This window comes from Nelumbo nucifera, chromosome 7 (assembly GCF_055504915.1).
Source record: "Nelumbo nucifera cultivar China Antique chromosome 7, China Antique-T2T, whole genome shotgun sequence".
Taxonomy (NCBI): domain Eukaryota; kingdom Viridiplantae; phylum Streptophyta; class Magnoliopsida; order Proteales; family Nelumbonaceae; genus Nelumbo; species Nelumbo nucifera.
Window position 1 is genome coordinate 20,205,005 of NC_142655.1, and position 288,358 is coordinate 20,493,362.

Sequence of the window (288,358 nt, forward strand, 5' to 3'; positions counted from 1 at the left end):
TACTTTTTCTTTTTTTTTTTCCTCTAATAGAAAAAGAAGATATCCCTTAATGTTGCAGAAAAACCCAAGAAAACAAATTTGAAATGGCACTCAAATGAAAATAAAATAAAGATAAAGAGAAAGCAAACACAGAGAACACAGATTTACGTGATTCGGCTTATAGCTTACGTCCACGAGCGAAAGAGGAATAGAAATCCACTATGTAGTAAATAATGAAGAAGAAATACAGAGTTATGCTCTCATAGAAAACCCTAAGCCCCAAAATACACCCAATGTCTCACGCTCTCTCATAAGGCTCCAACTTCTGTATACAAGAGGGAAAACCCTCAAAAATACATGACTCTTCGTATTCGGTTCGGACCTATAAGATGAATATGGGTCGGGTCTATACCACCGCAAAACCACTATGGAATTTTACCTTCAGGTTTTTCTCAAATTAATTCGGAGCGGATTCATGAAACGGATCGCCACAAAGAATTGAAAGCACAAACATAACACTTAATATTTTCATTGATAATTAATGAAATAGAAAATTGATCATTTCATTGATTCTCAGTTTCATAAATCCAACTTCAGCATATTATTATATAAAAGGCCAGGTAAGTGTACCTGATACAAATAAAATACATCAAGTGATGAAAACAAATATATAATTGATGGAAAGGAGGCGCCATAAAAATATAATGGAAAGGAGGGCAGTTTACCACTCACAGTGATCCATTCCTATGTAGTTAGTAGAGAGGAGGGCAGTTTGCCACTCACTATGTTCCATAATCCATTCCTACACTGAGTATCTACACTATGGCAATTTGACCAATAATGTATACATAATGTACACCATTACTACACAAATCTCCTACACTTGCTATCTTTTATCTCTTTCCACAAACTTTTCTCAGAATTGGCATGAAGTTCCTAACCTTTTTTTCAATCCCATGTTCTTCCTACCTTCAAAAGCCTCAGGAAGAAGCTTCCCAAATTTATCCAGAAACAACTCCCACTCCTCTTCAGTCATGCCTCTAAATGAAAAGCCAGCAGGTTCATTGTTGTGTTGTGGTACTGAGAAGCTTACACTTTTTGTCAATCCCACAACTTTGTCACCATCATCATTATCATCATCATTGCCATCATCATCATCATCATCATCATCATCATCCTCATTATCATTATCATCATCAACATTATCATCATCATCATTATCATTATCATCGCCGTCGTCATTATTTTCATTGCTTTCAATAACACCATTATTGACATTGTTTTCTTCGCCACTGGTGCTTCCATTGTCATCGTCTTCCTCATGTAATGGAGACAAAACCATGTGGGAGAGCTGCCTGCCTACTGATCGTGCTGACCGGAACTTCTTTGGAGGTCTTGGTGGCTTACCCATTCCAGGACAGCTTTGCAAAAGCCGGGGGAGATCCAACACATCTGCAGTGTTTTCTTCACAATCTATATCCAATTGGAACATGCCAATTTGTTCTTCTTTATCTTCTGTAACAGGTTCAATCTCAAACAGATAGTGCATGTTAGCCTTGGCTTTGGCACATAGAGTCTCTAACACACTTGGGCCTTCCTCTCCTCCACAAAATTCCCGAGTCATCATGTCTCCAATGTCGGCAAGACAAAGGCCAGCACTGGCAGCACGCTTCAAGAATATGGTGCAGAGAATAAGAACTCTAATGGAGGATTCTCTCAATGAAGGCAGCTCCTTTCGCAGGAGCTCTGCGTCCTTAAATGGATCAAGCTGAGATATGTACTCAGCTTCCAACTCTGAAAAGGGCACAGCGGCTTGTGGCCAATGCAGCCATTCAAAGTATGGATCGTCAAGCATCTCGGGTAGGCAAAGCCCATGATCTATGGGCACAAGTTCAGTTGCCCCAACAGAGTAGCTGTCATTGACATAGCCTCCATATTTCTTTACCAATATATTCCCTGCATGCCTGTCAAGGTTTAGGAGTCTCACATCAAGAATGCCTATGCGATGAATGGAAGAGACTGAGAAACCAGATGGCCCAAGCTCTCCTGCATCCAAGTCATGATCAATAAAACGCTGAAGTGATGCCACTTTAGGAAGCTCCACTGTTTCTGCTGCTGTTGATCGATTGACATGGAATGTGACATGCGAGATCTTGACGAGCGTTGTGGGGGGAACTCCAGCAAAGCCACCGTGGTCAAGGAGGTAAGCTGCCACTTCACGGATACCAGTTTCGCCGACTCGAACTGAGCGTTTCAAGCCAGGCTGACCAAGTATCCTGCCTGCAAAGCCTTTTGGATTGTTTACTGCAAATGGCTCCTCGTCGATGGGCTTTGCCACAGCGATGTTGTCACCATTGCGATTGCGTAAGAAGTAAGCCCCTCCAAGCCCACCTGTGACTGGCACGGGGTCCACACCAGAGGCCATTGCTATGGCAGATTCAACTACAAGGGCACGCACTCCTGGGGCACCTCGCCCTGCAACAATCTCAACCCTGGGACCATTATCGGCATCCTCCTCCACCTTGGGGGTGAGGGGCAGGCAGGGTGTGGAGAAGCTTTTGTGGAAGTTAGTGGGTGCCAACGATTGCTTTAATGAGCAAGCAAGTTTGGCCTGGTCGAGTGCTTGGTCGAGTTCGAGCAAGTTGAAGTCCAGTTGTGTGAAGGAGTGGAGTCTGCATCTCGGGGACCGGGAAAATGGCTTGAATCCATGGTGGTGATTGATGGCTATAGCCATCTGAGAGATACTCGTTCAGTTGGGAATGGCAAAAATGGGTGGTGCAACTTATGTCAGAGGAACCCATTTGGGTGAGTTTTCCTGGGGTAATTCCCCATCACAAGTCTGCAAGTAAGATCAAAGTTAAAGAAAGAGAAAAAAGACTTGATCAAAGTCACAATACAATCATTAACAGTAATTAGTGAACTAAGTCATTTGCTTGCTTCAATTGTGCTTAAACCTTTTGCCTCAGGAAAAGAGATGAACATGCACCAGGTCTGTTGTAGCACTATCTGCCAAGAGTAAAGGGAAGAGAACCCAGTTACAGAGACAGAAAGTGAATGCTCTTTGCAATTTAGCTATGCCCCAACTTCAAGCATATGAGATGGCTGAGAGTTCTTGCTCAAGCAATCTTGTTTGTGCAAGTGCTTTTTGCATATATTGGTAGAGGGTCTACCGTCCTACAACCAACTAAATTCAACTCAGCTTGCCCTTAAATTCTTGCTAATACGAACCCGGTCTCACTCTCTATTTTGTATCAAAGTGTAAGTCCTTGAATCTTTCCCACCATTTCAGCCCCACTTTCTTTGCCATGGGGGTTCCCCCAACCTTGGAAATTTGGTGGTTCCCAAGGAAATCAACACCAAAAATTTCCATTTTTTTGTCACATTTCTTAAAAGGACCTGAGTTTTTGACCCACTATTATAATTCTTTTTATAATTAAACTCTCCAAATCATTTCCTTCAAAAATAACCAGAAATCTAAAGAAGCAAATTAATTTGGATGTCAAAAGAACAAATCATGATTAAAATGGACATCATTTATTACCAACAAATGTACAATGTGTTCCCTCGCACCTCCGCTCCAAGATCACCACGACTTACTGCAAAGAAAGAAACAGTTATCAGAGATGAAAATCAGACGGAGAAGTAAGTGAAAAGAATGAGAGGGGGGGGGAGAATGTATGAAACTGGTAACGATACCATTTGACGACGACGAGACCCTGAACACTGGTGAGGCATCCAGGGAAACGAGGGAGCGCGAGAGAAAGATTACAATCAATCCCCTGGAGAACCCCCATGGGTGGGCTCCTCTCCTCCCCTTTTGAAGAGATCCCATGCCCCGATTTCTCCGGACTCTAGTAACCATTTTCTCTCCCTTTTTAAGAAAGCAATTGAAAGAAATCCACCCCCAGCTTTCTTGGGTCGGGGTTTTAGGAGAGCGACCAGGGTCACAGGAAATGCGAACTCGGCTGACTCTATGGATGACCATGTGGGCTTAGCAATAGCCTAGGCCCAGGTCCAGACCCTACCTGGGCCTCAAATGTAAGTCGGACACCAAGTCAGGCTTTGGCCCTATTTCACAAATATAAAATATAATATTTTGTATTATTACATATAATATACCTATAAAACATATGATACAATTTGTATAATATGAAATATTATTACTATATATAAGTGTATTTTTTATTGCAGGCCGGGGTTGAGCCCGGGCCAGGTTGGCTGTGTTGGAAATGATCACCCCTAAAGTCTAAATGCTCCACGAAATTGATATATATATATATATATATATATATATATATATATATATTGATAGCTGAGGCTAAGAAACTTGGACATCCAAAGTTTTCTGTCTACATTCGATAGTCTATGTTGTCCCTATCTAAAGGACTCTCCCTACAGGGCATGATAGTCAATATGATGAGCTTTGTGAAATGGTAATAATGTTGAAGGCATGGCTGTATGGAAAAGTGTTGTGTGGAAACAGCCCAAGTAGCATAGGCCAATAAATGTAGATAATCAAAGTTACAGGGCATATTTAGTTGTAAATGGGCATCTGTATTGTATGTGATAATTCCAAATCAATAATAATTCAAAGATTGGAAAACTGTTAGTAAAAGGGCATGTGTATTGTATGTGATAATCCCAAATAAATAATAATTCAAAGATTGAAAAACTGTTAGAATGTATGATTATGAGATTTAGTATTGGGTATCAATTTGATGCAACATATTCATTTATTTGAGTTTGAATAAAGAAAATGTAAAGATTCAAATTATATTAAATGCATTTAAAAAAAAGGAGGATCAAAGAGTCTTGACAAAAGATCAAAAAATCAAGATGGAAAAACTATTTTCAAAAGTTATTAAATGAATAATATGCAGGGGGTGTGTGTGGAGGGGTTAGTAACTCTATCAGTAATGAACATAACACATACTTTCATAAAATTAAAGTTACCAAAGTGAAATATGCTCTACACAAAACAAAGAAGGAAAAGGCATCAGAATCGGATGGTATCCCAATAAAAGTGTGAAAGGTATATGAAGATAGGCTTATTATGGTTAATTAAACTATTTATAAGATAAAGAAAGCAAATAAGATATTGTATTAGTGGAGAAAGAGCCCTATGATGTCCATATTTAAAAACAAAGGCAATACGCAATGATGTAATAATTATCAAGAAATTAAACTCTTTAACCACACTATGAAACTTTGAGAGAATAATTGAGAAAAGGTTATGACATGTGATAAGTATATCAGAATACCAATTTGGGTTTATGCTAAGGAGTATAGGTGTAGCTTCAGCAGGCCTGGGTTGTGGTTTTGTCAAAATTTGAATAAAATCTAACTTGGGCCAATCCAACTTGCACCCATACTAGGGAGATGAACTATAAATTCTATATTTCTAATAAGAGGTTTGACTTATAAGTTTAGAGAGGAGAAGATAAATCTTTATATAGTTTTCATTGATTTAGGAAAAAAATATGAGTCACTAAAGAGGTCTTATGGTGGATATTGGAAAAGAAAGGAGTCCTAAAGAGTTATGTGGTAGGGTGAGCCAAAAAAAAAAAAAAAAAAAAACTGAAAAACCAAATTGACTGAAACTGAACCAAAAAATCAGTTAACCGAACCGATTGGTTCAGTTTCAGTTCAGTGTTTTTAAAAAAATCAAAGGTACCGGTTCAATTTCGGTTAACCAATATAGAAAATTGACGAATAACCAAACCAATCGGTATATATTTATTTCTATATATTTTAAATATATTTATGTATATTATATATATATAATAAATTAATAAATATGCATTATATATATTTATAATATATGATATATTTTTTATTATTTTATATAAATTTAAAAATTTTTATTATATATTTGTATACATTTTTATAATATATATTATAAAAATTAAAAAACTAAAAAACCGATAAATAGAACTAATGGTTAATCAATTGGCTTCGGTTCGGTTTTGATCCGATTTTCCAAAAATCCAGTGGTACTGATTCGATTACAAAAAGGCCCATGGTTTGGTTATGAGCACCCCTAGTATGTGGAGCTTGTGAACGTCAGAAATATCCGGCAGTGGAGTCGCCACCCATCAGAATGTGTAACTGGGAGTGATAGGCCTCCTGTATTTAAATTTTGTAAATCCTTTATGATTACAATGATTCTATACTAGGGGTTAGGCACCCCTCTCTCTTATCAGTGTCAATGCTGATTTCCATACTTCCTTTGAATTGGATGTGAGAAGCCGGGGTTCTTAGTAATTCAAGAGGATTCGGGAACTTCTCTCCTTCATCCAGACCAATCCCCTTTTGGATGCAGGGGTCTGAGCAAAAGGATGAATTCTCACCCTTTTTCTATCAGACCCACACCTTTGGACTCAGCCGATTGGTCTGAAGAGAACAGAGAAATGCTCCAACCTCTGTAAAGAAAACCCCGATTCTCACCTCCAAACTTAACCTCAACGCGCAAAAACTAACTGAGAAAAAGAACTATAAAAACAGAAAGCCAATAAAGATCAAGAGGATGACGTAAAACATTTTAACTCTTATGGCCAGAAACAATTGACGCTTGCTGATTTAGGAACTTTGACTGGCTCGGACGGTCACTGAATAAGTACTAACGATGACCTGAGAAATTTGATGATGCAATGGGCAGCCACGATAGGCAGGATAGCGTCTCCGGCAACTTAACGACTTTCGATTCTTAGAGCTTTCTCTCTCGACCTCCCATTCGACAACCTTCAGTTTTTTACAAGAGAACGGCGAGAGTAAACAGACCCCCTTTCCCAGCTTCTCCTTCGACTTTTCTCTCTGTCACGGACCCCCTCTTTCAGAAATCTCCCTCTTTCTCTCTAAATTTTCTGTCAAAGTCCGACCCCTTTCTCCTTCGAAACTCTCAACTCTCTTTCTCTCTCTCGAAGCTCTCTCTCCCCCTCTAATTTTCTTCTCTCACTCGAGCTCTCTCTCAGATTTCTCTCACTTGAGCTCTCTCTCAGATTTCTCCCACTCGAGCTCTCTCTTCTCAACTCCTCAGTTCCACCTCCCTCTTTCGAACATTCATCTAAGCAGCTTCTTCGTTTCAGCATCGTTTCAAACCTCCTTTCTTAGCTCGACCGCTCTCCCCTTTTGTTCTCTTACGACCTCCTATTTATAATAGGAGGGAGGGGAAGGTTGTGCTAACTCTCAAGATGGAGAGGGGAGTTTCAGTAAGTTAGAGTTTAAAGGGGGTTTCGGGGTCCAAAGGGTAATTTCATATTTTTTAGGATAAATCGGTAATTTGGTGTGAGGGGGTATTTTGGTAATTTTGGTCAAAAAGGTAGTTTAGGTAATTTTGGTGATTTTGGAAGGAGGGTATTTTGGCAATTTTGGCAAGAAGGGTATTTTGGTAATTTTGGTAGGAGGGGTATTAAGTGAGAGGGTATATTGGGATAAGGTTAAAGGGGTAATTTGGGTAATTATGGTCAAGGGGATTTTGGTGGTTTTGGAGGGGCACTTTGGTAATTTAGGCAAAGGGGGTAATTTGGGTAATTTTGGTTAAGGGCATTTGGTAATTTCTTGGGAATTAGGTCAGAGGTAATTTGGGAATTGATCAAAAGGGGTAGTTTAGGTAATTTTGGTCGAGGGTATTTTGGGAATTTAGGAAGGAGGGGCATTTTTGGGAATCAGGTTAAAGGTAACTTGGGAATTGGTCAAAGGAGTAGTTTAGGTAATTTTGGTTGAGGGTAATTTGGTAATTTCTTGGGAATTAGGTCGGAGGTAATTTGGGTAATATGGCAAAGAGTATTCGGGGCAGGTTTAGAGAGCTATTTGGATAATTTGGGGAATGAGGGGCATTTTGGTAATTTTGGTAGGGTAATTTGGGAATTAGGTCGGGGGTAATTTGGTGGGAGGGTACTTTTGTAATTTTGGGAAAGTTGGTGAAACTGTATTTTGTCATGCCAGGTTTCGAGTTCAATGGCAGGGATTTTTGGGTTGGAAAATGGAGGGTTGAGATGGGTCTGACTATAGAGGGGTTTTGTGTCTATGGGCTATAAGATTGGCCGAAATGAAATCCTTTTAGATGGAAGGGTAAATATGGGTACTTTTGGCTAAAATTTGGAACAGTGGGGTTTTCGGGGATTCTGGGTTGATTAGTGAGGTCAGATTGGCCCAACTGGACCCAGATCAGGCAGATCTAGGAAGGGCTTGATTCGGCTAATATAGGACCTCGGAATGGAATCTATGTTCGGTAAAGGGGAAAATGAATGAAATTTCATAGGGTAGGGTTTTTGGGTAGTTTGATGTGATTGGCAAGATTAAATTGGGCCAACTGGGCCCAAATCGGGTGGATTTGGAATCCAATCAATCTAGAGTTTTAAAATGGAATCTTGGTATGATTGAGGGTAAATTGGGGGAAACTAGGGTTGAAAATTCATGGGAAGGTGTTCTAGTATGTCTGGAGTCTAATGGTGAGGTTTGATCAAATGGTTGAGGTGTAAGTGAGGGTCGATCAAGGGCCATCGGATAGGTATCGGGCAGGTTTAACAGTGGATCTGAGGGCTCTTAGGGTGAAATTTGGGTTTTTTTTGGTGTTTTGGAGGGGTCGGAAGGGTCTAATCGGGTGTTTGGGGTATCTTCAAGGTTTAAGCAGTAGATCAAGCAAAAATCGGGTGCTGACAGTTGCCCCTCTCTGTTGTGAGGTAAGAGACTATGGAACAACAAAGACTTAAAAGAAGCACGTAGAGATTTTTGTGAAGAGCAAGCTTTGAAGAGGGGTAAACCGAGGATGGTAAGAAAAAGGTGAAAAAGAAGAGTTCTTCTGCAGCATCATTTCATCGTGTTTAGGCCGGTTTTTTTCTTGGCAAAGCGACCTTTCCTAGGTATCAAGAACCTTCAGAATCAAGGTACATTTGCCTTGAAAGAAAATAAATAAAACTATTGACAATATGAAAACTTTATGGAGAAAAGACCCTTCCTTACGGACCGTCTTTGAAAATTAGATCTGGGTGCATCTATGAAAATTGGATTAAAGTAAATATGCGAACACTAGATCTGGAAAGAAAATTGCGAAAATTGAATTAAGGTAAATCTGCAAAAAAACTAGATTAAAGTAAATCTACGGAATCTGGATCTGGGATAATCTACGAAGACTGAATTAAAGTAAATCTGGATCTGGGATAAAACTATGAAAATTGGACTAAAAGTACATCTGTAAAACTGGATCTGGGAGAATCTACGAAAAACTGGATTAAAGTAAATCTGGATCTGGGAAAAATTGTGAAAAACTAGATTAAAGTAAATCTAGGAAATCTGTGAAAAACTAGATAAAGTAAATCTAAAAAATCTAGATCTAGGAAAAACTGAATTAAAGTACATCTGTGAAATCTGGATCTGGGATAAAACTATGAAAACTGAACTAAAAATAAAAAATCTAGATCTGGGAAAATCTGCAAAAAACTAGATTACAATAAATATGGGAAATCTGGATCTGGATTAAAGTACATTTGGATCTGTGAAAACTTAATTAAAGTACATCTACGAAATCTGGATCTACGAAAATCTACAAAAAGATGGATTAAAGTAAATATGGGAAAAATTGGACTAAAATAAATCTATGAAACTGTATCTGGGAAAATCTATGAAAATCATATCTGGGAAAATCTAGGAAAAACTAGATTAAAGTAAATCTGGGTGATCTAGATCTGGGATAAAACTATAAAAACTGGATTAAAAAAAATCTAGGAAATCTGGATTTGGGAAAAATCTATGAAAAACTGGATTAAAGTAAATATGAAAAATCTGGATCTGGGAAAAACTAGATTAAAGTACATCTGTGAAATCTGGACTTGGGATAAAATTGTGAAAACTAAACTAAAAGTAAATCTAAGAAATCTAGGTTTGGGAAATCTACAAAAAAATAGATTAAAGTAAATCTGGATCTAGGAAAATATGCAAAAAATTGGAATAAAGTAAATCTTTGAAATTTGGATCTGGGCAATCTGCGGAAAACTGGATTAATGTAAATCTAGGAAAAAGTTGGATTAGAGTAAATCTAGTAAATCTGGATTAAGATATATCTGTGAAATCTAGATCTGGGAAAAACTGGATTAAAGTAAATCTGGGAAATCTGGACATGAGAAAATTTAGATTAAAGTACATCTGTGAAATCTGGATCTAGGATAAAATTATAAAATGTTGTATAAAGTACATCTACGAAATCTGGATTGAAATCTAGGAAATCTGGATCTGGGATAATTTGCGAAAAACTAGATTAAAGTAAATATGGGGAAATCTGGATTAAAGTAAATATGTGAAATCTTGATCTGGGATAAAACTGTGAAAAAACTAGATAAAGTAAATCTACGAAATCTGGATATGGGAAATTTACACAAAGCAGGATTAAAGTAAATTTGGGAAAATCTATGAAAAACTGAATTAAAGTAAATATGGGAATTATAGATCTAGGAAAAAACTACAAAAAACAATATTAAATTAAATCTGGGAATTATGGATTTGGGAAAATCTGTAAAAAACTAGATTAAAGTAAATTTGCAAAAAACTGGAATAAAAGTTGATAGGAAGGCTCAAAGGGTCAACTAGGGGATTTTACTACATATTAATAGGATTGAATGCAAGGTCAAATAAATGGCCAAGGGTGGCCTCCCTTCATTGCATATTGAAGAATCATATGTCGAGCATAGTATATGTCGAGCAAAGCCCCCTCCCCCCTTTTTTGATGATCCCTGAAGTGCATTTTGTGGGTTTGGCTAGTGTGCCGGAAAAAAGGTCTAATGTATAAGCTCAACTGGTTAAATAGCGACTTTTGAGAATTCAAGGGATCAATGAGGAAAGAGGAATGGCCAATGATGGCCTCTCGTCCTTTCTTTGATTAATCGACAGGTACTGGGTTTAGGATGGTGCCTTTGTTCGGTGTCGGCTCAGGTGTTATTCAAGGGGAACAGACCATGCTTTGGCAGCCACAATTCTGCCCCAATTTGGACAAAGAAGATGGCTTTATTACGGGCTGGGAGGTTATCAGGAAGTTCAACAGAAAATCTCTTGACCAACAATTGACTTTTCTTCAGGCAACTTTTGAGGCTCTGAGAGGAGGCAGATTCTGCCTTCTGTGGATAGACAACCTTGAATGGATTAATCACTCTCTTATGAGCAAGCATCTTAGGCAAGGGAAAGAGAAATGGGGAAAAACAATATTTTATTTATGGAAGTGGTCGAATCCATGAGGTGGGCTGCTCTGCATACGCTTTGAAAGGGATTAGGCCGGGCGCAATTCAAAAATGGAACTATGACCGACACCCTATGTTTCATTAAGGAGGAAACAGTCAGATTCGCTAGTTGAGAAGTGATCAATTTTTCTTCTTCCTTTTTTAGATTTTGGACTTTTTTTGTTATGGTATTTTGGATTTTGCTTTTTTGTTTTTTTTTTTTTGCATCAGAATAAGTGGGAATCTCGTAAACCACTCGATCAATGTATATCTCTATGAGACCATGCAAGCTCATTCTCTCCAAATCACTCCATTTGGTCAAGAAGCCCCTTTGGAATTTCCTTATTAGGATCCTCTTGTCGAATGCTCATGGAGGCGAAGCCTAACTCAATATCGGAAACATATGGTTTGAATGCGAATTCTTGGGAACAAAAAATGTAGAGCAACAAGTAATGAGGGGAAATATTAAAAACTCACGATAAGGACTGGGCCCGTGATATGGGCTGCACTACATACCCTTGCGAAAGGGATCAGGCCCGACGTAGTTCCGCTGGTGTCATAGAATGACATAAAACGTTATTGTACTTTGACTATTTACATCAGAAGCTCTGGATAGCGAACTTCAATGTTATGCAATGATCTGTGGTGTGGTCAAGCACCTGGTGGAATTCACAATGTGCGTTTTCGTCATAATGCTTGGGTTTGGGCTCTTGAGGCGGCTTCCATTTCAATAGTTTCAAGTACCCCTCTTGAACCAAAGTGGGCAACAACTGAGAGTGTGGGTAGGAATTTGAGTAAGTTCTCTCACTTCCCTGCGGGGGCGAGGAGGGAAAGTTGGTGGATAGGCAATGGGAGGCACATTGTTATATCTGGAAGGAGGAAATTGGGAGTTTACTGGTGGTTCTAGTCAGTAGGGCATCACCATGTTAGGTGGTTGTGGTCGAGGTGGAGGGCCCATTACCAAAGGTGGTCTAACAGGCAGGGAATAAGGCTAAACAATGGGTACAAAGCCAGCTTGCGAAAGGGGATAGGTGGAGATTGCATGGATCTCAGCTTCAGTCTTCAGTCTAGGTGGGGGTCTCCTTGGTCCAGGAGTAGAACTAGTCGGGCTTCCTGCGCCCATGACGCATAGACTCTTGTATCCTCACAACACCCTTAACAACATCGCTGAAGTCCTTCAATGGTTGGGCCACTAACAGTGTATGGTTGGGATCATTCAATGTCCTGATGAAGGTCCTAACCATTTCCTCTTTAGGTAGGGGATGGCGGAGCTTGGCTGCCACTTCACGCCAACGATAAGCATAGTCTAAAAATGATTCCCCTGACTTCTGACTCATCAGTTCCAGATCGGCTCGGTTAGGTACCAATTCTATATTGTAAGAAAAAATGGTCAAGGAATGCTTCCGAGACTTTCTTCCATGATTTCTTCTTGTCTTCCTCCAGATTAGCGAACCATGCTCTCGCGCTGCCAGTCAAAATCTTTTGGAACATCTGGATCAATAACTTCTCATCGGACCTGTATTGGAACATATCCCCACAGAAGATTTTCAAGTGAGTTTGAGGGTAGCTCTTCCCATCATATATTTCAAAATCCGACATCTTGAACTTCCCCGATAGCTTAGCATCGGGGTAAAAACACAACTCTTTAAAATCTGTGATCCCTAAATGGTGCACCCCTTTCACTTGCCTGATTTCTTCCTTTAGTCTTTTCACATCATCCTTGAAGGGGGCCTGGAACAGGGGAGGTGGTGTAGTAAATTTGGGATCATCCTCTCCAAAAAAGTTGGAGAGGGTTGGGAATAGGCCTGTTTGGGGAAGCCGAAGGTTGGCTGACGCAGGGGTTGGCAGTAGGATTGTTCAACAAAGGTGAATGTTGGTTGAGGTGGAGGCTAGCGGTAGGGGTGTTCCGCAAAGTTGAAAGTTGGTTTGGGTGGGGGTTGGTGTGATGATGCAGTGAACGTGAAAGGAGGAGATGTAAAAGTAACATTAGGTATGTCAGATGCATGGAATGAGGTAGATGTAAAGGGTGGGAATGTGGGTGATATGCTGGGAGGTTCTTCACATTGGCGGTTCGACACTTGGATTGGTGGAAGGGGGAGGAATCGGTGTTGACTAGTGTATGGGACTAAGGCCGGTATCCTTGAATCTGACAAGGCAAATGAACCCGTGGAAGAAGGGGGAATAGCGCTTTCATTATGATGTGACTCTTGCGCCATTGCTCGCGTAACTGATCTGGTGATTATACGCCGAGTCGTGAACATAGGATTCGCAATGGTGTTCTTTCCTAGCCATCGAAACTTAATTAGTAATTTTCTCTTTATCATCATTTTTTTGTATTATTTTTCTTTTCTTTTCTCTTTTTTCTCTCTCTCTTTTTTTTTTCCTTTTGTATCTTGGATTTTTTTATTCTCTCTTCTTTTTTTTACCTCCCTTTGATTTTTTTTCTTTTTTATTTTTGGTTTGGATTTTCCTTTCCTTCTCCTTTTTCTTTTTTTTTTTGTTTTTTTGCTTCTTTTTTTCTTTTTGAATTTTCTAATCCTTTGGAATTTTCATCCATTTTTATCTCAAACTTTCCATTTTTTGTGTTTTTTTTTTGTATTTTGTATTTTCTTTCCTTTTTCTTTTTTTATTGATTTTGGATTTTCTCTCTTTTTTTATTGATCTTGAAGTTTTCTCTTTTTTATTTGATTTTTTCTCCTTTTTTGTATTTTGGATTTATTTTTGTTTCCTTTTTTTTGGTTTTTTCTTTTTTTTTTTACAGATTGGATTTTTATCCGTCTTTTTTTTTGAATTTTGGTTTCTCTTTTTTTCTTTATTTTGGATTTTTCTTCCTTTTCTTTTTTTTTGATTTTGTGTTTTCCCATTTGTTACTTTATGTATTGCCATTTTTGCATTTACCCGTTTTTGTACTTTTTTATTGATTTTGGAATTTACTCTTTTTTATTTGATTTTCTTTTTGTTTTGGTATTTTGTTTTTTCTCTTCGTCTTTGTATTTTGGATTTTCCCTTTTTTGATTTTTTTTTTAATTTCCTCTTTTTGTATTTTTTTTAACATTGGATTTTTTATCTTTTTCTTTCTTGGTTTTTTCTCATTTTTTTCAATTTTTGTAGTTCTCTCGTTTTTTTTGGATTTTCTCCTTTTTTGTATTTTGTATTCTTTCTTCTTTTTGAATTTTGGATTTTTATATTTTTATTATTTTTTATATATTTTTATATACATTTTTTAATTTTTTCTTGATAGGGCCCTCTAAAATTAAAAATGCAAAGGTATCTCACGACTGATGCGCATAGGTTCGGGGTGTGATATCTAAATCATGGTTAATGGCCACCAGTCTTCAAACCTCCACCCATAGGGGTTTCTCAGGTTGGTGACTGGCTGAAAGCTTTCCACCGGTCTCACCGGGTTCCTAGTCCCTATGGCCCAAGTGTACCAGACTCTCTCCTAATAGGACAATGGGGTTCCTAGATACCTAGAGATGGTATGAAATACGCAAATGCTCATGCTTCAATAGATGATAAAAACGAAATAAGCAATCACACGACAAGCTTCAATACATACATGATAGTGATAATCTGATCTCAAATCAACTAAGAAATATAAAAGCCAATCTAGATATAATGCATGTACTAATCAAAACAGAAATTTTAAGCTTTTTCCCTCTAACTTCAGCGAGAGCCTACTTATTCTTAAACAAGGACCCTAGTTAACTACTACTTTTCTTCATTTTTATATTCTTTCATTTCTTCAATATGAGACTATTCCAAACCTGTGGATTCAGAATATGAATTCATTACCCAACACGAGATCCATGCTCCAGGGTCTTATGTAAGTAACCCAGAAATGACACACTAGCAATGATGTGCAGCAATACAACAATCTAGGTCTAAATGCAACCCCGTACATCAGACCTAAAAGAACCAATTCATTCCCCAAGTAAGCCAGTTTATTTACATCTGTAAAATACAGATAAGAATTATTCCTTTGGCTGATAGCGCCATGGATCATAGCCTATAGAAACCCAAATCATGCCAAGGGTGTGGTTCTGCTTCCTCTATTCTAGCCACACTAAAAGATGCTTGTGAGAAGTTTCAAACCCGATAAAGGCCATACTTTCAGATCAATGGTCAAGTCAAAATTGATTCCAGCCATTCACCCAATTGCAATCGAATCTACCCATTGTTTACGCAAGGTTTAAGATCCTTGAGAGCAACCTTTGGTCACCCTCCTCTTGAGATGCAGGTGAGAAATTATCATTCAACAATTTCAGGAAATAAATCCAATGCAATTCTAGCTCTTTAAAGACACTCCATCCATGACTTCATTTACACTAACAGGGGAAAAGATAAGACAAGGCTGGAATCTGGAAATCATGTAGCAAACCAGTCTCATCCTTTCTCTGTTTTATTTTATTTTATTTATTGGTTTTTTAAAGGCAAGGCCAAGGCTTAAAAATAAACATATAGTTCCAAAGAAAACACCTGTCAAATCTTCCCAAGGAAAAGGACACGAAGATATTCTTGCATTCAGTTCAATCAACAGATTCAGAGCATGATCTGGGTCCTTGTCTGCACTATCACATATTTGGACAAAGGGAGAAAATTCTGGCATGGGTGGCAGGGCCGAATCTACATCATCTTACCATTCACCTTGAATGCTGAAACTTCAATATTGGGAAGCAACCCTTAAGTCCTAGACCAAATTTTAAGCAACCTTAACATGAAGGGCAGCACTAAAAAGTTTTGAAGGACTCAAATCCTACAATACTTATTTATACGGTACAACAAAATCTGGGCAGTTAACAGAGTCAAGGGAATCCAACAATAAGCAGGCTAGTGCTACCACATCAGGGGAAGATTGTCAAACTCAGCCAGGCTAGTCCTATTCAATGCTCACATGTTCAAATCAAACTGCACAAAAGGCCACTGAAGTTTACTTTTTAATGATATCTAAAACAAACTTATGCCGAAATCCAGGATGGGATGGCTTTCCCAAGAACAGATTATTTAACCAAAACCCACGTCCTAAATGTGACAACACAAAATATTAAGAAATCCAAATCAAACTCTTCTTCTGTACCACTTGAAAACCAAGATAAGTTAGGGTTTAAAGGGGGTTTGGGGTCGAAAGGGTAATTTCATAATTTTTTTAGGATAAATCGGTAATTTGGTGTGAGGGCATATTTTGGGAATTCGGTAATTTTGGTCAAAAGGGTAGTTCAGGTAATTTTGGTGATTTTGGAAGGAGGGTATTTTGGTAATTTTGGTAGGAGGGGGTATTAAGTCAGAGGGTATTTTGGGGATAAGATTAAAGGGGTAATTTGGGTAATTATGGTCAAGGGGATTATGGTGGTTTTGGAGGGGTACTTTGGTAATTTTAGTCAATGGGGTAATTTTGGTTAAGGGCACTTTGGTAATTTCTTGGGAATTAGGTCGGAGGTAATTTGAGAATTGGTCAAAAGGGGTAGTTTAGGTAATTTTGGTTGAGGGTATTTTGAGAATTTAGGGGAATTTTGGAAGGAAGGGCATTTTTGGGAATCAAGTCAAGGGTAACTTGGGAATTAGTCAAAGGGGTAGTTTAGGTAATTTTGGTCAAGGATATTTTGGTAATTTATTGGGAATTAGACCGGGGGTAATTTGGGTAATATAGCAAAGAGTATTTGGGGCATGTTTAGAGAGGTATTTGGGTAATTTGGGGAATGAGGGGCATTTTGGTAATTTTGGTGAGGGTAATTTGGGAATTAGGTTGAGGGTAATTTGGTGGGAGGTGTGTTTTTGTAAATTTGGGAAAATTGGACAATCTAGGTTTTGTCAAGCCAAGTTTCTAGTTCAATGGTGAGGATTTTGGGTTGAGTTGAGATGGGTCTGACTATAAAGGGGTTTTGTGTCCATGGGTTAACAAGATTGGCCAAAATGGAATCTTTTTAGATAGAAAGGTAAATATAGGTACTTTTGGCTAAAATTTGGCACGGTGGGGTTTTAGGGATTTTGGGTTGATTAGTGAGGTCAAATTGGCCCAACTAGGCCTAATTCAGGTAGATCTGGAAAGGGCTTGATTCGACTAATCTAAGATCTCAGAATGGGATCTATGTTCGGTAAAGGGGAAAACAAAGGTAATTTCGGGTGAAATTCCATAGGGTAGGGTTTTTGAGTAATTTGATGTGATTGGTAAGGTTAAATTGGGCCAACTAGGCCCAAATAAGGCAGATTTGGAATCCAACCAATCTGGAGCTTTAAAATAAAATCTTGGTATGATTGAGGGGAAATTGGGGTTGAAAATTCATTGTTTTAGTATGTCTGGAGTCTAATGGTGGGGTTTGATCTAATGGTTGAGGTGTAAGTGAGGGTCGATTGGGGGCCATCAGATAGGTATCGGGCGGGTTTAACAGTAGATCTAAGGGCTCTTAGGGTGAAATTTGGGTTTTTTTGGATTTTTGGGTGTTTCACAAGGATCGGAAGGGTTTGATCAGGTGTTTAGGGTACCTTGGAGGTTTAAGCGGCAGACCAAGAAAAAATCGGATGCTGACAGAGCTAAGGATGTGTATGAAAGTGCAAAAACCAACATTATAACATCTATGGGAGACATTAGATCTTGCTATTACCATGGATCTTAAACAAGGGTTAGTACTTGATTCATATTTGTTTGATGTTTGCCAATGGCATGATATTAATTGATAAAACTAACAAAGGATTAAATGTGAACTTAGGTTTATGGACAAATACATTACATACAAGAGGTTATGAAATAAGTGCATCTAGAACATAATATGTGTAATGTAAAGCTAATAATAATAGGAGTGCAAACCAGGATACACCTACAATTATAATTCAGTGCTACCTCTTCTATTACCTTGGCTCAACAATTCATAACAAATGGGAGATTGAGGAGAATGTAGCTCATAGAATTAGAGCAAGATGCATGAGCAAAAGGAAGAGGTGCATCCAGAGTCTTATGTGATATGCAAATACCACTTTTGCTAGAAGGAAAGGAAAATTTTACAAAATAGTTATTATGTCAACTATGTCATGTGGAATAGTGTTACATAGTTAAAAAAAAAAAACATTTCCATATATGAGCATGATAGAAATGCAAATGCTTAGATGGATGAATGGAAAGACTAGAAAGGATGAGTCAGAAATGAATTCATACAAAGGAATCTAAGAGTAACTTCCGGTAGGTGATAAAATGAAGAAAGTAAACCTAGGTGGTTTGGTCATATTTTTGGAAGACCATCTAGAACATCCATATTCATTAGAAGAAGTGATCTATTATAAGTTGAAGGGGCTAGAAGAATTAAGGCTATGTTTCTACCTTTCCCTACCTTTTCCTTCAAACCAAACACACCAGAAGGGGAAATTGAAAAGGATTTGGGTGGAAGTAGTAAGAAAGGATTCGAGTGCCCTTAATTTGAGCATGGATATGACATTCAACAGATCATGATGATGTTGAGATTGGACAAATGTAACTTTTTGAAGAATGACATTTTATTTGTTATAAAAGTACATTTTAAATTAACAAAATTGAATAATTTTCAGCCAAAATGAAAACATAACTACCAGAGATCTATCATGGAAGACAGACAACTTCCTTCAATGCTACCTAAGCCAATTAATACAATGCTAAAGATCACCAAATAAGGTTCACAAAAACAAACAGAAATGTCAAGCGATACTTTTTGATATTGATTTTAGTTATAATACACAATAAATACACTATCCAAAACTCCTTAGGCTGAGTTTGGAAGGAGTACAAATGCAAATATGTAGAGTGCAAAACCTTATATTTTGTATTATTTGGTATGTATTTACGCTGTATATATATTTGCATTTGTACTCTTTCCAAACTGAGCCTTAAGATTTTTCCCTCCTAATAAAATGGGGGCAAATTAACAAATAGGGGCATATTTTGATAAAAAAAGTTTTAGAGTTCAATGGCACACATTCAAACTTTTTGAAGAAGTACAAAAGAATTTGGATCCGTAAAGAGCATCTTTGAGTTTAAGGTGTACTAGAAAGAGACTCTTTTGATGAACGGATTGGTGCTTCAAGATAACCATATTCTGTAAGGAGTGATTAGACCTAGTTTTCTGATAACAAAAAGGAAACTGAATCAATTGCTAATGACTTTAAAAAACCCACAAAGTAAAGAGCATCTTTGAGTTTAAGGTGTACTAGAAAGAGACTCTTTTGATGAACGGATTGGTGTTTCAAGATAACCATATTCTGTAAGGAGTGATTAGACCTAGTTTTCTGATAACAAAAAGGAAACTGAATCAATTGCTAATGACTTTAAAAAACCCACAAAGTTTAGAGTTAAGAAGACTTTAGGGGACAAGCTAACAAAAACACATCAAGTTACTCATCTGATAACATCATAATTAATAAAAATGGACAAATATGGCCCCTGCAAAACAGAGTAACCATTTACTGAAGAAGTATGAAAAGCATTGCTGTGAAAGATTAACTATAGTATAGATTAATAGATATATAATAGTAATACCTCAATCTACAAAGCAGGGGTGAAAAAGAAAACCAAGCACCATGGATCATATTTGATCACATCGAAACAGTTAAATCAATGAGATCTGATCTATTGACTCATCATCCGTTCATTTACTTGCCCATCAGGATCGTTCTTAATCTTGTAACTCTTAGGTAAAATAATTACATCTAACATCTGGGGAGATGGTTAGGTCCTTTCTTTTAGTTTCTGCTATTTCCAATGCATTCTAATCCTTCCAAATGGACCACAAGCAAAGAGCCTTGCCTCCAATATGATCCTGTTGGCATCTGAAGACAAATTAGTATCAACAAACATACTTTTACAAAATAAAAAGAAATTATTTCAATCCTTCGAATTGAATCTGTAAGGATGAGTCTGTGATACATTTAAAGTTTAAACCACTAATATAAACATCTCTCCCTAGAGGTGATCTTTTATCTCAAGATACTGAATTTGATAGCATATTTTTCTTTCTTTATCATATCCTGAATCTAATTGAGAAGCATTTATGATTTATGACACAACACTCTGAAGTCTTCTTCCTTGAATTCCATATAACTATAGGCAAGCTGCTATTTCTTTAGATTCACAGCTGCTTCATTGTTCTTCCCTTGAATGTCATCTCCCTCCAGAGGAGGGCACGATCTCCCGCTACCATGCACAAGATTCCTAATGGTAAGTTTAATATCCTTATCTTCCAGCAAGTGTTCCAATGTCACGTGAATACCTAAATAAGTAAACACAAAAAGAGAAATGAATCTCTTGGTCTAAATTCAAAACAGGAATCCAGGAAACAATATCTTTTGACATGTAAAGGGTTGGATAAAGTATAAACAAGACAAACACAAACCCCAAAACCATGCATTAACTGATAGCTTGTATAATATAAGTTTTCTTTCTTCCTTGAATTCTTGTTCATTTCAAACATAAATACTCCATTACAACTTCCAAGTTTTGAGTATCATACTTCACCCCTGTAGTTCAGTAGAATATGAGTAATTATAAGTATCTGGATTTAGACCCTAGAATCCTAATATTCATCATTAATTTCCCTCAGACAAGGCTTGACTACCTTTAGAGATGATAAAAGCAGCAAAATCCTAGTAAATGAGTGATACTAACCATTAGCCTTTACAGTATTAGACTAAGGCTGTGTTGAGATTAATCTTTGAATTGAATTTGATCATATTATATTTGAACATATGATGAGTTTATGGGTGTCAAGGCCTATTATTTACTAGCAGCTTGGAACTTGACCTTTTTAGTAGCTATTGCTTTTGACCTTGGAATTATTCATAAATTTTCAGCTTCCATATGCCATGTTTTAAGATATTTTGGGATCAATAATGATGTTAAAATCCATTATGATAAATCAGGACTTAATGATAAATACATTATTTACAGCTTTAGTTAATTAACTATTTCCATTGTTTCTGAGGTGATAACAGATTATTTCACTTCTAGTTTAATGATTTAGAACCACACATTTTTTAAATAAAAAATTCAATCTGATTTATCTACACCCAGACAAACTTAATTTCTGTTCTCGTCTCTGGCAAGCATGCTAATAAATTTCCGTTTGGCCATAAATTACAGTAGAAATCACTAATTGCAGATTTAGTCGAGTTTCTTGTGAAAGGAAAGAGGGGGAAGATGAAGATTTCAGCAGTAGAGAAGAAAGGAGAAGAATAAAAGAGTAGGAAGTCAACCAGGATTGTAAAATTAACCCTAGCCGCCTACCTCTCATTATATTTATACTTAACTTAAAGGATGAGATATTACAAGGATGCCCTTAGTAGGGCGGCTACTAATATAGCTGAACAGTCACAACTTAAAAAAACATAAACTAATGGGCCTAAAGCCCAACAACTTCCTAACTAAATAAAAAACAACTCGGACCAACTCAACAATTACAAATGAAGATGGTCAACTATTTAAAAGAAAAAAACATGCCTTGGTGCATTTTTATATTTGTGCTGATGAAAATTTCAAAGGGGCCTTGCTTGGTGCACCTAGGCACATGCCTGGGCTTAGGTGAAAGGCAACCCAATGCGCCTTTTATACTTTTATTCTTTAGCCACTTTTATACTGTTTACATATTTTATACATTTTTTAATGGCCTAATAACTTTCAAAAAGACCTTTTTTTATCAGTAACGATTTTCAAAAGACCTTTTATTCTTCCTTGTTGCTGGTTTTAGTGCATTAACCTCTCTTCCCTTTTCTTGCACTTGTACACACAATGGCTCTACACCTTTGTAATCTGCTCTATTTGAACTGCTGAAATTACTAAGCTGTTGAATATGCTTGATAATTTATGTCTTCTATGGATTTGAAGTCTTCTATAGAGTATAGATTTGGATTTTGGCTTGTTATAGATAGAGTCACCCATGTTTTTTATGAAATATGGTTATGGATTATCATGTAGAGTTCTTTTTTTTACCCCAAATATCCCCGGTGGAGGGGCAGCCACCATTAAATTTTGTAGAGGTTTATATATGCTTTTATTTGATATATAATCCAGATTTTTTTATAGTAAATAGCCTAAAGGTGAACCAAACTTCTAAAAGATTCTGTGATAAAATAGCTTAGACATCCTACAAAGGGATTGCACATAGAAAACTTTAGGAAATAGTTACAAACTTTTACATGCCCATGTATGTAGAAAAATGCTAACATCAGCCAAACCAAGTCTTGTACATACGATATCTCCAGTAATGCTTTGGATTGGTGGGGTCATTTATTGTCTCCTCCCTTGCAGGTCGTGTTGTATACTCTTCTTTCAATGTTAATAAGTCCTGCTCATGTAACAAAATCCATGGTTTATATGCACATAAGGTATAGTTTGGTCCACCACAAGCTACATAGGCTTGTTCATTAATGTTATTCTGGTAAAATGTAATCAAAAGCCTAATCTTGACATTTGTCACTCTACCTGGAAGGGGAAAATTGCCCACATTGATGGAGCTTCAACATGCTGCTGTAAGATGAAATATGCAATATCTGGAACACATTGATCGGGTGGCACATCACTAGATCCCACCACTGTTCTAAAAAATTGATATCTTCTTTCCTCATCTTCTTCCCACCAAGCACGCATTGTGGAGCAATCGTGACATGATGGAGCACAAACCTAATAAGATCAAGGACACAATCTAAACTTTATTATCTCCCGATGAAGTAATTTCTACAATTACAGAATATTGCAATCAGGCTTTCTACAATCAAAAACAAGTAGATAAGTTAGTAAAATAATTTTTTGATAATAAAAAGAAATTTATTAAAAGAAAAAGAGAATACAAAAGACAAGGTGACAAGCTATCACCGACAAGAGAGAAGGAATACACCTCAAAAACAACAAAAGAAAAGAAATCTGACAAAACAAACTAACAAAGACCTCCCTCAATCACCAACTATCAACAGGACAAAACAAAGATAACAAACTGCACGAGCCACCTCTATTCCTCCCGCTCAAGCATTTTCTCCTGTCCAACATCAGCTTCATTCCACACCTCTCCACCTTCCCCCACTATAACTATTTTCAAACTCTCTCCCCTCCTCTCTAACTCCTTGAAGGCCCTTCTAGTGGAAGCCTCACCACACAAAAATAAAACCAAGATTTTTGTCAATCTCAACATTTTTTAATGTTGAGTTGGGCCTAGTTGTTTTTATTCTTATTTTAAGCTATTTAGTTAGGAAGTTGTCGGGCTTTAGGCCCATTAGTTTATGTTTTTAAGTTGTGACTGTTCAGCCACATTAGTAGCCACCCTACTAAGGGCATCCTTGTAATATCTCATCCTTTAAGTTAAGAATAAATATAATGAGGGGTTGGCAGCTAGGGTTAATTCAAGAATCCTGGTTGATTTCCTACTCTTTTCTCCCTCTCTTTTCTTCTCTACTACTGAAATCTTTATCTTCCTCCCCTTTCCTTTCACAAGAAATTCAACTAAATCTACAATCAGTGATTTCTACTTGGTATCAGAGCAGACCGAAGGTTCCTTGAGTTGTTTCTTCATACAGCCCTAGATTGGCCGACTACATGGTGATTTAAGAGGCTGATTGAAGTTCTCAGGTAAGCCCAATTTTTGGATTTTTTGGTGGATCTGTGTCCCTTGTAGCTGGTCTAGGGTTTCTCATCAAAATCAAGAAAAAACTAGAGAAAGGGGAATAGTCTTGTTTCTTTTGGACTCTTCAATTTTGACCTAAGTGAAGGGATGGGATATCCATCACATGGACGCCCAAGTCTTGCGGAATGGACTGGGCGAATTTCAAAAAAAAATTTCTCCCATCTTTGCAGGGAATCAAATTCCCTATTTTAGAAAACAAATTTTCAAGGATCAATCTTGAACCATGAACCAAATCAGATCTGAACCAAGAGGAGTAGGAGGGAGGATGTATCTGATACGGAGAAACAATATCTCCCAATGGAGGTGCTCACGCCCAAGGAATGATCCAAAATCTGCTCCCACTAAAGATGGCGCAGTGCAGGATGGAGCAGAATCAGCAATGTTCTTCCAAAAGAACTTGACCCTTCGCAAGAATCAACTATATGGCTGGTGAGTACAGCTCCAACCAATCTTTTCCCAAAAGATTGGAATCAAGATCAGATCTTGATTTCTCCCAAGAACTGGAGATCGAATTGAAGGTGATGGCGGCGGCAGGAAGGAGGTGGCAAGAGAGAATTCGCAAGGTGCAGAAATCTCTCTTCTTGTGATCTTCGGCTCTGAAGAGAATTGAACATCAATCACTAACTGTATCGCCCCTTTCTTTCTTTCATAATCTTAAAGGGATCAGCTCCTAATCCCATTAGGAGTTGCTAATCCAAATCATATTTGGATTAGAAGTCCCTTTAAGTGATAAGGGATAACCCTTATCTTATTTGCAGATCAGATCAGCCATCTCCTAATCTAATTAGGAGGCTTTCAGATCTAAATCTCATTTAGATCTTAGACTCTCTAAGTGGATAGGGTCTAGGCCCAATCCTATCAGCTGATCCATATTAGAATTCACCCCTTTTAATTGACTGATCGAATCAGCCCAGTTCGAAATGGGCTTAAGGCCCATTAAAGGTTATGTACTCACTTAGCCTTCCAAACTGCTGCCCAGTTGGGCTTCCTTGTATGGCGTGGGACCCAAACATTGATCTACACATCAGCCACATGGATTCAGCCCAGCCTTTGTTACAAGGCCTGGCCGAATACATTGTTATGGACAGTGCACCCCCTGAAACCCATTTTATGGGCTCTATGGGCCCAACACTTACCCTAAGTGGTCCCTGGGCCAAGCCACCTTGTAACACCTAGGGACTATGGGCAGATGCAAGATTAGCCCATCAGGTATTATCCTCAATGGTCTTACACTTAACCTCTTAGCCCATAATGATCAAACACTGCCCGACAAGGGAGGACCTCTCCCTCGACTGCAAGGAACAGTGTTGCACTCTCCGCTTACATGGATCCCGGGAATTAAAACCTTTTGCAAATCATTTCGAAACCATAAGATATATATATCTTTATATATAAATATATTTTGCAAAACAAAATCTCAACAATTGAAATCGGCTGCCGGCAGTCTTGGTTTCCATCAGAGAGAGTGCATCCCCGATCATTACCTTTGTTTGACAAAGGGGCTGATCCTGTCACTATGATCACCCACTCAGATGAATTCTCGGACTGTCCCAACATACCCAGGTTTTGACCCCCGCTAAGGATCTCACTGATTGGTACATCAAAGACAGTCCAATCCAACACCTAGTGCAGTATCATAATCGAGTCTAGGGGTCAGGTGTAACTTTCCAGTTTTGCCCATCTATCTCCAAGGTCCAGGGCAATACTGGAAATCTGGTCCGGTTCAAAGGTTCTATTAATCCTACACTGCATGTGCTTCGGGTCTCACCCTGGTAGCTGAGACAAGCCACCCCAACAGTTGGCCGCACATCAGTGTCAGCCTTGGCAGGATAAATCTCCCCAGACTTACCCAATGGCTGTGAACATTCTAAACTAACACAAGTCTCATTAAGTGTCCAGTTTAAGGGTATTACACAGAAACACACCACAAGAACATGAATCAAATGAGTACTTTATTCATTTACAATAAATTCATAATGTACATAATTCTGATTGAAGCTAAGGGCATACAACTGTCTAACACTAAGAAGTGGCGCCATAATTTTTTAGGGTTCTTTTGAGTTTTCTGTAAGGGGCAATTCAAGTCCTGCCTGATTTGGAGGCTTCTAGAGAGAGCGGCTGCCTCTTCTCTCTCTTCTCCCGTCCCACAGAAAATGAATCTTTTGTGTGAAGACAGTCTATGACACCAAAAAGGTGTTGTGGGTTCCAGAAGTGTTTCGTTTGATCTTGTTACATATTTTAGTTATTTTCTTTACATTTTTTGAGAAGCATGGAGGGTCACGGAGTTGAAAATAAGCCCGGGAATGAAACGAGACTAGTGGGAGGAGGTGTTGGAGACCTTTTCGGGACTGGGGCCATTACTACAGTTAGGTTGGATGGTGCAAATTACTTAGAATGGTCGCAATCTGCAAAGATGGCCATTGGTGCTCGTGGGAAATTAGGGTATATCACTGGTGAGGAAGTGAAACCCGAAACTAGCAACTCCCGGTGGGTACAGGAGAATTATATGGTGATGACTTGGTTGTGTAATTCCATGTTACCCTATATAAGTAAAATTTTTTAATGGGCAAATACAACTAAAGAAATATGGGATGGGGTTGCAGAAACCTATTCACAGAGAGAGAATGTTGCTAGCGCTTATCAGTTGAGAAATCAGATTATTTTTACAAGGCAGGGAGAGAGACCTGTTGTAGCCTATTTTTCAGCCCTTAAAACCCTGTGACAGGAGATTGACCATTTAGAGACATTTGCTTGGGAAACCACTAAGGATGCAACTACCTATTAGAAACATCTAGAGAAGTATAGGGTGTTTGAATTTCTTGCTGGCCTTAATCCTGAGTATGATATTCCAAGACAACATCTTCTTTCCAGGGACAGTGTTACCCTCTCCCAAGCAAATGCCATTGTGTCAGCCTATTAGGGGAGGAGAGCAGGAGAGATGTGATGATGAAAAATCCTGTTTCTGATCAGTCTGCCATGGTGAGTATTGTGAAACCTAAACAAAGTAGAGATCGGGGTGGCAGTGAAATCAAGAAGGAAGATAAAAGAGATTTGATCTGTGACTACTGTAAGAAGCCTAAACACACAAGAGATACTTGTTGGAAGCTCCGCCCACATCTTGTGCCGATTAGAATGAAAAATAAGAAGGGAAATGCATACATGGCAGTTACTGGTGACATTCCGGCCCCTCCTACTACAACTGCTCTGGAATCTGTTGCAGCTATTGCAGTAAGGGCCGAACTTGAGAGGTATGGGCAACTTTTGAACCAGCGGGATACAGCCAGTTCCAGTTCAGCAGCAAGCGGACAACAAGGTACAAGTGGCACTGGTGGAGTCCACTCTACTGCCTTTGCTCACACAGGTAGTTCACACGTCACTACAAATTACGTTTCTATTTCAGGTAAGGAGGGACCTCCTTGGATTATAGATTCTGGAACCTCAGAGCACATGATGGATCCCATGTTCCTATTGCTGGGAAGGGATCTGTCAAGATTAGTGATTCTATTTCTCTACCCTCAGTCCTTCATATTCCTAGATTGAGCATTAAGAACCTGAACTGCTTAGTAATTTTTTCTCCTGGTCATTGTATTTTGCAGGATCTAGATTCAAAGAGGACGATTGGGAGTGGTCGTGAAGTGAATGGGATCTACCTGCTAGATGTTCTTCCTCATCAGAGTCATCATGTTAGCAGGGATAGTGAGTCAGGGTCTGTGGGTCAAATTATGCTTTGGCATAATCGTTTGGGCCATTTACCTTTTTCTTCTTTGAGCCTTTTGTTTCCAAAACTTTTTGAGTCTGTTAGTTTTTCAAGTTTGGAGTGTGAAGGTTGTCAACTTGGAAAGCATTGTAGACATTCATTTAAACCTAATAATAAAAGGTGTTCTTCTACTTCTGATGTTATTAATTCCGATGTGTGGGAACCTTACCATGTTCCTTCTATGGGAGGCTATTGATATTTTCTCTTATTTGTGGATGATTTCTCACAATACTCTTGGATTTACCTGATGAGATCCCGCAATGAAGTACCATCCTTCGTGAGGCAATTTCATCCAATGGTGCTAACACAATTTGGAGCAAGAACAAAGGTGTTCAGATCAGACAATGCTAGGGAATATTTTGAAAAACACCTTGCCTCATATCTGTTAGAATATAGTGTTGTCCATCAGAGCAATTGTCCCTACAATCCACAGCAGAATGGTGTTGCAAAAAGGAAGAACATACACATTGTTGAGATTGCAAGAAGCATGATGAGCACATCTACAGTTGCAGTTCGGTTTTGGGGTGATGCAGTTCTCACAGCAGTATATCTGATAAAAAGGGTGCCCTCTCGTATACTTGGATTCAACACCCCATTCAGTCTCCTTTTTCCTGAGGGGGAGATGTTTTATATTCCTCCCAAGGTGTTTGGGTGTGTCTGCTTTGCACATATCCTTGGTCATCACCGCTCGAAGCTTGATCCCAAGGCAAAGAAGTGTGTCTTCCTTGGATATGCAGAAAATCAGAAAGGGTACTTCTGCTATGATCCAGTCTCTGGGAGCCAGTATGTTACCATGGATGTCACTTTTTTTGAATCCACATGCTTCTTTTCAAAGAATCATTCTCAGGGGGAGTGTTTTGGTGAAGTGAGTCAACAGTCTATTCCTCTCCCAGTTCCGGTCCCTATGTCTAATCATGTGCTTGACCATCCTACGTCACCTACCTTACCACCTCCTTTGCGTACTACTTCTTAGCATTACTTACAACCAAGACTTCACAAGGAAGTTGATTCCACTGCAGCAAAACTCACATCACTTCCTGTCAATTCCTTGGAGACTCCAGATTCGGCTGACATGGATTCAGGTATTCCTCTTGGTCCCGCTACTGTTTCAGTTCCCATTGATTCTACTAACCTTGTTACAAATAACCTTAATCTCCCTATTACTCTCAGAAAAGGGAAGAGAAAGTGTACTACTTACTGTATTTCACAGTACTTATCCTACAGTGAACTTTCTCCTTCCTACCGTGTTTTTCTTTCCTCCCTTGACTCAGTGTCTATACCCAAGGGTGTTAGTGAGGCTCTCTCCAAACCTGAGTGGAAAACAGCTATGCAGGAAGAGATGGCAGCTTTGATTAAGAATCAGACATGGGACATTGTGGATCTACCAGAAGGCAAGGAGACGGTTGGATGCAGATGGGTTTACACAATAAAATATAAGGCAAATGGAAGTATAGAAAGGTACAAGGCAATACTTGTTGCAAAAGGGTACACACAGACCTATGGTATTGATTACTTAGAGACCTTTGCACCAGTTGCAAAGATGACCTCTGTTCGGATACTTCTTTCTCTTACTTCTCTTGTTGCCACATACTCTTGGCCCTTGTTTCAACTTGATGCGAAGAATGCTTTCCTAAATGGGGATCTGCAAGAGGAAGTGTATATGAATCTCCCTACTGGCTTTTACAGTGATACTGAAAAGGGAAAGGTATGCAGGCTCAAGAAGTCAATTTATGTCTTGAAACAATCTCCCAGAGCATGGTTTGACAGATTCAAAAGGCCTTGATTGCTTTTGGATACACTCAGACTCAATCCGGTCACACCTTGTTTGTGAAGCGAAGGAGATCTTTGGTGTCAGTCCTAATTGTTTATGTGGATGATATTGTTGTCACGGGGAATGACCAAAGTGAGATTGATTGTCTGAAAATGAATCTATATAAAGAATTTGAAATTAAGGATATTGGAGAACTGAGATACTTCCTAGGCATTGAAGTTGCAAGATCAAAACATGGAATTTTTATCTCTCAAAGGAAGTATGTCTTGGATCTTCTTCAAGAGACAGGGAAGCTTGGAACGAAGGCAATCAGTACCCCTATTGATCAGAACCATAGAATCAATGCATCAAAAGGTGAACTAGTAAGGGACATTGGGAGATATCAGAGACTTGTGGGTTGGCTGCTATACTTGTGTATGACAAGACCAGACATTTCCTATGCAATAAGTGTGGTAAGTCAATACATGCATGCTCCACGAGTCCAGCATTGGGAGACAATTGACAAGATTCTTGCTTATCTGAAGGGACACCCGGGCAGAGGCATATTGTTTGATCATGAATAGTTGAAACTAGAGGTTTATACAGATGCAGATTGGGCAGGATGCCTTGATGACAGGAGATCAACTTCAGGAGTGTGTACCCTTGTTGGGGATAACCTTATCTCGTGGAAGAGTAAGAAACAAACAGTGGTGGCAAGATCAAGTGCCGAAGCTTAATACAGGGCCATGGCACATGGAGTTTCAGAACTTCTCTGCATCCATTACCTATTAAAAGAAATTGGTGTACAAGCAGGAGAACCTATGATGTTATACTGTGATAACCAGGCAGCAATTAACATTGCCCATAACCTAGTCCAGCATGACTAAACTAAGCACATTGAAGTAGATAGACATTTTATCAGAGAAAGAGTAACTTCTGGAGAAGTTTGTCTTCCATACATTGCTTCTAATCTGCAGCTCGCGGATGTTCTCACAAAAGGTGTTGCAAAGAACAAGCTGGAGCATGATCTACGCAAGTTGAGAATGTGTGACATTTACTCCCAACTTGAGGGGGAGTGTTGAGTTGGGCCTAGTTGTTTTTTGTTCTTATTTTAAGCTATTTAGTTAGAAAGTTGTTGGGTTTTAGGCCCATTAGTTTATGTTTTTAAGTTGTGACTGTTCAACCACATTAGTAGTCGCCCTACTAAGGGCATCCTTGTAATATCTCATCCTTTAAGTTAAGTATAAACATAATGAGGGGTTGGCGGCTAGGGTTAATTCAAGAATCCTGGTTGACTTCCTACTCTTTTCTCCCTCTCTTTTCTTCTCTACTACTGAAATCTTTATCTTCCTCCCCTTTCCCTTTCACAAGAAATTCAACTAAATCTACAATCATGATTTCTACTTTTTCAATAGCCAAACATCCTTCCTTCTCTACCTTTTCTACTGAGATCCAATCAACCATTCTCAACTCATCTTCAACGCCACCCACATTCTTCCTCCTTTTCTGATGGAAATTATCCAAATGCACATTCGATTTGATAGAAGCAGAAGACTCTCCCATACCAACGCAATCTGACAATGAAAACCTTTGTCTTTACGCCTTTTCTCTTATAAACTTTCTTAAAATTTTTTGTGGGACCTGCCCCAATCAATCCAAGCTTCAACAGCGAAAGGACTTAGTAAAATAAACCCTGGTAATAAAAAAATTATTTTATCAATAACAAAGACCAAAGTAGCTTTCTTCATATAGAAGACCCTGGTAATAAAGAAACCTATAATAGAAAACCCCTGCTCCAATTAAAGAAGTCTAATAACAGAGAACCATAGCAGCAGTACAATAATGACAAAGAACAAGATGATGCCATTATTCCATTATGGTGTAAGAAAGCTTGGAAGCCAAAAATGTGATTCAACTCTGGAAGTAGATCACTTTGGTAATTAGGGTACTCTGGTAGTCGGATGTCATACTGGAGTTGAATTTTTTCGTGAGCTTAGTACTAGAAGGTTCTCCATACCCCATGGAAGACAAGCTGTTTAACTTGGTCGGGTGAGGACATTTCCAAAGATATGCAGAAGAAATCTCTTTTATTTTTGCTAGATATATACATATACAAATTAGAGTTGGCGAAAGGACATTTCTGTCCATCTACACTATGTTGGCAGGCTGGCTATACTGTTTTATTTATTGGGCCTTTTTATGTTTCCCATTCCTATTTTGTTAGTGGGCTTTTATTATGTTATTTGTCTTTATTTCTATTTCCTAATTGCTGCTTCCCTATTAAGGGTATGGATGTAATTTCATCTCATATTATACTTAAATATAAAATATATCGGGGACTCTTATAATCCCTACAATCTGGTGTGTTACTCTCCACTCTCTCCTTCTTCTTCTTCCTTGCTGCTGCTCTCTCCTCCTTTTACTTTTGTTGGATTAATTCTGCTGAAATCAGTCTATCGGGTACCAAAGCCAAGTTTTCGTTATTCCCATCAATTAAAACCCATGAACGCTTATGATCAACCATGTACATGGGGCTTAGAAGGTGCTGTTCAATCCTATTACTGCTGGCTGGTCTTTATAAGTGTTTTTGGAGAAGTTTGGAGCTCTTCTACAGCCCTAGAAAGTTATTGGAAGTGTGCTACTCAAAAATCTAGATAGGTCAGAGATTTCTATCTGAAGATAGGTAAGGTGCATAGGGTTGGTTTGGGACCGGTTCTTGGGTTGTATTGGGTCCCTTTCACATCCTTGTTGAGATGAGTTGCTACTGGGAAGGATTCTAGGGAAGATTCAACAACCAATGTTAAAACAACTGTGGGGGAGACATTAGATTTTATAGTTACAATGGATCTTCACCAAGAATCACAACTTAGCTCTTATTTATTTGCACTGATCATAGATGAATTGACTAAACATATTCAGGAGGAGGTCCCATGGTGCATGTTGTTTGCTGATGACTGTAGAGAGACTGGGCCGAATGGGCCCTAGCCCATTTGTGTCTTTCTCATTAGTTATTTTCTTGTTATGTTTTCTTATTGGGCCTTCAGCTCTTATTTATGCTTTCTAAGTATAGTGCTGATGTGGATGCCTACTTAAGGGCAATCTTGTAAATTATGTAACTTAAGTAAGTTTATTAAAAGATTAGTGGGGGAAAAGAGGAGATTATCGACTCCTCCTTTCCTTCTTTCTTCTCCAATCTTCCTTCTTCTTCTTGTTGTCTTCTTCTTCTTCCTTACTTTCTTTTGCTTTAATCTAAAATATTCTGCTTTGAATCACATCTTGGTATCAGAGCGGGTCTCCCTTCCGCTTTTCCCATCTTTTCCTTTTTTCCCATACACTTTTTTTCTAATCGAAAGGTGTATGGAGAGATAAATTGCTGATTATTTAGAGATCTTGTTTGCCTAGTTGGTAGAGGGTTTGGAGAGTTAGAATCTTGCCAAAGATTGCCAAGAAAGTGGGACTGCAGATTTTTTTCCCAAAACCCTAGCCGACTAGAGAATTTCCAGTTATGAGTTGAAGAGGTTGTTTGGATGTGGCCCTCAAGGATTGGAGAGTTCCTTTTTATCTCCAAAAGTGGGCGGCTACAATTGGAAGTGGTTTGGATAGCTCTGGTTTGAGTAGCTACCTCTTCTCTCTTTCTCCCTGGAGGCCAGGTACAGTGAAACCCTAGTTTTAGGACTTTTGAGTGCTTGACTGACCTTAGTTAGGTCTATAAAGGTTGAAAACATTGTTTTTTTATTTTCGTTTGATTGATGGAGCAATTTGGAAGTGAGGTGAAGCAGATCCCGATGTCGGGGGTTGGTCCCGTAGATTCCATTCTGATAGGAGTGACTACAATTAAACTTGACGAAACAAATTACTTGCTTAGGCACAATCTATTAAGATCCATGTCTGTAGTAGATGTAAACTAGGGTTTCTCACGGGTAGTAAGGTGATGTCGAATGAGACTGATCCTACATATGAGAAATTGATGCAGGATAACTACACGATTATTGGGTGGTTGGTAAATTCTATGCAACCCCACATAAGTCAACACTATTTGTGGATGACTTTAGCCAAAGAGATAGATGTTATGGAAGCATTTGTATGGGAAAGCACCAAAGATGTAGAAACTTTCAAGAAATTTGTGGAAAGAAACAGGGTATTTGAGTTCCTTATAGGACTCAATCCTGAATTTGATATAACAAAGCGGAATATCCTAGCCAAGGATGAAGTGTCACTTGCTCAAGCATACTCTATGGTGAGCAGTGAAGAGAGTAGGCGACAGGTACAGCTACAAACCCCACCTCCTCCAGAACATTCTGCACATGCTGGAATAAAACCAAAGGGGCTAAGTGAAAAAAATGAGGTGATATGTGAATACTGCAAGAAGCCCCAACATACTAAGGATTCTTGTTGGAAGCTTCATCAGATCTTCCTGAGAGGTTTCAGAACAACAACAACTTTAAGAAGGGTGGTCAGTCTAGAAATCCCAAGAATGCAAATGTTGCTACAGTATCTAAATGTGAAGAAAAATCTGTTGTGGAACAGCTGGCAACAGTGAAGGTAGAATTTGAGAGATATGGGAAATTGATAAACCACTTGGAGTCTACAGTTGCATCTTCCTCCTCAAGCACCCCCTCTACACCCACTTTTGCCCATTCAGGTATTCGTGCTTCTACAAACCATGCTACAGCCTCAGGTAATTGTAGAATTCCTTGGATCATAGATTTTGGTGCATTAGACCATATGACTAGCATACCCAACCTTTTTTGTTCATACCAGCTCCTCTCGGGTAGAGAGAAAATTTCTCTTGCCGATGGGTCTCTTTCTCCCATCTCTGGCAAGGGGAATATTAAAGCCTCTTGCTCACTTGTATTATCCTTTGTCCTTCATGTTCCCAAACTTAGCACTAACCTTTTATCTGTTAGTAGTTTAACAAAATCAATGATTGCAGCATAACATTCTTTCCTACTTATTGTGTTTTTCAGGACCTAAAGTCTCAGAGGACGATTGAGAATGGCCATGAGGCGAATGGGATATACTTGCTAGATGTCTCTGATCAAAGTCCAGGATTGCCTAGTGGAGTAGCTTTGGAGTCTTTTTTATCAGAGTTAGTTAATAGAGTCATGATATGTCATTTCAGATTTGGTCAATTATCTTTTTCAACTTTGAATCATTTGTTTCCAGAAATGTTTAAGGGAATATCCTTATCAAGTCTTCATTGTGATTCATGTGAACTTGCAAAACATTGTAGACAATCTTTTTCAATGAGTAATAAAAGATTTGATTCTCCTTTCCATATTGTGCACTCTGATGTGTGGGGGCCATATCATTTACCTGCTATAGGGGGTTACAAATATTTCATTCTTTTCATTGATGATTTCTCTTGTTACACCTGGATTTACCTTATGAAATCCCGAGATAAAGTACCAAATATTGTACAAAAATTTCATGAGCTTATATTTACCCAGTTTAACACTCGGATCAAAATATTCTGATCTGATAATGCAAAGGAATATTTTGGGAAGAGCCTTTCCTCCTACTTTGATACCTTTGGAGTTATTCATCAGAGTTCCTGCTCCTACACTCCTCAACAAAATGGAGTAGCGAAAAGGAAGAATAGACGTGGTTAAGGTTGCGAGGAGCCTTCTTTTTGCTTCCCATGTTCCTATTAAGTTTTGGGGTGATGCTGTCTTTACAGCTACATACTTGATAAACCGAATGCCTTCTCAGGTTTTGGGGTTTAAAACTCCCTTTAGCTTGCTTTTCCCAAATGAGGATCTTTTCTCTCTTCCTTTCAGGGTGTTTGGATGCACTTGCTATGTTCATGTTCACAGTCATCAAAGACATTAAGTTTGAGCCTAAAGCACACAAGTGTGTCTTTTTGGGATATGCCTCCACACAGAAGGGTACTGTTGTTTTGATTCGGTTTGTGGCACTCGCTTTATTTCTAGAGATGTCACATTTGCAGTCTGTTCCTTTCTTTGGTACTTCTCTTGAGGGGGAGCATTCAGAGGAGTTGTTTTCATTGTCACCATTTGTCCCGCTTCCAATCCCCATTGAATCTTCTATAGCATCTCCTCCAGTTGAGTCATCTATTCTTGCTCCCCCTCCTCCTCTTGCTCGGCCCCTACTTTTCCTTCCCATCCTATTATCCAAAGGTGGTACCAAAGACAAAGACTCAGAGATGTCACATTTGTGCCTCTTGCTCCCATCACTACTGAGGTAACAGGTCAGCCCTCTTCTACCACTTCGAATACCTTCCCTGACCTTGATCTCCCTTTTGTCCTTTGCAAAGGCAAACAAAAATGTACAACTCATTGCATTTCCAAACACCTGTCCTATAACCTTCTTTCCCCTTCCTACTATTCCTTCATTGCCTTTATTTCCACACATGTGACTCCCAGATCTGTCCTAGATGCCTTGTCCAAACCAGAATGGAGGGATGCTATGATGACTGAACGAGATGCTTTGCATAAGAACAATACTTGGAAAATTGTGGATTTGCCTGAGGGAAAGGAACCGGTTGGCTGTAAGTGGGTGTTCACTATTAAGTATCATTCTGATGGTACTGTTGAGAGATATAAGGCTCATTTGGTTGCTAAAGGATATACTCGGATGTATGGTATTGACTACTTGGAAACTTTTGCCCCAGTAGCCAAGATGACTTCAGTTTGAGTTTTGCTATATTTAGCTATTTCTTTTGATTGGCATCTTCATCAGTTTGATGTAAAGAATACTTTTTTGAATGGGGACCTACATGAAGAGGTCTATATGTCTTTGCCTCCAGGGGTGTATGGGAAGGAGATGCAAGGAAATGTCTATAAACTGAAGAAGTCTCTTAATGGCCTTAAGCAATCTCCTAGAGCCTAGTTTGGTAGATTTCGGGCTGCTCTTGTTGCTTTTGGGTACACACGGACTCAGTCAAATCATACTTTGTTTGTTAAGAGGAGAGATTCCTTAGTTACCCTTCTGATTGTCTATGTTGATGATATTGTGGTTACTGGTAATGATACTCAAGAAGTTGTTCATCTCAAAAGTTTTCTCAACACCGAGTTTGAAATTAAAGACTTGGGAGAACTTATATATTTCTTGGGAATTGAAGTTGTCAGATCTAAGGATGGTATCTTCATTTCTCAATATAAGTATGTTCTTGATATCCTTGTAGAGACTGGCAAACTGGGTGCTTGACTTGCTTCTACTCCTATAGACCTAAATCATAAGTTGTCAGCTACTGAAGGTGAACTGTTGCCTGATAAGGGAATGTTCTAGAGACTGGTCGGGAAGTTATTATACCTTTGCATGACTCGGCCAAATATTTCTTATGCAGTTAGTGTAATCAGCCAGTTTATGCATTCTCCTAGAGATACACATTTAGCAGCTGTTGAGAGAGTTTTGTGCTATCTAAAAGAGACTCCAAGGAAAGGTATCTTGTTTGCTAAGCATGGACACATGAAGCTGGAAACATACACTGATGCTGACTGGGCCAGATGTATTGATGATAGGAGGTCCACTTCAGGTTATTGTGCTATGGTAGCAGGGAATATTGTACCATGGAGGAGTAAAAAGCAGTCTGTAGTGGCAAGATCCTCAACTGAAGCAGAGTACAGGGAATTGCACATGGAGTTTCTAAACTTTTGTAGCACTATTAGATGAATTGGGTATAGACTGTGAGAAGCCAATGATGTTATATTGTGACAACCAGGCTGCTATCAAAATTGCACATAATCCTGTTCAACATGACAGAACTAAGCACATTGAAGTTGACAGGCATTTTATACGAAAAAATTGCCTCAGGAGAAGTCTGTCTACCATTTGTTGCTTCTGAAGAACAGTTGGTTGATGTTTTGACAAAAGATGTTCCTAACGGAAAGCTGGTTTACTATATAAGCAATCTGAGCATGATGGATATCTATGCTCAGCTTGAGGGGGAGTGTAGAGAGACTGAGCCGAATGGACGCTAGCCCATTAGTGTCTTTCTTATAAGTTCTTTCTTGTTATTTTTTCTTATTGGGCCTTTTCTTTATGGGCCTTAAGCTCTTGTTTATGCTTTCTCAGTATAGTGCTGATGTGGATGCCTACTTAAGGGCCATCTTGTAAATTATGTAACTTAAGTTTATTAAAAGATTAGTGGGGGAAAAGAGTAGATTATCGAACTCCTCTTTTCTTTCTCCTTTCTTCTCCAATCTTCCTTCTTGTCGTCTTCGTCTTCTTCTTCTTCCCTACTTTCTTTTGCTTTAATCTAAAATATGTTGCTAATTTTATTGGTTTGACTTACATCTATGACATTGTTTTAATTGATGAAATTAATAAAGGATTAAATGTGAATTAAGCTTATGGACAAGTACCTTACAAACAAGAGGTTCTAAAATAAGTAGGACTAAAACAGAATATATGATATGTAAATTTAATAATAATAGGAGTGCAAATCAGAGTGCACTAAGTATTTAAGACCAAGAGATAACTCAATGTGACCTTTTTTAGTACCTTAGTTCAATAATTCATAATAAGGGAGTGATTGAGGAGGATGTCGCGCATAAAATTAGGGTAGGATGGGCAAAATGGAAGGATGCAACCAGAGTTTTATGTGATAGGAAAATACCACATAGATTAAAGGGAAAATTCTATAAAACAGTTGTATGGACAGCTATGTTTTATGGTGCAGAATGTTGGGAAATCAAGAAACATGTCCAAAAAATAAGTATGGGCTTTTATTATGTCATTTTTCAGCCCATGGGCTTCTTTATTTTTGATTTCTTAATTGATGCATCCTATTAAGGGTATACATGTAATTTCATCCCATATTATACTTGAATATAAAAGATAGTGGGGACTGTAATCCCTACGAATTGGTGTTTTATTCCCCGCTAGCTGAGTGGCATGTGCTTTGCATGTGCAATATAGTTCACGTAATAAATGAATAAATAAGCAAATAAGTATGTAACATATACCATAATAAATAAACATAAAATATCTCTAAAACAATGAGGTGATCATGGGCAAGGACAGGCTTGACTTGAATTGGGCTTAATACCTATGATAAGGACTATAGCCTGGGGTTCTGGTCACTTTTCTCCATTGTCCAGAAGATTTATGGGTTTTTTCTTCTCTGTCAACAGCTAGACCTGGGAAAACTCAGGTCTCTCTAGCAGTCTGTAGACTGCTGGTCTGCTCCTTTTTGCCTTACCCTAGTAGGGCATAACCTACATTGCAAAGGGTCTCCTTGGCCTCTTACCCAAAGCAGAACCCTAGAAAGAAGAGAAAATCCTCTCTAGTAGACAACAGCCAGAATAGGGTTTCAACCAGTCAGTGGTAGAAGAGGTTGAGATTTGAGAAGAGGGAAAAAAGTGTAAGGGGGAGAAAAGAGCTTCAGCTGAACCTTAGAGAGCCTTCTTTTTCTCTGATACCAAAAAGGTTTTGAGCAAGAGGAAGAAGAAAACAAGAAGAGAAGAGTTCAGAGAATGGTGCAACAGCTTATCTTCTATCAAGCCATAATTGTATTTAAAAGTGTTTAAAAAGATATAAAAGTACAAACATTCCCTTCATTAGGTGGGCAGAACATAAAAGGTTTAAAACATAAAGCCCAGGCCCATCCAGACCAATAAGGAGCATAATAAAACAGTACAAGAAACAGCCCAGCCCAATGGTAAATAACAAGTCTTACAACAGAGTTGTTGACTCTTGTTCAGGAGTGACCAAACCACAAACTACAAAACATAAGGATCCAAGGAAATTTTCATTCCAGGGTGACAGGTACCCTTTGGAAATATAGGTATCAATAAAACATCGCAAAATTTCAGACATTTCAAATTTTAAAAAAGAATTTAGGAAAAATATTAGTAACCTTTGGTATATTGGAGAAATATTGTCAGTAATTCTATATTTTACTAATATTTGGCCAAACTGTGTGTGTGTTGCAATCTCCAATAAGTCAAGAATATACATACATCTAGGATGAAACTACTCATCCTAAAAAATGGTGCTTTCAGTCTAAGAAAATGAAGACAAACAGCTTTAAACCATAACCTATTTTGTTGATGCAAAGTATAGTTGAACTGTCATCCATCATTATTTACAGTGATCATTGAAGTATGAAACTCTACTAAAGAGACAGACAAAAAGAAAAAAAGTAAATGCACAATAAACAGGAGAAATCTCATTAAGGCATACTGTCATATAGCTGTACTGAGAAGGAATGCCGAACACCAGACCAGGTTCACTTGGCATTCGTTGGATGCGTAGACCTATCAGCCCTAACTCTTGCATAACCTGAAAAATTCCCCAAATCATAATTCACAAACTTTTTGGAAGTTCATACAAGCATAAACTGATAATAATGGAAAATAAAGGAAAAAAGAAAAGAAAGACTTGACCAACGTACAGGATGAACACAGGAAGGAATTAACCCTAGATCTTCTCCACAGGCCAACATGTCTGATGAGTTTAGTAGGACAGGCAGAGTTTTCAGTGAATTTTGGCGCCAAAGAGTTTCTTGTCGATGGAAATAGTAATCATGATATAATCTTTTCAGTACATTTTTACTGCATAAAGAAACAGCCAGTGAGAAACATCATATAGGTAGGAGATCATGGGGCATGTGCCTCATCTCAATATAAATAATGAAAATGTGAAATATGAAGTCAAAATGCAGTCACCAGTACTCTGAATAGGAACAAAATCTACTATCTTTTGAATACCTGTGATCATCTAAATTTTTGAAACTTGATGTATCCTCAAGATTAAAACGAGGATAAAATTTTCGTGCATCTTCTGGATCTCTGATAAGAACAATATTCTGCAATGAAACATTGAAAAATTTTGTTCTCTTTCAATATATAATAACATGTAAGGTCCTCCTGTCTTCTGGACAATACTTTCAAGAGATAACCGGAACAAACAAGGTTAACTAAAAATGCCATCAGGAAGGGAATTAAATACAACAAAGAAAAAAATGTTTCTTGGCATTACATCCTACCTGCAGAAGATCAAAGAGTCCACGCTGTATTTTATCTTCATTCTCCAACCATATGGCTCTTTCAGCACATGATTTAAGTTTTGAAGCAATTTTCTTTTCTGTGTTGCAATCCTCCTTGAACTATAATAAAATTCCAAAATATTACTAACTGTTTAAACTTCAACAAAAAATCGTTTGCAAAATCTTTAACAGGAAATACTAAAACTAATGTAAGATTTAAGAACTACCTACCACTAGGTCTAAATTAAAAGCATACAAGTTGGCAAATGATACTGAAGAAAAAATAGAATCACTATTGGCAACATGGAGGATTTCATTGGCATATCATACTTTTGCTTGCTTAGAAATCTTGCAAATTACCTTTACTTTTGAAGTCACAGTAGAAGATAAGGGAATTTTTATATGTGCGATCTAATATATACTCAAGATCAATTAAAATCAATGATAGAATGTATTGATCAGAGAGAAACTAGTAATCCTTCTAGTGTTTTTATGCTATTTTCTGTTATCATTCATTGCTATGTTTTATCATTGGAGGCCAGGTGAATTGTTGTAAATTTTATTTTTGGAGATTTATATAAATAGTAAAGAAAGGGAATTTTGCTATTGTTTTACATTGCTAGGGCATGAAAATTTGGGGTCAGCAGACTGTATGTGGGCTTGGATTGAAGGGATGAGAGATTCATCATATGGACTGCCGAACCTTGCAGGAAGGTTGGGCGAAATTTCAACAATTTCTCTCTCTCCCATGTGGGAATCACATTCCCTATTTTAGAAAACTGCATTTTCAATGATCAATCTTGAACCCAAACCGGACCAGATCTGAAACCAAAAAGGAGTGGAGGGATATACCTGATACGAAGTAGTAATAATCTCCAATGAAGGTGTTCATGCCCAAGGAAGAATCCAAAGACTACTTCCACCGAAGATGACACGGAGCAGGATGAAGCAGAATCAACAGGATGGCTCTTCAACAAGAACCTGATTCTTCAGCAAGAATCTGATGGAGGGCAAGTGAGCAAGACTTCAGATTGCCTTTTCTGCCAAAAGGTAATATCAAGAACCCTTCTTGATCGCTCCCACAGGTGGAGATCGAACTGGTATGGCGGCAAAAGCAGGAGAGAAGGAGACAGTGTAGTCAAATTGTGTTGTCTCTCTCTGGAAATCAGTAGTCAGCCAGATGATTTCTGATATATCCTGAGGGTTCACCCTGCTCTCCTATTTATATCCTTAAAGAGAGGTTCTCCTAATCCCATTAAAAGTTTCCTAATCCAAATCTTGTATTTGGATCTGGACTCTCTTTAAGAGATAAGGATAATCCCTTATCTTATCTACAAATAAATATCAGCCCTCATAATCTAATTAGGAGTTTCCTGATCCAAATCTTTATTTGGATCTGGACTCTCTGAGTGGATAGGGACAATCCCTTATCCTATCTGCTGATCTAAATCCCAGAACCGCCCCCTTTTAATTAATCTTATCAAGCTAGTTCAATTTGGGCTTTAGGCCCATTAAGTCTATCTACTCACTTACCTCCTAACTGCTGCCCAGTTGGATATCCTTGTATGGCGTGGGACCCAAACATTGATCTACACATCAGCCACATGGGTTCAGTTCAGCCTCTGTTACAAGACCTAGCCGAATTCACTGTAGGAAATAGTAAACCCCTGAGTCCATCACCATGGGCTCTTAATGGGCCCAACATTTACATTAAATGGTCCTTGGGTCAAGCCACCTTATAAAAACCCAAGGACTGTGGGCAGATGCAAGATTAGCCCATCAGGCATTACCCTCAATGGTCTTACACTTAACCTCTCAGCCCATAATGATCAATCACTGCCCGACAAGAGAGGACCTCTCCCTTGGTTGCAAGGTGCAGTGCTGCACTATCTATTCACATGGATCCTGGGAATTAAAATCTTTTGCAAACATTTTGAAACCATAATATATATGTGTATCTCTATATAAATATCTTTTGCAAAACAAATTTCAACGGTTGAAATCGACTGCCGGCAGTTTTGGTTTCCATCAAAGAGAGTGCATCCCCGATCATTCACTTTGTCTGACAAAGGGGTTGATCCTGTCACTATGATCACCCACTCAGATGAATTCCCGGACTATCCCAACATACCCAGGTTTTGACCCCCTCTAAGGATCTCACTGATTGGCATATCAAAGATAGCCCAATCTGACACCTAGTGCAGTATCATAATCGAGTCTAGGGGTCAGGTGTAACATTCCAGTTTTTCCCATCTATCTCCAAGGTCTAGGGCAATACTGGAATTCTGGTCCGGTTCAGGGTTTCAAGAAAATCCACACTGCATGTACCTCAGGTCTCACCCTGGCAGTTGAGACAAGCCACCCCAACCAACTTGGCGACACATCAGTGTCAGCCTTGGCAAGATAAATCTCCCAAGATCTATCCAACGGCTGTGAAGATTCTAAACTAACACGAGACTCATAAGTGTCCAGTTTAAGGGTATTATACAGAAACACACCATAATAACATGAATCAAATATGTACTTTATTCATTTACATTAAATGTCATAATGTACATCATTCTTATTGGAGCTAAGGGCATACACTGTCTAACATCAATGATAGAATGTATTGATCAGAGAGAACTAGTAATCCTTCTAGTGTTTTTATGCTATTTTCTGTTCTCATTCATTGCTATGTTTTATCATTGGAGGCCAGGTGTATTGTTGTAAATTTTATTTTTGGAGATTTATATAAATAGTAAAGAAAGGGAATTTTGCTATTGTTTTACATTGCTAGGGCATGAAAATCTGGGGTCAGCAGACTGTATGTGGGCTTAGATAAGCTAATTGTTTTACATTGATCGCTTGACTCTCAGGGAATTTTGGGAGATATGTTTGTGTTGTTTCTGGTGCCTAGGATTGTTCTCAGAGATTTTGTCCAAAAATCAAGGAAAAATCAGAGTTCTAGTTGTTCCAAGTTGTTAAAACCCTAGAAGGTGGTTTTCAAGTGGCACTTAGGAAAAAAACAATTCTTTTGAAATTCTATAATGGGCACTTTTAGTTCATGGAGTTATGAAGCTTCCAGAGAGAGTGCCCCTCTTTCTCCAGTTCAATCTTTGGCACAGGGTTATTTTTTTATAGTAAATAAAAAGAAAATTTTGAATTAAAATAAAAAAAGATATTATGAGAGCTCAAGGTGATGAGGCATCACCTGATACACAAGAAAGGAAAAAGTAATACAAACATCTTAACAACCAAAACTTCCATTTCCCAACTCTAAGGTGGACCAAAAACCCAACCTATTTAGTATCTCCCATAAATTCTGGTAAAATCAAAATTCATTCCAAGGTAAGTTTTCATCCTATAGAACTTATGAATCATGATTTTTTTAAATAATTAACTGTAAAATTTTATTAATCAAATATCAACAACAAGAGAATACAAACAATCTAATTATCCCAAACAGAGGCATGAGCTGCAACCTCTCACAAGGGGTTAGTGGATCCTAAGATTGGGCTAACAGCTTAGCAGATCAACTAGAAAAACAGGGGGTCCAGGGTCCATAGGGAAATCTGTTTGTGGGCTCAGTTAAAGGGATTACAAGCTTTGTACAGGGGTAACCGAGGCTACTCTTGTTGTTGTAACTGTTTACTCTTATATTATTTAATAAATCTTTCTGTTACTGATAAAAAAAAAATACCCCTCACTGTCGCATCTTCCTTTTCTTCCTCCAGAGCATCCTTTATCATAATCCACTTTTCACCTCATTCTCTCCACCTTAATTTCTTCTTCCTCATCTTAGGTGTTTCGGCTTCAATCCTTTTCTTATTTCCCCCCTCCCAAACTGTCTCTTTTTTTTCTGGCTCTTCTTCCTATTCTTCCTTGTTGATTTTTTGGACCAGCAATTTCCCTTTCCACCTCCTTCCTTTCTCGTTTTGTATGGAATTGGAGTATCACCCTCCTCATCCTTATTAAGGTTATTACCTAATTCCACCTCTACTAGAAGTTTAAAGGTTTGTATTATTAAACCCCAAATCCTTTCCTCTTCCTTCTCAGATCCTTTCAAGACCTCCAAGTCTCCCAAAACTTCTATTACTTCTACTGATTCATTTGGAATGACAGCTTCTGGATGAGAGATGTTAGCACCTGCAAGTTGGAAAACAGAAACTGGGGAAGGGGAATTGTTAGTGCAAATAAATTTAGAAAGAACAGGGACTTGACATACCAAACTAAAAGCAATAGGACCTGACTAATCTCTAGAAACTCCTAGGTTGCAAAGGAGAGGGCGTCAGCTGGGAACATTCTCCTCCAAATAAACCTGCATTGCACTATTTAGTGGAATGGGTTATCTGTAGCTTTGCTATCAGAGAGGGGAGAAGATCTACTCATACTACAGACACCTTGGCCTTGTTCTAAAATCAGTATAGGTTCTCCTCTTCCTTTAGTCAAAGTGTTCACCTTGCCCTGGGGCTCACCTTCCAATCCCAAGCTTTCCAAGGTTCCAAAGATTTCTCAGTTTGGATCGGTGACTCATCTCCAAACAATAAATGTGCTCCAAATTCTTCTACCGCTAGGAAGCTCTTCTTCAAAATGCTCTCTACACTACTAATGCTAGACTCTGCATAATAAGCTTCTTCTTTTATTCTTCACAGTTTACCAAATCTGAATCATAAACATCTTCTGCTTTCCTTTCAGTCGTATTTGGGATTTGTATGATCTGGAGTTGTGGAACAAGAGACTAACCTTGGTCTCTAGGCAATTTTCTCCACTGCAAGTTCCTTTGACCAGGCCAATTTCGAATATGGTTTCATTTGGGAAGATGATAGACCTGAGAAATAGTCATCTCTCTCACCCTACCCCTATTCACATGTTCACTTAAATGGTCATGTGTTCTCTCAACTTCAATCGGTCCACCCTATTTCAAATTGTGCCGGCCTTAGTTTCTACAGATTTGGGCCCATTGGCAGGCCCATTCGATAATGCCTTCAAGACCAGTGGATCTTCTGTCCCACGTCCATCTAGCATACCCAGTTCTGACCCATTCAGCTTAGCATTAGGCCCAGGATTGTTTAAGGTTTTCAATCCATCACATGGCTGCTGAACAGCTGGCCATGTAATAACTCCACCTGCCAGAGATTAGGCATAGGTTCTGCACCAACCTACTTCTTTGTCTTTTCTTGCACGCCCAAGTGTTTCCCCTGTAAGTATTTCTTTTTAATTCTTCTATACTATACCTTTTCTATGTAAATTTCAGCCAATTTGAAATCAGCTAATCCTTGGTTTCAACACAAGTATTCTTCCTCCATCTTATCTTCCTCAGTCCTTCTAGAATCCCTCCACAAGGTAGCTTCAATTGGAGGTCAAGAGCCAAGCTGAATAGAAAACAATTATCAACATAGATTTCAACCTTCCTTGGTATTTCTCCATGTTTACTCCATTCAAACTTATGGCTGCTAACCAGAGGTCTAAAGGAAAACACCTGCATGTTGAGCTTTGCATATAGAAGCAATAGACTCAAAGACCTCTCTCCACAGGTGGAATGGCAGCTCAGCAATTCGAACCGTAACTCCATCCAGCACTTTGAAATCCTTCGAATTTGAGACATTGGACCATCTCATAACTGTAGGATAGCTAAGCAATTGGGCTTCAACAACTAGAGGTGGAAGGGGACTCAAAAGTAATCATTTCTTGGGCAAGATATAATAAAAATATTCATTGGATCCTCAAGAATGTTTATAGGGAAGTAGAAAGGATTACACGAGATCTGGGTGCTGAATTCAAATGGGTTAGCCAACTTCCTTGCTAAACAAGGGGTAGCAAGGGAGAAGTTCTTCTGGGCGTCTTTGTAACATAGTGTTGATTGTGGGGATGATATCATGATCATTAAATCAAAAATGTACTTTCTTTTTCTCATTCAATTAATATAATCAAAGTTTTACTAATAAAAAAAAAAGCTCCATTTTCTAACTGAAAGTTTATTACATTAACTTCCAACTCAAGCTCCAACAAGTCAATCACAGCTTTTCAATCTCAAACGGCATGATTAAAACTGAGCTCTTCAGTTTCAAAATTTTAATTAAATTTGCTGTTATCTCTTGCCAGTCCTCTGGTTTCTTCTTCACTATTGCCACTAGTTTCTTTCTCTAATCTTCCTTCCCGTTTCTGTGGTAGATTTTACCGACGCTCAAACCATTCACCAGAAGACTTCCCCAAATCCTTCTCCTTAACTAATCCCTCCATCTCCTCATCCATCTTTTTTAGATCTTTTCCTCCCTTTGTCTGATTCAAAATCTCCTGCAAAATATCTTTGATCTCCAACCAGCTTGAACCATTCCTCCCTTCAGGCAAATACACCAGTTGTTTCCTCCTTTCTCCAAGAAACTCAAACACAGATAAGAAATTACCCTTGTTGTTCCTTCTCTCTGTCACTTCTTTCAAGCTTTTCCAATCTACCTCTGTTGTTTTGAAGTGCACCTTCTATGAAGAGTTTGAACCATTCAATATACCTCTGTTGCTTTCAAGCCTTCTCATCTCTCTGATCTTCAGAGTAAGTTTTCCTTTCACTTTAACCCTGTAAAAAATCAGGTCCTTTGCTTCAGCTTTCAAAAATCTTCTCCTAGTTGTTTGCTGCACGAACTCCATCTTATACGGTTCCCCACTTTAAACGGACATCCTTTGATAAATAACTTATGGATTTTGATGGTTGTAATGGGAAATACTCACCATACATAGCATAAGTTGTAATTGGAAATACTCACTATACATCACATTTTTTTTTCACTTTACACATGCACATGCATATGCGTTTATATAGACACCATTGGGGTGGCCAATCCTACTAGAACTAGGAAAAACTGAAATGACAGAATTTCTACTATCATAAAAATTTTTTGGTAATAAATAAAAAAGAAATTTTATTAAGAAAAAGAAAAAGGTACAAAGAGGCAATAAGCTATCACCCACTAAGAAAAACAAAAGTACCCAAGAGAAGCACAAGCTCCCAAACCCGAAAAGAGAGACAACTTTTAACTTTTTTTTTATCAGCAAAAAGAGAATTTTATTTGAAATTAGGTTAAAATAAGGTTTTACAGCTTTGTGTGTGGGATTAAATCTCCCAAACTATTGTAAATTTCTGTCCCACTTCACATTGCAGCCCAAAACAATTGTTGCCTTAAAGCCCCTTGTTTAGCAAGATAATCAGCTAGCCCATTTGCACTCCTAACCCATTTGAATTCAGCCTCTACCTCCCTTGCAACCTTTTCCACTTCCCTTATCACTTGTTTGAAGGTCTCCATGGAATACTTCTATTGTTTTTAGCCCAAGAAATGATCACCTTGGAGTCCCTTTCAACCTCAATATGCCTCATTCCAAGTTGCTTAGCTATCTTCAGTCCTTGTAGCAATGCCATTAACTCAGCTTTTAGAGAGTTGCCCATGCCAATCAATCCAGAGAACAAAGCTAATATTCTCCTTTCAGAATTTCTGATTACTCCCCCAATACTTGATAGTCCCGGATTCCCAAATGAGCTTCCATCAAAATTAAGTTTAAAACTGTTACCATCTGGAGGTTTCCATTCCATCCTTACTTTATCTTTCACCCTTGAGGATTGTGCTACTTCTGTCCAAGATATTATAATGTCTATGACTGAGAAATCTTGAAAGATATGCATAGATCTTACCCAGTGAGCTACTTTAACTCTAATGGTGTTGATTACCTCCTTCATTGTTCTACTCCTGTCCAAGAATATTCAGTTGTTCCTTTCTTCCCAAATCACCCAACGGATAGCTGCCTTTGTAGTTTTCCACATAACCTTCTCTCTTTTCTTTGGATAACTCAAAAAATCCCGGTTGAAGAGCCCTACCACATCTTAAGGGGAAACCCACCTGCAACCAAAGAGAGTATGAAAAAATTCCCAAATGTTATGCACAAAGGAGCAAGATAATAATAGGTGTGCCAAGGTCCCACCACTTTCCATACAAAGGGAGCACATGTGAGGAGAAAGGCATACAAAAGGCCTTCTTCTCTACAGCATATCACAAGTATTAACCTTGCCATGGAAGATTTCCCAACAGAAAGCTTGAATTTTTGGGGGAATAGGCTTACTCCAGATTTCCTTCGTAGGGAAATCCCCCACTGGGATACTAGGTGAAGCAAGAACACTAAAGAAGGACAAACAAGAGAAGAGGCCACCTGAGGAGCCTTTCCATATTCTGAAATCTTCCAAGGATGGGTCCCAATGAACTTGTCCTATTAGGTCCAGCAATTGAATTAAAGAGTCACATTCATTTTCCCTGAGGCCCCTTCTGAAAACCAGATTCCAATTAACCCCATTTGGACTAGGATTTCCCAATTTTCTTACTGTTTCCCCATTGAAATTTGACAAAGTGTAGAGGTCAGGAAAAAGGTCCTTAAGTGGACTATCTCCCACCCAAAGGTCTTCCCAAAAACGAATTTTATTACCCTGGCCCACATCAAATCGAATGGAATTAAGGAATGTCGGGTAAATTTCATAAATTGCTTTCCAAGGAGAAGCTGAAGAAACATGGGGGGCGGGGGGAGGGGCGACTTTTGCATCCCATACAACTTTTAACTTTTAACCCTTAGACACTAACCCGCAACTTGCTTCCAAAGCCTGCATCCCTCACCAATCCAAAAACAATAGTGCTCAACCAATGAAACATATCCCTAAACAAAAATCTCAAGCTATCACCAATCTGAGATAGGACTTTCAGCATTCATCAGGAACTCTAGTTCTAATTCCCAAAACAATCTTCTAGTGTAGTCTTCCCCTCCTAGAACCAAAAAACCCAACTTCTTGCCAATTTGGACTCCAGTTCCCACTAGTTCTTCCTCTTCAACTTCTTCTAAATCATCCTCTTCCTCCCAACAACACCCCTTCTTTTGCCAAAGTTTCTTCAATAATATTTGCCAACTTATCTCTCTTGTCACCACAAACTGGAAAAAGGGTTGGAAGATTCAAAACAATAGTATCTCTAACCAAGCAAGTTGTCTTTCAATTTTTCCCTTCTGTACACTCTCTTGAATTTGCTACTTAAACCTGCATTTATGAGCCCATCTTTCAACCTAGAGAAAACTTTGGTAAATGTGAATTAGATGCCCATTGTTGGTGCTCCTTGTCTTTTTAGACTTCACTGAGGATTTCCTATTCCCTACTTCTTCCTACCAAGATCTTTTCCCAATTTCCCCACTATTACTTCTAAGAAAATTACCTCTTTCCCCTCAGAACTCTTACCAACTCGATCACTTGCATTATCCCTCTCAAAGGTATTTGACCTCAACACTGGCATCAAATGAAACATCTGAAAGAGAAACCTCACTAAGCTCCCACAAACTAACTTCATCCCTAATAACTTGATCTTCCATCACTGTCTCTACCTCACCCGTAGATAGGGGAAAAGAAGACATTACCTCTCCACTGCAATCAACCTGAATATGCTCTTGCTCCACCCCTTCCAAAGCTGTAACAATCTCCAGACTTTTTTCTTGCCAAAGCTAACACCAAAACACTCCGAACCAGAAGAAAAGACAAACTTTCCATCACTTTGTCCTCTTGAGGAGGTCCAAGATTCAAAACAATCGACCTATTTTCTTGAGGGAACTTCGTTACCACCCATTCCCAAATACCATCAACTTTCCCATTTTTTGTGTGATTGCTTTTGAAACTCCTCTTTAGGGATCAATTGTTTGTGCCTAACTAGATTACTGAAACTCAGCTACAACATCGATTTACCTTTCCTGATATGAAGCTTCTCCTTGTTGGAAGGGTTTAGAATCCAACATATGGATGGCCGAACCATACTAGATGGCTGGGCGAAATTTCAAAAATTTTTCTAACCCTTGCGGGAACCAATTTCCCTGTGAATTTGAAAACTGAATTTTCTAAGTCGATCTTACACTAAACCAGACCAGATTTGAAACCAAATCAAGAGGAGAGAATTATACCTGATACGGATACCACAAACACAAATCCCAAAGTAGAAGTTCACGCACAAACCAGTCCTAAAAACCAGCCTCCACTGAAGATGGCGCAATGTATAGGTGAATCCAGTTCAGCGACATTGTTTTCAGCAAAGCTATGATCCAACTTTCTTGAATCGAATGAGGAGAGTGAACTTGAAATTTTTCTGAGTTTTTCTAGCAAAAACAAGGAAGAAAACTTATCTAAATCATTTCTTGAAAGCTTAAGTCGTCATAGGGTTTCTTGAAAGACAAAAAAGAACAAGAGAGAACAAAAGAGAGTGGTGTTCTAGTCTGGTTCGCCCTCTTCTTATTTTATCTCCTTATGGAGCACTTTCCTAATCAAATTAGGAGATTATCCAAATCTAATTTGGATCTGGACTCTATTAAGAGATAAGCCTTATCCTCTTAAGAGGATGGGTGCTCCATACCCATTTTCAAATCCAGATTCGACCCAGAGCACATGACAACTTGACAACTTAAGTTGTCATGTGACAAATCTTATTATTCATGGGCCTTAGGCCCATTTACTTCAAAGGCTCCCAACCCAAGATGTTGCATGGCCACTTTAGGCCTAATATTGTATGGCATGGGACCCCACAATGATTTCACATAAGCCCACATGGGTACGGCCCAACCTCTGAAAGAGGCTATGCCGAATTCATTGCTCAGGGCAATGAACCCCTAACGCAATCAACATTGGTCCAGTTTGGGCCCAACATTTACACCTAAATGATCTATGGATTCAGCCACCCTATGAAGACCCAAGGATAATGGACTCATGTAAGACAAAGCCCATCAGATAATCAGCCCTGTAATGGTCTCTTACATCAACCTCTCAGCTCATAATGATCAAACACTGCCCGACAGGGAAGGACCTTTCCCCTGGATGTAAGGTGTAGTGCCACACTCTCTACTAAGATGGATCCCACGATTAAAACCTTTTACAAAACTTTTTCATAAAATAGTAGTATATATAACATATAAATACTTTTGCAAAACCAAATTTCAAACACAAGTGAAATCCACTGTCAGCAGTTTAGGTTTCCATCAGAGAGAGTGTAAACCCTGATATTCACTTTGTCTAGGGGTGAATTCGAGCCGAGCCGAGCTGAATAGTACGAGGCTCGAGCTCGACTCGAGACTATTCTACAAGGCTCGAGCTCGGTTCGAACCAGAACCTTGAGCTTGAGCCCAGCTCGAGTCAAACAATTATAAGCTCGAGCTCAATTTTAAGAAAAAATGTCTTATAAAAATATTTTTTCTTTGATATTTAAAAAATTAAGAATTATAATATTTTTATTACATATATATTATTTTCTATAATTTTATTATATATATTCAAGTCGGCTCACGAGCCTCATGAGTCGAGCTCTAGTAGGCTCGATCTCGGCTCATTTCATAATCGAGCCAGTGAATTGGGCTCGAGCTTGGCTCGAAGCTCGGTTGAAATCGAGCCAAGCTCAAATAGCTCATGAAAAGCTCGGCTCGTTGCCACCCCTAACTTTGTCCGACAAAGGGGCCAGTCTTATCACTATGATCACCCACTTAGGTGAATTCTTAGACTGCACCAACACACTCAGGTATTTGACCCTTAATGGATCTCATTGGTTGGCATATCAAAGACAGTCTAGTCCAACACCTAGTGTAGTACTATAATCAAGTCTGGGGTTATGTGTAACTTTCCAATTTTGCCCATCTATCTCCAAGGTCCAGGACATAACGGGAAATTGGTTCGAGTTCAATGCTTATAATAAACACCCACTGGTTATTCTAACCCTAACAACTAAGACAAGCTACTCCAACTCCTTGGCAGCATAGTCAGTCTTGTCAGGATAAACTCCCCAAATCTATCCAATAGTTGAGAACATTCTAAACACAAGTCTCTTAAGTGTCCAGTTTAAGGGGTAATACATAGAAAAGTACCAATATCAACATGAAACAACAATGTACTTTATTCATTTACATAATATACATTTAAAAAACAGGAAAGCTAAGCCAAGTTTTGATAGTAGGACCATTGAAGATCAAATTCAGAGCCCATGTTTTGAGCCTCATAACTAATATACATTTAAAAAACAGAAAAATAACTAAAACTTATAACTATCTATATTTTATCTAATACATTATATATAAATCATGTATATATAGTGTCTAAGCAAGCAAAACTTAAAACAAATTGCGTTTACGAATCATGGTCAGGGTCATTTAGTCAAAGGAGTCAAACTCAAGCTAAGACCCTATGAGCCTTAATGTCATCCACAGCTTCATTTAATGCTCCCTCATTTATGCATCTGCCTCACCAACTTATTCTCCTTACCCATGTCATATACATTATACAGTAATTATCTTTGCTCCAAAATGAAGTTTCTTTCCTTTTGACCTTCAGATTGGTGGTAACAAAACAAAATAGAGCCACTTTATAGGTAATCTGGACATGAAAATGTGACTTGCAGTTGATACACAACACATAAATTGAGTTTTATTCAACTGGTCTCCACTTCATCCACTCTTCTGAACATCTATGGATATATCCTTAAGAATGGCTACTTATTGCTTTGTGAACCAGGTGCCAGAAAGGCATAATTTTGCATGCATATATCTATCTCCTTGACATTGCTCTAGCCTGGTCATTCAAGGCATCCTCTTCTTTAATCCAGAGTGAATCCCTTGTTCCCTTATATTCCTAGATCAGCCAATTTAATAGCTGTCAACCTTGTGATAAAGGAAGTATTAAGGAGTAAGATCTTACAAGATCATGTCAAATTGAGGTTTATTTTTACATAAAGGAACTGATTGACAGACCAGACAGACCAGGATACAAATTCCTAATAGAGATTTGATGCTTTGTATTTACACCTCTCATACTTATTCAATAAATTTACATTTATCAATAATCTGTTTGAAAGTGCAGAATTAACAACAAAAAGCTTAGACTACAAAAAAAGAGGAACCAACTAGAGTCTTAACTCCAAACAACTTTGAAGTTTTTCCAATGATTTAACTTGCTTTAACTTAAAATGAGTTTAAGAACTTACTCGAACTTCTCCTTACAAACCCTTAAGAGAGTATTTAAAGATAAATACACTGAACACTATAAAAATTGAAGAAAAATCTTTAGGAACTACAAGTTTCACCTCATAGCAGTTCTTCTGGTATTCGTTCAGAAAGGTTAAAGCAATGGCAGACCAAGAAGATCCAAATTTATCCTGAAACACCAAAAGAAAATAATAATAATAATAATAATAATAATAATGTATTGCAAATCACAGAATTTAGGGGGTGAAAGAATAGGAGATGAGACAATGACAACAAATAAAGAATTATCTGACATGAATGAACCTGCAAGATTTCTTGCTGAATATATGGACGGCTTAGACGATCAAAGTCCCATATACCCTCCCTCTCGAGTTCTTCCTACAAAGGAGTCAACACTATGACCATAAATTATTCAGAAGAAAACAAAAATAGTTGAACTCTGAGATATCCATTTCTGTCAAACTGTATTGAACCTATCATATATTTTTACCTAGCCTATTAATTAATTCATGTTTTTGAACCAAGAAAGCATCAATATACCTGACTTAGAGGGATAGAAGGTCGAAATTTTCCAACTAAACCAGTGATAGCAGGCTCAGGAAGCTCCCAGATTCTAAAGAAACCCAAAATATGATCTATTCTGTATGCTGTGAAATACTTTGCCATCTGTGGTTACAAAAGATAAGTGTCAATTGATGAAAAAATAATTCTGATTGGGTAGCAGAAATTTCAATCAAATCCACACTGTAAACAGGATAAATGGGAACAAAATACACAAGATACCTGTGATAAACGAGCACGCCACCAACCATAATTGTCTTTTGACATTTCCTCCCAATTATAAGTGGGAAAACCCCAATTCTGTCCATTTTTATCAAAATAGTCTGGAGGTGCTCCAGTAGATGTGTTCATGCGAAACAAATTTGGGTACACCCAGGTATCAACGCTGTTCCTGTCCACACCAATGGGAAGATCTCCTTTCAAGATCACTCTTTTCTCTCTTGCATATGCTGCTGCTTCTGACAACTGCATTCATAAATTTAAGCATTAAAACACAAATTCTGGATTTCAAGCATGGCAACCGATGATAAACATACATAAAGGATTAAGATTGTCTTACTTGTAGATGTAAATGGAACTGAATATAATAATGGAAGCAAATGATGTCATAGTGCACACTATCCTTTGAAACAATCTTCTCAAGCTGAAACCACAAGAAAAATGCTATTAGAGTTTTCAAGCTTACAGAGAGAGGAGCCATGTACAAGAGTCATTAAACAATACCAGAATTACTAGACAAGGATTTCTAGCATCCTGAAAAAAAAAAATCCAACAGTATGCAATTCAGAACTCATTTAAAAGGAGAAACAGGATCAACCTTCTCTTTTGAATAATGGGAGAAGCGGCCCCATTGGCTGAAGTCTGATGTTTCAAAAAAGTCACGCAAGAAACAAAATGCTGCATAGGGTTTTAACCAATCCTGTTGCAAAGAGGACATGACTAAAAAAGCTATAGTTGAATCATAATGAAAATGAAGTGAATAAATTTGTAGAATCCAATATTATGAAACAGAAGCTAAAAATAATTGAGAGGTCTAAACTGAACAAATGGGTTACAAACAAAAGAATCTGATAATGAAATAACCATAGAAATACCTCGTTCTCAGAGAAAAATTTCTGAAAGGAACTGGAATTAAGTATAGAATCTTTCTCTAGGTAGAAAATTCTTTTGGAAATTGAGAGCTTAGTGGACATAGTGGTCTCGTAATCAACATCCTGTAAAACTCAAACTATAAAATACTGAAAGCATGTAGTATATCATGGATTCACAGAGTATAACAGTTTTTACCAAACATGGTAATTATGCGCATTTAGAAAACCAACCCAATTACCAAATTATTCGAATCAAGAAAATAGCCAATAAAAGTGCAGATTCCAAATTATTAGGATCATAAAACGTCTCTTTATACATGGGTCCAAACTTAGGACCCTCACATGGACTTGTTTGGGCTGCCTCACGGGGCCTTTACAGAGGCAAAGGACTAATCTCATAGAATTAGGAATGCAAGATATTTAACATTACATTAGCTACCTGAAGTAATGCAACTGGGAGAAAAATAAACAGATTGAAAGCTTCATATGCTTGAATTGTTGAGTGCTTGAATGTGTTTTATATGTTATCTTCGCGTTTATTTTTACATTTTCACATTGAATATATTCTATATGTTATTTTCATGTATTTTACTTTGAGCCAATAGGCTTTTTTATCAACAAATAAGACTTTTATTAAGATCAGAGAAATATTGAATTACAAGAGTTAGGTTTCAGCACTGCACTGACCCAAGCTACAAACGCATACAAACACATACAAACAATTATAGTTCTGCCCAGAACAAGGTAATCTATTTGCCCCCTGTTTTGCTAGGGTATCCGCCAAACCATTTGCAATCCTTTAAACCCAGCCAAACTGAGAGTTGAACCTCCTTGCAAGTATGTCGGTTTCCCTATAGATAAATTTGAGTTTCCAAGGTGCTGATGTGATTTGTTTAGCCCAAAAAATGACCAGTAGTGAGACTCCTTCAATTTCTAAATCTGTTGCTCCAATCTGCTCAGCCAGCTTTAATCCTTGTAGGAGAGCCAGAGTATCATCCTAAATTCAGTCACCAATACCTATTGGTCCTGAGAAAAGTGCCACAACTTCTCCTTGATGATTTCTAAGCACACTCCCTACACCTGCCCTTCCCGGGTTGCCAAAGGAACTCTCATCAAAGTTTAGTTTTAGTTTATTTAGTGCAGGTGGCTTCCACTCCACTCTCACAATTTCTTTGGGTACATCTGTTTGTGCCACTTCAGTCCAGTTCCTTGGAATGTCATTCATGGAGAAGTTTTTGAATAGTTCCATGGTCATCACCCAATGTGCAGTTCTGATTTTTATGGCTTCAATGACTTCTCCTTTGATTTGCTTTTTTCAAAGAAAATTCTTTGATTTCTTTCCTCCCATATAGTCCATACCACAGCAGCTCGTGCTGCCTTCCATAAACACTTTCTTCTTTTCTTCTGTTGCCTCAGGAAAGAGGGGGCTGAAGAGATTTACTACATCCTGTGGGGGAGCCCATCTTCATCCAAAGAGAGAACAAACAATTTCCCAAATACAAGAAACAAAAGAGAAGGATAAGAGTAAATGGGGTAGGGTTTCACCAGAAGCCTTACAAAGGACACACACATGAGGAGAGAGGCATTTGTTTAGCCTTGTTTTCCATAGCACATCACAAGTGTTTACCTTCCCTAGGAACACTTCCCAACAGAAGGCTTGTACTTTAGAAGGGATCAGTTTGCACCAGACTTCTCTGGGAAGTTTACCCCAAAATTTCAGAATGATTGAGCAGACTAAAGAAAGAGGCACAAGAGAATAAGCCATCAAAGGTTGGGGACCAGATTCTACTAACAACTGTATTTTGGTATAAGTGGACCTTCTCTAAGGTTTGAGATCAAGAGCAATAAGGAAGCACATTAATTATCCCTCAGATCCCTTTTGAAGCCAAAGTCCCAAGACAGACCCAAGTTTGAAAGCACACCAACCCTAGCAACAGGTTCATTTTTGAGGTTTGACAAGGAGTAGAGGTCAGGGAATTTAACACTAAAGGGCAAATCCCCTACCCATAGGTCTTCCTAGAATAACACTTTATTGCCACACCCAACACCAAAGTGGATTAAGAAAGGTTGGTAGTACCTCAAAGATTGCCCTTCAGGGGGAGTTTGGAGCTGTGTTGGAGGCTAGTTTTGCATCCCAGCCGTTTTCTGCTTCACCATGAATGTTTTTAATGAGCTTGTGCCACAACCTATCTTCTTCACAAGGGAATTCTCCATAGCCATTTCCCTAGGAGGGTCATATTCTTCTTTAAAATGTTCCCTATACCTAGGCCACCTTACTCCTTAGGTTTGCAGACTTGTTCCCACTTCACTAAGTGATCCCTCCTTTCATCACCGGGTTCCCACAAAAATTCCCTCATTATCTTTCTAACTTCCTAGCTATTCTTATCGGGATCCTAAAGGTGGAGAGGAAATAAGTGGGCAGATTTGCTAGGGTGGATTTTTTTTTTTTTTGATCAATAACACTTTCATTAATTCATCAGTAGAAAATTTACAGGTGGAAGACAAACACACTTATCTTCCAAGAGTCACAAAGAACTTCAAGAAATGAAAAAAGAAAAAACAAAGATACAAATACACTAACGTTACAGCTTAGCCCAAAACAAAGAATCCCTTTCTGCCCCTTGTTTTGCTAAACCGTCAGCTAGGGAATTAGTTGATCTTCTAATCCAACATGTCTTAACTTCCATCTCCCACACCAGCCATTTGAATTTCCTCTTCTCATTATTATACTTCCATAAATCATTTTGATCTTTAGTCAGCCACCCTATCACCACCTCTGAATCCCCTTCAATTATAAGTTTCTTGATGTTCAATTCCTTGGCTTTTCGGGCTCCTTCCATAACTGCACAAATCTCAGCTCTAAGGGAGTCACCCACTCCAATTGGGCCTGAGAACATAGCAGAGACGACCCCATTTTCATCTCTAAAAACACCCCCGATCCCCGATTGTCCCGGGTTTCCCCTACTGCATCCATCAAAGTTTAATTTCAAGAATCCACTAGGTGGGGGGGGGGGTCCAAGCCACACTCGTTACTGACTTGGTCTGCGTGCAGTTTGCAATTTCACCCCACTTCCTCAACATGTCATCCACAGTGTAATCTGTGAATATTTCCAAAGATTTCAGCCACTGTACCACCCTAAAATGTATGATAGCCGCCAGATTTGCTGTTCCTCTCTGAGTATCTGAGAATATCCTGGAGTTTCTTTCTTCCCACAGTGTCCAACATACTGCAGCCCTTAGTCCTCTCCACATTGTCCTTCCCCTTTTTAACCGCCACCTGAAAAAGGAGGGTGAGAAAAGGCCCTGCATGTCTGATGGGGGATTCCAGCTGCACCCAAATAAGGAGAAAGCCCAATCCCACAATGACCTCGCGAAGTGGCAAGACACCATTAGGTGAAAACCAGTCTCCCCATCTGCTTTACACAGAACGCACCACTGAGGTGACAAGCAAGTATTGGGTCTCTTCTTTTGGAGTAGATCACCAGTGTTGATTCTTTCCAGATAGGCTTCCCAACAAAAACTACCAATCCTAGGAGGTATAACTCTGCACCAAACCCCACCAACAGGGAAAGGGGACAAGGTAGGACTGGTGGACTGACTTAAGACTTTGAAGAACGAAGCACAAGAGAAAATGCCATTGGGGGTAGGTGTCCAAATTCTAGAATCCGCCCTAGTGGAGTCTAAGACAACGTTATCAAGAAGTGCAAGAAGGCTCGAAATACAGTCGAAGTCTGAGTCCCTCAAATCCCTTCTTAGACCCAAGTTCCACCCAATCCCAGAAGTGGAAGAGGACGGGGTGGTGAAAGACGAGATCGGCTCATTTTTCAAATCAGAAAGAGCATACAAAGACGGAAACTGATCCTTTAGAGGGGCGCTCCCCACCCAGGTTTGTTCCCAAAATTTTATGGAGTTACCGGAATTCAAGTCATACCTGATATTAGGAATGAAAACTGGTAGTAGGTCATGAATGGCTTTCCAAGGAGAATTGCTTGTGATCCTAGCTCTGATTCCAGCGTCCCATCCATTGTGCTCCAGCCCATGAATACTTGCCACTATTCTCGCCCATAGCTTCTCCTTCTCCATAGGAAACCTCCACAACCACTTCCCCAGCAGAGTCATATTCCTTCTCCTAATACTCCCAAGCCCCAAACCACCACACAACTTACTCCTACACACTATCTCCCAGCTAACTCTATGATCCCTCTTCTCTTCTCCCAGCTCCCACAGGAAATCTCTCATTAACTTCTCTAATCTGTTAGCAATATTCACTGGGATTTTAAACACCGACATGAAAAAGATGGGTAAGTTAGCAAGCGTGGCCTTAATTAATGTAATTCTCCCAATGTTCTTCCCAATCCAAAGAGAACAGGAATCTATCCAGCTTAGAGAAAATGGGTCTAGATTGGAGATTTGACCATGTAAATGCCTTATGTGCTAGGGGAATCTCTTTAAGTTCAAAGGCATCCACAAAACTGTTAAACTTCCTCATGCTTTTTGTCACCCTCTGGTTAACCTTGTTGGACTCTTCCGAGAATCTAGTCACATTGAAATCCCCACCCATGCACCAAGGCCCATCCCACAACCCTCTAACATCAGCCAGTTCCTCCCACAGCTCCTTTCTCTCTCTGTAGTCATTCAGTCCATAAACTTTTGTGAGCACCCACATATAATCATCCTCTTGCTGCTTAAACTTCATGGAAACCAAGTACTTTCCGATCAACTCCTCCATACCTTCAACCACATCCCTCTTCCACATTGTTACAATCCCCCCGGAAGCGCCCCACGATGGAGCCGCCACCCAGTTAATCCCCCTGGCTTTCCATACACTCCTTGCCCATTTGTCATTAAACTCCATTCTCTTAGACTCTTGCAACAGCACAATGTCTGGGTCATACCGTCTTATTACCTCTTTTATTGTTGCTCTCTTCTTCGCACTCCCAATTCCCCTCACATTCCAACTAAGAATCTTCATTCCGCTTCTTTTTACACACCCCTTGCCACCTACCCACTACTTTCCCCCTTTCCTTCTATCTCCTTTTACCTCGAGCTTCTTGTCTCCTTCTACACCTCTCTTTAATCTCTCTACTTCACTCAACCTCCTCTTCTTTGTTATGATCTGCATCTTCCTCTTCTGTAAACTTTCTTTCAACTCGTTCAAATCTTCCAGCCTACAACCCAACTTCCCTACAAATTCTGCTATCGTGTCTTCTCTCCCTCCACCACCCCTACCCTTCCTACAGAATCCCCTTCATCTCTGTCCACCTGCCTTTCCTTCCTCTCCTCTAGTCCCACCTCAATTCTTTCCTCGCCAACCTTCCTCCCCTTAATGTTACCTCCCTCCTTCCCTGCTTTCTCCCTGTAATCCTCTCCATCTCTACCCTCATTCCTTTCCCTCCTCTCCACTAACCCCTCCTCTCTTCCTCCCCTTCCCTCCTCCAAATCAGCTTCCCTTCCACATCCTTAAACACTCTTTCAATGATTTCCCACACTTTTCCACTCCTATACCTTTCTTCCCACAATCCTTCCTTCCCCTCTCCCCCTCCTCAGAGAGCACGCCTACTAGCTCGGCTGCATATTCAAGGGCTACAGAACATGGTACAGGAACAGAATCTGGAACCAAAGACACAGGAGACACATTAGTAGCACAAACCGAAATCACATGGTTACCTGGGACTGATGGACAAGCTAGAATAGGACTGCTCCCGGCCTCCTTCTCTAGTTCCGGAGGTTGGTAAACAATTATCTTCCTGAGTTGGTTGGGAAGTACTTCTGTCCTTTGGTCAACCTGGTGATCTTTCCACTCTACCCCTGGGTCACCCCTAAATGGCGTATTCCTGCTCTGCTTCCGGTTCTCCCGGTTTTCCCCTTCTGATAAACCATGCGCACTCTGTGGTCTTGGGAGTGAGAAAAGCCGATTGCAGTCTTCACCCTGGAATAATCTTGCAATATTCCACCCTTCCAAATCACCTCCAGCACAGTTGCCTTCATCATTTACACTGCCCACGCTAGAGCCATCAACAGAAAGGTCTTCCGATTCATCATCGCCTTCACCGCACTGCACCCAACCTTCAAACTTCTCTTTCTTCTCTTTAGTTCTTCCCCTAGTGAAACTTGGCTTCGGCCTCTCTGAGAAGCCTCGCACGGGGCTAAGCTCCTTCAAACTTCGTCGGGAGACCCACTGTAACGCCCTTTTCTTTTTTGGTTTCCGGCGCTGTGTGCATTCCCCCTTTTGGCTCGCAGCTGGGGACGATGATAGACCGTAACCGATGTCTATCATAGTCGAAACCCCAGTCACGTGTTTCACTAAAGGCTCACGCGCCTTTTTAACGAGCTGGGTCGGGCCCGCTGACCTGTTTGGGCCTTTACAAATACCATTAGCAGCCCACATGGGCTTTTGCTTTGGCCCATTCTTAACCACCCACGAGCTCACGTGACTTTTAAGAAGGTCACGCACGTCCAACCCCGGCCCCGGTTTGGATTTAACAGGTCTAAGTTTGGTTCTTCCTTGGACCAACCCCTTTTCCTTGTTCAAAACAATCTTGGCGCCGATTACAACCTGTGCAAAGGACCTGCCACCCTCCAAACAGTTCACTGCTTCCACATGCGAAAATCCCACCCCCTGCCTACTACCCTTTTGTTTCACTAGCAAAAGTTTTTCCATTTTAGTGAGTGCTTTTCTTGTTTGAATCCTCCAACCCTTTCTTGCCACGCAGCTCTTCATCTTCAACCTTCTCATCTCCCTCCCTACGAGCCTCTTTCCAGAGCATCGATTCAATGGATGAAGCCAGCCACACAGAGTAGCAATTACCTTCGACTAACACCTCTAACTTCCGAGGAATCTCCTCAGGTTTTACTCCATTCAATAAAATGGAAGCTGAACGAAGGTCTCCCCAAAAGGCACCTCCTAGTGATCCTCCACACATCAAAGCAATGGCTTCAGCAGTTTCTTGCTTCCACAAGTGAAAGGGAAGACCTAAAAGATGCACCAACACTCCATCTTCAACAAAGAAATCTTTGGAGTTTGATCCCGGACACCATCTTGATACTGTGAAATTTCCAAGTTTAGCTTGGATATTTAAAGCCTCAACTTCTACTCTGTTCTCAAGCAGATCCAGCAAAGCCTTGTCCTTCTCAAAAGGTGTTAAAATAAATGTGCTCTTCAACTTTAAACTTGCTGTTAACAGATCTGCAACTTTCCTCCAGTCAAGAATAGGAGCTGAAGCTTTAACTATCAGTTTACTTTCCCAATCACCTCTCTGTATGTTTACTCCCATTCTGTATTTACCTACCCCAGCTAACACTAAAAGAGTCTCTTGCTTAACATTGTTCACCATACTGCTAGAACTGCTTATCTTCCTTTTTACTATTGCTTCTCTTTTAACACTCGGGCGTTTCAGCAGTTCACATAAGGCACCATGATCTGCCTTCCAGCCCTGACTCTTCCTTCCTTCTGGAAAGCAGATCATCTGCTTTCTACCCTTGCCAAAAAATTCTGTCAAGGAGAAAAAATAACCTTTAAGGTTTCTCTTACACTCTACAACAAACCTTCTTCCAGTTTCTGAGAGAAGCTCTTTCCAACTATTTTGCTTGCCTTTGTTACTTGCACCTTCCACAAACTCCTTGAGCCCTTCAATTACCCCCACCCCTTCTAACAGCACCATCCCTCTCTTTGCTTCCCTGATTTTCAAGCTCAGCTGACCATTTAATCTCAGTTCCTCAAAAAAGAGCTCCTTAGATTCAATCTTCAAAGCTTTTTTCCAACGGCCTACCTCCACAAAATCTCCCATCTCAGTTTCTCACCCTCTCACCCTCTCAGCAACCCTCTCTTTGCTTCACCCTCTCACTCTCTCACCCTCTCACCAACTCAAGAACTTCTTTTACCGTGATTTTTCTATAGTTAACAACTTCTCAACTTCAATCCAATGATTTAATGCTAGTAATTCAGACCCCATTGAGTCTCATTGGCCAATAGGTCCAGGGTATAATACTATAATGCCATAATCAGTCTATTACGATCCCTGAAGGCTTGCTAGGGTGGATTCTATCAAGGTTATTCTTCCCCCCAAGGAAATATAGCTTCTCTTCTACCTTGCCAATTTCTTAGTGAATCTCTCCAAAACTGGTTTCCAGAAGCTTTTAGCTTTCAGATTCCCCCCCCCCACCCAAGGGCATACCTAGGTATCCTAGAGGCCAGCTTTTCACTTCACGGCCTAGTAAATTTGCCATGGCTTGGATGTCACCCTCTTCTAAGTTTATTCCAACTACACAAGTTTTTATCCAATTCACTTTTAGTTTTGAGGCCTGCTAAAACTTATCCACCAAAATTTTAAGATTCCTCAAACTAGGTTCATCACAACTCTCACAGAAAATGATAGTATCATCTGCAAATTGCAAGTGAGACACCACTACCTCTGATCTACCAATTCTCCAACCTTTAAACCGATTTTCTTGGTCAGCCTTGATGATTTGTCTACTCAAAACCTCAGCAACAAAGGTAAACAAGAAGGGCGATAAGGGGTCACCTTGTCTCTCCTCTTTTAGCCGAGAAGAAGTTCTTTGCTACCCCATTTAAAAGAAGAGAAAAATGTGTCGATCTAATACATCCTTTTATCCAGTCTCCACTTTTCACCTAGACCCATCTTTTCCATGAGATTCAACAATAAAAACCAATCCACCATATCGTAGGCTTTCTCTAGGTCCAATTTACAAATCAAGCCTTTGCCACTTTGTTTTTTCTTCGCTACCTCATTTGCCACTAAGATTTGATCCAATATTTGTCTCCCTTCCACAAGAGCTCCTTGGTTCTGAGAAATGACAAAGGACAAGACAACCTTTAGCCAGCCAGCCATAACTTTTGCAATGATCTTATACATACTACCCACAAGACTTATATGTATGTAGTCCTTAGGGGTTTTGGCCTCTTTCTTTTTAGGCACTAGAGCAAGAAAAGTTGCATTTGCTCCTAGATATATTTCCCCTTTTTGATGGAACTCAACAAAGACATCCATTAAATCATTTTTTAAGATTTCCCAACAATCTTGATAGAAAGCCATTAAGAAACCATATGGCCCCGGAGCTTTAGATCTATCCATCGAGAAAATTGCTTCATGGACCTCCTCTACACTAAAAACTATTTCTAAGAGTGCAGCTTTGGATTCCGGCACTCTATCCCAATGTAATTCTAGCAATTCCAAATTGCTTTCAACTAAGGAGGCAAGGATTGACTTGAAATGATTCACAAAGCACCTTTTAATTTCCTCCTTTGAATTTATTACTCTTCCCTCCACCTCAATGCTAGAGATTTGCTTTTTTTTCCTTCTTCTCCCATTTTCTAGTGAGTTGAAAATTTTGGTGTTTCTGTCCCCCTCCAAAAGCCATTTACACCTTGATTTTTGTCTCCAAGAAATTTCTTCCTTCCTCAAGATCTCCTCCAGTTGCACTTTTAAGTTCCATCTTTCTAATCTATCCTCTGGCCCGCACTCTTTACAGGCTTCCTTTTGGTCCAATTCCTCTATTTTCCTGGCTAATTCCTCCTTTATGACCTCGAGTTTTCCAAAAGCCTCCTTTGGGAATTATATTATATTTTTCCAATAGGCTTTCTGCATGCATTTTCTGATTTTTTTTTCTTTTGCTCTTTTTTTTTTTTAATTTGCACCTTGAACTTTGGGTGCAAAAAGCCTCCTTGGGGAATTAGATTGCCCCAAATCCCCTAAATATTAGGAAAAAACACAACAGAAATAATATGGAAATAAAGTTAGAGGATTCACGTATCTTACTATAATAAATATAGAAATATACCTTTTTAATGCCAAGTAAGGCCTACTCCTTTCCATATTCTTTTCTTTTCTTTTCTAAAATTTAAATAGAAATTAGGAAACTTGACCATTAATCCTTCAAACACTTCCTGAAACTAGCTTAATTGTTAATAAAAGGAAAAGAGAATAAAGTGCAACGCCTATGAGAGAACTACCAAAGTACCAAGTACCAATGCTCCTCATGTTGCTATTCAATTGGATGCGAGGTTCAAAATTTCGATACGATACACCCCGTCGGGCATATCTTATTGTATCTTTAGGGGTCTGATACACCTATTTACAGGTGTTTCAGGACTCCACTCTTTTTTAATAAAAAATATGCTTAAATATCTTCTCAAAAACCAAATTTTGAAAAAGAAACTAAAACAAAAAAGTATTTCCGCGTGTATCTAAGTACCAATTTGCCTTTGCCAATATACAGAGGCATATCGATACTTTGAACCATGAATGCATGGTGGACTTCCATATTAATAAAGTTACAATTACCAACAAAAAAAAAAGCATAGTGGAATGAAAACACTGGCTACAAGCTCCATTGTATGGAAAATAGATTTTAGAAACCTGAAAGAAAAGTTAACTTTGAAAACTAGAGAAAATCAAGGTTGACAACTACAACATTAGAGGCTACTAGCGAGTAAACCCATGCAATTGCATGGGTTGAATAGAAAGTTCATAACAGGCTTTTGTAGATTTGCCGAGCAGTCAATCGGTAGGTCACAGTTCAAACTAGAAAAATAAATAAAAATAGTGAGAAGAAGAAAAAGGGAAGAGTAATAGAAATGAAAAGAGAAGAGAAAAGGGTTTTCAGGTAAGAGATTCAAATCATTTCTCACTAGTTGCTGACCTAACTTCTATTTTCCTTCTTAACTAAAGAGAATATTGTAATTATGCCCCTATTTAAGTGACACTTGCAAGAAAGAGTGAGGTGCAAGATATTGAAGAAGAAAAAGACTATTCTACCCTTACATAATAAACTTTAACACTCCCCCTAAAGGGTTCCAGGCTTCCAGCTTGTTACAAATGTAATCCATCTTGGTACGGCTTAAGATTTTAGTGAACATGTCAGCCAGTTGGTCTACTGATTTTAGATAAAGAGTAAAAAAATCACCTCTTGTCATTTTTTCTCTCACGAAGTGACAATCAACTTCCTTAATTGATGATATTGATGGTTACAGGCAATGATACAAAGGAAGTTCAGGCACTCAAGAACTTCCTTAATTCAGAATTTGAAATTAAGGATTTGGGGGAGTTGAGATATTTCTTGGGAATTGAAGTTGTAAGGTCTAAAGATGGTATCTTCATCTCCCAACAATACTATGTGTTAGATCTTCTTACTGATACTAGAAAACTTGGTGCCAAACCTATCTCTACTCCTATTGATGCCAACCATATGCTCTCAGCTAATGATAGTGAGATCTTGGTAGACAGGGGAATGTTCCAAAGACTTTTGGAAAAGTTACTACATCTTTGTACGACACAGCTAGATATTTCATATGTTGTTTGTGTGATTAGTCAGTTTATGCATGCCCCCAAAGACACACATATGGTTGCTACATAATGGGTTTTGTGTTACTTGAAGGGAACTCTGGGAAAGGGTATTATCTTCTCTAGGCATGTACACATGAAGCTAGAGGCTTATAATATATACCAATTGGGCTAGTAGTATTGATGATAGAAGATATGCATTACTGTGCTCTGGTAAGTAGGGAACATTGTCTTTTGGAGAAGTAAGAAGTAGTTTGTAGTAGCTAGATCTTCAGTCGAGGCAAAGTATAAGTCCACGACCCATAAAGTTTCAAAGTTGTTATGGCTCAAGTCACTTCTAGAGGAGATGGGTATAGCATATGATAAGCCCTTAATGTTGTATTGTGATAACCAAGCTGCAATTAACATAGCTCACAATCAACATGATAGGGCAAAACACATTGAAATAAACCAGCATCTTATAAGAAAAAGAGTGGCTTCTAGAGAAGTTTGTCTTCCCTGCAATAGTTAGCAAATGTTTTGACCAAGGGTGTCCCTAAGGCAAAGTTACAGCACTATGTAAGCAAGTTGGGCATGATTGATATCTATGCTCAGCTTGAGGGGAGTGTAGAAATGATGGCCAAATGGGCCATAGTTTATTATTGTTTACTATTTTCTGGTTATGCTTTATATTTGTGATTAGAGGGCCTCAGTTATGGGCCTGTTTTATTTCTTTTATTATTGTTTTTAGTGCTGGCCACCCTACTAAGGGTATTCGATTGTTTCTCTTTCTTTCTTCCTTTTCTTCCATCTTCTTCTTCTCTTCTACTTTATTTCAGATTATTATAGGTGGGATTTACATCTCTAGTGAGATATCCCAACTTTCCCCAACTGTACAGATATTCATAGATTGTCACCAAGCCAAATAGTTGGTTCCATCTAGCTTTACTGGGGTCATAGCACCTCGTAGGGTGTCTACAGACCCTGCTGAACCAAGTCCAAATTCTTTGTTTTTCTTGATCTCTAATCCAGAGTCCAGATTGTTCCATCAATACAAAACTTCAATACACAATAATTTGGAAGCAAATAAAAACAACCTGAACACAAAATACGACAAGCAAGGGGAACACCAATTCTAGGGGTTTTCACAACCTTGCAATCCCAAGAGAAGGAGAGAAAAAGCAGCTGCTCCAAACAGGCTTCCTAGAAACCTCTCCTACCTGAATCGATCTCAAATAGGGTTGAAAAGAAACCCGATAAATGCCAAGCACCAAGCTCAATCAGCCTCTTTGATCCTCATCTTGACTATCTCCTCTTTACTCTAGTCAGTTTAGGGTTTGAGTAAGGAATACAAAACTACAAGAGACTTTCTTCCAATGTCAATAGCGACAAAAGGTCTCCAAAACCACCTTCCAACTAGGCGATAACAGTAGAACAATGGTCAGCACTCTATCCTTCAACGTACATAGCTAATCAAGATGTGTATAGAGTTGCTGAAGAATAAGAAAAAAGAAAAGGGATGCTCTGGTACCAAGAAATGAGTTTAAAAAATTTATGTGGTTAACAAGGAATATGAATTTGAGAATACAAAAGGTGGGGAGATCGGCTAATGCACTGGCTGATTCTTTAACCAAGCAAGGGGTGAATAAAGATCAATTGTATTGGGCTTAGTTGTAAATTATATTATCAGTAATCTGTCGTGTTTTAATCACATTATTGGGAGAGGTTGCATCCCACGTCTCTCCAAGGGCTGCTTCTATTGTTTGAATCTTTTGATATTAATAAATTCTTCATTTATCAAACAAAAAAGAAGATAGCTCTTCATCCATCTAGTGGTAGTTGTAGTAAAAAGAAAGAGTCAAACTAAAGGTGTATCTTTGGCAAGCTAGACTAGGTCACCTGTCATTAAGCTTTGCTTTTAGAGTTATTTAAGGGAAATTCCATTGATAGTCTTGCTTGTGAAGCCATCAGTTATCCAAACATTGTAGAACTGTTTATCCAAATTTAATGAATAAAATCACTGCTTCATTAGATATAGTCCACTTTCATGTGTGGGGTCCCTCCCCTATTGTTTCTGTGGATTATAATTGCTCGGTTATCAGTTTTATTGACCACTACTCAAAATGTACATGTATTTATCTTATAAAAAGATGTGATGAAGTTCCAAAGATTACTACGTTTTTTTTATAAAATGATTGAGACATAGTTTTGGAAGAAAACAAAGCAATTTCGATCTGATAATCATCATCACATATGGTGTAAAATTAACAGAACAAAACGGTGAAACAAGATTAATATAGCCACTCCCATATAGTTGGAACAAGACTTAAATATATGGTGTAAAATTAGGATCCATAAACAACTGAGCTCTTCTCATGACAACCTGGGCAAGAAGGCATTACCTTTCCATCCAGTTGTTCTTTTGCCTTTAAAATCTCTCGCTGCAGGGGAAAATTTAAAAGTAGTTTATCAAGATAGACAAAAAAGTGTATATCTTTGTTCACATTGAATTTAAATAAGAATTATGCAATAATAAGAAGAAAGGGCATAGTTATTGTTCTTCATATGATAAAACAAGAGCACCTTAATATCTTCTGGTATATTTTCTGAAAGTGCTTGGACTCGGAGATATAGTGGATGAAGTGCAAATACAGAGAGAGAGCTGCAAGACCAAGACAAAGAAAGGGGGGAGAGATAGTTATATAATGCTGTAGTTTAAATTTTCACCTGCATCAAAATGCATGTAAGATGATAACTATTATTTATGTAGACAAAAAATACTGACTTATATGGTGTAATGGTAAAAATCTCAAGCTGACAATTGTGCTAATGCAAGCTTAAGTCTGAAAGCAGCTGCTTCATACAAAAAAAAAGGCCAAAGGTTAGGTTTGTATCCAGTCCACCTCTCCCAAGACCCCAGATAGCTGGGACCAACATTGTGTAATGACCTTCTCCAAACATAAACATGAAACTAGGCTTAGATGGTTTTGATGGCTTTTTCTTTACTTTTTATTGGAGCATAATTGGTGAAGATGTGTGCAATGCTATTAGAGAGATATGCATCACCAAATCTCTCCCAAGGTATTACACTTCCACCTTTATTCTTCTAATTCCTTAAGTGGCGAATCCTACAAAATTTTACGGAGTTTCAGCTTATAAGCCTTTGCAGCTTTTTCTACAAAGTTTTTGCAAAAATTCTTACCAAGAGTCTTAAGCCTAGTCTTCTTCCCCATACCATTTCAACTGAGCAAGGAGCTCTTGTTGTGGGTCATTTCATTGGTGAAAATATCTCTATTGTTCAAGAAATGGTGATGAAATAAACAGAAAAAATTAGAGGAGGAAATGTTATTTTTAAGCACTCGTTTAAATGGCTGGTTACATGATCTTAACAAGCTAGCTCCTCAGCCTCAATACATGGATGATAATAAGAAATGGACCATTGCACATCCCATTCCTCTCAAGAATATTATACCAAAATAGTTAGATGGATCCTTGGCATTCTCCAACACAAAACTTCATAAAAAGCAACACAACAACCAAAGAAATTAAAAAAAATCCAGTCATGTGACATGTCAATATATATGTTAGCATATTAATATAATAATATTGATAGAAAATTTGAAGGAAATGTTTAAATAAAAAATAAATATATTAATATATATTTCTTGATAAAATGGGCATAAATCATAACCATACAAACTTTTTTTTTGATAAATAATAACTGTAGAGAACACTGATGTGGGCCCCACAGCTACGATCCCACTGTGTTTGTAGGGTAGAAGGTGTTCTAGTCTTCCTAGGGTTAGCTATTGGTCATTTAGTTGTTTCAGTTGTTATTTATTTCAGTCTTATTTTTGCTCTATTTGTTATGTAAAGACTAAGGGCAGATCTGTCCTTTCCATGTAATGAGTATAACCTAAAAATATTAATTAAAGTGGCGGCGGCAGAACATTAAGCTTCTGCCTTTTGTGTTCTACTGCTTCTTGTTGGAAAACGTGGGGTTACTGGTTCAGATCTGAAAATAGAATTGTATATATTCCTAGGATTGTGGAAGGATTGATTTAGAAAGTTTTTTCTTTCTATTTCTTTCTTTCTATTTTTGAACTTTCTATTTTCTCTTCTTTCTATTTTTTCTTCTTTCTATTTTCTTTTCTTTCTATTTTTCCTTCTTTCTATTTATTGCAGCAACTTACTGTATAAATATGCCCATTGCCAATAGAATGAAACATATCAGTATTCTACCATTCCAAAACATGGTATCAGAGCTCTAGGTTTGTCAACCTTGAGATTTTTTCGGCCTTCATTGCTAGTTTTTTGTGTTTTTCTCTTCTAGCCTTCAGTGCTGATCTGTAACCAGAAGTGTTCCTTTATTCACCTTTCCAGCTGGCCTTATTTTTCCTCCATTAACAATGTCTGACATGACTGCAACAAGTGGTCCCGTCCAAACTGATGAAGGAGCAACAAATTCTCATCCTCACACTGGTGATTTACAGAATATTCAGGCAACATATAGACTGAATGGCCAGAATTACTTGAAGTGGTCACAACTAGTGCGTACCTATTTGAAGGGAAAAGGAAAAATTAGTCACCTCCTTGGAACAGGACCAAGGTTGTGCGAGCCAAATTTTGATGCTTGGGACGAAGAGGACTCCATGATTATGTCATGGTTGTGGAGTTCAATGACACCCGAGATGAAGGGATGAGAGATCCATCCTATGGACGCCCAACGATTGCGGAATAAGGGGGCGAATTTCAAAAATTTTTTTTCTCTCCCTCCAATTGGGAATCGCATTCCCTATTTAGAAAATCATATTTTCAAGGATCATTCTTGAACCATAAACTGAACCAGATCTGAACCAAAAGGAGTAGGAGAGGATTGTACCTGATCCGGAGAAATAGTATCTCCCAACGAAGGTGTTCACGCCCAAAGAATGATCCAAAGATTGCTCCCACTGAAGATGGCACAGTGCAGGATGGAGCAGAATCAGCAGTATTCTTCTCCAAGAACTCTGTCCTTCGCAAGAATCAGCAGGATGGTACGTGAACACAACTTCCTTTCAATCCTTTCTCAAAGAACTGATGTCAAGATCCAATCTTGACTTCTCCCACAACTGGAGATCGAACTGGCAAACAGGGCGGCAAGAACAGGGAGGCGGCAAGAGAGTATTCGCAGGGTGCAGAATTCTCTCTTCTTGATTTCAGCACTGAAGAAAATCTGATGTGTGTCTCATAAAGGCTGCCACCCCCTTCTTCTTTTGTTAACCTAAAAAGATCAGCTCCTAATCTCATTAGGAGCTGCTTATCCAAATCATATTTGGATCAGCCATCTCTTCAGGTGATAAGGATAAACCTTTACTCATTAGGAGAAAGCTAATCTAATCTGCAGATAAGATAAAGGTTTATCCCTATCACCTAAAAGGGGTCTTATCCAAATATGATTTGGATAGGCAGCTCCTAATTGGATTAGGAGCTGATCTTTTAGGTTAACAAAAGAAGAAGGGGGCGGCAACCTTCAGAAGACACACAATCATATTTCTTCAGTGCTGAAATCACAAGAGAGAATTCTGCACCCTACGAATACTCTCTTGCTGCCTCCCTGTTCTTGCCGCCCTGTTTGCCAGTTCGATCTCCAGTTGTGGGAGAAGTCAAGATTCGATCTTGACATCAGTTCTTTGAGAAAGAATTGATAGGAAGTTGTGCTCACGTGCCATCCTGCTGATTCTTGCGAAGGACAGAGTTCTTGGAGAAGAACACTGTTGATTCTGCTCCATCCTACACTGCGCCATCTTCAGTGGCAGCAGTCTTTGGATCCTTCCTTGGGCGTGAACACCTTCGTTGGGAGATACTATTTCTCCGTATCAGGTATAATCCTCTTCTACTCCTTTTGATTCAGATCTGGTTCAGTTTATGGTTCAAGGATGATCCTTGAAAATATGATTTTCTAAAATAGGGAATGCGATTCCCAGTTGAAGGGAGAGAAAAATTTTTGAAATTCGCCCCCTTATTCCGCAATCCTTGGGCATCCATACGATGGATCTCTCATCCCTTCACTCCAATAAATAGACGGTCCACTTCTGGTTACTGTACCTTCTTAGGAGGAAACTTAGTCACTTGGAGGAGTAAGAAGCAAAATGTAGTGGCTCGGTCAAGTGCAGAGGCAGAATTCAGGGCTATGGCACAAGGAGTGTGTGAATTACTCTGGTTGAAAATAATTTTAGAAGACAAGAAGATTCCACGAGAAGAGCCTATGAAACTATATTGTGACAACAAGTCAGCCATCAATATTGCTCACAATCCTATTCAACATGACAGGACGAAGCACATCGAAATTGACCGACACTTTATAAAAGAGAAACTGGACAGCAAGTTGATTTGCACTCCCTATGTATCTACAAAAGGACAATTGGCCAATGTACTTACTAAAGGGCTCAATAGTACAGACTTTCGGAGAATTATAGCCAAGCTGGGAATGGAGGGTCTCTATTCACCAGCTTGAGGGAGAGAGTTGGAAAACGTGGGGTTACTGGTTCAGATCTGAAAATAGAATTGTATATATTTCTAGGATTGTGGAAGGATTGATTTAGAAAGTTTTTTCTTTCTATTTCTTTCTTTCTATTTTTGTACTTTCTATTTTCTCTTCTTTATATTTTTTCTTCTTTCTATTTTCTTTTCTTTCTATTTTTCTTTCTTTCTATTTATTGCAGCAACTTACTGTATAAATATGCCCATTGGCAATAGAATGAAACATATCAGTATTCTACCATTCCAAAACACTTCTCCTCCCTCTTCCTCCTCTTTTCTCTTTACCTTTCTTCTTATTTTCGAACCTGAAATCCATTAGGGTTCAAGACTGATAACAGTCTTGAACTTCTACTTGGTATCAGAGCTAGGGTTTCTCATGTGAGTCTAGTCCAGCCAACCACATGAGAACCATCTAAGGCTGAAAGCTGAGAAAGTAGAGTTCGTTGACTGGTTCTTGGAGATCTCCAGCTGTTTGAAGAATTGCCACAATTGCAGCGAGTTGGTGATCAGGAAGAATCAGAGAAGGCTAGGGTTCGGGTAACCTTGGAAGGCAGCGAACAACATCCTATTGTAAGTTTTTTATTTTCTGAGAGAAGTACTATCAGAGAAGATAGGTTGGACCTATCTAGCAAGGGCGGCCGAACCACTCTAGGGTTTATCTTTCTATTCTCTAGGGTTTTGTCTTAATCCTGCGGCAAACCCTAGTACTGGACTGAACATTGTGATATAATACTACGGTAAACCCTAATAGTTCTCTCCTCAACATTGATCAGTTTTAGGGTTTCATATTAACCCTACTACAAGCCTTATCCGTACGGTACTGTCTAGAGTGTACAGCTGAGAATTTGCTTTTAGGACTGATTAAAACCCCAATTCGGCTTCAGCATATCAGATTGTTCTTCAAACTATTTTTCAGTTTTCTTTTGGGGTTTCGAACTCTTCTAAGGGGGTGAAAACAGTTCGGACTGTTGCTGTTGTGTGTGGTTACTAATTTCAGATCAGTTTTATACCTGTTTCATGTACATCTACTGTGAGTACAGATTGGTTCTATACTGATTTTGTGATTGTGGTTGATAGTCCAAGTGCCGGTTTTGACTGTAGTAACCCTAATTTTGAGACTTCTGGTTCTTGACCGAAATGGAGTTTAAGAATCAGGCAGAAGGCAGTATTGGGAACAGCAGTTATGTGGTATGTGGGCATTATAAGAAACCCAAACACACAAAAGAAACATGTTGGAAGCTACATCCTTATTTGGTCCCGGCAAAGTTAAGAAGCAAGAAGGGTAACGTTCATGTGGCAATGCATACTAATTCAGCATCCTCATCTGGCACAAGAGGCACATTCTTAGAGACCTTAGCCGCAATTCGGGCTGCTCTTATACAGTTGGAAGGGGAAGTTGGGAACTCAGCTCAGCCACCGCAGTCACCATTAGCCCCTGCCACATTTGCTTCCGCAAATTCAGGTACTCGAGCCTCAGCCTGCCATGCCTCAGCTCCAGGTACCACTGAACCCTGTTGGGTAATAGATTCAGGTGCATCCGACCATATGACTAACTTGCCTTCATTATTTACCACTTATCATTTATCTTCTGGAAGGGATAAAGTATCTATTGCTGATGGCTCTCTTGTCCCCATTTCTGGCAAGGGTGACATCAAGCTATCGGATACCATCTCCTTATCTTCTGTCTTACATGTCCTTAAGCTTGATACTAACCTTCTTTCAGTTAATAGTATTACCAAACACATGAACTGCTCAGTAACCTTCTTCACTGACCAGTGTGTTTTTCAGGACCTGAAAACGAAGAAGGTGATTGGGACTGGCCGTGAGACGAATGGGATCAATCTGCTCGGGGAGAGTTCTCGTCGGAAAGAGTCAGGGGATAAGAAGTCACTTGTTTCCCAGAGTGTGAGTTCGGTTATGCTTTGGCATAACCGATTGGGTCATTTGTCTTTTCGGTCCTTAAGGAGTCTGTTTCCTAATTATGAGTCTGTTAAGTTGTCCCAGTTGCAATGTGAAAGTTGTGAGTTTGCTAAACATTGTAGATTATTCGTTGAGCAATAAAAGGAGCAATCGTCCTTTTGATCTTGTGCATACGGATGTTTGGGGGCCACATCACATTCCTTCCATGGGTGGGTACAGATATTTTCTGTTATTTGTTGATGACCATACCCGGTTTTCTTAGGTTTATCTTATGCGTTCACGAGATGAGGTTCCCGCCCTGACCCAAAACTTTCACCAAGTGATCCTAACCCAATTTGATGCCAAGATCAAAGTTCTTAGATCTGATAATGCAAATGAATACTTTGCTAAGCCATTGGCATCTTACCTTCTTACTCATGGGGTTATTCACCAGAGCACTTGCCCTCATACACCTCAGCAGAATGGGGTTGCAGAAAGGAAGAATAGGCACATCTTGGAGGTGGCTAGAAGCATTATGTTTACCTCCAATGTCCCTATTCGCTTTTGGGGTGATGCTATCCTCACGGCGAAATATCTTATTAATCAGGTTCCTTCCCGGGTTCTTGATATGTCATCTCCTTTTTCCCTTCTATACCCAGATGAGGAGTTGTTCACTGTTCCCCTCAAAACATTTGGTTGTACCAGTTTTGTTCAGCTTCTCGGTCCCCATCACTCCAAGTTCAAACCCAAGGCCTCCAAATGCATCTTTCTTGGTTATGCACAAACTCAAAAGGGTTATTGCTGCTATGATCCTGCCTTAAGGAAGAGGTTTGTATCCATGGATGTCACTTTCTTTGAGGAGACACCCTACTATTCTCGGGTCTTTCCTCAGGGGGAGAGTAGTGAGCGTGGAGATTTGGGTCCTTTTCTTCGGGGGGAGTGCAGTGAGGGCAGGGTTAATACTTTTGGGGTTGTTCCCTTACCTATTCCAGTGGATGATGAGGGTTGCAGTAGCAAAGGTGGTCAGGGGGATCGGGAGTTGAGAGTCTATCACAGGCGATGCAGGCAGGTTGATCCCGGTCATCAGCAGTCCCGGCCAACTCCAACCTCTTTTGCGGCTCCAAGTCTAGATATTACAGTCCCAGGGCCCACAGAGACTCCTTCCATTGTTGCTACCTCACCCCCTGCAGATGACCTTGACCTTCCCATTGCCATCCGTAAAGGAAAACGGCATTGCACCACATCTACAACCCACTGCATCTCCCAGTTTTTGTCCTATGATCGCCTATCTCCCTCCTACAGGTCCTATCTCACTTCCGTTGCTAATGTCCCTATTCCAAGAATAGTGCAAGAAGCCCTATCAGTCCCGGAGTGGAGAGGTGCAATGCAAGTTGAAATGGATGCCCTGTTGAAAAATAATACCTAGGAGCTAGTTGACTTGCCCAAAGGAAAGAAACCAGTTGGATGCAGATGGGTATTTACTGTGAAGCACAATGCGGATGGTTCCATTGAGAGGTACAAAGCTCGGCTAGTTGCAAAAAGGTTCACTCAGACTTATGGTATAGATTACTTGGAGACATTTGCCCCGGTAGCCAAGATGACCACCATTTGGGTTCTATTATCTCTTGCAGCAAGCTACACTTGGCCTTTGTACCAAATGGATGTTAAAAATGCCTTCCTGAATGGGGACCTAGAGCTTGGTTCGACAGATTCAGACTAGCCCTTGGGAAGTTCGGTTATGTACAGGCCCAGTCAGATCATACACTGTTCATCAAGAGGGTGGAGTCCTCACTGACACTATTTGCAGTATATGTTGGTGATATTGTGGTGACAGAAAATGACAGCCATGAGATTGAGTCCCTCAAACAGCTCCTTCATCAAGAGTTTGAGGTGAAAGATCTGGGTACACTACGGTATTTTTTGGGTATTGAGGTTGCTAGATCTAAACAGGGGATCTTTGTCTTTCAGAGGAAATATGTTCTAGATCTGTTGGCTGAAACTGGAAAGCTGGGTGTCAAACCTGCAGATACACTCATTGAACAGAACCACAGGATTAGTGCAGAGAGTGGGGAGCTGCTTGAAGACAAAGTTATGTTCCAGCGGTTAGTGGGAAAGCTCCTATATCTATGCCTCACTCGACCAGATATCAGTTATGCAGTTAGTGTTGTCAATCAGTACATGCATTCTCCTAGAACCACGCACCTTCTAGCAGTAGAAAGAATACTAGCATACTTGAAGGTGGAAGTCTATACGGATGCCGATTAGGCTGGGAGTGTTGATGACAGAAGGTCTACCTCTGGATATTGTGCTCTTGTGGGAGGTAACCTAGTCTCTTGGAGGAGTAAGAAACAGAGTGTTGTCTCCCGATCTAGTGTTGAAGCTGAGTACAGGTCAATGGCTAACGGAGTGGCTGAAATTCTTTGGCTGAGATCACTACTTGAGGAGTTGGGTATTGAGTATGAGAAGCCCCTGATGCTGTATTGTGATAATCAAGCGGCTATTAATATAGCACACAACCCGGTGCAGCATGACAGAACTAAACATATTGAAGTTGATCGACACTTTGTACGAGAGAGGGTCTCATCACAAGAAGTGTGTCTCCCATACATCACCTCCAACATGCAGCTGGCAGATATCCTCACCAAAGCTGTACCACGGAAGAAGCTAGAGGCGGATCTATCCAAGTTGGGAATGATAAACATTTATTCCCAACTTGAGGGGGAGTGTAGAGAACACTGATGTGGGCCCCACAGCTACGGTCCCACTGTGTTCATAGGGTAGAAGGTGTTCTAGTCTTCCTAGGGTTAGCTATTGGTCATTTAGTTGTTTCAGTTGTTATTTATTTCAGTCTTATTTTTGCTCTATTTGTTATGTAAAGACTAAGGGCAGATCTGTCATTTCCATGTAATGAGCATAACCTATAAATATTAATTAAAGTGGCGGCGGCAGAACATTAAGCTTTTGCTCCTCCTTTTCAACTCTTGTGTTCTACTGCTTTTCCTCCCTCTTCCTCCTCTTTTCTCTTTACCTTTCTTCTTATTTTCGAACCTGAAATCCATTAGGGTTCAAGACTGATAACAGTCCTGAACTTCTACTATAACCATACAAACTATTAGCAAAATGAATTTTTTTTATGGTGTCTCAGCATGACTATATCTATGGACTTATCATTTTTTTAATTACTAGAGTAGCATTCAAGCCGAACACAAATGATTCAAGTGATTTTTTTTAATTTCATATTATAAGACTTCAGGCCACATTTTGTTCTACCTTCAGGGATATGAATGTGACCAAGGTTCGAAATTTCAATACGTATCAGGCGATACGGCCCGATACGTATTATATCGGAGGCTTCCCGATACGCCCCTCCAGGGGGTGTTTCGGGGTTTCGATCGGTTCAGGGGGTGGACGGACCTTAAACCAGTCCCTCTGAACCAGATTGAAAAAAAACTAAAAAATAAGAAAAAGCTATCGATATTTTGAACCTTGAATGTGACTACATCATGCAGAGATGTACATTTGAAAGGAAAACACTGAATTATGTACTTCAGTTATTTTACTGACATAAACTTTCATGTTATAGGACTTTGAAGGTGGCATGGCTTTTATACCTGTAGGGGTATGAATCCCACCACATCATATGCACAGAAGTATCATTAACCGGTAAAAGTTGAACCAGATGGAATCCAGAACCAACTGCCCAGTCTACAAGTAACTTTAGGTCAAGGAACTCTCCAACTCCAAGGCCATCTTCTGATCTGACTGAGAACATGGGAATTGCAACACCAGCACCCCTCCATGGCATGTCCTGAAAAAGAATTAAGAAAAAAAAAAAAAAAAAAAAAACTAATAGATTAGGATTGCTTGTTGATACCTGCAAAAGAGAACAATTGCTACTCATAAAATTCTATATTACATGGACACTTCAGAATGGGCACTGTAATTTTGGTGACATGTGTGGGCACTGAAATTGACACCACATTGATAGGACCCTTCTCTTTGTTGCATCTATAAAATTTGGACATGAATGGTAAAATTTTAATACTTAATAACTTAGTATATCATATTTCAACTGATTTATGCATTTTCATTTGATCTTTTTTTCAACTATCTCATAGTTCAAATAACATAAAAAATATCATTAAAAAATGTAACTTAAGACTAAAGTACAAAAGATGAGAGTCCCCAAATCCTCTACTTTTTGGGTTTGCCAAGGTCAACACACCATATCAGTGCCAGATTCTGACATAATACCAGTGCCCATGTAACATAGATAGAATCTGGTTCACACTCTTTAATTTACTCGAAAGATGCCATCAGATAGGCAAATATATCTTGGTGGACTTTGTAATGTTGAGTCAACAGAGAGCTCCCGATTTGAACCAACTTCCACTGAGACATTTCCTGTCTTACCACTCTGACAGTACCTGTATGTGGAAATAATGTCAAGGAAAGGAGTTGCCCCTTGGTTGTGGATTGAACATAGAGAGAAATAGAACAAAGGAAATATTCAGGAAACTATTCACATCATGTGATAAAAGATCGAAAGAAGGATATTTTATTGGGAACTCATCTTTTTTCATCACACAATCTGCTTGCCAAAATGATTCACCAGCATAGTTAAGTTTAAGTCCATCCTCAACTTTCCACATTCCTAATTTGGTTGAGCTACCAATCACATATACCTGCTAATACATGCCACAGAAAGTACTGAAATGTAAATACCTGGGAATTTTACTATCTGATGCATGTTCAAAAAAATTTTAGTACGCAAAGATAAAATTGACAGGTCAAGAGAAACTTACTGATGCATCTTTTTCTATCCTTGGGCAGCTTATTTTAAAATGAACCATGACAGAATCTGTTACAAAAATCACAGTTACAATGAAAATATTATGATATTATCCACTGTAAGGAACAATGGAACCCCACATCTCAAACAAAAGAAATAAAAGGCACTCATTAAGGTACAAGCAAAAATCTTAAACTGCAGCAGATACCTTCCCGGTTAGTCTGAAAGGCTCCTAAAGGTTTTTCTGAATCCAAACACCAACTTTCCTTAAAGATGACTTTTTTGAAGGCACTTCTAAAAAAGAGAGTGTCTGCACCTGTCTGAACCCACAAAATATGGACAGAAAAATCATTAAGGTGAAGCTGTTACATACCTTCAGTTAAATAATATAAAAATTTAAAGAGCAAATACCAGAGTAGGTTCTACCTTTTGAAGCAAGGGAATGAAACAGGAGTTAATGATAAGCAGAAAGGTTATCATTATGAAATCAAGAACAGGTTGAAGTAAAACAGAAAAAGTGATTGAATATTCTAATTTCACATATTGTGAGGAAATATATCATGTTAAATTGTGAACATATGAAAATTACAATCAAATAAGCATCTTTGAATAAGAACAACCAAGACAAGGCATCTATGGAACAAGTCAAGCAACAAAATCCAGAGGTTACAACTTGTTAAGCAAGCCCATGAGAAATAAGCAATGTTTTCCTTTAACAGGTACCACATGCATACATGACATCATATTAAAGTGCTGTGAAAGTATCCCCTATGTCAAAATTTGGAAATCAATCAAAGGTTTACACCCATAGAGTAATAACAAAAAAGCATGACACTAGGGTATAATTCCAAACATACCATGTGTCTTTAGCAGAGACAAGTACCTTCAGAAATGCCTAGACCTAGGACTTGGCCAGTTGCAGGAAACTATTTTTCATGATACCCACTTTTGGCAGCAGCTACAATGCATACCTACAACCAAACTTAGCTCCTTTATTAAAAGCAACCTATGGTTGGCCTCTGAAAGCAATATTATGTATTTATGTCATTTTCCCTCTTGATGGGCAGTAAATGAGGAAAGACTTGTATCTACAATTAAGCCATCACAGAGCTTCATACCCATTAGAAGCATGCCTCAAGAGCAAGGATGGTTAATCCCAAAAATCCACTCATCTTTTTAGTTTTTACATGTTAAAACTGCACTAGATATACTGCCAAAAATAACATTTTCAAAAGATGGCGGTCCATTATAGTACATAATGAACATTTATGCTATGCAGGCTCCTCAAGATCCATCCTTCCTGCCATATTCCAACACCAATTGGGATTTATTTGTCTCTTCAACAACCTGGTTGACTGCAGAAAGCATGTACTGCCTCTAACAAAATGAACACAAAACCAGAGCTTCCCTGTAACTAGAAGTCCTAGTTATTGTGCTCATACAATGTAACATACAGAAAAATCTCCCTACAACTGAAGATACCAAGTATATCTTTCAACTTATTGATTAAAAGTTTAAAACTTGTACTTAAAAGAACTAGTTAGAACATAAATTCATTAATTTTGAACTAGCAAAATCCATGAGTATTTTTCTCTATATTACCTCTACAGTCTACAAGTGTGAGAATGCAGCTTGAGAGCAGTCATTTTATGCAAAAAGATGTCAAAGGTTAGGTCTGTATCCAGTCAACCTCTATCAAGACCCCAAATAGCTGGGACCAACAAAGGATAATGGCCCTCTTTTTAATTTTACATGCTTTAGGTTTTGAATGTCCATCCACACTTCATTCTATAGAACTAGCCTACTTGTCCACCAAGTTGCACCTTGTCCATCAACATGGTGATTGAAAAGATTTAATTCTCAGCCTAGACATAGCTGATTAGCAAATTTCATTGCATGTTTGACTACTTTGAAATAAAGTCTTATTAGCTTTGCTTAGTGGATCCCTTCTCCAGCTAAGAGGGCAGAAGCAAGCATGAGTCTCCAAATATGACCACATAACTTTCCCACTTTACAGAATATTCTATGTAGTGTAACAGAGGAATAAGGAAAAAACAGAAAAAGAATCAAAAAAGACCACGAACAAGAGCAGGACCTGCCATAGGTCATGAAGCTCCACCATGGTACCATCCTGAATCCCTTCGGGCAGTACAAATTTGCGTTTGTTTCCAGCCTCCCATCTCAGAATGTTTCTATTATCGTCCACCAAATAATAACTGTATTCACACTGGAACCCACATGGAACCTCGATTCTTCCGGACCAAATAAGTTCCTCACCTTGATGAAAAGGGCTTAAAAGGATACCCTTCTTCACATTCCACAAACCAAGCACAGGTTCTGAACCGCAGACGAGAAGGCTCTGCCCCCACTGAGTATAATACGGTAATCTGAAGACCAAATTCACCGTTTTAAAGGATTTCTTCCCAGAAGCCAACCCCAGAGTCACCATGTCTTCCAGATATCAACCAGAACCGATGAACTCAATCAAACCTAGCAAAATCCAACTCAAATATATCAAAATTTCAAGCAGTGTCTAGAAAATCAAAACAAATCGAAATGAATCAGTGTCCAGCTGAAATTAAACGTCTGCGTTCAGTCAAAATTCTCAATGAAATGTCCAGATTCAACGGGAACATTATATTAAACTAACCGATTGAAATTTATTAACACAGTTTATAATCAAAAACACTTGGCCGTTTAACAGTATACCCGGACTGAACGGACCGAACTTTTACCAGCAACAGGTAAGAATATCCACTTCCTCTAAAAATGAAGGAGACCCAGAGGCAAATTCCACAAACCCAGCTGGAATAGACTGAATTTATCGCATTTATTGAACTGAAAGATATTTTAGCTTCTGCAGAAATGGAGGTTCGTTCTAAAAGAAACAAACCATCCAAAAAACGGGAAGGCAGGTCGCTAGAGTCTGGGCCGACGAACGGTATACATTCTAATTGGGATTGAGCGGAAGAGAAAAACACAGGTTTTATCGATCAGAGAAATGGTGATCACATTCGAGAAGAAGATCTTCAGTGTCGTTTTCCGGAGATATTGAGCAGCAATATCACGAGTCACTTGGGTCTGGGACCGATTTCTTTCTTGAGTTCTTCGGCAAATCCTGACTCAATGTGGGGACCACATATAAACGATGCCCTTGTCGTTGTCCGATTGGAATCAAGTAAGCATCAACATCCAATCTTGTTGGAAAGAAAAGCAGAAAAGACAGAAAATACATCAACCGTGCTCTTTCTATTTCTACTAGAGTTCTCTCCGTTTTTGCCACCTGAAAACCGGGTATGGTCGATTCGGGTCATTTAAAATCCAGACCCGAACCGAGCGTTCAATTTTCTAATCCAAGGTAGCAGCTTGTGAGAATGGAATGGGCTCACCAAGCTCATTCGGTCAATAGTTGTCGGATCAACCGCACGATTTTGTTCCGGAGTCGACCTTTTCTCATGCTAGTTTGATCTGGCGCAAGCTTTTTAGCCTTAACGGATCGATTGGAACCGAATATTCGTAGAATGCGTAGACCCATATATGATACGTTTGTATTTGTCTATTTGAACCAATGCGTAGACCCATTTTTCTTAAATTTACCACAACTTTTTAAAATGTTTAAAATTCACTATACCACTAACTTGACGTTAAAGAGACTAATGGTTATTAATATATTACCATTTTAATCTTCATAGAAAAATATAAAATATAATACCATTTTGACCTTCATCTTTTTAATTTTCTTTTTTTTACATTTTTAGTGTTTTGTTATAATTTCTGTTTTTTACATTTTTCTATTTTCTACCATCTATAAAATTTCCTGTGTTTTGTGTTATTTATTTTCAATTTCTGTGTTTTTCTATAATTTTTTGTATTTTCTACAATTTTTATTTTCTGATTTTGTTTTTCAACTTTTATAGTTTCTATAATTTAAAAATATTTTTTTTTATTTTGTGTGCAATTTCTATAATTTTTATATTTTTATAATTTCTGTGTTTTTATATTTGAAATTTTTTCTTGATGAACTTTTCCTTTTTTTTCATATCTAAGTATTAAAATATATGTAGATATTTAATATTTTTCTATGAAGGCTAAAATGGTAATATATTAACAATCGTTAGTCTCTTTGACATCAAGTTAGTGACATGGTGAGTTTTAAACATTTTGAAAAGTTGTGGTGAGTTTAAGATAAATGCTGAAAACTCATGGTGAGTTTTTAACAATTTCCCTTTAAAACCCTATTCGGAACCGAAACCGCTTTGCACACCGATTTCTAAATGAGCAGTTTGACCATCCAATTCAAATGGATGGCCCGTTCCAGCTGTTGATCAACATGTCACTGACCAAATTAACGGTTTTTGTCAAGGAATGGGTTAAAAATGAAATGAACCCAATTGCCTAAACAGTTCCCGAGCTTATGACACTTTGATTGCGATCGAATATTGAACTATATTGGACTTAAACTAAAAATGAGCTTATGACACTTTGATTGTGATCGAATATTGAACTATATTGGACTTAAACTAAAAATAATCAACAACAGCTTGTTCCACTAAACCATAGTTTTAGAATTAGCAAAATCCTTATTTTTTGAACACCATAGAAGATAGAGTTTTTAATACAATCACATGATTCATAAAGAAGGTTGACATGGCCATGTGATTCTATCTTAGGTCATATTCCTTTATTATATAAAATGCAATATATATTTTATATATGTGATAATTAAAATATGGATAAATTTCTTAAATTACTCTTATGGTTTAGTTAATTGATTAACTCTACCCTTGTCATTTAATTATTGTCTTAAACTATCCCTACTATTTTTAATAATTGACATTGTCATTGAGTGTTAACAAAAAAAAATGAAATGTCAAATCTGTCTTCTACAATTCTTCAAAATTTCAAAATAAAGCACAATTGATAGAAACTTCCAAGAAGATGTGAATGAGATTGTTTTTCCGTCTCCATCTTTGCATGAGACACCTTTTGCGGCCTTCATTGCTAATCACTGTGTTGGCAGTGCTTTTAAGCCCGAAAAATAATGTCTTAGTTTGGAAGGAGTATAAATACAAATATGTAGAGTACAAAACCTTATATTTTGTATGCATTTACATCCTACATATTTGTATTTGCATTTTTACTCCTTCATATCTAAGTTGTAGAGCTTGGAACAAGGAGACAAAAGAACAAAAAGTGAGATGAAGTTGAGTTAGGTTCAACCAAGCATATGGTGCAGTCCCACCACACCGAATCAAAAGGCGAAGAGGAGAGAGAAAATCACATATGTTCGTGTCCCTCTTAGCCTTTGTCTCCATTGCTCGACTGTTCGAGAGTCTCTAAGAACGCCGAACTGTTGGACAGTCTCTTTCCAAGGGAGGTATAAGTAATTTACCCTAAAACCGCTTATTGGAACAACCCCCACCCTATGATGTGATATATTGCCTTCCAAACTAAATAATCTATACTATGTTTTAAAATGGAGTTGTCCACATCAAAACTCTAATACTATATACTTCCTAATCCTTCTAGAAATTTTTTTATTGTTTTTGAATTTTAAAAATAAAAACTAAATATAGGGCTATTTAAGTTTACCCACAAAGTCAATTAATTTAAGTGAATGTAACATGCCATCTTTTTTAAATCTAGCCCATATATCTAAGGCTGCAATCTTTCGTCCTAACCCAGCCCAAGAAATTAGGGTTGGATTGGGTTGACTTGAAGTTTGAGTTAGGGTTAGGGTTGAAAACTACAACCTGATTTAACTTTAGGTTGGGTTAGGGTTGAGGACTTAACCAACCCAAACCCAAATTAACTTCATATTTGCATGTATAAAAATTATATAAATATGTTTATGCTTGTAAGTACTTGTATATATGCATCTTCACTATTCTTGCATGTATGCATAAGCTGCAATGCATCCATAAATATATATACATATTTGTCTATTTATACATGTATGCATTTATGTATTTATGTATAAATTTATATATTGTATGTAAAGAATTTTTAGTTTAAAAGGCAATATTTTTCTAAAACATGATAATTATATTTTTTTTACACATAATAATGCTAATATTGAATTGACATGAACCCTTATAATCTAAGAAATAAATTTATTTTGTAAAAGAAAGTAGAGAAGTTGGACCAACACAAACCCAATCTAAAGTTTTAGAGTTAGGGTTAAGGGTTTAACAACTCATGTTGGACTTGGGTTGACCTAAACCTAACCTAACCCGGTTCAACTTGCACCCTTATATGCATAGCATAGGTCTCTTCTAGTATTGCTCTAATGAGAGGGTCCATCCAAACTTCCTAATTCTCACGTATTCTTTCCGATGAAAGTTAGCCCTAAAAAGAGACAATGACCCAAGAAACTTTAACACAAGTTGGTGCTTAGCCAATTTACCCAAATAAGTTGGCTTTTACTATGGGAGGGCTTCCAATATTCAAGCAACAGCTTCTAGCTTTGCAAAGTGGGCCTCACCGAGACAGCTTATAACCCATGTTTGGTGAAAACCCTAGATAGCCCAAAATAATTGTCTTAGCTCCTATTTGGGAGTTATTAAATAAGTACTTATTTTTAAGTGTTGGATCACATAAAAAGCCTAGAATAAGCATTTATATGTGTTTTATAAATAAGCCCATGTTGGTGTAAAATTTATAATAAATTCTCATGCAACATAATTCACTCATTCAAGTGATCGAGTTTTTATTATTTTAGGTAAGGCCCATTCGGGGAATCATATAGATTGTTCCCCTTAATTACATCTTCACAAAAATGTAGAATACTTAAAAAAAAAAGAACTTTTCATTTGCATTTCTTTTACATTAACTTTACAATAATGAGAAGAAAAAAAAAAGAGAAAATACAATCGAGAAACTCTACAACAATACATTTCTCTCTTTCTTTTATTTTTGATACAAAGAATACTTTATTAATTCTAACTCCTTCTTTCACAATAAGTTGTAGTCAATCAGATGAAATTATTATTTTAGACAATCTTAATCCTTTGGATTTTATATACAATAAGGGAATCATAGTCAATCAAGTTGAATATTTGATTGTAGACAATTTTTATCCCTTTATTCTTCATTTTCATTTGAAAGGAGTCATCATCAGCCATTAGGAATTAAATTATAGATGGTTTAATCCCTAACTTGTCTTGACAGAGGGAACATAATCAACCAAGTAAAATCACATGATCTTACATGGTTTATTTCCATCTACTCCCATTCTTAAAAGTAAAAATAAAAGATAGAAAAATGATACATAGCATAAGGCATATATAGTTCAGTAAGAGCGCTTTCCTTTTCCACTTGTGTTAGTGAAATTTCTTTTCCCTCCATGTCTTCCCTTGAGAATTCTTTTTTTTCTACCTTTCTTGGTTTTTCTTAAGAATCTCTTGAGACACAATTTTCTCTGAAAATGAGGAAAGAGCCTCTAAATTCCCCTTAAGGAGCTTAAATAGGAGTAGCAACTACCCCTCCCCCTAGGTGAAGGACACCTGTCCCTCACCCTTAAAGAGAGGGAATCCATACAGGACACCCTTTTTTTTTATTTTGATGATTAGTAGTAGATTAGCCAACCCACTTATTTGGGTTATAAATTATTTAAATATTATTTGGATTACAAAAAGCCTTCAATAGCCCATAATAAACACTTGCATGTGAAATAAGTGCTTAAAAATGAAACTAGAATTATCAAGCTATTTTCAAGTGTTTATTTCATTTTTTTGGACAAAATTGCCCCCAATGTTTTGAATTTTTTTTCAAGTATTGCCCTTATCTTCAAAAACAAAAGAAACCTTATCATTTCATCGAGTTTCTTTCCCATTCACCTGTGCACTTGCAACAACGACGATCAACCAGGGTGATTGTTCGTAATTCTAATATATGGCTATGTTAAGTGAAGGATATAATTGTCATTTTTGCTAAATAAACACTTATGGGATAAGCATCAAACCAAACACTATTTATTTTAAAAATAAACATTTTGAAAAAACACCTCCCAAACACTAATATGCACTTATTAGATAAACATTTATAATAAGAACTTATTTCTGAAATGTAGCCTTAAACAGAAAAACATGGCTTTCTACAAAAGCTTCTTTTTGTGGCTTCTCCATGCTAAGCATCTCCAAATAAATTTAACATATACGTATGGGATATATTCTTGATTTGAAGCTTCGCCGCATAAAATTCAATCCAAAAATGAAATAGAGGGAGAGAGAGATCAGGGGCATTAAATGTGAGGTGAAGATAGTTTATTTAATGGAAAGCATATATTATCTACATCATCTCGCCATATTGTTGAGAGGTCAGCTCCACCCGGTATGGCATGATAGTCCACGAGTCATGCCAGGCCCGATACGATGGTTAGTGTCGTGCTGGGTCAAGGGTTTGTAGTCCACAAACTGGCATGGCATGGCATGATTGTGCGTGTCGTGCCGCCCGTGGCACGATCCATCAGAAGTCGGTACGACATGACCCGCAAGGCTCGTAGTGGGCAGTGCTCGGCCCATCCGAAAACTAGTCGTCTAGCCTGTGGCCCCCTCCCCCCAACGGCTAGTTTCAGCTTTTTGGGGTTTTCAAATACTCCCCTAACAGCTATATAAGGGGTATTTATGTATTTTGCTTATGGAGGGAAGAAAAATGACACAAATACCTCAATTAGCTATTTAATAACTAGTTTGGGGGCTTTTTGGGTAAAGTTATAAATAATTTTACAATAACCAAAATACCCCTTCCAACAACTAAAAAATAGTTAAATTTTAGGGTATTTTGGGCAATTGAATTATTTTCAATTCCTATAAATAGCTCTATCTTCCACCACACCAATTCAACATTCAACAATTCTCTTAATCTCTTCCTCTCTTATACATTCTCTGCAATCTGAGTGAACTCTGATAGTCTGATTGGCTGATTGTTTGATTCTCCAATTCTCAAGTCTTAATTTTATTGAAGTTTCAACAAGAAAAAGGTTTGACGCCTTATTCAACCAGCTCAAGCATCTCAAGTTAGCAATTTGGGAGGCTTGGACATTAAAAGGCTTTAACCGTTGAAATTAAGTTAGGATTTTGAATCGACAATCGGGATAAGTCTAATTAAATTAATTTTATTTTTTAGAATTTAAAAAAAAGAGCCATATTCTTCCCAAAACCAATTCCCCAAGTTTAATAGCCCAATTTAGAAAATATTTAAAATAGAGGATGTTGAGGGGAAGGGGAAAAAGAGAAGTTTGCTAAAAATGTAGAAAAGACTTTAGCTATTGTAGCAAGGGTGGTACTGGTCATTTGAGCAGACACTTTCTCACACATGAGAAGGAAGAAAAAATAACCCACAATTTAAATGAATTATTGAAATAGTGGAAAATGAATTTTAAAAATATTAGAGAAGTTTTATAAATTTTCTTTTTATTTTTTTCAATTATTATAAATTTTGTTTTAATTTTATTTCATTTATTTTCTATTAATGTAATTTTCTATTTTTAATTTATAACTACGTTGTATTTTTTATATTTTATTAAGTTATTCCATTTTCATATTTCATTCATCCAAGTATGAAGTATCTAACCATTGTATGCTTTGTAATTTGTATCATTCAAATTTAAATGAGATAAAATTCCTATTTTTCTTCTAATTTGTTATTCCATCATTCTTGATTCTTATTTGGTTAAGTTTTTTTTTTTCATTTATGTGTTAGATTTCTCATTTCTTAATTTTTCAAAAAGTTCCCAAAGGCCAAAGCTCAAAGGAAAGTTAAATATTTTAGTTTTACACTTTTACTTAGAAAAGAAATCAAAATTTTCAAAAAAACAAAAAAAAAAGTCAAAAAATCAGTCTAGCTAGGTTCGACCCAAGCCCAAGGCCTGCCCTATGGCCCCGGGCCTGGGCCGTGCCGGGCCGACCCCCAAAATTTTTACTAGGCAGGGCGGCACGGCCCACTTTACACCTTTAGCTGAGATGAAGGGGTGTGAGTTCACTCTCTCCTTTTTAAAAGGGAAGAAGAAAAATGCTCCTTTTGATGGTGAATAACAAAGCCACATCATCCATATTATAGAGTGTAGTTTAAGATAACTAAGCTGAGATGAAGGGGTTTGAGTATTTCTCTCCCTTTATAAAGGAGGAAATGCTCTTTCAATGAATATATAGGAGCAACCCCTTAGCAGAAGAAATTTTTTTAGAGGGATTCATGCATCCAGCAAAAGAGCTTGAACCAGCCAAAGTGGCCAAGGTTGCACTAAAATTGTATTCTCCCAAATAACCAACTTTATTTTTAGCTGAAAGACTTGACTTGAGCAAGGTTCAAAATTTCGTAACGTATAAGTGTGCATCATACAATATGTATCGATTTTGAATCCACCGAATTGTTGTTTACATAGACTTGTGGGGCGCCTTTATGTTTGAACATAATAAATCCCTCCTAAGACCATGGTTTGAGGCTCATCCTGCACCACTAAGAGATCAGCCCAGGGCAGGCTCATCATCCAGGCTCGGATATGCTATCCACGAGCTGTTCCCACATCTCTACCCATGAGACATTACAGCTGCATATTGAGAATATCTCCCTTACCATTATTAGGAAGATATTCCCAATACACGGTGGTGGTGTTTGTGGGTAAAGATGTGGGAGCAATTCATGAATAGCAGATCCCGAGTGCCATCATCCACAGTTACCTCTCTTCTCTCGGGTGATTACTAGTCATCTTTCTTGTAATTTCTGTTTTTTACTTTAATAAATTTTTGTTTATTAAGACTATATGCAAGGAAAAAGTTAAAATTTCCAGAATAATGCTTTATTCGAGCCTCTAAGAAAACAGACAAACAATAAAGAGAGTGCAAAAGAAGAATATTGATTTTGATTTCTTAGGATGGAGACAGGACTGATGATAGCTGTTATTGTTGATGCTACCTTTTTGTCCATGCATATAGATTCGTTTTAGAGGAGAATCGTGTACATGAACCGAACTGATCAAAAACCAATTATAAGTAATAATATATATATACAAGGTTTCCTGTTTTTTTTTTTGTTATATTTTATGACTAAGAACAAAATATCATAAAAAGTACTTGTTTTATCAACATATAAATAGTTTACTTTTTTTTTTGTCTTTTGTCATGTTATCAGAAAATGAATTTCAAAGTTGATATTTTCATATGTAACTATAGATAGGTGTTAAGTACAATTTGGTCTAATTGGGTCAAACCTGATTATTCTCATTAATTGGTTCAATTTTGGGTCTATTTGTAGAATTGATTTAGTTCACCCTATCTGTAACCAGACCCAACCCATTAACAACTCTGCTTCACATATTCCAGGTCCAAACATTTAGTCTATGTTTGGTTTGAAGGAAAAGGTAGAGAAACCTATACAAGGTTTGTAAAGGTTTTCTTACCATTCCCTTCATTTCCCTACTTTTTCCTTCAAACCAAATAAAGCCTTAGGGTGTGTTCGACAACATGATTGGTTTTGTTTTTTTTAAAAAAAAAAACCTGCACATCAATAAAAATAAATACCCCCTTCATTTTTGCTAATGTGGCAATTATTTTTGTTTTCAAAAACAAAAACCAGTCGTGTTGTCGAATATATACCCCTTGGTTATAAATAACTTCCTAGTGTTTAAAATCTATACGGCTAAGTTTGGAAAGAGTATGCAGTGCAGATACAAGGTTAGGGAAGAATATAAATGCATAAGTACAGTACAAATACAAGTTTATAAATATAATATATAAGGTTTTAACTCTATACATTTGTATTTGTAATCTTTTCCAACTGAGCCAAGGAAACTACATTAAGGCTGCATTTGGCATTCCTTATTTTAAGGACTTGTCTCTTTTTTGCTGTTAAAAATCTATTGTTAATGGGGACATTTTAACTACAAAAAGAAGACAAGTCCTTAAAATAAGGAATGCCGAATGTAGCCTAATTTTTTTTATGGCTGAAGCTGAAATTGGGTTGATAACAATATCTTCTAATATGTTTTTATTCATAATTTTATCCATTAAAAACAAAGAAAGAGGCCATTTACTTAAACCATTATCAAGTGGCCCCTAAATTAACATCAAAATGAGTTATAAAAAAAGCTTATCCCGAAAAGTAAAGAAAGAAAGAAATGATCTACACAACAAACAAATCAAATCCCATCTATCTGGTCATTCAATATAGCATGTGCAGAGAAAAACAAATGCATTCTGCAGTAGAACAATCCTTGATATCTATTAGAGAAAGATGGGCTAATGGATTAATCTGGAATCTTCTCTAAATTAAGCTAGCCAGTGACTTGAACTACAAGAATGAATGATCACCTGGTCAATTATATACACCCACTTGATGGGGGGAATCTCTAAATTCATGAATCATGGATCAATTCTAAATTAAGAATGTCTTCTTCTTGGCATCATCAGTATCAATTATATATCCTTACACACACCCTTTCTAAAATGTATTACTTTTGTAAATTTCCAATAAGCTTTGTTTGTTTTAATGAAACTTTACTTTGCATCTTTTAATTTATTTCAGCCACTTGTTTTCTTCCTCAAGTAAAATCTGTATTACGTTTTTGTCTTCTTCTTCTTCATCTGGGTTGAGATTTGCATTTTTCTTCTTTCACACTTAAACTCATTGCCAAAACCCTGATAGAGGTAGAGATGCCAACAGGTCAGGTCCATCAATTAATTGGTTTTGTGGTTTGTGTCCTGATTAATAATTGGTTTGGGATTGGTTTTACTTCTCTCTGAACCAATTAAGACCCAACCCAGTAACAACAAATTTCATAGAAGATAATTTCGGTTAAAAACTTGCTTTAATAAATAACAACATATAATACTATTTACTATCATTTTTTAAGGTCATATTATCAAATATCAAGTTCCAAGTTGTTATTATCCAAATTGTTATGAATGTCAAGCCTTGGGCCAGAACCAATTATCCCGATTAATAATTGGTTTAATTGTGGGTGTATTTCATAAAACTGATTAATAAAAGATTCAGGATCCACCCTATCCTGAACCAAACCTGATCCATTGACAGCTCTAGATAGAGGAAAGATAAACATTTTATAATCTCTGTGGCTCTCACTTCTCATGTATTATTAATTTTAAACTTAATATGAAAATATTTTTTCTTGACCAAGAAATAAAATACTTATAAATAACCTAATACTGTGTTTGGTTTGAAAGAAAAGGTAGGGAAGGGAAGGGACATGTTTCCCTACCTTTCCCTACCTTTTCTTTCAAACCAAAAACAGCCTAAATGTTACGCACCACCTTGAAAGGCTTGATATAAGACTCTTCTTTAATTTAACACTATGTTTGGTTTGGTTGTAAACAAGAGAAATAGAAAGTCCAGGGAAAGTTCTTGAAAGAATTTTCCAAGCCAATATAAATATTTAATCATTTAAAATATTCATTAATATAAATATTTTTTCAAATATAATTATTTTCAAATTAGCTATATATTAAATTTATAACTAATCCCATTTCATAGCAAATTGATAAAAGTTTTAAAGTTTAATAATAATAATAATAATAATAATAATAATAATAATAATAATAATAATAATAGTAATACAAGCTTGCCTACAAAGACCTTTTAGATGCATGACACATAAGCCTAATGATTTATCATGCTTACATAACTTTTTTTAGTAAGACTCATGCTTTTTACATAGGAAGAATGTTAAAAACAATAGTTGACGGGGTAAGCCAACAATTTTTTTATGAGGTAGGCCAAAAAATAAATATACATAGATTTGAATTCGAATCCGATGAGATCATTGAATATTCGGATATGATCCAATCTGATCTGATTTAAAAAAAATAAATAAATTATTAAAAGTCAAATAAAATATAACAATTTAAATAAAGAAACACAAAAAACACAAGTATCTATTCAAATATTTTGATCATATATATACATGTATTTTATAAAAAAAATAAATAATATAAAATATTTAAAAAATGCAATATAAATAATGCATTTATAAATAAATAAATAATATATATATTATATACTTATATAAATAAATAAATAATGATCTGATTTATGATCGGATCCTATTATCCAATCTGATTGAAATATCCAAATTTGATAGAATAGGATCAGATCTCGGATTGGTACAATCCATTTACACCCCTAGGTGTAGGATACTTCTAGTTAATTAGGGTTAGGGTTGAGACAATTTCATTGACATCCCTGCCTAAGTAATTAATTTATAATTATTAATAAAATATAAAATTATAAAGAAATGTAAAAGTTACTTAGCAACAGTAATGAATTTGCTAAAATTTTCACAATAAAAAAAGAATTTTGGTGGCATCCCTACCTACCTAATTAATTGATAATTAGTAATAAAATATAACATAGTTTAACAATGTTAAAACTAATTTGTAGGAATGTAAAAAGTTCAATTGACACAATAATAAATTGCTGAGGCTGTGTTTGTTTGAGGTATAAAAACAAATTTACACTGAATGTAAAATAAGAACCGGTTTGATGAGAGTGTAAAACGGGAACCGGTTGTTGGCCCCATTCACAGTCGTCATGTTTGGAAGTAATTTAAACGTTTTACACTTTCCCTGCTACCCTGCATCTTGTCACTGCCTCCCTGCATCTCTCCTGTAACTCCTCCATTGATTTATGCACAGTTCACTGGAGCGAACATCTCTCTCCAATGCAAGGAAAAGCAAAAAACCACTGGAGCGAACACCCTCGTCGTATGACTCTTTAGATGACTTCGCTAAGATCGATACTCAACGGATGGCTCATGACAACCACAAGATGAATGAAGCTGGTGCATTGGTCCCTTCCAAGCTCAAGGTGATTCCGCCCTTTACCAGGCTCAACTTCCAGTCTTGCATCCGGTTGAGCCTCTTCGTCACCGATGACGGAACAAGCTTCAATCGGTTGTGCGAGTCGCTGAAGATTATATTGGAACCTGGAAGCAGGGTCTCAGACCCCTGCAGCATTGCAATTTAATTTGCAAGATGTCTCGTAGCCGTTAAACTTGCACTGGGGGAAGCATCGAGGCGGCAGGCTATGGCCTACGGCTATATAGCCAGCAGCCTAGCTTAGGCCGCAGTCAACCAAGAGATTGGATTTACTTTTACAGTGAGCTCCCGTCAGCTACCACCCCATAGAATTCTGCAAGAAGATTTTTGTGGTCAGGCAACCTTTATAACTCTGTCTCCGGCCTTCGGAAAGAGGAGAGAGATTCACCAACCGGCAACCTCATGACACTCTCAAGGAACGAAAAGAATGGCACAGCTCGAGAGAGAAGATTAGGCAATGGGACGAGGGTAGGCTAGCTATTTGTACTTCAGATGTAACTATCAATGATTCTCTGTAAATGACACAGCGTGGTTTCATCGGCCATTATTCAAACTAATAAACAAAACAGTGCGACTGCGAGTGTACAAGCTTTGATAGCCGCTCTAGCTACTTCATCGGCCATTCCTGGAAACCACGCTCAAATGGCTCAGGGCTCGAAATTTTCATGCCCACGTCTCCGTAAAAGTAAATGTACAAAGCTACCTATTTATAGACTAGGGTAATCCTTTCTAATATGTCTATTTATGTCCACTGAACTGTGCGTGAATCAGTGGAGGCGTTACAGGAAAGAAGGGAAGAAAAAGAACTTGATCTCTAATTCATGACGACGATAATGGTGATTTCTCATGGGTTTCTTTTGATAATCGGCGTCTTCGTCACGGCTGTGATTATCTCGTCCTCCGTCGTTGATTCCTCTGTGCTCTGAGATAGTGGAAATGCCGGTGAGAAGAGGTGCAGCTCTGATTCATTGTCGTCTGGTACGAACCTGGGTGAAGGAGGTACAGATCTGCAACACCGGTTCTTACGCCGGTAAAGAAGCTTGCGGCATGAAGGCTGAGCAGAGCACCCAGGTTGAAGACTGATCGGAGAAGGGGGAGAGTTGAAGACCGATGGTAGGTACGAACAGACGAGAGTGAAATCGGGAGGAAGAAGAAGAAGAAGGAGAGAAAAGGAGGAAAGAGAAGAAGAAAGAGATTATAGATAAATGTCATTAAAAGCACTTCACGCAATTTGGCGGCAAAAGCCCATGGTGGCGGGAAGTGCTATTTTTTGACGTTTCGCATAGATGTCAACATAAATAAAAATAAACTTAGGAAAACTGAACATTTGGCGATTGTTTCGTGACATTAACGTCACAAATACATAACTTCAAGTGACATTTTTCCTAAACGTCACGAATATAACGTCGTCAAAAGCAACTTTTATAAGCTTGCTTAGAATGTATCAAGTGGCCTTTACACCATTTCTTTCAAGTTTTTCGGTTGTGTTTCTATCAAAAAGAAATAGAAATTTGATGGAAAGTTGCAATGATTTTTGTGAAATTCTTGAAGAACTTTTCCTTCAACTTTCTATTTCTCTTATTTTTTATTAAACCGAACATAGTGGAGTTACCGTAGAACTATATTCTACCATCCAATCCAATTATGCATAGACTTGGGTTTGGTCAAAATTTTAGGCTTGCGGGCTCAGACTTGGGCCTAAAGCATCGGGCCCAATTTTTTTTGGACTGGTGATACTATATATTAAATAATAAAAATATATATATATATATTTTCTTTATTCTTCTTCTCTTTTTTCCAAGTAATAGTGAGATGCTTATGATTTTTATTTTGAAGGTTTTAATATAAATAAAATACTTTTTTATTGAATATAAAAAAAGAAAAAATTCTACCCCGGGCTTCGAGCTTTATATGAGGGTCAGGCTCGGAAACTTAGACCCGATGGTCGAGCCGGACTAGGCCTGAGTGTATTCTATTGACACACATGCAAAGCCGGGCCCGAACCCCACCCAGCCCAGCCCATTAACAGGTCTAACTGTGCATAGATGCAAGTTGATCTTGGGTATATGCTTCATGAGACAAGTTTAGGGCCCAACAATCCATTACAGAAATACAAGGGTCTCCTTGGCTTGTATACAGAATTGGAATGGAATCTCATATTTCGCTGTTTGTTTGGTTTAGATGGCAATCAAAATCGGATTCAATAAGATATGCATGACTCACAAGGAGGGTTGGCATCAAGTAAAGGGAAATAGGATTTGAAGGGTTTTTAAGTTGTTTTTTTTTTTTTTTTTTCTCTTGCTAGAAAATGAGATCCCCATTCCCAAGGTGAGGTCAAAATGGGGTGGGTGTTTTTTCACCGGGAATGAGAATTAAATTCTTATTCCACCCAACGAAACAGTTGGGTCATTCCAATTCCAAACTCCTTTACCCGCAAATGTGACTGTACTTGATTTGAATGCTCGTGATCTCTTTAGTTGAATGTGACTGTACTTGATTTAAATGCTCGTGATCTCTTTAATTGAATGAATGGGGGAGTTTAAAACAATGCTTTGGGGGAATTTAATTTTTTTGAAGGAGGCAGTCCAAGTGAGTTTGGGCTAAAATCTCATGGGCATTTTTTGGCCGTCCAGATCTAAGCAATTGAGATTGTAAATATGGGCTCCACAGTAAAGTGAATGATAAAACAAAATTGGGGTTGTTGTGATGTTGTGATTAGGGATGTATAATCGGTCATTTCGGTTCGATTTGGTTAGAATCAAAGACCTAATCAACTATTCGGTTTGACTATTAGTTATTAATCTTTAGTCCGAAGACCTAATCAATTGATCGAATTCAGTTTTATTTGGTTTAATAATTAATGAACAATTAGCTTTTAATTAATACAATACAGTCATTTAAAGAATAGTTGAATGACTAATTATTAAAGTAATTACACTTATTCTTTATAAATGATTAATGAATAATTAATCATTAGTCTAGATTTTAATACTATAGTTGTTTAGAGTCTTTAGGCTATTTAATTAACTATTATTAATTAAAGGGCAAAGCACAATGAAGAATTGTGAATTGACTATTGTCCATTGGAAAAGATAATAATTATTAATTAATGAGTATAAAGTATTGAATATAATTATATATTTAATATACTTAATTAAATACAACCATTAATTCGGTTTTAGATTCTATTCTATTGAAAATCTCAGTCAAATCAAATCGAAATCAAAAACCATTTTTTTAGAAAATAAAAATCAACTGATACCCAAATTAGCTTATTTGGTTTAATTTGGTTTGGTTTTCAATTTATCAACAGAATTTGAACACCCCTAGTTGTGATGTAGAGAGAGATAGAGGCATCTAGAATTTCTCAAGTATTCTCAAGAAAAAAAAACATTATTTATATGACTTTATATAATGACATATGAGAATGGACATATGATGGGACACTTATCATACACTTAAATGGTGTTCGGTGGTGTTCTCACGTTCTTTATTTACTTTGAAAGTTTACATAAACTCCCTACACTTTGATTTTTGTAAAAACCTCCCTTTATATTTCAAATTTCTAATGTAAACCACAAAGGATGTGTTAGAAAGGTCCTTTTCCTATCTTTTTCTTTCAAACCAAATACAACCTAATTGTCCTAACAAAAAACGCTGACATAATGCTTTGGCTTTTTTAAAATCTCATTTTTACCCATAAAAAAGCTTTATTGAGATGAAGGTTTTCCAAAATTACCCCCAAAAGGTAATTTACTCTATTTAAGTGGGTTTCATTGTTCACTTCATCGTCTGAACAAAAGAGGCTAAGTTGGGGTTGAACCAATGTTCAAAATATAGCAACAATTATATGATACGTATTAATTAGTAGTGACTCGTGTGATGCACGGGATGCTGTATTTCTATTTTTTTATGTGTAGAATAATAGAAAAAAATTATTTTCCTTTTTTAGTTATTGAGCTTTAAACTTTCCTTTTTATATAGCTTATATATTATGAGAAGCACATAAACCGAGTGATGGTGGCTTAGTTGATACCTTATCTAGTTAATTGTAATAGAGACCTAGGTTGGGGCAATGGGTTACCTCCCATTATGTACTCCTATAAAGCAAAAAAAAAAAAAATGTACCTAGTATGAGATTAATAACCAAGTTAAAAAAACAATTTCAAAATTGAACTGATGAAAATAACCAAAAACTCACATTAAGTTTTTTTTCTTACTACATTTTATTATTGAACCAAAATAATCCATTAAACAAACCTACTTTAAAATAAATTGTTATAAATAGAGTGAAAAAACCTAAAAGTCCAAGGAAATGGTCAAAGATTTGTTTAGATTGGTTCGCCCCATGTACTGGTAGGCAAATATGGGTTTTTAGACATTAATTTATGTTGACCCTTAACCTAACCCAATCCATCTAATTTACACCCTACTTTATTAGAGAGAGAGAGAGAGAGAGAGAATGAGAGAAGGGATTAAGAGATATTTAAGAGGAAAATAAGGATTTAATAGGGAGGGTAGATGTTAAAAACATTGACTATTGAGGTGTGTGTGAGAGAGAGAGAGCGCCAAAAGGGATTAAGAGATATTTAAAAGGAAAATAAGGATTTAATGGAGAGGGGAGATGTTAAAAATATTGACTATTAAGGGGTGTGTGTGTGTGTGGGGGAGAGAGAGAGAGAGAGATATTAGAAGTAAATATGGATTTTATGAGAGACAATAAAGACCCATGAGGTTTTTAATGATCGAATATAAATATAAACATGCAAATGTGTGAGAAAGAAGAGGAGTAAGTATGTGTGAACTATGTGGTGAGAGGACCCTCACCTACCCTCTTTCCTCTTTCTATTATATGTATATATAGATTGTTAGGTCACCTATAAATTGCATATTTAGAGTTAAATCAATGGCTTTAAATACTTATAATCATGTAATTAATAACTCTGAAAAATTGAAAATTATAATATCAAGAGTCAAAAGAAATATGTACCGTGTTCACCCTCCATATTTAGTAAAAGTCATGTTGATACTTTTGAACCTTGGGGTGAATTTTGTTAAAGTTCACAGGACAGAGGTATTTTGGTCTTATAGGTTTATCTATTTGAGAGTAAAAAGTCTGTTTTATTCAAGTTTAAGTTGTGTGTCCCATCACTTATAAGGGACAAAATTGTCTTTCTTGTAACTGAGTTTATTTGATATAAATACAAGTGGGTTGACTAGTGATGGTTGATTTTCCTCAACTGGCCAAACCCTTCTTTTTCTTCTTTTTCTTTGACCTAGAACTGAATAGGGTTGTTCACAAATTTAAACCTCCTCCGCTTGAATAGTAAACAGTGTTTATTGGGTACATTCATTATAAGGGCATGATCACAATTTCAATGTCTCCATTAGAAGGAATACATTTGTATACTTATTTCAAATTTCAAATACAAAGGGAGGTTCTTATAATCAAAATACAAGGAGATTAAAGCATTTACTAAAAAACACCAAAGGTTCAAGGAGTTTTCCCTACTGGGTCATCAGCATGACAACCTGATGAATTTTTTTTCTTTTACATTTTGATGATATGCCTGAATCCCCCTTTGGGACCATTTGAATATCACACCACAACCCAGCTAAGTACCAACTAAGCCGCCCCTCAGTTTAGCCTCATGTTGACAAACTGTGAGTTAACATTCCATGCAACCCCCCCCCCCCCCCCCCCCCCCCCTAGTGAAATACAAACAAACTAATTGAGGAAATAAATTCATGTTATATCTATACTATAAAAAGCTGATGCTTGCCATGAGTATATAAAAGTAAAATCCAACTGTCATATATATGATTAATATTTACTTACATATAGTCCTATTAATTCAAATTTGAATCATCAAGCTAGAAGAATTCAAAAAAAAAATCATCAGACTTGAAATTAAAATTCAAATTCAAAGGTCAAACATACATACCATTTGCATCCCTGCACATTCCTCACTCAAAGGTCTTGTAGCCAATCGGGACCATCCTTATCTATAATCTACTACAAAAGATTTAACTCGGAAGTTGAAACCCAATAGTTTGTGCAACCAGGTTTTTGGTGTTGAATAGCAAATGTAACAGTTTCACAAGATTTAAAATATTGCAACATATTGGTGTGTAAATACATGTCGATTTTCAGGGTCAACGAAACTCTAATTAAATAGAGCTAGGTGTTTTTAAATATTTTGATTATTAATAGCTAATATGACATTTTTTTGTCAATTTATTAAATCAAAAAGTAAAAACAAAAACGAAAGGATGTGGATAAGACGTGGTATGGAAAGTTGGAAACTCTCGAAACACAAATTGTATATCAAAAAATATCAATTCCTGAACTCTTTCTTTTTTTTTTTATAAGATAGGATACACACAGCAGGGGTAACCCTCTCCCAAACACCCCAACCCCAAGTGGCGGGACTCGATCCCAGGTCTCCACCATATCTAGCCGGAGAATTTACCAACTGGTTCGGTGCCTCACTATAAGTAGTTTTAATGTATTGGCTTTGAATTGTCCTTGAAGTAGCCAGTAAACCCTCTTTTCATCTAGAAACGAGAGAAAACCTGAAGCATTATAAACAGTTTATAAGGCTTAGTTTGGAAAGAGTACAAATCAAATATCTAGAGTACAAAATATTTTGTACGTATTTGTACTCTTTCCAAACTGAGCATCTAAGCCCGAGGGATGTTTTACAACATGAATGCTTTTGTTTTCATTTTTTTTCTTTGAAATTGCTACAGAAAAAAAACGCAAATACCTTTTTTCAAAAGACAAATAAAGTGGTTTTATTTTAAAGACGTGCCAAAATAGTGGTTTCTAGAACAAAAAACAAATTTTGTAGTGTAGAAATTGATGCTTAGATGAAAAAAAAAAATAATGTGCTCTTTAATCAAAAATTCAAGAAAATGTTGAAGAATACACAACCAAGAAACATGTTATATGTTTTTTTTAAGAACCAATATGTTTTCAAACCGGCTAGTTTGGTTTTGTATACTTGTATTTGAAACTGGAAACAACAAAAACAATTCACATTGGAGATGTATCATCTTATGGTCCAGAATAAAACCAGTGAATTTTCAAATGAACTGCTGGTGCTGGGATATATGATAAATCATGTATCAATTGGCTGTCTCTTACTCTCCTTTCTAAATGGGTGTTCTCACTTCAGCATGTTTATCAATCTTGTGCATATGCCATTACCTGAAGGCCAACAACTAGAATTTGAAGTTTTCTGACAAACAGGATAGGAAAGAAAGAGATCGGAACCAGAATAACCAACGTGGCATATAACAATCTTCAACTATCTAATAGGGCAGTGTGAAGATGCAGATGGCTCAGGTACATGGTTTCATCAGGAAAATGAAATACAATAGTATGACCTATTTGACCTGGCAAAAGATCATTCTTTTTTCCTTACATTTCTGAAGTCATACACAGCAACAGCATCGAGACATGTTACCAAGGGCCTGCCATCTCTGTGGCTTTGACCTGAAAACACATCCTCCCACTGAATTATAATCAATATTTACATGCAAAAAACAAAATATATCCACTCAAATGTGAGGAATACTTTTCGCACTGCTCCCACTTGAGGAGCTCCAGTTTGTTTTTCACTTGAACTGCTCAAAATCGACGAGCCTTTTCTCCTCTGGAAACTGGAGACGATTTTATCTAGAAAAGAAAAACTCAATTCTCTGTCATAGAAAATGCATCACCAATGATAGAACCAGTGCAATTGCTGATTGAACTGGAGGAAGAGCTGCAGTAGCTGAAAAAACAAAAAAATAGAGCACTGTAAGCAACGATTGCAGGTCTTGGGATTTATTCATTAGGGAAAAAACAAAAAAAAAAGGAAAAAAAAACAGGTATTTAATCTTCATAGTGTTGACAGGATGAGAATACGAGTATACAACCATTTTAAAGCAATAGAAGCTGCAAACAAAATTGATGCCTGTTATACGGCTCACTAGTGTCTTTGGTCAAGCCAAACCGTGACATGACAATTGACATTAAAATTAAGTAAAAAATGTTTTAGCACCCTAAAATTTGTTGCAAGACAACTAAGCACCATCCTCACTAGTTTCTGTGGTCAAGTAATTAGATCAAAAGAAAACATGTTAAACAATTGTTATGCAGCAAGTTTTTTAATCAGTTGATTACAAACTGCATATAAATAGAAGAAAGATATCAAAAGAAAGAAAATGAAAAACACAGTCTGGACCTCAAAGCACTTCTACCAAAAAAGACCTCAACCTCAAAGCATAAAATATAAGTGGAAGGTGCACAAAGTGGCATACAGGAACCAAATAAATGGCACTACTAGAAAGATCAAACTAGCAAACACAGCCAATATTACCAGTTCAAATGTAAAAAAGGCAACAAGTTGGGATCATGAAAAAGACTTACATGAAGGTGGCAATGGTGAAATAGATGGCATTATATCAGGTGGTGATGGCATTATATCAGGTGGTTCCACATCTACTATGCTCTTGCTCGGAGGATGAACATGAGCAAAAACCACAGCTGGTAAAGGAGCAGATCCTGGAAGCTGATGCAGGGCTGGTGCAGGTGGATCTACATGAAAAACTGGTGATGAAGAAGAATGGTGTGGAGGAACCAGTGGTGCATTAGTTGGAACCAAATGCGGCTGCCTTTTGGCCTTTATGATAGACCTATTTTGGCAACCAGATGGGGGCTTTGCCCAGTGATTATTATCAGTTGCAGGTACAGGTGCAGGTGCAGGAGCCAGATGGACATTTTGGTGGTGATTCTGAGGATAATGGTGATGGTGATGATGATGGTGGTGATGGTGGACACGAGGCAGAGGAGCGGGACTGGGTGATGAAGCCACACTGTTGCTGCCACCACTACCATTGAGGGAGTGCTCCAAAACAGAGGAAAGACGAACCTGCTTGACCCTACCAAATACAGTGTTATTGAGGCCAAGATTTTTTGCAGGAGAACCTGTGATGGTTTGTGCCAGCTGCTTCAACCTTGGCAGTGGAAGTTTCCCAATTGCTGGCAAGACAGATGCCTTGACAATAGTAGGGGGCTTAACTGTTGAGCCATTCATGTTTGTCAAACTCACATACAAATTCTGCATTTTATGAAGTGTAATAAGTCAAATTATAAGCGTAGCAATAATCAAATGTAAATTAATAAGTAGAAAAGGGTCTCCAATGCACAGTTTAAGAAATAGCCTGGAGGTCAAACCAGAAAAGGGAACATGCCAGTCTAGTTAGCAGTTGAACCAGTTGACCCACTGATAATAAGTATATCCAGTGCTTTAAAAGTAAGTATGACTTAAGAGAAAATAGTTCCTAAAGCCTGAGGCATACACAGGATGAAGTATGCTCCCAAATGAAGTGAGGACCACCTACTAAAATAATTAAGAAACTTAACAAACAATGATATGCAAATCTAAATTCTGAAAGAAATAAAATCCCATTAGCTCAACTGGTTAGAAGTTCACATTGTTAACAGAAATGCCATACTCAGAAGCAGGCTAATAGAATTTATTAATGATTACAAATGAGAAAGATGAAGGTATGAAAAGAAACCATCACAAAGAATATACTCCAAGGTTGTTGCACTACAGCCTCCCCATGCACCTAATAAGATGTGAATCAGGTAATACAGTTCCAAAATACAACTAACTTCTATCCAAACCACCTCTAGCAAAAATGTCAGTTATGCATCCTTAACCAAATGGAACAAAGTATTCCCTCCTACAGCTAGAGGTCTAGCCTCTCAGTACCAATGAGCCCAAGGGCCATTTCCCCCCTTTCTTAACTAGCTCACTACTGTCTGAAAATCCTCTTCAATCTCTAATCTTGAGTACCCAAGACTTGGGAAATCCAAAAAAAAAAAGAAACAGAAAACAAGAGATAAAGAAGAAAGACGAGAAGAAGAGGGAAGGAGAACTACTCTACTGATTGAGGAGAAATATTTAATATACCATCCAGCCATGCCTCTTTACATAGATTTCTTTGAATCATAGAATGAACATCATATAAATAAGAACAAGAGACTACTCTCAACACTTCCCCTCAATTGGAGTGTAAGAGCATAGATATTCGAATCACCAGAGATCCAGTTTAATCCATCTCGAGCCGAAGCCAAGTCAACCCAGTCCAAATGGCTGATCCAGGTCATCAAGCAGTAACTCAGAGCAAATTATAAGAATATATTAGTTGGTGACAACTGACCACCCTTGGTTGATGTGGCATGAAAGGTTATAGAGACCTTTCCACTTAACAAATAATAAAATATAAATATTAAAATTTAACTGTCAATAAGAATAAGGCCCTTCTTGGCAAATGGTGTTGGAGATTCAGCAATGAGAGAAGCAGCCTCTGGAGAAGAATCATCGTTGATGGGCTCACAAATCTGGGATGGGACTCAGGTCCTGGTCCGCTCCCAAGGGGATGTGCCGCATGGAGTAATATTGTCTCTATTCTTCCTGAGTTCTTGAAGGGGATTAGATGCAAGGTTGGCAAGGGTAATCACATCAAGTTCTAGCTTGACAAATGGTGTGGGGACCTTGCTTTGAATGAGAGGTTTCCCTCTCTCTCTTTGTTATCGTGCAGGATAAAGATGTGGTTGAAGACTGCTTTGAATCAGTGAATGGTGAGATAATTTGGGGCCCTACTTTCAGAAGAAATCTCAATGATTGGGAAATTGGTCCACTAACTGAGCTACTAAGTCACATTCATGGTTTCAAGCCCAACCCGCAGTTTGATGATGAAAGAATCTGGTCTTGGGAGACCTATGGTAAGTTTTCTTCTCAGTCCTACAACAACCTTCTGGGAGGGAACTGCACGGTCCGCAAGAGTAGTCCAAAATTTGGATGCCACGCCTCTCAAGATTAGATCGGGTGAGACATTTGTCTAAGGCCATCGTTCACACCAGAAAGTTGGATTTAGAGGGGCTTATTGGATTCCAAATCTGAATGGCAGGGAAATCTGTAGAACCTGAGCTACACATCTTGGAAGCTAATGTCTTGACAGAAAAGCAACCATCAGAATTCCAATTCCAGCACCATTCGTCTTCCAAAGTTAAGTCTATCTTCTGATTCGGTAGAGTCTCCAACAGCTCCATAATCTCTTCCAGCTCCCAGTCAAATAAATTCCTCCCAAAAGGGGGTCCAAGTAATAGAATCTCCAGAAAAGCTATAGCTCTCAGCCACTGAAGAGTCTTGGTTAGCACACTGGAATAGAAGAGGAAAAGCATCAGCCAGTGGGCCCTCCAAGCACCAAGGGTTCTTCCAGAATGTAATTTTATCCCCTTTGCCTGCCTTGAATGAAACACCTTCCAAAAAGACGGAGATTTTTCATGATGCCTTTCCAAAGGAAGCTGCCCCAGTTTGGAGGGGGATCCCTAGATCTCCAATTACCCCACTCCACCCCATATTTTGCAGCTAAAAGGTTTCTCCACCAAGCATTCCTTTCAGAAGAAAATCTCCAAATCCACTTACTGAGAAGGGCTGAATTAAAGCACTTCAGCTTCCTTATTCCCAGCCCACCTTCTTCCTTAGGGAGGCACACTTGGTCCCACTTGACTAGGTGTATTTTCTTTTCATCTTCCCAACCCCTCCAAAGAAAATTTCTCTGCAACTGCTCCAATCCTTTTGCTATTTTATTTGCGATAGGGAATAGGCAAAGGAAAAAAGTGGGGAGATTAGAAACGGTACTTTTTATCAGAGTTACCCTGCCCCCAAAAGAAAGGTATTTTGCCTTTCAGGAAACCAATTTTTTCTCCATTCTTTCAATAATTGGATCCCAGACCGAAAAAAATGACCATTTTTTATGTGTGCACAATTTACATATAAATTCTGGTGTTTATGCATGGTTTTGATGCTGATTTGTGTGAATTCTTACCCCAATTTAGCTTGATTTCAGGAAATTATCAAAGGGGACAAGTCTAGGGAAAAAAGAACATAAAACCATGCTACAAGAGGCCAAATTAGAGGTAATACAGCCCAACTGAGAGCAAGGCCCAGCTGAGAGGTCAAAGGAGGGCCATTTGGCCCATGCAGCCCATGCTGCACTCTTTGGGAGATGCCCAAAGCGAGAGCCTAGCCGCAGCCTTCCAAGAGAGCCTATTTGGCTCAGCAAGGAAGAGGCCCATTAGCAGCTCAAGAGCAGCCCAAAGTGCAGCCAAAGGAGGCTAAGGGCGGCAGCTTCTAGAGGATTCAAAAGAGGCTAACATCAGCAACTTCTAGAAGTTTCAAGAGGAGCTAAGGGCAGCAACTTCTAGAAGGTTCAAGAGAGGCTAAAGGCGCCAAACTTTCTAAAGGAGAAAAGGGGCTGAAGAGAAAGTTATAAAAGGAGAAGAGAAAGAGGGGAAAAAGGGGGTCAAAAACCTTTTGGGCTTTTGGGGAGGAGAGAAAGATAGGCGCAAGAGAGGAGAAGAAAGGAGAAGATTCAAGCAACTTCAAGAGAAGAAGAAGCTGAATTCGAAAGGAGAAGAAGCCATTGGAGATCTAGGTTGTATCTTCTTTGAATTTTGCGCATTTGGTAATTGAAATCAGCTAGGTTTCAATTTGTTTTCTCCATTAATTTTTCTTTCTTGCTGTAATTGAAGCATGATTTCTGTAAATTCATATCTGTAGTTAGCTTTCTAGGTTCATTCGAATGGATTAGATCCAATCTTGATGTTTCTTGATTAGAAATTTAATTGTTAGAACTGCTAGCCGAATTGATCGTGATTTTGTAATGTCTGAATTGCTTGAGAAAGAATTTAGGCAATCTTAATTCTGTTTGGCTGAACTGTTCTTGATTCTTGGAAGTTCTAGAGTGCTTGAGAAAGACTCTAGAATTTCGGATCTGCTAATCAAGAACTGAATTAAGTGCAAGGTTAGAGATAACTTGCACAATTCGGTTGGTGTTCATTCAAGCTGGAATGATGCCCTAGAATGTCTAGATCTTAATGTATGCATGAGGATTAGATTCTTGCTAGAAATAGAAGAACCATCACTCATGCATAGAATGAACATGCGTTTGAGAGAGACTGCTCGTTGCCTTGGGGTTTCACCAAACCAAGGCTGAATTCTGATCTAATTGAATGACCTAGAAACTAATTGTTGAATCAATTTATGTGCATATTTAGCTTGTCCTCTCAACTTGCATGCAAGGTGTTTGATCCAATTCATTAGAGATAGTTTGTTAGCTAGGATTTCAGTTCTAGGTTAGCTTTACATTTCGGTTTATCACATAATAGTAGACTGATATACTACTAGTAGTTGCTACATAAGTCCTCGTGGGAAACGATACTCTATTCATCACTCTATTACTTGTGCGGCTAATGCACTTGCTAATGTAGCAAATATGCATCAAGTTTTTGGCGCCGTCGCCGGGGACTTATTGCAGCAATATTAGGAACTATTAGCCACTGTTAATCTGATTTCTAATTCTGTGCATTGTAGTTCAGATTGGTGTGTATTAACCTCTATTGCTGATTTAGGTAGTTTTCTTTCTTATAGTCGATTGTCTCTAACATTGCTGTTCTAGTTCAATAGTTTAGCTGATTTTTAGTTTTATACATTACAGTTCAGATCTGCACACACTAATCTGATTTAGGTAATCTCTTTCTTCTTGCCGAATGCTTCTAGTTCTGTACTAGGTAATCTAATTTGTTTTTCTTCTGTATATTAGGTTCAGATCTGTAGATAGAATAACTTCCCTTGCTGATAGAAATAGTTTTCTTGCTTATTGTTAATTGCCTTTATCTTAGTTTCAGTAGTGTAGTTAGTTTCAGTAGTTTCAGATTTCTTTCTCCTTGCCGAATGCATCTAGTTTAGGTTGTTTTTATTTCTGTAGAACGTAGCTTATTGATTCTATAGGTTATTTTGTTGATTTGGTAGATTTCAGATCTGTGTTTTGTAGGAAGAACTCTATAGCTTGCTGTATAGATTTCATTTCTGATTTGATAGATTTTTGACTTGATAGATTTCTGATTTGTAGTAGGATTCAGATTTGTATATACCTTCATTACTAATATCAGTAGTTTTCTCCCCTATTGCTGATTTGCTTAGTTTTTGGTTGTTGTTCTAGTCTAGGTAGTGTAACTGAATTTTTGTTCTGTATACTCTATAAAAATAGTGTAGTTCATATCTGTACACATTAACCTTCAATGCTGAAATCAGAAATCAGATCTGTGCACACACAAAAATAGTTGTTCTTGTTGCAGTAGAGTGTAGTTTCTTGATGCTGTAGGTTATTTTTCTGATTTGCTATATTTTGTAGGAAGAATTCAATAGGTTGTTGTTATAGATTTCAGATCTGAATTTTTTTTTTTTTGTTCTGCATATACCTTCTTTGTCGATATTCAGATCTGTGTACATTGATCTTCATTGCTGAAATCAGAATTTGTCTTTCTTCTTGCCGGTTGTCTCTATCTTAGGCTGCTATTCTTGTTTCAGAAGTGTGCAATCTGCTTGAGTTGATAGGCTACTTCTCTGATTTCAAGCTTGTACATCAGATTTCATATTTGTTCATATTAGATTTCAGTAGTGTTCTTTTTTGAGGCTTTTCTTTTTAGTTTATGACAAGCAGACCTGATCCGGAGGAAGTCCCTTACGATCCAGAGATTGGAAGAACCCTCTGCATCCGCCTAAGAGCTGCTAGACAAGTTAGAGCTGAAATTGAAGAGATGGCCGAACCAAGGACTATGATGGACTATGCCAAACCAACCCTAACCGGGGCTGCTTCAAGCATTGTAAGACCAACCATTGCTGCTAATAACTTTGAGATCAAACCAACCATAATTCAGATGATCCAAAACACAATTCAGTTTTGTGGCATGGCTCATGAAGATCCAAATTCTCACATAGCCAATTTCTTGGAGATTTGTGACACTTTCAAGCATAATGGGGTGAGTGATGATGCTGTTAGGCTGAGGTTATTCCCATTTTCATTGAAAGACAAGGCCAAGGCTTGGCTGAACTCATTACCGACCGGATCTATAGCCACTTGGGATGAGATGGCTAGCCGATTCCTTTCCAAGTACTTCCCTCCATCCAAAACAGCAAAGATGAGAAATGACATCCCCACTTTCTTCCAACAAGATAGAGAATCTTTATACGAGTCATGGGAGCGTTATAAGGAGTTGTTAAGGAAGGTCCCTCACCATGGACTTCCTATATGGCTGCAAGTGCAAACCTTCTACAATGGTCTAACCGAAGCCAACAAGACCATCCTAGATGCGGCAGCCGGGGGCTCCATCAACAATAACACCCTTGAAGTAGCCCATGCACTCATAGAGGAGATGGCAGCCAATAATTACCCATGACATTCAGAGATAGCACAAGTGAGGAAGCAACATGGTCTTCACAATGTGGACACATACACAGCTCTATTTGCGCAAATAAGTGCACTCAGCAAGAAAATAGATGAGATGCAGATGGCAGCCATGCATGTGCAGTTCGTGAGTTGTGAACGGTGTGGGGGAGGCCACATCAACACTAAATGTCAAGTTGGCAACCCGTTTATACAGCCCCCAGAGCAGGTAGGCTTTGTTGGCAACTTTCCAAGGCAGCAAGGAATTCAGTACCCTTGTACCTTTAATCCCAGATGGAGAGACAACCCGAATTAGTCATGGCCAAATCAGCAGGTACCGAAGCCCTTTCCCCAAAATTTCCATCAGCCAGAAAAGAAATCTAACTTAGAGGAGCTGATGACCAAGTTCATTGCAAGTGCTGAAGCAAGATTTCAGAACCAAGAAGCATCAATAAAGAACTTGGAGACTCAAGTAGGGCAGTTGGCACAAATGATTTCAGCAAGAATACCGGGCACTCTATCAAGCAATACAAAGGTAAATCCAAGGGAACAAGTGCAGGCTATCACTTTAAGAAGTGGTAAGGAGCTGCCAGAGGTGGAAAAGGAAGCTAGGACTGAAAACAAGGCAGATGCAACCCTTAAAACCGAAAAGAAGAAGGAAGAGCAAGCTGAACCGAAGAAGGAAAGAAACCAACAGCCGCAAGTACCGTTTCCCAATAGGCTGAAGCAACACAAGTTGGAGAAGGAATTTGGTAAGTTTCTTGAAGTGTTTAAAAGTTTACATATTAATATCCCTTTTGTTGATGCTTTAGCCCAGATGCCACACTATGCAAAGTTCTTGAAGGAGATGTTGGCAAACAAAAGGAAACCGGAAGAGGTGGTTACGGTTACACTCAATGAAGAATGCTCAGCAATCCTTCTCAACAAGCTGCCCCAAGAGCTTAAGGATCCAGGGAGTTTCACTATCCCTTGTACCATAGGCAGACTAAAAATTGAAAAGGCATTGTGTGATCTAGAAGCTAGCATAAACTTGATGCCATACTCGGTTTTCAAGAAACTAGGATTGGGTGAACCCCAACCTACTAGAGTTGCACTACAACTAGCTGATAGATCCATCAAGCATCCTAGGGGGATTAAAGAATATGTGATTGTTAAAGTTCATAAATTCATTTTTCCAGTTGATTTCATAATTTTAGACATGGAAGAGGATGTTAATGTCCCACTTATCCTAAGGAGACCCTTCCTAGCTACAGGAAGGGCAACAGTTGATGTCCAAAAAGAGCAACTCAGCCTTAGGGTTCAAGATGAGGAAATAACTTTTAAAATGTTTGATGCTATGAAACATGAATCTTCTACTGATAATACATGCTATATACTTGATGTGATTGATGATGCGGATGGTGAATGCTTTCAGGTCAAAGATCAGCAAGTCAAACCCCATATAGTGGATGGAGCATTACCTCCCCTACCACCTGTGTGCTTTGATGTCCATTGAACCCACTGGAAGGTCGAGCTTCAGACCAAAAACAAGCACTTGTTGGGAGGCAACCCCATTCAGATTTCTAGTCATAAACTTTTTGTTTGTTTCCTGATTTTTCTTATTCATAAAAGTTGAGTGTGTTTTTCTTAGATTGTTAATTCAGAAGATTACAGATCTCTTTTAATTTTCATCATTTTCTCTCTCTAGTTGTGTGATTCTCAGCAAATAGAGGTTTCCCATCAAAAGAGCTCTTGCAGAATTTAGAAGGACTTTTAGGGAAGTCCTCTAAACCCCTCTCCTTACTTGATATTGCTCTTCATGCCCTTACCCTCAGCTGGATTTATTGCTCACTTCCTAACACTAGGAACATTGAGGACAATGTTCATCTTAAGTGTGGGGGAGTTAGGCTGTAGCCATGCACCTCACTCATCCCAACACATACATACACATACATGCATGGATAGGCCGAATAGACTGAATTCCCCCCCCCCTAGATTATTGTTGTTTATTAGGTGAATTCTAAGAGGGAATACATTGAGTTGAGGGAAATCAAGGTAAGTGTCTGAGTTTATTCTTGTGAATGATCCAAACTTATCACAAGTCATGAGGTTAAGGGAGCTGAATATGATTTTCAGCATGACCAGCAGTAGCTACCTCCATGTGTACAACGCACTTGATTGAATAATTGATGATCATTCGAGCTAAGTTCATATCTGAGTTGCTAATGCATGAGGTTCAACAATTCAAGCCTTTGACCAATGTGAGATGGAGCATAAAATGCACTCACACCAAAAAAAAAAAAAAAAAAGAGAGTGTGAGGAGCATAAAATGCACTCACACCAAAAGAAAAAAATAAATAAAAAAAGAAAATGCCCCGTGTGAGATGGAGCATAAAATGCACTTACACAAAAAAAAAAGGAGGAAAGAAAAAAATTTTGGTGACGACTGAGGTTCAAAGGGACAAAATGTGGTTGAACACTCAATTAGATGCAGTGACAGATTTGAAACCAACTTCAAAGTAATGGTTAATTTTAGAGGTCAAGGTGCTGATTTACATATTGAATGGAAGTGAATGTTGGAGCATGAAGAATTTCATATTCTCCCCTTCCTTGGCTCTTATGTATGTGATAAGAATGGTAGTTCATAGGAATGAATCAGAATACTTACACAAGTTTCCCGACCACTCAATGCATTCTCATCCAAAAATTCATCCTGTAAATGGTAATAATAAGGGGGGGATGATCAGTTTATGGGTGATGTCTTTGCTTGAGGACAAGCAAAAGCTTAAGTGTGGGGGTGTTTGATGTGTGCACAATTTACATATAAATTCTGGTGTTTATGCATGGTTTTGATGCTGATTTGTGTGAATTCTTACCCCAATTTAGCTTGATTTCAGGAAATTATCAAAGGGGACAAGTCTAGGGGAAAAAGAACATAAAACCATGCTACAAGAGGCCAAATTGGAGGTAATACAGCCCAGCTGAGAGCAAGGCCCAGCCGAGAGGCCAAAGGAGGGCCATTTGGCCCATGCAGCCCATGCTGCACTCTTTGGGAGATGCCCAAAGCGAGAGCCTAGCCGCAGCCTTCCAAGAGAGCCTATTCGGCTCAGCAAGGAAGAGGCCCATTAGCAGCTCAAGAGCAGCCCAAAGTGCAGCCAAAGGAGGCTAAGGGCGGCAGCTTCCAGAGGATTCAAAAGAGGCTAACATCAACAACTTCTAGAAGTTTCAAGAGGAGCTAAGGGCAGCAACTTCTAGAAGGTTCAAGAGAGGCTAAAGGCGCCAAACTTTCTAGAGGAGAAAAGGGGCTGAAGAGAAAGCTATAAAAGGAGAAGAGAAAGAGGGGAAAAGGGGGTCAAAAACCTTTTGGGGAGAAGAGAAAGATAGGCGCAATAGAGGAGAAGAAAGGAGAAGATTCAAGCAACTTCAAGAGAAGAAGAAGCTGAATTCGAAAGGAGAAGAAGCCATTAAAGATCTAGGTTGTATCTTCTTTGAATTCTGTGCATTTGGTAATTGAAATCAGCTAGGTTTCAATTTGTTTTCTCCATTAATTTTTCTTTCTTGCTGTAATTGAAGCATGATTTCTGTAAATTCATATCTGTAGTTAGCTTTCTAGGTTCATTCGAATGGATTAGATCCAATCTTGATGTTTCTTGATTAGAAATTTAATTGTTAGAACTGCTAGCCGAATTGATCTTGATTTTGTAATGTTTGAATTGCTTGAGAAAGAATTTAGGCAATCTTAATTCTGTTTGGCCGAACTGTTCTTGATTCTTGAAAGTTCTAGAGTGCTTGAGAAAGACTCTAGAATTTCGGATCTGCTAATCAAGAATTGAATTGAGTGCAAGGTTAGAGATAACTTGCACAATTCAGTTGGTGTTCATTCAAGCTGGAATGATGCCCTAGAATGTCTAGATCTTAATGCATGCATGGGGATTAGATTCTTGCTAGAAATAGAAGAACCATCACTCATGCATAGAATGAACATGCACTTGAGAGATGTTGTTCATTGCCTTGGGGTTTCACCAAACCAAGGCTGAATTCTGATCTAATCGAATGACCTAGAGAACTAATTGCTGAATCAATTTCTGTGCATATTTAGCTTGTCCTCTCAACTTGCATGCAAGGTGTTTGATCCAATTCATTAGTGATAGTTTGTTAGCTAGGATTTCAGTTCTAGGTTAGCTTACATTTCGGACTTGGGAGGTTTGTGTGCAGAAGTTTGTGTGCAGAACTTGTGTGCAAAAGTAAAGAAGAGGGGGGTTTGGGACTTGGGAGGGTAACTAGAAAGAATCAAGCTCTGTTAGGGAAATGGTTGTGGAGATGGCCTTTGGAAAGAGAGAGATTGTGGCATGAGGTGGTGGGAAGCATTCATGGGAGGTCAGAGAATGGATGGGATGCTGGTGTATCGAGGCAAGCTAACCTAGCAGCACCTTGGAAGGCTATTCACAACACCCTTCCTCAATTCCTCAATTTTATCAGGTATGAAGTTTGTTCTGGCAACTCTGTCCTTTTTTGGGAGGATATTTGGGTAGGAGACACACCGTTAAAGGATTTGTTCCCCTCACTATTTTCTATTTTTTTGTACAAAAAAGAGGTGGACTCAAAATTTGTCTCACCCTTGGGAACACCCTTAGATCCTACTTGGGATTTTGGGTTTCGTAGAGGACTTAGGGATGATGAAATTGATTCTCTTTCTATTTTGCTTGTCTTAATCAGGTTTGTTTGGATCCCTCCAAGCCAGATAAGAGGGTTTGGACTCCTAGACCCAATGGAACCTTCACTTGGGCTTCTTTCTTCAAGTCCATCTCTCAATTTTCTACTCACCAATCCTTTCCGTCAAAAGAAATTTGGTGTAGACCAGTTCCCCCAAAAATTATGGCTTTTTGTTGGGAAGTATTCCATGGGAAAGTAAACACTTTAGATAACTTACAAAAGAGAAGACCATTTCTCTATATTTCTCCTAATTGGTGTATCCTCTGCAGAGCTCACGGTGAGGATTGTTACCATCTATTAATATCTTGTCCCTTTTCTGTAGACCTTTGGGCTTGGCTACTTTCGTTGTTTGGGGGTAGTTGGAGTCTACCAGCAGAAGTTCACATGCTCTTCAACCATTCTACCTTTTCTTGGCCTACAAAAATAGGGAGAATTATGTGGAGATGTGCTCGTGTTGCCTTGATTTGGACTCTTTGGGAAGAAAGGAATCTTAGAATTTTTCAAGACAAGGAGCAGCCAGGATTTGAAAGACTATGTGTTAAACAGGGCAATACATTGGTTGAAGGCCTTGGAAATCTTTCATCAATTCTCCTTTAATGACCTTTGGAGAAATTGGTAAGCAGTAGCGAGGTGTTCATCCCTAAAGGAAAAATCAATTACAAGTTGGTCTCCTCCACCCGAAGGCTCACTAAAGTTGAACTTTGATGGAAGTAGCATGGGTAATCCAGGATTATCCGGAATGGGGGGTGCTTTGAGAAATGAGAAGGGAGAGATTTTGTTGCTCTACTCAGGTCCCTTGGGAATTGGGAACTCCATCAGGGCAGAACTTTTAGCTGTTGTACAAGGGGTGCAATTTGCAAACCAGCTGGGGGTACAACACCTAATAATCGAGGGGGATTCCAAAGTGGTGGTGGGTTGGTTGAAAAATTCTGAAGAGGCTATGTGGGGATACAAGAATGAAATGAAGAAATTTAGTTGGTTGACAAGGAATATGTTGGTCACTGTACAGTGGGTGGGGAGATCAGCAAATACTTTGTCAGATGTGTTAGCTAAGCAAGGGGTAAATAGGGAAGAATTATTTTGGGCTCAGTTGTGATTCTTGTTTTTCTTTCCTAGTTTACTTGTAAGATTCAAGGAGGGGCTGCAACTCGCGCCTCTCGCTGGGATGATGTATGAACTCACTCTAAATTTGCTTCTGAATCAATAAACTTATTATTATTCATCAAAAAAAGATATACTACTAGTAGTTGCTACATAAGTCCTCGTGGGAAACAATACTCTATTCATCACTCTATTACTTGTGCGGCTAGTGCACTTGCTAGTGTAGCAAATACACATCAAGTTTTCCCCCAGGGGCAGTCCCAAATACCTCATAAGGAGAAACCCTATCTGACAAGCCATCACCTCAGCAATCTTCTAAATTTGAAACTTGACCTACTGGAATAATCTGACTTTTGTTCAAATTAACTTTAAGCCTAGAAACCACCTCAAACCATGTTAAGATCCCAAGTACAAGTTCCAACTGAACAGGAGAGGCATCAACAAAGCATAATGTATCATCTGCAAATTGGAGAGTATTGGCCTTTTCCCTCCAAGGAGAAATTGCAAAGCCTTCCCAACAACCAGAATCTGCTGCCTTCTTGCAAGAAAGGGAAAGGATTTCCATGACACAAATAAATAGCAAGGGGGAGAGGGGGGTCACCCTGTCTAAAACCCCTTGGACTGTCAAAAAACCTCGCAGATTGTCCATTTATCAAGACTGAGAACTTAGGAGAGGTTATGCAAACTTTAATCCAATTCCTCCATTTCTGCCCAAAGTTGATCTGTTGCAACACAAAATCAAGACATCTCCAGTTGACAATGGTCATAAGCTTTTTCAATATCTAATTTACAAACCAAGCCAGGAACTCCCTCTCTTCTTCTTGAGTCAATAAGCTCATTAGCAATGAGAACTGAGTCAAGCATCTTTCTTCTTGATAAATGCCTAATTTCAGATTCACTGCTCAGAAGGGGGACACATCTTCCTACTATCTTGTGCCCTTTTTGCAATGAGGTCTCTGAATCATCTAATCATATCTTCATCCACTGCAGTAATTCTCATCAGCTTAGGAAATGGTTTGGTCTTGCTTTGGTTTTTGTTCTTGTCCGCCTGTTTCAATCCTTCAGCTTTTACAAGGGTGGAGTCGCAAGGGTTTGAATACAAGGGGCAAACTGCTTTGGAGGATTTTTCCAGCTGCTACCCTATGGGCTCTTTGGAAGGAAAGGAACAGTTGGATTTTTGACAATAAATATAATGGTGTAGCTTCAGTCAAGAACAAAGTCATAGGTTTTCTGTGTTCTTAGTTAAGTGTACAAAAGGCTTTTACTAGTGTTCGGCTTCAATATATATAGCTCCTGTCACTAACTTTGAAGTCTCTTTTTCCATTTCTCTCTCTCCCTCCCTAAGATTTTCTTTCAGATTACCAACTTATAGAGAACTACAACGACCTGATCCCTCGCTAGAAGATACACAATGCAGCCCCTCTGGGGGTCAATTGTCCTACAAATGGTCAATCTAAGGTTGATATAATGCCTTTGTACAGAAGTCTACTAATTGTCCTTCAATTCTCACAAATGGGGTATCTGCATCTCCACTCTGAGTCTTCACATAGATAAAACGACAATCAATTTCAATATGTTTAGTTCTCCCATGGAACACAAGATTTGATGCAATATGTACAACAGCATGTATGGAGAAACCACCTAGGTTTGTTGCTCAAGGGGAATATGTAGGAATGGTATGTAAATTGAATGAGGCATTATATGGGAACAATTTTGATTCTCCTACAATCAAGATCACAAGCTAAAACGTTATCGATCAAAAAAAAAAGATCACAAGCTAAAACTAGACTCAAAAACTGAAACACAAGGGAAACAAATTCGTTTTGTAGAGAGAAGAGTAAAAGTTATGGAATTTTGAGCTCAAAGAATCCCCCACCAAAGGTCCTCACAAAAGCTAGTTGCCCCTAGAAACCACCTCCCCAAATACCTCCTTATTCCATCCTTTTAGCTCCTCCTTGAGTAATTGAAACCTTTTCATTAGTCTGAACCGCCAACAACCTGTTCCCCATTTGGGAGGAAAGAAACCTGAGAATTTTTGAGGAAAAGAAAAGAAGTAAGCTGTGATAGAGGGGTTATGATAAAGGTTGCACACTGGGTTAAGACCTTAAGTCTGTTTTCAGACTTTAGTCATGATGATGTAACCAGAAAACTGGAAGATAATAGCAGCTTCATCTCATTCAAAGAGGAAACTGATAAAATCGTGGGATCCACCGGTGAATGGCTTCCTTAAACTAAATTTTGATGAAAGCAATTTGGGTAATCCAGGGCCCTCTAGAATAGGAGGGGTGATAAGAGATAGTAGTGGAGCAATTTTGGGATTATATTCCTGCCCTCTCAGCCCAGGGGTAACAGCAGAGTGAAATGCTATGGCATTTGGGATACAAAGATCTGTTAAAATAGGAGTCAATAAATTGATAGTAGAAGGAGATTCAAAAGTAATCATCAGTTGCCTGAAACAGTCCGAAAAAGCCCCATGGTGTTTTCAGAATGAGATAAAAAATGTCAGAACATTGTTAAGTAATATAAAGGTGGAATTTCAGTGGGTCCCAAGGTTGGCTAATAATATTGCAGATCAACTAGCAAGGCAAGGGGTTAACAGGGAACTGTGTTTTTGGGCTCAGTTGTAATGCTTAAGTCATACTTACTGTTGTGCTATCTTGTAATGCCTTTCTTTGTAATGGGGTAGCCGAGGCTGCCCAATCTTTTTCCTCTATTAATAAAATCTTTCTTGGTACTGATCAAAAAAAAAAATCTAACGCAATGACCGACTCTTGCGCTTCTCCACTCAGCGCCTAACCTCCCCCACATGTCTTCATTTGGACATTTTTGCCCCCACCCCTTCGAATTTTCCTTTTTGCCCATCTCTACTTGCTCTCCTTCAACTTCGATATCCCCATGACTGTTCACCAGACTTCCTCAAATGTTGAACTCTTGGACTCCTTAGCAATCCCAGCCTCCCTATTGACCTCCACTTCCTGCGCCAAAGCTTCGACCTTGCAGGAGTATAAGGCTACCCTATCCTCCACTTCCAGAAGAACCCTGAGGCTGTACCATTCCCCTGCAAACCAAAGTCTCATTGTTCTTGAAATGCAGGATACATCTTCCACTTCCACCAAGATCTTTCCCGAGTCCAACTTATCCCAAGTCTGATTCCTGTTATCAAATACACGAAATTTATCACAGCACTTGGTAATCTCTTGGAAGTAAGCACACTCCACGTGTGCAGAGGAATGCCAACCACTCCAATCCAAACTGCACTTCTTTTTCCACTGCTGATTGTCCTTTCTGCCAGATACCATCTTCCCAACCAAAGATCAAACTGTCTAGATTTAGATTTTCTCTGAAACCAGAGCCCAGTCCGCCATGTCCTTGCTCCTTATTGTGAAACATGAACAGAAGAAGCACACCCATAACCTTTTTTGTTCCCCATTCCATGATTGCCCAAGCTTCAACCTTCTATGCATCCATCTCCCTTCCTACTAGTCTTCCAACTAAGCTCACCTGGACAGCCCAAGCTTCAACCACCGCAGGCTTCATCTTGTTGGTGGGACTTTCCTTGATTCAACTTGACATTGCCTGCTTGAAGGCTTCATCATTTCGTCTATCTTTCCCATCTTCCTAACATCCTTTCCTCCATCTTAACCATAATCTAAACATTTTCCTTCAACAACCAGTTGTTGCCACCAAAACCTACAATTATCCACAAATCTGAGATGAGACAACCACATATTCTCAAAACAAAATGGAGGTCTATCACCAACTAACAACTGAGAAACCAAAAAGTGAAAATGATCAGAAATGGGCTTAGGAAGAGCTGCTGTATGGGCTGAACCCAAAATGTGATCCTCCCAGTCCACTGTCCAAGGAAATATGTATAATTTGGAGCAGGTAGGGCTGTCAAAAAGTTACACTAGGTGAAGAAGGTATTAAAAAGAAAGGGGCCCATCAGTTCACATTAAATCTCTACTTTGTCTAGGTACGCAGAGACCTACATCAATGGTGTTGTGAAAATTGCAAACCCACATGGTTGAATCAACACCACTAAATCAGAAACAGCCAGCTATAGAGATTCAAGGCATGATTGCTTTTTTTTTTCTGACGACTGTATGATCAGGCCTTTGCACTGAAATCCAGTTAATTAGAGAATAAAATAAACCTCTATTTGGGTCTTCATGGTCCACTGTTAACTGTTCAACTAAAAGTCTTCACTAGACTTCTCTTAGTTTGGCATCTGCATTTTTCTTTTGGTGCTTCTATAACTGTGGCCAGAATTCACTGAACAAGAATGGGAGATCATATTTTCCTAGCTACAAGGGAGATTGCTTTTGGTAAACAGAAAAAACATGGATTAAAACAGAAATACTCTCCCCCCACCCTCATTCAACTACCAGGGAGAGAGGGAGGCAAACATAAGCACAAATAGAATCACATGAAATTGATAAAATGGCAAACCTCATGTGAAGTAAGATGCAACCCTGACTTCAGCTGTTTCTTTAACTCAATGAAATATTCCTGTATTTGATCAATAGAGAAGTTTAAGGTGAAATTGAAAAATATCTGAACTCTCTGCAATAGAAACGCATTCTGCTGTGGGGTAACTGTAATTCCTCCTTGAAATTTTAGCACCTCAAAGGAAAATGGATCACCAAACAATGATGAATTCAAATGGAGAGGTGTTTGATCAATGACCAATTCTTCAAAAACAGATCTGAGTAAACTGAGAGCAGGTGAAGATATATTCAAATTTTCCAAGTAGGGCACCACTGCAAACACCACATCTGTTGAGTTTGACCCAGCCAAAGATTTTAAAGATATAACAACCACCTGGTTTTGGTCAACATGTTAGATCAGAGTAGGAAACATGGAAACTGGACTACGAAGGAAGAAAGTAGGAACTTGTCTACCTTAGAGTCGGCAACACCTATTTCGTCGATAATGTTATGCTCAAGCTCCAGAATATTAGCATTTAGCAGAGACACTGATTTTTCCAACTTAAACGATGCAACTACATCATGGTCTGGAAAACCAAACCTTGTCAGTCAAAGTATGATTGGATTTAGAAATTACAAAATGTTGATTGCAAATATGAAAGCATAAACATATTTGATCCCTAATAATTTTATCTCTGAATCAAAAGGTGTCAAGAATGTAGAATCAAACACAACAACAGTTAACTTTCTTCCAATAAAAATAAGATAGTTACATATAAAGCTTTTTTTTTCTCTTGATAGATAACTGACTTACATATGAAGTATTTCATAAAGCAAATGCAAGAGTTCCAATCGCATCTTAGCTTTTAGCTACACAAGAAAACACAATGGCTATTCAACCAAACAAGAGGAAAATGCAAAAGGAGGAAAACCACTAAAGCTAGTCAATAATGATCACAATGAACCACAATTACTCCCAATGTCCCTCATGGTCATTACATTTCAACATTTTACTCAAAATAGCCATCACTTTCATTTTTGGGATTGATAACAAGGTATTACATAGTTGTTTTGACCTAAAAAAAACTAGACTCTAGATTCGTTTCCTAGTTTTGTAGACCAACCAACAAGCATATAAATTGAATAGCATAATTGTTTACTAAATAACAATGAATTCCATAAAAAACATGATGAATCATCATATCCATGAAAAGAAACAATGTTTTAAATTTATTAATGTTGAGACGACTGACTGGGTCATCAATAACTCAAACACAATATTCCAATTACCCTATAATTCTTTTATTAATAAAATACTTAAGAGAGAGAGAGAGTGGGAAAAAAGAAAAAATAAGTCCTAATTTTTTATCATTTTCTTCTTCTTTTTTCTGTGTTTCTCCTCAAAGCCTAAGGATTTTGTTCTATTTCTGATACAAGAAAAACAAAGGTAACACACACAGATGGATATATATATATATAGAGAGAGAGAGAGAGAGAGAATGGACCTCATTTTCTATCTCGCATGTTTCCTTTGTTTTCCTTAGTTTCATTTACCTTTTATGGATAGCAGATCAAAAAGAAATTTGAACATTCTATTTTCTCTTGGCTTTCTTTTCCATTTTGGTTACCTCATCAACAAATCTATATAAAATTAATTATATTTTCTTTTCTTACATTCGTTTTTGTTTTTTTTTTTTTGATAATTTCTTTTCTTCCATTTCCTTTGCAACCAAACACAGTATCAAAGGATAAGAAAATTATCCATAAGAAATATATGGCTTTATTTGTTCTTTGCTTTTTCGGATTAAATCTATAGGTTTTTTCTCATTTTAAATCAATTTTCTTTTTTTTATCAAGTACAATGAATACAAAAAAGAGGAGAGATAAACTTTCTTAACTCTCCTCAAAAACTTAAGAGATTACAATTGAGCCCAAAACAGTTGACTTCTTCTCGCCCTTTGTTTTGCTAGAAAATCAGCAAAGGCATTAACAGTTCTTTTAACCCAATTAAATCTAACATCCATATCTCATGTCAGCCACTTGAATTTCTTTCTTTCACTATTGTAATTCCAGAATCCAGCTTCTTCCTATTGCAGCCATTCCACTACCAGCTTTCAATCACCTTCTATAATCATCTCATATCCTTTGCCTTTTGCACTCCCCCCATAACAACCATATTCTCAGCCCTTAAAGAGTCCCCTACACCAATTGGGCCTGAGAATAAACCAATAATTCTGCCTCCACCATTTCTAAAAACACCTCCAATTCCAGAAGGGCCTTGGATACCTGCACTACTCCCATCAAAGTTAAGCTTAATGTAGCCATTAGCTAGTGGAGACCATAAGGGCTTGTAGTAGACGTATGACAATCTGAACCAGCCACTTCCTTCCAGTTTCTCATAAAGTTACCTGTTGAGAATTCAACAAAGAGATCCAAATATTTCACCCATTGAACCACTCTGTTAAAGTGTGCCGAATAGGGGTAGTTTAGTCTTCTTATGTTTGTTAAGTAGCTTGCTTATGTGGCAGTGTTATTAGAGTCACTCTGCCCCACACTTAAGTAAGGGCTTTTCTGTCTTTGTAAAGATGATTAGAGTCTAATATAGATTAAGGGGGTCAACTGTATGGTTAGCCCATCAGATTTCGACAGACCCTTCTTCTTCTTCTTCTCTTCTTCTTCTCTTCTTCTTCTTCTTCTCTTTCTGGTTCGGACTACTATAGCACCAGTCGAAACATGGTATCAGAGCCATGCTCCTGACCTACTTCAGTTGGTAAAGCACCTCAGAAGGGTTCGTGACTCTTCTCCTTCGTTTCTGGTCAGTCAATGGAGAGAACTGGTTCGCCCTAGGTCAGAAACATCACAGCTCATCTCTCTCTGCTGCGCATAACCTTCTTCAGCAAGGAAAGTGTCTTCAGCAGTGAATGGTTGGTTGATATTCTCAAAGGAAGGTCGTATCTCCTCTTCTAGTGTTACTGATATTTCTGGGTAGAAACCCTACAAGAAGTTGTTAGAGTATTGATTGGAACCTAGAGAACTAGGTTCATTGTTGCCCTAGAAAGGGTTGTGTGTGCAGTAGCCGAATGGTGTAGAGCTGTTGTGAGTTGTTGAGTGGTGTTAGGGCTGCTGTAAGTGGCCGAGTGGTGTAAGGTGGAATGTAGTGACCTTGCCGAGCTCTTTGTGGTTGTGTAATGCCCTCTTAAGTGTGTTAAACAAGTCTGAACTGGGTGTAGCATATTTGACTGTGTTATGGTGCTTGTGATGCACAATTTTTTTTTATTGAGTGGTTGTAAGAGGGCCTACTTGTGATTAGTGAGTGGTAAATTGATGCTTACGTGGGTCGTAGGTGTGTGAAGTCAGCAGTTGTGTGAATAAGAACAAGTGTGTGTTCCCACTGTTGTGTTTAGGGGCTGCAATAGATGCTGAAGTATCAAACTGTGAACAACATCAATCGACTTGTAGCTGAGAAGTAAGGTTAGAGGCAACTGTGAAAGAGTACAATGGCAGCAATAGGAGATGGGTACAGTGATCAGAAACCTAGTGTGGTAATTTCCCCCGACTACCTAGGGGTACAAATGACCTCAATTAAGCTGAATGGGGAGAACTATGTTCCATGGGCTAAATCAGTGGAAGTTTTTCTCAAGGCAAAGAAGTAAAGCATGTAAGAGATGAGAAGCCACCGGTTGACTCTCCAGGGTTTGATGATTGGGAACAAGAAGATGCTCAAATCATGACTTGGCTGTGGAATAGTATGGAGCCCAAAATTAGTGCCAACTTCATGTTCCTTGATACAGCTAAGGATATATGGGAGCATGCTAAGAAGCTATATTCTGGACAAGATAACACAACAAGAGTATATCAGCTTTATCAGGAGTACTTTGATTTACAACAAGGAACCAAAACACTAGAAGAGTACTATGCTTGCATGAAGAATATAAGGAATGAACTCAATGTCTATCATCCCCTCACTCCAGATATTAAAGTTCAGCAACAGCAAAGGGAACAACTAGATGTTACAAGATTTTTAGTGGGGCTGAAGTCGAAATATGAACCTGTTAGAGCCCAAATATTGGGGGGCTCTACTCTTCCTACACTTGAGGAAGTATTCTCAAGGCTTCGTAGAATTTCTTTGAGACAGATTGAGAACTCCACACTGCCTGATAGATCAGCACTTGTGACAGCTAGAGGAGGTGGACATAGTACAAGAGGGGGTGGTCATGCTCCCAGAGGAGGCCGTGGCAATTCCATGATTGGTCAAGGTGGCCGTGACTCAGGGGGAGGCCGTGGCAGAGGAAAAAATAACTCTACAAGGAAGTGTACTCATTGTGGTAGGGAAGGACACACAGTGAATTTCTGTTATGACCTACATGGCCCTCCCTCTAAATGGGCTAATCATGTTGTAGCAAGCGAGGTTGATATCAATGACAGTAAACTGACAGACCGAACTCCTCCCACATCTACATCTACTTCTGGGAGGGAGATGGTGAGTGTACCACGTGATGAGTATGAACGGTTCCTTCAAACTACCCCTATTCGGCACACTTTAACAGGTATTGCTACCACTGCCACACTTGCCCAATCAGGTATTGCTTGCATGTCATCTAAAACTCCTTCCTGGATTATTGACTCTAGAGCCTCAGATCATATGACCGGGACTCCAGGTGTGTTCTCTTCTCTTTCTGAAACTTCCACATCACAAACCGTTACCCTTACCAATGGGTCCTCATCTCCCATCTGTGGTGTTGGTAATGTTGACATGGCTTCTGTCCCCTTATCATTTGTTTTATATGTACCTAAGTTTCCATTCAATCTTATGTCTGTTAGTAAAATAACCAAAGCTCTTAACTGTTCTATTACCTTCTTTCCTTCCACTTGTGTTTTTCAGGATCTCAAGATGGGGAAGAAGATTGGTGGGGGGCATGAAGCTGGTGGATTGTATTACCTTGACGGTGGTGGATCTTCAATTGCACTTCAGACTTCCCTTACTCCTCTACAATGGCATTGCCAACTGGGACATCCATCTCTCAAGGTTCTCAAGATGTTGGTTCCGTCATTGAGTCAGTTGTCAGTTTTACAATGTGAGTCATGTCAGTGTGGTGAGTCAATTCATGCAGAACCCTCATATACCTCACTGGGATGCAATCCTTAGAATTGTGAGGTATTTGAAAGGAGCTCCAGGCCGTGGGCTATTGTATAAACCAGGGGGAAAACTTAAAGTAGTTAGGTATACAGATGCAGACTGGGCAGGCTCAATGAATGACAGAAGATCTACTACAGGCTATTGCACATTTCTTGGAGGAAATCTTGTGACATGGAAGAGTAAAAAGCAGACAGTTGTGGCCAGAAGCAGTGCTGAAGCCGAATATAGGCCCATGGCTCACACTACCTGTGAATTAGTGTGGTTGAGGAATCTCCTACAGAAATTGGGTTTCACATGGATAAACCTATGAGATTGTACTGTGACAACCAAGCTGCACTCCATATCTCATCCAATCTTGTCTTTCATGAGAGAACAAAGCACATAGAGGTTGATTGCCACTTTGTGAGAGAGAAGGTTCTTGCTGGAGAGATAAATACAGAACATGTGGGCTCGAATAACCAGTGGGCAGATTTGTTTACAAAAGCTCTAAGCTCAGGGAAAGTGAACTATCTATGTAACAAGTTGGGATTATATGACATATATTCTCCAGCTTGAGGGGGAGTGTTAAAGTGTGCCGAATAGGGGTAGTTTAGTCTTCTTATGTTTGTTAAGTAGCTTGCTTATGTGGCAGTGTTATTAGAGTCACTCTGCCCCACACTTAAGTAAGGGCTTTTCTGTCTTTGTAAAGATGATTAGAGTCTAATATAGATTAAGGGGGTCGACTGTATGGTTAACCCATCAGATTTCGACAGACCCTTCTTCTTCTTCTCTTCTTCTACTTCTTCTTCTCTTTCTGGTTCGGACTACTGTAGCACCAGTCGAAACACACTCTAATCATGATGATTTCTATGATCGCCTCACTACTTCATTCCTTATCTGAAAAAATTCCTGAATTCCTTTCTTCCCATATGGTCCAGCTCAAAGCAGCTCTTAAGCATTTCCACATTACTTTGGCCGACTAAAGAAATTAGAGGCAAACAAGCTTTGCAAATTAGGTTGGGGAGGGCACCTACACCCAAACAACGAGAAAAACCATTCCCAAATATAGGTTACAAAGGGACAACAGATTAATAAGTGAAAGCAATTTTCTCCATTAGCCTTGTACAGAACACACCGATGTGGGGAAAAGCACCAATTAGGTGTTTTTTCTTTGAAGGAGATCACAAGTATTGATTCTTTCTAGGAAGAGTTCCCAACAAAAACCTCCAAACCTTGGAGGGATAGGTTTACTCCATACCTCACTTACAAGGAAAGGATGCCCCAGACTATCAAAGGGTTGAATTAAAGCCTTAAAGAATGAGGCACAGGAAGAGGTACCAGTGGAGAACAGGGTCCAAATTCGGTGTTAGTTTTGGAGGGATCCAAGAAAATCCCTTCACGGATATGAAGCAAAGCCAAAACTCAATTTAATTCTGAATCCCTTACAGGCCTTCTCAAACCCAAGTCCCAATCAAAACCATTTCTTAAACTAGATGGAACAAGGAAAGTAGAGACAGGCTCGTCTTTGTACCTTGAAAGGGCAAACAAGGAGGGAAATTTGTCTTTCAAAGGGAGGTTCCCCACCAAAACATGTTCCTAGAATTTTTTAAGGTTTCCAAAACACAGATTATATCTAACAAAAGGTAGGAAAGAAGGCAAAATAGCATGGATCATTCCAAGGGGAATCTCTTATAGCCCTAGTCATACACCATCATCCCATCCATCCACCACAAGCCCATAAATGCTTAACACTACCTTAGCCCAAAGTTTATCTTTACCCATAGGTAGTCTTTAGAGCCACTTCCCCAATAATGCCACATTCCCTTTTTGTAAATTACCTATGCCTAGACCACCAAACTCCTACTAACCAGTAACCACTTCCCATCTAACTCTATGGTCCTTTTTCTCCTCCGTTGGCTCCCACAAAAAATAACTCATCAACTTTTTCAAGTTTCTTCCCACACTCTCCGGCATCTTAAATACAAACATGTAATAAACAAGCAGATTAGCTCAAGTGGATCTTAAAGTAATCCTTCCTCCTAATGAAAAATAGCCTTTCTTACAAGGCAAGCCCGCAAGTCTTTTAGCAAACCTTTCTATGATAGGATCCCAAAAAAGCACTCCTCTTTGGATTATCCCCCAAAGGTAAACCCAAGAATTTCAATGGCCACTGAGATGCCTCATATCCCAAAATGTTTGCACACTTTGACAGCTCCTTTTCTTCCAAATTAATACCCACAATACAACTTTATCAAAATTCACTTTTAGATTTGAGATCTGTTCAAAAAGTTGTACTTCTAACTTGAGGTTCCTGACCCACCTTCTGTTTCCTCCCTCGCAGAACAAGATTGTGTCATCTGCAAGTTGCAAATGACACATGATTAGAGAAGTGAAAGTTTAAGCAACCAATATAAATTGCTCATTTAATTAGATCCCTAGATCTGCCGATAGCCTTGCAGAGACTCCTTCACAAAGGCATGAATTTGAAGAACAAATCTGGTTTGTGGGGCTCCATGTCATAGGATAGGATCATAACAAAAGTGAAATTATGCATATAAAATATAGGTTAGCTCTAAGTTGTTTCTTGTACTTTCTCATTTGTGTTTTGTAGGGAACTGGGGATGAGTTTGTCCAATAAGTAATCCCCCAAGCATATTGTTACCAAACAAAAATATCCTTTCTGAAAGCGCCTTAAGATATAGATCTTATGCATCTGAAAGTCATGGCACCTAAATTGTGACATATAGACTCTAGATGCAGATACCAATGCAGACATGGACATGCGAGACATGGGAAACAGAGATGCAACTGCATGAATATGGGTATAGAATCACAATTAATAAGATTATATCATGATTTTATATCTAGTTTTTGAAACTAGTTCTCAATATTTATTCCTTGTCAAGTTTAGTAAAACATTTAAGTGTACAGATTTTTTGAGTTTGATTTGTTAGAGCATACCATTTACATATTTCGGACTGTCAATGGATGCCAGAAGGAATATCAACAGAATCATCTCCCATCTTAACAAGAATGGAAACAAAGCCAGGGATCACTCTAAAATTAAAAGCATGACATTCCAGTTTTCTTAGGATCTCCTTACTTCTGAGATTCTAAATAGGGCTACAACCCTTTAGGCATATAATATCATCTTTCATAATAGACCCTCTGGAGAGAAAAATAACTTCTTTAACTCTAATATTACTCCTAAAAAGGTGATTAATGCAATTTTTGAGTGCAAGCTTGAGAAACCCCCAAGCATATACTTCAAAATGCATTGATGCAGGAGCAACAGGACAAGCCTGCAAAATAAGAAAAATAAGAAATTAACCTAAAAAAAATCAGCAACCCAGTAACTATTATGAATTAGCACCTATGGTTTCCTTAAGGAATTGGCAGTTTGGCACCATCAAGAAAATTTGGCATCAATGCCCAAAAGCTAAGATGAAGGCAAAACATTATTCTAATTTTTATCCTCCTTGTTTACTCACGCCAAAATGGAACTTAAAATTAACTAATTTCCCTAAACTATAACTCATAATCACTCTCCAACTCATATTTTTTGTCAACTGACATCAAAACTGACTAGTTTTCTTGGCATCAACATCAAAACAGAAAGAAAAAAAGAAAAAACCCTAAGCTAAAGGTAAAATTTTATTCCAATTCTTGTGCTCTTTTATCACAACAATATAGACCTTAAAAAGACTTATTTCTCTGGAATAATAAATCTTCATCACTCTCAAACTCAGAACTATAGATGGACTGAATTCAAGGTTGACTAGAATTCCAAAAATGCCTTCTAAAAAAATGACCTTTGATCCATTAAATTTTGACAATAAGTTATAATAAAGAAACAATTTCTGAAACAACTTTCCACCAAAATAAATCCTAAAACAACCAAAAAAATGGAAATCTCATCACAAGTTCTTTGGATGTCCAAAAGTCAACCATGACTTGCTCAATTTATATTCAAACTACATGATCTGGGGTTGGATAGATAATCAAATAAGCTTTCTAATGCCACCAAAATCAAACCAGCTTGGTAAGTTTTGACACCCCATATATTGGCTGCAACCTGCAAATAGAACGATGAGCTTTTTTTTTGGATAGTTACGTAGAGGATAACTTAGCAAGTTCTCTCTTGGCAGTTGCAACTCTCAAGCCCAATAACTCACCTACAACTTCTAAAATTTGATCTTTTCTCTCAACCTTGATCTGAAATGATTGTTGTTGTTTTGTTTGTTGTGGAACTTCAGGCTTAATCTCAACATTTTGGGATTGGTTTTTCTAATGTCAACTTTATTTGATATCTCTTTGAAAGATCCAATCTTTCTTTTACCGCGTCCTTCAATATTCTGGAGCATTACCAATTAGAGATCATCTTATTGTGCCAGCAATTTAGACAAGTACAAAGTCTTCTTGCACAACTAAGCATCTTGTTTATCCCAATATTTAACTTCTATAAGATGTATGAGATCATCTCCGTGGTCGTCTCTTCAAGATCTAGGCCTACAATCAATTGCAACCACTTTCTAAAATATAGTAATAGACCATGAACTTTGATACCAATTTTTTTATAGATAACTCCAATACCAATTTAATGCAAGATTTAGCCCTAATACTAAACTAATTCAATACAAGTTTGGAAAATAAGAAAAAATAAAGATGATAAAATAACCTAGGTTTCTGTGAACCACCAACTGGTGTTGCTATTAAAAATCAGCACCTAATAACTTCTTAAAGGAATCCACAACATCAAGAAATTTTGGCATCAACACTGAAAAACTAAGTTCAAAGCAAAATCTTATTCTAATTGTTATACTCCTTATTTTTACACAAACAATATGGACCAAACATGGAGTTATTATTTCTCTAATCTAAATATCTAAGGACTCTAAATCATTGCATATATATAACCCCCCCAATAGATATTTTCCCTGTATACTTAGCTAGCCAAAGATTCAGCCACACTGCTTGCGGCCCTATGTGTCCACAATAATACTACTCCCAAGTCCCAACTCTCCCAGCTCTAAGAAAACTTTTTTTTGATAAATAGTTATGATTTTTATCAATAACAGTAAATTTCATTAAAATTGAGCTTCAGACTCCCTCTTCCCGATGCCTTCCCTTTGCCATTCCTTTGCTGTTTTGTGCTTTGGTGTCTACTGTCTAGCTATTATTTTCCATTCCCTCAGCATATTGTTCATACTTACCCCTTTAAATTCATCACACAGTAGGGCCCAATGAGCGATTCTTACAGTAGTGAGTTCAACAAAAAGGCAAACCCCAGTTTATTTTTCTTCAAAGATTCTTGAATTCCTTTCCTCCAATAAGCCCCACAACGTCGCTACATATGTACATTGCCATAGTATCTTTTGCCTTCTTGTGTAACAAGATTGAGGGGTTCCCATGAACTCAAAAGTACAAGCTCTAAGAGAATTCCCTCACTTAATGGGCCTGAAAAAACTCAAAAGTATGTTGCCTGCATGGTTTCTAAAGAGTCCTCCCATCAGAGATGATTAAGGGTTACCTACAGAGCATCCATTAAAGTTATATTTGATTACACCATTAACCACAATGAAGATTAGAATCTCCCCACCATGAATCTTCCCAAAATCCAACTCTAATCCTAGACACCAGATTACCACAGGTGAATATTATCCCGGAAAGTTGACCAAAACAAATGTTTTGATTCACAAGGGAGGTGGGTGTTTGTTTCAAGTGAGTAAGGAGATCAGCAAATGGTTTTGCGGATGCCCTAGCAAAACAAGGGACTGTAAGGGAGAGACTTTACTGGGCAGTGCTGTAATGTTTGATGTTTATTGGATCAACCTTTTCTAATAAGGGTTGAATTCTGTATTTCAGTTTTAATTTATCTCTAATGAAAGTTATCGTTTCTGATAAAAAAAAGACCAAAACAAAGAAATGGAAACATTTCTGCAGTGGAAAGGAGTGTTCTTTTAATCAATTGTAAAACTACTTTGCAGTGAAAAGGTATATTAATCAATGTGATCTACAATGAAGATGAAGAAGATCCAAACTTGTGAATCAAAGTTATAAGGAATCGCAAATTAAGCACTTTCCTCTTCTTTTTTCCGTTGGCTACTTAACAACATATTGAACAATAGAAGAAGATCTACTCTTATGCTAAAAGAAAATCCATGTATCACTACGACATTAAATTCTTAATTCACTTGGAGAACTTTTCATTTGTCAATCCAGAAAATTCCTTGTCTCATCAGAAAACAATCCTAAATTTTCTTTACCATGATTACATCATTTACCTCATCACATGGGATGCAAGAGAAACATATTGAAGAATATAAGATATTTCTTAAGGATGACAACTATAGAATTCACACATATTTAAAGCAAAAGTGCATCTTGAAATAAAGACCCATTCCGGTAAAAGTGAAAATAAAATTAAAATATAAAATCATCCTTTGACCTAAATGCTGGGCCAAAATAAAATAGTTCCTTAGTCTTAAGATGATCATCTCTAATATTGTTCAGGCCACAAGGTTAGCAAGCTTCAGTTTCCAAATATCACGTCCAACAACGTACACCTTTAAAGTTATTTTATTTGATCAAAACAAAGGACACTAATAGTGGACCAGGTAGTTTAGTCAATGCAACCAAAGATTATTTAGGACCGCAAAGTAAGTATTTCTCAGACATGAAGATGGAAACAAAGAGTTGAAGTATAATATCTCTAAGAATGTAACCGAGATGGAAAGTTCAAGAATCCAGCCCACGCCCCAGCCTCAAATCCCCCTCAAATGTGCTTTTTTTAGGTCATCCCTTTAATATGCTTAGAGCAACATTTATGAAAAATTAAGATAAAAAAAAATATATGAGAAACAATGCGTAATCCCCAAATGGTGCTACTAAAAGATTCTACCCCGACCTATCCAACAATATGCATTCTATCAGATACATTGTATAACCCAAATAAAACTAAAAATCTGAGCCTAAACCAAGTAGCATTCCAAATTTCAAACAAAGCATTCCAAAAATAGGATCTATCAAACATTCTCAAAATGCAGGTCAATACCCCTCAAATATACAGTCAAAACCACCTAAAATTAGAAATGCACAAACAACAGCCAAACAAAATCCAGCTATCCACCAACAATAACTATCCCAGCAACCCTAATTTCCCTTTCATAAACATTTAAACCAAAATTCTAGTACGCAACACAACATATCAACCATTAACACCCACAAGCCCTAAAATCAATCAAACCAACAAAACCCCACAAAACCAACAGAAGATCCGCAGGTTCCAAACAATGCCGCTAGCCACACGAGTCCCAAACCAACCCAAAACGCGCAACCCACTAGACCAGAAGAGTAGATTCAAACTTCACCTCTAATTTGCGCGTCCAGATCCAGATCCCCATGTTTCCCGTACCGGAAAAACGGCGGCAACCAAAACACCCCCGATAACAACACTGCAATACTGAACAGCACCACGACAACACATCTTAATCCAACGTATTTCTTGATCTCGCAACGACTCCCCACATTTTCCTCCGGAATTCCCTCGACAACTGTCGAATGCAGCGCTTGCTCTTCTTCCACTTTCCCCATATGTACTCCTCTGTGTCCCTTTTAATCTCCATTTCCCTTTCTCTCCCCTAAATTTGAATCAGGTACCTCCATTGCCATCTGTTCAACACAGAACCAACGAGCCAGAGAAAAACAGACAAGAGAGAGAGAGAGACTGTGAGCTTTGTTTGTGAGGTTTTTGATTAAATTAAATTAATGAATTTGATTAATTTTATGATTAATGGGGATTTAAAAGGAGAAAGAATGAAAGACTGGAGTAAGACTGACTACTGAACTGTAACTGGTTTTCAGATCTAAAATACCGCTATCAAGTGAGAAGCCATTTCGCTTTCTTTATCCGTTTTACCTTTTATTAATTCTATTTATTTTTTAAATAAAATAAATTAAATAAAAACGAGAAAGCGATTTATGTGAGTGAGGAGGAAGGAAGGTACTGTGCTCTGTGCACACGTTTATTAAACTGCGCACCCCTGGCTCATTAAAGCATTATTAAAGTATTAACTATTGCTTGAGTGAGAATTTGTTGGCTTCGTGACGCACCGACAAATCCGAATCTTCATTCAAACCCTTGCTACATCGGGTTCGAATAAACTAATCAGGGTCTTGTAGCATAGAATTCGGGCCGGATCGGGTCAAATGACTTTGTAGGCTTTCTACCAAGTAAACCACTTTGATCCCACTGACTGTTTGACTGGTTGTTGATAGTACCACTGAAAACCGGTGATCCTAAAACATTGTATCATATCTTAGCAAATGTGACCTAAGTAATGTAGGCTTTGGGGCCTGAAAATATGCCACGTGGAGCTTATCCGATTAGAGTGTTTAGCTTTATCCACATGAAACTTGCAGACGTGGATCAACCATTCGGCCATCTGACAACTAATCTATATCTATATCTATATCTATATTTATATATATATATATATATATATATATATATATACTACTTTTAGTACTTTAAATTCCTGGAATTTTCCAATGACAAAATTTACCCTTCTATATTTAAATTTATTGATAAAATATGAGAACAAATAGGATAATTGGTTCTTAATATTAAATGAGTTAAAAAAAGGAAATTTAAAGATATTCAATTCATTAAATTATCTCTCATTAAATCCAACATTTAAGTTATTCACTTGCATTCATGTTTATTTTTATTTTTGGAAGACCTGCATTCATGTTTATTGAATCATATATTTAAGTCATTTTTGTTTCTTCTCGTCATTAAGTTCTATTTTTAATCCATACTTAATAAATTAATAATTCTAATAACATAAAAGCTTATACTTTTATACTTTTAAAATCTACCTAGCAAAAATAGTGTTTTCATCTAGGTGGTGGTAAGAAATTAACTCATTTTGGGTCAAATGGTTTAATACATGTTGCCACGATTAAACAACAATAACTATGATAAATAAGAAATGTTTTTATTAATGATGGAAATGGATGTAAAATTTAAAGCCAATTAGAAATAAAAATACTTTCCTATTCTCTGTCATTAAATTCTATATTTAAGATATATTTTTCTCATCATTAAATTCTTGTAATTAAACCTACAATATTAATTTTAATAGTATAAAAATAAATATTTTGAAAATATTGGGCACATATCTAATGTTATATATTTATAAAAAATAAAATATTGGGTATATCTCTAATATTGTGCATTCATTATATTAAAAAAAGTAAGTTTTATACATAATAAATAATTTTAGCAATGATGGAAATGTAATACAAAATTTAATGTCAACCTAGAAATCAAACATTTTTTTATTTTTAGATGATGGATTAGTGGTTTTAGTTAAACGGTACCATAAACAAACAAAAATTAAATGTGAAAAGTAAAAAATATTTTATATAATATAAATGAAATATATAATTTAAAGGAAAAATTATAGTCAAAATCGGCTGTACATTTAAAATTAGATTGTGGGTTGGTCCAGAAACCAACATAACTCTGACAACTGGCTCTACATTTCAAATTATAAAAACCTCTGCCATGCCATCAAAGGCTTATGTTGTTGTTTCCAACATGGGACTTTTAGTCCATGTTGGACACAAAAAAAAACCTATACCGAAAATAGGTTTTCAGTTTCTCTCCCACTTCTTTTGTCTCTTGATCTCCCTCCCTTCTCTCTCACTCTCACAATCATCTCTCGACCTCTTGCTCTCTCTGTCTCTCCCACTCTCTCATATTTGGTCGATAGCGAAATCAAACCTCTCTCTCTCTCTCTCTCGCTCTATTGTTCTCCCTCAATCTTTCTCATTCTTCTTCCCCACTCACCCTCTCAGCCAATATCTCTTTCTCTCTCAATCTCTATCATTCTACAGTTGACATAAATTTCATATCCAAGACTTTATTGTGGATTTTTATCAAATCGATATAATAATTTTTGAACCATACTAAGTTGGTCTCATATTCTTTTATACGATCTGATTAATACCATAAAAGTGTGTAAGAAATTAAAACAAATGAGAGAGGGAGAAAGAAAAAAATGAAGAAGAATGATAGAAATTAAGGGAGAATGAGAGATTGACTAGGAAAGAGAATGAAAGAGATTGAGGGAGAATGATAGGTAGAGATAGAGAATGAGAGAAATTGATATAAAAAATGTAAGCACAGAAACCAAAAACCATTTTTATTTATTTTCAAATCACATAGTGTTGAGTAGATAAAGATGACTGTGAGTGAGATGTTGTGTGTGTGTGTGTGTGTGTGTGTGTGTGTGAGAGAGAGAGAGAGAGAGAGAGACTAAAAACCTTTTTTTTTTTTCCAATCACCCAACATTAAAGGGCAATTTCAGTATAAGCTTTTTGTTGTGTCCAACATGGATTAAGAGTCCCATGTTGGCAACAGCCACATAAGCCTCTGGTGACATGGTGAGGGTTTTTATAATTTGAAATTTAGAGCTGGTTGTCAAAGTTATGTTGGTTTATGGACCAACTTGTAGCCTGATTTTAAATGTACAACCGGCTTTGACTATAATTTTTCCTAATTTAAAACAAAGCAATGCTATTTTCTTATCTAAATGGTGGGTCAATGATCCAACTTTTCTAAGAAACCCATGATGTCATAATTGAATAACAAATATTTAAGTTTAATTTTAATCATATTGTTACTTTTGTTAATTTTCAATTTCTATCTTAATTATGATATATCTAAAATTCAAGTAACTAATATGAAAAAATTTTTCTCACGTGCAACACATGTGCTTAATTACTAGTTACTTTAAAAAGTACCAATAACCCCTAAAAATTTCAGGAATTTTAGTTGGACAAATTTTGTCCCTTCGTAGTAATGTTTTCAGATTTGAATTTTGAGGACAAATTTGATATTTTGTTGATTGTTTTGAATGAGTTAAATAAATTGTATCTGAAATTTCATGGAGTGTTTAGTTGGATGTATTTATCTCTCTTTTAATTAATAATGAATTGTAATTAAAATTACTAGTTACTTTAATGATGTATTTATCATCCTCAAAAAGTAGAGGTGTTAACTGGACTAGATTTGGCCTAACCCGATCCAGTCCAATGTGAGTTCACTTACAAATGGATTGGACCCAAACCGGTCCAAATCCAATACAAACCAAATCCAATCCAATCCATTAAAATGTAAATGGATTGGATTGGATCCAATTCAAATCAAATTAAATATAAATCACTTTTGGAAATGAAAAAACACTTTTGAAAAAATGTTTTTCATAAAAGTGCTTTTACAAAAGCACTTTATTGAAAGTACTTCGTAAAAGTGCTTTTGTTAAAGCACTTTTAGAAAAGTACTTCCATATACTTTTATAAAAGTACTGTTGTAGAAGTGATTTGTAAAAGTGTTTTTATAAAAATACTTCCATAAAAGTACTTTCGTAAAAGTGCTTTTGTAAAAATGCTTTCGTAAAAATACTTTCATAAAAGTACTTTCGCAGAAGTGTTTTTATAAAAGTGTTCATAAAAGTACTTTTGTAAATGTGCTTTCGTAAAAGTTGTTTCATAAAGGTGCTTTTATAAAAGTGCTTTCATAAAAGTACTTTTATAAGAGTACTTCTGTAAAAGTGATTTCACAAAAGTGCTTTTGTGTAAAAGTACTTTTGTAAAAGTGGTTTTGTAAAGGTGCTTTTATAAAACTACTTATGTAAAAGTGCTTCATAAAAGTACTTTGAAAAAATGCTTTTGTAAAAGTATTTTTATAAAGTGCTCTTGTAAAAATGCTTTTCATAAAACTACTTTTATAAAAGTGCTTTTGTAAGTGTTTTTTTATAAAAGTGTTATCGTAAAAGTACTTTCATAAAAGTGATTTTATGGTGGCTTCAGTTTTGATTGAAGCCAAAATTGGATCCTAACACTTTCATAAAATTACTTTTATAAATCTCTCTCTCTCTCTCTCTCTCTCTTCAATGGGCTCAAAATTGGATCCTAACACTACTGGTTGGGCCTAAATTTACATGCCAGCCCAACTATAAGTTTGGTCAAAGCATGGCCTAGATTGGGCCTCACAACTCAAGACTACTCAAGTCATAAAGTCTAGATAGTCCTAGTCTTGAAGGTTTCGCGTTTAAGCATGTGGCTAAACTAATACTTAGCCAAATGGGTAAAAATTTTCAATTTTAAATATGGTTTGAAGATTTTACGGTGCATAGGGTAAAATACATAAACCTTCTCTGAAGTTTTCTGACAATCATAAAAACCTCCCCTATAGTTTTGCTTTAACAAATACCTCCCCTGAACTTTTGAGAAACTCGACAAAAACCTCCCTTCCATCACCTTCCTAGATAGAAAACATTAGATTGATGCATGGTTTTTTTTTTCAAATGCCCATTCTACCATTTTACAAATTATTTTACATACAAAAATACTTAAATAATCATGTTTTAATTTAACAAAAACCTCCTTTAATGGTCGTTCTCTAACGTTTTTGTTGAGTTAAAACAGGGTTATTTTAGTAATGTTATATGTAAAATAATTTATAAAAGGGTAGAATTGGTATTTGGAAAATGGTGCATTAGTCTAATGTTGTCAAGTTTCTCAAAAGTTCAAGGGAGGTATTTGTTAAAGTGAAACTATAGAGGAGGTTTTTGTATTTTACCCTAATTTTTAATAAATGATCAACTTTTTTTTATAATTAAAAATGACATTAAATTGAAGAGATTTTACAAACACAAGGTTCCAAGCAACCTAGTGGAATATTCCACTAAACTAACTTATCTCTGGAAGACTTAGGTTTACAATAGAAATCATAATTGAAATCCCTAAGAATTTGAATTAGAATGTTTTTATTCACTCACTTGTTTGGTTTAGATAGGAACCACAATTGGTTGGAATGGAATTCACATTCCCAAGGGATGATCATTCCCTCAAATGGGGTAATGTCATTCCACCAGGAATGGGTATCAGATTTCAATTCCACCCAATTAGACTAATGCACCATTTTCCAAATACCAATTCTACCCTTAGTCTTCTAAGACACAACATGAGCCCCTTTAGTAAAGTTCCAAGGCTAACAAACAACCTTTAGAGACTCAAAAGTTGAACCCAAACTTAAAATTCTATCCAACCACATTAAAAGAGAGTATCCTAGGATGATGACACCGCCAAAAAAAGGAGAATTCAAAATTCTATTTACAAGAAAAAACCCATTGACACAATCTATCCAACATTTTGATCACTAGAACTTAATCCAACATTATAAAAACTTTTAGATCACTAGAACACAATCCAACATTGAATAAAAACATGAAAAATTGTTTCGTATGCTGAAAAGAATTATTTGTAAAGGTAAAATTTCAAGACTAGCAAACCATCTTAAACCAATCCTTTCTCAAACAATTGTCTTGGTAAAAATAAAATCTTTGACCACTCATTGAAGAAACAATTTAAAATGGCGGGAGGGGGATTCTTAATTTCCAAACTTTCTTTAGGCCATTTAGCAATGATATATATAGTCAGTCATACCCTTGTCTCCATTTTAAGGCTTAGTATATTGGAAGGAGTACAAATACAAATATGTGGAATGCAAAAACCTTGTTTTGCATTATTTTGTATGTATTGCACCAAGCTACTGCAAAAGTCCTTGACCAAGAATGAGGAGCATGTCTCCAATGATCGCATCCATTGAAGAAATTCAAAAGCCATCCCTGGCATTGATGATTCATCCAATATCAATGTTGATCAGGTTTCTACTACAACCACCAAGCTAAATACATATAGGAAGATGCCATCTGAATTTTCCAAGGCAATTGCCAAATAGAATATATCATTACATAAGAGATTCGATAAGTTGGTGGGTGCAAATTTGGATTGAATAGAAAGCCAAAAAAATCATGTCTCCATGATTTATGTGCTAGAGGAGTTGATTTCTATTAAGGACTGGATCATAATGACTATATGAAACTTTATGAAATTTTTAAGAAATCAGATGTGAGATAGTGGTTCATGAACATTCATTCTAATCTTAAGAAGAATTGGGTGATGGGAATCCTTAATCATTAGATTACATGTTGATTTTTTTTGTTTAAGAGTACACCTTTTTAAGATTTATGACTTCTTAAACTAATGATTGACAGGTGTAGGATTAGTTCGCGTTAACTTTTATGGTATTGGATGATTTTGTAGAATGTTTATTATGTATTGATAGATGGTTTAATGAAATATAATGTGTAAGTACATTTAGTTCCCCATCACTATAATCATGATAAAGATGTCAAAACAAAATCATATACACATCTATAACAACACGAAGAACCATATGAAACTTGTGTTGAGCCCAAAAAGTTACCTCAAACATGTAATAAGCTTAAAGAGTTGTTCCAAGCTTGCAATGAGCATAAAAGCCATCTCAAATCTGTGATGTGTTTGAAGAACTACCTTGAACTTGTGATGAGAGCATAGTGTCGCCTAATACTCGTGACGACTATGATGAAGCTTCTCGAAAGATGATAAAATGAATAGCTACATGTGGTAGTCAAACCTAGGCCCGACTCATGACATGTGATCTCAAGAAACCTACGATGGGAAGTAGCACACACATGCTAAAAGAGAATCCTTGGACAAAAGGAAACTTTGTCCTTAAAAGATCTCATTAGACACATGGCGAAACCCTAGTAGTGCTCTCTCGGTAGCCGACATAAACATGAAGATTCTCTTTCCTAATAAGAACCAACCTTTTTTATGGATCATTTTTCTTAAGGCCTCAAGATTCGCCCTTACAAACTCGGGACATGATTATCACTCTCATTACTACCTAACTCTGTTGAGACTCCCAAACAACCAAAGGCATACCCATCTTGCAACCTTAACCAAGCTTTGATCCTTTTTCGCCCTTCAAGGAGATCACCCTACCTAGCCTCAATACCATACTTACAAAATGAGGGTGTGGTTTTCTTTTTTGTTTTCAGAATGTCATTGTACAAATTAATTATATGAATGTTATTATAGGTATAGGTAATACTCTACTTGCAAAAGGATTACATTGAACATTTCTTGTAAGGTGATGATAAAACCAAAAATCATATTTCTCTTTGGAGCAGGGTTGCATAATTGCATTGAATTTATTAAAAACAAGTTTACATTGATGAATTGAAACATGATTGCAATGAAAATATAGTTTCGGAATATTGTTTGGTTAAGAACAGCAGAATTTGAACCCATTAGTCAACTTATATTTGTGTATGATTATTGTGATAGATCATAATGGTTAATAACCCAACTAGGAGAGTAGTGTTGCAAACAGTTTTAATTGCTATTGTAGATGGTGAAAAGCAGTGAATGATGACAAATGTCCTCATTACAAAAGAATTTCAGAGGAAAGAAGAAATGTATCTTTTCAAAACACCTTATCATGATAACATTTTGATTAGGTCAACGTATTTAAAGAATGCCACGTGCAATAATGGTAAGTGATTGGATATGTTTAGAATGATCCCACAAGTTGATGCCTCCCTATCCACTTCACAAGCAAACTAGAATTGTTTTTGTTTATTATGTGTTGCATAATTTCATCAGATCGTAAAAAACACAATATGTGTTTTGAAATGATTTCCTACATGATGTTCCAATTAAAGGTGAACACATTATTTGTCACTATTTTGTGCTTGTTATGAAATGAGAAATATTAACAGGACAATTTTTTCTTCTAATCGCATGATATGTCATACTTAGGGCTATTACTGTGCAATGATGTGTTTGATCCTTTTTTTGCTAATTTTGATTATTATTTTGTTGGTTTAGAAGTGAGATAGATACTACCGGAAATAGGGTTATAATGCCATTAACATGGATTGGAGTATGCAAACTTGAATTTGGACATGCTTTCTAGTTGCATACTTATAGGAACAAGAATGCTATAATGTTAATGTATAGGCATGCCTTTGGTTTTTTAAAGAGCCAATTTTTCCACTTCTTGATCTACCATATCAAGGCCAAGATATACTATTTATACAATTATACATGTTGGTCAGGCACACATATAACGCTAATATGTACAAAAAATGGGCATGTATGTGGGGCCTACTCATAGTAAATGTATGTGAACCTATACATGGTAAATATACATTAAAAATGCATTAGTTTGCCCCACACATAACATTCCACAAAATCAACACTTATTAAGTGTAATACATATTTTCATCACATTGCTAAACAATTTCCTAGATTTTTAGTCTTTTAAAAAATCTATGATAAATGTTTCAATCAAACAGTTTTTTGTCTTTCAAGATATATTTGCAATAGCTCATCATGTCTTTTCACTCTTAGATCTACAAAAAGATCCTCTGAGGAAGACTCACCAAATACAACCTTAGTTTTCCTACCCAAGATATATCTCCTTAGACTTGCTTCACGTAGAGTTTGTCATTATGTATATTTACAAGAGAAATTCCTTCCCTTCTTGTTAGTAGTGGTTATTCATTCATATTTTAAAACCATAGCTCGAATCAAAGTATTTGATACTCTTAATAAGCAAAAATTGTGTCCTGAGAGTTTTGGTACAAGTGAATAATTCTTTCAATTAACCTTGTGACAGGCCATTTATTACATAATTAGTAACATTTAAAACAATTCAAATGTCCCAATCTTCAACTCCTAATATTAGAAAGGGAAAATTTCTTAAACTACCCCTAAGGTTTAAAAAATTGACTAACACTAAATCTTCCTTACCGTCTGTATCCATTAATAGAAAGATTAAAAAGACTATTTTGCCCATCATTCTTCTTTAGTTTTTCAAAATGAAACTTTTTACACACCTCTCTCTGGGATCTACTTTCAGAGCCCTGCATCATTGGTCTCAACTGAGAACCTCTCGACCGAGAGGTCCGCATCATTGGTCTATTCGAATCTTGCAATCACCAGTGATTGGGTCCACTTTAGTGGATTTTTTGATTTTTGGCAGAACAATCCATCATCTACTTTCCTCTTCGGTCCTTCTGCCATTTCAAAGATGAGAGTCTGCTATGCTCTTTGGTCCTTTCGCCATTTTAGAGATGAGGCAGGAGAAGAAAGAGATCCCACTTCTTTAGGCATCTCATAGTGGCGAATCGAATGGGACGTTAGCGGCAAACCACCCTATTATATCCCTCTCTTGGCCATCCATCAATTTCCCCTCCCCTGTTATCATCTCTATTGGCCACCGCCGCTACAATCTTTAACATCGGTGGTTTTCTTCTTCCCCACCACTCTCTCAGTCTCTCCGTTCTTCCCTTCCCCTGTTATCATCTCTACTAGCCACCGCTGCTACAACCTTATGGTTTTCTTCTTCCCTCTCTCTCTCTCAATTAATGAAACAATTAAGGGTACTCGTAAAAAAACTTATGCTCGATTGAATCTCCTAGCATCGGGGGCATGATTTTTGGAAGAATATACCAAACATTTGGTGGCAAGGTACCGAAACTGGAGGTCATGGAGGACAATATGGGAAGCATTGAGGAGATGGAAGGCCCAGAGGTAATGACGACCTAGGTAGAGAGCCTATGCTTGCATATAGATGTTGGCAGGTTCGGATGTAAAGAGTTCACATCTCCGCCCCAGAAGGGGCCACCCCACAATGCCCCACACAACATCCCCGTCATGTATTGGGAACATCTCCTGATGATGACATCATTGGTTCTAGTACTATCATCGGGAGATGTTCCCAATACACAGCGGGGATATGATGTAAGGCGTTGTGGGACGACCCCTTGTGGGGTCGAGATGTGAACTCAAATGTAAAGGCAACAACCTTATCCATGAAGAAGATGGCTAAGGAGTACAAATGCTTGCCAACATAGTCTCTCACCATGCCTCGAAGCTTATCCACCTCTTCCTCTCTCATTTTGGCGAGTTGAAACCGAATAATTTTACAGAAGCTACCCTGAAGATTAGAGATTGCAGGGGTAAAGAGACTTGTGGATATCAGGGGAGGTCCCAATGACAAGAATGTTTGGTTTTGGTCTCTGTTTGTGTATGGTATGGACCAAAGTTTATAGTATCGGAAATGCAAGGTGTATTAGAAAGACAATTTTAAGAGACGTATCGGGATATGCTTTGGATACGTATGGAACGAATGAAAAATCAAGATATGCATAATATGGTAAAAAATTCAAATAAATTTTAAAAAATATATTACTAACTATTTTTACAAATTTTATATGATTGTAAATAAATAATTTAAATGTAAAAAAAGCATAATTTAATGGTTTGTATAAAGTGTGATGTACCAAAACACAATTAATAACAAAAAATGATGGAATAACTAAAATTAAAAAAAAACAAAAAAACTAAAATGTGAATGTCAATTTTCAAAAACCAATATAATTGATCTTAATATTTATTAGTATATAAATTTTAATAATTAATTCTAGCATTTATTAGGCTCAGTTTGAAAGAAGTACAAATACAAATATGTAGAGTGCAAAACCTTACATTTTCTATTTGTTTGTATGTATTTGTACCCTACATATTTGCATCTGCACTCCTTCTAAATTGAGGCTTAAGTGAAAATTTACTTAAAACTATATATATCATAGTAAGCAAATATGTGTGGCTCATTGGCAAACTTGTGGTTGTGAAAACTTAAAATCAAGTGACCAAAGTTCGATTCTTGCTATAGCTAAAATTTGAAGTTGTTACACTAACAAAATGAAATTAATGATAGGTATCATCAATTAAAGGAATTAATGAGAGAATTTGAATTAGGCACTAAAATTCAAATTTCAATTTAAATTTGCCTTGGAGTAATTGACTAATTAATGAAAGAGAAATTAGACTTAAATAAACAAAATTAATGAGAGATTCTGTATTAAATATGGATTAACAAATAACGATACAAATCCAAACTATATTGGATTGTATTAGGCTTGTATCGGTCGATACGGATCCGAAACATCCCGATACGGGCTCATATCAGTTGATACATACGAAATGAAATGAAATGTATGGTTTATACACGTCCTACATATTGGATTCTTGTTGGAACAATACATTGCGATATTTTGAACCTTGGTATGGACTATGGATAGTGTTACCGGGAGTAGGGCTGTTCATAACAAGATCCATACCGACCAACTCGGTCTGATCCAACCCGAGTTGGCTAGTTTTTCTTCAGCACCGGTTGGTTTCGGGTTACAAGAAAACATAAACTGATGGTTCGGTTCGGTTTCGGTTTTCATGTGTGAAAACCAAAACCGAACCGACTTAGATATATATTATATATATAATATATTTCAGATATTATATATATATATATTTGATATATATATATATATATATATATATATATATTATATTTTAGCTTTGATTCAGAAATATACATATTATACATAAAATATCAGTTTTAATCCATCAAATCATTTTTACATTCCAAGCATCTAGCGTTTGCTTTCTTAAACTTGAATCCTTTACCGTTCACACTGAGAGAATCATTCACAAAACTGACCCAAACCAACCCAAACCGATTCAAACCGACCAGGTCGATTTTACTTAGTACTGGGTCAGTTTCGGTTTCATTTCTAAGTAAATTGACCAGGTCGGGTCGGTTGGAAAAACGCCAGTAAACCGACCCAACCCGACCCTTGAACAACCCTAACCGGGAGTGTGGTTTTGATCTCTGTCCGTGTTTGGTGTTTTCCGGTCTGTAATCTTGCAAACGAACTCCTTGCAATTTTGAGGTTAAGATGTATATGTAAGCTCAAAGCTAGAGTCCCACCCCAACCGACACTAGTAAAAGCTAGGTCGGTTCAAGCGGTGGGAGCTTTAATGGCACTGTGGTTTGAGTAGAGAAGACAATGGTGTTTGTCGAAAAAGGTATTTTGGGTATATTTTAAATTAAATCGAACATGTAAAGTCATGTGTAAATGGTCTATGACGAAGACTTAACAAGAAGTTGTGCAACAATTGTCGGAAATAGTAGGGGGAAAAAACTTTAGCTGTTGAGACAGTTTTTTGGAAATGCCACGTTACCATGAGAATGGGTAAATTAGTAATTACATCTCAATTTATTTTGACTAAATACCAAAACATGGGCATGAATAGGTGAACTGTCCAGAATGTGCCCAGCCCAGAAACTGTCTCAACAACCTATGCTGTTGGGCCCCAACAGCCAAAGTTAACCCTATTGTGCTTTAAGACAATACAAAAACAGTAAGGGTATAGTTAGTTAATTTCTTAAACCTCAAGGGTAGTTTATGAAATTTTTCCTATAAGAAATACAAATGATTTTGAAAACAGATCAACTGGTCGTGTTTATACTTACAAAATTGTGTTTAAAGTCTCAATACACACCATATAATTTATATCAAATTTTGAGCAAACAGGATTTTCTACTCACTTTTCCTTCCCACTCTCTACCCGCTGTGAATTGCCAGTCCGGATCTCCTACCCACGAGAACCCTGCCCACGTTTATCACAACGACACATAGAGAACATCTCATCCCCTGCCTAATGCAGGGGGCGATGTTCCCAAGAATGCTTTGGCACGGTCAATACATGAACCATGTTTAAAACCTATGCTGACTTTTTCTTTTCTTTCGATATGAATGCTTTCATTTTCTTAATTAATGATTCTAATTCTTTTTTCCATTTTACAAGTCTTGATGTACCCTGCATAAACATAATGTTGCAATTGAAATACGTTCTTCGTTGATTTTGTTTCTTAAAATCTAAAATAAAATATATTGCTTATTATGTCTCACTTAACCATCTATGTATGTGCTGAGAATTTAGCATTCAAAATAAGGAACCAAACATGCCATACCTTTGATAAATCGTGTTGTATTCAAGGCACAATTAAATTTTTCCAAGACTGGCCACAAGCCCACAATATGACTCCATAGCAGTTAGCACCAATGTTCTAGAATACCCTGATATGGATAAAACCAATACGCAAGAAATTCTATTGAAAACTGGTAAACACTTTCCTTTAAAAATATTTAATTGATTAATCAGTTAAATAACTTTTAGTTATGTTACATCAGAAAACTGAACAGGGAACTGTTAAATGGGATTCCCAACATTCAAGAATCAAACTCAATACAATTAATTACTTTTTTTTTCCCGAGAGAACCCTACAAATTAGAGCAGGAAAAGATAAAGGCAAGAACAGAAATTGATTTTTATATACATGACATCAAATGTTTATCTTTTGCATCAAGTCAAAACAACCTGTTCCCATTTTAACAGGCAGACCAAGGCAAATCCTGGCAGATGGGGACTCCAAATTGTCCATCTCACCATGATATGCTGCTTCAATTACGAACCTCGATGCTGTCTCATATGACATCTTGCTGAAAGGTGAAATGGTTTCTGCAATCCCAAACCTGCTCATTGGGCGGTATCCACCAGTCTGTGTCATGAAATCAGCAATAAGACTGAGATGCCGGATGTTAACAGCAATCCCATAACTCTTGAAGACCTGATTCACCTGCTCTATGATGGTTGCTCGGGCAGCTTCTACTCCATAGGTATTGAGTACAGCATGAATGTCATTGGATTTTAATCTCCTGATGTCAAGGTCATCCTGCATGTTCCAAAATGTTGGGAAGTCCACTCCAGAAGTCTGTAATTCTGGAATTTCTGGTTCGCCATCTGCTTTCTTAGGAACAACCACTGAACACAGTTCAATATTTCCAGACCTCTTAACATAAACGTTCTTGGCTGTCTTCTGGGCAATCTGCAGGCTCATTCCACCAAAAAGTGAGTTTTCTTTCAATTATATTTCTTGTAGAGTACAGAGTGAACTCAATCAGAAAGAGATTCGAGTGCCATAGAACTTTGAGCCTAATGGATTAAATCTGGCATGCGGTTAAGATATTTAAGAGACTGAAGACTGAAGACCAATCACCAGACACCAATACCCTTCAAAAAAAAGATGATATCCTATGCAAGATGTGAAAGTAGAAAGAAGCAAACCACCAAGTGCATCGAAGCTGTAATGGGAATAGCAAGATCTTTGATTCAAGTATGGCAAGATTCAGGGCACTTCTGGTGGCAAAAATACCTAAGTTTGTATTGGGTTTGATAGAAAATAAAAGAGAGAAAATTGAGGCAAAGTTAATAAGAAATTTCAAATATATCTAAAGGTCCAAATGACCTACAGGACCGGTGACAATAGTGATGGACCATTAGGAAAATGTCTACTAATCCAGTCGAGCATAAAGAAACCCAACATGGTGTCCCCTACTTTTGCCCCAAGATGATGTCATAGATCCAGACCGTCCACCAGGCAGGGGACCTTATGGATTGACCCATTTTAAACCATTGGTCCATCAAACCTAAAAGTTTTAATTTGTCAATATATACTTGCCAATGGAAGGACATTTTGAAAACATGACTAGGTTTTACGAGCTCAGTCTTGCTACAAAAATACCAAATTGAAAAAGGAACATGAGGAGTTATTTTGGGATCCCAATTTATTAGAAGGTTCTTGGGTCATCTAACGAAGCTCAGCAAATGCCACTTCCACCACCACCGCCATCATAATCAAGGGAAACTTCCCCACACGACCTATTCTATTTCTGAAATATGGGTGCATGATACATCAGAACTAAGCTGCTCATTGTGCAGATAAGCCCTTAGAATGGCCAGGTGTTCAATCCTCCAGTCTTGCTGTTTCCCCAACAAATACTAGCCACTCAAAGTAATGATTTCTTTTTACTGAAAAACTTGCCCCAAAAATAAGGACTTGCAATTGATATGTGGCAAGCGCTTCATGGCTGGAACTATCCACATGGAAGATTCCTAGGTTATCCAGTGAAGTCCCCTAAATGACCCAAAAGTGACTAGCAGGCCACTAGCACTATTAGTGGTAGTAGCAGCTAGCAGGCTACAAATTTATGCCCCATGCAGCTTAGAAATGCCCTCTACACAACAAAACATCTGGATGTTGTGTAAAAACCACCAGAAATGAAACAAATATTCCACTTGAGTAATAATGCCCACGCCAATGGTAAAGAAACTAAAATTGTATCCTATGGCATTGAAATGGAATAAAGAAAACAGGCAACAGGGTATCTACATTTAGTTTGCCAGACAAGAAAGAAAAAAATTATAACTTATGAAGTATGTGCGCAACTTATCATCATGAAATTTGAAAGCCAATTGCAGCTAAATCTAGGCAACATGGTTTCCTTTCTGGTCTTGGAGTTGACACAGCCAAATTTGAAAGCATCCAGCCTAAACAGACCGAAGATGAAAGAATATGGTGTTGGCGCTCCTCAGGAAAGTTCTCCTCTCAGTCTTTCTACATTAACTTGCTACCGTGTGAGGGTATTGACTTCCCTTGGGTCTTGATCTGGGATTCTCATTCCCCTTCCAAGGTTTCTTTTCTGATTAGGACTACAGTTTTGGGTCAATGTCTTAGCATTGACTGGCTGCTGTTCAGAAGGGGGATGCTACTATCGAACATCCTATGCCCCCCTTCCAAGGTTTCTTTTCTGATTAGGACTACAGTTTTGGGTCAATGTCTTAGCATTGACTGGCTGCTGTTCAGAAGGGGGATGCTACTATCGAACATCCTATGCCCCCTTGGCAATGAAGTTCCTGAATCCTCCAACCACCTTTTCCTCCATTGCAGCTTCTCTTCCCAGCTGTGGGTTTAGGATTTTTCCTGCTTTGGAGCCCAATCTTGCCTTCCTAAATCAGCTCTTCAGCTCTTGCAACGATGGTCTCTCAAGGGCCTGGCCACTAGGGGCAAACTGCTTTGGAGGATCTTCCCATCTGCCATCCTTTGGGCCCTCTGGAAGGAAAGGAAGAGCCAAACCTTTGACAACACTTTGTCTGATGTAGCTTCAGTAAGAAACAAGGTTATAGGTTTTTTGTGTTCTTGGTTAAGTGTACAAAGGGCATTCAGGGGTGTCCAGCTTTACTCTTTTTTGCAAGCTGGACCTTTCTTTTGTTGACACTTTTGTATATTCCCACTGTACAGGCTCTCATTGTACATTGGCTGATACTTTTACATTAACACAATTCAATACCTTGCCTGTTTCAAAAAAAAAAAAAAAATCTAGGCAACAGGGGCAATGCTTTCCATTTTAAAAGAAGTCCATATTTAGACTTCAAATTGCAAGAAACAAAATGCATAACATATGACATATTTTTCATCTGAATGGAAATGCTGTTAAAACTGAACAGAAATTAAACCAGAAAGTTGTTCATGTCAAGGTATACAGGTTCAATTGATAGTTTATCAATTCAGCCCATCTATAATGTCCAAAACGGAAACTGCACATGCCATCTGGGTCACCATTTCAACTGTCTGGTTCAGGTCTAACAATACTAGTAAAAAGCTTACTCCAACAAAATCCATGTATTACCTATGTTACTGAGATATGACAAAACACAGCTAGAAAAATTGTCTCATAGGAAATTTATACTAAAAACTGAAGTTTCAAACATGAAATGCCAACCTTATCTACCTTTCTGGGTATTATGGTACATACATATCTGTGAGTTAAATGATATATTGAAATTTACCTGAGCCAGTAAAATATGGGGTTCGTTGGTAAATCTAAAATGCACTTCAAAATCCAGTCCTTCAGCCACCATGAAGAATGCTCTGTCACTGTCCTTTTTCGTTCGCCTTGTCATTCCTCTAGCATCTGCTTCATCTTTTCCGCCGCTTGATTTTGATTTGGAGACAGTCCCATGTTGTGATGGGGTCTGAGAAGCCTCATCCTCAGCATCAAATACCTGAATTTCACCATCCATAATATTCCCGGCTTCAACCTCAGCTTGATCAATTTCGCTTTCAAATCCAGCTGAGGCTTCTATATCACTACGCCCATTTTCAGTGTTAACTATTTCATTTTCCATATCATCCTCATAATCCATCTCATCTGTAGCTTGCCTTTTTCTTTTCTGTGCATCTGCACCTAGATCATCAGGTGCTTCGTAATCATCATCATCACCAGCATCATCATTTTCTTCAGCTGCTTGAGATTTGCTGGTAGGACCATCTTCATCTGCCCCATCTCCAGAATTTGACTGTGTGCTGTGCACCACATTCGTTATGCCTCTGATTTTCGACAGCATAAGTAGATGACTTTGTATTGCATCTTCCATTTCCCCAACAAAAACAAATTTCAAGGTTGCTTGACAGTCTTTTAAAGTTATACCCGAATATGGAGGATATAGTTCAGGTGGATAGAGCTTTAGCTTTAGCTTATAAACAGTGGAAACTTGGTGTTTCTTAACAGAGAATGGCACTACACCAACCTCCATGCTCTCAATCACATCTGCTACAGTGACCTTCTGTAATTTTGCAGCTAGGCGCTTAGCATCATCCCTGCACCAATAAATATATGAGAACCTTTTGTGTAACAAATAAATATATAAAAAAATTGCAGTCTTCATATAGTGCACCCAAAGCGAAAGTGGTTTCAACCCTAAACTGACCTGAGTAAAAAAAGATGGAATACAGAACCCAACCAACCTGGCCCACATACAGTGCATCTATACTCAACCAAGGCTATCTCTAAAAATGTTTCAATGCTGCAATGTCAATTGATTGGTTTTGGTAGGGATTCACCTCAACCTCATTATGGTTGACCTGACCCTAACCCAAAAGAGTTGTGTCAATGTGGATTTGCCATTAAACCCAATCAACTGACATCCCTAGGGTTGAGTAAATAGGTAAACCCAGGGGAGGTCTTAGTATTTTGACAGAAGCCACAGGGGAGGTACAAGTAACTTACCCTTCCTTTTACAGCAGAAAAGATAAAGGAAATGAAACAATGAAAGGGATAAAGGTGAAAGGTGGTCTCTAAGGAAACAGCTGGAAGATATTTTATTGAAATAAGAGATAAGTTGGAGACAGAGATCAAGAATAACTGGCTTAAGGAGGGAGATAGAAATACCAACTTTTTCCATACTTTGTCCAATGGGAGGAGGAAAAATTGTCCCCAAGTTGGTGGTAGGAGATATCACTTTGTCTACTCATAATGAGATTGCCCAAGCCTTTGTGGATCATTTTTAAGTCAAGTATTTAGGAAACCCATGGATAGAAGAATGTGGATTGATGGCTTGGATTGGCCTAAGCTAACAAAAAATCCTAAGGCAAGGTTGGAAAGGAATTTTGAGATTGAGGAGATTAAAGAGGCTGTTTTTTCTATGGATAGATCTAAAGCCCCTGGTATGGATGGTTTTATGACGGCTTTCTACCAAGATTGCTAGGAAGTATTAAAAAATGATTTACAGAAAGTCTTTAATGAATTTTTTGGGAGAGGTTTAATCAATTCGGGGCTCAATTCCATATTTATTGCTTTAATCCCCCCCCCCCCCCCCAAAAAAAAAAAAAACAGATTCCGTGCACCCAAAGAATTACACTCCAATTAGTTAGACCAATAGTTTGTACAAAATCATTGCTAAGGTGCCCTCTCAGAAAATTAGGACTGTTGTACTTTCATTGGTATCATCAGATCAAGGGGGCTTCGTCAAGGATAGACAAATTATTGATCAGATTTTGATTGCCAATGAATGTATTGAAGAGATAAAGGGATCAGGAAGGAAGGAGCTGATTTGTAAATTGGACTTAGAAAAGGCTTATGATTTTGTTGATTAGGGTTTCTTGGTGAAAGTAATGAAAAATTTTGGGTTTAGTGAAAGATGGTGAAAGTGGATCTTAGGATGTATTAGGACATGCCATTACTCAATTTTGGTTAATGGAATTGTGGCTGATCATTTCCAAGTTATTAGGGGAATTAGGTAAGGGGACCCCCTTTCCCATTCCTGTTCACTTTCCAAGTCATTCCTGTCCTAGGGAGATTGATCACTAGGGCTGATGCTTAGAATCTAGTGAGGGGTTGGAAAATTGGTCGAGAGGAGATACCTATGACATATAATATACGTATAAAATATATGTTACAATTTATATAGTATGAAAGATTGTATATCTAATATATATATATATATATATATATATTAAAGGAAGGTCTTCAGGCTACAGCCCCCCACCATTTAGACATGTGGCCTTTTCATTTTTCTGAAAATCTAGACACGTGGCATTTAGAAAAGTGGCCTTTTCATTTTTTGGAAAGCTAGACAACGTGGAATTTCTGAGAAATTCCTGCCAAAGCCCACAACCCACTACCAAGCTACAGCCCCCGACCATTTAGACATGTGACCTTCACATTTTTCTGGAAAGCTAGACATGTGGCATTTTCTGAGAAGTTGCTGCTCTCACAACCCACTACCACCATTCAGACACGTGCCATCCTATTAATTCAAGAAATAGGATTCAAAAAGTGGATAGTTTCACTCCTAATAACTCTCAATAGACAATTATTTATTAGCTTAAAACATGTTTATCCAGAGTCTATCAAATACAAATGGTGGGACACATTAAAAGATTACCATAAACACACGTTTCTTTCTAAATGATTTTTTTTTTAAAAAGAAAATACTTTATTAATTACAAACTTGATTTAACTTTTAGGAAGCAACCTAATTTAACTTTTAAAATAAATAACTCAAAATAGGTTTATTAGATAAATAGTAAATATCAAATAAAGTGGGTTATTGCTTACCAATAAGATCTCATTTAATATCTTAAATAAAATTAAAAAAAACATAAATTAATAGTGGGTTTCAAATAAAATAGGTCATAATAGATTGTCAATTACAAAGATGTAAAACCCGTATTAGGTTTTCTAAATTAAATTTTTGATAACTGAATAGCAAACTTCAAAAACTAATTGTGCATTAAAGTTAAGTAAATTACCAGAATTTATTGTAATTCGAAAATCTATTATCACAACAATACTCAGTAAATAAATGCTGAAAAATAATAAAAATATAAGAAAATCATCATCACCATTACTAATTAAAAATAATATTAATCGTTAATTAAACAATTAAGTAAACATTACATTTTGATTAATCTTTAAATTTTTATAGTAAACATTTTAATTATAATACCGATAATAATTAATTAACTAAATATTACAATACAAATAATCTTTAAAAAATATAGAAATAATAATAAAAAGTTAGACATTTTTGGTTTAAACAAAACGAAAATTATCAAAAAATGCTAGCCCCGTACTTAGTATGGGGTCATTCTCTAGCTATATATTATAAGTATTATTTTATAATATTTTTATACATAAATAAAACAGAAAATAATATAAAACATATATAAGTATATAATTGTTATATAAATAATATATTGTGGGCCAAGGTGAAAGTGATCCATCCCTAATTCTAACTCCTAAAACAACTCTAATAACATTTTACTAAAACTACAAAAACCAATTTAATGAAGATGCCAAAATCACTAAAATTAGAAAATCGCAATTTTACTATAAATAGTAATGATGTAAAAAGCTATAAGTAATCCATCCAAAAGATAAACCATAAATAGTAATTTTAAAATAACAATAAATAATCTATGAAGAATCCATCTTCATTGATTTTTCCCTTATTTATCTGCACCAACAGATCAGAAGAATTATCATTCATCCCTCTTCAACCACCTCGACAAAATGTTGGGCATCTTCCATCACAGAGATCTTTTGGTCTAGTCAGCCAAAATGGGCAAGTGTCTAATGAGAGACAAGACAAAATTAGAAGATAATGATCTCAGTACCAGGCTGTGTCTTCTGTTCATAGGAAATTGAAGCAACAGATCACATTCCTACATTGCCAAAACTCAGTTCCAAACTTTTTGTATGCTTCTGTACCTTGATAAATTTTAATTGAAAGTGCCCAGGAACATTGGTGGAACTATTGCAAAGACGGAAAGGTGAGAGGTTTAAACAATTTTTGAATGAAATGTTCTATAGAAGAGATGGTAATTAGGACAGCACCCCCACCAGGCTTTCTATGATAAAAATGTGAATTTTTGGCACAGATATTGATGAGGCATCCACAACTGAGTTTCTACTGTTGTTTTCTTTTTTTTTTTTTTATTGCCAGTTTTGTTACTGCTCAGTGACTTGTAAATGAGAATGAGTTTATACCTGTATATGCCTGCATGATTAGGGCCAATAACATAACACTTTTCCGTTTCCCAAAAAAATTTCATACATTTACCTTCTCAAATAAAGTGTGCATCAGAAAGTCTTTGCTGCCAACAATTTTTTTTTTTCATTTTTACCCTCTACTTTATACCTTGGTAAGAATTTTCAGGGGCCATTATTTGGAATAACATAAACTCTCAAGCTGACAAGCATGGGGAGCACGGGCTCAACTCCAAGAGAAGAGACTTTGTGCAGCATATCCCAAATGTTAGGTGCGTTGAAATGACGCATAATGAAATGTTTATTTTTCTTTTTTTATACATTGGCTAAGTTGGGGAAAAGTGCAAATACATACATTTAACTTCCCAGAAATATAAGAAAAGTAGTACTCTGTAAATGTATTTGGGCGCCTAGTCATGGGCTTCTTTGTAAGTTTATTCATAATGTTTAAATGAAGTCTTCCTATGTGTGAACAGTAACACACCTAATCTTCTCGACATAACTTCTTCTTCTTCATAAAATATCTTCTAACTTGGTATAAAAGCAATGTAAGATCAAGGAAATCATCTACTGCTGGTTGTGACTCACAAACAGACCCGCTAATGTCAGCAGTCAGTACAGTTGGTGGCATCCTTATGTGTTCTTAATGCACATTGATGTGCCTTGATTTTTTTAGAGGAATTTTGATATAGGTTGAAGCTATTTGAGATTTTTGGGAATTTCTGGATAGAAATTGGCAAAAAACCCAGATCTGGAGTTTAGAGCTTGCATGCTCATACGGTGGGTTGGCTTCCATTAGAACCTGTTGTTTTTGAGTCATGGGAAATTTCTGACACTGTAGGAAGTGGTCCTCGATTTTTTGCTACCAACATCTATTTTTCCCTTGTTTTATTGTTGTAACCCAATTCAACCTTGTGGTGTTGGGATATTGTGGTGTTGGTGAGAAATTTTGTTTTGGAAGGGGTTGTGATTGATGGACTCACACAAAGAAGTACGCGTGCCTACCCATGTCCACCCAGGAGGTAATGATAATGCCAGAGATAAGCTTACAATTGGTGGAAGATAATCTGCTGTATGCAGCCACATATTATTGCAAATAATATGCTCTATGGGAGCAAGATAATGCCTGAAGGTCCAAAGTATTCCAAATGGGAGCAAGATAATCTGCTTTCTATGTCATGGCTTGTATACTCTATGCAGCCACGCATCACCCACAAATATATATTCCTTTCAACAGCCAGGGATATTTGGGACAGGTTAACTACCACTTATTCTCAAGCTAAAAGCACTGTTAGAATCTATAAGTTGCGAAGAGAAGAATGTAATGTGTCACCAGGCAACACATCCTTAGTGCTGATATCTTGTCACTCTCAACAACATATTCTCTTGTGCAGAATGAAGAGAGTAGGAGAAATGCTATGAAGCAAGTACCTTTAAGTGAGCACACTACCCCTGTGTCCACGAAGCCCTAACAAACTTCTGGTAAACCTGAAGAAGCATTTTGTGAATATTGCAAGAAGATGAAACATACCAAGGATAGATGCTGGAAATAGAATCCCCATCAGAAGCCGGAGAAGTGTAAAAGTGGAAAGAAGGGAAATGTTCACATTGCTACAGGCAGTCATGATTCTGAGACTCACATGCTTGAGGTAAATCCTCCTACTCAGGCACCTACTCATGACACCTCTAATGTGATGGAAAATTGAGAGGCATCTTACTCCAATTTGAAAAGAGTAGGTTGCCTACATCTGCTGATTCACATACACCTTCTAGTGCCTTTGCAAAATCAGGTTGCACTTGTGTGCCATGCCTATCCCCTACCTTTTGGATAATTGACATAGGAGCCGGTGATATGACTGGTATGCCTTCCTACTATACCACTTATAAATTATTTTCAAAGAAAGGTAAGGTTACCATTGTTGATAGATCTAAGGTCCCAATCTCAGGTTTGGGTGAAGTTAAACTTACCAAACACCTCTCTCTAAACTTTGAACTCCATGTTCAACAATTGCATAGAAATCTTCTTTCTATTAGTTCCCTTACCAATCTCATTCTTCTATAACCTTCTTTCCATCTCATTGTGTCTTTCAGGATTTGAGTACGGGGAAGACAATTGGTAGTGGAGATGAAGCCGATGGAGTTTATCTTCTTAATCAATCTCCAAAGTTAGGGTTAATGTGTTAATTTGAGTCCCATCATGATGAGAAACTAAATCAATTAAAATTGTGGCATCACCATCTTGGGCATGTGTCTTTTGGTTCATTAAAGTTTTTGTTTCCTAGCCTATTTGAGTCTTTGTCTAGTTCTGTTCTACAGTGTGAAGTTTGTCAACTATCAAGGCAATGTAGAACCATAATCTTTTTATTGATGACTACTCGCACTACACTTGGTTGTATTTGATGAAGAGATGGGATGAAGTACCTTCAATTGTAAAAATCTCCTTTAGTATGGTGGAGACAGAGTTTGAGAAAAAGATTAAGATTATTAGATCTAACAATGCCAAGGAATACTTCGAGAAGCACTTGAAGCTTTCCTTGAAGACAAAGGAGTAATTAACTAGAGTTCTTGTCCTCACATTCCCCAACAAAATAGGGTATCAAAAAGGAAAAAACAGACATGTGGTTGAAGTTGCAAGAGGATTGATATTCCAGATGCATGTTCCAACTCGGTTTTCGAGGGATGCTGCCCAAACAATTGTATATCTTATTAATAGACTTTTCTTGCCAACCCTTCATCTCTAGTCCCCTCATCAGCTTCTTTTTCCTGATGAGGATGCCTTCCACCTCCCTCTCAAGGTCATTGGGTGTGTCTACTTTGACCCCTGTTCCGGTAAAAGATGTGGGTTCGGCTGTCTTAAAATGTATGCTTATCTTTGTTGGGTCTTAAGTCATTAGTTGTTGGGCCTTAGTTATTGGGCCTAATCTTATTTAGTGTTTTATTTGTCTAGGTGTCCCATCACTAATCAGGGGCATTCTAGTCTATTTATGTAACATTATGTAATACACTTATTTATAATAGCCTAGGGCCGACTGAGAGATTCATTGCCGCCATTCTCAAATCCTCCTCTTCTTCTTCTTCTTCTTCTTCTTCTTCTCTTCTCCTTCGGCAACTGTATTCCAGCAAACATGGTATCAAAGCTCTAATCTTTCACTTGGTTACAACCACTGCCTCCTCTTCTAACTCTATGTCTTTTTCTTTTCTATCTTGGTTGCTGCAAAGAAACCCTAGGGTTGGTCGTAGAACACAACAGGACCTACATCTAGGGTTTCCCTTGGTTGTAGGGCCCAAGGGGAGTTAGTCCCAGAAGTTGATGCCCTAGTAGACTCAGTACAGCAGATTGTAGCCATTCGGCTAAGAGAGATATGTGTTGAACAGATCTAGGTGGGAGGACTGATTGCGGCAGTCCTAGAACTGGTTGTAGGGGAGATTACAGCCTGCGACAGCAGTGATTAGAACACAGCAGAAGTCAGCACAGTAGATTACAGTCTGCAACAGCAGTGATTAGAACACAGCAGAAGTCAGCACAACGGATTACAGCCTGCGGCAGCAGTGATTAGAGCACAGTGCAGCCGTGTGGTGCTCGTGGTTTCAGCTCTGTAAGTCTGAAACAGCTTTCTGTATATTGTGTTTACAGCTTTGATCTTTGCAAGTAGGAGAAGATGTCTTCTATATCCGGGGAAGTGTCTTCTAGAGATGTTAGGACTGGTGGGAGGTCTCCTAATCTGGAGAATCCAAATCTGCACAGCCTGCAGATCACTAATGTGTTGTTGGATGAGTACAACTTCAGAGAATGGTCTGTTTCAGCCATGCTCTTCATCACATCCCGGGAACTCATTGGTTATTTGGATGGGCTGAAGAAGGAACCTGAAGTGGGTAGTGTGGAATATGCAGTTTGGTGTAAGGAGAATGCTACTGTTATGTCCTTGCTACTTGCTTCAATGACTCCAAGGGTAGTTAGGACTGTTCAACATTTCTCCACTGCTGCCAAGATATGGGAGAGAGTGTCTAAAACTTATGGGCAGAGAAAAAATAATGCCAGAATTTATAGAGTGAATCAAGACATTGCTGTCTTGAGGCAAGGGGATATGACTGTTGCAACATATTTTGCTACCTTAAAAGGACTATGGAGCTAGATCATCACCTTATTCTTGATTGGGAGAATGCCAGAGACAAGGAAAGGCATGACAAACAAATTGAAGAGGGCAGAGCATTTAAATTTTTGGCTGGCTTAGATCCAAAATATGAGAGCATAAGGTCCCAAATTCTGGGAAGGGATGAAATGCCAGACTTACATCATGTCTATTACCTCGTGAGGAATGAAGAGGTTAGTCACAATGATGATAGCTCAAAACACTCATCCATTATTACTTCTTCTCCCATGGGACAGATTGCTAATTCCTCCGGACACGGGTCCTTGGGTTTCACTGCTGATGAGGTAGAGGTACTTAGCCGGGCACTAGCCCATCTAAGGACCAATTCTCTTACTTCCACCTCCCTTGCCAGTTCAGGTATTGTCTCTGCTTTTAGTGCAACTAGTTCTATTGATCCTGTCTCTTGGATTATTGATTCCGGTGCAACTTACCACATGACACATATGTCTTCTCTATTTTCTTCCTATCATTTATTGTCTGGCCAAGATAAGATGAGGGTTGTTGATGGTTCTCTCTCTACCATCTCTAGGAAATGGGTGGTTGACCTAAGCAAGGACCTCTCACTCAAATCTGTTCTGCATGTTCCCAATCTTTCTTCAAATCTCTTATTTGTTTCAAAGCTTACCAAGAATTTGAATTGTAGCATAACCTTTTTTCCTACTCATTGTGTCCTTCAGGACAGATTGACGAAGAGAACGATTGGGAGCAGTCATGAGTGTGGAGATCTCTACTACCTTGATGCAGACATCAGCTCGGCCTTACAAACATCTGCTACTAGTAGTCAGTCCAATGTGGAGTCAATAGCTAGGTTACATCTGTGGCATGCTAGGCTAGGTCATTTACCTTTTTCATCATTAGAAGTGTTGTTTCCAGAATTATTCAAAGGTGTTTCAAGTCAAAATTTAGTTTGTGAAGTATGTTAGCTATCAAAACAATGTAGAACTGTTTATCCAATTTTTAGTAATGAAATTCAAGCTCCTTTTGATTTAGTCCACTCTGATGTTTGGGGCCCTTCACCCCTTATTTTGGTTGATGGCTTTCGGTACTTTATCGGTTTTATTGATCACTACTCTCGATGCACATGGATCTACTTGTTAAAAGGACGCGATAAAGTGCCACGGGCAACCATAGCATTTTACAAAATGATTGAAACACAATTTGGCAAGAAAAATAAACAATTCAGGTCAGATAATGCTACTGAATATTTTGAAAGATCCTTGAACCTGTTTATGGAAGATGCTGGAATGATCCATCAGTCATCTTGTGCTAGCACCCCCCAACAGAATAGGGTTGCTGAGCGCAAGAATAGACACCAATTGGAGACTACTCAAGCCTTACTATTTCAGCACAAGGTTCCCAAACACTATTGGTCTCAAGCAGTCCTTACTGCATCATATCTGATAAATCGAATGCCATCCAAGGTATTGGGGATGAAAACTCCTTTCTGTGTCCTTTGCCCTCATCATCCAAACTTTTCTCTTCCACCGAGAGTCTTCGGTTGTGTATGTTTTATACATGTAAAGGATCCAAAGAAGACCAAACTGGATCCTAGGGCTACGAAAGGAACCTTTTTGGGATACTCTCCTACACAAAAGGGTTACAAGTGTTATGATCCAGTCACCAAGAAAAAATATGTCACAAAGGATGTGGCATTTTTTGAGTCTCAATCCTATTTTCATTCTTCCCACAATCCTCTTTAGGGGGAGACTAGCGGGATGGAAGAGGATTCTTCTGTTCCGTCCTTCTTTGTGCCTCTTTCATCCTCGGACCTTCCATCTTCTCCTCCTGATCCTCCTAGTTGTAGTATCCCGAGTGAATCTAGTGAGGCTCCCATTGTACCAGCTACTACTCGTGATGTTGCAAATGTTATACAAGACTCCAACATGCAACAAAAAGATATAAGAATCACCTACAATAGAAGAAAAAAGGGTCCTCTAACTCATGACAACAACCAATTGGACTCGGATCAACCTGTCTCAGCAACTCTAGGTAATCCTATCACACATCCCTCTGACTTGGATCTTCCTATTGCCCTTCGTAAGCCTACCCGTTCTTGTACTATCCGACACCCCATTGCTGATTTTGTGTCTTACTCACATTTGTCTCCTCGTTATTGTTCTTTAGGGTCTGCTCTTCCTTCTGTGCATGTCCCTACTAGGTATTCAGAGGCAGTGTCTGACGCAAGATGGAAAGAGGCTATGGACGAAGAAATGAAAGCAGGGACTTGGGAATTAGTGGATCTACCGGAAGGGAAAAGCACTGTTGGATGCAAGTGGGTGTTCACTGTAAAGCACAGGGAGGACGGGTTCATTGAAAGGTACAAGGCCAGACTTATACCAAAGGGTTTACTCAAAAAGAAGGGATTGACTACAAAGAAACCTTTGCTCCAATAGCAAAACTCAATACAATCCGCGTTCTATTGTCATTAGCTACAAACTTCTCATGGGAGCTATATCAGTTGGATGTGAAGAATGCTTTCCTAAATGGCAACCTACATGAAGAGGTATTCATGGATCCTCCACCAGGTTATGGGTTTGGCAGGAAGGTGTGTAGACTGAGAAAAGCATTATATGGACTTAAGCAGTCTCCTCGAGCTTGGTTTGAGAAGCTTTGTGGGGCCATGAAGAAAGGGGGTTACACTCAAAGTGGGGCAGATCATACCTTGTTCATAGGGAAGAAAAATGGCAAAATTACAACACTTATTGTCTATGTGGATGATATGGTGATTACAGGGGATGATCAGGAAGAGATTAAAAGACTAAAGGAGTTCTTGGCTGCTGAATTTGAGATCAAAGACCTAGGCCAGCTGAGATACTTCCTTGGGATTGAAGTTGCTAGGTCAAAAGAGGGCATCTATATATGTCAACGAAAATATGTCCTTGATCTTCTTCAAGAGACAGGTATGATGGAGTGTAGGCCAGCAAATACTCCACAATAGAGCAGAACCATGGTCTACAGGAATCAGTAGGAGAGGACTACCTTGATAAAGAGAGATACCAAAAGCTAGTGGGGAAGTTGATTTATCTGTCCCTTACTCGCCCTGATATTGCTTATGTTGTACATGTTGTCAGTCGTCAGTTCATGCACTCTCCTAAAATCCCTCACATGAGAGCTGTGGAAAGGATTCTCAGATATTTGAAGACTTGCTCAGGGAAAGGGATTCTGTTCAGAAAACACAATAAAATTGAAGTTGAAGCATATACTGATGCAGATTGGGCTGGTTCTGTTGGGGACAAGAAGTCCACTTCCGAGTACTGCACCTTTGTTGAAGGAAATCTAGTTACATGGAGGAGTAAAAAACAAAATGTGGTTGCTAGATCAAGTGCAGAGGCTGAATATCAAGCTATGGCTCATAGTGTTGTTGAACTTCTGTGGCTTAAGATCCTTCTTGGTGAACATGGAATAAAGATCGAGTACCCTCTCAGGCTGTACTATGACAACAAGGCTGCCATCAACATTGCAAATAACCCAATGCAACATGATAGAACAAAACATATTGAGATAGACCGCCACTTTGTTAGAGAAAGAATAGTCTCAGGAGAACTCTGCATTCCTTATACTCCCTCCGAAATGCAGATCCCAGATGTTTTAACTAAAGGGCTAGCTTCAATAAAATTCTTGGACTTACTTGGCAAGCTAAACATGATTAATGTCCATGCTTAGCTTGAGGGGGAGTGTTGGTTCGGCTGTCTTAATATGTATGCTTATCCTTGTTGGGTCTTAAGTCATTAGTTGTTGGGCCTTAGTTATTGGGCCTAATCTTATTTAGTGTTTTATTTGTCTAGGTGTCCCATCACTAATCAGGGGCATTCTAGTCTATTTATGTAACATTATGTAATACACTTATTTATAATAGAGTAAGGTCGGCTGAGAGATTCATTGCCGCCATTCTCAAATCTTCCTCTTCTTCTTCTTCTTCTCTTCTCCTTCGGCAACTATATTCCAGCAAACAAAAGATATCTATCCAAAGATGTCACCTTTTTTGAGTCTAAACCTTTCTTCTCCTCCACTTGCCCTTCTCTTTAAGGGGAGAATGTCAATGAAGATCAGATTTCTTTTTGCATGCCTATTCTTGTATCAGCTACAACTAACACTATTAATCCTTCCTCCTCTCTTCCTACTTGTGGTGGTAGTAGTGCTCTTCCTGTGCCTCCTCCTTTGCCACCTCATGTTCCTTGATCTTGGCACTAGTGGTTCATGAGACAAAAAATATGTTGACTCCAGAGATTAAATGTCCACTACAATCTGACTTCCCAAACTTAGGTAATTTGGAATGCATTATCCTCTACAATGTCCACTACCTCTTTTTTTTTTTTGATGCATGTGTTGAATCTATTACTGAACTTCCTAGACCTCCCTATTGTAGTTCATAAGGCAAAAAGGACATGTGCTAAATATCCCATCTCAAATTATGTCTCTTATGATACCTTATCACCCTCCTATTATGCCTATATCTCTTTCGTTTCTTTTGTTCTAATCCCTTGCAGTGTTACTAAGGTAGAGCAATTTGCTTAATAGAAGGATGCTATGAATCAGGAAATGGAGGCCCTTGAAAAAAAAAAACTAAACATGGGAAATTGTTTCTTTACCAAAAGGTAAAGTTCCTCTTAGATGTAAGTGGTTTACACAATGAAGCATAAAGTTGATGCTTAATTAAAAGGTATGAAGCTCGACTTGTAGCAAAAGGGTACACTCAGTCTTATCGTATCGATTACTAGGACACTTTTGCTCCGATAGCCAAGATGAAAGGTGACTATGTTTATTGGGACTATGTTTGATAGATCTAAATTAATCTTGAAAATTGGCTTCACTCAATCTCAAGCTGATTAGACCTTGTTTATTGGGAGGGTAAATGGAAAGGTGACTATGTTGATAGTATATGTATTATGTTTATTGGGACTATCTGAACTGAAGTCTTTTCTTGCTACTTAATTTGAAATTAAGGACCTTGGAAATCTCCGGTACTTCCTAGGTATCAAGGTCACAAGGTCAAAAAGGGGCATTTATATTTCTCAAAGGAAACATGCCCTTGATTTGCTTCAGGAAGTAGGAAGATTGGATTGTAAACTAGCTGAAAATGCAATTGATCCCAATCATAAGTTGGTTGGATTGAGTGTGGTCAGTCAATACATGCATAAGCCCAGATCTTCTCATATGCAAGTAGTGAATGGAATGCTTGCCTATTTGAAGGGGTGTCCAAGACAAGGAATGTTGTATTCTGATCATGGCATTTGAAGGCTAAGGCCTACTCTGATGCTGACTAAGTAAGTTCTATTGATGATAGGCACTCTACTTTTGATTATTGTATCTTGGTGGGTGGTAATGTTGTATCTCGGAGAAGCAATCAGTTGTGGCCCGTTCTAGTGCAAAGGCAGAGTATAAAGCTATGGTCCATGGGGTTTCTAAATTGCTATGAGAGTATAGATTGATACTCCAATGATGTTATATTGCGACAACCAAGCTGCCATAAATATAACCCACAATCCTATTCAACATGATCGTACAATAGAGGTTGATAGTCACTTCATTAGAGACAGTTTCTAGTGAAGAGGTTTTTTTATTACCTTTTGTGAGGTCCGAAGATCAGTTAGCTGATTGTTTTACTAAAGGTGTTCCCAAATCAAAGATTGACAACAATTTGGACAAGCTAGGCGTGAAAAATATCCTCGCTCATCTTGAGGGGGAGTGTTGAGAGTGTAAAGCATTTTTGTCCTTTTTTTGTATTTGGGAATCTAGTCAAGGGCTTCTTTGTAATTTTATTCATAATCTTTAAATGAAGTCCTTCTAGGTGTGAACAATAACACACATAATCTTCTCGACAAAACTCTTCTTCCTCTTCTTCTTCTTCTCACAAAATATCTTATAATTGTAAGATACTACCAACTCTTTTGTAAGACAACTTAGGTCTTACCATCAAGGAACAAAATAAAGTTGATTAGTTATCATCAATGCAAGATTTTCTATATAGCTGGTTATAGAAGAATTGAATTGTATAACAAACATTAGAGACCAGCTTTTATCATTTGTTTTGTTGCTTGTGCAAAATTATAAGATGTTACGCATAGTTTCCAATGCATATGGTACAATTCAGAGTCAGGAGGTAACAAAAATGCCGGTAAGAAAAGCAAATCATATAGTTCTTTTACCATGGAAGAAAAGAAACCCAAAAGGACTAAAATATCACTCACTCTGTCTTCCCCTTACGCAAGGGGCAGGTCATAACTGGAGTCTGGATTTTCTCTGAAGCCCTCATTAGAATCTCTTGTAAACGTGGGATTCCCAGTGTGACATTCATTTCTCCTCGGCCAGCATGATGGAAAGTGTTGAGTCTGAAAATTCAAGACCATTTCATCAGTGATTCAGATAGTATATTTGATTTTATAGTATATTTGTGGGATACAATCATAGTTTTCATGAGGTTTAAAATGAAAAAAAAAACTCTATTAGTAAAGTGGGTACGAATGTCGTTCTTTTACAAATCAATGGTTCGACAGTCAAAATGTTTTTTACATATTTTGTTCATGATATATAATATCAAGGTCATTATTCAGTCATTTTATTAATATCAATATAAAAATTTGGTCATTTTTAGTTTAATTTATTAATACTATTCAATATTTGATTGCACTGTGAATTCAATTCAAATCCAATATAAACCCGACCGGTAAGGTTCGATTGAGTTTTGATATAAGCAAATTAAATTTGGATTCACCTTATATCAAAATCAATCTTATTTGTTTAAAGCCCTAATGTCTCATAGAAAAAGATACAAGGAAATTGTTGGATGTGACATGACTTGCTATTAGGATAAATATATACTAGCAGTGACTCGGGCGATGCAGGCTGCTGTTTAAAAGTATACTTTTAAGGGAAAACATGAAGTAACAGTGATTCACCAAAGATTTTATATATTTCTAGTTCTTTACATATAAAATAGCAGAAAAAGTAATTTTCTTTTCCTTTAGTTATTCATCTTCAAACTTACTCCTTTTTATATAACTTATATATTATGAGAAATACATAAATTAATTGCTTGGCATGAAAATCAACTACTTAGCCAAATAGGTTCTCTAGCTAGTTGGAGTGGAGACCTGAGATCAAATCCTGTTGCCTCTAGGTTTGGGGGATTGGCTACCCCTGTTGTGTAGCCCTATAAAGCCCAAAAATGTGCTTACATGAGATCAAAAGCCAAGTAAAAAAAAAAAAAAATCAAAATTGAACTTAGGCTCATGCTAAATGCTTTCTTATTATTGAACCAAAACAATCCATGAAACAAATCTATACTAAATTAATAAAAAAAAAGAGAAAACCTGATAACCCATGGAAAGGAGCTATAACATTAGTTTGAGTCCAATCTACATCCCTAACGGGGCCCGACTTCCCAAACCTGATAGGAACGAGGATGGGAATTCCTTTGGCGGGGCAGGGATGACAATATATATATATATATATATATATATATATATATTATAACAATATTTATATTTTAAAATTTTTATTTATTTTTCAAAAAATATAGTTATCTAAAAACATTTCGGGGATTCGGGTCCCCATTGGGGAATGGTGATGGAGGACAACTTTTATCCCAGTAGGGATCGGAGACGAGGACAGGGAATATGATCCCCACCCCGAACCCGCGTTGTTGCAATTCCTAGCCCCTTATCCTACCCCAATCCATCTAATTTATACCCCTACTTAGTTAAATAGAGCCAAAAGAAATTAAGAGTGATTTAATGGGGAGGGGCCATATTTCAAACATTGACTATTAAGGTGGGGGGAGGGGAGATTTAAGAATGACTTAATTAGAGAAAGGAGAGGAAAAGGAAGTATGTGTGAGCTCTATGGTGAGAGGACCCCTCATTTCCCCTCTTTCCTCTTTTTATTATATAGACTAGTGGATCCATCATGGACTAGTAACAAGTTTTAAGGAATTTTGGAATAATTTCAAAGAAAACATTTAGGGTACAGGCTAGTTGAATCCTAACTTGAATTGTCAAGTTAGGAAGGAGTTATAGGACTTTGCAATTCAACATATGATAAGTCGCAGGGCTGATATCGCGTCTATATACACAAATCTCCATTTGGCACAAAATTGAAGCTTTAATACCTGAAGATTTAAATGGAATTTCCCCACCTGATTTTAAATGGTGTTCAGAATGAAAACCAACAGGGACACCAGATTAAAGTAGGCATTTCCCCTGTTTGGGTGGCCTGACTTACAAAGAAAGTTTTGCCCTTAGAATCAGGCCAGAATTTGAAGGAAAGAGCAAAGTAGGGCTGTTCATAAAATATTAAAAACCGACCAGACCATACCAGAGTCACCAGACCAGACCGACTCAACCTGAGATGGTCGATTCAAAAAGAAACTCAGTTGGTTTCGGTTTAAAAAAACAAGTTAAAAACCTGAGGGCTCGGTTTGGTTTCGGGTTGTGTCTTTGTAACCAGAAATAAAACCGATCCAAGCGGACGTATTGTATGCAAAAGCACCAACCTCCAAAATGCTTGTTGTTTTGTTAATTAAGTTGGAATTTCCCCACCAGAAATAAAACTGTTAGTGTGTCAGGCTATCTCCCAAAAAAAGTAAAAGGGGTAATGCAAATAAAACGACAGGTAATGACAGGTTTCATATTAACTTTCACTAGCACGTGTAGATGAGTAAATCTAAACTATAAATGGTGGGACTGATGTGTGGTGATGATCTAAATCTAAGATATAAAGTGTACAATTGAACAATTCTTTTGTTTGGGAGACTCATTGAAAGGGTAGGTTCAAGAAATTTTTAAACGGTTGGAGAGTGGGAAGAGAACAAGTGTCGATTACTCATCTCCAATTTGTTGATGATACCATCTTCTTCTGTGAGAAGGGTGAAATTGGCCAAGTGAGGAACCTTGGATTGGTGGCCAAACTCTTGAGAAAAGAGTTGGAGAAGAGTTGCTTGATGGGATTTTGGTGTAATGGCCTATGACTTGCTTGGGTTTACCATTAAGGGATAATCCAAGAAGAGATTGGCTTCATGGAAGAGAAATTATTTGTCATTAGGTGGATGAATCATGTTAATTAAAAGCATTGAGAAGTTGATGAGGGTTTTTTTTTTCTCCAGGAACCAAGGGAGCAGAAGAAGGATCACAGGGATAGTGGGGAATGGCTTGTAGAAATAAGGAATATGGAGGGTTTGGGCTAGGGAACTTTCAAGAAAGGAACATGGCTCTATTGAGGAAATTGTTGTGGAGAATGTTAATGGATAGAGATAAGTTGTGGGCAAGGGTAATAGTTAGCATTCATGGTCTTGCAGTGGATGGTTGGGATTCTGAAAATTCAGCTAGGGCTACAAGACTTTCAGCTTGGAAGTCCATCCATCATTTCCCACCTTTCTTCTTACCACATATTAGGTATAGTCCTGGATTTGGAAATCCTGTTAAATTCTAGGAGCATGTTTGGGTGCACAGCGAATCTCTAAGAATACAACGCCCATCTCTTTATACCCTACCGTAGGGAGGAACCTATACATTGCCTTTTGGCTCTACTTAATCCGAATGGTGGGTATAATTGGGATCTGGTTTTTTGAAGAGGGCTCAATGATATTGAAATAAACAATGTTATTAACCTCCGACAAAAATTGGAATGAATACTGTCATTAATGAGAAGAGGAAACCTGTAAATTGTTACGAGTAAAGGCGATTTATAATTGGATCAGAAGAGATGCAAATGGCTTTGCTGATAACTTGCTAAACAAGGGGTGGGAAGGAATAATTTATTTAATTTATTTATCAAAAAGGGAATAATTTATTTTGGTGCTACATTAATGAGAAGAGGAAAACTGTTAAATTGTTACGAAGGGTAGAAGCGACGGGTCAGAAGAGAAGCAAATGCCTTTGCTGATACACTTGCTAAAAAGGGGAGGAAGATGGATGGTGGTGCTACATTAATGAGAAGAGGAATGTTGTTAGATTGTTACAAGGGGTAGAGGCGACTTGTGATTGGGTCATGGGAGATGCAAATGCCTTTGCTGATACACTTGGTAAACAAAGGGTGGGGAGGAATAATTTATTTTGGGCTGTGCTGAAATGCTTCTGTTACGGAGGAATAAGAGTGTTTATTCCTGCCCTTTATTCTTGTACTAAAATTCCTCTTTTTTAATGAAATGGATTCTGTTACAGATAAAAAAAAGTGAACCAGATACACATGGACACACTGATAGAAAAACATTTTTAAAGATTTAAAACTTTAAAATACTTGCTTGGAGGGTCCTAATGCTGTCTATTAGTTTATGGACACCTGGACGAGAACTAATTTGCCACTCGATCATTTATTTGTTCATCGGTTGATTTTACAGGTACCAAGCTGGAAACATTTATCTATATACATGTGCTAAGAGTCAAATACAATTTCACATCAGATGGCCTCCCAAACTTACCAGATCTATATAAGTGCATCCCATTTCTTTTCTTTCTCTCATATAATTCTCTTCCTATGTAACTTTTCAACTACTATACTCCAAATCACAAAACCAAAAATACCTATGTAACTCAGTGTTCTATGTTTCTTCAAATTATTCTAATCGTTGTGTTTTTTTTTTTTGGACATGTCATAATCAACTTTTGTCTGATTACAAATATAGATCCGAAATTAATCAACCGCACTGATAGGTCTTGAACTTCTCAATCCTGCTGGAATTTCCCCTGTGGATATCATCATTCTGCCAACTGTCAGACATCTCTAACAGGCGCTTTGACAACAACAATGAAAGATTCTTTCATGATTGCAATAATGATTTGTTTGGCAGAAGTGGTGGCAGGGAAAAGGTGGTAGAGGATGGAATTTCTACTCATTGAGAGCTGTAGAGATAGTTAGTAGCTTCGAGTGTGTGTGGTTCCATACCCACACTTAGGTTCTAGTGTGTGTGGTTCCATACCCACACTTAGGTTCTAGTGTGTGTGCTTCCATACACACTAGAACCTAGTTTATCCTAGTTTATGCTTTTGTTTGAGTTTTATTCTAAATAGGATTAGAGTAACTCCTATTCTTGTAAGGAGATTAATCTATACAATAGAAATTATGGGGTGGCAGAATCAACAAAACGAACCCCTTTCTTCTCCTCTCTCTCTTCTCTTCTTCTTTCCTCTTCTCTTCGAAGAGGAGCCGTTTTCTTCTTTTTCTGAATTACAGTAGAACAGAAGTCTACTCTCTTATTCAAGTTGGTATATCCAATTGAGAAAATTGTCATTGCCATGGTCTTCTAATAATCCTGCCTTCTATAAAATACTTTAAATGCATTTTACCTTCAACAAGGTGGTTCAGGTACTGGTAGATGACAACAGAGATCCTTCAAGGATGAAGGTCCCCATGAGACTAGTGTGAGGTAAATGGGAGATCTGTTTTCAGGGTTGACACAATCAACAATCAACAACCAAAAGGCCACTACTTTCTTTTATAACAAAGCCCTAGATTGAACGGAAAGGTACCCATGAATGTGAACCATCTATGTGGAGAACGCTGCTCCCAGATGATAGAAAAGGAATAAGGGTTGCTGAATGATTAGGATGCATCTTGCTTTGAATGTGCTGTTCAAAGCATCCTTAATTCCATAAGAGGGGAACAAAGGACCAAACTAAGGTGTATCTGACATATACAACTAAAAGAAAATAATTTATTCCAGTCCACCAGCAAAATTCAGCAGCTATCACCTTAAAACCAATGACAGCACCATTCTTAAAAATGCTTTGTTAACTCTAATTCAAGTAATGTGTGATTCCTTAGCAAAATGCCTGCTGTCAAATGTATGATTTTTCACATAAGGAAAAAAGGAAAATATGAATTTTAGAGAATGGAAGAGGGACTCACGTCATCTGGGTTGATGGCTCTCCAACAGACTGAGCAGCAACCACACCCACAGGTTCTCCAGGCTGAGCAAGACTGGAAATGTACTTGCTCCTCATTAACTTCATGAAGTCCTTTCGCTTCCTTAAATTAAGTGACTTCAACTTTTTCTTTGAAAGGGTGTCTATATAATCTTTTGCTTTACCTTCAAGTGCAACTGGCAATTTCTTAATATAATCATATTTGAACAAGACTTCACTGTCAAGTTGATTGTTGAATCTTTCTTGAACAATCCTGTGATTCTGAAAGCCAGAAAATAGGTAAGCATACTAATAAGAGAGCCTAGAGAATAATTTCCCTTTGAAATATAGATTTAGAAAAAGGAGGTTAAGGTTCATACTGCAGCCAAAGCCTCAAATTCCTCAAGAAAGCTTGTCTTATGGACATCTATACCATCTTCTCCATAAATGAATTGGACAACAGAACCATCTGCATCACGAACAGTATAATCATAACAGACTTTTAAACCCTCCAGATTTTTTACAAGGCATCTCTGCAGGTATCCACTGCGGGATGTTTTGACAGCCGTATCAACCAACCTACAGATGATAAATATATCAGTTAGGATGCAATTTACAAGCTAACAACAATTAGCCATATGTTTAGATACAAACAGAGTATAACACAAAGAACATGTTTGCATTGCGAAGAACATGAAACAACTAAAAAATGTGTATAACCATGTCCTAAAAACACATAGCACTAACATGCAAAGCCAATTGCCAATGACAGCATCAGCTGAAAATGTTGAAAGTGATACTTGGAAGGACGACAAGCACACTTGGACTGTATAATGCGGGCACCATTACTTTTTTTATTAAACCTGCAAATAAGAGTCATGCAACCCATGGAAAGGCACGAGATGTGACCTTTCCTTGAAAACTAGTTACGGAATTATAAGTAGGCACCATTACCATTTACCAATTTAGATAATCCATTCAGAATTTTTCATTATACAGATGCTATATAACAAGAAAACAAAAAGTGGGTCAATGAAAACCAATTTAGGCCAGTTGCATTAAAAATCATGGAAACAAGGAAAAGCAATTCATGCAAACACCCAGCAATGTGGAAGTTACAAATATCTGTACAGCATCATATGTATAATCATATAGATAGATCTCATAAAGGAAACACATAAGCTTTAATCATGGCCATTTTAAGGAATAAAGTTCATAGTTTTTCTTCTCAAAAGAATTTTCCTCAGATAGCTGACTGAAAGAATACGATATGTGAAGCAAAATGGTATTGGGACACTTATGCTGTAAAAATTAGAACAGGAAAAAAACATTATATGTGCAGCAATAAATGAAGCTAGCAAAAGAACTTTACTTTTTAAATCCAGTGCTGTTGCAATCAATTAAAACAACTAACAAATGCAATGCCAATATTTACATATAATGACTCTTGTAAGGCATGATTTAAATTCTGGTAATCTGATCAAATTTGGGATCAGATTTGGTGTGGGAAATCCTCTTTGAAGGACTTCTTCCCCTCTTTGTTTGCTTTCTTGTGTTTCTAGAATGAGCCTAGTTCTACTTTTTTAGTCCCTTCAAACTCAATTAGGCGGTGTTTGGAATCGGTGTAAATCAAGAACGATGTAAAAGTTTACACTTGTTCGGTGTTGTTGGTGTTTGGAAGGAGTGTAAATGAAGATCGATGTAAAACTCCACTCCGGTTTAGATTTACATCGTGAATCGATGTAAAACCTCACCAAGCATAAAGCTTTACATCGATTATCAATGTAAAACTTTACACTTTTTATGACGATTTCAAAATGTAATGGTTTACACCGGATCCAAATGAATCCTTAATGCTTTTGACTCGAACCATGGCCCTAGAAAAGGAGTAAGGAATTCAGAACATGATAGTGTGCTCACATTGATTCAGACCCTTGAAGGAATTTTCATTGATCCTACTAAACCTGATGAAAGAATTTGGACACCTTCCTCTTCTGGTCTTTTCTCCTGTAATTCTTTCCTCAAAATTTTAACCCACCCCCCCCCCCCCCCCAAGTTCCCTCTAATCCTTTCCTGCCAGGAGGTGTGGTGCAATCCCATCCCACCTAGGGTTGGGACTCTTAGCTGGGAAGTTGTACAAGAAAGAATAAATACTTTTGATGGCTAGAAAGAAGAGGAAAAAGTGGTGCCTTTCCATTAATTGGTGTATTCTTTGTAAGGCTAACATTTTTGTATTTATTACCTGTCCATTTGTTGTTGGCTTTGGGCTTAGCAAGGATAACAGCATCAAAGATTTTGGCAAGGATAAGAGGAGGTCCATTTGGCATTGGGCTTACAAGATAGTATGGAAACCATAGTTGTCAAGGCGACGCCTAGGCGACAAGGTGCCCTTGGAGGCTCGCCAAGCCGTTTTGTATATTGTCTTATAAAATACTTTTATATTGTTATTTTTTGAGATCATAATTGTAAAATAGACATTATTAAACACAAATACTCATTTTTTGTGTTTATAAACTAATTTATTTTTATTATTTTATTATTTTTAGGGTTAATAAACACAAACATTGCAAACTGCTGTATTGAACCCTCAAGGACTTCAAAATCTGAACCAACAAGTAAGGGAAGAATTTAAAATTATGACTAATCAACACATTTCGTCTTCCACATCTTCTTCTTCCACCTTTTCTTTTCTTCTTTTCCTATAACAAAAATAGGGGTTCAGACCCTATATTTTTTGAATTTTCTTTTCTTTCTTCTTTTTCTTCTCATAAATATGTTGATTTTCTAGACTTAAACAGAAGTTTTATAATTTTCCTATGAAAATTATGGATAGTTATTAAGTAAAGATGGTTATGGAACCTAGGGAACTACCCTATGATATGTGGTTTAAAAACATCCATCGCCTAGTCACCCACCTAAGTGCAGGGGTGTCCATAAAAAACCGAAAAACTGAACCAAACCGAGAAAACCGAACCACAAAATGCGATTAACCAAACCGATCGGTTTGGTTCGGTTTGGGATTTTTGAAAAACCGAAGGACTGGTTCGGTTTTCGGTTAACCTACAAAATAACTGACGTTTAACCAAACCAACCGGTATATATATTTTTAAGTAAATTTTATATATATTTTTTATATATTTTCTATGTATTATATATAAATATATTCATTATATATATAAATATATGCTTATATTACATTTATTATGATGTATTTATAAATATGTTATATATTTTTCAAATATTTATAATATATTATATAAAATTATTTATTATATAATATTATACATATATTTGTATAATATATATTATAAATACAAAAAACCAAACCAGTCAAAAACCGAAACCAGCGGTACCGATTCGGTTTCGGTTTGGAGAATTGGAAAAACCGGTACCACCAGTTCGGTTTACAAAAAAGCGCCATGGTTTGGTTAACCTAACCGTGGACACCCCTACCTAGGTGACAAGGCGTCCCCTTGTCACCTAGCCTCACCTTGGCGCCTTGAAAACTAAGAAGGAAACACAAAAATTGAACCAGAAGAAGAAAATGCATTCAAAAATCAAACAAGAAGACTGATTGAATTGGAGACCACCAAGGGGCTTGGGTTTTGATTTGGGCTCTTGTTGGGTGGTGATTGTTGGAGCTTGGGGTTTGAAAGGGAGTTGTTTTGTTTGTTTTAATGACCGGGGTTTAGTTGTTTGTTTTGTATCGCTTTTGTTTAGGGTTCTTGGCATGGTCAGATTTTGTTTTATTTTAGTTGGGTTTTCTTTGGGAGTTTCATTTCCCTTGGGTGATTGCTTATCACCTTTCCTTGTACCTTCTTTTGTTTAATAAATTTTTCTTTATCTTCAAAATAATAATAATAATTTGAGCAGTGTGGGAAGAAAGAAATGCAAGAAGTTTTAGAGAAAAGGGAAGAACAAAGGAAGCCTTGATTGAACTAGTAATGATTAGAGTGGTTCACTGGCTGAAATCTTTATAAAGCTTCTAACATATCTCCATTGGTGACATTATTAGAAAATGGAAGGAGGCAGCAGACTCAAATGTCAATAAACAACCTATTATCCTTACCTGGTCTCCTCCTGAGAGAGGAGGATGGTAAAGTGCTTGCACTAAGGGCGGAAGTTATGGAAGGGGTGCAAAGAGATAGAATCATGAATATTAGAAAGCTAACTATTGAAGGGGATCCCAAACTGGTAGTGGCTTGACTACTTGATGAGGAAAGAAGGATGTGGAAATATTTCAAAAGGGAGATATTAGAGGATTTGTCTCTCACTGACTTGATTTTGTACAATTACATCTAAATTGAACGAATTTAATAGTTATTGATCAAAAAAAAATATTTATATACAATTTCAATGTAATAAATTCAAAGTATAAAAAAAATAAAACATCCAATGGAAATTTAAGAAAGTGAGAACTGAAATTTAGGTTTACCCTTCACGACCAGCCATGCAATGAAAATAATATTCTTGAGGACGAAGACCTGTAAGGAAGCGATCACTAATAAAGCCTCCAGCCCGTGACGCAGGATCCCAAGGAGGAAAGCAAGGTAAGGTTTTGCCAGAGACCATCCGAGGGACACGTTTGCCTTCCAACTCTTGTTGGCCTAATAAAGAACATATTTGTGTAGAATTAACCTGCTCAAAGCACAATAAAATTAGTGAAACCTAAATCACTACATAAAACTAAATAATTAGGCACATTCAGAAGGCAATCAATGTCACAACAATTTATTTTATTTTGGTAATAAATAAAAAAGAAAACTTTTATTTAAAAAAAAAAAGAGATATACAAACAGGTGACAACCCTTCAGCACTAGATTTTAATTAAAGAATAAAAATACCCAAAACCTTTAATAGACCAAAAAAATCAAACAAAATCCTACACCCAAAAGGGACCCCAAATCCTTTAATAGACCTCGCCCCCATAAGGTCTTTCCATAGCATATCCCTCCATAACCCTCTCCAGATCTATCTTCAATCAACAGATACCTTTCCTCCATGTTCTTGAAAAGCTTCCTAGTGGTTTCTTTCCCTTCCAACACTCAGAATCCTAAAACCTTATTTACTTGAACTGCTTTTTCAACTACCATGGACACTTCTACTTTCTTCTCTACCATTCTAACTCTGTCCAACATATCTCCCTCCTCTTCCTACTACTCAAAATTATCTTACTCTGACATCTCCTTTTCTCCAACTAACTTCTCTTCGGTTATATTGTTTTCCCCTAAACGAACTTCCTGCCCCCTTCCCTCCACCTCTCTTTGCAAGGTTTTTTTCTGATTAACAGTATTGAGTCATCTCACAATCTCTTTTTCAAACTAAGTTTTGACTTATCACAGATGCTACTTCCAGCAAAGATCATTTCGTTACTTTTAGTCTTCAAACTTTTCTCTTATATGTTCTCTTGATTTTGCTACAAGAGCCATCCTCAAAAATTCCTTTCTTCAAACCTTTCTCTACCAAGCCTCAAACCTCAGAGATTTAACATGCCCTTCTAATGAAACTTTCTTTCTTTTCCATCCTAATTCAACCCCTAATTTTCTAATAGTAACCTGTGTGACAGTGGGATGATTTGGCAACACCCTTGTCCTTGTGCTAACTTTCCATCTTATACCGTCTTTCAGTCACTAGCATGAGAGGTCACAATTGGATCTTCAGAATCAAAACCAAAATGCTTCTCTTGCTCTGTCCTATTGTTATGTGCCTCCATCAGTATCTCCCCTGAAGTATCTCAAGTGGTTTTCTGTTCAGGCTCTAGAGGTTCTAATTCACAAGCCTCCATAGCCTGCTCCTGGTTCTCCATCAAGAGAGAACCCTTCACAGCATTACCCAAACTGCTTAAACCACCACCCTTAAAGCAAGCAACGTTAACTCCTCCTTCACGCTTCATAGAAATGGTTCTGTTTAATAGTCTTCTATGCTGCAAGCTTACTCCTGTGATAGGATTAGTAGAAGAGGATGACAAACCGAAATGAAGGTTCATCAACCTGCTCACAACCCTCCCCATCATGTGTTCATTTAAAGTATCATGTGACCTTGTCAGATTCAACTTTACCAGGCCCCACAACAAGAACCCCGCCTCTTGAATCAGCCAGCCCATTCTCATTATCCACCTCTTGAATCAACCAACTGACCCACTAGATCTAACTCAAGTTAAGGTTTCCCTTACTGATTCAATATACCCTAGCTCAACAGTTCTAGAATGGGTCAGCTCCATTTCCAATCTAGGCATTAAAAGCACCTCCTCAACAGCCCTTTGAAACTTTGAATTAGACTCTTCACTGAATACTTAAGAAAAAATCAACAAAACTGCCCAAACTTTGCCCTAGCTACTCTTTATAGACTTCTTTACACCCTTATGTCTCCTACAAGAAAGTTTCCTAATCTAATTGAACACTCCTTATTAGAGTCCTAAATCTCCTCAAAAAGAAAGTCCTAATTGAAGACAAATTTGAAAATCCCTCTGTAACGCTAACTTGGTAAATACAAATTAAGACAGAAATTCCGTGGAGGTGCTAACTTGGTAAAAATGAACTAAGATGGGTTGTCGAAGCCAACTTAGTAATTGTTTACTCAGTTCGGCCGAATCCCGTACTGCATCACATAGCAACTGCTTTCATCCTTGCCAAAAAAATTCAAGCAATGCAATGAAGTTACCCCTTTCATTCCTCTGTGCTTCATATCTTCTTTTTTCCACTTCCTTGAAACTCTTCTATTCCAAGCTTTTACCCCTGCCTGAGGCAACCTCGAAGAGACCTACCCACCTACCAAAAATACCCAAGACTTTTCAACTCCCTAATCTTCAAAGAGACCAACCTGCCTACTCTGACTTATTCAAAAATGAAATTTTTTGCCTCAAAACTCACTAGCCTTCTCCACAACTAAGAATAAGTCCAAAACAATGGCAGAGAGAAGGGAAAAACCCACAAGAGAAAGTTGTGTGTCCCCCTGATATGCACCGAGCATATTATTTGTCTGAAATACAGTGTTGTAGCCATCAAAAACAACTTTGTAGACAGTGTTTGCTTGTAGCCACTTTGTTATATTGGCAAGTTGATAGGAAGGCAAAGTGTACAAAATACATTACAATACCCAACAAGATCCTGGGAGGAAATAGTATATACAAAAAGAGACTAAAGCTCCTACTTGTGTACAGTGTTTTAAAAGCACAAGGTGCAACAACCATATTGCGTCTGAGGCAAGAGGCGCGTGCCTTTAGAAGCAAGGTACAAAAATACAAAACAAATGCTAAAAAAGTCAAAAAAATGTTACAAAATTAAAAAATGCCAAAATTTTCAAAAAATAAAAAATAATAAACAGAATATTAATAAGAAATATAAACCTAAATTTTAAAATTAATGGTTTAAAAAACCTATTATCTAAAATTAAAATACATAAACATAACATGTAAAGCATATTCAAATGAAAATTTAAAAATAAAATCAAACATATAAAACATTTTCAAGCATGTAAAGCCCACAATCTCTTTTTTCCCTCAATTGCATTACTCCAAGTAGCTAATGTGATGTAAAACATATTGCATTCCTGATTCTACGAGTCACCCTTGTGCCACGCCCCTTGAGGCAAGCTCAAACATATTACTTACTTTATGTAAATTCCTTTGTGCTTACACGATATATCAAGGTGTATCTACAAATTAAAATTCTAAGTGTTGGGAGTTTTGCTTGCCTTGCTTCTAGTAGCCAACAAAGGATTCAGGACAGATAGTTCCCAAGATGAGGATGATAAATATAACAGTAGCAGTACTAAGTTCTTGTAAGCCACAACATTATAACCTCAGCCTACCTAATACTGTAACCCATACATGAAATTAATGACCAAAGTCCTACCAAATACAGAACTATATTTACATAATCTAGAGATTTCACATGTGCTTGAAACCTTGAACCATTTTAAACTTGATTCTAATTTCCCATTTACAGTTCCCACCTTTAATTTTCATGTGCCTTGTTAATAACGTTTTTTACATATTTGCCTTAAATACCAAAACAAAAAACTCTCTTTACATACTGATGATGAGTTTATTTTATGAAAGTACACTTGGTTTTGTTTTGTGTTTATCTTTGGGTAACTTACAAAAACACCCCCTATAGTTTGTGTAATACTAAAACACCCCTTATAGTTTGCAACCTATTTACTTAATCAACCTTGCTTTAGGCAGAAGTAAAAAATGAAGTAGCTTAAAAGAGCTGTTTCGTGAATATCCTTTTCTATTTAGAACTAATAAACTGATGTGGTAAATCTACATTAACATAGTTGTGAAGGCACAAAGGCGAGGCTAGGCAATAGGAAAGTACATAGTCACCCAGGCAACTAGGCAATGATCATTTATTTCGGTAAATTATAAAAACCTCCCTATAGTTTTGAAAAAAAAGTGCAAATACCTTCCTTCTGTTAGCTTTCCAAATGAACAATGTTAACATAATGCATTAAGTTTTTTAAATGTCAAACTTACCCTTCAATCAACTTGATTAGATGCACATTTACTAAAATACCCCAAAAAGGCTTTTCTTTGTTTCGTTTCAGCCTTTTCTACTGAAACAGGGCAATTATGATGATTTAATGCACCCACCAAAATTTGTCAACCGAACAATGTTGCATCAATTGGAGAAGGCAGTCAAAAACTTGAAGTAAAGTTAGCCCACAGTAGAAGCCAGCTAAAGTTCAGTTTTAACTGCCACAGCAACGGTTCTTCCCTTGCATGCCATGGATTCTACCTACTCTTTTGAAGCTATGCCTACTGTTGGGTTTGTTGACAGGAGAGGTTCTAGTAGTAAGTTTGGAATTTCTCTGCTCCAATAATAAATCATCCATTCGTTCGATCAAAAATGGAAAGGATGATAATTGTAAACAATCATAATCACATTGGGAAACTGGTTTATTGGCTTCTATCTAGATTATGAAGACACTGAAAAGTGAAGAATTTGAAATCGAAGATATCCACCCACGATGAATTTTTTCTCCTTGAACTTCCCTCCAGTTAAGTAGTTATTACGGGAAAGATCCATGAAAGAACCCATGTACCTTCCACTCTACTATCTGCAGCAGGGTAATGAAAACATGCTTAACACTTTTCACCAGATTTCCAAGTTTGGGACATTTCAGACCAGCAAACTTGGACAAATAGCCCTTTGAATGTTCCATGCCTTTGCCATTACCTTTGACTTCTTTCTCCTCTTTTCATCATTGATCTTCTTGATCCCCTCTTGACTTCCCAAAGAACAGCCTCCTTTAGCAGCATCTCGGATCTCAGCTTGCTCAGTTCTCTTCCAGATCACCTCCAAGGTAGGACTTACAATTAACCTTACGGATTTCTAGTGGTTCAATGCCTCTTCTTTACAGACTCAATCGCAATGCCCTTATTGTGCCATTTCCCATACACAGCTGTCTAAGAAAGATAGGATGCCTTAAGTCACTTGTGCAAATACCTCTTGCACTTTGAACTGGCAAAGACTAAAACCTTAGAATCTCAACGATCAAATCTGACACCCTCAACGAGATATATCTTTGGAACTGTTGAAGCAGAAGAGTTCAATCTTCAAAACCATCACTGTTACTCCTGTTTGCATTCAACATCTCCCCCCATCCCAGCAACCCTTCGTGATGTTCATGGCCCTGAGACCTGAAATTCCAAGATTTGACCATGATGGACCACAAATAATGCACCCACACCACAGTATATTATCTTGGTAATTCATAAAAATCCCAATCAACTCCTTTGTTTGAAAAGATCCCAAGTTATATCATCCAACAGTAACTATTATAAGCATTAACCTCCCGAATTGGATAGGAGAAATAGTTAGGAACGTTTAGAACAATACCAACATCTGAAGTCTGAACCAAGAAGCTACCCAGTAACCAGAGAGAAAGAAGTCTTGCAATGTTATGACTAGTGCCTCGATCTGAGCGGTGAACAACCTCCTCTGAAGCCACAACTTGGGAAAGCAAACAGCAATAGACATATGGTTTCCCTACTTTGCAAAGTAAAGCAATTACAGGTGAAGTTAAGCATTTTAAATTACAGAAAGGTTAGAGGTAGGGAGGTATTTGCACCTTTTTTAAACACTATAGGGGAGATTTTTAACAAAGTCAAAATAGAAAGGAGGCATTTGCACCTTTTTTAAATACTATAGGGGAAATTTTTACCCTCCTTATTCAACACATCTAGTTAATTTTGTAATTATTAGCCACCTTTTCTACAGGTAGCTAGTTTCCCAAGTTGAATTGCAATGGTCAAACATTAAAATGATGTAAAATGAAACAAATTAAACATTAAAAGTACAATAAAAACAGTTACAAAAGAGAATACAGAAAGAATATCTATGTGTTTGTGACTGTGCTTCATAAGAGAACAGAAAAACAAAGAAACAATGAAAGAGATGAAGACCCTGCTAAAATATAGCAAATATATAGTCCTAACTCCTAGTTACTTAGAAAGATAAGTGATTATAGAAAAAAAAAAAAAGGAACATGTGCTTCAGTGTGAAAATTACTGACGCCCTACTTAGTTTGCAAAACCGGGACAAGTAGAAGAAGAGGTTTTTCATGACAATTCCATTATGAAGGCCACTTGCTAATGACCTACCACAGTGAATACATTACTTCCCTATTTTTTTATCAATAACACATTACTTTCCTATTGGCATTGTGGTTCACCTCAAAACCATTGAATGGATTGAAAATCGATGTCTTATAAAGCTACTGCACACACATTAGCTCTTATTTATACAACATGGCACAAGAAAACGACAAATAAATGCCTCACCATTTAAGCATTGGCTTGACAAAATGGACATTACTCGTTGTATAAAAACAGACTCCAAAGAAGAAATCTCATGTCCAATCTAGGACTATAACCAGTAAATGTGTTTTATCGTGAAATTGTGCTTCCTTACAGGTGTTTTTCCTTGTAAGAATCAATAAAGAAAAAAGTTCAAAGTATATTCAGCACGGATGCCATGTCCTGGCAACACAACATACGAACTATAAGAAGCATTGCTAATCTAGACTTAATTTAAATAAAAAAAAAAACCATAAAAGACTTACTAAAATAATCTAAATTACAATGATTGAGAGAACACCATTTACTTACCATACCACCTTTAGCTCCAGTTGCAGTCATGAGAGAAAGGCAGTTCTTTGGAAAGGGTTTGCATAACCCCTCAGGAAATAAATTCTTATTAACTTCAGAGGTTAATTTATTCATAGCACCAGACATTCGTCTATCCAAGCGAGTAACTGCAGAGTCACCATTCCTACGTATAGCCTTCTCAATCTCCACCTGCAGCTTAATGGGATCTACAAAAGCAAGATAACAATACTATAAGAAAATATATACACCAAACCAACTGCATATCTAGAAATGAGCATAAATGCACCTTTACCATTAAATAATACAGATGGGGATTCTTTTTCGGTGATTTAATGAGTTCCTAATCTTCAATATAAAAAATTAGTTTAGAGTTCAAAATCAAACTGCAAAACCCATTCCACAACCTATATTCATTGAAGAAGTTCCACACAAAGACATATGTCATGTATTAGAACAAGACCATTTTATAGGTTTTATTGAAAAAGTGAAATTTTAAATGAGTTGATAGTAGATGAGCAGATTTTTGAAGGAATTGTTAGTAGACAAAGTGACTAAGATGGCAATGGCAATAAGAGGCATAATGAAAATAAGAGGTAATAAAATTGTTTCTTAACCATCAACAATGGCAATTCCTGCTCAATATGCCTTTCCCAAAAGATCCCTATCCAGGGCCGGCAACATGAACCATCTCCTACTACTTCAATCCTATTCCACCATTTCACTGTGTTGTATGTCATATCAATTGTTAATTTATGGGTATTTAAACCATTTCCTACTACTTCAATCCATGTCCTTTGACTCCTTTCTGGTATATCCCTAGCCCTTTTCAACTTGTTATAAATCACTTTTTCTCCCTAATTATATCACCTTATTGAATCTACTCATAGGTTCCACCAAATGACATCATTCTGACCCTATCCTTTCTAGTTCTTACACTCATCCATCTCAGCATATGCATATCTGCCCACTCTTTTTTCAACGTGTTGCTTTCTTGACAGTCCAACACTCTGTTTCATGCAGCATAGCTGGCACTACAACTGTTATATAGAATTTTTTCTTTTAACCCAAGTGCTATTTACCAATGACACAAGACTCCAGATGCACCCCTCCATTTTGCCCATCCTGCACTAATTATATGGGCAACATACTCTTCAATCTCTCCTTTGTTATCAATTGTCAAACCAAGGTACTGGAAGAGGTCACTTTGAGTTACCTCTTGGTCTCCAATCCTAAGTCTACCCTTATTTGCAATCCTATTATTTTTAAATCTATATAACATATACTCTGTTTTAGTCCCTTTTTTATAAAGATGTTCATCCTGATTATAAAGCTTGTTGCTTTTAAGGTATTTGTACATAAACATTATTTTGCAATTAATCCTTCATTTCTCTGATTACCCATGTACTCATAAACATTATTTTGCAACGAGTCTTCAAAAGATCCCTAATCAGACAGGAAATATGAAACAAGGTAAGAAATCATTCCCTCCTCATAACTTAAAGGACATTTTAATATGAGAACATTCGTTTAGACATTGAAAATCTAAACATTACATCGCTTATGAAAATCAAGTCAAACCTTTATCACCATCTGCACAACCAACAAACTGCCAATGCTCAAATTCACCAATTTGTTCATTCTTATCAAGTTTTTTCATCCTTTCCAAGTCATAACGGTGTACTATTAAAAGATCATCTATTCCACATGTAAACCCGTGCATCTGCAACGTAACTTATAACATGTTAACAATTACTTTTATGACAAAAAAAAAAGGTTCAATGAGAACAGTAATCAAGACTGAAGTAAACAAATTTACCTGCAAAAAAATGGTAAATAAGCGGCTTAGCACTGAAAGCAAGACGCCTGCAGCATTTGAACCATAAAGCTCTTGCACTGTATGAACTAAACCATAACCACCAAACTGTGCTTTGTCAATAACCCCATGCACAAGCTCGTTTTTGTGAATTAATAACTCATATTCACCACTTGTTTTCCCAAAGTACTCTTCCGGAGTTTTCCCAGCCTTTCTAACACTAAATGGTGTACGACCTCTGGTTATATGATTTAGCACTGCAGTAATAACCTAAAAGTTCACAAGAACAAATAAACATTAAATTCATGCAATTCACATAAACAATTTGGAAATAGCACAACAACAAACTTATACACATTATAAATTATCATGCTATAACCCACTCTAATTGGTCCTGACACCACCTAAATTTGGAAAATTAAACATTGATGGATGCAGTCCAGAAAATCAATGGACTTCAAGAATTGATGGGGAGTTTATAAAGGAAAGTATTGACATTGTTAACATCCTTAACTGACCAATTAGGAATGGGATTTCCACTCAGGAAGAATAATTGACCTCAAAAATAGGGATTGAGAATAGGACATTCTGTTGGGTACAGCAACATGGACGTAGAAGCAGATTATAGTGGCAAAAAGGGTGGCTGATAAATGTAAAGGAAAACACAATTTGAGAGATTAAGAGTAGCTGGGTGGTCAGCCCATGCACATGTGTTTATAATGTAAAAGTACCTGTACAAAGAAAAAATCCATTACAAGTTTAAGGGGCCAGAACCAGCAGGATTAGGTCAATACCATATGGCTGGAGCTGTACAAAAAAACGGTTTAAGCACTGATAGTTTAACAATAGATATGGCATTAAACAGAATGAAAGGTGAAACCCAATTCATGTAAACAACCCCATATGGCTGGAGCTGGAATAAGGCTTAGATGAAGATAATGATACCAAAATAACTCAATACTTACCCCCAAGCAGCAAATCGTTTACAGCCCAAAAAAAGGGGAAAAAGACTAGGTGCTAAATAAGGTGAAGAAATTCTTCATGAAATGCTCAAAATTATTAAATTTCAGTGAAATCAGCACAGCTCTCCAATAATCAGGTAACATGAATAGATTCAGCCTAAACCCCCAAAAATTCCCATCCAGGTAAATGAATTGTCAAACACCCAAACTGGAAATTTTCCGGGTTTTCAAAAAGAAAATTCTTGAAAAATATCTAACAGTTCCAATGAACTTGTCCCAGCATCAAAAAATCATCTAAAATCACCCTTGACCAAGATCTAGGGTTTTTTTAGGAGTCACTGCCATCTTAACAACGAGCTCACATCCTGCAACAGTAATGATGACATTATCACATCGTTGGGTGTGTGGTCACAACCGAAACTGAACAATGCATTGATACCCATTTCAGGCAAGTTTGAGATTTAGCTGTGAGGATATAACTGAGTGATTATGAGAAAAAATTGGCCTTAACCCTAATCTCTTTTCTCAAGAGTATTCGTCTGAACCCCCAATTATGAAGGAAGAACCTTTTTCTTGTTCCTCCTTTTGAAGCAATTATGCCTCCCCATCCTCTCCCAAGGGCTTTCTGGCTAAAGCAATTTGGAAGCGAAAGGTTACATAGTGTCAAGAAGTTGATCTGCTTATAGTGCTTTTGGCACTGTTTATAGGATGTTTATATGGATTTTATCTATTGCTGCGTAGGGGGTCATTTGGTCTCTTCACTTTATTAAGGACACTCCAGTCATTATTTTATACTAAACAGGAATATAATTGTAAAAATAAGTATTAGTGAATAATATTACTGACCCGCCAGTCAGAAGAGATTAACTAATTCTAATCTCAACTAAAAGCAAGACTGTTGGTTTCTCTTCTCAGCGTATGGTTATAGCTGCTTCTCTTCTCTGCTGAAACTAGGTTCCAACAGGTTTCATGGTAAAGAGCAATGACCAAACATGATTGGAGATTCTCATCATTTTTTATCCAATATTCTTCTCATCTTCTTTCTCTATCTGTTCTACTCCATCTCTTATTTTTTTTCTTTTCCAGTTCCATAAGTAGAACTAAGAATTAGATATGAGACAACTGCTTCTTAAAAAAAGATGGGTCCCATAGAATGGTTCTAACCATCACTGTGTGTGGTGACTGTTTGGTAAAGTAAGACCCTCAATTAGGGAAATCCAAGAGGGGTGACATGACTGATAGTGAAAGAGCACAGGTTGTGAAAAGTGATACATATGTCTGTAGTACATGTGAACTGAGTTACGATCAGTTTATAGCAGTATGTGCGATTGACCTGCAACTACTCTTCTGAATCAGTGAACTTTTGGAGGTTCTTTTGTTGAATTTTTGCTCCAAGGTGATAAGACCTTATGAATAGTTTCTTTTGTGCACAATCCCTGGTGTCGTTGAATATTGGTAATCAGTTTTTGATAGGATGCAGATGAAAGCTTCTCCTATGGTGTCTGCAGACTTCTTTCCAGCACAGATAACAATCACTAAATTGAATGTTACAAACTATGCCCCATGATCCAAATCTGGGGAAGTTTTCTTAATGGGAGAAGGGAAGACGAAGTGCTTATTTGTGGGAAAACCACAAGCAGATAAACCCAAATATGCCGAATTGGTGGAAAAGGATGTGTAAATCTGAAATTGGCTGTCAAATAATCTGGAGCAACCATGACCAGTGGTAGCCTAGTTTTCATGGACACAGCAAAGAGTTTTGGGTTCAAAAGGATGGATTCCAGAAGCGACACATAACCATAATTTATCAATTAATTCAGATTTGAATGGCATTTGTAAAGAGTTAAACATTTATCAGCCCATATCAATTGATTTTAGAGTGATAATAAAGCAAAGGGATGACCTTTGCAATGAGTATGAAATAGTTAGAGTTCAAATTCTTGGCAGTCTTGAGTTGCCTTCTCTTCCAAATGTCTTTTCTAGACTTCAGCCAGCTTGCACCTTTGGGATGAAAGAGAGGTTTGCATTGGCAACAATGGGATGAGTGGGACAAGGTATTGGTTGTGGTTGCAGTTGTGGTTGTGGTGGAAGAGAAAATATACATGGAGTACATGGCAATGACACATCTGGTGGATGTCATTGTGGCCAAAATGGTAGATGGCAATGACACAACACTATTAAGCTGGCACAACCAAGTATCAACTCTATATGTCTTATGTCCAGAACTGCTGCTCCTTGGATAGCTAATTCTGGAGCATTTAACCATATGACAAGTACTCTACTTATTTGTTCATTTAAATCCTTCATAAAACCTGGTCCCAAATTAGCTCTCTAATCCATAATATGTGTTCCACAGTTTCGTTTAAATTTAATGTTTGCCAGCAAGTTATCTAAATCTTTTAACTGATCAATTACCATCAACTTTTTTTTGTAATTTTCAGGATCTAATGATGAAGAGGACAATTAGAGGCACACATGAGTCTAGAGTACTATACTACTTTGACGGTGATTTGGAAAGCACAACTTTACATTTCTCAACTTCTTCACCTCTCTGGCAACACTGTTGTCTTGGTCACCATTCATTGCACAATCTCAACCATTTAGCCCTTCCATAGAGCCATTTTCAGTTTTTAGATTTTGCCGCATGCCAATTTTGTAAGAATCAGTGAAAACTTTCTTCCAACTAAAGTCAACAGTCAAGTGTCCAAGAAGTTTCAATTTGTGCAGTTAAGTTTCTGTGGGCCTATGAGGTATACTTTTTTTTAATAAGCATCAAGGAAAACTTTAATTAAAGAACAGAAACCACACTGCTAAGAACCAAAGCTGGTGGCCAAAAATTACAACAGCCTTAGAAGAAGCCAAAAGAGGCCAAAAACAGCGAATGAAATGCCTCTTAGAAATTATAGCTGGTAACTAAGGATTGAGCCAATCTCACCAACTGTCTAAATTGCCAAGGTATTAGTTAATTCCTGAGAGTGCACCCATAAAATAACTGATTGACAGTCCCCCGCCACCACTACATTTGATAGCCCTTGTTCAGCCACCAGTTTAAGGCCTTGAATCAAAGTCAATAGCTTTTCCCTTAGAGAATTTATGAATCCAGCTGGCCCTGAAAAGTTAAGAATTACATTGCCAGCTGAGTCTCTAACCACTCCTCCCACTCTTGAGCTCCGAGGGTTAGGGATGCAAACAGATCAGATTGCATTGGAATCAGAGGATATCCAAATCTGATCCGACTTGAAGATTCAATCGGATATCATATAAGTCGATTCAAATCCAAATCCATGAATGATGTTGGATATAGGAATCTGAACAAATCCGATTTAACTTCCAAAAATTTTAATAAATTATTAAAAGAAAAAAATATAAAAGTCTCCATAAAGAAAAACAAAAAACACAAATATTTTTCAACTATTTTCATCATATATATTAATATATACATGACTTTCTATAAAAAACACAAAATTGCAATATAAACATATTTTCAAATAAATAAATACCTATTAAGGTCAGATCAGATTGTATTCTTCCTAGTGGGATAGGGGTGATCTGGTCCGAAAATCCGACAGGAGGATATCCGAATCGAACAAAAATAAGCTCGGATTCAGATCTGGACCGGATCATAATCTAGTCCATTTGCACCCCTACTCAGGGTTTCCCAGACAACACCCCTACTTACAACACCTGAACTTTTTGCAGTACCATGTTATTAGAACCTGCAAATCTGGAAAAAGGTTCAACCCTCTTAATAAATCATTCAGGCTTACTCCTCTACTTCTTTGTAATTTTCTTCAAATATTCTGCTATTTCATTCACTCCATAAATCCAACAACACTGCCCTTTTTACACATTACCATAAAATTTTCGGTCTTGGTTTAGAATATCTCATAACCTGTGGTTTGAACAGATCAGCTACCTCTGAAGGAGTTTTCCACTCTTTACCCACCAAGGAGAAAATATAATGTCAAGTCTGAGATTCATAAGAGCACTACAAAAAAGATGGTTGGCACTTTCCCCGTCTTTCCAGCATAGAACACAAACCTTTGGAGTCTGCCTCCCAACAAAAAACCTTTACTTTGGGGGGAATTAGGCGGGACCAAAATTCTTTATCTGGGAAAGGAAAGCTGTCAACTTGGTTAACAAGGAATTTAAAAAAAAAAAAAAAAACAGATGAACAAATGTGGTGGCTCTTTTACAGACAGGGTCCAGAGTCTCCAGACCCTCTCAACAACACCCAAAGGATTAAGGACAAATGTCTTTTTTTATCAATAACATTTAACTTCATTAAACTTTAGGAAAATTTAAGTACAACCAGGGGGAGGTAAACTATCTTAAGTCTCCTGCAAGCAAAACAGAAATCAAGATTAGAAATGAGCCCAAAACAAAGAATCCCTATTCACCCCTTGCTTGGCAAACCCATCAGAAAATGAGTTAGCAGTTCTCTCCACCAGTTCACCCCACTGCATTTTATCTCAATGTCTTTAGCCAACCACTAGAATTTTTTCTTTATTGCTGTAGTTCCAGATTCCAGTCGTCTTCCTTTAACCATCTCACAACCACCTCTGAGTGGAGTTCGGCTTCAGTCAGGGCAAGCCCATTTGAGCAGCTTTTACTGCCTTGCATTGAGAATATCTCCCCACTTGTGTGCTTTATTTCATGGGGAAATATTCTCAATGCAAGGTTGCAAAAGGGTGTTAGAAGGGTGTGGGCACAGGTTTGCCCTTTTGGAAGCCAATCTCCTCTGAGTGACCTTCAATTGCCAGCCTCCTAATGTTCAGTTCTCTTGCTCTTTGGATTCCTTCCAAGGCCACAAAGATCTCAGCCCTGAGAGAGTCACCTTGTCCAATTGGACCTGAGAGTAAATGGCTAAGACATTTCCTTCCTCATTCCTGACAACTCCCTCAATACCAGACAGCCCTGGATTCCCTATGCTACTGCCATCAAAATTCAGTTTTATGAAGCCAGAGGAGGAGAGATATAAGGACTTCAAACCCTCTAAATCTGGGCAGAATTTGCTATCCCTTTCCAATTTCTCATCAAGTCATCCAAAGTAAAACCTGTGAATAAGTCCAAGGATTTCAGCCAGTGTGCCACCAATATGTGAATCAACTCCTTTATGTTCTCAAGGATTAAGGGCAATGTCTTGTAGTAAATTGAACAAGGGAATCAATTCATTAATTTCAAGGTCTCTTAAATTCCTACTTAAACCCAAATCTCACACCACCCCTGAATTAATCAAGGAATAACATTGTCCTATAGGTCTACTTCTGTAGACAATTATTCAAGAATGACGTTAGGAATTGAACTCCATTTTCAACTCATTTTTATGAAAATTAAGACCCAGTTCAATTCAACTGTTTGTCTATTGCAATCAAATAATGTGGTTAATTATACTTCTCATCACGGTCCAAAATATCAATACTCTCAAAATGCAAATTTATACTTTTATTTTGACAACTCCAAGATAGATATGAAACACCGGATACGGGGTCTATCGTATCGATACTTTGAACCTTGCTTCTCATGCTTTTGTTGACTTCCTTAATTCTCACAGTCTCATACACCAAATATCATGTTACGACCCTACAACAAAATGGGGTTAATAAGAGAAAAAACTGCAAAAGAACCTTAGCGGTGGAGAATGGCACCATACTGTTCTTACGGAAGGAAAGGAAAGATGGCATATTTTAAGTAAACCACGGCCTTCATAGTATACATAAAGATATATTTGCATCTACAACAGAGTAGACTTTAGCTTATAAAGTCTTCAAGTAGATGAACAAATAATACCTTCATTCCAATAGGAAATAACTGGACAGCCCTTGAGGCATACTTTATCTTTAAGTCCTTTTTTTTCTCTTTTTTGGGTCAAATCCGTGTAAAAGCATCTCACCATCTCCTTCTGAGAAGCATCTTCCTCATTTCTACTCATGACTATTATCAATGATGGAGATAAAAATTTAACAAAAAAAAAAAAGAACGAAAGAAAAGCTAACCTGTTTACCCGTCCATAAGGGTTCTGGTTTCCAAATAGCAGGCAGCACAGGTTCTAACTCCTCTTCAGAATTTATGGTAGAAATCTTTTGGCCTGGTTTTCCCACAAAATATCCTAGTGCAGTAGCTGAGACACCAGAGCTGTATAGAAGCTGACTGAACTCATCCCGGGTTAAAAATGTATCCCTCTTTGTAAGAAGTACAGCGCTTATAATATGATCCTGGCCATTGAGAACAAAGGTTTTCATTTTTATTCAAGAAAATTTATGTTAAAAGATAATTTAAACTTCTAAGCATAATTGTCAAGGCAACATCTAGGTGACAAGGCCCCCTTGCAGGCTCACCTCGACCAAAAGCCTAAATATATATGACACTGCATAATATTTTTATATTTTCTATTGTATGTTATTAATAGTATTAGAATAGATTTATTACACTATATTATTCATTCTGTGAGCTTATATTATTATTATTATAATATAGAAAGCAAGATACCTTTCAAAAGAAGGCAAGTTGAAACTAATTAAAAGTGTTCTGTGATCATTACCAATGTATTGGCTTTATTCTCAATTTCCGATTGTGCAGAAAAAACAAATGAGAAGAGGATGAGAGGGTTTTTTGTGGAAGGGATGGAAGGAAGAGTGCAAACTTCACCTAGTCAAGAAAAGCTGGTGTTTAGGAGTGACAAGATCAAGAAAATTTAATCTGGCTTGTTTCGGCAAGTGGTATTAGAGGTGGAATTAGTAGCCTAAAAGTTTGTGGAGAAAATTTAATCTGGCTTGTTTTGGTAAGATATGGATCTAGAAGTTTCAGTTGGGACCAGGGAGAACCCAACATTTCTCATGGGTGTGCAGTTTGGAAAGGCATTCAGAAATCAGCATTGGATTTTAAAAAGGAAATTAAGTTTTAAGTTGGATATGGCTCAAGGGTAAAATTCTGGAAGGACTTGTGCGAAGACCAACATGGCAACATCTAAAGTTCAGATTTCCAACACCATATGAGATAACTCAAAAGAAAAACTGCATGACCTCAGAGGTATATTCACATGACAGGAATGCAGGTGACTGGTGTCCCACTTTCAGACAAAAACTGGATAACTGGGAAATAGCCCATTGGTTGGAGATGATGCAAGAAGTCAGTTCCACCACAACAGATTTCTCTAGGTCGGATAAAAGAATTTGGTTGGGGGAAGATCAGGAGTTTTTTTCAGTTAAATCTTTTTATAATAGGCTAAACAGTAATGAGGGTTATTGTAAGCCACTCTTGGAAAACGCCTAACAGCAGATATGCTTGCAAGAAAAGGAGTGAAGGTGGAGCCAAGTAGATGTAGGATGTGTGGGGAGGTTTCAAAGGAAGAGCAACTATTCATCCATTGCAAGCTCACAAGGATGGTTTGTGTAGGAGTTTTGGGGCAGTTTGAAGTCAGTTTCTGCTTTCCAAAGCATTTGAAATCCCTGATGCTTGAAGTTAAAAGGTTTGTTCAAGAATGGAAAAGTCTTGTGGGGAGTAACTGCGGCAGCAGTGATTTGGCCAAATATGGACAGAGAGAAATAGGGACTTTTTTAAAAAAAAATTCAATACAGTAGAGAAATTATTCAAAGGCTTATGGAATAGAATATACTCCTGGGCAGCAGTACATAGACAGTTAAAGGATACACTTCACAGTTCTTTTTTTTACAGTAGGAAACTTTTTGTATCTAGACCTTCAGTATAATCACTATCAAAATGATTATCCCCTCTGGAGCAGTGAAAACAATTAAAAAGAGGATGAGAGCCTTATTGTGGAAGGGATGGGAGGGTGAATCCAAATTTCACATAGTCAAATGGAGTAAGATGTGCAGACCAAGGAAAGCTGGTGGACTAGAAGTCAAAAAGATAAGAAAATTTAATATGGCTTGTTTGGGTATGTGGTTCTGTAGGTGGAATGAGCAAACTAACAGTTTGTGGAGAGGAGTTATTTTGGCTAAGTATGGTTCTAGCAATTTCAGCTGGGATCCAGGAAAACCAATATCTTCTATGGGTGTTCAGTGTGGAAAGGCATTCAGAAATCAGCTTCAAAGTTTTAAAAGGGAATCAAGTTTGAAATTGGTGATGGCTCAAAGGTGAATTTCTTGAGGGATTGGCGGTGTGGAGAGCACCCTTTGAAGAAGAGAGTTTCCAGCTCTGTTTGAGATAGCTCAAAATAAAAAATGCTTGTTGGCAGAGGCTTTCTCTCATGATAGGTCTACGGGCAATTGGTGTCCCACCTTCAGAAGAAATCTGAACAAGTGGGAAATAACTCAATGGATGGAAATGATGCAAGCAGTTGGTTCCATCAGCCCAGACTTATGTAGGCCAGATAGAATAATTTCGAAGAGAGAAACCACAGGGGTTTTCTCTGTTAATCCCTACTATAAAAGCCTAAGCAGTCAAAGAGAAGAAATTCAGCAGCAGTAATTTGGTCTCTATGGACGGAGAGAAATAGGAGAATTTTTTAAAACAAAACACAATACATCAGATACAATATTAAAAGGCTTATGAGGCATTATCTACTCATGTGCTGCAGTTCACAAACAGCTAAAGGATTTACCTTTCAACTCTTTTTCTATCAGGGCCATGTAAATTTTAGTTTGTCTTCATTTAATACTTATTTTAGTTTGCCTTCATTTAATACTACTACTACTATTCTCTATATTTTCCATATATTCTGATCTTTATTCTTTTTCCTCTCATAAATATGCTGATTTTCTATGTTTTCGAATGAAATTTATACTTATTTCTAGAAGATAATGGTAATTATTAGTTAAAGATTACAGCTCATTAGTATGAAACCTAGGATACAAGGTGCACTCCTGTCACCTAGCATTGCCTTAGCGCCTCCAGAACTATGCTTCTAAGAAGGACAAAAACATGTATCATATAAAAATGATGTCCCTAAATGCCAAAACCTGAATCAAGCCTCTGATAGGTTGACCACTAGTTGGAACAACGTATTGCTTATTTGCATTTACAATGTTGAAAGCTTCTGCACGTGAAATTTCATCTTGTGGGAAATGAACATTCATCTCATCACCATCAAAATCAGCATTATATGTACTGCAAATAGAAGTACATCAGTTAGTTAAAAATCCACAGCCATTCTTAAATAGGAAATATTAAAATTTAACACATTTAAAAAGCTTAAAGTTGAAAAAAATGAACCTGCAATTAGCATAGTGCATGCGTATTGTTTTCTCCCCTTTCAAAACACGAACTACATGTGCCATTATACTTGGCTTGTGGAGTGTAGGCTGCAGATGCAAAAGAATAAAATTCATTTCATGGCATTCAACAATCAAATATCCAACAAAACAATATCAAAGGATTCAGCAATCTGCTACACAATTCAGGCTAACATACATTACATGCCACAGCAATGGCAATTGCAGGTTCAAGTCAGTCAACTGGTAATATGTAAACTCAAGGATAAAAGGACAATTATTTGGATTCGAAGAACTAGAGCGACAGCATGTTTCAACTCTTTTTTATGTAAATTTTGTACTTGACACTTGAGTTTCATTTGGAGAAGAAGAAGAGAATAACAGGGAAAGGATGGGGGAAAGGAAGAAAGAAAAAAGAATAAAAGCACAATTTTGAGAAAGCTAGAAAAGTTAGGCAGTCAAAGAAGGGGTATTTATGGCCTGTAATAGTAAAATAATAAAAATGCATAAGAGAGGGGTATTTATGGCCTGTAATACCATTTCCATTGTTACATCTTTGACTTTATATTTTATAGATAATGGTATGGAGTTACAATTTGTAAGAAAAGAAAAGAAATCATATAGAAGAACCACAATATTGCGTTCCAAAATAAGAATATAAATATATATGCAAAAATACATAATTGTCCATACCAATAAAAACAGAAAACAAAATACACAAAAAGGGGACTTCCCAAAGCTTCAACGAATGATTAGATGGATGCAAGGAGCCATCCAGGTCCCATATACTAAAATACATACAACACTCTCCTTCAGAGAGGTCAATCAAAAGATGGGATTTGCTAAATTACATACAACACTCTCCTTATCAAAAGAGATGTTCATTCTATAATAGTACTACTTTTGTTTGTAGAAGACATGGTGATTATTGGGAAAGACATGTTTGAAACCTCCAGATAAAGCAATATCTAGCAAAAGAATTTGAGATCATGGATCTTCATAAGCTTAGATGTTTTTTATTCAGAATAGAACTAGCAAAGTAGAAAAAAGGATGTCACTGTTTTTCAAAGAAAGCATAACCTTAATTTTTTAAAAGAAACTAGCAAATAGGCAGTTAAACTAGAAAACACTTATATATCTCCTAATAGTAAAAATTAGGGTTAATTACTTAAAGTTCCCCTGAACTATCTCGCAATTAATTAATGCACTTTTAACTCCTAAGGTTTCAGAACATACTTACAGTACCCCTGAAGTTTCAGAAATTCGATTAAGTCTTGATATTAAATTAGACAAAAAATACTCTTTTTCCCTTGACTATTCTTCAAATTTTCAAAACATGCCCTTTCTCCTTTTCTCTTCCCTCTCCCCCTCTTATTCTTCTCTTTCCTTCTCTCTTCTCCTCTTCTTCTTTCTTCTTCTCATCCCCCCTCTTCTCTCTTCTCCTCTTCTTCTTTCGTCTTCTCATCTCCCCCTCTCTTTCTTCTATTTTTCCTCTGTCGCTGCAACTTAACCTGCATACCACTGGGGGTTGATGCAATGGTCAGCCCAACTTAGACAAGAGTACTATGCAAATGCCTGCCCCAATGTCAAAACCATTGTTAGATATGTAGTCACCAAAAAATTCCAACAGACCTTTGTCACTATCCCTGCAACTCTTCATCTCTTCTTCCATGATTTTTTAAGACCACAATCTATGTCCTGTCAATGAGATATATATACCATACTTATAAGTTATAATCTCTGATGATCTCCTAAGCTCAATTTGATATATTAATTTACAGCGCTGTGATACTTCTGTTATGATTGTGTCTCTACAAACAAACCAGGCAGAGAAAGACCACCCAGACAATCAATTGCTGGCCAGAGATGGGTTTCACACCATCATCAAGGCCAAGGCAGCTGGTGGATGCCGTCCCATGTTCCAACATTAAGGTCTCCTGTTCGGAGACCTAACTTGTCTTCAGATTTCAGCTGCTTGACAAGATAATGTGTTCCTCAAAAATTGAACTCGTTTGTTGAATTGGAAAACACAGATTTCAGCTGCTTGACAAGATAATATGTGTTCCTCAAAGATTTCAGCTGCTTGACAAGGAAGCCCTGAGGGAAATTAGTGAGCAGGAAAGAGAAGAAAGGTGGAAGCTAAAAATGGAGCTTGAAGATCTCCTGCGAAAAGAAGAAATCTCTTGGAGACAGAAATCAAGATGTAAATGGCTTGAAGAAGAGGACAGAAATAGAAGGTTTTTTTCATTCTCTAGCAGATGGAAGAAGAAAGAAGAATTTCATAATGAGTATAGAGGTGAATGGAATTGCAATCAAAAAGGAAGAGGAGATAGTAAAGGTTTTTGTGGATCATTTCAAGGAAATCTTATCCAGCTCTGTGGGGAAAAGACAAAGCCACCCCATTCTGGAGTAGGCTATGGTCAATGGTGACAGATATCCAAATCAAAACTTTGGAAAGCAATTTTAGAATCAAGGAGATTGGAGAGGTTGTGTTTTCGATGGACAGATCAAAAGCCCTAAATGCAGATGGATTTACAAGGGCCTTTTATCAAGATTGTTGGAAGACTCTAATAAAGATTTGAAAGAAGTTTTTGATGAGTTCCACCAATTCAACCTTCCTTGCCTTAGTCCCTAAGAAGAAGGAAGTGAAATCCTCGAAGAATTTTAGGCTAATCAGTTTATTGGGTAGCCTCTAAAATAATTGCTAAAGTCCTCAAGCAGACTGAAGGAAACCTTACCAACAGTAATCTCACCATTTGGAGATTTGGAAAAGAATGGGAAAGCTGCTGGAGGAATTTACTAGCAGCAATGTATGGTATCAGAGCCAAACGGAGCAAATCAGACCTGCCCAGAATTCTGTTCTCTGCACACCCAGTCTAGGGTTTTCTCTTAGTTTCTTCGCCATCTGTTGGAGATAAGGGAAAGGGCTGAAAAGGAGTGGTCACCCTCTTCCCTTGGAGGTTTCTATGCCTCCAGCTGTGCTGTTTATGGTTGGTTGCTGTGGTTTCTAAGAAGCCCTCCCCTAATCGATGAAGAGAAGAGGGCTGATTAGTGTGGTGCAGTGGATGTCTCGTGTGGTCTGATTTTCTAGTGATCAGGTAAGAGATTTCTATGCAATTTCGTGCTGTAAATCAAATCATAAGTCTACTTCAGATTGTATGGTGAGATTTCAGATTGTAGTGTACTATGGTTTATGTTTTCTTTCAGCATGATTCGAAAAGGGAGTGGTCCTCAAACAGTATGCTGAGTGTTCAGGTAGTTGTGGGGTAGGGTTTGTGGTGTAAAGAGTGCAATTTTCAGCAGTACTAAGTGCTGAAACCAGTGTGTTCGTTGTGTGGTGTGGTCTAGCGTGCAGTGTGCGGAATTCAGCTATGGGAGACAGCAGTGATGGCAAGACTAATGTGATGATCCCAACTGACTACCTGAATGTCCAAATGGTCTCCATTAAACTGAATGGAGAAAATTATGTACCCTGGGCTAAATCTGTAGAAGTTTTTCTTAAGGCAAAGAAGAAGGTGAAATACACAAGAGAAGAAAAACACTCCACAGATTCTCATGAGTATGATGACTGGGAACAAGAAGATGCATAGATTATCACATGGTTATGGAACAGTATGGAACCCAATTAGTGTAAACTTCATGTTTCTTGACACTGCTAAAGAAGTGAGGGGTCATGCTAAGAAGTTCTATTTGGGTCAAGACAATACTACCAGAGTATATCAGCTGTATCAGGAATACTTTAATCTACAACAGGATAATCAGAGTCTTGAGGAGTACTATGCCAGTATGAGAAACATCCGTAATGAGTAGAATGTTTATCACCCCCTCACTTTTGATGTCAAAATTCAGCAACAGCAGAGAGATTAACTTGAAGTAACTCGATTTTTGGTGGGGCTGAAGTCTAAGTATGAATCAGTGTGGGCCCAGATACTAGGAGGATCAGCTCTCCCTTCCTTAGAAGAAGTGTTTGCTCGACTTAGGAGGATTTACATTGGATCTACCGAGAACACTAGTGTTTCCGATAGATCAGCCTTTGCAGTTTCGAGGGCCCGCGGTGTTAGAGGTGGAGCTCAATCTGGCCGTAGTGGTAGCAGTGGACCGGTATATGGCCGGAGTGGTGGTGGTGGACCTACTTATAACCATGGTAGTGGTCGTACTAGAGGTAGAGATTCAGGGGGAGCCCGTGACCGAGGACGTAGTTCATGTCCGAGGAGGTGTACACACTATGGTATGGATGGACATACCATTAATTATTGCTATGACTTGCATGGTCTACCTTCAATTTGGACCAATCATGCCATGACTAGTGACAGTAGCTTCAGACAAGAGAGTTGTTTAGCTTATCAGATGCTTCCTACATCCACAAATGTTCCCGAGAGAGAGATGATGAGTGTTCCCCGTAATGAGTATGAGAGGTTTGTTTAGGCCACATTGCAGCAGAATACGGCCACTCTTGCACACTCAGGTATAGCTTGTCTGGCATCCACACCCAATCCCTGGATTTACTCTGGAGCCTCCAATCACATGACTGGAACTCCAAATGTGTTTTCTCCCCTTTCCCATTGCTCAACATCACAATCTGTTACCCTTGCTAATGGTTCCACATCCTCCATTTGTGGTGTTGGCAGTGTTAACATGACCCCCTTATCTTTATCCTCAGTTTTCTATGTCCCTAAGTTTCCGTTTAACCTTATGGTTGTTAGTAAGTTGACCAAGTCACTTAATTGCTCTATTACTTTTTACCGTTCTTCATGTGTTTTTCAGGATCTCAAGACGGGGATGAAGATTGGTGGTGTACTTTAGAGCAACTTTGTTTTAGGATCTCAATAGTGGTGAAACAATTTCCCACATTATTATTTCTTGTTCCTTTGTGTTGTATTTTAGAGCAGCTTTGTTTTCTTTTTGGGTGCGGATGTCTCCACCTCATGATGCGATGGGCCTTTTTGATCCTAATTTCTTGAAACAGCCAATAAAAAGAGGAAGATTACTTTCGAAAGCAATAAAAGCAGCTATAGTTTGGACTATTTGGGAAGAAAGAAATGGAACAATATTCAATGATAGAATAGGAATTAAGAAGAAATCTTTGATTTAGTTAAACTAAAAGTTGCACACTAGGTGAAAACTTTGGATGACTTACAAAGACTTTTCACTGAATGATATTTTAAGAACCTGGAAAGAGGTGGCATTATCGGCTCAAGACAAGGCAAGGATAGTTATGGAGTGAAAGCCCCAAGCCCCCAAGTTCATAAAACTCAACTTTGATGGAAGCTTTATTGGCGGAGGGGATTGGTTGGGGTAGAGGGTGTTTCATGACCAAATTGGGAGTTGTAGTTGAAGGCCCCATGAAGCTGGTTTGTGACAATCAGGGTGCTATCAACACCAATAACTTAGTCCAATATGACCGCACAAAACATATAGAACATGAATACATGATTGAGTTCTTAGTGGAGAAATTTGCCTAACCAGCTAGCTGATTTGTATGACAAAGGGAATCCTTCCACCTACAATGGAAAACAATCTAGCCAAGCTAGTTATGTAAAATAGTTATGCCTAGCTTGATGGGGAGTGTTGAGAGGTGCCAGATTAAGTGCATGTATAACCATTTTTTAATTTATATGAATTGAGAATTATATTGTAAATGTACTCAGATGATTTGAAGCAGTTTCATGCCTCAAAATTAACTTATCTAAGAGTGAATTGTTGAAGACAGAGGAAGGTCTTCCTGATCCCAGTATGGCTAGTGTCTTGAGCTGTAAATCTGGAAATCTGCCCACCACCTACCTTGGTCTTCCCTTGGGAGCGAAATGCAGTTCTAACTTCTAAGAAGATCTGGGATCCAGTTACTGACAGATTTGACAGAAAATTCGCAATGTGGAAATCTAAATATTTATCAAAGGGAGGTAAGCTCACTCTAATTACGAGTGTATTGTCTTCACTCCCAATCTTTTTTTTCTTCTTGATCGGCAACATGGAAAAAAAGGATTTAATTAATTGGAATAAAACAGGATTACCACAAGAAGTTGTGAAAAAACCAGCTTTAGAAGCTGTCCCAATTCAGTATTACATTTGGTCTTCACTCCCAATCTAATTACATATCTTTATTTTAGATTCCTGCCAGTGTTGCAAAGCTTCTAGAGAAGAAAATGAGGCACTTTTTATGGGCTGTGTCGAGGAACAGTTTCAACTTTAATTTGGTAAGGTGGAAATCTGGGTGCAAATCAAGGAGAACTGGTGGCTTAGGAATCAGAAATATTAAAGTTGTTAACAAGGCTTTTGTTGGTAAAGGGTGTTGGAGATTCTGCAAAGAGAGGAACAGCCTGTGGAGAAGAATCATTGCACATAAGTATAGGCTCACAAATCTAGAGGGACTCAGGTCCTGGCCTTCTCCCAAGGGGATGTGCCTCATGGAGCAATGTTGTCTCTATCTTCCCCGATCTCCTGAAGGGAATTAAATGCAATGTCAGTGAGGGTAATCTCCTCAAGTTGTGGCATGACAAATGGTGTAGGGACACTGCTTTCCCCTCTCTCTTTGGTATTGCACAGGATAAAGATACAGTAGTGGAAAACTGTTTTGACTTGAGGAATGGTGAAGTTATATGGAGCCCTACTTTCAGAAGAAATCTTAATGATTGGAAAATAAGTCCACTAATAGATGATGAAAGAATTTGGGCTTGGGAAGCTTCTGGCACTATCTCCTCTAAGTCTTTCTACAACAACCTTGTGGCCGATGAGGAAGGAGACTTCCCTTGGAATATAATCTGGAAGTTCTATGCTCCTTCAAGAGTAGCCTTCCTGGTTTGGACTGCAGCACTTGATAAGTGCCTAACTGCAGATCGGCTGCTCAGAAGGGGAACGCAGCTTCCTACTTTCTGCCATCCTTTCTGCAATGAAGCTCTGGAATCTTCCAATCACATTTTTATTCACTGTAACTTCTCTCAGCAGCTTTGGGAAATGGCTCTATCCAGTTCTGGTGTCTCTTCTTGCCCACCTGCTTAAGTCCTTCAGCTGCTTCAGGGGTGGACCCTTGAGGATCTGAATGTAAGAGGCAAGCTGCTTTGGAAGATTTTTCCAACTGCTATCCTTTTGGACCCTTTGGAAGAAAAGGAACAGCCAGATTTTTAAGAATCTTTCCAATGACATAGTTTCAGTCAAGAACAAAGTTATAGTTTTCCATGTTCCTAGTTAGGTGTACAAAGAGCTTTCACTAGAGTTCAGCTTTAGCCATTCACTGAACCTTTCTTCATTAATCAAAAAAAAAGAACTGGACCTTTCTTTATCTGATTTTTCAGATCTGTTGTAAATTCCCAATGTACAGGTCCTCATTGTAATGGGCTGATGTTTGTTATTTCCTTTTGCAATACAATACATTACCTTCTTCAAAAAAAAATTAGTATAAATACTAATGGAAAGGATGCAGCCAACATTTTTTTTCCTCTACCCAAAACCCATTGTTCTTCAACCTAAAGATCACAAGCAAGGGCATGCTCTCTAACACCCTCAGAAAACATCTCAAAGAAGGCCGTCTGAAATGACCCCTCCTTCATCCGCTCTCACTACCTCAAGAAAATCCTTTATATCAGTTACAATGTTAGATAATAATAGCTCCAGTTATACCTCTACAAATATAAACACTCCAAAAATAAATACTGTAAATTTGAACCATGATTGCAACTGATTTTACCAGTTCTCCCCACAAAGCATCTAAATTCAGTTGTCCTCTCATTTAAGAAAAAACAGAAACTACCTGAATCAGTTGATTAGAGTGCCGATAAATGATGAGGCAAGCCCTAGAATAAACATCTATGACATGCTATGGCAATCTAAAAGGAAACATAAAAGAATGCAAAAGCACATATGCAACAACCAGAATCATGATGTCATACCTGTCGATTGACAAGCACAATATCACCATCTTGCAAATGGCGATAGACAACCTTGCCTTCAAATTCGTACTCTAAATTTTTCCCAGGCTGTGTAACAGCTCCCCTCGAGGAAGGAAGCTTTCTTGAAATAGACATACGCATTTTTCGGCTTGGTGGAAGCTTAACAGTTGCCAATTTATCTACATAGTGAGTAGCTCCAGGATGATGCTCAGCACCATTAATAATAGCATCCCTCAGTTTGTTAACATTCCAAGGAGTTACCCTCTGCAGGACATCAAAACTTAATCACAATTCTTGAAAAACAGAAATTGCAGAATAACCAACCAAACTCTATGATTAACATCTATAGTCAAATTCCCTGATAGAATGCCACAACTGACAAACTCACATGCAGCTATGCAATGCAGTTAGTAGTTTATGAAAAAAAATGCATGTATTATAAACAAGTCTATGAAATGATTTAAGAAGCAAATACTTGCACTTGTGGAAATACCAGCAAATAATCACATGAAAATTGGGTGCATGCAAGCAATGCATTCAAGAATATATTTCAGTGTCCATGCATGCAAGCATACATATGCATATTCACATGCACATGGTAAGTTATGCAAATCAAGGACAAATAGAAATGCATATTATGTTTCAGCATAAGTGATAATAAACCCTCCCTTACCTCTGGATAGGTTAACCTTAATGCAAAATAGGGAGGAATCCCTATTTCATTTACTGCTAAATAAGGATCAGGAGATATAACGGACCGACATGCATAATTAACCCTCTTTCCCATCATTTTCTGGCGAAAGATTCCCTCCTTCTTTTCCAGCAGCTGACATATTCCAGTAGCTGTATTGTCTCTTTGACCTGCCATAAAGTGCAAAACCCACCAGTCAACCACTGGAGCTGATGAATTGCTAGAGGAATATATAGATACTTTCAGTTGATAGTCAGAGACCTGGACAGTGGGGAAAATAGTATTAGAAGACCAGGAGAAAGAAAAAGCAGTGTATTCAACAAAGTATAGGGAAAAGTGAGATAACGGTTTGTTCTTCCATCATGAAGAGGAATATATTGTATAAGATAACACAATTTTTTTTATGATTTCTCTTACAATATGTGGATTTTTTTAAATACATATTATCATTCATTCATTCTTTTCTTTTATCAGCTATCATTCATTCATTCTTTGATCCACATCAAAGATGAAGGAAGGTAGAAAGGGGACATATAAATTTTAATAACTCTTTCAAATATCGGTTGCTAATATGCATATAATAGCATACTTCTTTCTTTCATTACACAAAAAACAGTTGATGTATCTGCTTATCGCAAAACAATACTTGATATTCAGCACCTCAGTACCTGACACTAATAACAACAGGGACATAAATTTGCTTGTTTCTTAGTTTTTGATAACAGCTGAACCGGTATTGGGGAAGAGTAGTCACCTTAGCAACTGTAACATTTTCAGAACTCAGGACTCAACAATAATGGCCATGTTACCGAAGAAGAATGTGTCTGAGCCTCAATCAATACCAACTTCCAAATATTTCCTCTTCCTTCATGCCAAAGCCCTCAAGGACCTAAATAGCCACAGCCCTGAACCTAATGCCTAAACAGCAATGCACTTTCTACTTCAATTGCACAACATGTTTTTCTTTTTTTGATAAAAAATTAATGAAATTGTTATTAATAGAGAAACAGTGAGCATACAAACAGCCTAAGATGAGGCACGAGATGCAACCTCCTCTTTAAGGATGAAAGAACAAAACTCCCATTAACAGAAATCAGTTTATAAAGTAACCTGGTACAAAGAAACCCTTGACACCCTTTGTGAACTACCATCATTTACTCTTTGAGGTTAAGTGATTAAACATGACCCTTTGAGAAAAGCATTTATGGCATACACTGACAGAGTAAGAGATAGTGTCAACATCATAAAAGGAAGATTCAAAATAGCATCCCCCCCAAAAAAAAAGAAATGAACTCTTCTACCTCCCACTTAAACACTGTAGCATCTCTAGCCTACACAATTCTGCCTCCACTTACATAAAAGTTTCCAACCACTCCATTGTTAATCCACCACCAAAGGTACTTTTAACCTGAAAACAGCCAAGACTCAGTGACTTCTCTGTCTTGAAATGCCACCTAAAATTATCTATACAAAATAGCCAAACCACAAATTATGCAAGTTGACCTGCATTCAACCCAGACTGCAGAATATTGAAGTCTCCCCCATACCATTCTAAACAGGACGATCCTTCCTTACAACTGGCATTGTAGGTCAAACATCCATTAGAAATTCTTATAGGCCCATGACTAAACCCAAGACCCAAATGGGCTCAGAACCATCAACTTCTCACCAATAATCTGATATCTGAGCCTCCAACAATAAACCATCTACCCTAACATTGATTTTGTTCTAGAGCCTACCTTGACACTGCACATCTCTACAAAGTCCATATTGAAGCCCCTAATCCTAACTTCCAAACAGAAAGGAAACCCAAAATGCACTAGCCATGGCATCTCCCCAAAAGACATCACACAAGATCCACTGTTGACTAATAATCACACACCTAAAAACATAAAACCATAACACTGCCAAAGAAAAAGAAAAAAAAAAAAAAACAGCTGCCACTAACTTCAGAATGCTCCACCCTGTCCTTCAAATTAACACTCTCCCTGTACTAGTCATACTGTTTCTTCCAGCTATACCTCGGGTCATGAGCCTCCTCCTTCCCAAGTTCCCATGTCACATATCTGTCCTCCACCCTAAAATAGAACCTAAAAAAATCAAGCAAAAAAGACAACCGAAAAACAATCAACAATAAAATTTAACGCACTCATTGGCTCTTAGGCGTTGATCTTCAAATGGAAACTGACAGAATTATTAAGAACATGAAGTAGATGCAGTAGTAAGTTGAATCTAGTTGGAAGAAAGAGTTGAAACTTGAAAGATAAAGTAGCTCAACAGGTATTAGCCTTGCCATGATTGTAAAGCATTTAGGTGGAACTAGGAGAAAGTTGGGCACCTAGTTGCCTAGGCATTTGAATTTTACGAAGTAAAAAAATAAATAAAACAAAATTCAAGGTAAATTCCCTGATTGTAAGAAACAACCAACATTCATATATTGAAACTATAGCAATACCCTTTATAATAACAATAATGACCATTCTAAATAATACAAATCTTTATACCTAAATGGCAATAACATTTAAATCAATTAATCTCAACATTTGAAAAACAATAAAATAAAAAGTATTTAATAGAGCAAATTGCATGTCAAAAAATATCAGCAACTAAAGAAGGCTATAAATTTACTAATAAAAAGGCAAGGAAGAGTAATGAAAGGGGGAAAACAACAAGGAAAAGCCTTTTTTCTATTTGTAGTGTCTCACTACTTTACTGATGTGTATAGTTTGAAATTTGAAATATTTTGTTATTGAATCTGCATAGACTACTTAAGACTTTAGAATTAAAGTTTGTAAATGAATCATGGTATCTCAGTTCATATCTTGGAATTTAATTTCTTTAATTGGAGATAATGTTTATTTGTAGCTTCACACTATTGGATTGATATTGTAGTTTAAATTTTCAATTATTTTGTTCTTGAATCTGTGTAGAGTCAATGCAACCTAGCAGTCTCTTATTTTAGTATATTTCAAGATGCATATTTGATTTTAACAATTGAAACAATAGAGACTAGAGAACATTAAGGTCCTCTTTTCTCTAAAAAACTTGTACACGGATAACTAAAGGAAATTTGTCCTTAAACATATCATGGCATCTATTGAATTATGAATATCGATAATGCAATGAATGTAGAGTAATTATCACTACAACTATTTACTTATGTGATGTCCATAGATTGGAAGTTAGTGCAAAGTCATTTTTTCTATTTTTTTAGAAGTTTATCTAATTTTATGGTTTTTGACAACTTTTAGAAAATTCAGAAAAAAAAAAAAACTTTACAATTTATGATATGATTCACAAATACAAATCAATTTAAACCCCTAATGTTTAGCAATACAATTACGACTTTCAAAACATTAATTCCGTTTCAATATGCAAGATAAAAATCCTTCATATCAGAAACAAAAGTATTTTGAAGAAATAACTAGAAACAAATATGAACATCAGATATAGTTTCAATATACTGAAACAAATATTTTTGAAGAGCATTTAGCCTACCTTAGGCATATGAACTTAAATAAAGTACAACAATAAATACACATACATACATACATACAAATATTGATAAATACATGCTAGGAGACAAATATGTACCCGAAGTCTTGCTATCATATAATATGTTCACAGTTTGTTGAAGATCCATCCACCTAGGAATAATCTTTGAGCGGTCTGAGCTATTGGCATGTGCATTGCCTAAAGCAATATTGGATTGTAATACCTTCCCTAATAAAACAGTTTGGGGGTGTTCCATCACCTAAGGGTAACATCATCAACAAAGTTAAACAGTTCACCACAGCATTTATAATAGTTGAACCATGAAAGAATCTAGCATACAATTAATAGCAGAAGACAAGCAAAAATAGAAGACAACTGCATCATAAAAACTATGTGAACAAACATCATAAGTATAAAAGCTTTAAGTAAAACAGGGTACAGAACAAAATACCACTGGCTTAGACCAGCAACTGCCATGGTGAATGAGAGTGTTCTGAAAAACATTCATTTGAGGAGTTTGGCTTTTTCAGCCATCAGGGTTCAGAGATGTGATTAGCTCATAAATGCCTACTGACCTTCAACTTTTCTATTAAATCACCTATTCTTTTTTATAAGATGAAATCACCTAATCATTTAACAAGGAGGCATTAAGAAAATTCCAAGGATCTTCCACCAACAACTGCCTTGAACCACCAAGACCCATCCACCAAAGGTTGTAAAGTTGTTTCAAGATGGAAGCAAAGAATATGTGCGACAGTCATGGAACAGAGAGCAATTTTGGTCCACCTAATTTTAGTGAGCCCAAGCCCAGCATGGAAAAGTTTAGGGCCTACCTTGGGCCCAGATACATGTATACATGCTAAGCCTACAAAAAAGTTTTTTTAGGTAAGGTAAGGAAGGATATCTATTAAATATGTATCTATTAAGCCTATATATAAGATTATTAAGCAGAATATCTATTAAATGAGAGGAAAACGACAACAAAACTTTCTATATATAGAAAACAACAGAGCTTCAACAATAGATTGCAATGAGGTCATCCATGAAGACAACAGAACCCCAAAACAAGTCATTGCAACTTTGGCTTTGGAGGAACAAGAAACTCGGTAGGTATGAGTCCCCCTGAAATGAGGAGGTCCTCCCAGGTTTGCTTCTTCCATTACCCCTTTTAATCGTATTATCCCCTTGGACTGCACTTCACATCTGTTCTCACCTGCTCTTGTTCTTGATCTTCTAGACTTCCCAGCAGAACTAATCCACTCATGATACATCCTTCGCATGCATATCAATTACATTTCATTTTATTAATAACCTTAGATTGAGGAATGAGATGGAAACAACTCCCCAACCAACAAAGAAATGACAGACAAAATCATATGCCTTGATCTGTATTTTTCTTAGAAGACAGATGTTTTCTTTATAGTAACAATCAAAGCCTCTTATTAATTTGTTGAAAAGAAAAGAACTCTATTGTTAGCTAGCATTCACTACTTACCTGGTTACCCCAAAAATGTCTTTTACATCAGGTCCCCCGTAGAATCAACCCAAAATCAGGTGTGCTCTATTCACTCCTTGTCTGGACTCTCTAAGGCATCAAACGTGCTGTTATACATCTTGGAGTCCATTTTAGATTTGCTGCCAGCAATCTGAATTCCCTTGACAGATATTTATATGTCCATGTTCCAGTAGCTTGTTTCTAAATAAGCTCACAACTAACATGGAGCCCCCCTCCACCATTATGTTCCTCAAGTTAAGATCCTTGCCTAGATTTAATCCTTTTTACTGAAGAGTTTGCCCAGCTTTAATCCATGTAGAACAAAGTTCAACCTTATTCAATGGGTCCTGAAAAGGATGCATAACAGTTCCAGCACGCCTTCTGAATGCTCCTTCGGCCCCTAAGTTATTGAGATTCCCAAACCTACACCCATCAAATGATATTGGGTCAAGTAGGAGACAACAAATTAGACAATTACTCTTGTCCTAGAAGTGGAGGTAGCAATGACTTGAGAATTGTCAATGATATCATCAGTGGACAAGGATGTCAAGCTGGGCAAAGTCTTTACCAAATTCACTATCCTTACCATGATAGTTTCCATCAATGCTTCTGTAGATTGGCATTTATCTTTAAATACTCTCTAATACGTTCCTGCAATACTGTCCATAATTGCATCCTTTGTGCATCTCCATAATATTGTACCCCTTTCTAGGTGGAGGAAGCCATGAACAAGAAGAATGTCAACTAACTTCTTAAAATAATCTCATCTTTTCTTTGATAAATTAAAACAATTTTACCTGTTTTGTATATTTAAGACCATTCCCATTCAAAAGAAAATGATATCTCCACCCTCCTTACTTCAATTTAGTAATTCTCAACTTATATTTCCACCCTCCGAATACTTCTTATGTCCCCATATCCATGATTCCTTTAGCTTCCTCATCATCCTCATCTCCTCAACTTCCCTACTTTCTAGAACTCTGCCTCCTCCATCAGGTACCATCAACCCATAATGAAAACCACCAAAGGACAACATTCTCCTTTCATTATGGCAGTATCAGCAAAATTCAAGCTAAAGAGAAACCAAGTTTCAAAACTTATAAGGAGAGCAAGAAGTTAAGTCACAAGGAAATTTCTTCCATCAGCAAGCCTGAAAAGATTAGTACTTAACCTGCAAAGTATAATGAATAACATTCACTCAAAGGGGCTTGCCCACAAAATACAAGGATATAGATAAAGAAGGATCACTCCCAAACAATACAGAAAAAGGGCATCCGCCATCAACCCAATATATTCTGTGCTTCAATTTTTTGTCATTTTTGCACAAAGTGGCCACTCTAAAACTTGAACCTGCACTTTAATGTTCAGCAGCCCAAAACTTCACCATTGCACCAAACTTACCTATCTCCTAACATGATGTTTAATGATCACTAAAATGGTGTTTAAAAAATCTATGGAGTGAAATTGGTGCTTAAAAATTGAGTTATTATCAATAAAAATAAAAATAAATTGTGCTTAAATGATTTAAATAGGTAAAACAAATTTAAATACTGTGGATTGTGTATAGCGAATCATTTCCTACAAATGCACTCAATTAATAATATCGTCTATTATAAATTGAAAAAGGAAAACTTGGTCAAGAAATCCAGAGAATCAGAAGGCAGGTTGCATGACATATAAAAAAGATAAATACATGAAAACTTACAGAATCACCACTCTTGGCTGGGGGGCGAAACTTGATAGGAGGAACGAGAAGAGCCTCAGTGAAGAACATCGAATGCCTTGCATTCATCCCAGACACATGTAATCTCTCATGCTGAATGTCACAAATAAGAGAGCATAGCCGAGCCTCATTTTTCCACAAAAGCCTCATAGTCTCCTTTACCTGTGGGCCATGGAAACATTAAGAGTTATATGGGCATACATTACTGTTTAGATGTTGGTTCCTGTCGATTATAGGCTGTTTTTGATTTTCGATATTGGTTCCTGTTTAGATGTTTAGTTTCTTATAGCTGCTGTTAGGGTCGATGTTATGCTTTACTTTTTAAATTCTCAGCAGGAGTAATATGGTCACTCTACAGCTTTATTTTTAACATAAATAAATGGATAGGGGCAAGGATTAAAATATTGACATGATACGGCCAATACAAGGCATATTGCAGTGGTATTAAGAAGGGGGATATGTGGCACGCTACAACTCGACATGTATACCGTCAGTCATGTGTATCGATAAAATACACCCTTGTATCGGCCCATATTGCAGTGTATCAACCAATAGACATAGATAAGGACCCATACATAGGGATACGCAGGCCAGTTTCATAAGTTGTCAGCATTCTTAGTCAGTATATGCATGCTTCAAGAAGTACACATCTTGCAACTGTTGACAATACTTGCTTATTTGAAGAGAAAGCCTGGCATAGGGATATTTTATAGTGGTCATGGTAATATGAACAAAGAAGTTTACATAGATCCAAACTGGGCTGGGTGTATTGATGACAGAAGATCAACTTCAGGATGAGGTAAGAGGGTTCACCTCCCCCCACCTTTATATTAAACCTTTTATATTAATTAATGAAAGATTTCTGTTACTGATCAAAAAGAAAGAGCACTTCACAATAACTATGCATTCATTGGTAGGAATCCTGTTTCTTGGAAGAGCAAACAACAAAATGTCATTGCTCATTCCAATGCTGTGGTAGAGTACAGATCTATGGCTCATGCTGTCTCTATGTATGGTCGAGGTCTCTTCTTGAAGAGCTGGGTGTTTATTGTGAGAAGCCATTAATACTATATTATGATAACCAAGCAATTACCAATATTGAACATAATCAAATACAACATAACCAAACTAAACAAATTGAAGTTGACCAACGTTTCACTAAAGAAAGAATTGCAACTAAAGAGGTCTGCTTGTCATATGTTGCTTCTGATATGCAGTTAGCCGATATCTTCACCAGGGGGGTTATCAAGTCCAAGCTGGAGACAGACTTACACAAGTTACTGTTAGGTTTTATTCTTTATATTAACAGCAGGGGTAGTATGGCCATTGCACAGTATTAATTCTGTACCATTTATAAAAACGAGGATGGTGACAATTTTTAGTCAAAAACCCTGATTTTACTTTCCCTTTTGACCTTTTATGATTTAAGTTTTTCCAGTAATTTATTTAACTATCATGATTCCTGAGGCCATATGCTAAGTTTTAGTCAAAAAGCCTGATTTTACTTTCCCTTTTTACCCTCTATAATTCTTGCTTTTCCAGTAACATATTTAATTAACTATCAAGATTCATGAGGCCATACGCTGTCCATCAAACTCTTTCCAACGATAAAAAATGAGAATGCAAACTGTTAACATGGTTCTATCTTGATTTTACTTTCCATCTTTACCCTCAACAATTTTTGTTTTCTAATGTTCTTTTTTGATCATTCAAGTATTTGATCTATCATAAATGGCCACATACACTCTCTGGTGCTGACCTTGTTGCTACCTACCATTTTCATTTAACTCACTGCAACCGTCCATAAATTCTCATCAATTACACACATGAAACATAAGAACTGCTAAATGGTGATTGGAGATCCCATAACCAATAATTTATCATTATTTATGTTTTTGTTGAAATCATATATCGATCAATTATTCTGTAAATTCACCCTGATATTTAGAATAAAAATTAAAAATTCATGAACCTCACTTAGGATTAACATAGTGCACGTGAAATCATCTAAACACCAAAACTTGAAAAGAATACAAAAGACACCTCTTATTGAATTAATATTAATTTTAGTTAGAAAATAAGAAACTATTATGGGCTTAATATTAATTTAGTATTAAAAAAAATGAGAATGTTGCAATTGGTTTGGTTAAGAGTGGCATCTCCAATTTGAGGGAGTAGAAAATCTGAGGTTGGTTGGTTGTGAAACTCTTCGAGAGGATGTATAATTTGAGGATTAATTGGTCAAAGAGTTTATTGGTTGGAATCAATATCGAAGAGGATGAAGTGAGAGTTCTGGCAAATTCCCTAGGCTGCGAGAAAGGTGAGTGGCCAATGAAATATTTGGGTTTACCCCTTGGAGATAACCCTAGATCCGCTAGCTTTTGGTCTCTGGTAGTGGAAAGGAATGAGAAACATTTGGCGGCATGGAAAAGGAACTATATCTCATTGGGAGAGAATAACCCTAACTAAATCCACTTTGGCAAATCTCCCAGTATACTACATGTCAATGTTTAGAACGCCACAAGGGATAGTGAGGAAAATTGAAAAAATCATGAGGATTTTTCTCTGGGAGCCTGGGAAAAAAAAAAGAAGGATAATTTGGTTAGATGGGAAAAGGTGAGGAAATTGAAAGAGGAAGGGGGCCTGGGAATAGGGAATGTTCAACTCAAGAATCAATCTTTGCTTAGCAAATGGCTTTGGAGGTTTCCAAATGAAAATGAGAAATTATGGCACAGAGTGATTGCAAGTATTCATGGCATGTCGAGCAACGGATGGGATGCTAGATGTCTCTGTAGGGCTAACTTGGCTGCTACCTGGAAGGCCATCCATGATGTTCTCCCTACTTTCCTAAATTTTATCAAGTATGACTTGTCTTCTGGTAGTAAAATCAGATTTTGGGAGGATGTGTGGATCCAGGAAATTCCTTTGGGTGAGAAGTATCCTTCTCTTTATGACCTGTCCAGGTTCAAGGGTAAGCCTATTTCAAAGTACCTAAGTCAACCATCTCACCTTCCAAGGTTGAATTGGAACTTTGGATTTAGCAGGAACCTTAGAGAGTCTGAACTTCTTGTAGTGTTTGAGCTGTTAGGATTGTTGAGTTCAGTTTTTTTGGGGGAAGGTGGGTCAAATTCTAGAATTTGGGGTCCTAATGCCCAATGGTCCTTTTCTTGTAAATATTTTCTATATTCGATGGTTGCCACACAATCTTCTATTCAATTTCCAGTCAAAGAAATTTGGTGCCCTCCTATCCCCCCTAAAATCAATGCTTTCTGTTGGGAAGTTTCTTATGGTTATATTAACACCTTTGATGTACTTCAAAGGAAAAGACCAAATTGGTGCTTGTCCCCTAACTAGTGTGTCCTGTATAAATTGAATGGTGAGACGGTTTTCCACCTTCTTATATCTTGCCCTTTTGTCAGACTTATATGAAATTGGTTTACTTCCTTTTTGGGTGCAAGTGGTCCTCTCCTGACAGGGTGGAAGGCTTATTCAAGGAGGGGAAGGATTCTTTGGAGATGTACTAGAGCAGCAATACTTTGGACATCTGAGAGGAAAGAAACGATAGGATATTTAAAAGTAAAGAAAAATGCATAGAAGCCTTAGTTGAAACAATAACATTGAGGGTGGCTCATTAGGTAAAAAGTTTGAAGCTGTTTTCAACCTTTAAGGTCGAAGAATTCTTCGGGGTTTGGGGACTTATTGCTGCTTCATCATCTATAAGATGATAGTTTGTTGAGACTTGGTCCCCTCCAACAGATAGTTGGAAGAAGCTAAACTTTGATGGGAGTTGCGTGGGTAACCCAGGCCCTTCATGTATTGGGGGGCCATTAGAGACGAAAATGGTTCCATCATTGCCATGTACTCGGTCCTGTGGAGGTAGGTGATGTGACAAGGGCAGAGTTTCTAGCTGCAGAATATGGGATTGAGAAGGCTAAAGAGTTGGGGATCAATAGACTGATCATCGAGGGATATTCAAAAACTGTGATAAAATGGTTGCAGAAAGGAGAAGGGGTGACATGGTAGTTGAAGAATGATTTAAGAAGATTTAAATGGATGTCAAGGAACATGTCAATTCAGGTGGGATGGGTAAGGAGATCTACCAACAGTTTGGCAGATAGCTTAGCAAAGCAAGGGGTTCAAAGAACATATATGTTTTGGGCACATTTGTAATTCTGCACTAGGTGTCTGGGTCAGCTTACTATGCTGATTTCTTTTGTAACTTACTGTTGTATCTTAACGTATTTTAATCAATAAAAGTTTCAAAGTTATTGATCAAAAAAAAAGAGTGGCATCTCCAATTCTCCATAAATTTTGTGTTTCATTGGGATGAACTGTATCTATATATAATGTTGTTGAATGTAACTTTATAATTGAATTGGTGCGTTAATGTTTCAATCTGATGCATTTACAACCAACATTTTATAATTATAAAATTCAGATCTTGGCATTTTGTGAGGATAGTCTTTTTTTATGTATTATATAATTGTCTTAGGACATGAACGGTATGTGAACTTTCATCTATGCCCGAGATGTAAAAGCATTGTCAAACAGCACTATCAATATCAAATACCCCGTGCATCACATGGACCATTCCACTAGTTTTAATATAAATGCATGGATAGAAGGCAGTAGAACAACTTTTTGCTCCCCTCTCAATCTTTCTTCTCTTCTCTTCATCAATCTGCTCTTCTACTGCTATTTTCTTATGTTATAAATACAGAAATAGTTTTTTTTCATTTATTTGTTTTACCTGACAAATTTTACTAAGACAAAATTACACACAAAAAAAAAAAACAAGAAATTTTTTTACTACAGAGACTAGAATTTGTAACTCATAGACCAGTTCAAATAATGTTAAATTTAGGAAACTTCTGTTTAGTAAGCAGATATGACCATATTAGCAGTTTTACCTCTGGTGGCAAGAGAGGTCCTGATAAGAACTTCCTCTGACTAAAGAAATCAGGAGGAATATGCTCTCCTATTTTCTTGTCTGTTTCTGTCACAAATTCCAGTGTTCCATCAGAGACAGCTCCAGAAGATTCTAAAATATCAGCATCATCTCCCCTTGCTAATACATCATCAACATTTTCAGCTTCAGCAGTGTGAGACCTTTGTGCAGCTCCATGAACAAATGTATCACTCAGCTTGCACCCTCTTAAAACGTTTGCTCTAATATCAGCATTTGACATGTTCTACAAGCATTGTAGACCACCAGGATATTATTGAAGATCAATAAACATTTGATAGTTAAATAACTAAAGAAATTGTATTCACTGTGGATCAGGACAAAGGTACAGAGAAAAACTAAAGCATCATGTATGATACATGGAATGCGATTAAATAACCCCACAAATACCTTGATATAGTCTTTGATCATGCAATAGACAAAGCAAAATAGCCAGACTTTAGTGACAAGACTGCATAACAGTGCCCCCAAGTAAATTTGTGTTGCATTAATAAGTAGACTAAGGGCAGGCAAGTTGCAACAGAAGTACCTTAAAACCTACTGCTTTTACATATTCTGTCCAAGAATTTATATTTTCCTTAATTTCCATTATTTAAAAAGCTTTTCCCAGGAAAATGTAAACCCCTCAATATTTTTCCACAACCATGTTTTAATTTATATTAACAGTCAACCTTTTTACATCGGCCAGAAACTTTCAACCATCTTTTAAGTACACGAAGGAAGGTATTGGCTTCATAAGTAAAAGAGATGTGCAATATGAATAAACCAATACGCTGATAATCAACATGATGAGATAATGCTCCACTATCCACAGATATGCAAAGCTTTATAAATAACATATTAGGTTGATCATCAACAGATCAGGTGAACTGAAATGGTTAGAATATATTGGTATGGCACAGAATAGGAACTCAACAAGATGGACATTATCATAGCCTGAGATATTAACAGAAATTTAATTAACCAAGGAAGAAGCTGTCCTTGGAATTAATATGCAATAGATTTAGGTATCTTTTAATTAGTGTTAGTGTCAAAATCAATATTAGCACACAAAAGAAAGCGAGATAAGTAATAAGATGACCTTAGAGACAAGTAGCATATAGGTGCTGATGATTTTTATTTTCTAATAATTTCAAGGTTATTTTGGTTTTGCAGACCCTTATTATTGCAATATATCAGACTTTTGCACAAAAAAGGATTTGCCTTACCAAAAATTGGTTATCCATAGATGATAAAACATCAGACATATAATTCCAAGTAATAAAGTACTATACAATTAATATATAGAACTCGAAATAAATATTAACAAACTTATAAAGAGAAATAGACAACCAAGGAAACAGTTATCTATGTATAATGCACAATCTTTGATGAATCAAAAGGAAAAAGAAAATTAAAACAAATTTTAAAAAAAAAAAAAAGTCTGTCAACACTCACAAGAAAACCATAGAGAGAGAATGCAGCATATTATTTTGAAACCAGATAGACATGCATGTATGAATGTGTGTATATATGTATGCATGAATAGGCATGCTGCTAGCAAATAACCATGCAGGAAAGAGATAAAATTATATTATTGTATCCAAATTTATGCATGAAAAAGATAATAGTATATTCAAATATCACTTTTTCAAGTTTAAGGAATGGATTTTAGAACCACTTTTCAAGTCATGGGAATGCTACTGAGATATACCATGTGAAACCAACCAAAAGTAGGACAGGTTATACTAGGACTTTTGGCACCACAGTTTTGACACCTGCTATGCTTGTCCTTCATAAAGTCACCCAACACGGACATTGCCTCCTTGTATTGAAGTGAAGTCCAATGGTGCTCTTGCAAATGCATGGGGTTGCAGTTCTGATCAACAGAATGAATGGCAGTATCTGTCTTGTGAGTCAAGTCATTTTCCTCCAAAGATGAGGATTCACTTGTCTTGTGAGTCAATTCATGTTTGTCTGGGAATGAGGATTCACTAGCCAACACTGACTCTAAATTTTTAGCCCCAGCAACATCTCCTTTTATTATGAGCTCCAGTTGAGAAGCATATTTCTGAACCTAAAACCCAGTAAACAGAAATGTAAATATGACCTCAAAGATAAGCATAAAAGAAGACAGCAAATGTTTACTTGAAGGAAAATGAGGGGAAAAAAATATGAAATCAACATAAAAGCTACTACAAATAACCCTGAAAATCGCATTAAAGGGAAAACTACCTGTTCCTCTTTAGCCTTAAATTTGTGGCAAAAGAAACAAACTCTTTGTAGAAGAGCAAAAAGAATTTTGAATAGTAGTGGGTTGTAGACTGGTAATACAAGATCAATATGGCCACAATGACCTGGACAGTGGAATGAACGCTGACCACATGATTGACAACTGCACAGATACCAGACAATTACTGCATCAGGTGTTGATTAGACTATAAGCAAAAAACCATAAAATCATCATGTCATCAAAGGGAATGGCATGAATTTAGTGCAGTAACAAGATTCATTTGAATTCCTAGCACTGAGTATATTTAAATCAATCTGGATACATGGATAATGGTCCAATACTTAGTTCAAATATGAACAGAGCCATAAAAGATGACATCATTCAAAAATCAAATGGCACGCATCTTATGATTGCTAGTTATTTTGCAGATTACATCAGAAGAAGAAATAACACTATCCACTTATCCCCCCCAAGGTCCCAAAACTAAATATGATTATCCCTAATTATTAGAATTTTTTTGGCCATTAAATAAGAGCATTAGGCAAAAGAATATAGTGTGTCAGTGTACCCATTGTGTTGTGGATGTGAAAGTCACACTATGGAGAGAGATCGATCGTTACAGAGATGGAGTCAAGCTTGCCGTGAGATGGAGGAAAGGGATGGAGTGCGAAGCAAAGAGGTCCGTGTTCGAAGACTGTAGGAAAAGAGCACTTCTTTGAATTAGCATATAGCTACTCCTTTCTACATGTATCAAAGATGGTTATGAGATGTTGCTCTTGGACAAACATGCCATGAAAATAACCCACAACAACGAACAAACTACATTCACAAAAAAAAAGAACAAACTACCCAATATATGAACATAGCACCTAATTCATAACTCACATGAATGTCCTTGGTGCATTAGAGAGTCCTTCATGAGTTTTGAAAGGTGTTTTCCATTCATCACCAATCTGATTTGAATCTCATGATAACCACTTCAAACATCAATCTTTGAAAATATTTCATCCCTAGCCACCATGTGAAACATCACCCAAACAAGGGATAGAGAAACAATACTTGATAGTAATTTTGTTTATAGTGTTTCCATCAAAACACATACGCCATAGTCTTTCTTTGGAGCCAATAGAGATGGAACTGCACAAGGGCTCATTCTCTCCCTAATGTACCCCTTTTTCAATAGCTCATTCACCTTCTGTTGTAGCTGCTCGTGTTCATTAGGGCTCATATGCAGCCTTGTTTGAGAGGCCAGAACTTGGCACCAAATCCATATGGTGCTGCACATTCCTCAAAGAAGGTAGTCCTGCTGTTCTGATATATAAAAGTTTATATGTGGGATTATTTGACCTTGAGCTTTATTTATTTGCCATTGCAAAGCTTAACCGAATTGGAGATTGTTTGCACTTGAACTTAAATGGGAAGCCTTCATCTTTAAATGGTAAGAGTGGCATGTGGGGACAAAGAACTTGCTTTTCTAACATGCTGTCCTACAATTTGTGTATGTATGACATTGTTTTGAAAGCCCTTGCAAATGGTAAGGTCTCCCACTGGCTGTAACAGAGACTTGGGATCGAATCCCACTTGCACCTGGGATGGGGGTTTATAGGTTTGGGGGGATGGGCTACCCCCCATTGTGTAGCCCCCTGGAGAAAAAAAAAAAAAAGAAAAACATAAAAAGAAGAAAGAAAGCCCTTACGAACCATTCATTAAGAAACAACTCCCTATATTCCTCTAGTAAGTGTTTTAAAGGGCTAAATAGTAAAAATATGGCCTGGTCCTCCTTTTCAAGCAATAAGAAAAAGATGTCATCTTCTCTACTGTGTTATATTTACTGTCCTAGAAGGTTTAGCAGGAGACCATTCCTCCACAGCCTCATAGGCCTTAAGGCAACAAGATGGTTATCTTTGAAAGTAAAAGTGTGTGTTTTGATAACCACCACAAAGGGCCTTGCAATAAAACTGCCATGGTTGTCAGCCTAATAAAAAGCGGCAAGCATCCATGCCATGAACCACACCACACCATACATTGTTTTTGTAATTGTTGTCCACAGAAAATGAAACAAGGCGTTTAGAGAAAATAGTCACCTTTGTCTTTAGTTGAACAAAGATAGCTCATAAGGATGAGGATGATTCTCTGTCTTTAGTTGAAGGTTGTCTACGACCTCCTTTGACATTACTCTCACAGCTGCCACCATAAAGTAACTTGGCCTTTGGCCTTTTATTTTTATAAACGCAGGGGCTTATGGGTGAAGTTTTTAAGCAATTTGAAGAAGGGTGAGGCTCAAGGTAAAATTAGAGTTAAGATTGGATTTTGAGGTAGAAGAGAATAGGGTAGGTGATGGGCAGCTTCAAAGATCGGTGAGTTCTTCTAAGGGACAGGGAAGAGCAAATGCTGGTTTGTTGGAGGATGCAGCTAGTAGTGTGTCTACAGGTGTAAACAGCACTGTAATCATGAGGCCTTACCGAGGTGGAGAGCTACGAGCAAATGCTGGTTTGTTGAGTTCAAGTCTTCTGACTCCGTCAATGGAGAGCTAGGTACGAGTTCTTTTGCTCCTCCCACATTAGACCAGGAGAATAGAGTCTTAGGTGCAGTTTCGAATGGGGGGTTTACAGTGGATTTGGAGATGGTAGATGTAGAGGAGGGTGGAGTTACAGTGGAGGCAGTGGAAGAGGTGGTGTACAATGAGTTTAAGAACAAGGAGGGAGGCAGCATAAAAGTAGGAGAGGGTAAGAAGGTGAGCTCCATCAAAAATTTGATTCATGTTGTTGAGTTAGGGGTGACTCTGATTCTTCGGTCTCTGAAGTGGTCATTGGAAGGCTGAGAGTTGATTTGGGTTGCAGGGTAAAGGAGACTATTCTGGTCAAAAGTGGTGATGCATCGAAGATTCCAAAGAAACCTGAAACCCATAGCTTCAAGTAAGTTTAATGTTGTTCATGTTACAAAGGTTTTGCTAAGAGAGACTTTGAAGCCTTTGAAAGAAAGAGGAAGGTGACAATTTTGGGGGGACCCTCTTGTACGATTATTCCTGATTTAATAAAATCTTGCATTACCTTTTGTCCAAAAAAAGAGAGAGGAAGGAAGAAAGCATGAGGAAAGTTTATCGAGTGCTAGGAGGAGAAATATGGAATGAGGAAGGAGGTCTGGAAGGGTTTAGACAGGTTGAAGATTAATTTGAGCTCCGTTGGAGTTCTGTAGTTACTGATATATTTGTACAAGATTGGTTTCATTCGAGCTTCATTATCTGAAGTTTGTTTAAGTATGGGTGGGAGGTTTTATTATTGTGACTCAGGGTGTTATCTTAATACCTATCATTTGGATGTATTCAGCTTTTTCTCTTCTTTGATAAAATTTTCCTGTTTGCTTATCCAATAATATGATGATGATGATGATAACTACTCCACACACCTTTCCATTAATGGTACGTGTGAAATAGGAAAATTTGTTGTGAAACCGGTCCTCAGTTGGTGCACCACTTTGGAGCAAGGAGAGTCTTTTGCAAGATGCATGTCCCCATAATTATCCTCTTCTCACCCTTCTTCCTCCTAGTTAAGGTCAACTCAATTTTGAGAGTGATCAACCTCATCATCAACTTCTAGTTCTTTATCCTCATGGCTATAGTGCCACACATATTTAGATTCTCCTTTCTACAATCAGATGAAACATGGCCCCATTCAATGCATTTGAAGCACCTTACTGCATTACGGTTTAAGGTCTTTACTGCCCCATCCCCATGGACAAAATTATCATAATTTGCTGGTCTCTTCTTGGTTGTTGTTTTGGGCCTTTGGTTATAGTTTCTAGCACTTCCTATTCTAGTTGAAGATGAACCAATACTTCTAATCGTTTAAGAAATGGACCAACACCTGCTACCACTTTTCTTAGTATATATTGGGAATAGACCAATACCATCAGCAATGCCTGGTTTCAATCCCTCCTCAAACCCTCTTCCTCCCCTAAATACTTAATAGTCCCCAAAAGTTTATCAACATTTCAAATATACCCCTATAAACTCCAACACCCTCCTAAAAGAACAACAACAAAACCAAATACATTATATCTCTCTACAAGCGAGGATATTGAAACTATTCATCAAAAAAAAGCGAGGATATTGAAACAGCCTCCATGAAAGTTAGTGTAACCCTTGCTGAACAGAACAATATTCTTGAAATTAACTCCTGACTTGAGGGGCCAATAAGTGAGCAACACCTAAGATCTATCACCATGAAGGAATCAATATTTCTTTCTAATCACATAGAGGAGGGGGGACTTGTATGTCCCTCAAGTTTAAGAACTAATGAGTTTGACCAGTGTTTTAGAATTAATGAATTTGACCAGATAATATGATAAGATCAATGTTAGTTTCAGTTAGCCAGTGAAGTCGTGTTTGAAATATCCCCTTTTGTTTGTTTCAATATATTGTAACTTGTGACCCTCAAGAGATGACATTCTGGCTTAAGCTCTTCCCAATCACACTTTGTCATAACATGGTCAAATTCATTTTGAGTCGTGAGCTCTAATTCCAGACGTGTTTTCAAGAGTCTTAACATGACCCATACTCAAGGACTCAAGAGCCCAGATTCCTCAAACAGAGCTTTCCCATAAAGTTGTCTACAAACGAATACCATGAGAGACAGTAAATGAAATAAACAAATGTTTGCAGAAACTTACGGTGTCCTGTCGTCCAATGGACCCAATGCTGGATCGTACAGACCACCAGGCAGTGGTCTCTCTACGTTATCGAATATAGTCGGATTTGTAATCTTCTTGAAACTGAGGTTCCTCACTTCTTCATCTGTTAAGAAGCTAAAGCGAACTGCCTCCACATGTTCTGTCGCCCCCTGCACCAAAACCCAGTATTAGAAAAAACGGTAGCAAATGTACAAATAGACTAAAAGGCAATAAAAACACCAAATATAAGCTCAATGCGGATGTTTCTCTTTCTTCCAAAGTAAATTTCGTTGCAACCCCTGTTCTCAAAATCCCAGTAAATTCAAATAACACGACTGGAAAAAATAAAAAGAAAATCTTCTCTTCGGACCCATGAATAGAATCTGAACTGAACTTCAATGAAAATGGTCATAATACAAAAGTGCGGAATTTGAAATAGCATCAGCTGAATAACGCTCTCCTCGTGTCAAATAAATTCAATAAGTAAACTAACTATAAATAAGTTTGGCATCAAAGTGATGAACAAATCAAAATTCCGTAAACTTCAAATTGTGGAGAGAGAGAGAGAGAGATGGAATGAGGGAAACCTCTGTAACGTGAGCCATCTTTTTTGCTGTTTTGCAGGGAGAGAAAGAGAATATTTCAGGTCCAGTGCAGGAGAGCTAGAGTTTAACAAGCTTCGACGCTTATTCTGTTATTCATCCTAGGGTTGGACAGCTCTGTGTTTCGAAAGCAGTTTTGTTGCCGGGAATGGGCGGCGGCAATGGAGTCTAGGGCTACTTCGGGTCGCTTTGGTCGAATTGGTGATCCGGCCCCGGTCTACTACGTAAAAGACCGGTCCGAACGGAGCAATGAGAGAGAAAGGAATGGAACCCTGTGGATGGTCGAACCGTTGACCTGGAAACCCATGGCCATTATGGTTTCATTTTTTGGCCATTTTTTATATATTTAAATAAAAATAACTTTGTAATCATAGTTATGGGAAATGTGGACATTGCGAGGGATTCCAAAACCTTGAAAGATAAATCTAAAGTGACCTTAAGCACAGAAAAAATGGTGGTAAATCCACCAAACTGGAAAACACAATGAAAAAAATCAGAAAATCAAATCCAGAGTTCCGCTTTGAGGCTGAGCTAAACACATACGCAACCAAAGAAACAGACAGAGCATATCTAAGAAAAAAAAAACATTACACAAAAAAACCCAAAGAAAAAACAAAAGAGAATAAATGAAATGGTGGTAAGCACTTGACAATTTTGGAGGATCTTAAAGAAGAAGACCCAAAAAAAAACAAAAAATGAAAAAAAATGAACATATCTTCATCAAACTGCATACTCTCGAATAAAGCTCAAAATAGAAAAAACCTTTTAATAGTGAAAATCCAAAAGCATAAAAAACCAGGATTTTTGAACTATCATTGACTCGGATGGTTAGACGGTCGAACCATTCGGCCTGGGAACCGTCCAAGCAATCGGTTCCATTTTACCCCAATCTCAGTCCCTAGCAAAAAACTGTCGAATCGGTCAGTTACCCATTGACCAGGGTGATCGAACCAACGACCTGTCAACCTGACCAATGGTTTTTGCCCATTTTTTTATTTTTTGTAAGAATGGGCCATCCATTCGAACTGGACGATCGAACCATTCAAACGGGCCATCCATCCGACTCTCCAAATCGGTGCACTCGTAAGCGAACCGCTCCAAAATCAACAATTTAGTCGTTTTTGCCTGGTCCACGGAAGAAATGCTCAAAATTAACCCTTATGTCATAACTCACAAAATGAATGTGGACCCTTTAGTTAGGCTACTTCGACAAAAAAAATGCAACCTCACCCTGTAACAGTGGAGGGTAGTTAATGAGGAGGTCGGGAAGCTCCTCACTGCATATTTCATCAGGGAGGTTCATTACCCGAGCAGGGTTACAAACCTAGTACTCGTAAAAAAAGCCAATGGCAAGTGGCCCATGTGTGTCGAATACACCGACTTGAACAGAGTCTGCCAATGGATTACTTCCCCCTACCTAGAATAGACTGCCTAGTAGATGCAATATCAGGGCATGAGTTGTTGAGTTTCATGGATGCCTACTCCGGCTATAATTAGATTAGGATGGATACAATTGACCAAGACAAAACTGCTTTTGTAACCGAACTAGGGCTATATTGCTATAAAGTTATGCCCTTTGGTTTGGAAAACGCTGAGACAACCTTCCAGTGACTTGTAAATAAGATTTTTGAGACTTTGATTGGCAATAAAGTGGAGTGTTATGTTGACGACATGATCGTGAAGACTAAATTCTTTGAATCTTTAATTAACGACTTAGACGTTGTTTTTCAAATTTTGCAAAAACATAATATGAAATTAAATCTGAATAAGTGTGTCTTCGAAGTCACTTCGGGAAAATTTTTAGACTACATAGTCAACCGACATGGTATCGAAACCAGCCCAAAAAAAGTAAAAGTAGTTGTAGATATGAGACCACCTCAAAAAAATAAATAAAGTCCAGAGGCTGACTGACTGGGTAGCATCCCTAAGTCGTTTCATGTCTAAGTCGGCAGGTCGATGCATTCCCTTCTTTAATGCAATTAAAAAGAATGAGACTTTCGAGTGGACTGAAAAATGCCAACTCGCGTTTGACGATATCAAAAGGTATCTAAGTACCACCCCAATTTTAACCCGACCTGAGGAAGGAGATATTTTGAAGTTGTACTCCTCCGCGAGTGACGAGGTTGTCAGCTCGGTACTAATTAGGGAGGTATATTGGTTTCAACGGCTCGTCTACTATGTAAGTAAGGTACTGCAGGATGCAGAGACCAGATACTCCGCCATCGAGAAGTTGGCATACACTTTAGTAGTAGCAACTCGAAAATTACGCTCATACTTCCAAGCCCATAACATCATCATCCTTACGGAGATACCTTTAAGGCACATCCTACTTAAGCCCGATGTATCCAGGAGATTGAGGAAATGACCCATCGAACTTGGCGAGTATGACATCTGGTTCGAGTCACGACCAGTGAGCAAAGCCCAAGTCTTGGTAGACTTCATGGCAAAATGCACGTTTAGTGCACTGACTCCTGAACTGACTGAGCCCACTCGCATGTCGAAGGCATCAACCAGTGCAACACCGGTCCCGATTGTACTAGTACTGACCTGGATGAGGAGCCCTGTATCCTCCATGTCGATGGCTCGTCCAACCAGCGAGTAAGCAGCATGAGACTGATATTGTGCGGCCCGAGCGAGATGATGTTGGAGTATGTTTTCTGGTTTGGATTCAAGGCATCGAACAACGAGGCGGAGTATGAGGCACTAATTGTCGGGCTCAAGTTAGCAAAAGATATGGGAACGAAGCACCTCATCGTATGTAGTGACTCTCAACTGATAGTACCAAGTCAATGGTGATTACAAAGCTCGTGACTCGACTATGGCAGCCTACATAACCAAAATGAGAGAGATCATACCGAACTTCGGCTCGTCTGAGAATGCCGAGGCCGACACTCTGTCATGACTAGCAAGCATGACCGACAACACTATGGAGACTGTGTATATAGAGGACCTACCTTGGCCTATCATTCTCAAGGGGACAGAAGAGGCTGCTCCCATGTTGCAAGCAGAACCGAGCTGGATTGAATGCTCGTTGATTATCTGCTCCACGAGATCCTACCTATGGAACGCAATGCAACTCAAAGGATAGAGCGTCAATCAGCCAAGTACGTCCTCATAGATAGATGGCTGTACAGAAGACCATTCATGCTCCCCTACTTGCATTGCTTGCGACCCACAAAAGTTGAGCTTGTACTTCTATCCATGAAGGTCTATGTGAAGGGCACCTAGAGGGTAGGGCCCTTGCTAAAAAAACATTAAGGTAGGGCTACTATTGGCCCGCAATGAAAGCAAATGCACTCAAACTCATCAAGAAATGCAATAGATGTCAGAGGTATGCCAACATCCTCCATCAACATGCTACCGATTTGAAATATCTTACAAGCTCATGGCCCTTCGCGTAATGGGGAATCGGTATCCTCGGTCAATTTCCGCCGGCAACCAGACAGAGGAAGTTCTTAGTCATGGCTGTAGACTGCTTCACGAAGTGGGTGGAAGATGAACTGGTGTGCTATTTTAGAATAGCACCAGTTATGGAATTTAATGTCCTTAAATTGCTTACCGTTGTCAGAGATCAGTACCCGAGGTAACCTGAAGCGGGGCACACTATACTTTTCCAAAAGAAGTTTTGCACGTTCCAAGCTGTGATTGTTACGAGAGGTTCAGCTTCTACCCACTTAGTGAAACAATCAACTGCTACCACTAAAAACCTCCTCTGGCCTGTCGCTGGTGGAAACGGTCCGAGTATATCGATCCCCCACTGTGCGAAAGGCCACGGGCTGGTGAGATACTTCAGGTCGGCGGCAGGTTGATGGTGGATATTGGCATACTTCTAGCATTTGTCACATTTTCTGACGAGTTCGTTCGCATCTGCTTTCATTGTTGGCCAGTAGTACCCCTGTCGTAGCGCTTTTTGGGCGAGAGCCCTGCCCCCCAAGTGTCTGCCGCACAGGCTTTCATGAGTATCGCGGAGCATGAGCTCGACTTCGGAAGGTCGCAATCAGCGCAGGTAGGGGAGCGTGTAAGATCTTCGGAACAGTCGTTTGTCTATCATGACATATTTGGCCGCCTGACGCTCTACCCTTCTAGCGGCATTGCGGTCTGCAGGGAGGGTCCCGTGCAGGAAGCTCACGAGCGGATCAATCTAGCTCGACTCTGCTTGAACGACAGGACCAACCTCCTCTGCCCCCCAAGAATGTTAGGCCGAGGCAGGTTCCCTATGTACACGGTTCTCATGGTATCATCACTAGTGCTGGCTAACCGAGATAGGGCATCGGCCTCAACGTTCTCCGATCTCGGGATTTTGCTTGATGAAATGTGACTGGAAGTTGAGTAGAGCCTCTCTTACTTTGGCTAAATAGGCGATCATGGCTGGTTCGCGAGCTTCGTATTCGCTTGTGACTTGATTGACCACGAGCTGGGAATCGCTGCAGATGACGATATGCTTGGCTAGAGCCAACCCGACTATCAACGCCTCGTACTCCGCTTCATTGTTGGATGCTGCGAAGTCATAGCGTAGTGCGTACTCCAGTTTTGTGCCGCTTAGGCCGTACAGAACGATTTCGGCTTCGCTGCTCTGCTGTTTTGACGAGCCATCTACGTGAAGGATTCAAGGCTCCTCCTCCCAGTTTGTGCTTGGCCTAACTAGGAGAGATGCCACACTGGTTGCAACCTCACGGTGCTCGAGCTCAACCGGCCTGGGAACTTTGGGCTTGCTCGAGCTAGGGGCCTCGTGCTCGATCGGCCTGGGGACTTCGGAGCTGAAAGTGCATTCCGCGATGGTCTGCTAAGGCTTGGGCCTTGATAGCAGTTGACGGCTTGTACTGAAGTCGTACTCGCTGAGCTCAACGGCAAACTTCGTCAGTCTATTGGAGACCTCAAGCTTGAGCAGAACTTGCCTCAGAAGTTTGTTGGTGAGGACGATGACAATGTGAGCTTGGAAGTACGGACGAAGCTTTCGGGCTGCAATAACTAGTGCATAGGCCAACTTTTCTATCTCTGGATATCTCGTCTCTGCTCCTTGCAACACTTTACTAACATAGTAGATAGGTCGTTGGACCCGATCTCCGATCTACCTCTTTTATCAGTACCGAGCTGACCACCTCGTCACTTGCCGAGAGGTACAACTCTAAAACATCGCCCTCCTCGGGCCGGTTAAGACCGGTATACTAGCGAGGTACTTTTTGAGCTCGCCAAATGCGAGCTAGCACTTTTTGGTCCATTCAAAACCTTTGCTTTTAATTGCTTTAAAGAAAGGTAGGCAGCGGTCTACCGACTTGGACATGAAGCGGCTCAGAGCAGCTATCCAGCCGTTCAACCTCTGAACCTCCTTCAGTTTCTGGGGTGGTCTCATGTCTAGGATGGCCTTTATTTTATCCAGGTTGGCTTCAATGCCATGCCGGTTGACGATGTACCCTAGGAATTTACTCGATGTGACATCGGAGACACACTTATTTGGGTTCAATTTCATGTTAAATTTACGCAAATTTTCAAAAACTGAATGTAAGTCTTGTATTAAATCATGCAAAAATTGGGTTTTGATGACCATGTTGTCTACATAACATTCTATTTTTTTGCCAATCAATGGCTCAAACAATTTATTTACAAGTCTTTGAAAGGTTGCCCCGACATTTTTTAGCCTAAAGGGCATGACCTTGTAACAATACAGGCTGAGCTCGGTTATAAAGGCAGTATTTTCTTCATTAGTTAGGTCCATCTTGATCTGGTTGTAGCCCGAATAGGCGTCTAGAAAACTCAATAACTCATGCCTTGAGGTCGCATCCACCAGACGGTCGATCATGGGGAGTGGGAAGCAGTCTTTTGGGCAAACTCGGTTCAAGTCGGTGTACTCGACGCACATGCACCATTTACTATTAGCCTTTTTTACTAGAATGGGGTTAGCCACCGAGCTCGGGTAATAGACTTCCCTGATAAAGTCGGCTGCGAGGAGCTTCCTGACCTCCTCGTTGACTTCCCTCCATCGCTTAGGGGCTAAGTTGCGTTTCTTTTGTCTAACGGGCCTAACTATATGATAAGTATTAAGCTTGTGAGTTATGATGCTAGGGTCTATGCCGGGCATCTCTACCGTAGACCATGCAAAAACATCTAAATTTTCAAGTAAGAAGCGTACCAGTTGGGATCGCAGAGGCTCTTCAATGGAAGCGCCAATCTGAAGTGTCCGGGCTGGGTCCTCCGTCGATGCCGGGATGGAGACGATCTCTTATGTGAAGAAGATTGGGTCTTCTATCCTTGGCCACTTTGGGGGATTGTGCTCTTCCCTAGCGGCCTCGCGAGCTGATGTCCGAGCTGCAGCAGAAGTGCAGCCCACGACAATTGAACCTCCGACGATCATGTGAATAGTCCCCCGAACTGGTCTCTCTTCCGGGGGCTGCCTCTGCGGTTGTTCTGCTTACCTATTGGATTCGGGAGCATCTCTACTATGCTCCCCCTGTTAACCTGCTTTATTATTATTATTATTTTGTACAAAATTTCTTAAGTATCCACGACGGATGAGCTCATCTATCTCGTCGCGGAGGTTTTTACAATTTTCGGTGCTATGACCGTGATCTTTATGGAAACTATAATACAAGTTTTTATTTCTTACACTAGGATCTGCCTTCAGCCGAGGTGACCACTTCACATACGGGGCGTCCTTGATCGCCATGAGGATCTCGGCCCGATTCGCGTTCAGGGGCGTGTAGTCCGTTCTCTCTGCTGCTGGAGCTCGGAAAGGCTGACTCGGCCTTGCCCCCCGAGCTTGTTCCTTCTTCTTCTTATAATCACCCTGAGTTGAGGGATCTATTTCCCTTTTTCTTTTGTCGAGGGTCTGTTCACCTTTTTTGTTGATCTCCTCCTCTGTCCCTATAAACTGATTTGCGAGGAACTCGGTCACAGTCTTGGGCTGATTAACAACCACATGCCACTTGAATTCTTTATGGGTAATGCCTCGCTTGGTCGTGGTGAGACGAACTGCAAAGTCCAGATCAAGTATTTGTAAACAAGCGTCATTGAACCGCTTGATGTAACTCCGAATGGACTCCCCTTCCTTATGGACTATGCTGATAAGGCTTTCCTGAGTTCTCGGGCATCTCTTGCTGGTGACAAAATGGGAAGTGAAGACTTGCACGAACTGCACCCAGCTTCTTATCGATCTGGGCACGAGATTACGGTACCATGTGCGGGCCACTCCTTTGGAGGTGGTGGAGAAATCCACACACATACAGGATTCACTGGCCCTTGCCAGGTGCATCTAGGACTGGAAGGCATCAACATGGTCATTCGGATCGAAAGATCCGTCATACTTATCCAGGGGGGGAAGCTTGAAGTCCTTTGGCATAGGAACAACAAGAAGTTATGGCGATAGAGGGGAAGGAACTAAAAGGAGAGGAGTAGCTTTTACTTCATTTGAGCTTACCTCCTCTTTACCCTTGAGCTCGGGAAGGACGCGAGTGGCAGTTCGGTGAGCTCGTCGTCGACGCCTCCGCTGCTGCTTCGTCAGCTCGGCGTTGGTGCTGCTTGCTTCAGTACTACCGAGCTCAATGAGCTCAATGAACCGAAGGACCCTGCTTGTAGTCTGCAGCTAGGACCTCAAACTAGTTTTCAGCGAGTGGGACTGAGAGTGTTGAGGCGATGCGGGCTTGACCAGTTGGGAGTCCCCCGACCTGCTTGCAGGCTGTGAGGCGGGGGTGACTGGTCTCTCCTTCCTACCGTGAGATGAGGCTTGGCTCTTGGAAGAATTATGGGTTTGAAAGGCCTCTCCCTGGCGAGGACGTTCGCTCCGACGGGAGGCCTTGGCTTGCTTCGTGGCTGGATGCCGATGAGGAAGCGGCTGCTGGGCCTGAGGCAGTGAAGGGAACTGCTGTTGGTACTGGTACTGAGAAACTTGATGCAACACTTGTTGTTGGTAGAGTTGAATTGCTAGAACTGTTGCATTTGATGTTCCATAGCTCGCATGCACCATACCAGGTCTTCCAACTGGTTTTGGTTGGTCACTAGGGGAATCACAGAAGGTTTAGCGAAGGTTGCTCCAACCGTGGAAGGGAGTGGAGCGTTCAGAGGTGCCAATGTGTGAGGCACGTTCAAGCTGGGAACTCCGTCCATAGAGAGGGGGACGGTGAACTTGTTCAATGCAGACAGTGAGGAGCTGAGGTTGCTCCCGATAAGCGTTCTGGTCGGCACCACGTCCGACATTGCTAGAGGAAGCCATGAATGCTGAGTTCTTAGAGAAAGTTGCAGAGATTGGAGGAAGGCTTTTTGAAGCGTTCCCATAGACGACGCCAAATGATGCAGCACGATCCAAGCACTCCTAACTGGCGACGGACGGTACCTAAGAAGAGAAAGGTGAAGGGTTCCCGGGGGACTTGCCCGGTGGGAATACTCAGATGCTTAAGTTAGAACACTTGGGAGAGCTGTAAATGATGCAAAGAGAGCTAAGAGTGCAAATAGCGCTACATCAGTTAAATTCAAGATACATTCGCCCCTTCGACACAGGGGCCTTTAAATACAGATGTTCTTGTCAAATCAAGCATAACCACCACTGGACCTTTGTCGCAGCCGTTATTTGCCAGGGTTGCGCAGGTAACCGTTGCAGAGTACTGCCCAATCAGATGAGAGACACGACCTAGAAAGGACAGACACGCCACCTTCTGTCGAGAGACGTGGGTGCAGTCTGTTGGGCTGGCAGGGACTGCGCCGTCAGTCAGGAGATGTGGTGCTGTCTGACGGGTACGGTCTCGTCATATAAGAAGCTTCCTGAAAATGCCACATCGCTCAATTGCGAGCTGCTTTGTAACGAGTTATCCCATAGCTAGGTGCCTTGTAGTGAGCTCCTGGAGGTATCCCGAGGTAGTTCTGTCTGAGGTTGCCTCCGGGGCAGTCCTCTTGCCTAAGTATTGGAGCGAGCTGATTCTCTCAACCCGCGAGCTGGGATAGAATTCACTTGGAGTACTCCCTTTCAGCATACTGGGGTCCTTGAGCTCGCGCTGTAGTGAGCTCGTTCCGTGGCGAGCTGTAATGTAGCGAGTTGATCTGCAAGGACTTTAACGAGCTCGTTACTCAGTTGTAGTCAAGCTGTCATGCTGAGTTGTTGCTTATGTTGAGTTACGTCCACGTGTCGCCTTCTTAGGAGGTCGGGTCAATTCACCCTCCATCAATAGTAACTAAAACAAATTATGGCCGATGGTTTGTTCGTTTCCTAATTCGTAGAGACCACAAAGAGTTATTCATTTGTATGGACCATTACATTTGATTCTATGTAAAATCACTTATGGTTAATATCAATTGCTCTAATTCATTGTTTGGGTTGACCATGACATTGTTATTGTTCTACATTTTGTTATAGTTTTCATGCAATTTCCTTCAATTTTTTGTATTTTTGTTTTTTTTAATTTTACTGTGTTGGATTACACTTTTTTTTTTTGCATTTTTTGTAGCCTTTTGTTCTCATTGCATTCACTATAAGAAAATACATACAACAGGAGTAGTATGCATTCACTACAAGAAAATACATTTTGTTATAGTTTTCATGCGTTCACTACAAGAAAAAATATTTCTAGCGATAGCTTTCGACTTTGCTATTTGGCGACTGCCGCTACAAATATTGATCTTTAAGGGGTAGCCGGTTAAAACTGCTGCTAGTTATAAGGCACGAGTATTATTTTAATTTTTTATCCATTGCGCCTCTTTCTACCCTTTTTTCTCGGTCATCCCTCTCAATCGTCCCTCTCTCACACTCTCTCCTCTCCCTCACTCATTCAATTGTATCTCTTTCGCTCACTCGCACTCTCTATTCTCTCACACATTGTCACACCTCAACTAATCCCTCTCTCTCTCGTGTGCGATCTCTCTCAGGCACATCCATAGTAAATCTCTCTCTGTGTCTATGTACATAAAAAATCTGGAAACTTGTTGTTGGAGCTAGTAAAGTTGGTATATATTCAACTTAAACTGTTAATTAGGAATATCTCTCATTGTACATTGTACACAGTTGTCTTCTACTATCACGAAGCTACCTTCCCTTGAATATCTTCACATTTGGAAATGGATGAGGTGAAATGTATGGGTTTTGAGTTTTACGGAATTGAAGATGGTGGTGGTGTTGATCGAGTGGGTGAGAGTGGGAGTTGGGGACTTTTCCCCAACTTGAAACTGCTAGCGATTTCTAACATGAACAATTTAGAGTCATTGGATTCGAGGTTAGCTATGGAGATTATGCCACATCTCACAACATTACTTATTGATGGTTGCCCCAAACTGAAGCTCAATGATTTGTTGGGGCCATAATGATATAAAGAAATCTTGAGATTTTGATTCTGTAGATCACTAAAACAAATCGAATAGATCGGTGTAGATGGAACAATCTTTTGCAAAGTCAATTATATACATCCACTAGTTGAAGTAAAGATTCCCTCCGTGAAATGATCATATTTCCATTTTTGGAAAATGAACACAAAGCAACAAATGTCTCTTTGCATGAAAAATCTACTATCTTCATACGACTACTCAATCGGATTTTTTGAGTTAATAAAACTTATGGCTAAGGCTTCACGTTTACTTTCTTCGTTGTAGGAACTAAATGAACCAGGTCATCTACGCATCACTCAAAGTTTCTTTGAAGGTTTAATAAGCATCATTATGGGTGTCAGCCTTCCGTTTCGTTCTTTATTATTAAGTCTCAAGTGAGAGCACTTTCCATTAGACCTGTTCATGGGCCGGGTGGCCCGACGGGCTGGCCCAACTCGGCCCGACCCCTGAACGGGCTTGAACAGGCTTTTTGGCCCGCATGCTTAACCTCAGGTCAAAAATCCCGGTCCGCATAAAATTCGAGCCGGGCTCGGGCTTTGCCAAAATAGCCCGGCCCGGCCCGACCTATAGTTAAACCTAAGTAAACTCGGCCCGACCTACAGTTAAACCTAAGTAAACTCGGCCCGACCTACAGTTAAACCTAAGTAAATTCGGCCCGACCTACAATTAAACCTAAGTAAAAACCCTATGTGATGTCCATTTGAATAAATTTTTTGATTTGAGAAGGTTGTTGATTCACTTGTAGGCCTATTGTTCATTTAAATAGGGAAAAAAAACATTTGAATTAAAATAAATAATATCTATTTGAATAAGGAAAAAATCGAATTTCTTTTATTAGGTCGGGCTCGGGCTCAAACTTCAGGCTTTTTGTCAGGGCCGGGCTCGGGCCCAAGTTGTAGGCCCGTTGGTCGGGCCGGGCTCGGACTCGGGCCTAACATTTTTCAGTTAATAAAGAGTCAAAGCTCTGCCCGAGCCCGGCCCGACCTGGCCCATGAACAGGTCTACTTTATAAAAATTGGTCTAACAAGTTATAAATGCATAGAACAGTTTAGAAAGTTTCGGGAATTGAATGGGGCTCATCAATGATTGAAACAAGAAAACCTTTTTTTTTTTGTTAATTTGCTCCAATGTCCTGTTGAAGCAAGTATGTAAAACTCCCTTTTTTTATATATGTTTTGTTTCATTTCAAATATTCCTTATGTACGTGAAAGTTCTATCCTGTACCACATCTTACAGTTTAGCATTAGTTGCCCTGTCAACTGTCCTACTGACCTATGAATTGCCAAAGCATGTGATTGACACATAGAGAAGCTCTAAATACGCATGCCTAGTACAATCTTTCTCAAGTAATGCTTGCAGGTTAGGCTGCTTTATGTTTCATTACTCAATTATATTGTTGGTTAGAATTAAAGTTTCAAATAGATGGTTTAGAAAAATAATACAAATCTATTGCACCAATGGCACTAGATCTATCATAAAAAAAGGTTATCAATGGAATTTACAAGTTAAATAGAGGGTGGTTATTTCTACATATTTTAAGAATTTGGAAATAAGTGACCATTGTATCTCAAAAAACTATGCTTCCGGTTTTATATGAATCATCATTCTCTTTTTTAATAGGTAGTGTGTAGTGGAGTGCAGAGATTAACATGTTGTTGTCGTTTTAATTTGTTACTTTGGTTAATAAGGTGGATGATACGCTTGGGGTATTCCACACGCACGCGGTGGTGGGGCTGCTAGGCGAAGTACTGGGGGGCTATTGGCAAAGCTAGTCCCTTGTTGACTCGTCTTACCGTTGAAGAACTCGAGGGGTGCATTTTAGGGTGGGGATGGATGGGTACAGTTATTGAAGCAATCAGGTACAGTCACCGGAGTTGTTAACTCCACCTTCGCATCAAGAGAATCCTAGCCTTCGGGATTGGCTGGAGATTGCAAAATAGAAGACGAGAGATATTGAAGCGAAGAGGAAAACCACTAATCTGAAGGGATGAAAAAAATGGAAACAGAAATTTTAAAGAGCTCTTGAGTGGTTTTTCTGACGTTTTTTTTAAGCAAATACAATAGATATTGTTAACTTTGCCTTGACATTTTCATCAATTTTTTCAATAGGGTATGCAACAAAAATATAGGATTTAAAGAGCTCTTGATTGGTTTCCCAAGTCAGAAGCATCTTTATGAGTGGAAAAAAGACGAAATTTGATCGAAGTTCGCAACTATGTAAGATTCTCGTTTCTCTCTTTCTCTCTCAAAATCTCTGTTTCTCTTTTAAAGCTAGCAACTTATCCACGTATTATGGCGCCAAATCTTTGCTAGATTTGGCGGAGATCGGGGAAGAAAATTAGATTTTCTCAAAAGGACAAAAAACACAGGCAGAAGCTATAATCACCCTAGTTGTCAAATCGTACAACTCCGGTCTACCAATAAGGTTTCGTCGATGGTAGTTTTCTGTTCATCGACAAGAAGACAATAAATAGAGATGGAGATGGAAGAAGGAGAAGAAGAGGAAGAATGAGAAATATAAGAAGAATAGGAGAAAGAGAGTGGGGAGAGGAGAGAGAGATCGGGGAAGGTCCTGGTCGGAGGTGGGGAGGGTCAATGCCAATTTGTTGTCATTGTGCAGAGAAAAATAGAGAGAGGTAAGAGAAAAGAGATCGGTCCGAGGAAGGAGTTGTGAGTTAGAGAAAGGGGACAAAGGAGGGGGATAATATTGGGTTTTAAACGAATTTTAAATGTCACATGGTATTAACGGCAAGCGAGGGTAGAGTTAGCAAATTAGGAGAGAGTAAGGGTGGCGTTAGTCAATTAGTTAATTTGGTAGTTTAAAAAATTTATCTTTTTTTTTTTGTAAAAAGAGTGAAACCAAACACTTGCGAATCGAGGCCAACTTTCTTTTTCGCTACGTTCTCCACTTCTCCGTTGTAGGCTTTGAAGGATCGGCCGGTCGGTTAGTAATTTGGTAAACCTGTAGCGAGCCCGATCCGTTGGACGTCCCCTATTGCTCATTTGCTCCATGCTAAGTTGCGCTTTGATTTAGCGCACATTAGCATGTGAAGGCGTCGATCTGCAAAAATAACGCCGCCTGTAGAACGCTTGATCGATTTTTACTTATTTCTCGCCAAGACTGAACCGCCTTTCTTTTCCTTTTCCATAATTCCATTTCCCTCCATCTTTCTCCCTTTCTCTCTACCCCCTAGTATATAATTTTCTCTGTTCTGGTTTTCGCGCAGATTTTCTTATCGGTTCTCAGCACTCTCCGTTAGCCAGGTCAGGTTTTCGGTTGATTTTCCCTTGTAAAACATGGGTGGTAGAGCTGTGGTGTCCGACGATGAAGGTAGAGATCTTCGGAGTGTTTTCGTCTGTTGCTTTCTTTAAATCTGGTGATTCATTTCATTTGTTTTCCCCGTGTTTTTCTCATTTCTCTCTTTGTTTATTTTTTCAGAGGAGGTCGAAGAGGAGGAGGACGAGAGGGAAGTTGGGGATGTGGAAGCAGTCGATGACGAAGAGAGGGGCGACGTTGACGAAGATGACGAGGAAGAAGACGGTAAGTTGGTTTTGTTTAACATTTCGAAGTTTATCCTTGTTCACTTCACTTGGTTTCAAACGGGATTTTAGGGTTTCTAGGGTTTCTGTCTTGATTAGTAGATTTTTTGTGCATATCTGTTTTACCTTCCGTTTTTTCGTTTGTTCCTCTTTGAATGCCGGTTTGGTTCGTAAGTTCGGTGTATAGCTTCAGTTGGTTTATATTTGTTCCATGTCTGTTTTTGTTTGTTTATTTTATTCTTCTTCCAACTTGAGTCCTAAGTGTAACTAATTTAGGTTTTAACGAGGTGATCCTAGTTGTAGAAACACTTTTGGGAAGGCAGGCTTTGGTTACAGGCTCTTACTGATTTTGTTTTAATTCTACATCTTGTTTTGCTATATTGAAATCTCCCCACATTCACCGATATGGTTTAATTTCCACTATTGTTTCTGTCGTTGAACACTTTTGGGAAGGCAGGCTTTGGTTACAGGCTCTTACTGATTTTGTTTTAATTCTACATCTTGTTTTGCTATATTGAAATCTCCCCACACTCACCGATATGGTTTAATTTCCACTATTGTTTCTGTCGTTGAGCAGAAGAGGGCCAGGATGAATACGAGAAGGACGGGTTTATAGTAGATGATGTGGAAGAAGAGGAGGAAGAGCAGGAGGAAGAAGAGGAGAGGGATAGTGATGAGGAGAGGCAAAGGAAGAAAAAGAGGAAGAAAAGGTTTAAATTCTGTCATTTACTTGCGTGGTGTTTCTTCGTCTTGAACTTTCACCCAGTGGTAACTGTTATGCTTTTTCATGTTGTAGAGAATCGGAGAAGAATTATGTTCTTGATGAAGATGACTACGAGTTGCTTCAGGACAACAATATTACAGGCTTTCATCGCCCGAAACCTGTGAGCCTGCTTTTTCTTTGTTTGCTCTCTCTCTCTCTCTTGGTTATTTTGGTTGAGTTTTGTATTATTTTGGGGTGGGGTGGGGTTGTGGAAACGTGTTTAGATCCTGAACTTATTGCTTGAAAATATTTAGGGGAGCAAAAAGTTCAAGCGGTTGAAAAAGGCTGGTAGAGATAGCGAGCAGGATGAGCCTCTTGGCTTTTCTGATGATGAAGGAGTTGATAAAAGTGGGCGTAGTGGGCGAACTGCTGAAGAGAAGCTCAAGCGCAGCTTATTTGGGGATGATGAAGGTAGTTATCATACCCACTGCTTTAGCTTCTTGTGGTTTCTCATATTTCCTCACTTTGTATAAAGTATGAAGTACTTTGTCATGTTTCCAGGACCACCTCTGGAGGATATTGCTGAAGAAGAAGAACAACCGGAGGAAGAAGAAGATGGGGACATTGGTGAAGAGGATGAAATGGCTGATTTTATTGTGGATGAAGAAGAAGTTGATGAACATGGAGCTCCTGTGAGGTATGTTTTATCCTTCATCTCCATAATTGGTGGTTTTTATTTATGGGAGGAGTTAAATTGTTCCCTTTGCTTACATTAATATTTGCTGTTCAACTATTTTCAGGCGGAGGAAACCGAACAGAAAGAAGGCAAGACAGGCACCTGGAGTTTCATCCTCTGCATTACAGGAAGCGCATGACATATTTGGTGATGTCGATGAGCTTTTGATGCTACGCAAAGAAGGCCTTGCAAAGAGTGGTAGGTATGATGAATCTGGTGAGTGGAGGGAAAAGAGACTGGAAGACGAATTTGAACCCTTCATACTTACTGAAAAGTACATGACTGAGAAGGATGACCAAATCCGAGAGATTGATATTCCGGAGAGGATACAGGTCATTTAGCATGTTTACAATATTCTTCTATTCTAGCATGTATTAAGAATTTAAGATGTCCCTTCATGTTTAATCTTTCCTTATCTATAGATGTCAGAAGAAATCACGGGTCCACCTCCAACTGATGCAATGAGTTTAGAAGAAGAGAGTAACTGGATACATAGCCAGTTTGCTGCAAGTATGGTGCCATTGTTTGGAAAGAAGAGGGGAAGGGATGGGGAAGGCATTGATCTATCAAGAAAAATAGACAAGGGTGACATTTTAAGGTTCCTAGAAATGTTGCATGTACAGAAGTATGATGTGAGTATTTATTGCTTTATATTGTAATAAAATTTGGCTTTTTCTTAGATATTTGTGCCCACTTTTACTTCTTTTTTGGTTATAGATTCCCTTTATTTCTATGTATCGGAAAGATCAATGCATGAGCCTATTGAGAGATCCGGAGCTGGATGAGGCAGAGTTTGAAGATGGGAATGACATTGAGAAGAAACCTACACTGAAGTGGCACAAGGTAATGAAATTGCCATGGAAGTGAGAACTACATGGTATCACAAGTTTTTTTTTGCGTAGGGAGTGATCTTATTCATTATTTGCTATGCTTATTCTGGTGATTCTTGTGCTTCATAAAAGGATGTTTACGTTTTATTGTGCCAGACTAACCAGATTTTCTTTACACCGAAAATAATGATATTTATAGATCGATTATTTTTGACTCAAAGTTTGTCCATCAATTACACTTCCTAATTGCATTTTGACTAAATTCAGCAATAATAGATGGAATTGCTTCTTTTCAGGTGCTTTGGGCCATCAGGGACTTGGACCGGAAATGGCTTCTTCTTCAAAAGCGCAAAAGTGCTCTTCAATTATACTATAATAAGCGTTTTGAAGAAGAATCTCGGAGGGTCGATCATGTACAAAGACTCAATTTGAATCAGCAGCTTTTTGAATCAATAACTCAGTCTCTGAAGTCTGCTGAATCTGAAAGAGAGGTAGATGATGTTGACTTAAAGTTTAATTTGCATTTCCCACCGGGTGAGGTAGGTGTGGAAGAAGGACAATTTAAGAGGCCAAAGAGGAAATCCCAATACAGCATTTGTAGTAAGGCTGGCCTATGGGAGGTTGCAAGCAAGTTTGGCTATAACTCTGAGCAATTTGGGTTACTTATAACTTTAGAAAAAATGGTTAGTATATTTTTGGGTGCGTGGATTTCAACTTTTTTAAGGACAGGGTATGAATTACAGTTTGATTTATTTGCAGAGATTAGATGAATTAGAAGATGCCAAAGAAACTCCTGAGGAGGTAGCTCTTGGTTTTAAGTGTGCAATGTTTGACACTCCTCAGGTAGTCCTCAAGGGTGCGAGGCACATGGTATGCGTTTGTTCTTTGTTATTTTAGAATTTTCTGCTATAGGATTTATTCCAAATATCTACTCGAGTTCTTTTTGTTCATGGTTGTTTGAGACAACCCAGGCTGTGCACAAGGTTGTAAGGCATATTGTAATATCTAATTGAGTTCTTTTCATTCATGGTTGTTTGAGACAGCCCAGGCTGTGCACAAGTTTGTAAGGCATATTGTATGCATTTATTCTAATTCTCTTAATGGCTATTTTAGATGTTATTCTATATAATGTGTGATCTTCTACTTTTCACTTCTCTCTTAATTTGTTTAACCATTTGCCTACAGGCAGCTGTGGAGATAAGCTGTGAGCCATGTGTCAGGAAACATGTTCGTAGTATCTTTATGGAGAACGCAGTAGTCTCAACCAGTCCCACTTCTGATGGAAATACTGCTATAGATCCTTTTCATCAGTTTGCCGGAGTGAAATGGCTGCATGAAAAGCCACTGGTAGAATTTGAGGATGCTCAGTGGCTTCTTATCCAGAAGGCTGAAGAAGAGAAGCTCCTCCAAGTGGTTATCAAACTTCCAGAATCTGTCTTGCACAAGCTAATCAATGATTCACATGATTATTATCTCAGTGACGGTGTAAGTAAGTCTGCACAGCTCTGGAATGAGCAACGCAGATTGATCTTACATGATGCATTTTACAATTTTCTTCTTCCTTCCATGGAGAAAGAGGCTCGATCACTTTTGACAACTAGAGCAAAGAACTGGTTAGTAATGGAATATGGTAATCAGCTCTGGAACAAGGTGTCTGTTGCACCATATCAGCGCAAGGAAAGTGATGCTGCTTCAGATGATGAAACTGCACCAAGGGTAATGGCTTGCTGTTGGGGTCCTGGGAAGCCAGCGACTACATTTGTAATGCTGGATTCGTCAGGAGAAGTGCTAGATGTGTTGTACACAGGATCCCTGAGTCTTCGGTCTCAGAATGTTAATGACCAGCAGCGGAAGAAAAATGACCAACAACGTGTCCTTAAGTTCATGACTGACCACCAACCACATGTTGTTGTTCTTGGAGCCGTGAATTACTCTTGCTCAAAGTTGAAGGATGATATATATGAGGTATATATTCTAGAAAGCCTTTGTGATGTGTCTAACCATGCTACTTCCACAGAGTTAATTCTATTGGGGTTGACTTGGTTTTCAATTTCTCATTGTTCTTCCATTGTTACCTGGCACCCAATGCAATTATGGATCTGTGAAGTTTTTCAAAAGTATCAATTGATGGTATAATTCAAAATTAGCATAGTATAGTTATATCTTTGTTGAAAAATATCTGGACATGTAAGTTGGCTGGATGGTTGATCTTTTTTTTTATATCCCCTTCTTGGGATGCACAAGCTTGGAAAACATATTGGATCAAGACAATTTCTCATTTACTCAACTCAACTAAGCCTTGTTCCTTCTATATGGTTTAATTACAGTGAAACCTGTTCCACCATTCTATTTCTCAATGCCAGGTTCATTGTTAGCTTATGGGTCGTCATGTAATTCATTGCTACTTCAACCCCTGTTCTTGGCCTGTCCATAAGTCTTCTGGACCCTATAATTTGCAAAGGATCACTTCTTCATATTGGATCAAGGCAACTTCTCTTATCATATTACTGCTTTGTCTTTTGTGGTGACTTGTTGAGGGCAATTTTGCAGCCTACCTGGTCTCTGTGTTCATATCAAACTGAACATTTAGAACTAGATGGGGCAATTCATAAACCTACTGGCCCAAAAATTCCTCTAAGGGAATTGGATAAGGGCAGACTTATCCTACACAAAGAGCAAGCTTACCTGGCTTGCTCTTAGCCTTACCACCTTAGTGAGACCAAAAACCTCATGAACTTTCATATTTTTTTAGATTTTTTTTTCAAAAGCTGCTTTTTATTTATTTTTACATGTATTTTTGTTGTAAAAGGGGTCCCGAAAGCACCTGTAAACAGTTTTTTTTTTATTTTTTTGAGATAAGGTAAAAACAGGTGTTTTGGAACCCAAAAGATACACTACGATGTGCCCGATATGGGGCGTATTGTATTGATACTTTGAACCTTAAGTTAGCCTAAAAGCAAGAACGTCTGGCGTGCTAAGCGATTTACTAGGCTCCTGATGTGTGATGTAGTGAGTTAATGATGCATGGGATGATATAATGCTTCTGTTCTCAAATATCCAAATCATCTTTAGTTGCATAAAAAAGTATAATTTTCCATTTTATGCATTACTCTTTGTTAAAGTATTGCTCTTTGTTTTCTCGTTCTTCCATGGGGATGCTGTTTGAGTTGAACATCAACCCAATGTCTATTTTTCTTTATAATTTTTTATTTAACATGTGTTGTGGTCCATCTTCTGAGGAATTCTCAGGCTTTAGTTGTCATGTCTAAACGATTTATTTGTTGAACCTATGTCCTTCATAGTTGTTAGAAGGATGTTCAGATATTTGTCCAAAAAATGAAATTCATGTACACTGACATTTTCCCCATTGCTCTGGCAGATCATTTTTAAGATGGTGGAGGAACATCCTAGAGAAGTTGGGCAAGAGATGGATGGGATAAAAGTTGTTTATGGGGATGAATCCTTGCCTCGTCTCTATGAAAATTCACGACTTTCTTCAGATCAACTACCGGGGCAGTCAGGTTGCTGGAGTTGTATTTATTTTATTTTCTGTTTGTTGCCTATGCTTTTTGTTGCTAATGTTATTTTACTTTGTTTTTAGGTATTGTTAAGAGGGCTGCAGCTCTTGGTCGTTATATTCAAAATCCTCTAGCGATGGTTGCTACACTATGTGGTCCAGGGGGGGAGGTTTTGTCATGGAAGCTTTGTCCTCTGGAGCAATTTCTTACTCCTGATGAGAAGTATGAAATGGTTGAACAGGTAATGGTTGATGTCACCAACCAAGTGGGCATTGACGTAAATTTAGCTGCTAGCCATGAATGGCTGTTTGCTCCTTTGCAATTTGTTTCTGGGCTTGGACCAAGAAAGGCTGCTTCTTTACAGAGGGCATTAGTGAGATCCGGAGCAATTTTTAGTCGCAAGGAGCTTACAATGAATGGACTTAAAAAGAAGGTGTTTATAAATGCTGTTGGTTTTTTACGTGTCCGTCGTAGTGGGTTGGCAAGTAATAGCAGCCATATAATCGATTTACTGGATGATACAAGAATTCATCCAGAGTCATATGATCTTGCGAAGGAATTGGCCCACGAAGTGTATAAGCACGAAGTAGATGATGACCCGAATGATATGGATGATGATGTGCAGGAGATGGCAATAGAGCATGTAAGGGACAATCCCAAGGTGTTAAGAACCCTTAAGGTCAAAGAATATGCCACGGACAATAACCACACTAATAAATTAGCAACTCTTTGTGATATTAAAATGGAATTACTGCATGGATTTCTAGACTGGCGAAATCCTTACCAAGAACCAAGTCAGGATGAAGAGTTCTATATGATATCTGGCGAGACAGAGGATACCCTTGCTGAAGGACGATTTGTGCAGGCAACAGTTCGCAGGGTTCAAGCTCAACGAGCATTCTGTATACTTGAATCTGGTCTCACAGGGATACTTAACAGAGAGGAATTTTCAGATAAGCCAGTTCTTAATTTAACAGAGGAATTGAATGAAGGTGATATAATCACTTGCAAGATTAAACAAATTCAAAAGAACAGATACCAGGTGTTTCTAACTTGTAAAGAAAGTGAGTTAAGAAATAACCGCTATCTATATCCTCGAAATCGGGATCCCTACTACCGTGAGGACCTAAATAATGTTCAGAGTGAACAAGAGAAAGCCCGCAAGGAGAAGGAGCAAGCAAAGAAGCTTTTCAAGCCGAGAATGATTGTTCATCCCCGTTTTCAGAATATAACGGCTGATGAAGCTATGGAGGTACACCAATAGTAATGCTAGGGTTTACTATTTTTATTTCCATAAGGGAGAGGTTTGGAGCATCACTATTTTTATAGGTTAGACAACTCGGGAGCAGCACTATGGTGCTGTGTACAGCAGTTGCTTTCTATTATGACTCAAAGACAACAACCTGAACAATATAACTGGTTTTATGGGTCACTGTACTTTCTGTTTTAGAGCTCCAATCTTGCTTTTACACTAACATCTATAAATATTTTTTTTTGTTGCTTTTTGTTTGGGAAAAACTAGGAGGTCAATTGGAGGATGGGGCTTCTGATTTGGCATTGTTTACAACTTTCTAACACTGGATAAGTCAATACCCCCTTTTATTCTAAAATATCTTTGCTTTTTATCAATAACTTTTACAAACTTGACCCTTAATCACACCTTAAGTCAAAGGATAACCGTTGAACGGTCAGATCTTTGGGAAAAATTAAAGCTTCGTTTCCTAGATGGAATGCTGTGGTTTATTTTTTTCTTTTCCTTTTTCAAAATTTCAGCTGCCTTGTTTTTTTTTTTTGTTTGTGCAAATTGCAGGTAATTAATCTGACAGTTAAAAATTGTTTTTTAGTAGAGTTGTACATTGTAAAAAAAAGAAACTGGTGAATGCCACACCAAAAGGATTAAGTTTAATGACCTTATTGGTATATGTATTAAAATCTGTACAAGCTAGTTATTTGATACTTTACCCTCTTTTTATACAGTTTGGTGGCCAAGGCGATAATGCACTTGCACGTGCATGTTGGTTCCTGTCTTGTTTCCCTTTCAAAACATAATCCAACTACTGTGTTTTTCTGAGCATTGGTTCTTTTGTGTTTTGTTGAGCAGTTCCTTTCAGATAAGGATGCTGGCGAAAGTATAATTAGACCCAGTTCAAGAGGACCGTCTTTCTTGACCTTGACTTTGAAGATTTATGATGGAGTTTATGCTCACAAGGACATAGTGGAAAGTGGTAAAGAACACAAGGATATTACGAGCTTGCTTCGTCTTGGGAAAACATTGAAAATTGGGGAAGACTCTTTTGAGGATTTGGATGAGGTTGGTACCTGTTTTTCTACACACACACACGCACACGAATATACATATGTACAACGCCTCCCTACTAATCTAGTATTGGAGGCAGTTGCCCTACATAACCTGGTATATTTCTACCACATGGGGGCTATGCTGAACTATGCATCAAGTTGGGAGCCTTTGGATTAGCTACCCATTATCCATATTATCCAATTAGTCTACCCTTTTAGTTCAATTTCACATGCAATGTTAGCTTTTGCAGGTTAAAACCTTTTAATAATAAACTTGCCAAAAAAAGAGCTTTATACCGATCATGTAGCAAGATTTTTTGGGCTCAATTTGGTCCTGTTAATCTCGGATACGAGTCAATTGAGAGGAATGTGTGGGCCTCAAATTAATTTGACACATGAAAGATTTTTGGTTTTTTCAGCCTTGGTTAAACAATCTGACCTGCAACCAAATTTGCATGTGTGTTTTATGTAGTCCTTTGTATTCCATTTCTTCTGTTGATTATCCACCCTATATTGGGCTCTTATGCCGTTGGCTGTTGCATATCAGTTACCATATATAAGATGTTGGCTACTACTTGATTGAGGAATTATATTCTTAAAATAGAAATTTAAGCTCGTTGCATTTTTATCTATAACCATTTTCTATATGATAGCTTTTGGTTGTTAATTTTCTGGTAGACATGACTATTTGAGTGCATCATTTCAATTATTAGAAATTTCTCACAGTTTTGGTTTGACATCTTCCAACTCTATGTACATAACTGTAGGTTATGGATCGATATGTTGACCCTTTAGTAACACACTTGAAGGCTATGTTAAGTTACCGCAAATTCAGGAAGGGTACTAAGGCGGAAATTGATGACCTGTTGCGAGTTGAGAAATCAGAGCACCCAATGAGGATAGTATACTGTTTTGGCATTTCTCATGAACATCCTGGGACTTTTATTTTGTCTTATATACGGAGCACAAATCCTCACCATGAGTATATTGGTCTGTATCCCAAGGGATTCAAATTTCGGAAGCGAACATTTGAGGATATTGACCGGCTTGTGGCATATTTTCAAAGACATATTGATGATCTGCAGCATGACATGGCCCCATCTATCAGATCAGTTGCTGCCATGGTTCCAATGAAGAGCCCTGCTACTGGGGGTTCCTCTGGAGGGGCCTCTGTGGGAAGTGGTTGGGGTGCTTCTTCAGCAAACAGCACTGAAGGCGGGTGGAGGGGACATTCAAATTCTGACAGAGAGAGATCTTCTACACCAGGTTCAAGAACAGGTAAGCCTGCAATATCAAGGCAATTCTTAATTTCTGCTAATAGGGGTACAACTTGTGTCTGTATACCTTTTTCTTTGTAAGTGCAGGTGGTCAGTAGTTTGATGCAATTTACTGCTTTTTGTTTCTACATGTTGAATGCGTAGGCCTTCTATCTGTTTTTCTTAAGTGGATTTTGACTTGTGCTTTTAAGATGAATGTGGTGTTCTGACCCAGAGGTGATGCAATGAACTCTTCTGCGTTGCAGTCAAGTTGGATGCATCACACCCATTAATGTTTTTCAGGGGAAAGTCTGTCTGCCCTAGTTCACCAAAAAAGGTGCCCATATACCATACCAAATGTTTTAGCTGTTTGTATTACCATACAAAGTGTTGATAGATATATCGGCTCATCATCATCATCATCATCATCATTATCCATGCCTTATCCCAACTATATGGGTTGGCTACATGAATCCTTATTCTTCAATCCGTTCTATTTAAAGCCTTATCCACTGTTAATTTTCTAGTGCTTAAATAATTTTTTACTACTTATACCCATGTCCTTTTCGGTCGACCTCAAGCTCTTCTAGCCCCTTCGATGTGTAACAAATGACTTCTTCTAACTGGCATAGTTGGTCTTCTATTCACGTCCCAAGCCATCTCAGTCTACACTCTCTCCTTTTTTAACCTATTGGAGCTACTCCTTGGTTCTTACCAGTATCTTTCACTCTTAATCCTATCATTTCTAGTTTTTCCACTTAGCATTTGCATTTCTGCCTCATTCATTTTCTATATATGTTTCTTGACTACACAGCATTCTCCATAAACCATAGCTGGCCTTACAATTGTTTTGTAGAATTTTCCTTTTGATAAGTGGTATTCGCTAGACCTAGCAATTGGGTTGGGTCGTCAAATGATAGACCCTAATCCTAAATGTTCAGGTTAGGGTTTACCTAGGAGTCAATTCAAGTCACCCAAAAAAATAACTGAAATTTTAAAAAATAAAGAAAAAATACAAGAAAAATGCCAAAATTAAAGGAATTAACCTTAAAATTCCAAAAATAAAATAAAAACTTGAACATTTAACAATTCAAACAGCAAACAATAAAGAGTAAACACTAAATAGTAACGATCAAAGAGGGAAAATTTCTAACAATACATAAATAGTCCCAATTAGACCTAACAATCGGGTTAGCAGGTTGACCTATGACCCAACCCAACCCAGTTTTTTCTGGGATGGGTCAGGTCGGGTCATTCTCAAATTTAGGTAGCTAAATATGAGACCTTAACCTGTTTTTTTGGGTCAGGTTGGGTTGGGTTCACAGGTTGGGCCAACTTTTTGCCAGGTCTAGTATTTGCCTATCACATAAAAGTCCAAATGCACCCCTCCATTTTGCCCATCCTTCTCTAATTCTTTGGGTGACATCTTCCTAAATGTCTCCGTTGTTATGAATTATCTAAACAAGGTTCAGATAACCAAATTGTGGGTAAAACTCTGAAACCGAATGGGTCCTTTTGGTTTTTCAGATTTCTCGAACCGAAACTGAACCAAATCAACTGATTAAACAGTTGACCAATTTAAGTTTTTGACCAGGTTGAGTCTTTTTTTTTTTACTATGTGGAATATATTATAATATATAATATATTGTAAATGGGTTCACTATGATTCAAGGAAATATCTGAAAATCTTGCGATCAATTCATCAGTATCATTCACTTGTTAATAAATCAGGTGTCATTTGTCAAAATTTGTGTGGGTTTTGATCTATGTTTTAAAATGCGGAGGTGTGATGTGAGGTGTTCCACTGCCTAGAGGCGCGAGGCGTTCCCTTTCCTTTTCTCTTCTTTCTTTTTCTCTGTTTCTTCTTCTCTTTCTTTCTTTTTCTCCCCCTTCCCTTTCTTTTCCTTTCCTTTTTTCTTTCTTTTGCCCCCCTTTTTTTGTCTTTATGCATGAGGTGTGCATGAGGCGTACGCCTCTAGCACCTGAGATGTATGATGGCTCAGAAGTGTTAGCACCAATGGCATACACCTCAGGGCATTTTGGGGGTGCCTCACCTGGAGGCATGCCAATACATTATATATTATAAATAGCTTATTATAAATATTATATATATATATAATGAATATATTTGTACATATAACGTATAAGATATAGATAATATATGATATTAACCACCGTTTTTTTATGTTAATGGAAAACCGAACTGGCCCTTTGGTTTTTCATAAAATACCAAACTGAAACCAAACAAGTTTGGTTATCCAGTTTTGCTTATTTTTTTTATTAGTACTCCTGGTTCTGGTCCTTATTTTAAAACCTCTTGTTTCTAAGGCATTTGTCCATAGCATATGCATAATTTTGCATTCAATCCTTCATTAGTTTTATCAATTAAAACAATGTCATCCACAAACATGTACGATGGAACTTCCTCTTAAATATGTTTGGTGAATTCATCTATGACTGGTGGAAATAGATAAGGGCTATGTGCTGAACCTTGGTGAAGACCCATAGTGGTTGACTAAATTTTTAAAATTTTTATTTATTTTTGTAAGTTGTTATTGGTTTACAATTTATGTTATGTTAGTGTTACCTAGTTTATTACTGCTTAAATGTTTTAATAATGTTAGAATTTGTTATTATAAATTAAGTATAATATTGTTGTAATTAATTTTGAGGAATGTTATTGTTAAAATCAAAAGCAGTTATTTATTTCGAATTTTCTATTATATTGAGGGCAAATTTCTTATACTATCCTCACTGTTTATCTAATTGACCAACTCTACCCTTACTGCTTAGCTATTGCTTTAAACTACCCCTACTGTTTCTCACAATTGAGTAATTCTACCCCTGCCGTTAGTGTTTGTTAATGTTCTGTCAACATCCGTACACATGTAACAAACACCATGTGACTCATAATTTTTTTTAAATCCAATATTACCCTCCCCCTCCCCCTCCCCCTCTCTCTCACTCTTTCCTTTGACCTTCTCACGAAGAGATGGAACCACTGGCTTCGGATCTGTTTTCTGGGAACGGCATCTGGAGGTGTCTTCGAGAAAGGGAGAGCCGGTGGCTTCATATGAGATTTGATTTATAGTTTTGTACATCCATAAATATCCAACAGCAACGTGAACTCTGAAAGCAATTGAGCTTTCCTCTCTTAGTACTCTCTCTGTCTCTCGGAAACATGTATCCATCTAACACAGGTTATATGCCAGCAGAACCACCCAAGTTCTCATCATCTCCAATGGCCATGGCAGCATTGTCCACTCCTTAGTTCAGTCAACCCACACCCATCGGCATCTCTGATGGATGTGCTGCTGGCGGCCTTTCCAACTCAAATTCATCAAGGGCAGTTCCCTTGGTCTACTGGCCTTTGCAACTGCTATGATGATGCTATGCTTTATATGTGTAAAAATTTCTGGTTTTTCCTTGTAGCTGGATCTTCTAGAACAAACTTTCTAGATCTTCTTTCAACATCCGAGACCGCATGCTCTGTCTTCATTTCCAGATTCTCTCTCTCCCGCTCTCGCTCTCCCCCCCCGAGCCCCCACTCCATCTGTCTCTCGATTTCAAGCTCCAGTTGATGATCATCTTTCCTACTTAGAACATCAAAACTAACTCCTGTCTTTAGTCCGAATAATCCTAATTTCAACGCCAACTCCGGATCCCAAAGATAGATTTTGTTTTGATGTATTATAAATCTCCGCCACAACAAAGACAGATTTCAGTGCCAACTCTATCACAAGAAAGATTTTTTCTTCCAGATCCAAATATAAACCTCCCAAAACCCCTAATTTTGCAGTGAGACTATAAATTAAGATATTGAATTGAAGGCCAGTCACTTTCAACAGTGGTAACACGCCATCCTTTCCTGGCCAATGCACGGAGACCAATGACAGAGAACACCAATTCTCTGGACAACTGATAGGGGAGATGAGCTTCTTCTTTCCTGACTCATCCTTGATAAGCTGAAAATCCAGGTTGAGGTGCTTGAAGTTCCTGTTGAGTTTTCCCCTTTTCTCTGTTTGATTTTGAAAATTTGAAGAAGAATAAAGGGTAAAGTAGTCTTTTTTGTCTTTCTGTTAATGGACATTATTAACAAGGAGGTTCTAGACAATTGTCAGAAAACTTGGGGTACTTTTTTAAGACAATATGTAAACACTAAGTGTAGAATTGGTCAATTAGCTAGACCATAAGGGTAGTTTAACAAATTTGCCCTTATTTTAATAGTTTTGGAATGGAATTTAAATGAATAGTTTTATAATTACAAACATTAATTAACTAACATTAATTAACTAAGTAATCAATTTTACCAACTATTATTATTAATTGAGTTTAGCATACAGTAATGCTTGTAATGTCAACACATGTGAATAGAAAGTAATTAAGAGAGTATTTAGGAGAGGCTTTATGGATTTTTGGGTAAATGGGTAGTGGGACTGGAGGGAAGGGGTGATAAATTTAGGAGAGGCTGTAGTGCTTATTTTTAGGTAATTGGGTAGTGGGAACTAATAGGGGCAGTGGGAGCCTTGCTGATATGGCTTAATGAGTAGGCTGGGTAGGGGTAATGGAGAAAGGAGAGTTGGTATTGGTGGTGCCAGCCAGGTGCTCTTAGGCGCTACATAGGCAAAAAGGAGAAAATGTTTTTATTTTTTCCGATCAATAAACTTTATTAGAAAACGAAGTCAAATGCAAGGATATGTAGAGACATCCTCTCTTAACTCTCCCCCAATTAGCTCAAACACTACCAAAGCAAGGTAAAAAACTGGTACAGTTGAACTGAACTTGAGCCTAGAAACTAGAGGCTCTATTTACCCCTTCTTTTGTTACCCCATCAGCAAAGAAATTGGCACTTCTTTTGACCCAAAACAACTTTACTTTGATATCTGGTGTTAGCCACTTGAACTGTTTCCTTTCAGGAAACTTCATTTTGATGTTTTCTAAAAAGCGGCTTGCATAATCCGAGGTGAGACGTTCATCAAAGAAAAAAAAATCTGAGGTGAGACTATTGCTTGTAAGAGTTGGAAAACTCTTATAAAATGTTCATCAAAGAAAAAAAAATCTGAGGTGAGACTATTGCTTGTAAGAGTTGGAAAACTCTTATAAAATGCTCAATCAAGCAGAGGATATGAGAAAATGCCTACATGGTGCTGGCCTGGAGGAAACACCTTTTAGAAATGGCATTTATACTTTGTGGTTAGAATGTTAGTTGTTGTGACATTACAAGGATGTGTGGCCTTTATGGTTTCAGATATTATTGTGGTCATAATAATAAATAGAGTAATATGCTTGTTTTATGCAATTATGCATCTTGAATTTGTGGTCTAGAATTATGCTCATCTTTTTTCTCAAAAAAATGCGCTTATCTTTTTTCTTTTTCATTTAACAGGCAGAAATGATTACAGAAATGGTAGTGGAAGAGATGCACATCCAAGTGGGTTGCCTAGACCCTATGGCGGACGGGGACGGGGCCGTGGATCATATAATAGTAAGGGAAATAATGGTAGCAATGAAAGACATGATTCTGGTTATGGTTCAAGATGGGGATCAGGTTCCAAGGATGGGGATGATGGATGGAGCAATTTTCCTGGTGCTAAGGTTCAGAATTCCCCTGGCAGAGAAGCATTCCCTGGTGGGTGGGGAAGTGGTGGAAGTGGCACTGGTGGTGGTGGTGGTAGTAGTGGCAGTGCTGTTGGTGGTTGGGGAGGTGGGAATGGTGATGGTGGTGGAAGTTGGGGTGGGGCTGGTAGTGGTGGGGGTTGGGATTCTTCTGGACAGAAAGGTGGTGGTGGTGTAGGGGATACTGGCTCTGATGTTGGTAATTCAGGGTGGGATGATGGCTCTAAGAGAAGTTCATCTCGGCCAGAGGGAGGAAATGGTTGGTCTGGAGGTGGTGCTGATGGATGGGGTGGCGGAGGTGGTGGAAATGGTGGTAGTGGCTGGTGATCACGATATTTATTGATGAAGTTGCACAGGGAGAACTGCAGCCCTATGTTCTGAGTAGGTGATTTTTGTTTTTGAGCCGTTTTTTTCCTGAACGGAGGTTATGATGCAACTATATTTTGCATACAAATTGAAAAGTTGTATATATGTATGCTAGTGCGTGGTGGTCTTTCCTCTTAATTTGTTTTTTTTTGGGTATCATAGTGGAAAACCATCTTGTGGATTTCATTCTCTTCATCTTGAATTACATACAACCTTGGGCAATTATCAATTTTGAAATTTGTCGCATCACTTGTGTAATTATCTCCAATTGGAATAACTGTTCAATTGTTCTTTGATCAATTGAGCAATTGTTTAATAAGAAACTGGAGCCTGATTCCTGAAATGTTTGTGTAACGTGGGATTGGCCTTTCATTATTGTTTTTGTTTTTAATTATTGCTTGTCGTTCTTTGATCAATCGAGCAGTTAACCACTACCTTGGTCTTGGTTTTCCTCATTTTTCTGTGCCCTTTTGACGCTCAGTTTGAAGAATGCAAATACAATATGTGCAGTGCAAATACAAGGTTTAGAAATTGGAAATACCTAAGACTATTCCAAATTCAGGGAATTTGGTTATTTCAAGCTGAGTCTAATGGATATTTCAAATTCAGGGAATTTTAGCCAATTTAATTTGCCACCAGTATTGCATGTCCAAGTCTATTTTAAACTTGATGGATGTCCCAAACTTCCTGAACTTAACGCATCTTTGTTCAAAAGACGATTGCATATCATACGATATAATAAGTTGCGTTATGTATCTCTTCGAGTCAAACTCTCCCTGTTCTCAGATTTATAGAAAAGATGGTCGTTCTCAGCCACCATCAGTAAAGAGTCTGGTGACTCCGGTGACCTTGCCTTTTCATACAAACCATTGAGAGTCAACCCATCATAGTGTGCTCATGGTGACTATTAATGATAGAGCCATGGATCCCGTGTGTCTTGTCCATCAGATGGGGTGTATTGGACTCTCGAGGAGAGTGCTTACATTTTTTTTTTCAGTTTTTTATTTTTCAAACATGTTCTTCACAGGTCGATACAGGGCCTAGGTATCCCTCGAAACTGGTCAAACCCTGAAACTGTTTGCATTTTGTATATCAGTGATCCATTTATATGATGTGTGTGTAAGTTGATACTTGCAAAATTTTGATCCTTGATACCTGAGTGTCAATTCAACTAAAATCAATTATAATAAAAAAATAAATAAATTAATATTAAAGGTATTGTCAATAAAAATATATTAAAAAAATTACATTTTGTTATATATTCATTTAGGTTCGTGAGCTGCTCAAGCCAGGAATTACAAAGCTTAAACTTGACTTGGCTAACTACCTGACTTTCTTGACTTTTACTTGAACACTATTATTTGCGAGTCAAGTTCAAGTATTTAGTGAATAGAGCTTGATTAGCTTGCAAGTAGGATCGATTTGTTTACACCTTAGCATTAGGGGGTGTCCTTTTTCTGGATTTTAAGAGGAGGGAAAGTTGGTCAATGGGATTTTGATTCCGATTGACTAAGAATCCCATGTTCTTTTTTCAGATTTATGTGGAGACGAGGGAAGGTTTATTTTCCTATGTATCACTTACCCAGGTAAGGTAAGTGATACCCATCTCCTAGGTGGGTAAATAACTTTTCCACTTGGGGGGAAAATTACCAACGCTTGAATGAGACAAAAATACCCCTTTTAATAATGATTTTTTATGGCTAAAATAGTCATTGCCTTATTTACATGGGAAATAAAAGAACATGGGTAAATATATTTACTCGGGTAAGTACATTTACCTGGATAAATAATTTAGCAAAAAGCGAATGGGGCTTAAGAGGCAATTTTGAACTGGGAATTATCATCATCTTAGATACAACTCGGAAGTGTATATACTAAACCTGGGCAAGTTTGGAGGATGAGAAAACAATGTCACCCTAAATGAAGGAAAAAAAACAATATTGAACTCACCAACCTACATAATATACTTCTGAGGATCTTATAATAAAAGGCAAAGGGAAGCAAATCATCTTCCTCTTGGGGACAATATGAACGAACATAAACGAGTTCATATTCGAAAACAATATTGTTTTTTAGCCCTTAAATCATTTTATTCTACTTTCATCCATGTCCTTTTTTTGGCTTGCGCTTGTAATAGTCCCTTCTAACATAAATAATTGTTGAAAATTCTAATCAAAAGATAATGCAAGGCATGATGGAAAATGAATTGCCAATAAATGAAACCAAATGTTTTCAACCCACCATCGACTTGGATGGTTGAACCGTCACTTTGTCCTATTTTCAGCTCTGTTATTTCTAAAGCCTGAAAATTGACAAGTAAAGCGTTGGTTTTGGTGAAAAATCGTCTAATACTAGCAGTTGAACTATTGACTCATTCAATCTGGTCAGGGGTTACAAATTATAATGTGTTAAATTTTTAAGGGTCATAACTTTGCACTCAATTGTTTGATTTGGATTATTATTATTATTATTTTTATTTTGGGTAGTTTTTCGAGGGCCCGAACTTCAGGCTTTTTATGAGGGCCCACCTCGGGCCCAAATTGTAGGCCTGATGGTCGGGCTGGGCTCGGGCTCGGGCCTTGGAAGAATCTGTTAATACAGAGTAAAAGCCCAGCCCAGCCTGACCCATGAACAGGTAAAGTCCCCACATAACTCTGAAAAATGAACATAAGATTCTTGGTCAATAAGAACTAAAATCCCATTGACCAACTTTCCCTCTACTTAAAATTCAAAAAAAGAATGCCCCCTAAAAGGGTTTTGTAAAATCACTTATAAACAAATGTATGAAGGCTCAAAGATAAGAAAAGATACACCCTACATTGAATTGGGTCTCTTATCAATGCTTTGAACCTTAGTTGTTATTAGTGTTTTTCTTTCAATAATTTTATGTTTCATTATGTTGATTTAACCATATCAAAATTTCAATAGAACAGCTATCATTAATCATTACTCATAATAGACTCCAATCATTTGAAGCATTTATTATTTTTACTTTGGTAATAAGAGAACCGACAAAGTATCAAATAAGTAAATACTAATAAAAATATGGTCAATATATGCAATGAAAATTGAGTCTAGATCTGAATTTTAGATAGTATGAGGTTTTGAGAGATGGGAGTAAGGTCATGTTAGGCACAACCTCACCTGAAAATCAGCTTTAGGATGGGTTAGGGTGGATCAGGAAGGGTTAAGGTTTTGGGGCTTTAGGTGTAAGCCTAGGGTCAAGCCCAAACTATCGAACCTGAGCCCAGTCCCAACAACATTTTAACACACTTAGGTTAGGCTCGAGTCCGAGCTGGAATATGTGGGTCGTGCTGTGTCAGCATGGCACGATTTTGTGGGTAGCCTAATGCATTGTAGTGGGTCATGGCATGAGCCTTTGTTGTGGCGGGTGGAGCCATGTGCCTAGATCAGGCAAGGCCATGGGTCTAATCAAAATTTGAGTTTTTTAAGTATTTTGCATTTTATCGCGGAGACTTTTATAAGTACCCACACCACAAGATAAGCGAACTCCTTAATTTAATGTAGTGCATTTTAAAACGTAATATATCGTGGTCTGAGCACGGTACCAAACACCTACTAAGTCAGCACCTCATTAAAATATGTGATAATCAGGCCTTCTTGCTTGGTTAGAATTTTTTTGTAATATTTAATATTTTTTGTGTATCTTTTTCTTTTGTTCGTTTATAAAAAATGTAAGATTTAAATAAAGGGAATTGAATGGGGTAAAAAGTAGTATTTCAATTTACAATTTAAATCTCATAAATAAATATGAACTAAATTCAAAAATGAGTATTTTAGTCGAAAGAAAGTTCCACAATCTTATTCATATTTTTAATAGAAGTGTAAATATAGAGTTTTTGCCACCATTTTGATTAAAAATGTTTTTGTTTTTCGGTCAATTTTAAATTATATAGGTTTATATTGTTAAAAATATTGACACCGATCTAATTTAATAAGATAAAATGGGGATTAATAATTTAAGTATAAGACTTAATAAGAAGAGATTAAATGAGGTGATAAATAATTGAAGTTACATTTTCAAATTTACCATTTGAGACAGACTAAATACACAATTATGAGCATTTTAGTAGCCATTAAAACTGCCATTAAAGTTGTAATAAAATGGCTTATACCCTTTCTCAAATAAGTAGAGGGTAATTTTAGTCCAAGAAAAAGTTTTACATATCATTCATAGTGTGCACGTGGCAATTCTTGGGCTTCATTTGGTTCATAGGAATAGGGGTCTGGAATTGGAATCGGAATGGGCTATTCCGATTTCAACTGTTTGGTTGGGCGGAATAGGAATCCCATTCCATTCCTGTTGGAATGGCATTCCCCCATTTGAGGGAATGACCATTCCTTGCCCCTCCCTTGGGAATGAAATCTCATTCCTGCTGATTTTAATTCCCATTTCCATTTATGTCTGAACCAACAGATTATGGGAATGGACAATTTCGATTCTGATTCCAATTCCGGAGGATTTCGATTCCAATTCCGATTCCGATTCCGACTACGAACCAAACGGACCCTAGATGATGATAATGATAGGAATAATATATCCAAAATCTTTGTAGTGTATACTTTTTTTGTTTATTTATCAACAAAATGTAAGAGTTAAAGAGATCATGTGGGCTCCTCAAGATAGAGAAGATCATGTGGGCTCAAAAGGATACAGTGAACTGGATGACTTTTGGAGATGGGAGTACAAAATATTTTCATGATGTTACCATGAAGAGAAGAACAAGGAATAGAATCTTAAAATTGAAAGGTGAAGATGGGATTTGGCATGATAATGAAGATGGGATCAATCAAATCATGAACCAACATTTTATGGAAAATTTCAGAACATCATCACTAACAAATATGGAGGAATTCCTCGGCTGTACACGAGCGATTAAATATGAAAGATGAAAATAGGGAGTTGGAGAAAGAGATTATTGAAGAAGAGGTGAAGAAAGCCTTGTTTTAAATGGATCCAAAGAAGGCCTCCGGTCTAGACAGGCTCCCAAATTTTTTTTTCCAGAAATTCTGGGATAATAGTAGGCTTGGTTGTCATAGTGTAGTTGAGCAGTTTTTTGAAAGTGGACATATGTTGTAGGAGCTAAATAACACCTTCATTGCTCTTATCCCAAAGGTTAAGAATCTGAAGCCATTAGTCTCACTACATAATTTTTAACCATCTGCCCTTCTCTTTTAAGGTCTTCAGTTTTTGTTTATAAGTGTTTGTAAAAACACTTATAAACAAATGTATGAAGGCTCAGGTGATCGGTTTCGTTTTTCGCCAAAATCGGATTTTGGCCAAAAATGTTGATTTGGTCAGCAAACCGTTGACAGTTCCCAGGTTGACGGCTCGACGTCTAGTTCGAAAGAATGATCCGTTCTGATAACAAAATTAAATTATAAAAAACAAATTAAAATAATAATAACAGTCTAAAACTATTGAATGGGTTAAATGGGTCGGCGGTTCAATTGCCTGGGTCAACAGGTCATTGACCAATTCAACGGTTTTAGCTAGGGTTTGAGTTTGGGGTAAAACAGAACCGGTTGCTTGGACAGTTCCCAAGCCAAACGGTTTGGCCATCCGAATCAACGACAGTTTGAAAACATAAATAAAAATGTAAGATAAATTGAATAAAACATACTATGTAAAGCATGAGATCATTATTGATAAAAAATTACACAGTGGTATGAATCAATCCACAATAAAACATGTGGATGAGAAATTGACTTGTGGTGTGGATCATCCACGAGATAGTGTGGATGAATCCACACCACATGATAAGCGAACACCTTAATTTAATGTAGTGCATTTTAAAATGTAATATATCGTGGTCTGACCACGGTACCGAACACGTACTAAGTAAGGACCTCATTTAATATTGACACCGATCTAATTTAATAAGATAAAATGGGGATTAATAATTTAAGTATAAGACTTAATAAGAAGAGATTAAATGAGGTGATAAATAATTGAAGTTACATTTTCAAATATACCATTTGAGACATACTAAATACACAATTATGAGCATTTTAGTAGCCATTAAAACTGTCATTAAAGTTGTAATAAAATGGCTTATACCCTTTCTCAAATAAGGAAGTAGAGGGTAATTTTAGTCCAAGAAAAAGTTTTACATATCATTCATAGTGTGCACGTGGCAATTCTTGGGCTTCATTTGGTTCATAGGAATAGGGGTCTGGAATTGGAATCGGAATGGGCTATTCCGATTTCAACTGTTTGGTTGGGCGGAATAGGAATCCCATTCCATTCCTGTTGGAATGGCATTTCACCATTTGAGGGAATGGCCATTCCCTACCCCTCCCTTGAGAAAGAAATCTCATTCCTGCTGATTTTAATTCCCATTTCCATTCATATTTGAACCAAACAGATTATGGGAACGGACCATTCCGATTCTGATTCTGGACGATTTCGTTTCCAGTTCCGGTTACGATTCCGACTGTGAACCAAACAGACCCTAGATGATGATAATGATAGGAAGAATATATTCAAAATCTTCTATAAAATTCATGTATTTTATTTATTTTATTTTTTCACTATTAATTTGATGCAGATTGCTAAACCTGAATTTGATATGTATGCACCTCATATTGGTCTACAAAGTTTTGGGTATCATTGGTATGCCTACTTATTTGGTTGGAATTTTCTTTATGTAATGTTTTATCTTTGTAGTGTATACTTTTTTGTTTATTTATCAACAAAATGTAAGAGTTAAAGAGATCATGTGGGCTCCTCAAGATAGAGGAGATCATGTTGCTCAAAAGGATAGAGTGAACTGGATGTCTTATGAAGATGGGAGTACAAAATATTTTCATGATGTTACCATGAAGAGAACAACAAGGAATAAAATGTTGAAATTGAAAGATGATGATAGAATTTGGCATGATAATGAAGATGGGATCAATCAAATCATGAACCAACATTTTATGGAAAATTTCAAAACATCATCAGTAACAAACATGGAGGAATTCCTCGGCTGCACACGAGCGATTAAATATGAAAGATGAAAATAGGGAGTTGGAGAAAGAGATTATTGAAGAAGAGGTGAAGAAAGCTTTGTTCTAAATGGATCCAAAGAAGGACTCTGGTCAAGACAGACTCCCAAATTTCTTTTTCCAGAAACTATGGGATAATAGTAGGCTTGGTTGTCATAGTGTAGTTGAGTAGTGTTTTGAAAGTTGACATATGTTGTAGTACTCTTAAGGACAATAAGTCTATGTAACAATGTGTACAGAATAATTTCAAAAATTTCGGTCAATAGGCTGAAACTTTTGTTGTTTCTTTTGGGACCACCGGTCAATAGGCTGAAACTTAAATAAGTCTATGTAACAAGAGATTATTGAAAATTTCGGTCAATAATTTCAAGAATAATTTCAACCAAAAATTTCGATCAATGTGTACAGAATAAGAAAGTGGACATATGTCATAGTATAGGTGCTATTGGGACTACCGGTTTAAGAGTCAAAGGGTTAGGAAAATTTTGACACAGCCATGTACGAAGAATCTTTGAGGGTTGGTCATGTACGAAGAATCTCTGTGGAGATAAGCTGTGCACCATGTTGAGAAACAAGAATTAAATTGAGATAACGGATTAAGTAACGAAACGAAAAAGAAAAAAATAATGAAACAAATTCGGATAAAAGTAAAAAAAATTTTCTCCGTTGTATCCACATGGAAGCAAGTGAAAAATTAATATATACTTAGATCCGAACAAGAGAATGCAATCAGGGATGACAAAAAATATGAAAATAAAATCTATTATTGTTGAAATTAAATGTGTTGAATTTAAACAAGACAATAAATAAAATTCAGAATTTAATAAAGTATGGGAATTAACAAAGCGAATAAAAGAAGTAAATAAAAAAATGACCCAGAATCCAGATCCGGTGGCGGTAGCTACAGATCGGCCAAACAGCTTGGAGAAACCCCTCCTGATAAGAACCGGGCATCCGTCCTTTCTACAACCCTCGAACCCCTTGAAACACCTTAGCTTTGATCTAAACGAATTCAGATATGCAAAACAGAGAAATGAATAAGAATTAAATCTAAAAGATTGCAAAAATAAAAATAATAGAAAAAAAAACAAAGAAAAGAAAAGAATGGTTGATCAAATCCAGTGGCGGTAGTTGTAGATTGGTTGAACAGTTTGCAGGAACCCCTCCTGACAAGATTTGGGCGTCCTCCCCTTCTACAATCCTTGAATTCCTCAAGAAACCTTAGCCTTGTTAATTGGGTGAATTGACTAAACCCTTCTCCAGGGCCCGTAGGGTTCTTTTTATAGAGAAGGGTGGATATAACTGGAATTAGAGTAAAAGAGGGGGGCGACAACTGGGTTTTAGCAAAAATATGGGTGCCCTAGGGTTTAGAATGAAAGGTTAGGATGGTTTTAGGGTGATCCTAAGGCTAAGAAGAAAAGTAGAAGGCACCCAATATTATGTAAGGTTGAGATTTAATGACTAAAGGCTGAATGGTGAAGATTAAAAGTTAAGTGGCTCCTAGGGCTAGAATGCTAAAAAGAGAGTGTCATAGAATGAATGGTGGATATTAGAAAGGATGGAAGGTGAGGATTTAGCAGTTAGGGGTGGATAGGGTTTGTTAAGAGTGAAAAGAATGGATTAAAATGCGCCTTAGGGTTTGCTAAGGCGTGGGGAGCATGCTAATACAGTAGGATGGGTGCCATACTGGGTTTAGCAGCTAGGGGGCGCCCTCCTACTTTCAATTCTTTACAAAAAGCACACCCTCTCTCAGATGGTTTTCACACCAACTTCACAAAAATTGCACTTCAGCTTAGAAATATTTTCCATAGAGACCCTCAGATGTCACATAATTGATTTTAACAGGGAAAATTGTACATTTTGATTATTTTAAGACCGAAAATACCCCTGAATTGATGCCCTTAAGGCATCAAAATGCAGGATTATCACAAGGCTAGACTAGCAAGTTGGAAAGCACAACTCCTCTCACAAGTAGGGCGGATCACCTTAGTTTAGTCAGTCATCTCTGCGGTGCCCACGTACCAAATGAGCATCGCAAATCTTGGCATCCATCCAAATAGCAGAAATTGAAAAATCCACAAGGCAGTTGTTCATTTGGGCTCATGGAACTTAAGACTAGCCTTCGAGCCAGATTGCATGGGCAAAAGTCACAAGGCCAAAAGGACATGGTGGTCTGGGTCTGCGCAAATTGTGAGAAATGAATCAAGCATTATTTGCTAAACAATTATGGAGACTCCTCAAATATTTCCACAACAAGAGCATCTAGAGAGCGTAGGTGTCAGGCGAGGCATCTTAGTGGTGGAAACAAACCTTGAAGGTAAGAGAAAAAATGAAACCCGAACTCATCTGGCTCATAAAAAATGGAAGAGATGTTTTTTCCTTTCAAGACCCTTTGGTTGCCAATGCTACTAGAGTGGATGCATGCCGATGGCTCGTGGAACACAAGACTCATAGAATCTCTATTCACCAACAGTGAAGTGGCATGCATTCTCCAAACCAACCCAAATCAGTCTTTACCGGCTGCCACACTCATCTGGAAGCACCCCAAGACTGCAACTTATTCCGTGAAGTCTGCATACAAAACATCCAGCAACCTCTCAGCGAATTCGCCCATTCATGTGGAAATCTTCTTAAGCTCATTCCACTTACTTTTACTGTTACCCATCTTCAACAACAATTCAACCCGTAAGCTTATCTCCCTTGTAACCCATCAACAATGCATATCCTCTAACATTCAGAAACAAACACAAACATACTTCCATTCTCTGAATCCATATCGAAAGTAGAATCAGAATAATTTTCCACTGTTCATTAATCCAACACCTATCAAATGCTGAAATGCCCACCACTCTCACTCCTATAACATGATCCTACTAGTAACTAGACCTTTTATTTCTTCTATTCCAATCCACACCGTCAAAATCTTAGACTGATCATCACTCTCTTCTTCTCTTCTTCAACATCCAACTCATCAATTCGAACATCATTTCCTTTTACTGGAACCATTCCCATCTACATCTTCTAGTAATGGATTGGCAATGTATTCATTGGAGGAATCTTGTGAGAAATCTAGGTTTGGAATTTGGAATAGAAGAATCTCCTACCCTAACCTTGAATTGGAGAATGGGTGTACCTGGGACCGTCGATCAAAGCCGAATCAACTATAGAGAATTGAGACCAATAGGAGGAGAATGAGTACAGTACAATGATGATGTCGTAGAGATGAGCATCGTAACAGGGAACATTTATCGGTTATGAAAGGGTGGAGGAAGGCAATGACCGATTTTGGGTTTTTAAAATTTATACAAGGACATGGTCGGAAGTGAGATTTCGCCTGTTACCTCCAAAAACGTTCAAAGGTAATTCAATCACTGAATTATTTCAAGGGTTTTTAAGTGTTTGGAGGGATGATGCTTCAGAGGCAGAATCGAACGACCTCCAACCACTAAAAATGCAACACTTTATTCCGAGGTCCATTCACTGCTACTCAGTGCCACCTTAGTTAGGTGTGACTCACTTGGAACCGCTTCATATACTTCATATGTGTTTGGTATATCTTTCATTTATTAAATAAATATTTATATTTGATAAACTGTTTACTAGCAACTAAATGTCGGTAGGTATCGCATCAGCAGAACAATGAATAAACGCTTAACCATTGGGAGAAGCATTGAAATGAAGCTTTTTTCAACCGTTGTTGTACATATAAATCAATGCCCAACTTTTATCAATACTTATGGGTATTAAATACTGATCTAACAATAACATAGCACTGTAGTTTTTAATAAATGGAAGCCATACCAAACACCGCATTAATGGTTTTATTTATTTCTCTAATTTAAACATTTAATATATCTCTCGTTTTACCAAAAAAGAGACCTTCAATCTTAACACATCCCTACTTTAGGTAAACTTGCTAAAGTTGATAACGGTTTCATAGACTATATCACCAATCATTTTGCTAGGCACAAGTCATACGTACAAGTGCGATATTGAGTGATTGTGGAGTATATGCAATTTTGTTTTGTTTGGAGCAAAATGATTGATCCGCTTAAACCGCTATCAACTTCAGCTAATCAGCTCTCTTCTTCTTCCTGACTTATTAGTGGTTAATCCGTACCCAGTTCCATCCCTGTGACATATTGGCCATTTTCTGAAAAGGACAATGTCAATTTAGAATTTTCGACATGGTGAAACCATGCTATAAAAGTTTCCCCTCCCCGATTTCGTCTTTGCCTCTGCGTTTTGGGGTTTTAGGGTTTTTACAGTATCTACGATTCTCTCTCTCACACTTACACGGACAAAAAACCCCTAAACGCCATGACTGCTCAGCAGCAAGAAGAGCTTCTTGCTGCTCATCTCGAACAGCAAAAGATTGAGGTAAGTCCCCCCTCCCTCTCTCGATTCCTCAATTATTCTTTGAGCATTGTGTGGTTTGAATCCTATACTTTTGTTTTTTGTATTCATTGACTTTCAAAATGGAAGTGACACTTTAACATGCCTGCCCTATTTTTTTTTTTTTTTAATTAATGATCAATCTATCTTTACAGTTTTCTTCGTCAACATTGTTAGTACTGTTGGTTAATCAGAACTCAAGACCATAATTACTTAAAATGGTTTATTTTGGTGCTTAAGTGACTTAGAACAGTGCGTATCAGCTGGAATTCTTCAATTTCGTTGTTGTACGATGGATCCCCCTTGCTTTATGTAGGATTCGTGTTTTTGAACAGAATAGATATAAATTTTATCTGTGAATTTGTGATAGATAGTTTTGGGTTTAGAAGTTGAAATGTGAGATGTCTGTTGCATAACTGAATTTTTGCAATTTTGAAACATGGAGCGATAGGTTGATGTGAAAAAGTTGTAACCTTGTAAATGGCGTAGCTGTGAGTGGTCAATCGCCAAATGATAGTGATGTACAACAGAATTGTGTTTTGCCAAATCTATAGAATTTCCAATAGATATAATGATAGGATGTAGGGAAAACTATAGCTTAGCATCTATCCAGTTTTTAAAAGGTGTGCTTCTGATGTGCCTATGGACACAGGCGAGAAACATCTCATGGCATGCACCTCAGGCGAGGGAGCTTGGATCTTGTGCCAATAAGCCACTACAGCCCCATATCTAGAACATCTCCCTTTGTCATTCATGGGAATATGTTCCTGGCATACGGCTGCAATGGCTTGTTGGGACCAAAATGCGACTTAGGGGGCACCTTTTCATAGTCTTACACTCTTACTTTCTTGGATTCCTTTTTTTTTTCTACATTCTCTTGTGTTTTGCACCATTGTACTGCCACACTAACTTCTAAATAACCTTTTTATTGGTGCTTGTGCACCAGTTCACCAGTAATGGCCTATTAACTTTCAAAAGGTACAAAACAAAAACGTTTGGAATACATTTGCAGCTAGGAGCTCTGGTAGCAACATTTCTGCCGAAGAAGGGATAAAAATTGTAACAGATATCTGATTCCTGACACTAAAATAGAATAAATTGTGACCAAAGTACAATGCCAACCTCCATATGTATATATGGGAACAAGGTTCAGTTGGAGAGTGCTATCCTTGATCATTTTAGGACTAGGAACCCAATGTGTCTAACATCACACAAGCTACTTGAAGTGATGCATCTAGATTCTAGTAACGAACAAATATATAAGGAGTTTCCCATGCTTGAATTGTTGAGTCCTTGAGGCATTTTAGTACGATCCACATCTGTTTGGTCTCACTCTGAATTTGAATTTGTTTTACATAAAAATATTAATTAAGCTAATAGGCCTTTTTAAAACAATTAATTTCCGTTGAAATCCAGGTTTGCATGTTTTTATGTGTTTATGAATTTTTTCTTCTTTGTTGTCTTTTTTAAATTTGCACCTTGCTTCATCTGGGAACGTGCTTTACTTTGCACCTTGTGCCTAGGGCACAAAAAAGCCCTTGTGCTTGTCCTTTTTTTCCCTTTTTTGATAAGTAGCCCTTGTGCTTGTCTTGCACCTCATACTTTTAAGACTCTTGCATCCATATCCATTTGTTGCTTATTGTGTTTTGAGATCTCAAATTGTTTTCATCCCCCCCCTCTCTCTCTCCTCTCTCCATGTGCGTGAGAGTTCCTACATCATCATCTTCATCTGCCTCATCTCAACTATATGGGGTCGGCTACTTGAATCCTGTTTTGCCATTACCTTGGTTTGGCACTTCATAACAAGGGGGAGATTGAGGAGGATTCACACATAGAAGTAATGGAGTGGTGCTTGATTCTCATATGATGTTGGGAAAAAATAAGTTATGTGGTTTCAATTATTGTCTTTGGCTTCATCATCAGCAATGATTGGTTGACTTATGATGCTTTTTATTCGGTCTTGGTAAGTAGTTAGATTACATTGTTTGTTATGGAAAGGAGAGTGAGGTGGTAGAGATTGGTCCATTTTGCTTGTGGTTTAGTGGTTTATAATCTAGTGATTTGTTTATACAATTTTACATAATATTTCATTTTTTTTCTGGGATAAATTCTTAACATGAGGAGTTATCGGGGGTGTCCTACTGCATTCATCTTTGTGGCGATGCTTGCTTGGGGAAGGTCGTAAACCATGTGTTGTATTAAAAAATGGTAGATTGGCATTTATAATAGTATTAGTTTTATAATTTCTTGTGTTATTCTGTAGATGTCTGTTTTGACTTCGACGAATTATTGGTAAGTACGTCTTAGGAAGGCAATAATGGTGAGTTTTGAAAACACGTAAATCCTAACTCTGTAGTTTACCTGCTTGACCAACTTCCTGTCTTCGGAGCATTTCACTGACAGGATCAGGTTGAGTGTCAGCCTGAATAAAAAATACGAGCCTTGGTATAATATTGATTACATCTCCACCACCATTGGGGTGCTTCAGACACTTGTATCCTTCATTTAAGAAGCAAATAAGAATTCCACTCCCTTAAGACCTCTCTCCCTCCTTTTCCTTTGCTTTTGTAGTGGCATTTGTATCCATTTTTACAAGAATAACATTATAGGCTTTTTTTTCTCATGGGTTACCACAAGAAACTTTATTTGGCATGTTGGTGTACTTTTTCGAGGTTATCATAGGGTTTTACTTCTATTTATATTATCATTGCCTTCTCTGCAACTGATATATGACCTCCTTTATTGCAGTCAGAAAGAAAAATCTCCAGTGTGGAGTTGCTAAACTTTGAGTATCTTTATTGCAGCCAGATGAGCCTGTGGTTGAAGATGAAGAAGAAGAAGATGATGATGAGGATGAGGATGATGATGACAAGGATGAAGATGATGCTGAAGGTCAGTTAATGTCCAATATTGGACATTTCGTTATTATTGTTGTGATGTTATGAGCATGGACCTGTAATGTTTGTTGGGAAAACTATATCGATTTAATCATTGTTGTCAAGGCATTGCACCATTGCCTCGCCTAAACACCTTGACTTGTAGCAGCAAGGTGCCCTTTAGGCAATAAGGTGCCTGCCTAGGTGACAAATCACAAAGCAGGTGCCTTGTTATGATGTCATTACTATGGCTAGTTCTTATTGATACGTATGTTGATGCATTATATTATGTATTATTTATATCTTTATGATTTTTATTGAAGTTTTACTATTGCAATTTGAAAGACCCAAGTGCTTTGAGAAGAGAAAAGTAGGAAAGAAGAGAAGGATAAACAGCTTTTCTTTTTTTTTTTTCCCCTGTTCTATCTCCTACAATAAAACAGTGGCTCCACCCTTGTTCTATTCCTCATTTACTTTCTATCTTAAATGTTTATCATATAGAATTATAGCCTTCTTTAGTTGCTGAATCATTCTGTTAAATGCTATTATATTAGTATTATTTTTTTTGAAAATATTGAAATTAATTTAAATTTACTATTGATTTTTAGATATGATGATTTGCTATGTTTTGAGAGGAAGTTTAACGTTCTTAGTAAAAATAATTGCTATTTTTCAATTAATGTGCATGCTGATTGGTATAGTTGACAATTATGGAATTGATTTACTTGGTTTTGTTAACCTCACAACACTTTTTGATGATTCTTGTAAGTGGTGACCTAGGACCTGATATTTTCAGTAGTGTTCTTTGAAACCTGTTATTTAAGCGTTTGGACTTTCAACTTGTGTTTGCAGGTCAGCAAGGAGATGCTAGTGGTAGGTCAAAGCAGAGCAGAAGTGAGAAGAAGAGTCGCAAAGCAATGTTGAAGCTTGGAATGAAGCCCATCCCAGGTGTCAGCCGTGTGACTGTCAAGAAAAGCAAGAATGTGTGTTATTGTCCCTCTCCGGCTTGTTTGGTTCTCCTGCCTTTAATATTATGAACATTCTGCATTTAGCTTTTACAAATTTCAATTGAACAAATCCCTTTCGCCTCTTTCTTTCAGATTCTATTTGTGATTTCAAAGCCAGATGTTTTCAAGAGCCCTACATCAGACACATATGTTGTTTTTGGGGAGGCAAAGATTGAGGACTTGAGCTCACAGTTACAGACACAAGCTGCAGAGCAGTTCAAGGCTCCTGATCTAAGCCATGTTGTATCTAAGCCTGAATCATCGGCCATGGCTCAGGAGGATGAAGAGGTCGACGAGACAGGTGTGGAACCCAAGGACATAGAGTTGGTGATGACACAAGCTGGAGTCTCTAGGTCGAAGGCTGTGAAAGCTCTCAAAGCTGCTGATGGGGATATTGTGTCTGCCATCATGGAGCTAACAAATTAATAGCCCACCCTGTTTGTCTCCACTGTGTGACGTGTAAGCATTTTCCTATTTATGCCTTTTCCCCTACAGATTGTGTGGTTAGAAATCACTCTACATTTTTTTTTCATCTTCTCTTTCACTTTTCTTGTTTACTTGTGTTGTACTAGTAGTAAACAAGCAATTCACTTTTCATCTGTCATGGTTATTTTGGTGTCCTAGATTTTGACGTGGAAGGAGAAAAAAATGAATAGAAGGGTCTTGGTATATTTCTGGCATGCTCCTGTGGATTATGCTTGAAAACTGAGTTCAACTAAAGATGGTTGGAATCCATAACGAAACGAACGGGTTTCTGAGGCATCTGTAAACAGGTGTATGAGAAATTAAGAACCCTAACGAAACGATACAATATGCCTGATCCGAGGCCGAAATTTTAAACCTGCTCGTGAGTAGGTTGTTGCAATTCACTTTTCATCTTTCACGGCATGCATTATCCACTTGGTTGTTGCAGGATTAATCTATACACTGATGCACGACGGGTGGAAGTTGGGCCCTGAAGGCTTGAAGGATTACCGCAGATTAATCTCGAGGTGTGTGCACCCAAAAGTGGTTAAGTGGGTATAATTTGTAGACGTAATCAGGAGCATCTAGCGAGGAAACCTCTTTTATTAGCCTTTGATGATTGGTTTGGCTTTGCCCATGTGGACGCAGGGTCTCTGCAAGTGTGTGTGGCAGGCCCAGCTTCTTGGTCGTCACTTCACCCTCTAAATTTTACTGAACTTGTTTGATCTGTGTTTTTTATATTGCGCAATGCACATCCAAGTTCCAAGTATTATGGTATTGGGAGAAGCTTGTGAGGTAGTGAGTCTAGGGGTGTCAATTGGACTGGATTTGGTCCAATCCGATCCAGTCCAATCTGAGTCCATTATAAATGGATCAGGTCCAATTCAAACCAATGAATATTCTCCAATTCAACGTCTGAATCGCCTAATCTGTTCAAATTCATTTTGATTTAGATTGGTTTCAACCAAAATCCGGTTCATTGACGCATATTTTTATCTTATATCAATCGACTAGATATTGGTTTAATCCAACTCAATCTAATATAAATTTGTTACGGACGGATCAGGTTCAATCCATTCTAATAAATATTTTGGACTTGATTGGTCCAATCCAATATATCTTGTTGGTCCATCCAATCTGTCCAAATTGATTTTGGACTGGATGGGGTCCAATCCAAAAATTGACACCCTTAGTAGCGAGGATAACAAATTTGAAGGTTTTTTTTTTAAACCTTATTACTAAAAAATAGTTCAAAAGAAAAAAGGAAAAGAAAAGAAAATATTGAAATAAAGAATTAAAAAGCCTTTTAGGACCTTAAAATGTAAGATGTGTTCTCCAATGTGAATCGTGAATTGTTCTGACTTCTCGTTATGAGTTCTAAAATTAAATTAAAATCATTTGGTTCAGAAACAATTTAGGGAGTGTTTGGCCATGTCAAATGTGTATGCTTTTGTTTTTGAAAACAAAATGGCACGCCCACTTGGTTCTCAAAATAAAAAACTTGGAAAACAAGTCCTTGGTATTATGTGTTCTTTTGCAGTTTACCCTAAAATAAGATCTTTAACCAAACAATATCTATACTATATTATTTTTTTCAAAAACCTTCAATATTGAGAAGTAGAAACAAGAGAGATAGCTTTCAGATTGAAACAAATCGGAGCAGAGAAAGATATCTAAAATTCAAGCAAATATCTAAATCTTGCAAATCATAGCTGCATGTTGATCTTTTTTCCCTGCCGCGTATAGGGCTAATATGTCCAAATCTTGTCCAATAAGGAATCTCTTTCTACATGGTCATCAATCAATTGTGGTGGCAACAGACCTAATTGTTTGTTAGACTTGGCAATCCAGGTTCAATGCATTATTGGTTCTCTAAATATAAAAAATGAGTCTATTTTAATAATTTTAAATGAAGTTCTCGAAATGCGATTTTTGCATATTAAGAGGATTGATACTTTGCGTCATGTTTTCAACAACAGATCAACAGCCATGTAAGGAGATAGAGCATGGAGGTGAGAAAGAAATCCTTGGAGCCATATGCAGAGTAAGGCACTTCAATTGCCACATCAAGAAGAGGAGTCAATCAAAAAAATGCCGAAAAGAACAATAATTTGGATAAGAAAAGGTTTCTTAATTACTTATCTCATTATAGCTATGTGGCAATGACGTGGCTGGAGCCGAGCCAAGTCAGCTCCTATATGAGCTAACTATGTGGGCAGTAACTTACTGAAACTTGACTGAATGAATTGGGATTGACAAGGCAATCAGGTGAATGCATTTTAGTCTTTTCACAAGAGCCTCTACTTGAAAGATTCTAATCACCCTAAATTTCCTTGCCAGAAAGTCATCTAGCCAGAGGCCATGACTAAGCTAAAACTGAAACTTAGCTACATAAAGATCAAACCGCCCAATTTTAGCAGTGGATATATCTTTTGAGAGTGGAGTGGTTTTAGGAGCCCTCGTTGATTCAGACGATCAGATCATTCTTCCGAAGAACCATCAAGGTATTCGGTTTCATTTCACCCTTAACCTATTCTTTGGCAAAAAGCCGTTGACTTAGTTAGCAATTTTCTGACCTGGGTGGTCAAACCATCGACCTGTTCAACCTGGACAACAGTTTTGACCTTTTTTAATTTAATTATTTTATGAGTCTTTCTTTTTTTTTTAAATTGGCCGGGCCATCTGTTCAAATTGGATGGCCGAACTGCTGACCTGAAAACCGGTGGCCGAAACAGTTTCGATTCCTGATCCGGTTTTAAAACATCGAGGGGTATAATTGAATGTGGCTTGAATTTTTTTTTTTTTTTTTTGGGTAGCTTGAACACAGTTAAATTTCAGTTGCAGAATGCTGAGTATTAGTTGGTCTGACCATCTGAGTCTGAACGTAGAGGTTGTGTTTAGTAACTTTGCTGTTTTTACCTGAAATGTTTTGGGCTAATCAATACAAATCGGTGAGTGAAATGTATTATTGCACACATATAAGAGTCACTTCAGCTAGAATGATTAGACTTTACACCTCTATAGAGCAAGAAATGTCGATTTAGGCTATGTTTGGTTTGAAGGAAAATGTAGGGAAAGGAAGGGAAAGACAGGGAAACCTATACAAGGTTTGTAAAGGTTTCCTTACCTTTCCCTACCTTTTCCTTCAAACCAAAATAGCCTTAAGGTTTCTACTTTCTACAAACAGCCTCCTATATACCACGGCTATAGATGCAATGCAGTTTATTTCTAAGGTATGCCTGTTTCAACTATAATACCATCAAATAACAGTTGCATGCTAATTTGTATCGATCAACTGGTGTTGTACATATATACCCAGCGGGACTGACTTGACTAAAACTCAAATTCAAATTGAGGTGCAACTTGGGTGAGCTTGGATCTGGGAATTGTTAAAATTTTAACGGACCAGGTTCAATTCAAATCAATGAATACTTTGGATCATTTTGGAACGGTCCAATTCAATGTCTGGGCCGTCCAATCTGTTCAAATTGATTTTAATTTAGATTTATTCTAACTCAAACCTAATTCATTGACACCTGTATTCTTATCTTCTATCAGTGGATTGGATATTGGTTCAATCTGACTCAATCCAATATAAATTCATAACGGATGGAACAGGTCCAGTCCAATCCAATCCAATAAATACTTTGGACCATTTAAGTCTGGACTGGTCCAATTCAATGTCTTACTGATCTATCCAATCCATCCAAATTGATTTTGCTTTGGACGGGGTCAACCCAAAACCGGTTCATTGAGAGAATGGACTGGCCAGTCTTACCTGGGATGATGTCGGCCTGGTCCAACTTGGTCCTTTGACAATCTGTGGAGTGTTTCAGTGTGGAGGTTTTTATGTGTATAAGATATGGCTTTTGGTGCCATGTCATATTCGTTTGTCAGATATACAACCACTCAATATTCTAAGCCATCTTATCTTGTATGTTTTGTTTGCTTTGAGTTTTCTATGTGCTTGACTTGACTTAATTCACATACATCCTTTTCTTGTTGCAGAAGAACAACCTTTTCATACGCTTTCTATATTTAAATCACTAGAAACATTGAAACTATATGTTTACGGTTTCGACTATGATATGGAAAAGATATGATATCTGAAAAACAATCGACCGATAAACTGGAATCATAAGCATGATAACGAATCAGGAATTATTTATCAAAATTCATGGGTGAGTTTTGATTGGTCAAAATTTTTTCCATATTATATATTTCTTGTATCATAGATTTTCCCATGTATCTACAAAACAATCGAATACAACGAAAGGGCTGTTTGGTACCTATTTTGAGTTAAAACTGTCGTAAAATACTTTTCATGAAATTCATGTAAGGGGGTGTTTCAAGAAATATCAATTTGATGTTTCCTGCTTTAGGAAATCAAAGTCTTAACATCATGGCTGATGTGGTGGTGTTGACACTTGACACAGATGAAAAAACACATTTCTTACCAAACAGGATTCCAATACAAAAAGCGGTTTTTATGTTTCAATCATAAACGATGCTGTTCCAAGTCAAAACATTGCAGATTGAAACACGAATAGTACCAAAAACAACCTAATTGTAGTTGTATCTAGCCGCATCCAAGTTCATCCCAATTATTAAAAACCTAAATTCATTCTTTTCATATTAGATTTGGATTTAATCAATGTATGATTCACTACTTTTTAATAAAAATTAAACATTTTTAAAGAAATTAACCATTGTTTGATTCTTAAGTGTAGAATAAACTGACATGAATATAAAACTATGAATTCATTATAGTAGAATATAGGTACTTTGTACTTTGGGGGTAGTGATACTTAAGGGTCCGAACTTTCAAACGGGACATTTTATCAAGGTTTAAAGTATCGACACATATCGGCCCATATTGGCCGATACGTATCATTCTAGGACCTTTTTGATACGCCCCTACAATGGATGTATTGGGGGTCTGACTGGTTCAGGGGGTGGAGGAGCCCTAAACCGCTCCCCCTGAAAGTAAAAAAAAAAAGGTATCGATATCGCCTGATATGCCCCTACCGGTGTATTGATATTTTGAGCCTTGCATTTTACTACCCTGGACTTTTAGAAATATAAACTTAAGTCCAAGTCTGTTAAAACTGACACTAGAATGACATAAAATTACAAAAAAAGCCCATACTAAAGTCTGCTTTCAACTTTTCACCTTCAAATGATCTACCTATTTTGAATCATATATGTTGAATTTGAAGGCAAAACTTTTGTTTTACTCCTTTCTTTTCATCTTAAACCATCTCTGTACTTTTTTTTCAACAAAGAATAAAAGCATTTCAATGGAGCTACGAAAAACAATGAAAAACAAAAAGAAAATCTGAATATGGATATTTTTATAATTTTATCCTCATTGTAATGCTAGTTTTAGGCCCTGTTTGATTTCACTGGTAAGAAGTACTTAAAAAAAGTGTTGAAACTACACATTAAGTGGGAAAAAAATTTTTTAAGCACTTGTTGAAATCTGGGGTGGTCCAATCCCTTAAAAAAATTTCATAATGCCCAAACTGCCGCCATGAATGGAGAAAACCCATTCAAACAGGGCAAGATATCAGAGGGTGACCGGCGACGACTTTGAATACGAAAAATCGATCGGTGGGTAGTGTTTTTCAATTCTAGCCAATAATCTTCGTTCCCATTTCAATTTTTTTTTTGACATTTTTTGCAATTTGAGATGTTTCATGTGTGTATTACCCCAAATCTGAAATCTTCAACCGAAACCTTACCTGAAACGTGCTGGCAATGATAGGTAAGGCTCCCTCCACCTACCACTTTGATCATTTGTGTGGGTGAAATGAGGGATAAAAGTGTCATTTATAAGAAAATAAGCACTTGTGGGAATACTAGGTTATCAAAAATCTTCAATAATTTGATAAATAGGTCACCAAACAACCTTAAGTGATTGTTAAAATAAACACTTGCTAACAACCACTTAATCACCAAACATAACTTTAACAGAACTGGACTCAAGTATATATTTCTAAAAGTTAAGGGTAGTAAAATGCCCCATTTGAAAGTTCGGACTCTTAGATGTCACTAATCCCAAGTACAAGTGCAAAGTACTTATCTATAATTTACTCAATTCATTAATCACATGTAAAACATGTGCTGGTCCCTACTCGATGCCATGTAATGTTCATTAATTTGAGAGGCTTTCAGGAACACTTTTCTGTCTGAACTTGAATGGCAAATCAGAAAGCTACATATTACAACTCCTCAGTTTACTTTCCATCAATGCACCTTACTCTTTCGTTCTTGATGTGCAGCTGTAGTGTCTTGTGTACAGGATGCGTTTGGATAAGTATGGATACAGTGGAAAAATTAAGATGCCCATGAATACATTAATGCCCTATTCGCTTTTTGGTTAAGATACTTACCTGTGTAAATGCAATTACCCGAGTAACTTTTTCTTGGAAACATTTATCAGGGTAAGTGCATTTACCCATGTTCTTTTATTTCCTAAGTAAATAAGGTAATGATCATTTTAGCCATAAAAAATCATTATTAAAAGGGGCATTTTTGTCCCATTCAAGTGTTAACAACTTTCCCTCTAGGTGGTAAAGTTATTTACCCACTTAGGAGAAAATAAATTTTCCCTGGTCCCCACATACATATGAAAAATGAACATGGGATTCTTGGTCAATGGGAAACAAAATCTCATTGACCAACTTTTCCCCTCTCAAAATCCAAAAAAAGAATGTCCCCTAAGAAAAATTAAGTAAATTTCAGAAAATACATTAATAACACAAAACCTAAGTCCTTGATGATCATATAAGGCATATAAACATAGAAAACAATATTTCAATAATTTATACGATGTGTGAACTATGAAACACACTTGAAAAATGATAGAAACTCAACATAGTTTTTTATTAATATTTACAAGTATAAAACTTTTAATAATTGATTGTTTTGATTGACCTGGCATTAAGAAGAGAAAATGCCTAAAACTTATGATCCATATAATTATACCAAGTAATTAAGTGTGGTATAAATGATGTATTAGTTGTCATTCGATCCCACCAAAACCCAAGTTTGATTCCTCTTACTTGTAGTTTTTATATTATAAAAATTATATAGCAAAAGTTCATTACAAGAACTTAATGGCCAAGTAAATGAGAAAAGAAAGGGTTAGGGGAGTATAATGGTGAGCAAATAGTTATGTTAAAAGTTAATAGGAGAGAATTGGAATTAATGGAAGTTAATAAAAGAAAACAAAATGTTCTGATGTAGTATCATTCTCATATTGTGGGCGATAGGGGCGAGCAGTTTTTTTGGATATTAAAGAAAAGCTGATGGATTACACATTGCAGGCCCGAGCAATATTTTAAAAATCGACCTGGAATCAGAACCGTTTTATTCACCAGTTCAACCGTCCGGTTTGAATGAATAGTCCATTTCAATTTAAAATAGTAAAAAATAAAAAATAATTAAAACAAAAAACAGCAAAAACTCGTTATCTGAGTCAAACGGATCAATGGTTTGATCTCCTGGGTCAGTGATTTTTTTTTTTGGGAAAAATAAGATACAATTTTATTCATGGAGCACTAGATTACAATCAAAGCCCCCAAGACAAGGAGCAAAACACACTAAACCATCATAATTCAAGGAGGTCCCTGAATCTCAACTGAGAATAGAGGACTGAATTTTGAAGACCCTCGGCCGCAGCCACCCAGGAAATGAGCTTGCCGAAAGCAAAAGGCAATCAAACAATCTACATCAGAAGCTTTATAAGCTTCTACTGTGCATGAAATGGCTGCAGGCAAGACACTCCAAATGCACCTCGCCAACTTAGTGGCATTGAAGCCCCAGGCCCCTTGGCCACATAGAACAACATAGCAGGTCCTGAATCTGCACACCCCTCCTAATCAGGGAATCTTTCCTAAAACATCTATTCAGAACAGCTTCCCAAACCAAAACATTCACTTTTGAGGGCACTGAAGGGTTTCAAATTTTCTCAGCCGGAACTTTTGATTGATTTTCTCCGTTCAAAACCCCAGCAAAAGAATTAATAGAGAATATAATTAAAACAAAAAACAGCAACAAATCGTTATCTGAGTCCAATGGATCAATGATTTGACCACCCTGGCCAGTGAATCGCTGACCAAATCAACGCTTTTTGACCAAAAAACAGATTTAAGGGTGAAACAGAGGCAACAAAAACAGATTAAGGGTGAAACAGAACCGGTTGCCTGAATAGTTTCAGGGTCTAATGGTCCGACTATCCCGATCAACGACGGTTCAAAAACACTGGACCCAATCATCACAAACAAGTAATTGAATTGTTTGTCGAAAAAGCTTGAGTTAGCCACTTTCATAAAATTGTGGTTGCCAGTCTTCAGAGACATGCAGAATAAGGTTCTCAGTTGCAACTCTGGCACAGCATATTGTGGTTGTGTCGGCATGAGCTATTTGTACCCTGACAAATTTAATTGCTTAACAGCACCAGATCAAATCAAATGAAATCCTTCCTCTTCCAATGCCAACCCAGGTAATCTGGGCCAGCAACTTCCCAGGACCTACACAAAGCATTTCAACAAAATCTAGAGTGCAGCACAGCTAAGCAAGGTTTCATAGTCAGACAGCCGGACCCTATGGATAATTTCCATTACGGCAAGAAACAGGAAGGATGACTAATTATCAAATGAATCTTATCAGGATGGAAGCCTGGGACTGACAAACTAACTAACTAAATAATTAGTAACACCTCTTCTTGCATTAGGGCCATCTGTCTCTTTGATTGCATTAGAAAAGAGAAGCAGGATAGAATGATAAATTCTCCTCCAGAGAAGAATGAAATGAGGAGAAAATCAAAACATTTTATCATACCTCCAGTCATGCATATAGAAGGTACTCAGAGTGGTAGGACGTAGGGTAAGATGGAAGTAGTATGATTTCTGATGCTCTGAGGTTGTGTAGTTAGTTATGGCTAAGGAAAGCTGAACCTTTACTTTTACAGATATTTTCTTTACCTATATGAGTGTCTTGGTATGGGATATCAATGTATTAAAATGAAAGAAAGGGGGGGGGGGGGGGGGGGAATACAAGCAACAAAGCAACCAGGCTAGAAAAAAAATGGCTTCCCACCAACAGAATGCTCAGTTAGGCTGGTGTTCATTTCTTGAAGCCAATGCAATGGAGAAAAAACAAGGGAAAAAATTACTTCAACAAAGAACCAATAAGAAAAGAATTGCTTCTTTCTCATAGCTCAGTCCTGCTATAAAGGTAACTTATTCTATTGTCAGCCTTTACTTCATGTAGTTATTTGGTAGTTATTCTATTGACATAAATGGTTTTTCTGCCCTACCTGTTGAGTAACATTGGAAATCTTCTCTCCTTTCCATACGAGTCCCTTAAACATGCAACAATGATTACATTCCAATTCCATAGAAGTGAAGTAGCAGAAAATAGACTGATAAAATAGGCATCAACTACATCCAGAAACCATGCAAACTCTAACAGCAGCAGTAGAACCAACAACCTTGATTACATCAACATAAGTCACCAATGCAAGTGCTAGAAAGTATAAAAAAAGCTATTTTATTTGGAAACGAAAAAAAAAAAAATCTATTTTGCTGGGAATTATCATGAGCAAGCCACTTAAAAAGATCACATCATTTACATTAAGTGAAGGTAGAGACAGAGATCATCAAATTACATCTAGATATATGCTTCCGGCACTTAAGGTCTCACCGCTTTCACTCCAAGAAAATTTACATAGATTAATTGGAGAGGTGTTATGACCAAACAACAAGGAGAAGGAAGTAAATGATAGTTGAAGCGCAGCCTTAATAATCAAAAGGGAATCCAGAATAATTCATCTGGTGATTGTCCTCACGGATGGCTGTTGAGCTGCTTCCGCCTGATTCACCATGTTGAGAGTTCGAATGCGATGAGCGGAAAGGCCATAAGAAAGAGAATGGATTACGCCTTCCATGACTCTCCCCACCATTTTCCCTGCCACTGGAATTATTACTAGTACTGCTGCTTCTGTTGCCACTGCTTGAATTTTGACTACTACGAGCATTACTAGATCCTTGTGGAGGCAATTCATGGCGGCAGACAGGGCACGAATTGTGCTGAACTAACCATGGGACAATACAGTCAGAGTGATAAATATGGTTACATGGCATCTGCCGTGCTTCGGAACCCAACTCAAACCTATCTTTACAGACAGGGCAATGTGAATCAGTGCGCAGATGCCTGTTTGTGATCTTTATTGTGGGCATTGCATCAATGGCAGACTGAGATGCAGGGGGTGGCCCCCGCCTATTGAGGTTCATTGTTAGTTGCTCTATCAGTTCATCCAGTCCCGGGCCAATGAAGTAATGGCTCACATTAGACCGCCTCATCCCAACTCCTTGACCTCCATTGAAGAAGTCCTCAATTTCACCATTTTCAAACCTCCCCACAGGGATCTGACCACGAAATAAGAAGAAAGGACATTGACCAAATCCCATACTGTGTTCAGGAACCATAGCAGACCTCCCTCTTGTGTCAAGATCATGGTTTCTCCCTGCGAATCTTTGCCTCATCATGCTCAGGGCTGAGAGAGCTTCTTCTATAAAAGCATTCCTCTGGTCATGATCGTCATGAGCATCCGAACCAAAGAAACCCATAGATCCAATGCCCTCCATCTCATCGATTTCCTGAACAAAACCACCATCACAAAGAGGGCATACTGTATCTAGCCCACGGATTCTTACAAACCGCCTGCATATGTAACACCAATGAGTGTTTCCTCCGCTCGACATCCTTTACTTCTCTCTGTGAGTATTTGCCACCGAAATTCCTGAGACAAAACACCGAACTCACCCTGTACACACAATTACTTCCTTTCTTCCTTTCTTTCCAAGACCACCCGAAAGCTACCAATTTACACAGTAAAAAGAAATAGGCATCAAACATTGAAACTGACATAAAACACGAGGTTAGTCTTTGAGCAAGAGAGTAAAGAAGAAAAAGGAACTGAGAGAGAACCCATGGTTTTTTCTTATAAATGAACCAGAAAATCAACCCACTTTGATGTGATACGCGTTGACGATTGAAATCCTAAACAATTGAACAGAACAAATCCATATCTACAGCAACCGACCAGAAAACACCCATATCTTCAGCATGCAAATTTCAAATCACAGATAAAACCTTTAATGGGAATTAAAAAAAAAAAGCAAGAGATGGGTTAAATAACAAGAACCCATTTCATCAGAATCACGTAATTACAAGAAAAGAACTGTACAACACATCTGCCACAATCAAGAATTCCAAAATCAAGAAAGAAAACCCAAAACAGGCAAAACACTGCAAAAATTCAAACTCCTTTTGATGTCAGGAAATCCTCAAAACAATGAGTACAATATCAAAAGGAAAAGATATTTACATAATTGGGAAGATAAGATATTTACAGAGAAAAAAACCCAGAAATGCAGAGACGTACCTCGATAGAAACAGAGAAGAGTGGGGGTAAGATCTGAAGAAGAGCTGCTTCGACGTAGAGAAGAGAGAAGGAAAAGAGAAGATTGCAGAAACCCTAGACAGAGAATGAACGATGGAAGTGGGGAGAGAGGAGTTCAACGACAAAGTGATAAGTCTGTATTTCACTCGAGAATGATTTGTCAAATTATGCGATGAGAAGGTGATATACATCTCCCCAAAAAATAAAAAGATATACATCTCCCAGGGTGACCAAGTCCCACTCCTGCTGTCATCGCTGGAATGGTGGGGTTTGCGTAGGTCGGGTCCCACCTTCCAACACGTGCATGAAATCAACGAGAGCAACATCGATATAGAATAATCAGAACCGTAGATCAAAGCTACAGCCAACGAATTGTAGCATCATGTACTACTAGATCCCTGAACTTTTCTGTTCTGAGTACGATTCTACTGCTGATTGCTTCTTTTACTTTCCCTCTCTACTCTGGTTCGTTAGACATCGTTTGGATGATCGACAGAGGTAATCTACTCGTTGGGGTTTTTTAGTAAAATAAAAAGTTAAAAACTACAAGATAGGTTTTAAGTAAAATTTTGAAATTATTGGGGGTGTTCCAGTAAATAACCCAAGAGTGGCTCGCATGCTCAATTGCTCATTGGCCTCTTTAAGGCGTTTTGGGTGCTGTTTGGTAACACTGAACTCTGAATGCTGAAAAGTAGAAAAGTTTTGATAAAATAAAAAAAAAGTAAAATTTTGTTTTAATGCTTCCTTTTCTGATATTTGAACGTAAATTCTGGATCTTGAAAATGATTATTGACATATGAAATATGATGGAAGATAGATTTAAAGGACTATTAATTATTTATGGATATTTTTTTTATTCAATCTTTGGCTTGGGAATTGGGGGGCATGTGATATGGCAGTAATTATCCATCAAATCCTTGTCCGACATGTGGCACATATGAAGGGTAATATTGTCATTTTGCAGGTTTTTGTGATCTTTGCCTTCAGCTCGTTAGGCTGTGTTTGGTTTGAAGAAAAAAGTAGGGAAAAATAGGAAAACCTATGTTAGAGTAAAACTCGGCAAAGTGATCACCATTTTAATGAGCCTAGCCTTTATTGTGTTGTGACCCGATGTATGGAACCATTACAAGGTATCATAACACACCCATCAATATGACCTTACCTATAAATAAGAACTAGGAGCTATAACTAATTTTCTGACTCTAACTCTCACACTTAGGCTATGTTTGGTTTGAAGGAAAAGGCAGGGAAAGGAAGGAAAAAGTAGGGAAACCAATACAAGGATTGTAAAGGTTCCATACAACATGATCACCTTATCTACTTTTCCCTTCCTTTCCTTGCATTTTCCTTCAAACCAAACATTGCCTTAGGGTCTGTTTGATTATTGGGAAAATTGGGCTGAGAAAGGTTGGTGAAGAGGAAAAATTATTTTCTTAGTTAGTTATAATGTGTTTGTTTGCTGAAAAAAAATTTGTGAGAAAATCCACTTTCCAGTGTTTGTTTTGCAAGAAAATTTATATGAGAAAAATCATGCTCAAATATAAAAATGCATGTAATTTACGACAACCCCTTCTCCTCTCTCTCTTCACTCTCCCCTTCGTCCGAATAGAGAAGAGACTCATCTTCTCTTTCTTCCAACCGAAACCTGAGGAGGTTGGCACTGTTTATCTTCCTCGTCTGGACACGACGAGTCGACGGTGGAATTTCTCAGCTTGGTAACCTTCTCCCGCTCCGACGTATTGTCTCCCCTCTCCGAACTGTTCATCATCTTGGAGCTCTCGATAGAGGCGGTGAACTAGCAACGGGCGTCGGCTACCCCTTCATCTTCCACCCCTTTCTCTTTCACCCTCTCAGTTTCTTCTCGATTCGTTGCAAGGGAAAATGCATTAGAAAGCAAACATTGTTGTTTATTCACCGTCGAACATAGAGACTATCGGGGGTATGATCTGAAATCAGGGAAGACCCAATGAGCTCTTAGATGGGGAGTCTTTCGGAGACGCTTGGAATTCACTACTAGGACAATGGCCACTGCCGCTGCTCTATTTTTGTTGGGGAAGGTGTCCAACAACCATTCGATGGCAAGAAGTAAGGGTGGAATGGGATAGAAAGAGAGGAAAAGGGAGAGGAAGAGGGAGGATGTCGAAGCAAAGAAATTACCGCTGCTACTAGAAGTTGTAGCGGCGGTGGCTGTTTCAATTGCACCGCTTTGGTTCGCTATAGTCGAGAGGAAGATGCCGATGAACAATAACTTTGAAGACTTCTTCCTCGTCACATTACGAGAAGAAGAGTGGGGGGTGTAGCCGGTGTGAGGTAGCCGCCGCTCCTGGTTTTCGAGCAAGGGAGAATGATGATGAATAGGCGAAGCCAAAAAATTCCTCTCTCTGTCTTTGGGGTCCAAATGGGGAAGAAGTTCCCTATTGACTTTTTGCTCTGACAAAGCCTACCCAATTTTCTTAGTTTTTTCTTTTCCCACCGAGGTTGCACTGTTTTGGTGTGATCCCGCTCACTTCATTTTGAGATCCCGCTCCTTTTCGTTTCTCATCTCAAAACACTATTTACCATCAAACAAACACACGAAAGGAGAATCATTCGAAAATATTCCATTTTCTCATCCCTTTCTCAATAAACAAATAGACCCTTACTTTTGCTCTTGTTTCACCTTGGCATTTCACTTTTTCATTGCCTTGGCTAATTTAACCATGGGAACCCTCACCCTTGAGATCACACCTCGAGATTCTGACGTCTTTTTTGCATTATAAGTGAGACCCTCGGCCTAATCACCTTTGAAGTTCCCAAATCACTCATGCTACAATCGTAGGTAGCGTCTTGTGTAACCAATTGGGTTCCGTTTGGGAAGTGTGCAAATACAAATATGTATATTACTCCTTCCATAAGGCTCAGTAAAAATTTGTATGCAAATTGGGTTCCGTTTGGAAGGAGTAAAACTGTACATGTACAAGTGATTATACAATGCACAAACTTGTTCTTTGCATGCATTTTTTACTATATATATTTATATTTGTGCTCTTTTCAAGCTAATTGGCCCAATTTGAAAAGATTACAAAAAAAAAAAAACATATATACAATGCAAATGCAGGTTTAGAAATATAAAATACAAGGCTTTGCTAGATATTTGTGTGTACATATATATATTTCCAAACTGGGCCTAAAGAGCTCAAAATATTGAGTATCGGTGTATATTGATCAACATTGGTTAACATCAATGCTGCAAATAATGGGAGTTGGGAGATTTTAACTGTTTTGATGGAGTTTGGCTTTATAGTTTTGCATTAGAAATATTTCTATACTTATTTTAGGGAAAGATATTTCTAATGTAAGATTTCAAAAGGCTGTTTGGACACTGACTGAAGCCGATCTCGTTTTGATGTGACAAATAACTACCTTTGATTGGATTTGAATGTTTAAGGGATGTAGACCCACATTAATATAAATTGTTGAAAGCTTTTGTGTTGGTAAGTTGAGTTTTGAATTTATTTTGATGTAAAATAGCTTTAAAAGATAATTTAGAACCACTTCAATTAATTTTTTATTTATATCTTCACTTTTTCTTTTATTTGAATGAGTTGAACAGGAAATAATTTCCATATCATTGGGATTGGTTAATTTGGTTTCATCCTTGAAACCATTTCCTATCAATCCTCAAATCATTTTCGTTTCCTTCACCTTGTAGTCCTGGCGTTGTCATGGCTGCTTTTGAACAACTAATTTGGCTTTCGCATTTTCTTACCAAACATTGCTTATAAACCTTCTGTATTTTTTTGCCAAACATTGTTTATATGCTTTCTACACGTTACTATCTCGGGCGTGTCATATCGAAGTGACCATTTGAAAGGGTTTATGCACACATCCCGATTTGCCATCCGCAATGACACTACCCGTATCTACCCACATAACATTATACCGCACATTGGGAATATCTCCTCATGAACTACAACATACAAGTATGGGAGAGATGGTCCCAGTGTATGGCTCTGTGGTGTCTTGTGGGTAGGCATGAATGGTGTTCTTGTGGGTAGCAGATCTGAGTACAAGGTGGGGGTCTATTAGGATTGGCAAGAGGGCGGGGACCAAACTTCCCATCCTCAATTTGATTGGATTGGGGAGGTCAGGTACCTAATAGGGAGTTGGGGACAGAGAAAATTGTCATCCTTAGGGCCCACCCAAAAAGCCTATAAGCAATGATTGGTAAAAAAAATGGAAAACCAAATCTTGGTCATCAACAAAACAATGCTAAGCATATAACAGTTTGACACCAGCTCCTACTTAACATTTTAACAGAACATCCTCATGAATTTAATATACATGTACATGAGATATTTTTCATGTGATGCCGTGTTCTTAGAGTTTTTACTTTCAGGAGATCCAGGCTCTTCTAAGAGATTGGCATGGTAAAATTGAGCCTCTGCCATGTTAGTCGAAACTCGAAACCATCCTTACCCGACTGAGCTCACTAGAAACATAGGCCTCTTACCATCTAAGTGAGAGTCAAGGTGGGTTCTTTACCATGTTAGGTATTTTAAGTTTTTATTGCAGTCTGGTAGCATAATGTCTTCGCCATGAAAGGAAGGACCACCTAAACTAGGGGTGCAATTCGGGTTCTCAAGTTGAACATTTTACAGTACTGCACTGGGGACCATTCATAATTTAACAAAACCTCAACTTGGGTCTGCGTAAGTTGCACCCTTAAATGAGTCGAATTTGAATGATATTTTATATGTGTATATATGTATGTATGTATTTCAATGCCACAATATCAATAATTGAATTATCACGGATTCATATCAACCTGAAACCCATTTGAAACTGACATGACCCTAACCCAATAGGGACGGTTGGATCAGTGTGGGTTGTTTAGCACTTAACCCAACCCACTGACATCCCTAAAGTCATAAAAAACCATTAACAAAATTCCTTTACACCCAAACACAGACACATATACACACTACAAGAGTTGAAGCTTTGAAAGAGATAGTGGTTTGGTGGTTGAGGAGGTTTGGGTCTCTTCAATTTCATTCTCTCCACATTAATTAGAAAGCAACCATTTGTATACAAAGTAGATAGGTTTGGACAAGAACAGGTCATATTATTGAGCCCATGATAAGGTCAATTCATAAAGGTTCATCAGAAGACATGGGCCTTGAGCTCTTGGCTTGAATGCTTGTCTGATGCAATCACATCTCAAGGTGGGGCCCATAACAAATGAATGGCTGTGGCCCAACAGTAAATGATGTTGCATCAACATTACACCTAGAAAGCACTTGGAGCAAAAAGAGAAAAAGAGGGGCTACAAATCCATATGGGCTTTTCAAAAGTGAACATGGGGTCTTCATTTGCTCAGAGCATTTGCTCAATGCCAAGGTCGGCCAAGCAAATAATGGCAAGAAAACTAAAAAGATGGGCATTGCTGTCCATGCCTTGCTAGGTCCTCAAAATATTTAGTCTGAATAATAAATTATTCAGATGTACATTCAATCAGTCAATAATCTTTGCTGTATTTGGCATTCTTTATTTTAAGGATTTTATCTCCTTTTTTAGTTAAAAATTCAGGCATTTTAACAGCAAAAAGAGACAAATCCTTAAAATAAGGAATGCCAAATGCAGCCTTAAAAACTTAGGAGATGTTTAGCATTGATGATTCCTGAGAATTTTGAAAAATAACAAAAAATTGTTGTTTTTTGACATGCCATCGATGCCAAACATCATCTTAATTAATTAATATAAGACAAAACAATAAATCATTCAACTTGGCCACTTCAGCTACTGTTAAATGGCCTTTGAATATTGATGTTTTGGTTAGGAGATGACTAAATTAAATTTTATAATGTTTTTTCGAAGGCTCGCTGATTCATTCATCATCATTCATACATAGATTAACAATAAAAAGAGGAGGAGCAGACCAGGTAGAAGGACGATTACATGATAGAGCATATTTGGTTAAATAGTGAGCTGCTTAGGGGGTGTTCTATAACATGGTTGGTTTTGCTTTTGAAAATAAAAACAGTTTTGCTGATGTGGCAATTATTTTTGTTTTCAAAAACAAAATCAACCATATTGTGGAACATCCCTTTATTTGTTCCATTTTTAACATGAATAACAGTGTGAGATGAAGGGCTAAGTAAAATACTCTGAAAGTATTATCTATATATGATGTATTTGGATTTTAACTTTTATGACTTATAATCAATTCAAGGCAAATATTCACTTTATACAGTATACATGAGTAATAATATGAGATGAAAGGCTACGTAGAGTACTCCCATAATCTGCAATGAGTGTAGAAATACGTCGTGGTGGAACAATGTTGTTCAACAAGAGTGAGATCATAGTTAGAGAATCGCCTTCAATGACAATAGGAGAGAGACCAAGGTTTGATACAAACTGCAGACCTTCCCACAAAGAGCTAGCTTCCGCTTAGGGCTGTCAATGGACCGAATATTTGTCCAAACCAATCCAGTCCAATATGCGTCCATTATAGATGGACTAGGTCCAATCCAATCCGTTGAATATTTTGGATTTTCAATTCAATATCTTATTGGACCATTCAACTTGTTCAAATTGGTTTTAGTTCAGATTGCATCCAACCCAAACTTGGTCCACTGACACCCCTACTCTTAAGAGGTGTGTCAATGAAATGGCTATTGACTCAATTTGATACTAGTAAAATTTCAATATGGATGGACTAGATCCAATCCAATCTAATAGATACTTTCGGCCATTAAGTTCGAGCTAGTTCAATTCAATATGTCTTATTGGTCCATCCAACTGGTTCAAAAAGGGTTCAATCCAAACCCATTCCATTAACACCCCTACTTCTGCCTCAATGGCCTCCCCTTTATCAAGAGGAGCGACATGACTAAAAGAGAGAGACCCAACATGATCCCTAATCACAAAGCCAACACCATGTCACGACCTGACTGCTCCCGTTGGCTAAGTCATGTGACACTCACTTGGCCCTCCAAGCAAGTTAGCCAAACTGCACGTCCAAGACCCTTCTTTCTAGGTTGTTTAAGTGCTAAAGACACTCACCAAGGCACACAAGAGCACACCAAGTAATGTAAGAGGAAGAGATTGTATTGCACTAGAATAAAACTTACAACTTTGGTGTCTTCTACAACTTGGAAGCCTTTTGCAAATGAAGGAGGGGACCCCTATTTATACACTAATCCCTTCCAGGAATCCTCTAGAACTATGTACAATTGGTATCATCTAAAAGCACATCTAGAACATTCTACCTTCTACATTCTTCTAGGGGGTGCCTTCTCCATATGATACAAGAACATTCTAGAGGAAGTCTAGATTACTCCTAACCCCTCTAGGTTGTTCCACACAAACCCGGATTGTTCCACAAGGTTCTAGAGAGTTCCACCAACATCTAGACCCTTCTAGACACATGGAGAACACTCCATAACACCCCAGAATGCTCCAAAACAGCCAAAATACCCATAGAATTGGCTAGAAGCCTCAAGAAACATCAAGAAAACCTCTAGCCAAGTACCCCATTCTGCCACTCCGTGACATTTTCCCCCACCTGATTGTGCAACGCCCTCATTGCACTCAGTTGGCTTGTGCTTCCCATTGCCTGATCAAGTCTTCATGGCCGGTTACAATCAACTTGTCTGCTCGTACTTACGATGCTTCTGATGCTGACAACCCCTTCCACTTGACTTCGTACTCCATCCATGGAGTTATCCCAGAAAAAGTAGTCATGGTCTTGATTGTAATCTCCTTAGGTTCCCTACCCTTTGGATACATGGCCTTCATAGTTGCTATAGCCGCCCATTTGTTCCAATCTTGATCAGTTGTCTGGCCCTTGCCTTGGCTTGTTCCTGCATACACGACTTTGTCCTCGCCTTGAACCTGCTTGTCGTGTTGTGCCTCCCTTGGTTGTTTGTCCACCCCTAGACTAGATTGGCCCCCATGGCCTTGCCCCATGCCTAGTTGTAGGGTTGATAACTTCTTCATTGTTGCGCATGTCCCATCCACAAAAGGGACCATGCATGAGGCCCCTGCCTCCATGATGCACAACACCCGCGCATAAGGTATGGGCATAGCCCGCAGAAGTCCATACCTAATATCATTTGGTAGTCATCCATTGGCACCATAGTCACATCTATGGTACCTTTCCAGCTCCCTAGCTGAATGCTCACCCCTTGAGCAACGCCCTTGATCTCACGTGCTTGGGAGTCAACTGCCTTGATCATGCCCGTGCCCTTTGTGACTTTTAAGTCCAAGCGCTTTGCCTCCCTAGTTGAGACAAAGTTGTGAATCGCCCCTATGTCGATCATGGCCTAGGTCTCCTCACCATTGATCAACATTTCAACACACATCAACCTTGACTCGGCCGTGCTCTTGCTGCTCTCTTAGCTGGCCCCTCCAGCTTCTTAACACTACAAAGTAATTGCATTGACCCAATCTTGGCCTCCCCATGGCCATCTCCTGCTGCCCCATCTGTGCCACTAGTGCACTAAGTGCCCTTCGCTGTGGACAGTCACGAGCATAGTGGTCCCCTTCACAAATGAAGCAACTCAGCTTTTCCTTGCCCTTGTCCCCTGACTTTGGCTGATTGGTCTTGTCGTCCCGAGTTTTGGTCCAGGCCCCCTTGCCCTGATAAACACTCTACATGCCCCGATCGTCCCCGTGGTTGTGGTGATCTCCCCCACCTACGCTATGGCCACCCCTTGCAGACTTGGGCTCCATTGAGCTACCCATGTTGCTTTCCCCCAACTTCTCTGCCTCGGCCTTGCACGCCCTTGCATTGCAGCTCCATTTCTGCCCACGACTGGAGTCCATCCATGAAGTTGAACATCAACTCCTTATCAGCCATGTCGGGTATCTCAAGTATGAGTGTGGAGAACTCCTATACATAGTCCTTAATCGACCCAGTATACTTCAACTTCCTCAAGTTGTGCCGTGCCAAGTACTCTACATTCTCCGGATAGAATTGGCGCTTGATGTCCCACTTAAACTCATCCCAAGTGTCAATGTGACATTGCCCCTTCTCCATGTCTGCATAGTGCCGCCTCCACCATAAGACAACTGTGTCGGTCAAGTACCTAGTGGCAACACGTACCTTGGCCTACTCATCCCTTATGTACATGGCTTCAAAGTACTACTCCATGTGCCGTAGGAAGTTGTCCATCGCCCGTGCATCCTTGGTACCATTGAAGCGAGGTGGCTCAGGTGCCCTTACCTTTGGCACGTCCCGTAGAGTCCCCACCTCTTCCCTTGCTAACAGCTTCTTGCATAGCACCATGTCTGCCTTCAGCTCATCCACATTAGCTTGGACCTTGGCTAGTTTTCCCATCAACTTGGCTTCCAACCCTTCCCGTTCCTTGTCTTCTCCATGCCAGGCAAGATCCACGACCTCTCCCATGGTTACCTTGAGCTCCACCAGCCTGCCTCCAGGCCATCAACTCGGCTGCCCATGTCTGTGAACTTGTCTTGCATGTCTCCCATGGCAAGCTCCAACCTCACCATCCTGGCCTTGAAGGCAGCAAGGACGTTCCTTGACGCTTCCCGTGTTTTCTTGGAGCGGTCCTTCTCCTGTTCGTGTGTCTTGCTATTTTCGAGTTCGTTCGACATCATGTCCAAGCACAAGCTCCCACGCGCTCCTAGCAAAGTTGCTCTGATACCATTTGTCACGACCCGACTGCTCTCGTTGACTAAGTCGTGTGGCACTCACTTGGCTCTCTAAGCAAGTCAGCCAAACTGCATGCCCAAGACCCTTCTTGCTAGGTTGCTTAAGTGTTAAGGACACTCACCAAGGCACACAAGAGCACACCAAGTAATGTAAGAGGAAGAGATTGTATTGCACTAGAATAAAGCTTACAACTTTGATGTCTTCTACAACTTGGAAGCCTTTTGCAAATGAAGGAGGGGACCCCTATTTATACACTAATCCCCTCCAGGAATCCTCTAGAACTATGTACAATTGGCATCATCTAGAAGCACCTCTAGAACATTCTAGAGAAAGTCTAGATTACTCCTAACCCCTCTAGGTTGTTCCACACAAACCCGGATTGTTCCACAAGGTTCTAGAGAGTTCCACCAACATCTAGACCCTTCTAGACACATGGAGAACACTCCATAACACCCCAGAATGCTCCAAAACAGCCAAAATACCCATAGAATTGGCTAGAAGCCTCAAGAAACATCAAGAAAACCTCTAGCCAAGTACCCCATTCTGTCACTCCGTGACAACCAACTTGACATTGCCCACTGCACCATCAACCATTAGGGCTTGTTCGTTTTCTCTGAAGTCTAACATCTGAAAGTGCAATAATTACATTAAGAGGTATATTGGTATTGGTGAGCTTTTCTTTCCTCTGAACTTTGAATGCAAAGAATTTTGTTCTGAATTCTGAAAATTATCAAATATCCATTTTGACCTCACATATGAGAGTTTTGTTTGTCTTTTTGGGGGTATCATTGGAAAACAAAAAGTTGTATGATTGCACTTTAAGAAATAAGAAATAAGAGGAAATGAACAACCATTTTTCTCTTAAATTTAGAAGATTCCTCTTAAGAGATAAGAGTTAAGAGGAAACGAACATGCCCTTAGTTTCACCATCCCTGATCACAAACCCAGCATGATCCCTAAAATTTTCCCTGGTTTCACTCATAATATCTGTCTACCCTACCGGCCAAAAGAGAAAGGGTAAATTGCTGAAACCTCCCCTTCTAACAGTTGCGGTTTAGTACTCTACTTTATGGTAATAGCATTGTCCTTCCTTGAACTTTCTGACATTGTTGCATTTACACCCTTCCATTATTTTGAGCTGATATAGGTAGGCAAAATTACCAAAATATCTAACTTTGACCTTTTAAATGGTAAGTTGGCTTCTAAATTTGCCCTTTGCTATTACATTGACTATAAAATTTGTGTTTTTTTTTCTACAAATTCTATATAGTTTGTTGAATTTTTATCCCTACATTTTTTTTGAGTTTTGAAAAAAATATTCAGTGTGGTGGATATACGGATCAAAGTAGGTGGGTTGAGGTGGGTTCGGGTCAAGGTGGGTTCTAACCCACTATTCAAGCATGGTATAGATAACTCTTTTTAGGGTATTTTGGTCAGTGTAAAACCACATGTTTTCATATAAGGGCAATCTTGACATTTAAGATGTTGAGATGAAGACATCAGCAATTTTGGTTTAACATTCTTACATTGAGTTAATGGAGGGGATGCAGATGCAACAATGTCAAAAAGTTAAGGGGAGGATAATGCTATTAGCATAAATAAAGGTACTAAATCACAACTGCTAGAAATTACATGGGAGGTTTCAGCAATTTACCCAAC

At 38.0% G+C, this 288,358-nt stretch overlaps 7 protein-coding genes and 1 non-coding gene across 10 annotated transcripts; 2 read left to right on the forward strand and 6 right to left on the reverse strand.

Moving 5' to 3' along the window:
• Nucleotides 1-556: 556 nt before the first annotated feature.
• LOC104593646 (phosphatidylinositol 4-kinase gamma 8) lies at nt 557-3,839 on the reverse strand. The gene is made up of 3 exons (XM_010253608.2): nt 3,676-3,839; nt 3,521-3,575; nt 557-2,818 (listed from the first exon to the last, which is right to left on the reverse strand). The coding sequence occupies exon 3, from the start codon at nt 2,711-2,713 to the stop codon at nt 896-898; it is 1,818 nt and encodes a 605-aa protein (XP_010251910.1). The 5' UTR covers nt 2,714-2,818; nt 3,521-3,575; nt 3,676-3,839; the 3' UTR covers nt 557-895.
• A 16,161-nt stretch (nt 3,840-20,000) lies between these two features.
• On the reverse strand, nt 20,001-81,873 carry DPE2 (disproportionating enzyme 2). The gene is made up of 22 exons (XM_010253607.3): nt 81,509-81,873; nt 79,622-79,733; nt 79,427-79,482; nt 79,179-79,306; nt 78,925-79,054; nt 78,233-78,429; nt 68,784-68,862; nt 68,603-68,641; nt 54,925-55,044; nt 54,648-54,749; nt 54,390-54,473; nt 54,053-54,295; nt 53,810-53,935; nt 53,573-53,647; nt 53,368-53,439; nt 40,271-40,390; nt 39,993-40,090; nt 39,677-39,836; nt 39,466-39,564; nt 22,618-22,815; nt 22,387-22,480; nt 20,001-20,410 (listed from the first exon to the last, which is right to left on the reverse strand). Exons 1-22 carry the CDS (start codon nt 81,860-81,862, stop codon nt 20,256-20,258), a joined length of 2,841 nt encoding a protein of 946 aa, XP_010251909.1. The 5' UTR covers nt 81,863-81,873; the 3' UTR covers nt 20,001-20,255.
• Nucleotides 81,874-101,516: 19,643 nt separating this feature from the next.
• On the reverse strand, nt 101,517-132,739 carry LOC104593643 (uncharacterized). Of its 2 annotated transcripts, XM_088891822.1 has the most exons (6): nt 132,242-132,340; nt 120,570-120,625; nt 120,230-120,342; nt 119,778-120,149; nt 102,661-103,351; nt 101,517-102,022 (listed from the first exon to the last, which is right to left on the reverse strand). In XM_088891822.1, the coding sequence occupies exons 2-6, from the start codon at nt 120,583-120,585 to the stop codon at nt 101,952-101,954; spliced, it is 1,263 nt and encodes a 420-aa protein (XP_088747948.1). In that variant the 5' UTR covers nt 120,586-120,625; nt 132,242-132,340; the 3' UTR covers nt 101,517-101,951. The 2 variants fall into 2 exon arrangements, with proteins under 2 accessions (XP_088747948.1, XP_010251906.1); XM_010253604.3 differs by lacking the exon at nt 120,570-120,625 and having other exon boundaries at nt 132,242-132,739.
• Nucleotides 109,285-109,391, reverse strand: LOC148790250 (small nucleolar RNA R71). The gene has a single exon (XR_016078967.1). It is a non-coding gene; the product is annotated as a small nucleolar RNA R71 (small nucleolar RNA).
• Nucleotides 132,740-145,818: 13,079 nt separating the features above from the next.
• Nucleotides 145,819-220,791, reverse strand: NRPA1 (nuclear RNA polymerase A1). The gene is made up of 21 exons (XM_010253602.3): nt 220,632-220,791; nt 220,045-220,214; nt 215,379-215,538; nt 214,858-215,220; nt 213,109-213,390; nt 208,181-208,360; nt 205,080-205,239; nt 201,468-201,655; nt 200,795-201,058; nt 192,913-193,001; nt 192,660-192,807; nt 189,735-189,953; nt 182,780-183,046; nt 182,542-182,683; nt 180,964-181,169; nt 174,283-174,485; nt 170,228-170,426; nt 169,852-170,129; nt 164,199-164,339; nt 149,376-150,186; nt 145,819-146,574 (listed from the first exon to the last, which is right to left on the reverse strand). Exons 1-21 carry the CDS (start codon nt 220,647-220,649, stop codon nt 146,032-146,034), a joined length of 5,031 nt encoding a protein of 1,676 aa, XP_010251904.1. The 5' UTR covers nt 220,650-220,791; the 3' UTR covers nt 145,819-146,031.
• A 13,052-nt stretch (nt 220,792-233,843) lies between these two features.
• GTB1 (global transcription factor group B1) lies at nt 233,844-250,054 on the forward strand. 2 transcript variants are annotated; one of them, XM_010253601.3, is made up of 18 exons: nt 233,844-233,889; nt 234,173-234,276; nt 234,385-234,486; nt 235,063-235,195; nt 235,282-235,369; nt 235,503-235,659; nt 235,750-235,885; nt 235,989-236,256; nt 236,347-236,556; nt 236,642-236,767; nt 237,051-237,437; nt 237,514-237,624; nt 237,940-238,719; nt 240,134-240,275; nt 240,356-241,524; nt 242,374-242,583; nt 243,338-243,848; nt 249,213-250,054. In XM_010253601.3, the coding sequence occupies exons 2-18, from the start codon at nt 234,243-234,245 to the stop codon at nt 249,767-249,769; spliced, it is 5,121 nt and encodes a 1,706-aa protein (XP_010251903.1). In that variant the 5' UTR covers nt 233,844-233,889; nt 234,173-234,242; the 3' UTR covers nt 249,770-250,054. The 2 variants fall into 2 exon arrangements, with proteins under 2 accessions (XP_010251903.1, XP_088748174.1); XM_088892048.1 differs by lacking the exon at nt 233,844-233,889 and adding an exon at nt 234,000-234,026.
• Nucleotides 250,055-261,042: 10,988 nt separating this feature from the next.
• Nucleotides 261,043-265,710, forward strand: LOC104593640 (nascent polypeptide-associated complex subunit alpha-like protein). Its single transcript, XM_010253599.3, has 4 exons — nt 261,043-261,202; nt 264,022-264,109; nt 264,946-265,076; nt 265,194-265,710. The coding sequence occupies exons 1-4, from the start codon at nt 261,143-261,145 to the stop codon at nt 265,524-265,526; spliced, it is 612 nt and encodes a 203-aa protein (XP_010251901.1). The 5' UTR covers nt 261,043-261,142; the 3' UTR covers nt 265,527-265,710.
• Nucleotides 265,711-275,109: 9,399 nt separating this feature from the next.
• Nucleotides 275,110-277,261, reverse strand: RHC1A (RING-H2 finger C1A). The gene is made up of 2 exons (XM_010253598.3): nt 277,021-277,261; nt 275,110-276,451 (listed from the first exon to the last, which is right to left on the reverse strand). Exon 2 carries the CDS (start codon nt 276,335-276,337, stop codon nt 275,372-275,374), a length of 966 nt encoding a protein of 321 aa, XP_010251900.1. The 5' UTR covers nt 276,338-276,451; nt 277,021-277,261; the 3' UTR covers nt 275,110-275,371.
• Between the last annotated feature and the right edge of the window lie 11,097 nt (nt 277,262-288,358).

Coding starts and splice junctions, on each gene's coding strand:
- RHC1A (XM_010253598.3), bottom strand. CDS start 276,337: ATGTCGAGCGGAGGAAACACTCATTGGTGTTACATATGCAGGCGGTTT.
- LOC104593646 (XM_010253608.2), bottom strand. CDS start 2,713: ATGGCTATAGCCATCAATCACCACCATGGATTCAAGCCATTTTCCCGG.
- LOC104593643 (XM_010253604.3), bottom strand. CDS start 132,464: ATGGGGAAAGTGGAAGAAGAGCAAGCGCTGCATTCGACAGTTGTCGAG. Junction 120,150..120,229: donor TAGGTGTTGCCGACTCTAAG/GTAGACAAGTTC, acceptor GACCAAAACCAG/GTGGTTGTTATATCTTTAAA. Junction 103,352..119,777: donor TGCATCTTACTTCACATGAG/GTTTGCCATTTT, acceptor CATAAAATGCAG/AATTTGTATGTGAGTTTGAC.
- GTB1 (XM_010253601.3), top strand. CDS start 234,243: ATGGGTGGTAGAGCTGTGGTGTCCGACGATGAAG. Junction 235,370..235,502: donor GCTTTCATCGCCCGAAACCT/GTGAGCCTGCTT, acceptor GAAAATATTTAG/GGGAGCAAAAAGTTCAAGCG. Junction 235,660..235,749: donor CTTATTTGGGGATGATGAAG/GTAGTTATCATA, acceptor TCATGTTTCCAG/GACCACCTCTGGAGGATATT.
- NRPA1 (XM_010253602.3), bottom strand. Junction 201,656..205,079: donor ATATGATAGCAAGACTTCGG/GTACATATTTGT, acceptor ACTTTATGGCAG/GTCAAAGAGACAATACAGCT. Junction 146,575..149,375: donor CCCATATTTTACTGGCTCAG/GTAAATTTCAAT, acceptor ATGAGCCTGCAG/ATTGCCCAGAAGACAGCCAA.
- LOC104593640 (XM_010253599.3), top strand. CDS start 261,143: ATGACTGCTCAGCAGCAAGAAGAGCTTCTTGCTGCTCATCTCGAACAG. Junction 261,203..264,021: donor TCGAACAGCAAAAGATTGAG/GTAAGTCCCCCC, acceptor TCTTTATTGCAG/CCAGATGAGCCTGTGGTTGA. Junction 265,077..265,193: donor CTGTCAAGAAAAGCAAGAAT/GTGTGTTATTGT, acceptor TCTTTCTTTCAG/ATTCTATTTGTGATTTCAAA.
- DPE2 (XM_010253607.3), bottom strand. CDS start 81,862: ATGGTGACTCTGGGGTTGGCTTCTGGGAAGAAATCCTTTAAAACGGTG. Junction 54,474..54,647: donor CCCATTATTCAAAAGAGAAG/GTTGATCCTGTT, acceptor TTGTGGTTTCAG/CTTGAGAAGATTGTTTCAAA. Junction 20,411..22,386: donor AAAGCATTACTGGAGATATC/GTATGTACAAGA, acceptor TTACTTATTTAG/GTATTCACGTGACATTGGAA.